The sequence below is a fragment of the Furipterus horrens genome, unplaced genomic scaffold (assembly GCF_987537825.1).
Source record: "Furipterus horrens unplaced genomic scaffold, mFurHor1.1.pri manual_scaffold_3, whole genome shotgun sequence".
Classification (NCBI taxonomy): Eukaryota; Metazoa; Chordata; class Mammalia; order Chiroptera; family Furipteridae; genus Furipterus; species Furipterus horrens.
The window spans coordinates 176,306,432-176,586,301 of record NW_028327173.1 but is presented as its reverse complement, the minus strand read 5'-3'; the positions used below and the strand labels follow the sequence as shown (position 1 = coordinate 176,586,301).

At 41.6% G+C, this 279,870-nt stretch overlaps 2 protein-coding genes and 1 pseudogene across 2 annotated transcripts; 1 reads left to right on the top strand and 2 right to left on the bottom strand.

Annotated features, from left to right (window-relative positions):
• Nucleotides 1-4,156: 4,156 nt before the first annotated feature.
• LOC150016809 (maestro heat-like repeat-containing protein family member 7) lies at nucleotides 4,157-35,444 on the bottom strand. Its single transcript, XM_090268361.1, has 19 exons — nucleotides 35,365-35,444; nucleotides 34,927-35,056; nucleotides 33,030-33,125; nucleotides 32,447-32,551; nucleotides 32,084-32,219; nucleotides 29,191-29,303; nucleotides 28,673-28,849; nucleotides 28,199-28,353; nucleotides 25,915-26,053; nucleotides 23,666-23,856; nucleotides 18,819-18,956; nucleotides 16,884-16,998; nucleotides 12,726-12,866; nucleotides 11,869-12,051; nucleotides 11,100-11,258; nucleotides 10,717-10,839; nucleotides 6,975-7,077; nucleotides 4,899-4,961; nucleotides 4,157-4,365 (listed from the first exon to the last, which is right to left on the bottom strand). Exons 1-19 carry the CDS (start codon nucleotides 35,385-35,387, stop codon nucleotides 4,157-4,159), a joined length of 2,499 nt encoding a protein of 832 aa, XP_090124487.1. The 5' UTR covers nucleotides 35,388-35,444.
• A 31,241-nt stretch (nucleotides 35,445-66,685) lies between these two features.
• Nucleotides 66,686-226,184, bottom strand: PELI2 (pellino E3 ubiquitin protein ligase family member 2). The gene is made up of 6 exons (XM_090272055.1): nucleotides 225,741-226,184; nucleotides 167,358-167,487; nucleotides 84,261-84,362; nucleotides 75,917-76,114; nucleotides 74,149-74,337; nucleotides 66,686-68,739 (listed from the first exon to the last, which is right to left on the bottom strand). The coding sequence occupies exons 1-6, from the start codon at nucleotides 225,815-225,817 to the stop codon at nucleotides 68,173-68,175; spliced, it is 1,263 nt and encodes a 420-aa protein (XP_090128181.1). The 5' UTR covers nucleotides 225,818-226,184; the 3' UTR covers nucleotides 66,686-68,172.
• A 14,096-nt stretch (nucleotides 226,185-240,280) lies between these two features.
• Nucleotides 240,281-241,579, top strand: LOC150016807 (gamma-tubulin complex component 3 pseudogene; annotated as a pseudogene).
• Nucleotides 241,580-279,870: the final 38,291 nt, after the last annotated feature.

Below are 279,870 nucleotides of genomic sequence, written 5' to 3'. Positions count from 1 at the left end.
GTAGCTTCAGCTTCGCTGGAGAGGACACTCCAGCGTCATCGCAAGATGTCGATTCAACACGGGAGGAGACAGATACCGTGTCACTCCCGAGTCGGACTGCACAGCCATTCTCGGCGGTGCAGATAGACTCTTAAGAAGCTACACCATCGTCTCTCGAGACGGACGGCTGCCGACGACTTAGTCACCATGGGTGTCCTCTAGCCTCTTCCCTCCCTCCCACCTGTCTCCTTCTCTCCTCCTGTGTCATTCATAAAATCTGGCTGACTCTGCCCCAGAAACACCTGCGTGCTCACCACTCCCCTCCACCACCAGAGAGTGCTTGGTGTTCCTCTCACCTCGGCTTTAGCAATGGCTTCTCTAAGTGGACATCAGCTGTTACCACGTGCACCCCACCATTTTCCCATAGTTCTCCAGATCCTTCTCTCTAAAACCAGGCACACACCCTGCCAAAACTTTGGTGATGTTATTACTAAAGAAAGAAAGAAACAGAGTGTAAGGACTAGGAAACAGAGCTGTCTTTGTCACATGCGGTATGTGAACGAAAAAGGGGTTCTAGGAAAGTAACCTCACAGAGTGATCTGATCATAAATTCCCCAGGCCTGTAAGTTCTTTAGTAAAAGGTTTATCTTTGCCTTAAGCAAGCCCATTTAACATACCCATTTAACATACCTTTGAAATGCTTCTCTTTAGACCCCTCCAGGGAAATCACCCTCAAGAGAGCACATAATCTTGTTAACTATTCTGGAATCTAATCCCCACCTTGCTTTCTCCCACCTTCATGTAATCTTCCTTACTTTCCCTCCTTAATTAAATAAATGCATGAAAGAAGCTGCAAACTGCTATTCTAAGAAATATTTTTCTCAGTCCTTCGAGATGTTGCTTCCAGTTGCACTCTCTGTTTGGCTCAAATAAATTTTAATAAAAATTATCTGTAAGTTTGGACATTCTTATGTCTACAAACAGCAGCCAGGCACTCTGCTAAACAATTTACATAAATCTCTCACATAATCATCAGGCTTTCATGACATAATGCACAAAGAACCCGACTTCAGTGCCATTGCCTTTCCTTTTCCTAGTAATCCTTTCCTCAGGTGCAACTTCCTCCTTGAGGCAGCAGACAAACATCTTTGGTCAGTGGCTGATGAAGTTCCCTTATGGAAAACATTGTCATTATTTCTTATTTAACAGATAAGAAAAGAAGGGCTCAGAGAGGTTAAATAACTTTCCAAATGTCACACAGTAAATGATGAAGCTTTAATGTTATTTTAGGTAATCTGGCTTCCCAGGCACATGGTTAACCAGTTATACCATACTAAGGATGAATAACAAGTTCCTTGCACTTAACACTTGGGCTAGCAGGAAGGAGAGAAATAAACACATAACTCCTATGAAACATGATACCTTACATTAATTAGGTATCACAACTTCTGGAACCTTGAGGAAGCAGTGGGCTAGTTGTTCCCTTAGCTTCTCTATACACTGCAGAGCCTGGATTTTGCATTGTATCAGGATAGTCTTCACAATCTAAACATTTCCTTACAAATATTAGAAGACACTGTACATCTGCAGACTGGACCCAGTGAAATAGTTGTTCCCTATCTAGCTATCTACCCTGGCTGGTTTGGCTCAGTGGATTGAGCGTCAGCCTGCGAGCTAAGTGTCGCTGGTTCGATCTTCCAGTCAGGGCACATCAGAGAAGGAAAACTCTGATTCCAAAAAACCTCCGCTGCCTTGCGGCATACCTCTTCAGGGGAAAGGCTAGGGGAGTAAACCCCGACAGAAAATCCGGAGTCGGAGTCCCTAAGGCGGTTTGACGTTGTAGTCAACACCGGCAACTCCTGCGGCGCACCTGAAGCCAAGCTGTATTGACTCCGTCTTTCCCTTGGATCCTTCAGCTGCGAAGAGAGGGGGTGTCTGCTGCATGGGCAACAGCAGACCCTCCATATCACCCTGCCCAGGCTCTGTAGCTTCAGCTTCACTGGAGAGGACACTCCAGCGACATCGCAAGATGTCGATTCAACACGGGAGGAGACAGATACCGTGTCACTCCCGAGTCGGACTGCACAGCCATTCTCGGCGGTGCAGATAGACTCTTAAGAAGCTACGCCATCGTCTCTCGATACGGACGGCTGCCGATGAGATCTAGCTATGCTCCTGTGCCCCCAGTCGCACCCCGGGCCAGTGGAGGGCCTTTGGAATCATGAGCAGATTCTGACAGGCTCTGTTCCTGGGTCACTGGTGAAGTTCCAAAGGTCCTCCCTTTGGAGTATAGCAGACAGTCTGACAGCTCACAAAAGCAAACCCCCATAGGTCCATCCCTCAGCTCTTCTTTCTCAGAAAAATGCAGCTGGCTACTGAATGGGCCTTGACCTTCATTTCCATGGTGAGCGCTCTGTGGGTATGTCTCTGAAACTTGTGTCCTCCCTCCCTCTCTCACTTTCCCTTTCCCTTCTCCTTCCTCCTTGAACATGCATTAGGCATCTGTTTCCACCAGGTACAATCTTGGGAGCTGGGATGCAGGGATGAATAAGATGTATTGATAGATCTTGTCCCTAAAGAGACAACATTACCCCTATAGCAAGAAAGAACATGGACTTTAGGATTTGAGTGTGTCAATCACAATTTCAGCTACACTACTTATTAGCTTAATGTGTTATTTACTCACTTACAAGGTGCATTAATTACTAGTTGTGTACAATGGCACAATGAAAAACCATAAGGACTTAGAAAAGACAGGGGTGTATAGGCAAGGCTGAATGCCAGGTGTGTGGCCCAGCTTCTGTGCCCTGAAGAGCAGACTGAAGGTCACCCTAAATATTCCTTGGGTAAGTTTCAGCAAAGAAAAACTAAAGATCATAAGTGATCATTTGCTGCTCTTGTTGTGTATATGCAAATGAACAGAATAAATTAAAAATGGACTTAATGCAGTCCCTTTAATGACAAGGAGGGTAATCTTAGGGGAAAAAACCATTATTCAAGGAAAATCACAATGATCAGCGGTAGACTATAAAGTAGGGCAGCTAACCGTCTCTAAAGTTTCTTTTCATTTAAAATATGTTTTCACTTGAAAGTTAAACCATGTCTGTGGTATCATCAAAGATATTTAAGTTACAGGCAAGAAGAATGTCAAGTGCCTTGCAACTGGATGTCTTTCCAATAAGACAGTCTTACAGATTTAGGGACTTGTTTGTAGGTTATAATATATAAATTAACATGTGTTTTCTGTTTTCAAAGGGCATAAGCCTATGACTGCATTACCCGACTGATTGTCTGTACGTATAGGCCTCACTTAATCCTGTCTGCAGCGCTGCCTCCTGAGACTCAACGGTTTGGCTGAACTAAGTGGCTGGGTTGGCGAAGAATGGGGTGGTCTGTGGGCTTCACTTTAAAACTGGTTTCTCTTTTCTATCCTAATGGCGTGGACTGAAAGGGCCCAGAGGTCGGAGAGGGGGGAAACCTAAAATATTTCCCTCAGCCAAAACTAAGTATAATGAGCAAAAGGGTTTTGGACAAGTGAGATGTGCCTAGCACACCTTCCTCCAAAGAAGCCTTTTTTTTTTTTTTTTTTTTTCCCCCTAATGTGGAACATTGAAAAATTAATCCCTGCCTTTTGTCATCTAGTGGTTATGGATTGAATGATGTCTTTTAACCCTTTTTGCCAAATATGTTGCCCCCAGAATACAACAAGGATGCCAGCCTGTTTAACCAAGCATGCCGTGGTCCGGGGACAGCCAACTGACCTGGAGTCTGCACGATCCTTCCCCATGTGGGAAGGCCACCCTCCCCTCCACACCCCCACTCTTATTAGGGTTTTCTGGACCCAAGGGTAGGTAGGATGATGACCATGTCCAGCTTGAAGCAGCTAGAGGAGCATGAGACCTTCGCCCATTGTCCTTTATAAGATTATAAAGGGTCTTAATATCTAAGAGGGAAGGGTTGTTATTTTTTATTCTTAAAATCATTAATTATTTATTAAAAGGGGAAGAATAAGAAAAAGAATAGAAGGGTGAAGCAGGAGAACTTGTACGTACAAGCCATGGGTATGGACTTGGGGGCGGATTGCTGGGGCGGGGGTGCTGGGTGGAGGGGAGTAAAGGGGAAAAAGTTGGAACCATTGTAACCATATCATATCAAAACACTACTTGAAGGACATCGATCAGAAGCCCAGTGCCCGCATGAACCAGGAGCGCCGCCGATGGCAAGTGGGCAGGTTCTCATCATTAGGACTCCCGCGATGTATGATGGCTGAGTCCCCATGTGGCAGTGGCGATGAGTTCAGCCAACAGCTGGCCAGGATGTTGTCCTGGGCCTGGGCCGCACAGATACATACTGAGGCTTCTGGGTCGTGTCTCAAGTTTTTCAGAGCTGGGTCATGGGAAGGAAAGGGGCCACGTGTGAAGACCAGGTCTCCACATGGGTCTCACACCTTACCTTCCTTCTCACTTCCATGACATGGCTTCGGCACCCTTTGTTCAACCTCCCCTCATCTTACCTTCCTCTCAGCTTCTTCAACGCCTGAAGCAAAACCTGCCTCCTCCAGGAAGTCTTCTTGGAGTGCCCCAGCCTACCTTCAGTTTTTCCATCAGCTTTCCCAGTTACAAAATTAATCTGCCCCTTTTAAGAGTCTGAAGTGCTTGCCCTGAACTAAGTGATTTTGAGTCTGGTTCTCTGAGTCTGGTTTCTTAGACTATAAGCTCCCTTAGGATGGGGCTATGTCCTCTGTCTTGGCGACTCCATGGTACATAACATGTACTCATCTGCATAAAGACTTAACACAACTGAATTGAGCTGAGGACCCTTCCCTTGGGACTTATCCCTTTCCTCTTCTATGACCCACTGTGGGCCTATGCATTCTCTCACTGGCCCCTGAAATCTCACCAACACAGAGCACAACTTACCGGCGTTAACTTCATGCAGATGCTCTTCCGTCATTACGCTCTTCATGAAGGGGACCAGCGACCCTTGAGCATAATCCGAGAGGTTAGCATACCTACCTCCTTACTCTGACCCCACCCCCATCCCACCCTCGGACCAGACCTCCTCAGAGAAGCTCTCCCTAACCCTTCTCCAGCCTTGCCAATGAGGACACAAAAGGAGAACTTCATTCTGACCCTGCAACAGAGGCCCTGGGAGAGGTGGCAGGCTCAAAGGGCAGGGATGGCACTAGGACAGGGGCACGATGTGGGCTGTAGCCAACTCTGACAGACAGCCCCAGGCAGTCACTTAGTCAGACTGGCCCTTAGTATCCTCACCTGAGACTGGAGGCGGTGCTGCCCCAGCTGCCCCTTCTCTGGGGAGTTTGAACCACAATAACATGAAAGACACCAAGTGCCTGGCATACCCTCCAGGCAGGCAGTTGGCAGGGCCCATGGAGGGGCTGAGACCCAGCTCCTCAGCGATGTTACTTAGCCCTCCCCTGCGCCCAGCCTGCATGCCTGGCTCCCAAAGTGCCACCAGATCCTTAAATGGCCTATACCTCTTGCAAGGCCCTTCCTACACTTTCTTACCTGGCTAATTCCTATTTATTTTTGAATATTCAGCTCAACATAGTTGCTCCTCCAGGAAATCGTTCCTGCCCCTGCCCCCAAGCTAGGTTAAATGCTTCTCTGGGTTCCCAGAGTCCCTGTGAGTCTCTCTCTATCTGTATATGGTCTGTTGTATTTTACATGTGACTTATGAATCTCCCATCAGACCAGGGGTTTCTTCAGCTTCAACTCCCTGGGGAGAGTTAGGGCAGTCTCCAAGGATCCTAGAGCATGGGCACAATTGTATGCAGATATGCATTTTCCTAGAATAGGTGTTCCTAACTTTCTTCAGAGTCTCACAAAAGATCAGTCACCCATGGAGGCTGGAGTCCTGCCCCACAGTGGGCGCTGTCTGTGGGCAAGGCTGGCACTGCTCAACTCTGTTCCCCCAGCACAGCGCCTGGCAGAGAGGAGACTCCTGCGGTGTTAAACACCAACACTTTTAGAAGTGATTAATTTGGAACAAGATTGAGGAAGTAATGTCACTCCCCGGGAGAAGCTGCCTCTGAACAGGCCCCCACATTCTGAGGGCTCCCCCAGTCCGGGCATGACTCCTCTGTCCCATCACTGATCATGTGAACGGCATCACCCCCTGAAGGGTTCTTTGTTTCCCTGGACTAAGCATAGTGACTGACACAGAGTAGAGGGTCAACCACCATTTGCTAAACAAACCACTGAAGGGATCCACGGATGGATGGATGCATAAAAAACTGCAACTGATTTGAGGAAAGTCAAGGAAACATCACTTTACAAAGTACAGGGCTGGGAGCATCATCCTCTCTAAGCCTCTTCGCAGCAGGGCTTCCTGGTCTTCGGTGAAGGGTATGTAATTATTTTGTGGGGAGCGGGAGTATAGCTGGGAGAAGACATACCCAGCATGTCATCAGAAGGGTCCTGCAGGGGATTCTGGGTGAGGGGACTCTGCTATTTGTTTTTTCCACACAGAGACAGAGGCTGGCACTGTGGCGAGAATGAAGGTAACTAACATTGAGTGAGTACCTTGACGTGCCAGGCTTCACATTAAAAAAAAAAAAAAAAAAATTCTTGTCTAGTCTGTGAAACAGGAGTTGCTCCCCATCTCACAGGTGAGAAAACTGAGCTCAGAGAGGGGGCATCATGGAGCTGAGATTCGACGTCACTTTTCCACGTCCACAGTGGCAGGTCCCCGCTGCGCCTGGGCCCAGGCTGCACTCCAGGGGGAACTGTTCTGCTGTGTATAGTTGTCAAGGTTCTGACCTGCACAAGGACTCCAGGCTGAATTCAGCCTGTGGTCCACGCAGTGATCTCAGAGGAGAGAAGACCTTTCTAATTTGCACCATGACTATCTGCTAACCAACCCTCAAACCCCAGGGGAGGCACCCATCCAGGTGCCCAAAGGGCTGGCAGCTTCCTTCCACGTTGGAGATTGTGCAGAGCCCCAGGAGCAGCACTAGTGCCCAGGTAGGTTACCTATGAACATGACGGAGGACTTCCGGAGAGAGGCTCGGGAATTCTTGGCGTACTCCAGGCTCTGGTTGAGAAATGTGAAGGCGCTGTCTCGGTGGGTGTTCACCTGGGACAAAGAGAACCCCCAAAGTGCTGAGCCCTCATGAGAACTAATTACTCATCCACTCCTCCCGAAGCTGGGAATGGTGACTGTCAGGCAGCCAAGCCCTGGCCTCTTGCCTCCTGAAAATCTCTGCCTGAGCCCCCAGAGGCCAGGCCTCATCTTCTCCTGGCGGATTACAAAAATCACTTTTGTGGTCTTTCTGCCTTGAGTGTCTCCTCTTCCAACCCACCCCCCTGCTGCAGCTGGAAGGAAAATTCTAAAATGCAAGTCCATTCAGAGGTGAGGATGCACATGACGTACAAGGGACATGATCGATAAGGAGAAAGGTCTGACCAGGGTGAAGGATTCAAGTGGCAGAGCAGGTGGGAATAAACTGGAAAGTGAGGAAGTTCTTAAAGGCCCTTAAAAGCCAAGCAGGCAGAGGGCTGACTTATGCTTTAGAAAATAGGAAGCCGGCATTCATTCATTTTTTTTTCTTATTTTTAGATTTTATTTATTACTTTTAGAGAGAGGGGGAGGAAGGGAGAAAGAGGGAGGAAAACATCAACATGTGGTTGCTGCTCACGCGCCCCCAACCGGGGACCTGGCCCTCAACTCATGCATGTGCCCTGACCAGGAATTGAACCAGAGGCCCTTTAGTTTGCAGGTGAGCGCTCAATCGGCTAAGCCACACCAGCCAGGGCCCAACATTCATTCTTGATAAGGTGATGGCAAAGCAATAATTTGGGCAAAATAATCTGACAGTGGTGCTTGGGATGAATTTGATCAAGTAGAAACTAGGGGGCAGACATCTTGCTAAGAGGCTGTTGTGGGAAATGAAGAGAAATCTGATCTGATCACTCCCCTGTTGACAATCTCCACATCAGGGAGTGAACTCCTGGGCATGATGCAAAGCCTTTATGATCATGTTCCTTCTCGGCCTCAACTTCCGCACTGCCTTCACCTGCCATGCACATTATGCTCCAGTCCCAGGATGTAGCCCAGTTCTCCTCAGATCTGTGCCTGATACAAGCAGTTGCTCCTAACTGCAGCGCCCTTCCCTCTCTTCATCTGAGGAATTCCCTCTCATCCCTTGAGGCTCAGCTCAGAAGCCAGCTCCTCCCTGAAGCTCCCGCAAACCTCAGGCAGAGCTGATCCCAGCACCTGTGATGTTTCTGCAGCATCTTGCACAATCTTTGTCACAGCACCTATGACATTGTGTTGCAATTATTTATACCCGTTTCCTCCACCGGAGCCTAAGCTCCCCAGAGAGAAGGAGCCGTCTCACTGCACTCAGGGCCTCAGTGCCCTGCACAGGACTTGGCATGCTGCAGGTGCCCAGAAACTGTTGGATGATGGATGGATGAGTGAGTGAGTGAATGAATGAATTGATGACTAGGTTCCCAACCCCTTCCTAAACCAAACGGTAGAACTTAACCTTCGCGTGAGCAAAACTAGGGACAGAGAATCCTGCAGAGTCACAAGCTGGCAGCCCACGGGCCATAAGTGACCAGCCAAGTGGTGACCCACACAGTGTTTTAAGCAAGCTAAACTGATTACTGATTAATGTCTTATAAAAATCTGGGTTTCACTCTGGCCAAGTAGCTCAGTTGGTTAAAATGTCTTCCCAATATGCCAAGGTTATGGGTCAGATCCCTGGTCAGGGCATATACAAGAATCAACCAATGAATGCATCAATTAGTGGAACAATAAATCAATGTTTCTCTCTCTAATAAAAAAAAAAAAAATCTGGGTTTCTAGCTTCTCTTGTGAAGGCGAGGACCTGGCAAGAGTGGCTGCACAGTGAGTTGGAGCACTCCACTCGGGCTTTCAGCAGGGACTGGGCCCTGCAGGCTGCCACAGGCACTGCCACTGCCACGTCACTCGTGAGCATGTCTGCCCAGTCCCTGGGCACTGCAAGTATTTGAATTAGCGCCCCGGCCAAGCACTTCCTCCAGGGCGTTTTCTCTCTGTGTAAAATGATGGTAACGATATTAGACACTGGGTGAGGAGATTCTGAGCATTCCTGAGAATGGTGGTCCTGAAACATCTTCCCAATCTGATATTTTGTATATATTTGTTAGGTTGGTATGGGGAATACTGACATGCTCGGTCCAAATCTCCCTTTGGGTTTGAAAAATGTATTCTCCCAGCTATGGAGATTGCTTTGGCTGAAGAAAACCGTTAACCCAAGGTCACGTCCCTTCACAGGGGGGCTGGCGGCCAGAGACAGGCAGGATGTAAAGATATGACCCCCGACTCCAATTTGGGGAATCTCACGAAGTGCTGGCTGAGGCCTCCCTGCAACCACGAGGAGGCTTGACTGCTCTGCCACTCTTGCTCCTCACTTTCCCTTCTGCAGGTGTTAACCCCAAGGGTGCACCCTCTTAAACCCCGTGCGTGCTAATCTGTCTTAGAGTCTGCATCCAGGGGAACCCTGCCCATGACAACAGGGAAGGTAAATGGGACCAGATGGCAAAGCTTCCTAAATGTTATGCGGAGGTACTGGGCCATATCCAGCACTTTACTACCTTAAGATGTTCTCAGGTGTTACCTAGAAAAGGGGTTCTGTGTGGTCAGATAAGTTTGGAAAACCGTAAATTAAACAGCCATGAAACGTGCCCTTAGCACGGAACGTCTCAGAGACTTCAAAGAGCTGATGGTGCTGCAAATACCCAAGAGGAAGATGACAATGCAGTGTTTCCCAAACCTAGTTTGGGACGTCTGAGAACGTCCTTTCTCCCCAGTAGGGCATATCCTATAGAACTGGTGTCATAGCCCTGGCTGCTGCGGCTCACTTGGTTGGAGCATCATCTCATAAACCAAGAGATCTTGGGTTCTATTCCCAGTCAGCGTACGTGCCTAGGTCTGGGGGCCGGGCCTGTCAGGGTGCATACAAGAGGCAACTGATCGATGTTTCTCTCTCACATCGATGTTCCTCTCCCTCTCTCTCTCTCCCCCTCCCTTCCCTTCTCTCTAAAAACCAATAAGCATGTCCTCAGGTAAGGATAAAAAAAAAAAAAAAGAATTGTTGTCATAGACAAGACACTCTGGGAATTACTGTTGTAGAAAAGGGAGCCGGTAAAGCCCTTTCAGCAAGATAAACAGATGTGTGTTTTCACCAGACCACTCTGGTGGCCTGAGTGGGGAACGGATTGGAAAGGTGAGATTAAAAGCTGGGAGACCCACTGGAGGGCTAGACCCAAGTCCTAGCTGAGAGACATCCATGACCTGAACTAAAGGCAGTGACAGTGGGGGTGGGGAGGGAAAATCAGATTCAGACGTATTTAAGATATTTAAGATTGATCCAGTGTGGAAGGTGAGGGAGATGAAGGCGTCTAGGCTGATTCTGGGTTTCAGCTTTGGGGCTCAAGAGGGACAGAGCAAAATGGCAACAGGAAGTCATAAGTTCGGAAGAGACATGCTGAGCTCGCAGTGCATGTGGTTCAGTTTGGGGTTGGGGGTTGTGTCTGGTAAACCCCTGGAAAGGGAACACTAGGAGTAAGGAGAGAAGTTAGAGACCGAGATGAACATTCAGGAGCCAACAACTCATGGGTGCTATTGGATTTCCAGTCAAGATGTAAAAAAAAAGAAGAGGAAAGGAAAGAACTGCCCATCTCCAACATACTCATAAGGAACCACTGGCGTCTTGGAAGCACTCACAAGGTAGTTGCAAATCTTGGCCACCGTCCGTTGCTGGCTGTCCCAGGGCTTCTGGCTATAAGCTCTTTTTGGCAAGTCCCACGCCATGAAGCAAGAACAGCGGGACAGGGTCTTCACACAGCACTGAGGACCAACAGAAAGAGAATACCAGAGCTGTGGAGTTCCGGGACCGCCAGAACATGTTCCAGAAGAAAGTCGTGTGAAACGGCACTTTGGAAAATCAATTCCCATTTGAAGTGGACAAGCGCAGCTGGTGTTTGGAAGAGGAATCCTGACACAGGTGCTTTCGGAAAACAGACTTCTCACCAGAGTGGTTAGTGACTCCGGATCAGTTTCCATAAAGGGAGAGGCGCCCGCAGGGCCAGGGGCCTGCGCACACTCACCGGGCCCACCTTGGCGTTGCCCTCTTGCATGGTCAGCAGCAGGGGAACCAAGGCGCTGATCAGCTGTTCCTCCATGGCAGGGGTGCGGGGCAACGACCGCAGCTTCTGGACCACCTTGCCGTACAGCTTGATGCAGGAGGAGCGCACATCTTCTCCTGACTGGGAGAGACGTGGAGGCTCAGGCACGCTCCCTCCTCCAGGAGGCAGCCTGGGCCTCTGCGCCTCACAGGGACACACCCCGGCCTTCCTTCCACTCATTCTGAGCCGCCCTCCAGGCACAGGAGGCACAGAGACAGAGAACAGCAGAGCCCCCTGGTGGGCCTGAGCTGGGGCCAGTGTCTCCCTGCTGGAGCCCAGGTCTGGAGCTCCTCCCGCTCTTCCCAGCCGGGCCTCCTGCTCACCCAAAACATGTCTTAGAGTCAAGTGGGAAAATGAGCCCTCTGCCTGGACCAATAAGAAATGCACCACCTGCAGGTGGACCAATAGCAATGAAGCAAGTCACTGGGAGACTTGATTATAAAAGAAGAGCTCCCTCCATGCGAGCCAATTAGAAAAGGACCTTTCTCTATGCAAACCTATTACAAAAAGATGCAGACAAGTTGGAATGATGAATGAGGTACCCCTTCCCCTGGGCTGACTTGGCCCTGCCCACTTGGCACTGCCCAGGTGCCAGTGGGCCATGGAGGTATTGCAACCTGCCGGGCAGTAAAGAACCATCCTCTATAGCCAACTCCCACCCCTCCCACCCACACCCAAGGGGGTCCCTTACATCACTGAAGTGTGGCAGCAGGATCTGCAGCAGCTCCACATAGGCTGAGCTGTCATTCAGTTTCCTGCGGTCCAGCCCCTTGAAGATGGTCTTGAGGTTTTCGCATGCCTCCATCAACAGCAGCCCATCCACATTCTTCAGAGCCTTCACCATGAAGGGCAGAAGAGCCTGCACCTTGGTGGTCTGTGGGGCAGGAGCATTTGGGATGGGGCCTCCTACTTGGGCTAACAGGTGGGAGACCCAGCCTCTGCTTCACCGAGAAGAACTCAGTGCAACAAGGCTCACTTCCAGGCCTTTGCTTCTGCCATCCCGCCGGCCTGGGACACCCTCACTCAAGCTCTTGCTGTCCCCAGAGCCTTCTTTGGCCCTGCTGACTCCTTCCTGGCCTGAATACCCGAAGCCCTTGGCTGTCTACTCCCTTCTTTGTATAATTATCAGTTAGCTTTAGAGTCTACATCTTGCCATTTCACCTGATATATATATATCATGAGCTGTAACAGTGCTTGGTAGAAAAAACAAAGCACTTTAAGAAATGCTAATGATGTCCCAACAATCCTAGCCTTGGTTTTCTAATCTGTAAAGCAGGAATAATTACTGCCATCCCCAGCCCCTCTCACACACGCTGCTTTTAGGGACATTGTGAAAACTCTGGATTACAAACTACTTCAAAACAAATGAAGTATTTAGGGAATTATTAAGGGATATCTATTTTACAGATGGAGCAGCTGAGGCACGGACAGAAACAGGCTCCGATTCTGATTCCAGCCATCGGCACCTGAAAGTCGATGACAGCCAGCTCCGTCCTTCCTCCAACCCAGAGTCCAGCTGGGCTGGGCTTTCCTCTGCCCTCGGCTTACCTTTCCAGTCTTGCGGGCCAGGGTGGCCAGGCCTCGGATGGACAGAATCTTCATGATGGGATCGCGGTGGTTCAGGCCTTCCGCCATCCGCCCCAAAGAGTATTCCTCAGGAATCTGCTGCACCTGCTCCATCTGGAGGAGCTAAGGGAGAAACAGTGATTACTCCCTGGACGGAGGGGATAGGCAGCCCTCTGGGTCCCATGCACTGGTAGCACAGGCCGGATGACCAGGGGCCGGGTGTGGGGCACGAACAATTACTGCCCAGTCAGCACCGTCCAATGCAAGCCACGTGTACAGGCCTAAATTTCCTAATAGCCACATTAAAAGAGTGAAAAGAAATAGGAAACATTAACTTTACTAATACATCTTATTTAACCCAGTATATCCAAACTAGTATCATTTCAGCATGTAATCAATATAAAACTTATTGATATATTTCACACTGAAACTTGGTGTGAATTTTATACTCCGGACACATTTCAATTCAGACTGCATTACAAGGGTCAACTAGGTCCCATGTGGCTGGTGGCAACCGTATTGGACAGTCCAGGTTTGGTTGGTGAGAGCCACTGGTCCTCTGTCTCCACCCAGCACTCAGTGGTGACGGCCCTGCGCCCTGTCCTTTCTGCCCACTCTTCCCAGTGAGCCCCCCATTCTCAGAATCTTAACTGCTGTCCCCGGGTAAATAACTCCTAAGTCTGTGCCTCCAGCTCAGCCTCCATCTGGAGCTTCCAATTTGGAAAACCAACAGTTCACCGCACACCTCCACCAGATGTCCAGCACCTCATGTCAGAGCTGAACATGTCACTACCCAGCTCAGAGCCCCCATTCTCCCCCATTGCCTTCCTCCATCAACCCTAATTGCTCTGGGGCCCCATTCATGCCTGCCTGCCCTCTAGCCCCACTTGCTATAAACCAGCTTCTAAACAAGCTGCGCACCATTCATGGAATGACCCAGACTGTTTTGTCCCTTTAGGGTGGACAGGATGCCCTTCTGCCACAGCAGCCACCTCCACTCTAGCCCCTGCTTACTTTGCATGACTCCATCTAGAACTCAGCCCCTGAGAAGCCACGTCTGACGGTGCCCCCAAGACTCACCTCGGCTGCTGGCTCCCTTCTCTGGGCCCCCTAGGGCCCTGAACATGGAGACCTTAGGGCTCCCCTCTGTTAATGTGTCTGCCTGCCCTCTCCCATTGTGGGTTTCCTTGAGGACACAAACAAGTGTTTCTCCTTTGGGTCCCTTTGAGACAGCTGTGGTGTGGCATATATGCTTAGGGGACACTTGTTGCCTGAAACATGAAATTTGGTTCCTTTCCTCATTAGAATTGCCCTTCCTCCTGTGTCCCCATTGCAGGGTTAGCAACCGCCACCCCCCCAATTCTTTTCCCAGCCCCAAACCACACATCACTCTCATCTCCTTCCTTTCCCTCCTCACCCTCCCCACCCACCACAATCACCGGTCTTCATTTTCTGCCTAGTTGTCCTCATAAACACTTCTCCTACCTGTTACCCTGCCCTATATCTACTGAGACTAGTGAGACCGTGTGTCTGTGTAATGAGAAGAGAGAGCTGGGGAGAGGGGCTCCTACCCATCCATACAGGATACTCAGGCCTGCTATGCACCAGGTTCTGTGCTGGGCACTAGAAATACAGAAAAGAGTCAAGATGACGATGACGGTAATAATAGCAACAGAGTTGACTCACAGAGAGCACTTCCTGTGTCCTGGCACTGTTCTGAGTGCTGGATGTAAACTCACTGAATCCTCATCGAAACCCTATGAGATGGGCAGTTCATTATCCCCACATTACAGGTGAGGAAACTGAGGCACAGGCAGGTTCAGTGACTTGCCCAAGGTCACACAGCGCCCTAGAGGAGTTCCCTGGCCATTGGTAGAAGCAAGTACACACACGACACACACAGCATAGGGGCCTGGGGAGCCAGGGAGGAACATCTGAGCCTCATCAAAGTTCCAGAGTGTATGCAGCAGGCCTGGCTCTGGCCAGGAGCAGACCACCACCTCTTCTGGGAAGTAGGAGAGCCTAGGGGAGGACCCTTGCTCCTGGAGGGAGGGCCGCTGCTCAGGGTTCCAGGCGAATGCTGGGGAAGATTAAGTCTAGAGTGGTGAACACAAGAGCATCCCCCGAGATCTGGCAAGGTCCGACTTCCCACCCCCTCCCCGAAGAAACTGTGCAGCAGCCACTTAAGACTAAGGCTGATTGCAATAGAAGAGCCAGTCATGCAGACGTGGTCTGAAGCTCTCTGGACTCCCTGAGGTGCATGACCTGGAAAAATGCCCCTGAACTTGAGCCTCACAAGTCTTCCTTTGCAGCACTGCTGTGCAGATTAGAAGGGTAACTAACAAATGAAAGCAGTCAGCACAGGGTTTGGGACATAGTAGGCTCTCAAGAAATGATATTTTCCCTTTCCACACCAGAACCATGCGGAAAATTAGAAGTAAGACCCATGCTTATCATCCTGGAGGTGATGTTCTGCTGGTGCCTGCAAAGCCAGGCAAAGTGTCCATTCTGACCCTCACTTCTCTATTCAATCTCCCCATCTGGGAGCCCTCCGAGGACTGGGTCTGGGGCTGCAATGCATGGCCCCTGTTCTGCAGACTCACAGTCCAGAAGAGGACTTCTGCAGAGGCAGAAAATATGCAAGGAGTACCTGGAATGCCATGCTGCCTCCTGTGCACCTGGCAGACTTGGCTCACCTGTCAAGGCCTGTCTCAAATGGCACCTCCTCCAGGAAGCCTTCCTTAACTGAGCCTCCTGCCTCTGAGCCCCACTGTACAGACCCCAGTGATAGCCCTGACCTGCCACATGACAATCAGCAGGTCAAAAGAGGCACACAGGGGTAGCTTAAGAGAGTGTCCGTCAACCGATGAAGGGATAAAGAAAACGTGGTATATACATACTACAAAATATGATTTAGCCTTAAAAAGGAATGAAATTCTACAACATAGGTGAATCTTAAAAGCCTTATGTTAAGTACAATAAGCCAGATAGTGTAGATTTCACTTATCCAAAACCTAGAAAAGGCAGATTCACAGAGACAGGAAGTAGAAGGTGGTTGCCAGGGGCCAGGAGAGGGGGGATGGGAAGTTTCAGTTTGGGAAGGAAGATGAAAAAGTTCGGGAGATGATGGTGGTGATGACTGCACAACACTACGAATGCACTTAATGCCACTGTGCTGTACAGTTAAAATGATTAAAGTAGCAAGTTTTGTGATATACATGGTGGGGCAAAAGTAGGCTTACAGCTGTTCATATGGAAAATAATACAATAATTAATAAATAATAATACAAAAATAATGTACTCACAAGTGTAAACCTACTTTTGCCCCATGTGTATTTTACCACATGCACGCACACATACATACACATACACACAGTGTTCTAAGAGCTCAGATGTCTGGGTTTGAATTCCAGATCTGCCACTTACAGGCTGCATGGCCTTAGGAAAGTTATTTAAATCTGTGCCTGTTTATTCCTCTGAAATGGGAGATAGAATGGTATCTGCACCACTGGATTGCGTGAGGATTACATGAATCAGTATGTGTAAGGGTCCTAGAATGTGCCTGGAAGCTAGTAAGTGCTCAGTACGTGTTCTATTATTATAAGTAGGTCTCCCCTTCTGGGTCTGACCCTATCCATGTCCTGACTCATCTTTCCCCAGCAACGCCCTCCTAGTACCCCCACACACACTCGCTCAGCTTAGATGTCACTTGCTCAAGGAAGCCCTCCCTGATGATCCCCATCATAGCACACATCACTCTACAGCACCCCATGTTATAATGGGGATGTCCTCTCGCTCCTTTGCTGCACCAAGGATTCATTGAGGGCAGGACAGAGTCAAACGTATGTTTATACCTCCAATCTGGTGCTTGGCACACAGAAATGCCCAGCGAAGGATAGCGGTTGCCTGGGGAACAGAAGGGGTCTGAGAAGAGTGGAATGGGGTGAAGGAGTGGAAAGAGGAGGAGAAAAGGGAGGGAAGAAGGAGCTCTTCCTATTCAAGAGAAATCATGCTCACCACAGACTGTCAATTGTTAAGTACTATTTGCGCAGGACAAAAGACCACTAATGTGAACTGAAGCCTATGCTCAGGGGAAGGCCTGGGAGCAGCCCCACCGTGCACGCAGTGCCCCATTGGTACCTCCACTAAGAAGGCGGTGGCGGTGATCTTGTGCTTCTCGTCGCCTTGCTCCAGGAGCCAGTTGAGCAGGCAGAGGATGTGGTACAGCTCCCGGCAGGAGCAGTGCACCATGGCCCTGCAGGTGGGGAAGGGGAGCAGTCCGTCAGGCTCTCTGGCCCCAGGGAGGCCTGCTGTGTGGGAGTCTGGCCAAGACACTGGAAACCATGAACAAGACAGGGTCACCTGGGCTTCTGCATTCCCAGGATTTCCCACCTGGACAGGACCTCAGAGGCCATCTAGTTTAACTATTTTGTTTTACAGATGGGGAAACTGAGGCTTAGAGTAGGAATGTGGCTTGCCCAACAGCACAGGGCAAATCAGTAAGACAGCCTGACTTCAGACTGCCCACTGAACAGGACCACCCCAGGAGGAGGAGGCCGGAAGGAGAGGGTGTGAGGACCCGCTCCTAAGCGCCCAGCAGCAGCCAGGTGCTTTCACATTGTTATTGCATTTGATCCTCCCCATTAAGCCCCAAGCACATTGCCGTTATTATTCCCATTTTCATAAATAAGGAGACAGGGACTTCAAGTGTAACCTGCTCAGGATCACAGAACCGGAAATATGGCAGAGCTGGCGCCCCAGCCCAGGGCCCCCCACTCCAGCTGCCTTGTTCGTTGTACCAAGTCAGTAGTTCTCAAAACGTGGCCCCTTGATCAGCAGTATCAGCATCCCTGGAAACGTGTCAAAAGTGCACATTCTCGGGCCCCCATCCCAGACCGACTGAATCAGAAACTCTGAGAGTGGGGCCCAGCAATCAGTGTTGAAACAAGCCCTGCTTGCTCAAGTCTGGGGACCACTGCACTATGCTCCATTATCAGCGAACCCAGGAAGTGTGGCAGCTGTGCACAGAGACTGGAGTAAGGCAGCTCGGGCTCAAATCCTGGCCCCACCACTAGCTGTGTGACTTTGGCAAGTCACTTAACTTCTCCGTGCCTTGGTTTCCTCTTTGGTAACACTGGGATAACAGTAGTACTATTTCATCGGTCACGGTGAGAATTAAATGGAATAATCCACATACATACAGCTCTTTGCACGGTGCCTCAAGCATAGTAAGTGCTCAATAAATGTGCTTGTATGCTGAGATCCCAAGGAGACCCCATCCTGGGCACTTGGTGCAGGGCTGAGGTAGACATTCCTGCAGGACTCACATCTTTAAAATCAAGGTGTCTGTCCTCTCCTGACCCCACGGGAGGCTGTGTGTAGTTGCAGGGAAGAGCCCCAGTTGGGGTCAGCAGGTCATTTCCCAGCTTTGCCACTTCCTGGCTCTGTGACCTTTGGTACACAACTGTCCCTCTCTGGCATCCTCCTCTGCATCAGTAATTCCTGCCCCACCAGGCAGCATGACGATAGTAAGAGCTAACCTGTGTGTCTGAGCTCTGACCATATGCTAGAGGCTGTTCCGAGTGCTTTACTTAACCCTCACCCCAAATCTTGGCCGTGGGTCCTATTGTTACTTCCTTACGACTGAAGGGAAAGCCGAGACATGGACAGGGATGTAACTTGCCCTGGGTCACACAGATGGGACGCAGCAAGCGGGCATTCAGACGCAGGCAGACCACCTCCAAGGCCACACTCTGACCCTCTCAGCCATCCCATCATTTCTGTAGCACTGGGGGTATTAAATTCATGATGCTGTGAGGAAAGGTGCTTTATAAACAACCTAAGTGCTCTGCGGTTGCCAGGTCCTGTGATACCCGGTTTGCTCTGAAGAGCGTGCACCGTCGTTCACATCTGTGTTGTCTACCCACCAAGGCAGACGGGATCTGCTGGTTTTAGAGGAGAGGTGATGGACTGAGGGAAGGGTTTTGCCCAGAGGCCTGCAAACCCAAGTCTGTCTGAAGACGCTGAGGTCCCTCCCCTCCCTCCAACCCCTGCCTTGGGGGCCCCTGGCCTCACCTAGCCAGCAGGGACACTCCTCGGTGGTGGTTCTCCGCTTGTCCCAAGAGCTCCCAGCCGCCCTGGTCATCCAGAAAGGCGGCCTCGGACGAGCAGCCCATCTTCAGCAGCAGGGTTTTCACCACTTTGACCACACAACTGCCAAGATAAGGGGGCTGAGACCTCATGTGACCCCGCCCCCAGCAGGCTGGGCCGCCCTCCACCCAGGACTCTCCCACCATCAGCTCCCATCTAGCCAGACAAGCTCCTCTCTGTCATGCTAATCATTAGCTAGTGGTGTCCAGTGGATCCACAAATAGTGGCTTTTTTACAAACAATTATTAGCTTTGAGAACAAGAGTGTAAACAGAAGCAAGATGTCCCTCTCTTTGGAGCTGCTGCTTTACCCTCCCTTTTCCCCTGAGTTTCTTTACTGAATGGAGAGGTCGGATTGGAGCCTCCCGCCTCCCAGGTCCTGCCTCAAGCTTGCCCTCCACCCCCATCAAGCCCATGGCGGGGGGAGCTCCATGGGACAGTCCTTTCTGCTCCTTCAGACACAGTCTCCTGTCCAACCCTGAGTCCTTCATTCGCTCAGGACACTTAAGGAGTGAGTCCCAAGTCTAGGTGCACAACAAAAGTCCCTGGGGAGCCTGCACCACCCGGGGACTATCAGGGTGGGACGCCGGTCTGTGCTTTGAAGGCCCTGGGTGAGCCTGAGGAGCCCTGGTACGAGGGAACAGGAGGAGGGCTCCGCCAGGGGCTGTCATCCCCCTGCATGCACGGCCCCGGCTGCTCATGGGTATATATTGTATATGTGTGTGTGTGCGGACATGCACGTGTGTAGATCTGTGAGTGTGTGTATGAGCCTTTAGTAAAATAAAAACTGACAATGTGTGGAATAAAGTTTACATTTAAACACAGTTTTCCAGAAAGCCAAACCCTTGCTTTAAGAGTTTAAGACACGGTTTTGTGGGCATAGTTCAGCTGATGCTCAGGGCTGGTGGTTCTCAGGATCCAGGACAAGGCATCAAAGCATTTTGGAACTCAGGTGATGTTCAGGAATTTGCTCTGAATTTTTCTCTTTGGGGTTTTGTAATGAATATGAGTCCAGTGTAAAAATTCAAGTCATGCAATCTTTGTGTGGATTCTTTGAAACACATGCTGTCGGGGACAGTCCTTCACTAGCCATGCTGTTAAGAGTTTAAAGTTACACACACATGTGCATACACGCACACACATGCACACACACACACACACACACACACACACGAGGGGATAGAGTGGGGCATGCCCCAGGTGTTGTTCACCCTAACAGCCGAGGGCTCACCCTCCCCAACTCTCCCATCCACTGTCCTCCCTCTGCCCCTGAAACTCCCAGCATGGGCTAAGCTGAGACTTATGCATTTTGTTTAGAGAAGGAAGGTTATATCTTCCAGTTCAAGTATTAGCAGCACCTTTAACTAAAACAGAACGAACCACCTGCGTGTGCTCTCTGTTATGTGTCTCCATCTCCAGTGGCAGTTGGTCACCTCTCGCTAACTGGTTCGGGGACGGCATTGAGCTCAGGGCTCAGAAGCTCCACAGGAAAGAATGTGACTTAGAGGTTTCAGACAGTCACAGCAGACCCCTGACCTCATCTGTGCAGCCCACAAAGAATGTAGATTTAGGCCAAAACTTCCAAACACAGAGCTACATCATTCATAGTTTGTCTTCTCCCACTTCACCACTTTCTCAATAAGGCTCCAAAGTTTAACAAAAATGACCTTCTCCATCACCCTTCCTCCCCACCTCACTCCCGAAGAGACACCTGGAAAAGCCCAAAGAAGGCCAGCCTGTTCTGCTTCGTAAAAAGGCAGAGGTACACTGTTGGGAGAAAGCTGCGGGTAGGGGGTGCATTTCCTTCAGCTCCCCAAACACCAACTCTGCGAGCTTCACCTTCCTGGAAGGTTCTTGGCTTTTCCCAGCAAATGGAGCCAGTGTTGCCCTGTTCCTGCACTGGGATGGGGGGTGGGAAGGCGGCAGGGAGCAAGGATCTAACACCAGCTGCTTCAGAGCCCGAGGCTGCTGCACAGCATGGAAGCTGAACTGCACGGGATGCACTGTCAAGCTCTATCTATGGTTCCAGCGTCCTGCTGGAACACCCCCACCCCCTTCAAACCCAAGTCCGTGTGACAGAGCTGGGGCCCACACTCATCGCCTCCACCCACCTCTCCTCACGGGAGGCTGTGACAGTCTCTGTGCACTTAGTCATCTCCTTAGAGCTTTTCCTTTCCTTCACCGGGGCCTGGAGCACCCACGACCCACTTGGCTTCCACGCCCCGGTGCCTAGTTTCCTCGGGCTGCCCAAACCAACGGCCAAATAATTGGTGGCTTAAAACAACAGAAATTTATTCTCTCTCCATTCTGGACACCACAAGTCCCAAATCCAGTTGCCAGCAGGGCCCTGCTCCCTCTGAGGGTCGAGGAGAGGACCCGTCCTGGCCTCCGCCTGCTTCCGGTGACTCATGGCGTTCCTTGGCTTGTGGCTGCGGCTCTCCGGTCTCTGTCTCTCTTCACGTGGCCTTCCCCTCCATGTGCGTCTTTTCCTCTTCGTATAACAACACTTATTGCTGCATTTAGGACCCACCTGGCTCATCCAGGATGATGTCATCTCAAGCTCCTCAATTATCTTCAAAGACCCTTTTTCCAAATAAGGTCACACTTGGAGGTTCCAGGTGGGACCCGCCATGCAGCCCTCTCCACCCAGGTACCACCTTGTGGCTTTTCTGGTCCCCTTCAGCGTGGCACTTGCCCACCTCTGGTTTTCTGTCTCAGATGCTGCCTCCTGCGAGGCAGAGGTGAGGGTGGACGCTCAGGCTCTCTTCCAGCTCCCTGGTGCAAGCATCAACAGATTGAAGCCCTCCATGTCAGGAGTTTGCACCTTCACTCGGCAGCCCAGGACTTTTCCACGATGTGTTCCTCTTCTTCCTCTTCCACTTCCCCCTCCACTTTCCTCTGGTTTTGTTTTCCCTCCAGCCACCAGCTTTCTGAGTCAGGGGTGACACCCTCATGGCAGCACCTGTGAGCGCCAGGGGAGTGAGTGCCAGTGTCCCGCTGTGATGCCATCCTATTTAGTCCTTACAACACACCTAGGGGGTAGAAATCTCTTACCCCAGTTTATAGGCAAAGGAACAAGCCACCAAGACGTTAAGGTAGTTTCCCTAAAGTACAAAGCACAAAGTGGTGGAAGCATGACTCAAATCCAAGCCCAGCTGCAAAACTGCTTGCCCTGTGCCCCTCAAAGTGCACCTCTGTGAGCATAACACGCAAGAGAAGCCAAAAAGGAAAAAGCTAACAAACTGGTCTACATACATTTAAAATTTCTGAGTGGCAAAGACAAACAGACAAAAAATAAATAAACAGTAAAATCGTTGCCCGTCACGTAACAAACTAGAATACGAATGACAAAGAGTAGTGTCCTTAATATATAAAGCACTTCTACAAATAATTAAGGAAAATTCCCAACAGTTTTGTATAAAATTGGACAAAGGACAAGAACAAGTGGCTCACAGAAAACACAAACAGCATCTCACCCTTAACCCCACTCACTATAAGAGAAACACAAACTAAAATTGCAGCAAAATACAGTATTCTCTCACTTATCGCAGGTATTACGTTCTAGACCCCCCTCCCGTGAAGTAGGAACCTTACATTTATTCTACACTCTTAAATCTACGTAACTTTAACACCATACGTATACAGTACCGCAAAATCCCATGATACAGCGAAAAATCCGCGATAAATAATTAAATATAATATTTTTTTTAATTCCGCGATGCAGTGAGGCTGCGATAAGTGAACTGCGATATAGAGAGGGACTACTGTACCTTTTGTTCCCCAGTTCTCAGACTGGCTGAGATGAAAATGTTTTATACAGTATTGTGCTGGCAAAATGCGAGGAGACAGACACTCATACACCACTGGTGGCGGTGCCCTTGTTGGAGGCTATTTGGCAAGTTCGGTGCTTTAGGATATATTGCAATTCCTCTTCCATCACATCACTGGTCAAGAACCCTTTTCCCCAGACATTCCTATTCCACCTGACTATTTAGATGCAGAGACCTTCTTTGCTGCAGCCATCCTGCTGTCAGGAATTCCTCCTATACATACGATCGCATGTGTGCACATACAGACATGTGGACAAGCAAACTCACTGCAGCATTGTTTGTAATCACAAAGGGCTTCAAAGTGCCTAAATGAAGAGGACTCTGGTGAAATAAATTACGGTACATTGAAATTAATATTGAAATTAATTTTTTTACATGGAAATATTATGCAGCTGTGAAAAATGATGGGTGGCACTATATGTAGTTATCTCTAAGACATAATATATGCTAAAAGCAAAAATGTGTAACTGCGTACGGGTCACAGTTCCATTGGTAGAAAAACAGAGAAATAAATGTGTGCTTATCTTTGTACACACCACCTCTGAAAGGTCATGAAAGAACTCTGTCCTTCTGGGGAGGGTGACTGGGTGAAGAAAATATCTTTTGAGATTTTTACCATGTGCATATATTACCTATTCCAATTAACCATTTAAAACTGGATGTCCAGGCCTTAGATAAAACCCCCCTGGGGAGGGCCGATTCTCTCCCGCAGCCCAGCACTAAGCAGAGTCTGACACACAGCAAGGGCTCACAAATAGTTGCTGAACAGATGATTGCCTCTCACAGAAGTGAGGTTCTGTTTTCTCTTCCAGTCTCACAGCTGATTTCTACTTATCGATTGCCCTAAAGACTTTCAGAAGGGCCCTTGGCGGGGGGGGGGGGGGGGGGGGCGGGGGAGTGGGTCGGGGTGGCCCTCCCTGAGCCAGGAACAGCAGGAGCATACCACACAGGTATGAAGGCAGAGAGCTGTGCATCCTTCTTGGCGTCCTCGTGGGAACCCACGAGCTCAGACAGGTTGAGGCCGATGTGGTGATGGACCTGAACGAGCAAGGCCAGAAGCAGATGGGGATAGATGTGCCTCACATGGTCCAGGCAGCTGTCGACAGACAGGAGCTCACACAGGCCGCTGGCTGCCTGGGGGCAGAGAAGAGGCGTGTGAGAAGTCCTGGCCCACTGTCTCAGCATTGCTGGCAGGGGGTGGACTGCTTCTCTAGGAGGTCAGACCTGGATCTTTGCTCTACTCTGACGTGGCCTGGGAAAGCCCAGATCTCCCTCAATCCCGACTCCCACTCCTGGCTTTGTGGGTGGGCCCTGCACTGGAGCAATAACAAAAGCCTGCCTCTTTGATGTTGACACACCCCTGGAAGATCATGGTGGTGGTCTTGATCCCACTGTGCCGGTGAGAAGATCAGAGGGGTGATGGGACTTGCCCAAGGTCACTTAGCCCCTGGGGTGCAGGGCTGAGTCTTGAACCTAGGGTTTCAGATATGGCTGGAGCGTGCCCTTCCTCTTCCTCTTCCTCTTTTGTACCACAGGCACACAGACCGCAAAGGGGCACCAGCTGACCCTTTACTTTGGGCCATTAAGGTGGACTGCCCTCACTGCCTCCCCATGTGGCCAGCAGCTAAAAGAAACAAGCCACAGCCTGGAGCAGGAGCCAGGAAGGACCTGTTCTGAACTCCATGACAACCTGCCTCACACACCTTCCTCGACACCAACCCTCCCAAGCCCTGGGAATTTGGCTTCGTTGGCATTTGTCCCACCAGGTTCCCAAGGACCAAATTTGCACTCACTGCTGCCCCCCTCCAACTTCCCCACCTACATTCACTCTGGTCCTGGCCTGGGCCCACCCCTCACACTTGGCCCACTGAGTCCTCCCTAACTTGAAGGACAAGGTGGGGGCAGGGAGCAGGCAGTGATGGGTTGGGGTCACAAGACCTGATGGCTCATTCTGGCTCTACCGCTCCCTGCCCCCTTTGAGCCTCAGATTCATCCTCCATAAGGTGAGGTTACTGGACCTCGTCCAGCCAGCCCCACAGCTGTGGTGAGAAGTGAATGAAGGAGAAGGGAGACTCCTTCCTAAAGAAATGATTGAAATCTGTGCCACCATGCAGCTGGCCCATTTAATTGTGAAGTGAAAGAGCCCATGACTTGTTCCCATGGAAATAAATGACATAATGTGGGCTGGAGGAGAACAATAAACAGCCCTTATTTGTAATTCACGGCTTAGGAAACCCTTTCACATCCACTATCTCACTCTTCTCAACAGGTAAGACAGAGAGGCAGGAGTTATTACTACTCTTTTTACAGATTTTACTATGAAAGCTAAGGAGGGGGAAGTGACCGGCCAAGGTTACACAGAGAGGCAGTGGCAGAGCTAAGATGAGTCTCTTGGACTCAAAGCCTTTCCACTTGTCAGCAGCCCAAAACTAATACTTTATTCAAAGAAAACAGTCTGCGGTGTAGAGAAAAGCCTCTGGTGATGTGCCATGAGGCTCTGCTCTTGGCTTAATCTTGCTCAAATGGTGTATTAATGCCACAAGGTAAAAATCTGCCCACGCCGTATCTATGCTCAAACTATGCTTGTTCAGCAAGACGCATGGATGAGTGACTGGAGAATACATGGGAGGAGTGAATTAAATGCCAAAATCATGGAGGGCACGGGGTGCCTGATCCATAGAGCTCGATGCTGGGAGAGAGAGGCAGAGAGACCCGATGGGGAAGCACGGGATCTGGGTTTGAGTCTTGCCATCGCCACTCAATGGCTGTGTGACCTTGGGCAAGACGCAGACTGTTCCTGAACAGGAGGATCTCCCTCTGTAAAGGAGAATAGCACCCACTCCTCCATTCCCCATATCTTTGCTTATTTGCTTCCCTCCCTCAGAATGTCTTGCTCTCTGCTGAGTCTCCAGAACTTACGTGCGCTCAATAAAGAATTGTTAAATATATGAGTTGAAATTTCTTGAATATCTGCTCTGTGCCAGGTAAATGTTAGACGTTTACTATTCCAGGCCCCTGACGTAACTGTAAGTAGCAGCACTGCTGCCATCGATGGATCACAATCAAGAGCAGACAGACAGACACTTATCTAAGGCCACACAACTAGCTGCTCGCAGAGCAGCACCCTAGAAGCTGGGTGGGTTGAGTCTAGCAGGAGGAGGGAGGAGAAAAGGGCAGGCAGACAGGTCTCACCGCTAGTGGCTTGCTGGAGGCCCCGCCCTTCTTGGTGACAGGCTCCTCCTCCAGGATGAGCAGGAGCAGGTTCAGGAGCTTTTGGACATCACGGCTTGGCTTGTGCAGTATCAGCTGCCTCCACATCTCTGCTCCATTGCTGGGAGGTCGGGCGTAAGATAGTTATGGGGACCAGGCCCAAGCTGGGGCAACCCAGCTTCCCACTGGTACCCATGGGCATGCTAGCAAATTCCTGGAATGGTCCAGAAAACACTCCCTATGAGGCAGGGGGCTAACAGCGATACAAAACCCTATTTCCCAGGTATTATGCCAGGTGCTTTACAGACAATTTATTACTTCAGCAAATATCGATCATCTGCTATCGTCCAGGCACTGAGCACATCTCTGGGGATACAGATACGAAAAGACATTTAAGACATTCAGGGTCACTGAATTCTCACAATGACCCTCAAGGTGGGTTGTTATTGCCATTTTAGACATGGAGAGTTGAGGCTCAGAGACGTGCAATCACCAGTATAAGACAACACAGCTCATGAGTTGCATCATCAAGAAGTGACCGGGTCTGGTGTCCCAAAGCCTGTGCTCCTTCCCCCAGGCCAAGGAGCCCTTTGGGGCCTGGACCCTGCATCTGTCACATGATATCAAGAAGCCCACGCCCCTGCCCCTTGGGAGGCAGTACCCCAGGCAGGGGAAGGCACCTGCGCCAGGCGGCACCGGCCTGCGGGCATTCCGATGGGCCGGTGAGCTATAGAGTTAACCCAGCCCTTTCTGCCTTCTGCAGGAACACCTGAGCCTCCCATTAACTTTCCAGCTCTGTTCCCCTGGAAACCTGATAAAGACAGTATGTCAACTATGTTGCTAGGTAACATTGTTTATGGTAAAAGTGACCCAACTGGTAAATTGCATCTGAGCTGGGAGGAACTATAGATTAACTATAAGAACCGATGGGGACATTGTAGCATTGAGCTTCCTGGGGCGACTGGGCTTGTCTCTGTGGGGACCCTGGAAGCCAAGTCTATAGAGTTGTTAGAAGAAATGCTAGTTCCCGGTGGCCTGAGCCACTTAAGCTAAGGCAGCTCCCGCACCTTCCGCCTGAGACCCACGAGACCAACTCTTGGAACCAGGGCCAAGGCTGGGGTAAGGGAAGTGAAGCATCCAGGGCACAAAACGTAAGGAGTCCCTCACTCTCAGGCTCACACAAGTGCAGGCAGGCATGTCACCTGAGAGCAAGGGCCTCCTTGAATTTTGTTCCTGCTCCGTTTGGCCAGCTTCATGGCCTGCTGCAAGGTCTCCTGCAAAGAGGAGCCCCTGATGCCATCCTGTCCTATATCCTGAGTGACTCTGATTTCAAGTGTGGCCTCCGCAGCCTTGTGAGTCTGCATGTCTAGTGGCTCCAAGAAGCAAACCCTCTGGTGGGCAGTGCAGTCACAAGGTTTAAATTCTTGCAGGTGGGAGGACAGATATGTGTCACCCTAGCCCTCACCACTGATGTCCTTGGCTTCTGTGAATGACACCAACTCTCCTTCTTAGAGACACACCCCATTTGCATAGCTCTGCACAATTCTGTTACCTTCACTCTCAACCAACCATCTTAAGATGTGGACCACATGCTTTCTGCCTTGATTTAGTCATTCAAAGGTGTGGGAGCATTTCCAGGGCCAGGAGGCTGCACCAGTCACACTGGTCTCTCCTGGCCATGAGCTCACCATTGGCCACAGTCCCCTCGGCCCATCAGGCCACCTGCTCCCTGAAGGCTGAGGACACGGTGCGCCCTCCTGCACAGGCCCGGCACAACTGGCTGCATTACTCGGCACAACCACCCATATGGAGTGGGAATGCAGGGATTATTTCTTCCTTTGGCCTGTGGGGGAAAACTGAAGCCCAGAGAGGACAAGCAGGCTGCCCAAGACCACACAGCAGCTGAAAGCTGAGTAAGGACTGTCACTCAGGCCTCCTTTCTATGGCATCATTATAGAGCTCTGGGCTTGGAGTTGGTCAGATCTGAGTTCAGGTCCTCATTTTGTTGCTGGCTCGGTGGATCCCTAGGGTAAGAAACTTCCCCTGAGCCTCAGTTTCCTCATCTGTAGAATGGGGTTATTGCACTATTAATGCTGAGCAAAGACAGCTAGCAGTGTTTGGGAAGTGCCTAATGGTTGTCGTAGTACCACAGATCACAGAAGAGGGGCCACCTAGAAAGGGCAAGGGATTCCTCTGGGTAGAAGGAGAGTCCCAGGCCAGCGTGGGGGCTGCTTCAACCCTCTGAGGCCAACCCCCACCTTGGTACCTGTCTAGTGGGAGAGGGCACAGGAGCAGGGCGTCCACGACCTTGGGCATAAAGGAGCAGGCCAGGAGAGAGACGGGCAGCAGGGCCACCTTGCGGGCCTGTGGCTCCTGGATGTGGCTCAGCTGCACGTAGACAGCCTCCGTGATTTCTGGGATCTGGAGGATGGCGGGAAGCCATGAGCACGCAGAGGGCCAATGGCGAGGCCAAGAGAGTTGTGGGGGCGGGGAGACGGAGGAGGAAAGGAGTGAGAGGATAGAAGGGGACACACAGGAGAGAAATGGGGAAGTGGGCAGAGTGCCTGCTCCTTCCCTGAAAGCGAGTTACTTTGTCTTCACTGCCCACCCCCACTGCCCCACACTGGATGGGTGAGTTCTTCCTCGCCTTGAACTCAGCCACCACCACCCCTGCCTTACGTGAGGGACCAGCAGGCCCTGTGGGGTCTCCCAGCCCAGCCCCCACTCCCAGGGGCCTTACCACTTCCCGTGTCCTGTCTTCGTACCACTGCAGCACTGAGCGGAGTGTCACCTCTGAGGCCAGCCGCATCGTCTCCCCTGAGTCTTTCCCCTGAGCCTCCGAGGCACCCTTCAGCCCTTCCAGGGCTGCTAGCAACATGTCCTTTACCTCCTCGGGCCCCAGGAAGCTTCTGAATCCCTGAAACAAAGGCACAGAGATGCTGGCACACATGGACAGACCCTGAATGAGCCATACACAGTTGCATAAACACCACCAAGCACACCCAGAGGTCAGCAGGGAGAGCCCGCAACCTCTGGGGAGGAGCTGCAAAACAAGAGGCGACGTGGCCTCAGAGCTGAGTGACTCAGCCCACTCACTGTGGCTCAGACCAGAGGGGTCGTGGGCACTCAGGATGGCCCGTGTGGTCAGGGAAGCCTTCCTGGAAGATGGGATAGGAGGGGAGGGCATTGGGCAGGCTGGTGCTGCCCTTCTCCCCCATTCCCGGGAAGGCCCAGGGCTGGCAGGCAGCAAGCAGTCACCGTGATCACACGCGGAATGTTCTGGCGTGGGCTGACGGGGTTGTAGGGCCCCAGGAAACGCTTGTTGCTCTCATACAGTTCCACCTTGTTGATCTCGTTCTCATCCCTGGCTCCTGTAAAAAGAGGACCTTCTCAGTGAGGCCTGATCACCCTTTCTCTAAAACTTCTTGTTAAACATAGATGTAGCAAGTGCATAAATCATAGGTACCCAGCTAAATGGATTTTCAAATGCTCAACCTATCCACGTAACTGGCGCCTAGGTCAAGAAACAGAATGTGATCAGCACCCCAGAAGCCCCTCGCATGCCCTCTTTCAGTCCACTCTGTCCCTCCCCTACCCTGGGGTAACCACTATTCCGACTTCTCAGCCCACAGATTAGATATCCTTACTGTTGGACTTCTACAAATGGACTCATATATTATGCGCTCCTTGATGTCTGGCCTTCACTCAACATCATGTGGGTGAGCTTCATGGCCCCTGTTGCAAGCAGCATTGCTCCATTCATCCTCAGTGCTGCGCAGTTTCCCATGGTATGAATATACTACAATTTATGTACCTGTTCTACCTCTGATGGACATTTGGGTTGGTTCCAGCTATTGTGCATAGTGCTGCTATAAACACTCTAGTATGTCTAGTCATGTCTTTTGCTGACTATATGTACACATTTGCTAGGCAGATAAGTAGGAGAGAAATTGCTGTGTCCTTGGGTAGACATAGATTCAGCCTCAGGGGATACTGACAAACAGCTCTCCACGGTGGAGGCCAGTGATGCTCCCACCGCAGATCCCGAGAGCTCCAGTGGCTCCGGTTTCACCAGCGTGCGGCACCGTCCCTTTCATTTTTGCCATTCCGGCAGGCGTATGGCAATGCCTCTTAATCGGCAATCCCCCTGCTCCTGGCATTCCCAATTCCCCTTTTCCACTTCCTTTTTTCTTTAGGACTCATCATCATCTGACTTACTATAGGTATTACTTTTTTATTTTGTTGTCTACTGACAACAAGAAGGTAAGTTCAACAGGGTGGATTATTTGATTAATTGAATTGATATTTATTTCTTCACTGCTGTGTCCCAGGTCATAGAATAGTATCTGGCACATGATGGTTTCTGTTTTCTACTGAAGGAAACACATTTCAGATGCATTTTATGAGCCCTTACTATGGCCTGGCCTGGGTCCTTCCTGGATCTGCCAGTGTAGGCAAGACATAGGCATGAGAAAGGTCCATCAGGTGGAGTGACCACATGAACCAAGTGTGTGGGTTTTTGTAAAGGGAAGGAGCTTGGGACCTGGAATCAGGCAAACGCACGTTTTGTATTCTAGCTTTGCTGCTTCCTACGGTCAGGGGGTCCAGACAAACCACTTTTCTCCTGCAGAATCTAACAGAGTGGATTTGGCCTAGGCTTGCCAGATAAAATACAGGATAACCACTTAAATATGAATTTCAGGTAAACAAATAATTTTTAGTGAAAATATCTCTCAAATATATAATACTTTCAATCAGATTATTCATTGTTTATCTGAAATTCACATTTAAATGAGTGTTCTGTGTTTTTATTTGCAAAATCTAGCAATACTAACTTGGTTTATGCTATTCCTGACGTTAAGGCTGATTATTGACATGACTTATATCACTTTTACCCATTACACAGGAGGTCTGAGTGGTTCCTGGGCAGCAGCAAAAATAGTCCGGGGGCCAAATCTTTGTCCCAAATGTTAGAGGTCAAGAAAAGCAGGGACACCAGACAGATCCCAAAGGCCTGAAACTAATAAGCCCATCATTGTAGGCATGGAGAAAAGAAAACTTGCCCTGGCTGGTGTGGCTCAGTGGATTGTGCACCGGCCTACAAGCCAAACGGTCACTGGTTCAATGCCCAGTCAGGGCGCATGCCTGGGTTGCAGGCCAGGTCCCCAGTTGGGGGTGCGCAAGAGGCACCCACATGTTGATGTTTCTCTCCCCCTCTTTCTCCTTCCCTTCCCCTGCCTCTAAAAACAAGGAAATAAAGTCTTTAAGAAAGAAAAAAAAAAAGCTCTATTTGACAAGTGCCATATATGATCTCATTTAATTTTTCAAAAAGCTTGCGAGTTATATGCTATTTTACCCTTTTCTACAGATGAATAAATCTAGACCTGGACAAGGAAAGTGCTTGTCTGAAGTCATACAGCTAGGGAGGGCCAGAGCCAGGTCTTGTACCTAGGTCACTCTGCCTCCAGAGCCAGGGCAGTTTAAACAACATGCCAAGGTCCCTTGGTTTGAGGCAGTGTTGGGACTGTGCAAAAAAGAAGGACACAAGTAATCGATGATACGGTGCACTTCTAGGTGCAGTGCCTTCTGGGCACCTGTGTCAGCCCATGCTGCAACACTAGCTCCCTGGAAGAACATCCCAGGAATGTTCCCCACTTACAGGTTTGAACCACTGTGGTTCTAAGATAGAATCTGTTCTTTGTTCATTCATTCCATAAATATTCACTGAGCACCCACCACGTGCCTGGCCCATGGCTAGCCCTTGGGGGTTCATCGGTGAACAAGACACAGCCTTGCCCTGTCCTCAAGTGAGATTATAGTCTAGTGGAGAAGACAGACCAGGAACTAAGAGATTAGGGCTATCATGCCTGAGTATACATGGTTCCATGGGAATGTGAAAAGGAGAGTCACAGATTAAATTTGGAAGGATGAGGAAAAGCTTAGATAGAAGGATTGCTTCAATCAAAATAGGTTTGTTTATAGCCTTTGTCCCTGGTCCTGTGGGGACTAATTCTTTGTACCTCCGCATACCCCATCAGACCCTGTGCTGGTCTCCACCATCTCCCACCAGTGCCTTACTACTACTGCCTTAGTCAAGTGCCTAGCTGAATGCCTGCTCAGAAGCTTTGCTTCAGAGGTGCTCTAGACTTACCTTTTCGGAGGTTCAGGATGGTATAAAGGATGGTGATGCCCTCCAGAGCCTCCCGGCCAATATCCTCATCGGGATCCCCGACGCGAAGGGCGAGTCTTCCCAGCACAAGCCCCAGGCCCGTGGATCCGAAACATACCTATTTGTGTTGTAATAATCTTAGGGACTGAGTCTTAAAGGTTCAATAGTGCTATACAGTAAATGGTAAAAAGAGGTGGAATGTCTGTCCCTGATAGCGGAGCCCTCTGAGGACGGTAAGGGCCACCTGGGAATCTCTGGACAGGTTGGACAGGTGCACAGGCTCCCTCAGAACTGGGAATATTCTCCCCAGGAGGCCCCCCGCCCCACCTCCCAGAGGCCACTCACAAAGTAAGGCACGGTGAGAAGCGCGCACTTCAACAGAGAGACATTGCTGCTCACAGCACGAGCTCGTTCATGGGCCTTTCCAGAGTTCATCCAGGGCCCCAGGGGCTGTGAGGACAAGGGTAAGGCTCAGAGCTACAGGCTGGCTGCCAGCCCCTACTGCCTGGGTGGGCAGGCCAATCTTCACTGATCAGCTTCTGGGGAGAGCATAAAGACCACTCCCCGCAGTTCTTCTCTTCTTCTTAGAGCATAGGGAGTCATGGGGTCCAGAAGCTGAGAATAGGACTGAAAGACCAGAGGGAGGATGGTCAATGAGGAGAGAGATGAAAGATGGAGAATCATGAGGCTCAAAGAAGAAGACAGGGGCATGAATGAACGGAGCAAAGATACGGGGGCCGCTACCATGGGAGTATGGAGGGGAGGGAGAGAGTGAAGAGGCACGGGTCTGGGACAGGGAGGCAGAACACTGGCACAAGATCACGTCCTGAAGTCAAATCACTCCTTCTGGGTCCAGCCCCCACCACCCCCTCCTCCTAAGCCAATCCTCCTTTCTTCTCCACCCTTCCCCTCCTCCCCGTCCCCTCACCTCCAAAATGCTCGTCAGCCCAGCAGCGATGGGACACTCAACAAAGAGAGCATTGAGCAGTGTCTGCAGGGCTTCCAAGGTATGACAGTAAAGGGTCTGTAGACAGGAGAAGGACCAAGCTACTAGCAGGCCTCTGGAGCAGACCCTCACCCCAGGCAACCCCTTGTGTGGACCCAGGAAGCTGCTCTTTGGTCCCACCCGAGACTAACTTAACGTATGATACTGGACACATTACTTCCCCTCCATGGGTTACAGTTTCCTTATCCACAAATTGGTCGTTATTATCCCTGCACTTTTTACCTTATAGTGAAGGAAGCAGACACCCAACATTCACTAAGAATCTACCATAGGCCAAGTAAGCAACAAATGAGAGGGTGAGTGGGAAAATGCTCCAGAACTCTAAGAGCTAGGTAAACTTTTATTATTGTCTCTAGGGAAGCGCTCTGCTTCTTTTTTAATTTGCTACTCCTAGACTTAAATAGGTTTTCCAAGTCGCCTCTTCAGGGCCGCCATTTCTTCCACGCCCGGGCTCCTCCCCTGTCAATCACACCACAGGCCTGGGTTTTAGGAAGGTGCGGGCATTACACATACACAAGGCTGAGCTATGGGTTTGAGCCACTCTGGAAAGGCCCTCTCTCCTCCGCCTTCCCTTGTCCTGCCAGTTCCCCATGTCTGCCTCTCACATTGTTGTTGCCCAGGCTTCCTGAGTCTGTTCATTCACACCAGGGTTGCACCACAACCACCAAGCAAACCTCACTCTCCAGCTACGCCCCCCCGGTCCTTCTCATCTGCAGCCCGGCACTGTGCAGCGCTGACCTCTGCTGGCTGGACCTGTTACTACAAGGGGGCCTCTGTCTTCCTGGGCCCAAACAAGGATTGCCCGCCCTTCCTCTGGGTCTTATCTCAGGGCACCACCTCTGGGACCCAGAGCCCTCTTACCACCACATGCTCTGCCCCCACAGCTCTCAGCCTCACTTCTCAGCACTCTCGCCCGACCCTGGGCTCCAGCCACACCGCCTCAGTGTCATCCTTGCTGTTGCCATGTTCTCTCCATCCTCAGGCCTCTGCACAGGCTGTTCCCTCTGCCCGGCATGCTTTTCCTTCTGCCAGTGCCACTCCCTTCAGCTAACAAGCTCTTCTTTAACCTCGCAGCTCCAGCACCAAGAATCCTGAACCTCCGCCCACCTAGGCCAGGTCCCCTCCATTCCAGGCTCTTCATAGCAGCAGTACTGCTTGCTCGCAGCATTTACCAGTGTTGTAATTTTGCATTAACTGCATAATTCTCTGATAAGGTCTATCTCACCCCTGCCCTTGCCCCTACTCTATCCCACCCCTGTGCTTCTAGTAGGCCCTCCATTAATATTCAATGAATGAAAGGATGAATGAATGAATGAATGAATGAGCTTTACTCTGAGCTGAAACAGCACTCCCTTGACTTCCCCCACTGACCCTACACCCTACACTAAAGGAAACCTCTGACCGCTCCTCCTAGGACAACTGCAGAGGTTGAAAGGTTTCCATGTGTTTGAGCTCCTTGAGGTCCTGCTTCTCTGGGCCACAGCCAGTCTTTCTTCCTTGTGACCTAGCCCTCAACCAGCCTCCTGTCAATCCTGGCTACCTCCTCTGGCCATGCCAATGCCTGTCCACCGGCCTCTCACTGGACAGGGCTCAGAAGTCAATAGAACCCTCCAGATGAGGGACTGATCCCTATTCCAAAAATCCGTTCACTCACCAAACATCCCTCTCACACCAAGAGAGGGATGTTTGGTGAGTGAACATCCCCCAGGCCCTGCAACTCGAGCAAGCACCCTTCCTTTCCCTGCTGGGAGTCCTACCATGTACCTCACTCTGAGGACCCTGGACCACCCTAGGACCCACCGGGGAGGGCCCTGCTTACCCGTACGGTCTCAGCCTTGGCCTCATCTTTCTCCTGCATGGCCTGCACAGAAGGCAGGGAGAACACACTCTTCACACACGTGTTCACCAGCTCTGACATTTCCCAAAGATCCAGCACAGGATGGCTGTGACTGGTGAGGAGACAGAAAGCAAAGGCATAGAGTGAGGGTGGCTGGAGCTATGAATGCAGGGCTGGGGCGAGGCTACCTCGACGGGGTGCCAGGCGTGGGCCTGAGATTCAGATCCACGAAGGGTGAGGTGAGGTGGGGGGAGGAGGGAAGTGGGTGTGGAGGGCAGACAGCCCTGGGAGGGACTGGGCACGGGGAGAGGAGAAGACCCAGGAGTGGGGTTAGGGCACAGCAGAGAGGCTCCAGAAGACAGAGGCAGAGCCCATGGCAAGAAGAAGAGGAGATGGGGGTCGGGGAGGGGCTGTGGACACCTCAGCTGCGTCAGGGTCTCCATGGCCTGCTGGCGGACGGGGCTGGAGAGGGAATCCAGTGGCTCCTCCTGGATCTGCCTCTGAGCAGGGCACACAGAAGGGCCGATGAGGGGAGCAGGCCGCTGCAGACCACCAGGGCTGCGGCTACCCCTCCAGGAGCAGCTACAGCAGCCCCTCAGCCTGGGCAGAACTCCCCACCTCCACGCTCTGGCAGCCTCCAGTCGGGGGGAGCCAGTTCACTGCTCAGACCTGTCTGGAGCCTCAGTTCAAAGTCACCAAAACACCCCACGTTCTAACCAGCTGCATCTCTGAAGCCTCATGGTGGGGAGGTTTATTTAAACCACAGACCAGCCCAAAGCAAAAACACCACAAAGGGCCCTCGAAAGAAATCCAGTTGAATTCCTTTTAAAATGTTCTTCTAATTACTTCTCATTTTTGATTTAGTACCTACAGACAATAGGTGCTCAATTAATATTAGTTAAATGAAGGTATCAAGGGCAAGGATATTTTCCCTCTTTAAGGGACTCAAAGCTAAGTATGATTTTGGAAACTTCTCTGCTTATCCCCACCCAGCACATGCTGGTGGATAACTGAGAAATGACTGTATTTAGCAAAATGATAAGAAAATTCCCCACCAGAACTAACTTTTGGTATTAAGTAATAAAACTGCTCCCAGGTACACAATGCTTTACAGTGGACCATTGGATTGTATCCTCCCCCCCGCCCACTCCCCCCCCCCAAGCAGTGACACAGTCATTGTCACGGATGAGCAGAGTGAGGCTCAGAGAAGGGACCTGACTTGCCTGGGTTCCCTCTAGACAGGCAGAGAGCAGTTAGAGGTGGAGCTGAGACTCAAGGCCAAGTGCCCTGCCTCCTCGTCTCTCCTCTCCCTGCCTAGCCCCCTGTCTCATCAGTGGGTAGACTCAGGACTTCCGCTCCTCCCACCCCAATGCCACAGACCAGATGTGGCTCTCGCACCATCATCTTCTTCACCATAGTCTTCTTCTCTCCTTCACCTTCCAGCACATCCTGGCTCTTCTGGAGGGTGACGACATTCTCAGCCTCGGGGGCAGCAGAGGGCAAAGACACAGGGTGAGAGGCGCACTGAACCCAGCTTTCAGGGGCTGTCCTCACCCCTGCATCAGCCACCCGCCACCTGCAGGCATGCCAGCTTGCTCCTCGCCAGCTGCCAGCCCCAGCGTTGCTCAAGAGAAATGAGAAACCACAAAGGGAACATCTGGGGAGTAGGTGAGACTTGAGAAGGTGACCGCAGGGGTGTGTGGATAATCCTCGAAGTCCAGCGTTTGGAAGAGGACAGATATCAGGGGCTGCAGAACTCTCCCCCTTTGCCAGTCAACTAAGGGAGAAGCAGCGGCTGCGGGGACAGAAAGGGTCCCCCACACCTCAAGCTGAAATATCACCATAAGTAATACCTCCTATGGGCCTTCTGCTATCTACCCTTCTTAAGGACTTGCCCTAATCAGATTAAGGCACTCTGCTACCTGAGAGAGGCAACACATTTACTAATGTCCAATTCATCTATTCATTCTCCTTATCTTAGGGCAGAAGAAGGAGAAAAAAACATGAAATAAATAAAATAATGAATAACATAACTTCATATAGTAAAGAAAGCAAAACCAGGTAATCAGATGAACAGTGTGGTGGGTTCAAGATCCCACAAGTTCTTTCTTACTCTGCCTATCAAGATGGCTCTGGGCTCATCCCACCACTCGTTTGGACCAACACAAGGCCATGCCAGTGCTGCTGTGCAGTTTCTGGCCTGACCCTTACAGGAACTGGCAACTCTTCCCCTCTGGAACCCAGCTGCCATGGAATGGCAACATCAGGTACACAGAGACTTGGGAAGATGGGGCCATCTTGGATGTTCCAGGCCCCCTTCCCCAGTGATCTCTGTCTACACCACACAGAGCAGAAGAACCACCCGCTGAGCCCAGTCACACTTTAGAATCATGAGAAATTGGGCCCTTTCCATCCTTACTTCCTCGGCTGTCAGAGTGAACTTTTAAACCACTAAGTGTTGAGGCAGTTTGTTAAACAGCGATTAATGACTTTGGCTACTAAAGTGACGGGAGAGGGATGGCTCACTTAGAACCAACTGTCCAGGAAAGCCTCTCAGGGCAGATAATATTTCGACTGAGTCCTGAATGACAAGAAAGAGGTAGCCATGTGAAAAACAAGAAGGAGCGTCTGTCTGTCTCTCCAAAGTAGAACATCATTTCGCTAGTATATCTCTAGTGCCTGAAACAGTGCCTGGCACATAGCAAGGGCTCACCTAAATTTGCTGAGTGATTGCAGTAACAAACTCTTTCTGTGCAGGGACCGTGCTCAGTGCTGTGCCTACATTATGTAACACAGACCTCACTTACTTAGGCCTATCTTATAGGAAGAACCTTCCTGACAGAATAACAAGTGCAAAGGCCCTGAGGTAAGAATGAGTTTGGTATGGAACAGAAGAAGGCTAGTGTGGCAAGGGCAAGATGGACAACTGGAAGAATGCCGTGGGGTAAAGACAGATGCTTCCCAAATGCAAGACCTCTTCATAGTTCTGTCACCTTCTCCCCACCCCCACCCACATGCTGCATTGAGCTGGCCTCTGAATCAGCCTGAGGGCAGGGCAGGGCCTCCCCGCTATAAGTCCTGACCTGGGTGGATCCCCTACCTCCAGACTCTGTCCGTCAGCCAGCCTTGCCCACATTCTGTGTGTCATACTCGTGTCCACCAGCCTGTCCCGTCTGCCCCAACTGGCCCTCAACAAGTCCTGCAGACGCTGGCTTTCTCTGGCCTCCCGAGGCCTGGTGCGTGGCCAAGACCTGGGTCAGGCCTATGTCCTGAAACAGGCCATTTCCAGCCTTTCTGTCTCCATTACAGACCCTCTCACAATTCATTTAGTTGTTTAGAAAACTTACTGAGCACCTCTGATATGCCAGGCACCACAGCAGATGCTGGGAATACAGCTGGGAATAAGACAGATGAAAATGCCCAGTGCACAGGAGATACATATAGCGAGAGAGACTGATAAAAGATGGAAAGCATCTTGTGCTTTGGATGGTGATGAACACCATGGAGAAAAGAGGAGCTGGGCAGAGAAACAGGGATGGCTGGGGCTGGGGCTGGGGCTGGGGCTGGGGAGTGGGGGCTGGGGGGCATCCCAGGAAGTCAGCTGTTTGTTGGGCAGGATGCATACCAGAGTCATTTTGTTGCCATCCTCTCCCTTCCCTGCCATGTTCACCAGGCACGAGGCCACTTCATCAAAGGCTTCTGCATGTCATTGTTTCGATGAGGGAAGAAAAGAGTAGAAAGATATAACATACCTAGGGGGCCACAGTCCCTTCTCCCCTCCCCAACTGGGCTTCTCTAATCCTCACTCTCCCGGCAGCCAGACTGGGCTCCCCCTACCCTAACCCTTCAATGGCGCCCCAGTTCACTTAGCATAAAATCAGCATCCTTGTCAGTGTCTTCAAGGCCCTGCCAGGTCAGCCTCCCTGACCCCACCCCCAGCCTTACTGCCGCTGCTCTCCCTCACTCACCATGCTCTGGCCACACTGGCCAGACAAGCTTCCAGGCTCAGGGCCTTTGCACAAGGCAGTTTCCTCTACCTGGACCAATTCACTGCCACGCCCCCTTGCTCAGGTCCTACACCTGTCCTTCAGGTCTAAGCTTGCCTGCCTCTCCTCAGAGAGGCCTCCCCTGACCTTTGGGTTAATGGGGGTCCCACTGTGATCCTCTTGTGCATCATCTTACTCTCTTTTTTCAACCATTATCACAATTTATAATTAAACTCTCATTTGTTATAGTAGATACCTGCTATTTTGTCAACCCCAGGTTTGCTCATCTTTCCTTTGGTAAAAAAGAATTCCTGCCTTCCCTGTGGGTTACCCATTCCATATAGTTAGATGAAGCTGAATCCTTCAAGCCCCACCTATCCCCCTCTTCAAACAGGCGCGGGCCTGCAACCCAAGCTTGGCCAATAAAAAGAGTCCTGTGCCCACAGCCACAGTGACTGGTCCAGGGATGGGCTCTTGGGTGAGAGGGCAATAGAGCTCTTTATTTAAGAAAGTGTGTGTCTTCTCCTTCTGAGGACCTAGGAGAGCCTAGAACTTCAGGGCCCTCTTGGCCACCAGAGGCTGCTGGAGGATTAAGCCAAGAGAAAGAAGCAGAGACATCCCAATAGTGGTAAATACAGCCAGCACCAAGATCTTGGCTTCTAAGTACCATTCTCCACTAAAAGGAACAAGGCTCCTTGGGCTGATTCTAGGACTTGGGCAGGAAAAATATAAGATGAGCTAGAAGACAAGAAAGAGACATCTTGAAACGGAGAACAAGAGAACTCAAGCAACAATGAGGCTATGTCAAAGGGCACAAAAGCTTGCTTGAAGAGGAGTCCACTGGTCAAACTGCGGAAAGTTTCGGTATCACAATAAATAATGGCAGCAACACATGATACAGTCCATTGAATAAACTAGGAAGCCACAACTCCATACTAATATAAACAAGTAAATGAATAAATAGAAAGTTTGATGAAGAATGGGGTATTTACATAGTTTCAGATAACCTCCTCACAGGATATTTATTACGAAGGGGTAAATAGTGACTTCACAGTGGTGACCTTGGCAGCAACCATCTCACTCACGTGACTGAAGTGAGCATCATCAGTAACGGAACAAGCCAAAATCACACACCAGCAGGTGGGACGCCATGAGAAAAGGCTAGCTTCCCTTCCATGCTCTTCCTGCCAAAGGCGCATGACACGAAGGTGATCATGGGAAGCATCAGACAAACCCAAACCTGGGTACAACTTACAAAACAGCTGGCCTGTAATCTTCAAGTGTATCAAGAACACGAGTGTCAGGAGATCCAATGTGGCTTCAGCTACCCTTGACTCCTCAGAGGCCCCCTGCAGCCATAGCCAGCAAGGGCTTGCAGGACCTGAAGCAGCAAGTGGAAGGGGTAGCCCAGGCTGCAGCCATGGACGGGGTGGCCAAATACACCCAGAAAAGCATCGACAAGACTGCTAGCCAAGCCTCTGACACTTTCTCAGGGTTGAAAGGAAAAAAATAGGCTTCCTGAGGTGACAAAAGGGAGCCATGGGTGACTCCCCTCTATGCCCTGAGCTCTGCTCAGCTGCTGCCCCCTTGGCCTGACAGCTCATTAAAGCACATGTTCAGAAAGAAAAAAAAAAAGAACATGGAAGTCAAGGAAAGGCTGAGGTGAGGACTGAGGAAACAAAACAAACTAGACAAAAAAGTGCAGTGAGTTATTCTGCATTGGATCTCTTTCTTCCAGAAAAAATTACCGGGACAATCAGTGACATTTGAATGGGGTCTGCGAATTAGATGGTAACAGTGTATTAATACCGATTTCTTGATTTTGATGGTTAACCTTTGTTCTTTTTTGTAAGAAATAAAAAACAAAATTCAGGGATGTGGGACATCACTTGACCACTTCATCAAATTATTCACAGACAAAAAATTTTATACTGTGCTTTCAATTTTTCTTCAAGTTTTCATTGTTTTAACATTTTTTAAAGGAATGAAAGAGAACTAGAGGCAATTTTTTTCAGACAAAAAACGATAAAAGTTTACCATCAGCAGAATTCACTAAAGGAAATTCTAAAGTATGCTCTTCAAGCAACAGGAAATCAATGTCACATGGAAGGTCTGAGATGCAATAAGCAATGAAATAAAAGAAAGATTAGTATTTGGGTAACTATAAGAACATTAACTACATAAAATAATAATAATGTTATAGGATTGAGAAAATAATGAATATGCATTACCAGGACAGCATATAAATTAGGGGGAAGGAATTAAGTGGGGTTACTGTGTTTCAATCACAAAGGACCACATATTTATATGAAAAGTCCAAAACAGGTAAATTTATACAGGGAGTAGATTAGTGGTTGCCTAGAACTGGGGGACAATGGGTTTGGGGTGATATCTAAGAGGTTTGGGTATGTTTTTTTGGGGCGGGGGCGTTGATGAAAATGTTCTACAATTGATTGTGGTGATAGTTGCACAATTCTGTGTGTATTTTAGTACCATTAAATTATACACTTAAAGTGGGGAAATTTTATGATATCTAAATTATAACTCAATAAAGTTGTATTTTAAAAAGTTCAACATACAGAAACAAAATTTCTCTACACCATCAAGCATCATCAGTACAAAAGAGGAATTGTATTAAAAAATAAGATATGATTCATGCAAGCAATAAAAACTATAAAGTACATAGGAATTAACCTATCGAAAAATACAATAGATCTTGATGGAGAATTTTTCAGTTCTAGTAAAAGCTATATCCTATATAAAGGAAAACTTCAATAGATGGATAAATCAATAGCATTCCAATAAAAATGCCAGCAAGATTTTTCTGAAGACCTAGACAAACATATTCTAAAATATACATGGACCCTGCCCGGTGTGGCTCAGTGGATTGAGCACCGGCCTGCAAACCAAAAGGTCGCCGGTTTGATTCCAGTCAGAGTACATGTCTGGGTTGCAGGCCAGGTTCCTGCTTGGGGGCACGAGAGAGGTAACCACACATTGATGTTTCTCTCCCTCTCTTTCTCCCTCCCTTCCTTTCTCTCTAAAAATAAATAAATAAAATCTTTTTAAAAAGAGAAATACTTTTAAGAAGAGAAATATCTACAGAATAGAGAAAATATCTGTAAATCATATCTCTCACAAGAGTTTAGAATCCACCACTTGGCGTGGTGAATACACAATACAATATACAGTTGATGCATATAGAATTATACACCTGAAACCTATATGATTTTATTGACCAATGTCTCCCCAAGAAATTCAATAAATAAATAAATAAAAATATAGAGAGAAAATTAAAAATTAAAAAACTCTAACAACTTAACAACAAAAAGATAAACAACCCAATTTTTAAATCAGCGAATGACTTAAACAGGACACTTCTCCAAAGGAAGTGGGGGGGGGGAGGTATATACACACACACACACATACACATATATACTTGAAAAATAGTCCGTCTGGAAAAAGTCCAGCCATGGTTAAAGAACAAGAAAGGTTTGTGCAACATCAATGTAAGCTGGTAGCCAAGGCAAGTGGACTGGAATACACATGTGTAAATAATGACGACTTCACTGTACTAGTCAGTGAAGGTGGTAGCCACCGCTGAGGGAGCATGTGTACTGCGTGGCTGTCACATCCAAAGGGACTGAGCGAGTAGAGCATGAATCTGCATCGGTTCTGCATTCAGCTTGAACACGCCTCCAAAGAGACTATTCAGATGACTCAGAAGGCTGCGGCTACGAGCGGCAGGTGATTGCAGCTTCATGAGGACGATGTGCTCGCTCATTCATCACATCCTGTGCAGAGTTTTTGGTGAAACATCAAATCACCCAGGTGACCCGGCCCCACTACAGCCCAGGTTTGGTACTTCTGGCTTTCCCCAAAACTAAAACCAATGAGTTTCAGGAAAATACCACAGGGCAGCTGATGGTGATTGGGAGAACTGTGTGAGGTCCCAAGGTGCCTACTTTGAAGGGAACTGGGGCATCATTGTCCTGTGTACAATGTCTCTTGTAACCTGTATCTTCTTCAATAAATGTCTCTGTTTTTCATATTACATGGCCAGATATCTTCTGAACAGGCCATATATATAAAATATTTTTTTAATATTTTATATATATATATATATATATATATATATATATATAAGCAACAAGCACATGAAAAGATGCTCAACATCATTAGTCATTAAGGAAATGCAAATCAAAACCAAAAACAGATACTACTTCACACCCATTAGGATGGTTATAATTTTTTAATGGAAAATAACAAGTGTTGGCAAGGATGTATAGTAATTGGAGCCCTCAAATTGGATGTGGGAAATTGGAATCCCACTGCTGGTGGGAATGTAAAATGATGTAACCTCTGTAAAAACCAACTGGGTAATTCTTCAAGAAGTTAAGCATAGAATTATCATACAATCCAGCAATTCTACTCTTATGTATATACTCAAAAGAATTGGAAATTGGTGTCCCAACAAAAACTTGTACACACATGTTCATAGCAGCACTATTAACAACAGCCAAAGGTAGAAATACCCCTAATGTTTGTCAGCTGGTGAATGGATAAACAAAAATGGTATATCCATACAACGGAATTTTATTCAGCCATAGAAAAGAATTAAATACATGCTAAACATAAACTTTGAAAATGTGCTAAGTGAAAGAAGCCAGACACAAAAGGGCACATATTGTATGCTTCCGTTTATATAAAATAACTAGAATAATCAAATCTAGAGATGCTGAAAGCACATTAAAGCAGACAAAAAAGTTGCCAGCGCAGAGAAAGGAGGGACTGGGAAGTGATGCTTCATGGGTACACGGTTTCCTTCTGGACTGACAAAAAACATCCTGGAACTAGGTAGTGGTGTTACCCAACATTGCGAAGGTACTAAATGTCACTAACAATACATTTTATGCTAAGTGTATTGTATCACAATTTTTAAATGCTTGTAACAGACAACAGGGGATAGACCCACTTTTCCCTACTCCTGCCTCCTAAATACAACTAAATACCCTGAAAATAGCTCAACAGACAAGTCAGTGAACTAGCTAGAAACCTCAGGACTTAAGGGATGACATGATAGTGAGTGCTCCCAGGTTTCCTTTTTATCTCCCATGAAACCCAGACAGTTCTGCCAAGAATGCATACAAACACACACACACACATGCACACAGAGAGAGAAAAAGGAGAAGAAAAGCTTGCTTTCTGGCCAAAAGATCAGGAAAGGAGAAGTCCAATAGAGGGGAAGTCCCAGTGAGGTGCCCCAATCCCCACTCTTCATCTACATGTAGGCAGCGACAGGCCAATCCAACTTCAGTGTCAGTGTTAGCAGAGCCCTGCATCTCTGGGCCCTCCACCCAGTGGCAGAGAACTTGCCAGGTCCCACAGTTCCTGGATCTCCAAGGACAACATATGTCCCAGGGAAGCACCGTCTGCCCCTACAGGCAGCCCCAGCAGTGCCAGAAGAACAAAGCAGACCAAGGTTGACTCCCTGCTGAAACAGAAGATTCAAGTAGGGTCGAGAGCCTTTTGATGTCCAAAGCACCAACGATACAATCAAAAATCACTCATCATACCAAAAAATAGGAAAATCTTATCTTAAGAAAAGGTAATCAACTAATGCCAACACTGAGATGAATCAGAAGTACAGAATTTGTGAATTTAGAAGTGTCAAAAATGCCTCAAAAAGCAATTTTGAGTATTCTTGAAACATATAAACATACAAAATCTCAATCAGTAAATAAAGTTATTAAAAATACAATAACTGGAATTAAAGTAGAAGTTATTGTAAAGGCACAATAACTAAAAAAGAATTTTTAACTCACTAGATGAGCTCAATAGCAGAGTAGAGATGACAGAGGATAAATCAATGAACTTGATGAACAGATCAATAAATTTACTTAATTTCATTGACAAAGAGAAAATAGGCTGAAAAAAATAGAGACTCAGAGATCTGTAGGAGGAAATATATATATATGTATATATATGTATATATATATACATATATATATATATATAAATCATTTTTATCATGAGAATTCCAGATGGAGAAGAGAAAGAATGCTGAAAAAAAATTTTTTCTAAGAAATAGTAGCTGAAAATAAACCAAATTTAGTGAAAGATACAAACATACAGATTCAGGAAGGTGAGAAAATCCAAAATGGGATAAACCCAAAGAAATCCATTTCAAAACATCATGATTAAACTTGTGACAACTAAAAGAAAAAGAAAAGAAATAAAAAACATCTTCAGAGAAACCAGAGAACATTACCTATAAGAGAACATCCCTTTGAATGGCAGTGGATTTCTTATGTGAAACCATGAGGCCAAAGAGAAGTGCTATACATTTTTCAGCTGCTGAAAGAAAAGAACCGCCAACTACAGATTTTCTGTCAAGACTCTTTCAGGAATTAGGTGGAAATATTGATATTCTCAAATAAAGAAAAAATGCTTGTAAATCCAACTACACCATTTCCCTCTCGGACCTCCTCTGTGACTTCTCATAGGCTTTCAGATTCTGGGGTGGGGGTATAGTTTATATATTTTTTTAAAAAGACAGATTGCTGGACCTTGCTCTCAGAAACTCTACTTTGTAGCTCTGAAGGGGCCCAGGAATCAGCCTTTTTATCAAGCTCTTCCCTACCTCCTCTCCCCAAAGTGATGATCACATAGCTGGTGGATGGACACCCTGATCTGCTGTCTGATATGTGTATCCTTTACCAGTAAGCTCTGCCCATATGCCTCACCCCTCCATCTCTTCAGCGACATCCATCCCCGTCCCTGGTGCAATCCTTGAGTCATTCTCAATTAAGTTGCACCCCGTGCTCAAGCCATTCACAACTTCTCCCAGTGCCTCAAGTGCATTGACTTGGGGACTTTGCAAATACTCTTCTTTCTTCCTATAAACTTACCCAAGGCTACCCAACTAAACTTCCGTCACTTCCCCGGCTAACATATAGTCACATATTAGATGCCAGCTTAAGAATCTCTTTCTTCAAGGAGTCTTCCTGAGACCCTCAAATGTGGGTGAGGAACCTTCCTCACATGAGCGACTCTCTTATCAGAGGATTGCTGTTTATTTACTTGTACATATACTTCTCCATCTAGAAAATGAGCTTAGTGAGTGTCTAGCTGTCCAGTTATCCCTGTTCTCCCAGAACATGACATAGTGCCTAGCACACAGGGGAAGTTCAGAAAATATTCATAAAATAAAAAATTGAATGAATGAATGAATGACAGCTCTTCAAGGTGTCATTAACCTTATTTACTGGCATGTTAATTCAGACTGTTCACAGATATAAAGTGATTTTTGCAAAGTCTCCAGCAAGTGGCAGAGGCAGGATTCAAGCCCAGGTCCTCTAAACTCAGGTTTCCCTACAATATTTCAGAGATTCTCCAAGCATGAATCACTGAGTGAATCTATGTCTTCCCATTTCTCATTCTCTAATCCATCTGCCACTATTAGGCCTCTATCCTAAAGGAAAAGACCAATGAAAGCAACAAAACTCTCCCAATGCTTATAATACACAAACCCCGGGCTTTGGAATTAGATAGACCTGAATTCAAAACCTGCTCTGTCTCCCACCAGCTGTGTTAGCCTGGGCACGTAGCCTTACCACAATGAGCATCAATCTTAATATGCAATCCACAAGATTACTGTAGGGAACAAAGTGAACAATGCAGAGAGTGATGCTCACAGGGCCTGGCCCCCAGCAGGCCCTCAATAAATATTCATCCTCACCATCTCTTCCTCCCCTTGGGTAAGGGTACAGTGGGGGCAGGGGGACTTGAGAAAAAGACCAAATCTTGCTTCCAGGTTGTCTGCCTTCTCTGTCCCCCAACCTATGGTACTGCCTCCTTGAGTCTTCTTCTCACTCTCTTCCCCCTCACCTGCCCCCAACTCCCACCCACCACACTCACAAAATTTTCTCTGTGAGCTTTAAGTTGCTGGTGTTAAGTTCAATGCGTTACCTCCATCTGGAGGATCCATGTGGTAACAGAAAATTCAGCTTTAAGACAAAGGTATGAAGTTCCAACTGTCGAATTAAAATCTCAGGAGAGAGACTTTTACCCAGGAAGGGTGGGGTTAAGTCCTTAACTGCCTTGTGAAGGCTGTGAAGGCTGCCCCCACTCCTGGAATGTTTCCAGAGTCACCTCTCAGGTTACCTAGGCTCCCCCAAGCCTTTGTGAGGTCGACATGATGACACGGGAGTTCCCAGCCAATGGGGCCCTTGCTCATGCCAACGCACCGGTGAAAAGCAGTTAAGGGTTCCTCTGAGACAGGCTTGTAGACCAGGACAAGTGGAACAGGCAAACTGAGATAGTTAAATGACCAAGCAGTTTACAGCCATCTGGTAAATCGTGAAATCCTTGGTTTCCTAAGCAGAGGATAAATAACTTAAATCACCCTACTCACGGAGACAGATAACAGAAATCCAATTAGTGCCAACCACACCCAAGGACAGATGAAGTCAGGGGAATAAATCTCATCTTGGCTCCTCAGCAGAAAGCTAATGAACATTCTATTGAGATCTCCCCTAGACCTCCCCCAAATCTCCCAGCCTTTAAAACCCTCAAGAGGAAGGACCCAGCACACACTCTCCCACTGCTGAGTGGCCCAGGCCTTTTCCTTTTCCCTCGTCTTCCCCCTGTAAGGGATAAGAAGCCAGTGACTCTCAAACCAGTAGGAGATAATTAACAGATGAATCGTGAAAACAGGGAGAGGAAATGACATTCCGAAGCTCCTCACACCTATCTCTGGGATCAAAAGGAGGAAGATTGTCATCACCAAACACAGAGAAATAGGAAGATGTAGCTACATAACTGCAAATAAGTTGGAGATAGACCTATAAGTAGATTACCCTTAATTAATCACACCCTGAGTTAAGTAGTTAATTGCATTAGATTGTGAACCCAGATTAACCAGTAATGGAGAAACAGGGGAGAAGGAGAAGGGTGGGGGAGCTAATCGCGTTAGGAAGGGGAGCTAATCGCATTCCTATAAAACCAGTTTTCTTTGTCTACTTCGCACGCACAGGCTCCTGGCTGGCTTTGCACCCGACTCTGCAGACTCGTGAATAACTGCCTCACTTAGCTGCTGAAGTCCTGTGTCCTGGTGTTTTACTGTGAGCCTTTCTCACACCCCTCAGGTACCGTACCTTTGCCTTTCCCTCTCCTAAGCTCCAAGGGCCTTTCTTTTGCTTCTGTAACTTGTTTCCTGAGCCTGTGCAACCCAGCTGGCTCACTTCTACTACCTCTGTAACTTTCTAAATAAACTTTCTCTTATCATTTGAGTTCTTGGCTCAGGATTCTTCACTGAAACCAAGAGCCGAGGTCCAATTTTGCTTCCAACACCACCAGTAACACTTCCAAAAGAAGGATCTGTCTTCAGGCCCTCCACCACTGCCTGGCAATGACCTCACTCAAATGAAGACAAAGTTCCTTGCCCTGTGCTCAAGCTTCCCCATAAAAGCCCCACTGGCTGTATGCCTCTGTTTATCTTGGGGTGGCAGCCTGGTTCTAAGGAACATTGCAGTTTGGGGTGCAGCAGACCTGATGTGGAGCCCCGTGCATAGTGTGTGGGCAAAGGGTTTTGCAATCAAGTAGTCTGTGATGAGGTAACAGACCCACAGAGGGAAAAGACTGGCCCAGAGTCAAGAGCGAGGACACTGCCCGGGCACCTTATCTTCCTCCTACTCCACCCTGCCTCCCCAGGAGACTCGGAAATCAAACCTACATTCTACGATAAGAAAAAGCTTTTTAAAGGATGAGCAATAACGAAGCTATTAAGATAACCAGTGACTAGACAGAAAAACGAGCCCTGGCTGGTTTGGCTCAGTGGATTGAGCGTCGGCCTGCGAGCTAAGTGTCGCTGGTTCGATCTTCCAGTCAGGGCACATCAGAGAAGGAAAACTCTGACTCCAAAAAACCTCCGCTGCCTTGCGGCATACCTCTTCAGGGGAAAGGCTAAGGGAGTAAACCCCGACAGAAAATCCGGAGCCGGAGTCCCTAAGGCGGTTTGACATTGTAGTCAACACCGGCAACTCCTGCGGCGCACCTGAAGCCAAGCTGTATTGACTCCGTCTTTCCCTTGGACCCTTCAGCTGCGAAGAGAGGGGGGGGGGTCTGCTGCATGGGCAACAGCAGACCCTCCATATCACCCTGCCCAGGCTCTGTAGCTTCAGCTTCGCTGGAGAGGACACTCCAGCGTCATCGCAAGATGTCGATTCAACACGGGAGGAGACAGATACCGTGTCACTCCCGAGTCGGACTGCACAGCCATTCTCGGCGGTGCAGATAGACTCTTAAGAAGCTACACCATCGTCTCTCGAGACGGACGGCTGCCGACGACTTCTATAGTATAAACTTGTAATGTCTTTTTAAAAATTGACTCTCCCAAGTGCAGCTTCATTAGAAGTCAGCTGGCCTTCTGAATCTGCATTTCAGACTCTGATTATTAAACCAAAATCCATTAAACACACATAAAATCTCTTACTGGAACCCCCAATTAAACCTCAAGTCTCATAAAAGAAAATGGAGTTACTATGGAAAAGTCTTGAGAATAATAATGCTGGGGTTTATGCAGTGCCTTTGCCCAAGGAACTAAAGGCATCTCCTAACCTTTGTCTGCTGGGGTAGGTTTTTATTCCTATTTTGTTAATGATTTCACTTTGTATATGTCCACATTTCTCCACCTGTAAAATGGGGATAAGAACAATTGTCTAACCTGAGACCCAGAGGTAATCGGTGTAAATGTTTTATACAATGTCAGGGAATAGTCATCGTTGCCATAGTAGAAACCTTCTTTATTTTTAGGCTTCTGGATTTTGTGGTGTACTCAGGGGAACCATTCAAGCCTAATAGTATAATAGTATATTGGTCAGCATCATGCCCTGTGAGAACACTGATTCTCGCAGTTAACAGTGTCTAAGAACCACCTAGGGATCCTGTCATTAAAATGTAGATTCTCGGGACCTGCCTTCAGAGATTTTAATCCAAAGATTGAGCTCAAGAAATTAATTCACTGCTAAAGATACTAGGTGAATGTAAGTAAAAATACAGACAAAAATACACTCCTGGTCTATCTGAATTTGTAACAGACCTCAAGATGATGCTGAGACCAACAGCCACACTCTCCCAAAGGCCACACCTGGAACACTAGAGCAGCAGCACAGGGCAACACCTGACAGGTCTAGTCTCCGCCACACCAATGGTCACAATGATGGCAACTTCAACACATTTCCCAACTTGGATTCTTCTTCCTCACTGGGGCCTATTCCTTGGCCATAATATTTTAGAATCTTTTTACTTGGGAATAATGGGTTCATTTTGGACCTCTCAGCAAGTTCACTCACTCCAAATTTATTGCTTTCCACATCATCTGTACTGATTTCTCAAGGGATCGCCTTAATACCAGTCTTTAAGGAGGATGAGGAAACACACACACCTGTTCCAGGGACTTAGGCAACAGAATGACCCATAATATGTATGAATTTGACCTCCAAGGATTGGAAGACAATTTGTCTACTTCTAACCTAAGGGTTTACCTTGAATGGGAATTAGTCTTGGACTGGACTTACTCCAAGTCATATTCATTTTCATTTTTATGCTATAACAATTTTGAAATGGGGGAAAATTAGCTTTTGTTAACAACCTAGACATCCTGTGGAATGAGGGCTCCATTCTGGAATGTGGTTGATGAATTTCTCTAAGTCCTTTGATGCATCCATACTAAGGAGGTATCGAAATTGGAGCTTACTCAGACCAACTGAGCACAAAAACTACATATGCACAATGGCATTGCACTTTTTCAAAAGAATACTTTTTATGTGCAGTACCTAAAAGGATGTCTTAATAAGCAGAGCTGAACTATAAAAAATTCATGTCACTCCGGCAAACCTTAAGTGCCCAAAGCTGATGATAAATGATTCAATGATTAAACCAAAGGTAGAGCAAAGCAACAAGGGCAAATAAAACTTAAAGTTAGCACAGAAAATGAAGAACTAAAAAATACCTAATAGATTTCATTGAAAAATGTGTCTAGGGAGATTGCTTAGGTAACATTTCATTTAGTCCATATTTTATTTGTTATTTATGTGCTGTTTCCTTCCTCAAAGGATTGGAGGCTTCCCATTTATTCTCTGTACCTCGTGTGAGATAACATTTTAAAGGAAAAGATCATCTCTCCATCTTCATCTTCTCCCTTCTCTCAAGTTCTCCAACCACTTAGGAATTTCAAACAGGATAAGAAAAGCACATTACTTATTCTATAATACATTTCCCAACACCCAGAAAATCTCTGTCATTTTAATAGGTATTTTTTTTTATCAATCTCAGAGGCCTTCCCAGCTCCAAAATCTGAGTCTATGTGTATGTATTATGTTTGTAATTGATGGCACAGGTAAACATCTTGCTTTATTTCCAGTTTTTAAAAGTAACTGAAAAACTTAAAGAAGTGTGTAATTTTGGAAACAAGCTTCCTTTCCCAAGTCTTTCAGACCCTTGGCCTTAACACATCCAGCTTTTACATGCATGCGCATCTCGTATGCAACTGTGTCACGGAACATTACATTGTAAATAATTTTTCACATTGTCACACACTTTAACTTTAAAAGTTACCAGTTTTTAATGGGTACATACTAGTCCACAGAGTTGATGTAACACAGGAAGAGAAAGGGAGACATTTGAGCAGGTGGCCATGACAAGTGAGGGGCAATACTGTTACTTACAATGTGCCTTAATATTCCAGAGAAAGAGGTCAGGCACCAAAGAGCTTATTCTCTATCAGATATGTGTAGATGAGAATGGTCTTGGTCTCAATTTTGTTTTGAAACTCCTCCTTAATCATTTCCTGTGTCCTTTAAGGGACAAGAAGTTCTGCAAAAAAAAAAAAAAAAAATCAGAGAGAATAACTGAAATGAAACAACTCACCCCTGCCTTCTGCTAGTGGGAGGTGGAGGTTGAGTGCCTGCTGACACCCCAACACCCCCCCCCCCCCCCCAGTTCTGTAGTGTCACAGTGTAGAGGGAATCTGGAACATGAGGCAGAAGAGTATAGTGGTGATGGGCAAGTACTCTGGAACCACAACATGCCCCTTGCATTTTTGCTCCCTAACTGTTCTCATTTGAAAAGATGGAGCTATTAAAATAGCACTCACTCCAATCTCCATGATGTGGGGATTACATAAAGTAACATATACAAATATAAGGAACAGGACTTGGCACACGGTAAGCACCATGTAAGTGTTTATTATTATCATTACTTTCTCACTCACAGATCAGAGCAGAGGTCAAAGACCAGGAAACTAGGCCCTGGCCCAGTAGCTTAGTTAGTCAGAGAATTGTCCCAATACTCCAAGTTTGTGGGTTCGATCCCTGGACAGAACACATATAAGAATCAACCAATGGATGTATAAATAGGTGGAATAGCAAACTGATGTTTCTCTCCCCTTACCCCCCGTCCCCCTCTCAAATCAATTAAAAAATTTTTTTAATGTCAGGAAACTGACTGGGTAGCCACACCATAAAAATAGTAAAAGGTAAAATTTCCAGTTCAATCCTGGCCCCTTTTACCTGTATTAACTTGTTTTTATAAGAACTTTAATACAAGGACAATACACCTGAGACTCTGTGTGTGCATTTTAAGCTCAGAACAACGCCTGAAGGTTTAAACCTTGGTTTCAACTTCATGCACCTAACCTGTCTGAATGAGGCTGGCATTTGGTTAGTACAAGTCTCTGTCATCACCATTACTACCTGCCATTTATTCATCACCTACCACTTGCCACGACTCATTCAAACACTTCATATAACTGCATATGGTGCACCCAACAATCTATGGAGCAGGTATTATTATTATTATTATTATTATTATTATTATTATTATTATTCCCATTTTAAAGTCATTGAAACTTGGGGCCAGAAAGATAGTGATTTGTCTAAAGTCAAGTGGACTCAGAACCTTGGAATTGAAATCCAATTCTGTATAACTCCCAAGTCTTCTTTTTCCACTGCACCCACTCCTGTACATTGTGACATTTGTACAAAGATGACTTGAGCCTTGGTGGCTTCCATTGCTGATTCAGTACACTGGCTAGTGCCCACAGATACTTTGCTGAACTGTTCAGTGCCCCCCTTGCACCCTGGGCTCAATGCCAGCCCTACAAACACCCCTTGCCTCCCCATTCCCACACCCGCATTTTATGCTCCACATCTATGCTCCTGACCCTGGACTGCAATGGATCCTCCACTTTGCTGATGCAGAGTTATGTGTAATTGACATAGAAACCATCAGATAAAGCCCTTTGGCTCTGATCCTACCTGCCTACACTTCCCCCTCTGTTCTTATGTCTGGTGACCTTCTGTCTCACCTTATCTCCTCCTCAGCCTACTCTTTAAAAAAAGATTTATTTATTTTTAGAGAGAGGAGAAGGGAGGGAGAAAGAGAAGGAGAGAAACATCGACATGAGTGAAAGAGAAACAGAAATCAGTTACCTCTCATACTTATCCTGACTGTGACAAACCCGCCACCCAGGAATTGAACCAGCAACCTTCCATTTTGTGGGAACGATGCCCAGCCAACTGAGCCACACCAGTCGGGGCCTCAGCCCACTCTTCACTTTATTCTTGCTGAAAAGCAGGCTTTGGGGTTGGCGAAGGCGCAAGATGACCCTTCTCTCTACCCCCCCACCCCCCCACCCCCCGTAGCCCCCAGCTAGCATTGGGCACAAGAACCCCTGATCACACTTGTGGGAGTGAGCATGCACACACCAACCTGGTGCAGGGAGTCAGGCAGAAGTAAAGTGACAGATGTGCAGGTGACTCACGCTGAGCTGCTTTCTAGAACTTCAGGCATAAGGGGCTCTCACTCAATACCAATACTTAGATCACATGTTTAGTGTGAACTGCTGTTTTGGAACTGACTTGTGCCCCACCTCCCCCAAATATTCACATGTTGGAATCTCAACTCCCATTACCTCAGAATGTGGCCTTATTTGGTAACAGGATCGTTGAAGATATGATATCATTAGTTAAGATGAGGTCTTATTGGAGGAGACCCTAATTTAATAACTGGTATCCATATAAAAAGGAGACATTTTGACACGGAGGCGCTCACAGAGAGCACAGCCTATGACGCTGCCGGCAGAGCTCAAGGAGATGCCACTGAAGATGGGCGTGAAGACTGGCGCAGCCTCCCACAGCTGGGAGGCTAGCGTGGAACCGATCGCTCCGCACCGCTCCGCAAGGAGCCAAAGCTGCCCCTACCTGATTCAGACTTCCTGCACTCCAAACTGTGGGGAAACAAATGTTGATTGTGTGAGCTTCCCATTTTGTGGTACTTCGTTATGGCAGCCCCAGGAGGCTGCTAAGTCAGAGAGATGCCCAGAGGACTGATCTGAAAGCTTGTCGAAGGGGCTAAGGTGGGGTGCAGATAGAACTGAAATTTTGGGAACGTTTTCTGGACGCGCTAAGGGCCCTGGTTCACAGACAGCCCCAATCCCTCCCTGAAGTTCTTTGGAGCCAGTTCTGGACCAGGAATGGCTCACCCTCACCAAACGTCTGAGGCCACGGGTGGTCTCTGGTACCTTCCGGGGGAGACAGAAGATGTTAGATTTTAAGCCTAGGGTTACCTCCGTCGTAGGGACTCATTGTGACTTTCATGGGCCTTGGGACTTTGTTTCTGTGGGCTCCTTCCCCCATTTAAAAATAACATTAAATTTATTTGACAACTTCATTAGTGTAAAAACAAGTATAACCTATTCTGGGTCCATCATTATATCCAGGGGTGGGCAAAGGTAGGTTTACAGCTGCCCATATGGAAAAATAATACAATAACTAACAAATAGTAATGCAAGAATAAGCTGTTTTTGCATACCTAAAACTATAAACGTACTTTTGCCCCACCCCTGTATTATATTCATTTTTTACTTCTTATTGTAGGAGAAATTAAAGTAAAAACACTTTTGTGGGCCCTTGAAAGTGTTGTGGGTTCCAGACACTGTACCTACTCTTCCTATTGGATAAGTCATCCCTGCCCGACAGATGAAATGAGAGAACCGCTGGGGAGTCAAAAACCCTTCCTCTGCTGTGTGATTTTGCCACCAACAAACCGGGTCTTGGAAAGATCTATGAACAAGTGTGTTGTATCTCAACCCCTCCACATCCTTTAAAGGCTAGGCAATCACTGCACAGGTTGCATTTCTTATGTCAAGAAGTCCACAGTTTGCTTTATACTTTCCCTTTACCTCAGGATGAACCAAAAAATAAATACTCCCAGGTACAGACAGACAGCTACAACATATTAGCTGCCACCACCTGCAAGAACGGGACCATAAATCCACACCCCTCTCAGCGAGGCAGCTGTAGTATGCTGTCAGGGCCATACATAAAACATGCCCCTATGCACTGTATTATCAGCCTTCCTGATTTACTGTATATATGGTCTCCAAGTTAAATACCAACAGAAGCCCCCGAAAATATATTCTCGCACAGCCCCTGTCTGAAAACCACATTGCCCAAGTAATGTCTGCTCATTCATCACTGACTTCCTGATACCGAACTGTCATTCTCAGAAATACATCCCTCCAGCAGTGCCCCATGCAACTCGTGAGCACAGAGAAGGGGAAGCAGGGTCTCTGGATTTAAGGCCAGGGCATTTAAAAAGTGAGTGTGTTTCAAAAATAAGACAAAGCGATTCAGACAGCTGGTATCTGGCTCCCCTAGAGTGGGGCTTCTAGCACCTTCCCTGATGTAATATTTGAACCTGTCTTCCTCTTATGCATGCCTCCTAGCAATAGGGGAAGTGATAACAAATTGAATTAGAAAACCCACACTAAGTGAATGGTTCTCCCCAGAAACCATTTGGAAGTGTCTGTGTTTATACAGGATTCCAATAATTTTCCGGGGCAGACCCAGGTGCACAGATTTCTGGTCAGCAACAACACAAGGGAACACAAGAATTGGGGGACAGAAAGCAGTCCCCAGTCATTGGTTATCAATTCAAGAATGGGAGTGGCATAGTGGAAATGTACTGGTTTTGCAGATTGAACCGGGTTTGAACATAAGCTTTGCAACAACTGTACAGATGAGACCTTGGGGAGCCTGATTCCTCATGGACACCAAGGTGGACAGTGTCAGGTGGGAGTTGCCTCCACCATCTCTCTTCTAACAGGCCCCTGGTCTTGTTTAGGTAACTACCCACCCAGCACCGGCTTCACGGGCATGTAACCTATAGTCTAGAACCTTTGAAAGATAATGTATAGAGGTTGCCATGGTAACTCATCAAGTTATAATTCTGTACTTTCCTGGGCAAGAGCCTAGAAAGGAGAAGACAAGCAATTTATGGGGAGAGCAGCACCAGAAATTAAGTTCATCTGTGACTTAAGTCCTCTGGGATTTTGTGTGCTAGCTACTTGCCATACAAAGGAAAATGAGAGTATGAAGGAATAAAAGATTTCATTTCAACGTTCCCTAAAACTGCCAGTTCCACTCCATAGCCAATTCTCAGCAGAGTAGGAAATGGAAGAGAATACAGGGAGATGATGCTGTCAGACAATAAGGAGCTCTGAGGAGAGAGTGGAATCATTGCTTCTGAAGGGCAGGAAGCAGGTGCTTCCCTGGGGCAAGGATTCTGTCTAGTCCTTAGATCAAAACTCACCCTCAGTTCAGTGGCACAAGACAGTTACCAATCCGGAACAATGCAGAGGCCAGAACCCGACTCTCAACCTGTAGACACTCCCCCTTCCCAGCATCTCTCTACACTCAGGACTGTGGTTCATCTGACACTGAGGACTCCCACCTCCTGGGGCTGCTGATCATGTCATGGACACCACACAGCTGACCAGCAGCGCTCACGGCCAAGCTTTGGTTAAGTTGGGCACAGCTGATGAAATCTTTCCCCCCTTTTGGTGTAATTCTTCGCTTACTCCCTCACATTGTTCAAACTTCATTGAATTGGGGTTCTCTAGGACAGTCTTCCCTCCTATATACCAGTCCCAGTTTCTCTCTTTAAAATACTTGCATGAAAATAAATGGATCATAAAATCCATTCACCTGGCAGATAACTTGCCTAATGTGGTCAAGAAATGTGAATAACTAATCTGAAGGGTGTTAATTAACTGCCAGGATCTAAACTACTTAGCTTTTAAAATCCAAAAGGTTCCCAACAATGGAATGAGTTGTGTGGCCATTATCAGTAGTGATGCTCCCGTGCTCTGTTATTTGCAGTGGAGGCAACTTCTCTCCGGCCTGGGACCACTGGAGGATGGGGATTCTAAAGTCAGTGACATTAGAATTGTGACAAGAGTGGGGCCAGAGAATGGTTTTCTTCTTAGAAGATGTTAAGTGTGATGAATGTGTCTGCAATGCAGTTGCAGACAACACATTGGCAAATAGAGTAAATAATTTCTTAATTACCAAGACAATTGCGGTATTTTATTGGAGTTAACACTGGAGATGATTTCATTTAGCAGGAGCTGATTCACAAGAGGAACTTATTCAACTTTCTAACTTTGCACTGGGGAGTTATTTATGAAACAGCTAGTAGGGGCTGGGAAGAGGCCTCAATACGAAGTTAACTGGCCACACTGACCGGAGCCAGAGGGTCTGGCACTGTCTACTTCATAACACAAACCAGCAGCTCCGTGCTACTCAGCCACAGTGGTAATGAAAGCTGTGCTGTTGTATAAATGGCATGCGTCAGAGGCTACAACGGGGCGTGAAAAAGTGCAGCAGGCATCTTTGCTGGTAATGGATCACTTTCCATCCTGCATTCCACAGAACTACCTCCTGCATTCCACAGAACTACCTCCAGTCCTGACCACATTCACCAGAGGGAAAGCACTTAGCTGAAATTAACGTGATGGTTACACAACATTGTGAATGTACTTAATGCCATTGAATTGTACACTGAGACATGGCTAAAATGGCAAACTTCATGTCATATATATTTTAACTCAATAAAAATGTGCTTATGAAGATTCTTAAAAAAGATACATATACAATATGATATACGGGAGGGATGCATAAAAATGATGCATATATATATATATATATATATATATATATATATATATATGGTTATATATATAGGCATTTGTATGTCTTCTTTGGAAAAAAATGTCTATTCATTTCCTTTGCCCCCTTTTCAACTGGCTTGTTTTTTGACTGTTGAGTTGTATGAGTTCTTTATATATTTTAAATAGTAACCTCTGATCGGATATATGATTTGCAAATATTTTCTCCCATTCCACAGGGTTTTTCATTTTGTTGACAGTTTCAAGTGACAATCCTAACTAAATTTCTAGCCATAAAATTTCCTCTGTTGTTGCAAAACCATTCAACCCTGCCAATTTTTAGTCTAGTGGGGGCTCAAATGATTAAGGAAGAATTTGCTTTTCTGTCACAAAACACGAATTCTCTGGGAGCTCAGAAGGAATGATTTCATGCACTCTGGTTTTTTGTCACGGCTGTTTCAAAGGTTGCAATACAAACTCCCAAAGAAAAGGCTATATTTCCCCCCCTATAAACCTTAATAACGAGGGTGTGAGCAGCAAGGACAATCCTTCAGCCGACCCTGGACTAGTTACTCTTCAAGTGAGACGCGGGAGCCTCGGAGGGCCGAGGCTTCAGACTCCAGAGGCCGAACCACAGAGCCTGCTGCTGAGAAATCGCCTCATTCCCACTCCAGAACATTTCAGGATGGCTTCTCTTACTTCACAGGAGTTTTAGTCCGCTTTTAAGTTTCTCCACCTCGACACGCAAGGGAGTGCTGCGGAAAGCGTGGAGGTACACATGCCACAGCTGTGCAGCAGAGGCTCCGGCGGCTGTTCCGCCGACCTTGTCCTTCGCCCCATCTTTGACTCTGGCGATTTGCCCACAGCAGCAAGAAAGAGACCCTACACCGAAGCTTATAAGGTTCTGACTCGAAGGCAAAGTATGCTTTAGAAAGCTACATAGGCCCTGGCTGCTGTGGCTCAGTGGATTGAGCATCGGCCTGTGAGCCAAGTGTCGCTGGTTCGATTCCCAGTCAGGGCACATTACTAGGTTGCAGGGCAGGTCCCCAGTTGGGGGCACAAGTGAGAGGCAACCACACAGTGGGAAAAAAAAAAAAAAAAAAAAGCTACATAGTCTGCAAAGAGGGTATTAAACGGCCTCCCAGAAGGCTGTATCAGAATCATTAGAGGTGGGTTTTTTCTCCTAACCTATGGGCATTCACTGCCCCCTCCTCCAAACATTCATAGCCCCCCCACCCACACCCCCACGGATCAGCATCCAATCCTTGGTGCGATGCTTGGGGCACGTGTGGCAGAACTTCTATGGGATGCCCAGTTCCTGGCTGAGATCTGCATCTAGCACGCCTCCCGCCGCGTCCACGTCATTCCCAGGGCTCCCAGCACAGGGTGGAAACCAGGAGGTGGGGTCTGTCAGCCACCTCACCACACCTCAGTCAGTGCCGGTATTTGGGGTGTTGGAGAAGGCCAGGGAGTCGGGGTGAGTGGGTTGAGAATGCAAAGAGCTAATTGTAATTTGTTAGTGGGAGGAGTAATAATAGTCTTATTCACTGTGAGCGCCAGTGTGGGCACAGTGCAGGGTCTGGAGATGGAAGGAGGCTGGATTTAAAGAGGGTCAAGTAAATGATGCCCTGCTTTATGAAAAAAAAAAAAAAAAGAAAACTATTTCTTGCTCTCTACTAAAGAGAAAACAAATGGAAATTAAAAACATGAGTGAATTGGAGGGAAGCTAATTACTCTCTGAGAAGTTTGAAAACATGTATGGAGGTGGCATCATCCTAATTTGTGTAAGAGAGGTGGCCATTTTCTTTCCAAAAGGGACTATGAGCACCCAGATTTCCTACTGGGCTGGCCAAAAAAGTCTGTTATCATTTTTCCATAAAATAGAAGACACATTTTTTCATTTTCACCAATAACTTTATAAATTTGAAAAATTTGAGTATGTTGTCTATCTCCCGCTATTGGCTTCTAGTGGGTAGAGGTCAAGGGTGCTGCTAAACACCTTCCACCACAGCAAAGAATTGTTTGGTCAGAATGTCAATAGTACCAAGAAACGTTGCAAACCACTTCTGACACATTCGATCAGTCACAGCGCCTTCTGCATACACTGCACAAATACTTTTTTTCATTTCAGTTGCGTTTTTACCTTTCTTGAAATAATCAAGCATAATATGCCAAAAATGTTATGTATTTCTTCCATCTTCAATATTAAAATGGCTTCACAAAAATTTGCTAATCGTGATGTTTTTTTAAAAACACATGCTGATATGACAGCTGTCACAATACAATCTAACGAAATTGTTTTGAATGAAATTAAAGACAAAATTAAAGATGGCACTACTAGAGCCATCATACAGAAAAAACTAAACAAACTTTTTGGCCAACCCAACATTTCCTTGCAGTGTTTCCCTCTGACTTATTATTCTACTGGAGAAATCATGTGGGTTATCAAAGAGAAAGAGGACAAAGACAAATCCACCATGGAACAGGCTGTGAGGATGGAGAACGGCAGCACATAGGCTTGTACAGAGGGATGTCTGACCAAGCCAGCTGGGTTCTGTTAAAGATGTGGTGCTGTCGTCTTTTGTCAATATGCCACACGCTGCTTTCAAAGATAATTTTATGAGTTTTCAGATATTAAAATAGCAAAACAAATAATGACATTAATGCCTATCCAGGCGTATTGGGGTTGGTTGATATTCTTGTAGTATTTTAAGTCCTTTGCATAACTAAATTAAGCGACATGAACACATAACTCCAGAGCTAAAGGCCACTGTCATACCAGGAAAGAGACCAGCATTAGCAAACAAATTAATTACTGGGTAAACCAGAGAGAAAGGAGTTAAGGCTTTGGTCAAAGGCTTCTTATTGTCGAACCATCTCCCAGTTAAATTAAAGACGGATCTCCTGGAACGAATCACTGGAAACATTGCGCCCCCTTCATCATTGCTAAGTATTCCACGGAAAGAAACCTGCTGCTGAAGCTGCTGACTTGCCAAGTGAGAAAAAGCACATTGTGGGAGCATGGGGAGAAGATCTGATGCTTCGTTTTGAAAGAGTTTGCCATTTTTCCCTTTTCATGACCTTGGGTAAATGACTTCAGCACCTTTGAGCAGGGTGCTGCCTTTCCTGTACTATAAAAACGGCTATTATGTCTATCGATCATGCAGAAGTGCCATGAGGCTTAATTTATTAGTTAATGTTTGTATTACATTCTGCAGCTCTCAGATGGAAGGCGTTATAGAAACGCAAAGCAGCGATATATTACCTAAACATCTGCCTCCTCACATAGCTCGCTAGAAAGTGTGCATTGCTTCAGCACAAATGATTCCTCCAGAAAGGGATGATTTTGTCTAGGACTTTTTTGGCCTATAAATCATTTCCCCCCTCCTTTCAGTTCATAGACTCTCTGTGCAGAATGTACTTGCATGGCTGTGTTTTCCATCTTGTCTCTGAAACGGTTGCTGTGGACACTGCTCCCTTGTGTGTGAGCACTGCAGTTCATTACGCGTCTACCCCTTTCCTCACCATGTCTGCCATCTTCATTCTCTGCTCCCAAAAGCTGTTATAATGTGGCTTTTCTTCTGATCCTTCATTTTCCACCTGGCCATGTTACATCTGACCGAAGGGCTGGGTGTCTTCAAATTTGGTAGTAAAAACAAGAGAAATCACTTTAAAAGATTCTTGAAAGTAAAAGAAGAAAATGCAAATATATATAGAGGCTGGTCCAAGTTTGAACATGTTCCGATGACATTAAATTAACCAATGAATTGTTAAAGGTTACATTGAAGTTTATTTCTGTTATTCTTAATGCTGTCCATAATTTTGTTAAAACTCTGGCAAGTACCCAAGAGTGCATGAATACTTATTCCCACAGAAATTCCACAGCTCCAATATGTATCTGCTTGGATTTAAGTAACTTCTTTTCCAAACACAAATAGAAGAAAAATGAATAATAAATTACAATAACATACTGTTTTTCAAAGGTTTTCCTCTTCCCAACTTTTTACTTCTACTCCAATTTTGAGAGTATATTTTCTTCATTGCTTATTATTTGTCAATGCTATTGCTTATGGTTATGGGAGTATCTTATAATGTAACCAGGATTTGTTTCATCAGGTAGTAAGATGAATATTTCTGACATACCGTATGTGACGTTTTGTCTGGCTTCATTTCAATTAGCATGTTTCCAGGTTCATTAAAGTGCTTCATTAATTTTCATAGGCAAATAATATTCCATTGTATAGATATATTACCTTTTGTTTATCCATTCATCAATTGGTGGACTTCTGGGTTGTTTCTACTTTTTGGTTACTATGAATAATGTTGTTACGAACATTCATGTATAAGGTTTTGTGTGTACACATTTTTAATACTTTGGGTATATAGTATTCACCCACTTCTCATGGGTATTACATTCTAGAACCCCCGCGATAGGTGAAAATCTATGAAGTAGGAACCTTACATTTATTTTAGTATTTATATATATTTTAAGGTTTTACAAACCCTTCCCACTTATAAACCATTCCCAGCTCCTTATTAACCTTTCCCACACTTTTATAAACATTTATGTTCTTAAACATATTCTACACTCTTAAACCTACATAACTTTAACATACATATACAGTACCACAGAATCCCACGATATAGTGAAAAATCTGCGATAAGTAATTATATTTTTAAAAATCAAGCGATACAGTGAGGACGCGATAAGTGAACTGCTGTATATATAGGAGTAAAAATGTTCTCAACAGGGTAACTGTACCTTTTGAGGAACTGCCAAATTGTTTGTTTCAAAGCAGTTGCACCACTTTGTAATCCCACCAACCGTGTATGAGGTTCCAAGTTTTCAGCCAATTGTCAACACATTACTTGTTTTTTTTAGCCGTCATAGTGGCCATAAAGTGCTAACTCGTGGTTTGTAGTCCCTGATGGCTAATGACGTTGAGAATCTTTTTATGTGCTTATAGGTCACTTGTACATTTCCTTTGCAAAAGTATCTATTCAAATATTTTGACCATTTTTTAAACAGGGATGTCTTTTTATTGATGAGTTATGAGTTCTTCACATATTCTGAATATATCTCCCTTATCAGATATATGATTTACAAACATCTTCTCCCATTTTGTAGGTTGTGTTTTTATTTCGACAGTGTCCTTTGATGCACAAAATATTTTAACTTTGATTAAGTCTAACTTATCTTTTTCTTTTATTGCATATACTTTTTGGTGTTGTATTTAAGAAATCATTGACTAACCCAAGGTCATAAAGATTTACTCTTTCCTTCTAAGAATTCTATAGTTTTAGCTCTTTGACACATTGTAAGTTAATTTTTGTATGCTATGTAAGGTAAGGGTTCAACTTCAATCTTTTGTATATGGATATCTAGTTGTCACAACTGCATTTGCTGAACACTATTATTTCCCCATGAATGCTGTACCCTTGCTGAAAGGGATGTTGCAATTGTAACTATGTTTATTCATAATAACACATCTCACAATTCATGGCATATTAGATTTGATAAGGATGGACACTTAACTCCTGAAAGAAAAGCCCATATAAATGAGCATTTTTTTTGAAGTGAAAAATGTATTTGCTTCAACAATACTAAGATTCCTTAAATATCAATGTGATGGAAAAAATATCATAAATACATATATTTTCTTATGAAAGATATTAGTTTAAAACATGTTGTTAAAAGTGAATGAAGATTGTCACAAAAGTGGCAATATGACTTTAATTATCAGATAGAAAATCCATTCATTCTACAAGACAGGTTAAGATCTCCAGGAAGTTAGATTTACTTGACAGTGATGTAATGTCACAAGAAATAGTAATATAAGCACCGATGAAGTTTTTTTCAATAAGAAATTAAGGGGATTTTCGGTATCTAGATTTTAGTATGTACGCCTTGTGTAGAATATAAAACAATAATAAGCTTAATTGTTTGGGATCAACTTGGAAGTTTGAGAAATGCAAAAATCAAGTCTACTTTTGTATTAACTTCCTATTGAATGTCCTGATGAACTCATGATAGCCACAGAGTCTGAAGACAAGCACTCATAAACATACTGAGATCCGTTTAATAGTTTTTGAAGATTTTTCCTGTAAAATGGCTTGTATTTCCACAGGTACAATAGTGAAGAAATAATTTTTTCAATTTGACATGAAATATAAAAGAACAGTTTTACAAATATAGCCATAAAATTTAACTGCTTGTAATACTATACATGGTAAATATGACCACCCCTTAACTTCTAGACTATTTAATACAGAGAAGTAATCTGTTATCTCAGCTTTAAAAGAAAAAACAACAACTTCCCTTTCATTGAGTTTATGTTTAGAAACAGTTAAACAGAACTGGAAAAATATTTGCTTTTCCCTATCTTCCTCTAGGGATTGTTCATGAGGGCTAAAATTTACTTGAGAGGATATAAGTTTTATAAAAAAGAAATACTGAAACTTCTTGTTTTCCTACTTCAATAATTCTTACACTCTTTAAAAAAAATCCACAAGTGTTCTCATTGGCCTTTGACCGGGGTCATAAAGATCCCGGGGCTGTGCTCTGTTTCCAGCACCAAAGGAGGAACTTCATACCTTCAGCCCGGGCAGGCTGAACGATGGGCATATAAGATTGACAGGCAGGGGATGGAGCTGGACCTGGTGTAAAACCAAGGTTCTGCAGTTTGTCTATCAGAAATTCCACTGTCACAAGGCAGGATTGCATGAAGATAACTAGGTTTTAGCCAGCTTTAACAATGGTATGATCATTCATGCAAATCCAGAAAACAGAATGGCTTTAAAAAAGCAAAGAAGTTAATTAAAATCATAGAAGGACAGATAACAATTCTGTAACTCACGTTAAACTTAAATTAAGAAGGGGGAAATGTTTTCCCTAAACTCTCAAAAGTGCCCAAACAACAATACTGAGCTCCCACATAAACGGGGTTTGAGTTTTTCTATGTAAGCAAAAACAAAGCATTGAAACTTTATGAAGAAGAGTTCTCAAACTTTCCTGATCAGCATGTGTAATAACTTAAAATAGTTTCCCTATTGATACTGGAAATAAATTCTACTACAATCATGTGTATGCCGGTTCCTGGCATATTTCTGCATCCAGACTCATTAGTCTCCTTAATGGAGCCCATCATTTTTCCAATGGCTTTCTCCTTTCCCTAAACCCTAACCCTGAAATTCTATAACCAGTTATATCACGTGGCTTCCCTGAGGCACAAAGGTACCAAACTCTATAATTAACTATCGAGGAATGATAAATATGCTATTTATATTAAAAGATTTTAATTCTTTTGGGCCACAGTGAGGGAAAAAAAAACAACAACCCAGAAAGCTTAATACTTAACTCTGCAGTATGAACTGTAGCCCTTTTTGCAAAAAGCATAACCAAATAAGGGAAATGTTAAGAGTTGCAGCACGCATGACCTGGCAGCACCAATTATTAATAAAAAAATTCCAGACTAGAAAAATATTGAGTTGTATCCCATTCACTCTCTCTCTCTCTTTTTTTTTTGTAGTAAACAACTGAAAAAAAAAAAAAAAATCTACGGGAATATGTCCCTGGGGCTGAACTTCTAGAAACCTATTCGCAAAAGGCATTTTGGTCAGGCCGAGTTCAGAATAATTCCTATGAATATACATGGGGGAGGGAGACTCACTCTTTAATGTGATGGAATACAAGACATAAAAAAACAAAAGTGACCTTTGAGAAGTTACCTTTTCTGAACTCTTATTACTCTGGTGAGTTAAGAGTTCTTTATTCTTACACACTAACTTGCTCTCAACTCTGAAAAATAAATCTTATTAGCTGAAATTATAAGGGGATCTGACTAGACGTGGCCAAGATGAGCATGGTTTCCTTTTTGCAGACTTGCCCCCTCTCTGCGGTTTCTTAGGCAGGGTGGGAGGGGACCTCACATGGAGGTCAAAGGACCAGATGTAGTGCTGACAGCAGGCAGTTCACTGTTTCCCCTCCCAAGAGTTAAGAAGGTATTACCCAAATTTCAACTTATATTTAGCTATCTGACTTTGCTAAAAGTCAGAAACTTTTCAGGTTGGAAGATAATTTTATTTTGGGGCATATGTTGTATGTAGAACTGCTAGACTTATATACAATTCTTGAAATGGAAAATTAGACCATAACTTCCTGGAAAAAAAATTCTTTTTGATAGGTAAAATCCAGCCGTTCTGGATGCACGACCATTTACCTTAAAAGATGTTTTTAGGGTATCCAGAGTCCTCAAATCACCTTCTGTAGCAAGATAAGGCACTCTGTGCCTCCTTTATCATTTTGTGGAGCCCAAAGAATCCAGATCGAAAGGACACACTCTGTCAATGAAAGCCAAACGCTGGAAACTCTGGCTAAATCAAAAGGCATCTGATGTATTATTTAGGTAATTCCGTTGTTTCCTTTTCTGCCTGCAGGTAGGGTATGCTACACAGAACAGAGTAAGCTATCAATAAGAGGACTGTCACTGGATTTTCACATCACTTAAAACCTACCAAAACAAAAATATCTCATCCTCCACAATAACCTCCATTAAAAAGTAAAGCTATTTTATAACTGAGAGGCTTAACTTTTTATATATTAAGTCAAATTAAACAGCAGCAATTAAGCATAATATATCTTACCACTTTAAGGAAAAGGACATTCAAAAATGGGTTAGAACAATTGAAAACAGGCAAAATGTTTGCCAGTAGGCAAAACATGGAAAAACCAGTTCAAGTATGGATATAGTATATTAGAACCATATAAATTAGGTATCTTTACGAAAGTTAAAAAATGTAGCACAGATGCACAATGGTCAATTTAAGAGGATGTTAGTTTAAATAAATACTTGTTCCACGTGGCAAGGATCTATGTTATCTCAGCCAGCTTTGTCCCAAAGGATCTTTCCATCCTGCAAGTAGTGCTACACAGAATGGGCACCCAAGAACTATTATTCCAAAAGAAATGAAAATAACAGAGAGGGATGGAGGAGCTCATCTGAAATTTTGATTTAATTAATCCTCCGTAAACATTTGCTCTCTTTAAATCAGGAATTTCAAATGTTCTCTGCAGATGTACCACTTGGTGTTGTGTATATCTAATGATCACATTTAAATGGATTTTGATTTGCAAACATTTTCAAAACTTCCAGCTTACAGGCTGTGAGGCAAGGGGACAGATGGTGGAAAGGGAGTGAATAAAAATGCCTGTGCCATTGTGATATGCTGCTTTTAGGCTCACAGAATTTTGGCTTTCTTAAGGAAGAAAAAAATTATGAAATCCCAACAAGTGGTTTTCAAAAGTAAAATCTCATTTTTAATTGCTCTTAAATCTTAAAACAGTTTGGTAAGCAAACGAACTTGCTATTGTAGTACCTAGGCCATGTTTGCTGTTGCAATAATCACCCTCAGTGGAAGAATTTTTTAAAAGTTGCTACATTTTAACCAACCAAACAGTTCTGGCCATGCAGGATGAATATCGGGGACAAAATATGTTAGACAAAAATAAAAGGCAGACTTTAAAAAATTATGGAAAATTTTTTGTTTGAAATGCCAAGGTATTTGGTGAATGTGTGTATAAAATAATCAAATTCCACCAAAGTTAACTAAAAAACAAACAAATAAAAAACAGGACAACATATGAATATCCTCTCCCTCCAAAAGTAAGAAAAACAAGTCAAAAAAAAAGCCTCAGATTTCAAAACCACCGCCTGTGCCTAGGGTCTCCTGCCCACCGATAGCATCTTATAGAGCTGTTCCTTCGGTATGCGGTCAAATTCTAGCTGGTATCGGGTATTTCTAGACATTGTCTTTCAGGCAACACCTACACGCTGCAGCACGGAGGATGGCATATTATGAGCCAACAACTTTTGAATACAGTTCTTCATTTGTAAAATATGATTTAAAGTGTTATCCAAAGCTACAAAAGAAATAAAAACTTGTTTAAGAACCCAAGGTTAAAATAAAAGCATGGCGTTTGAAATCCAATTATGAGTTAATGTGGTTTAATCAGGCAGACTTCAATGACGATGCTGCTGTTTGGAGCATGCAACACACCACTGATATCTGTTAAATTCCTAGCATGTTTTTTCATCACTATGTTCCCGCTTTCCTCCCAGCCTCGCCCCCCACCCCTTAATAAACAGCATTATAAAAAGGTAAAATCGAGAGTTAGTGGCAAAAATCTTCACAGTAACTTGTTAATAAAGTCGTAGATGGCTGTCAAGGGCATCAGTCAACGGGCCCCTGGAAAATCAGTTTGATGCAGTTCTGCTCCCCGACCAGCTGCGTGGCACAGAAGGGGCAGGCGGCGTGGAAGGCGTGCGTCCCATGCGGCAACGGGATCTGAGACCAGTACTTCGCAGACTTCTCCGAGCACACGTGTCCGCACGGGGTGAAAGCGTGCGTGGGCGGCCCTGCGTCTACGTAGAAGCCGGCCTCGCAGCCGAGCCACAGTGGCACGTAGGGGCCCACAGTCCGGCACATGGGGCACTCCCGCTCGTTGGCCTCCGTGTCGCTGCGGTGGCCCCAGTCGTGGTAGCCGTGCACGTGGCCGCAGCTGAGGTAGGCCCAGGGCTGCTTCTCCTCCACCACCTCCTTCCTGCTGATGCTGGGGAAGGCCAGCGTGTTGAGCCCCACGGGGCACTGCGGCCGCGCCGCGTTGATCTCCTGCCGCAGGGCCTCTATGTGCTTCTGCGTCGGCGTGTGGAAGAGGCCGTCCGCTGTCCTCCAGAGGAGGGTGGCCCCGCACAGGTCGATAAGGGAGCCGTCCTGCAACACGTTGGTCTCTGTCTCCACCTGGAACGAGTTTGACAGACATGCATTTAAAAAGCAGAACTCGGCAAATTGCTCTGATAGTCTTTCCTCTCAAAACAAAAGAGTCATCTTGGAAGTAAGCTCACGGAGGCAGTCACCCACTAAAGACAGGGCTGGGGAGTAACCTGGTCTGCCTGAGCCTCAGTTTCCTCAAGGGAACACTGGATACAGTACTTACATGCTAAAGGTGCACACACTACCCCCTGGATGTGTTCAGTGAAGGCAGTGACAATTTCAATGAGCACAAATTTCAGGTTTTTCCTCAAGTCAGTTAACACAATTACTCTCTGACGTCCTACCGGTCCATCTGGTGAAGATGGCACTCACTTCCCACAAACAATCCAGAAGGCCCCACGGGGCCCTGCAGTCACGACTGCAGTGCTCCCCCAGCTCCTGCCCACCCCTGGCTTCTGACAATGCCTTTTATCCTGCATTGGTAGGCCTTGGAGCCGGAGTGCTCCATGGGAGCATCCAATTTTGAGAAGGCGGCCTAGGCACTCACAGGCTGATGAACAGCTGGCAAGAAGCACAGTCAGCTCAGCAGGATTCGGACTGCTGCCTCCACGTGCAGCATGTGCTCTAAGCCTGGGGTGCAAGACCAACACCCCCCCCGCCCCCCCATCCTGCAGAGCTCATTCCTTAGAAGGGGAAGCCAGACAGGCTCCAGCTGAAGGTCAACAAGTGCTGCAAGTGCTACGCGAGGCCACACCACCACAGAGGCTACGAGCGTGGACTCTGGAGCCCACTGCCTGGGTCTGAACCCCAGCTCTGCCGCTTCCTAGCTCTGAGACCTTGGGCAGTTACTTAAAGTCCTGGCATGTCATTTTCCTCTTCTGTAAACTACAGATTAGGGGATTGTAAGGGTTAAAAACATTAATAGAAATAAAGTGCTTGGAACAATGTCTGGGATGCAGTAAGCACCGTTTAAATGTTTGCTACTATGACTTTGATGCTGGCAGTCAGGAATGGTATTTAAAAGGGTTTTCCTTGCACAGATGTTTGAAAAAGATAGTGTCAGGAGTCAGCGAGTAGGATAGGAAGCACACCATAAGGAGGTATGACAATGCCAAACACCATGTGCAACTGAGGGGACAAGGAGTTGAGCAAGGTTCCATACATAGCTGAACGTGTCTGGATGGGGTGCAGGGCGTGGGGGGCAGGACAAGAGGCCCAAGCTGCAGAGGTGGCCTCAGTGCCCACAGGAGTCAATGGGCAGTTTTAGGAAGCTATGAAAGAACAGATTTGCCTTTCCAAAGGAGGCGTGGAGGATGGACTGGAGGGTATAGACTAGAGGTGGGAAACAAGAGAACCCTCCCTCCAAGCAAAGAGGGCGGGTACAGCACAGCAAAGAGAATATCAGTGATGACAGACAAGAGGCACAGGTATCAAATACAGAGGAATTAGACTCACAGCCCTTAGCTCCTGATTTAGGAAGCCTTTTATGTATCTGGCTTCACTCACTGTCTACCTAAAATGGGCTTTCTGTGGATGGGGAATCTAGCAGGAATGGCAGATTTGGGAGAAGAGATAGGTCAGTTTGGGGTGTGTAGGATCTGTGGGCTGTGCACAGTGTCTGTACTGTAGTGCACAGAAGGCATGTGGGACTGCAGCCTGTGAGACAGATGTGGCTCAGAGAAGCACACCTGGGATTTATCAGCATCAAGCTGAAGCCCTGGAGTGGATGACACTGCCCAGCAGGGTCCCTGGTAGGGCAGGGAGGATGAGGACAGAGGCAGGGCACCCCCTCCCACTAACACTGGGGTGCAGAAAAAGAGCCACATAAGGGAAAGAGAGGAATGGGAAGATCAGAAATTGTCATTCTCTGGCTCAAAGGACCGTGCTGGCTCTCCAACTGCAGTCAGGACGAAGCCCAAACTTCTTACCATTCACAATACGGCCACTCAACTAGGGCAACTGTAGCTAACTATGGAACGGGGCTGCCCCATGCTGGGTGCATGGAGTTCAGGTCCGTGAATGCATGAAGCTGGACTGCCCACAGGCATGTGCACGAGTGCCCTCTGAATAGAATCCTCCACCACACCTGTCCCATGCCTACCCCTTGGCTTGGCGCACTCCCACTCATCCTTCAGGTCTCACTGGGATGTCACTGATTCAAGAATGCAGACCTATTACATGGAAGAACCAGGACTGGTAACTATGGTCTGACTTCGGAACCACTAATATTCAGTGACTGCCCAAACAGTAGCCTGTTTTCCCTCTTATTTGTTATTTCTTCTGTGCTTCCTCTACCTATGAACAAAATATATAGCTTTTCTCCAGAATATAGTAGGGGGTGGGGGGCAGAATAATGAAGATACCACTGTGAAGAGGCAAGAGTTTGGATTTTCTTTTTTAAATTCTACCAAAAAAAAAAAAAAAAAAAAAAAAAAAAAAAGGGCAAGAATAGACAGGGTTGTGGAAGTGAGATTGTTAAAACCTAATGGTCCCAACGTATCAGATGGCTAAGCTTGGAGAAGGGAATTCAAACCCCTATCTGCCATTTATGACAAGTGACTACCTTTCACAGCCCTGGTTTCCTCATCTATAAATGGCAACAGTAACAACACTGGCCTCACAGTGTTGCTCTGAGTAATGTCTAAGAGAGAATAACACAAAACACTTTACAGCCTACATGTAGTAACACTATGGTTATTTTTATAATTTCACCTAAAATTAGGTAAGTAATCAACCGAATTTCTCTAATTTTACACAAAGCCAATATAGTTTAATAAATACCTCAAATATAATTTGATAAAATCACTCAAGAGTCTACCAGAGCAATGTTGAGTTACCATGTTATCATTAGCCAGGTAAATGAGGAGGACACAACTCAGTTCATTCAACTATGTATTTACTCAGGGGCTTAAGCTTCTGAAAAAAATATTTCCCTTACATTTAATTATGTTGATCAAGTACAAAGTACCAAGGGTTCATCATTTGCTGTAATAATGAGAAACTGTGGTGATTTAAAAACACAAGAGTATATTGATTCACACTAAACACTGAGTATGACATTAATACAAAACACTCTACCAAGAGGCATTGATTATTGTCATGACATATATTCTGGATTTCTAGCTGATCACTTTAGTCTCCATAGTTTCATATTAAATTACAAATGATATCTCCAGATAAACATAATTTATATCAACTGCTACCAGCAACATGTACAGGACCACAAAGTCACACATTGGAACAGAAGTGCAAAGAAATCAGTAGGTTTTCATCATGGACAGAGACAACTCCTCCAAGTTAACAAGAGGGGATCGCAGGGAGGATGGGTCCCTTCATCCCCACGGTGTAACCCACAAGCCCAAATTCAGACTGATGGAAACCTGGAAATCTCCCCCCCCCCTTAAATTATTTGTTAATTTTTATTTATTTATTTTTAGAGAGAGGGGAAAGGAGAAAGACAGGGAGAGAAACATCACTGTGTGGTTGCCTCTCATTTGCGCCCCCAACTGGGGACCTGATGTGCAACCTAGTGATGTGCCCTGACTGGGAATCGAACCAGTGACACTTGGTTCGCAGGCCGATGCTCAATCCACTGAGCCACAGCAGCCAGGGCAGAAACCTGGAAATATTTACTGTTGGCTGGGTCAAATAGCACAGAACAGTCTTATGTAGGTTTAAGGGCCACTTACAGGAAAAACTTTAAAGTTAGTCTCTATTTAATACAATCCATTCATGTAAGCTCTTTTTGGAGCTGTTTCCGTGGCACTGTAAACTTCTCTGGCTCACTACAGAAATGTGAGCCAGGTCACTCCTCAGTCACCAGAGTGGGCAAGACATACACCCTGGGACGTGCCCTCTTGGACAAAGAAACCCTTCATGATTGCTGCCCATGCTTTACATACGCCCAGGAGACAAATGCTCTGGTGTGAACCATCTCAGGTGAGAGCCAGGTGTGACTCCCCACAAGATGGTACGGAGTGGCGGCCAGGAGTCTAGACTTTCAATCAGGAGGGCCTGAGTTTCAATCAAGTCTGGTGTCACCTTCTAACTTTGTGACATTGAGCAATATTTAACCTCTCTTTACCATACTTTCCTCATCCATATAATGGGAGCAATTCCACTTCCCCAATAAGACTGTTGTGCGGCTTCAATTCAGAGCTGATATCTCTGAAATGTCAATGCAGTGCCTGCACCCGGCAACCTTTCACTGGCTTCCCACTGTTGCTATTCGAATGATTAACGGCCACTCTGGCCAACCTAGGCCAGGGCTGTGTAACACTGTCTGGTGATCAGAGACAAAGTTATTTAGAAAAACTGCTTTTATATTCTATTCCATATTTAAAATCTCTTTAAAAATGTTTAGACAAAGTTGATTGAATTTGCTTGGCCTTTCTTAGAAAATGTTTCTTACATTTATTCAGCCATGATCCTCCAAGGCTGGGCTTTATTGTCAGACAAAGAAGCTGTACCTGTAGCTGAATAATGGTGTAAAACAGAAATATAAACAATTTCCTAAAAATCAATAGCCAGTGGAGAACAGCAAACCAGGTTAGTAAAATAGTGCCCTATCTTCTTTTCCACCTCAAAAATCTATGGTTATCATCTTTTTCTCTGAAAAATGCTCACAATCCTCTATTTCCCTATATTTTTTTCTATGGGAGTTCTGAAGAAAACATTTGTTCCCTCTTGTCCTAGTTTCTACCTAACAATTAAAAGTACTGGAGTGAAAAATTTATTAAGAACTTTTGTGCAATGTGCCTCAGAACTATGGTAAGATCAGAAACCCAAAGCTTCTCATTTAATGTATTATAATTATTCTCCATAAAAGAAAGCATTAAAAAATCAACTGCTTTAGGGCATTTGAGGTAAGTAGTAATAGTTCTAGGAACATATTAGCATGCCAAGTCAATGTACTATACGAATTATTTCATGTGAAAGGCTGTAACTACAATTTTGGCAAATTATATATGGAATTATGTATTAATTTCTTACTATAAATTCAAAAAGCTATAATTAATTATCCTTTAGTTCTGGAAAATCTAGTAAATAATTCTGTAAATCACAGTTTCACTACTTAGTCTTAAACTGTTTAGGATTTTTCCAAATTAGTAAAGTTTTACACTAAAAATAAGTTCATTCTTCTTAAAATGAATGTAAGTGGCATTTTGTGGTGAATGATATAATAAAAGATTATGCTTTTAAAAGCTGTAAGGAACAAAAGATAATTTTCTTCTGTTATGAGAAAAGCTTAATCGTTAAAGGAAGTGAGGCCATTTCCCTCCTTTGCAGGGGCGTGCAGAATTCTCCTTCTCCTGGGTCAGTGGTGCCCACACGTGGCCTGTACAAAGATTCTGAATTTATTTCAGGGCAGGAGAGGGCAGTCCTCGAGTCAGGTTCCTGTCGTTTGTTGCATTTTTCAAAGTGAAGTCTACTCACCAGCTTTCCTCTCTGCTGGGCCGACCTGGTTTCTCGCAAGGTGTACACGTCTCCGCAGACAGAGATCTCGCGCCAGACCCCGGGCTGGGACTCCTCGGTGAAACCCCCTCTGGGATGCATCACCAGGACCCCGTTTGTGGTGAGCCCATCCATGTGGCCATCGGGGTTTTTCCATTTTGCTGCCTTTTCCTGGAGAACAGAAAATAAGCACATTAAGATCATGTTAAAAAATGAAGGGATTTTAGAATCTCTAAAAATATTGGGTAGGAGCAGAGGGGAGGAAATTGGTGAATTTTAATTTTCTACTTAAAATGTAATCAGAACGATAAAATATGCAATTAGCCCAACAATATAAAAGAAGTGGTAAAATAAATGAATAATTTATCTCCAGAGACACATTACATTTATCTTGGGAGCTTAAAAAAATAACCCAATGCCTGGGTCTCTCCCTCACAGATTTCTTTTTCCATCCCCCACCCCAGGTAGTTCCAGAATCTGGTGTATTCTTCAGTTTATTTTTGTAGTGCTTTCATCTCATTATCTAAAGATGCTTTATATGAACTCATTATCGGGGAAATGTGCAGAGGAAGGGAAGACATTTCCATTAAACGTACAAAAGTTCAACAAATGTGAAGACAACAATTTGTGGCCTCTATGCTTTCCTGAGTCAGCACCTACACCCTCACAGGTGGAAGGCCCAAAAGCTTGATATAATGGCAGGACAGGCACTTGGATGACTCTGCCACAGTGATTTTGCTCTTCTCTCTTAGGGACAGAGCCAGATATTGTTCCCATGACTCAGGTAAATCCTGGTTACGACAAGCCAGTTATGATGGTCCCAGCCCCTTGCCAGTAACTGGTTCAGGGCTGGGCATGTGACTGACTTCAGGTCAAGGGCACCTGAGTGAGTCTTCTGGGAGGCTTCCTGAAAAGGTTTCTTCATGCAACAAAGAGACACAGGATCCACAGTGTCTCTGCCGCCTCTTCCTCAGTGGGCAGCTGCCATGCCGCGGGGGGCGTCATGTGGCAGTGCAGGTGCCACCTCTCACCCAGAGAAGACCTTACCCACTGAAGCCAATGGGCCTGGGGAGACAGGGGGCCAGACAGAACCTGGTTCCTTGGAGGTCACAGAACCACTGAATAACCACCCCTAACCTGGCCTTCCTTGGTGCTTCTTGTAATCCGGGGATAATACCTTTTTATTATGGTTCAGGCCATTTTGAGTGCATTTTTTTTCCCTACAAAAACATCCTGATTCAAAAAGGAACTATATGAAAACTGGATATTCGTTAGAACTTCTGGGTTTAATTTACATGGAAATTAAACAGCAGCATAGATTTTAAATGTTTTGTTCTCTATGATATCACATTTATAACCCAATATGTAACACAGCAAACACTCAATTTTTGAATGAATGAATAATGAATAATTTTTCCCTTTGAAGCCTAATTATCTAGATTTGATCATTTATTTTCCCTATGAAATAAACCCCCTTAAATCTACCATAATTGCATTATGAGTGATGTTTAGATATATTTTTAAAAGCAATTACTGTACAGATTATAATTACTATAACAAATAAAAAGAAATAATGACCATTATTTTCAGATTTTTAATAACAGCTTTTCAAATTGGCCATTGGAAAACTAAAATCTCAAAATGTCACTAGAGGCATCATGTAAAGCAAATTTTGGGATCACAATTAAATGTTATATATGATAACAATGGGTATTTTTCTTGAGACGATGCACATATTAATAGTACTTACTCCAAGAAATATGTTTTTGGAAGAGTCAAATCCGGCTGCGAATATCCGTGCTGTGTAAGGTTCATTCCTGTCACAGACAATCCTGCAGGCAAACCTGGATATGGTGCTTTGTGTAATCTGGGCTTCGTCACTGTTCTGACCGCCAGAAACTGTGTCTGTGACGACAAAGTCGATGGGGCTTTCTGTCGATCTGCCCACCTAAGTAAATCAAAATACTCATAACTCCCTCGAAAAATATGTCACTACACTTTGCTTAAAGGAATGAGTGTTCAGGATTTCTTTAACATTCATTATCTCTGCCCTGAAGGTCAGAACTTAATGAAAAAATTCAGTTCTTCTTTTCTTATTTAATAACTCAGGGAGATGTTATGGTTTAACCAACCATCAGATTTTAAATGTTAAAAGAAAAGCTCAATTTTGTATTCTGGAGGAAAAAGATGTTAACCAAAACAGACTGTACCTCTTGGATCAGACAGAAGCATTACTTTGATGATACATCTGTGTGTGTGTGTGTGTGTGTGTGTGTGTGTGTGTGTGTGTGTGTGTGTGTGTGTATTTTTCCAGGTGGAAAAAGCAAGGTTTTAAAGGAAGCCAATAAACAAAGGAACTCTTGCCCCCATCCCTGTCCAGCTCCAGGAACTGGTTTTGCCCACTGTGCCACTCCACCAGTGACTCAGAGCTCAGAGCACAAACAGCCCTAACCCGGACATACAGATCAAATACCTGTTGCCATTCCTCAGCATAACAAGGATGGAAAAGGCTATACAATTCAGCCCAACGTTTGGATGTAGTCAAATGAAATATTTAAAAAGCTGGTCTTAACAATTCAAATTTGGGTTTTTAAAAAACTCTCTTGGGAAAGTCTAAAAAGTTGTCAATAATATTATGTTGGCATACTTTCCTTGATAAGTAAAAATGCTGCCAGAAAGAATATATTTCCTTGCCCAGATCTTACAGGTTCAGGAAGTCCAAATAAGATAGGTACTGCTCTGTCTTGTGAACTGGGAGAAGTTAAGAATTTGTTTACAAGTAAGGAAATTTCAAGACAAAATAATAAAATGTTTATGTAATCATGTTCTATGAATCTCTAACTGGAAAATGGTGATAAATGTTACATATGCCAAAGAGACTTCTTAACTTACGTATATGTAAACGAATCATTTCTCCCTAAACAGATTAATGTTCTAACAACAGTGACTTTGATTCTGAAGCTTCAGAATGACAGGAACACAGATGTGTACATGTAAGGTCCCCGAAAGTCAATTTGCCAGGTATCTTTATCCTGATCTCAAAATTCTATCTAAAACATACACAATGTTAATAAACTTTTAATTCAAATGCATAAAGGGGAAACTATTAGTATATCTTGCATAATTTAGATCTGCTTGCTTCCTGAAACAACATTAAATTTCTTTTGTAAATCTCCCACATACATTTGCATGCACAGACTATCTCAAACCAACCAACAGCAGACATCTATTTTCTCTTGTTTTTTTACAAACCTTAGTTTCTTGTCCTAATGAAATGTGCTTGGAATAAACTAAACCACTGGGTTCACCGAAATGTATCAACTTAAGTAGACGCATATTACCTGAATGTATGCATTTCAGGTTTAGAAACCTAAAACTTGTTTTAAAAATGCAACATAAAATGTAAATTAGAGATATTATGAAATCAGATAATCATACAATTCATCCTTCTACAGTTGTAGAATCTTCTCTCTGCTAGACTCATTTAAAAGCTGGGTGTGTAACTCAGTAGCTCTGATTCAGACCACTCTTAATTTTTTTTGTCTTTTTTTTAAAAGCTCTTCTCTTAGATACTTTCAAGTATATAATCACCATGCCATAGAGGAAATACCCAGAACTTACTGATCTTACATCTGGAAGTTTGTAATATTTGACCAACATTTCCCTATTTTTCACGTACCTCCCACCCCCATTCCAGCTCCTGGTAACCACCATTTTAGTCTGTTTCCATGATTTTGATTTTTAAAAGATTCCACACATAAGTGATATTATACAGTATTTGTTTTTCTCTGTCTGACTTATTTCACTTAAAAAGCTTTTATGCAATTAAAGAAGTAAAAAATACTTATGCAAAATATTTCACAAATATAGGTAAGTAAAAAGGAGAAAATAAAGACGACTCCAAATTCAGACACAAACCTACCCGAACCTCTATTCCAATGAAGCTTAGGAGTAAAATATTAATTTCCAAACTGCCTGGTCACCAGCCAAAACCCAGAGTTCTCACAACACAGTCTCTGACTGAAGTTCATCACCTCCATGGAAGAGGGTAATGCCTTTTTAAGCTGTTATGAGCTCAAAGCTAAAACCATGTTCTAGGAGAATGTCACACAACTGCTCCTGTCTACAGAGATTATTCTCTTCAAGAAAGGCCATCCTGATTTCATCCCAATGTATCAAGTTAATGTCTTGATACATTAACTGAAATTGATGTAAAACATGACATTTTATTCCAATTGGAACACACTGCAAAGATCAATTATTTCAAGGCATGATATTTATCTGACTGGTCATACAGGATTTGTTTATCAATTCACTTCCACTTTAACCTGCAGAGTGCTAGTATAATTTTAAACTGTAGGTCACAAATGTCATGGTGCTTTTGCCAGGAAAAAATTGAGCCACTTTCCTACTGAAAACTCACTATCCACTTTGAAAAGTTGGATCCTGTCCTTTCTTTTCTTTACTGGATCAACTCTACACTATTTTAAGAGCACTCATGTAGATAAGCCAAGATGTTTCTGAATTTCATCTGATATTCATATAGTGCTAACATTCTTACGGTAGCTATAGGGAGAATTTTAATCCCTGCTACTGAGAGTCACAAGCACAGCATCATTCAGCACTTTATATTTTATTATATGTGAGAAAAGTCTGGGTTTGCCTGGTTGTCAGTTGAAGTCAGCACAGGTAAGATAGTACAGGGGCACCTGAAAGAGCCTCCCTCACATTGCCCAGACCCATCCTTCCCATGTCCCTGCACCTGTAACATCATCTGGCTTTCCTTATGACCAGGATGAAATATAGCTGCTGCTATTCAGGCCCAATCTCTCCACTGATGCCCGAGACCCCGATGTTCTCCATTTCCTAAGGATTTCCCTCCTGACATCTGCTCCTGCCTCTGCTGCCTATCCTGAACCATCAGTTTCTCTCTTGAGACTGGATCATGCCATCAGCTATCAAACAACCTGGAGCTTCTCAAACTGTGCCTCTGTGGAATAAAGAACTAGTTTTGTTGTTTTTTAAATTTCAACCTGCCACTGATACCTTTAAAAAATGCAATAAAAATGAGTATTAGAAAAATAATCACTTGTTTCAATGTGTCAGAAATTCCAAAGTGCTGTAACAGTTTACACTTTCTCCCTCACCCCGCTCTGCACTAACGGACGTTGTGCCGCTCTGCCGAGTACAGCTTCACAGCACTATTTTAGACTAGTCTCTCATCTTTAAAACACTTGCTTTCACCTGCAAGCAACCCTCAAGCTACTGCTGCACTGCTCTGACCCACTTAACAGTAATATTTCTTGAAAAACCTGTCACTAGTTACTGCCTCCATTCCCTTACCTCCTTAGCATCTCTCCGCCATCCCCTCCAACTAAGCTGCTCTCCCCACGACTCTACTGAAACCACCGTTGCTGAGGTCACTAGGGCTTGTAATCAGCCAGCATATCCTGGCACATTTGTACCTGGTATTCAAAGAACAAAACCCTTCCAGACTAGTTGGTAAATAGGGCTCTTCCCTTCTCTTCCTAGGAAATCTCATTAAACTCATTTATTAGCCACAAAACCCTGATCTCTCTCCTGACCTTCAGACTAGCACACCCAAGCTCCACTTGGGTGTCTAATAAGCATCTCAACTTGTTCCAAATAGAACCTGGATCCCCTTAAACCCCTAGGTTCCCAATGTCAGTGACTGATGTCCCATTTGCTCAGGCTAAAAATCAATACCCAAGGATTATTCCTGATTCTTTCATCCACACCCACATTTAACTGTGTAAATCCTGTCAAGTTTACCTCCAAAACACACCTTTCCCCACCTTAGTTCCCGTTACCCTCAGCTCTTACTTGGATCGCATTACCTTAGCCTCCAAACTGTCTCCCAGGCTCCCACTGGCCTCTGACCTTCTCTATAGACAGTAGCTGGAGACAACTTTTAGAAACATAAATCAGATTACAGTACTCCCTCACTTATCACGGGTATTATGTTCTAGACACCCTGCGATAGGTGAAAATGTGCAAAGTAGGAACGTTACATTTATTTTAGTATTTATATATATTTTAAGGCTTTATAAACCCTTCCCACACACTTATAAAACCGTTCCCAGTCCCTTATTAACCTTTTCCACACTTTCATAAACACTACTTATGTTCTTAAACATATTCTACACACTTAAACCTATGTAACTTTAACAACATACGAACACAGTACCACAAAATCCTGTGATATAGCAAAAAATCCGCGATAAATAATTAAATATATTTTTAAAAATCCTGTGACACAGTGAGGCCGCGATAAGTGAACCGTGATATAGAGAGGAACTACTGTATACCTCTCTCTTGCTTAAAATTCTCCAACAGCGTCTTCTAAACTCCTAGAATAAAATCTAAGTTCTTTACCTAGAGTAAAAAAAGGCCTACCTCTCTGGCCTCTGTTCCCCCTTCCAAGATCATCTCATTTCATCTCCCTCTGCCCTCACTCTGGGCCCGCCTGGGGGCCTTGGCACTGTGCCTGGAATGCTTGCTTGTTTGTGGTCTGCTTGTCTCCTCTGGGAGGCAGGCTCCCTCCCTGAGAGGGCAGCCTTAGCTGTCTATGGACAGGAACTAGATGAGTATCTGACACATAGTAGGTACTCGAGAAATGAAACTGATTAGTTATGACAGTGAGCTTGAACGCTGTGAAACACACACACACACACATCTTTTAAGAAATTACTATTGAAAAAAATGTTGATAGTAGTTTTTTTTTTTTTTAGAATTTAGTGTGGTTTAGTGGTTCATTTGTTAAAATCTGTTCAGCAGTTTCTTATGTATGCACACTGTAAACACTGTGCTCTACAACAAGTTCAAGCAAGTAATGTCAAGTTTGTTAAGAAATAGTAGAATAGATTATGAATTAAGGATTTACACTTTTAAACATTTTTCTCAACTATATTGATGCTAATGTTACCATCTAAAACTACTATAAGCCAACTAAATGAAAAACCAAACAAACAAAAACTAAAAATCTGAGTCACTGCAGCACCCAGGCCAAAACCTATGAAACTAAGAAATCAGAGAGGAAAGACGTCTCACACTGGCCTTGAGACCCGCCACCTTGCTCGCCCTCGCGATTGGAATGTGTTGCGCATTATACCACAGGGCTCTGAAAGACATTTCACCATTTCCTTTGATTGCCTTCATCAACTATTTTCTTCTTCACATTTTACTTAGTACTCTTTTCTTTTTCCTCTCTTTATTTTATCCCTGTTCAATAAGTATAAAGTTTCAGTCACACCAGATAAATAAGTTCTAGAGATCTGCTGAACAACATTGTGTCTGCACTTAAAAATACTGTATTGTGCACTTAAAAATTTGTGAAAAGCGTAGACCTCATAGTTAAGTGTTCTTACCACAATAAAAATAAGTCAGTAACAGAAGCTGAAAAAAATCCAGCTAAGTCTTTCATTCTTTCTGCATTTGCAGAGATGGGAAGGAAAAAAGTAAAGAATTTAAGAAAAATGTGATTGCACAGTAGTGAAGAATACACAATTTATGTCACAACATGTCACTTAAGGAATAGTAATGAAATTACATGTACTATCATAGTCGTCATCGGCAGCCGTCCGTCTCGAGAGACGATGGTGTAGCTTCTTAAGAGTCTATCTGCACCGCCGAGAATGGTTGTGCAGTCCGACTCGGGAATGACACGGTATCTGTCTCCTCCCGTGTTGAATCGACATCTTGCGATGACGCTGGAGTGTCCTCTCCAGTGAAGCTGAAGCTACAGAGCCTGGGCAGGGTGATATGGAGGGTCTGCTGTTGCCCATGCAGCAGACCCACCCCTCTCTTCGCAGCTGAAGGGTCCAAGGGAAAGACGGAATCAATACAGCTTGGTTTCAGGTGACTTGTTGATTTTAAGTGGTAAAAAATGTGCCACCAACAAATGTAAACCTTTAAAGAAATTATTTTAAAGTATACAGGGGTGGGCAAAAGTAGGTTTACAGTTGTGAGTAAATGAAAGTTTATTCTTCTATAATTATTTATTAATTGTTGTATTACAAGTATAAATCTACTTTTGCCCACCCCTGTATATTTAATGTACACATTTAATAAAAAAATACATTTACTATTTTAAAGCTTTTCTTAATTCACTCTTTTAGTATTGAGGATCTTCTCTCTGTAAAACAGTATAAAAAATCTTACAAAGGAAAGTTGCATAATTTTGTAAAGCATTTAAAAAAGGAATTATTATGAAGTCCAGTAAAAATATCAACAGGGAAGTATATATATATACTTATTTAGGAAGAGAGTTTATTCTGTAGAATGAGAAGAAAAAACATTTGGAATATTATAAAATGAAACATCATGAAGAGTAAAACCACTTAATAATTTGTCTAAATACGATATATCTTACTTTTGAGTTCAAACTGGCACTTACATAACTATATCTATACCTATCACTATGATGATGGTTCTATCTATAATTTATTTTAAATAGCTAACACATTCACAAAGTTCAAAAAATCAAAAAGTATGAAACATCTCCCTGTACCACCTGCCTAGTCCTCTTCCCCATGAAGACAATTGCTTTACTTAATGCATATAAGCATTATTTAAACATTCAATTATACTAATTTAATATTTAGTAATTAACACATTATTTAAAATTTAATATATTTAATAACATTAATTATTAACATTCAACAGTTAGTAATCTTAATTAAATATGATACTATCAATGGCTCAATATATTTAATAGTATTAATATTTGATTTATTAAATATGTTTGGAACTCTTTCTGTGTCTGCACATAGAGCTTTTTCTTATTGTTTTATAGCCCTGGAGGCCCCAACTGTATGGCTGTCCCCAAATTCATGAAACTGGTCCCCTACTGAAGAATGTTTAGGTTCTTTGTAAACTTTTATTATTCAACTATGTTTCAAGCAATAACTTGATAAAAATACCATTTTGCAGGTATGTAAGGGTAGCTTTAGGAGGAAAAGAGTTGAGTCTAAGAGCTTAACTATCTTTTATTTTTCATAGGTTATTTCCAAATCACTGCCCCATAGAGGCTGTACCAATCTATAGCATGTAGGAAAGTGTCTCCCCACATCTCTGACAAAACTTTTTGGATTTCTGCCAGTCTGGTAAGTTAAAAAACAAAACAAAACAAGGTATCTGTGTGATCTGAATTCACATTTCTATTTTCATAAGCTAAGCATATTTTCTTATTTGTAAGAGCTATTTATATTCCTTTCTAATGTTAGCTTCTATGATAGTTTTTTGACATTTGTCTCAACATCATTTAGTAATCTAACTCTCCTTACAGAAATGCAAAGCCTCGTGGTTTCCAACTTTTGTCTGATTTTTAAATTTTATTAGCCTTAATTTTAATTTGCTGTTGTTTTAAAGTACCAAATCTTGGATATAGTTAATTCTCTTTTTAAATTAATGATGATGTTTTTCCTTTATTACTCCCTTCCTCCTGTTTTCTTTTGATTTATTTCTGGACTTTCTATTATTTACCACTAAAACGATTCCTCAATCTGTCCTTTGCTTTCTGTCATCTTTTAAACATAACTTTCTGAGATAAATGTTTAGTTCCTTGACTGACTCTTCCTTCTTTCCTTCCTTCCCTCTATCCTTCCCCTCCCTCCTTCCCTTCCTTCCAAATAAAAGCACTTAATTTTTACATTTCTTTTGAGTATGCTGTCAGTCATATCTCATGACTTGCTATATAATGTTCCCAGTTATTTTTTAAAAGGTCTATAATTGTATTTTGATGTCATCTTTGATTCAAGTGTTATTTAGGAAGCATTTTAAACATGTTGGCTTTTAAAAGTAGCTGGCTATAAAAATTTTTATTCTTGTTATTCAAGTCTATTTTCATTGCATTGTGATCTGAGAATGTAATCTCTATTTTTTTTTTTTTTTTGCAGTCTTAGAATTAAGTTTTCTTAGTCTTTCAAAAACCAAACAGAAATAATTTTTATATTATCTTCACCTCTTTCCCCTTGGGCAGCACCAAAAAGCTAATGCGCTAGAAGTTCTAATTACATATCAAATATAGACATGAAGGGATAATGTTCTAAAATTTCCATTAAAAATAGTATTACCTGAAACATATCCATATCTTTATCGTGCGTGTACTCGACCACCACAGTCTGATTTCTTGACAGAGTATATGATATACTGTGTTGACCTTTGCAGCTGATCGCCTAATAATGAAATAAAAATATATAAAAAGTTATTAAACTTTTGCTTCAACAACTGAACCACAGTTCTGTTTGTAGTTAAGAGATATTATTCTTCCAGCGAAACCCAACCCAAGCCAGCACTGCCTAACACTCAGAGCCACCCCTGCGCTGTGCCCTGAACTACAGGGCAGCCAATGGTCACAATTCTGGTCTTACCAAATAGTCTGTCTTAATCGGAATAATATTCCACTTATTTAAATTCAAAGCTAATTTACTAGTCTGCAAGACTTGCTTTAATCATATTCCCAGAAAAAATATACTTCTACGTTACCTCAACTGAGTGATAGAATTTTTAAACTAACATGACTCATTTAAAATTTTAAAACTTATTTCACACAAGTAAGCCAGTAACATTGTTAGAGTATTTTACCTATGTAATAGAGATTATAATCCTAGTAAAAGAATCACTGAAAAAATTGCAAATATTCTGTAAGAATTTCTATATAATTATGAACTTTTCCAGCTATAATCATCCTTACAATGTAGACCCCCCCACCCCGCCATGGGATTTATTTATAAACATTTTTGCATTTATTCTCACATGTTTAAACTTCAATCATCTTTAAAGTACTCTTGATCCGATGCACTACCCCTATTGAGACATTTTTTCCACTGCTCAAAACAGTTTTTGAACTCATTGATTTTGACGCCTTTTAGTAAGAGACTTCAGCCATTTTTTGTTTCACCTCCTCTATATAAGTGAAATGTTTCCCTTTGAGGAATTTTTTCTTCCAGGGAAACAAGAAAAGTTGCTCAGAGTGAGATCAGATGACTAGGGAGGGTGGGGCACAGAGGTCATGTTGTTTTTTGATCAAAAACCGCTGAACACTCAGCATAGTGTGGGCAGGTGCGCTCGTAAATCAGCCATCATGAAATGGGCAAACATGTTGAAAGAATCTTCAAAAAAAATGTACTGATGCCAAATGCAGCCTCTCTCAACAGCGCCAGCTGGTACACTGACACAGATGGGTTCCTAGAATACTCACCTACCAGGCGAAGCCTGTACTACAAGGGGCCTGTCCTCATATAGTCTATCCTACACCTTATTTAAATATTCTATAAGCAGTTGTTTAATCCAGATATTTATTGAATTGATAAATAAGGTAGCTAAGTTAGATTTAACCCTTTTGCCTTTAGACTAAAGTTAATAGTCTTTTTAAAAAAACATCTAGAAACCAACAGTACAATATTGTTCTTATTTTCTCCATGATATCTTTGAACACATCGTAAGTTGTAGTCACATACTTTTAAAAGTTTTAAATTAACAACAAAGTTTACTTAAACTGTACTCCAAATTATTTCATTTACATTGTATCTGTTCTACTTTAACATCTTCATTTCTACTCTTTTTACATTAAGTATAATTAAACTTTAATAAGCCTACCTATTAAACACTTATTGAAGATCAGACTATATGAAAAGCAAGAAAGCATTTGGAAGAAGATGGACATACATAGAATGTTAATGAAAATGTCTGAACATTTATATTTGGCTGATATAATTGCATAGAGTAATAAATAGTGCAACATTCCAAATAAAGTTTAAAGTTAGCATCTCATGGGTATTTAATCATCTGCCCTGAGAAAATGCACAATTGAACTGATGTTTTGTTTGCATGCCTCATTAAGATTTTTAAAACAAGTACTAAATAATATTTTATATATTTAAGTGGCCAGGAATCTAAAAAATACTTCTTATACTACTCAACTTCAGCAATGAATATAACCTTTAATTTTTGTTGGTATGGGTGAGACAAATTCATTGGCACTGATAAAATGACATTTTTTGAAGCCAAATTAATACATAAGTATTTCCAATTTAAGATGAGTGGATGTTTGTCTTTATAGTTAAGTGAAAAAATAAACCATGTTCTGGAAAATGATATTATTAAACTCAAACTTACAAAACTAAACCAGAGAGTAATTATTTATCCAATAATTTATTTTAGGGTTTCTTTGAAAGTATTTATTGCATTTACAAGTATTCAGTTTGCAAACCCATCAACTCAAAAACAACTTTCTTGGCATGCGTATTACATAAAATAAGAATGTCTGTAGTTTGCCAATTATCTGCAAAATAAGGAGTAACGAATGTCAAAACACAACTCCTATTAAACAGTCATATATTTTTGTATGATGGCACTTTCTTAAGCTCAGTGCTTGTCAAACTTCTACCAAAGTTGCCTTAGCTAGACCCCTGGTGACATCTGGGACAGCAGCCCTGAAGGGAAGTTTCTCACATGCAAAACATCTTACCTTAAAATTATTATAAACTTTGTATTCTGCTCCATAGCATGCTTGTAGTTTTAACACTTAAACAGGTTTTCCAAATGTGCTGGGACATCGGTGACCCAGGAAGACCTGCTGTGCTCACGCCATGACTTTGAACAGCCCTGGACATGCTCCTGCCACTCTGTGTCACTCTGGCAGGCACCAGGAATAGCCCTTTTATGGGCGCTAAGTTGTCACTGGACCCAATTCTTCTGAGGTGTTTTATTCTAAAATTATTCTTCTGACTCTACCTATTATAAGCCTATGAAACATATTTTAAAAAGTCTGTTTATAGGGAAAGTGGCGCCATACCTCGGAACTGCCCACAGCAAAGAGAAACAAAGACGCAGGCGGACCCCTGCCTAGCCAACCCCAAGCAGGCAAGAAGTGCAGGGACTCGAGGCTTTGAACCTGACCCAGCACAATACAATTATTAAGCCCATTAAAGAAAATTTACAATTTCAAACTTCTGCCAGTTTTTGCTGTTATTGTTGTTTTTAATGTGGCTAAACCTGAATCACCAGGGTTAGAAGAGGTAGATGCTTACAGATTAGAAAAACACTTTTTCTAAGAATTTTGATTAAGGAAATCCCAGCAAGGGCTACAGTCCAAAAGCCTCTAGGTTTGGGGAAGACTGGGAAGTGGGAGAAGAGTCTGCAGGTGAGGCCCCAGCCAGCAGGCCACGCAGGGAGCTCCTGCTGAGCCGGGGGAGGAAGGCTGCCCGGCCCACACAGGCTGCCCCCACAGGCAGGAGAGCTTGGTGATGAGCAGGCGCTGGAAGCTTGCGATCTAAGCTGAGGTTGAGATGTGGAGCAAAACTGGCAGTCAAAACCAGGACACCCCAGGGCGTCACTGGAAAAGGTGCCAAATAATCATGTTTGCATACTAAAGTCTAAAGTGGGACCAGATTTACGTGGTTAGGGAAAGCTAAGAGGAGAGTTCGAGCGTGACATCAGTTTTTGCTTTCTGGTGAAAGTATGTAAGGCATTAAGCTTTTTTGTTTTGGTGACAAGCATCAATTTTTCAACATTACTTTTTAACATTTACTATAGGACTTTCAGAAATACAGCTTTTAGGAAATTAGAGATTCACTGACTGGGGTCAAACATTTCAGGTATACGGAAATAAAAATTTCCTCAAGGCCCAAGTTGCTTTGGAATCTATTTCTGAACTGTCAGAGAATGGGTGAGGCCTTCTCTTAGTACTCACTATCATTTAGTTCAAACACAATTACTACAACATAATGGGATTTTGCTATACTAACTCAAATTTGGAAATGAAACACTTGAAAATTATAAGGAGAATCAGCCCAAACAGCTTGCTTGGTAGACAACAGCGATTTTCCACATTCCCTTTTCTATTGTGGTGAGAAGGCAGGGCTGCTGACTCCCTGTATCCACACTGTTAGTGCCTCTAAGGCAGACCTGGTCTTGTCTGTTCTTCCATCCCCAGCACTAGGGCATGTGGGCATTCAATGTACGCCAAATGAATGCATAAGCTGCTCCAGACACAAGTTAGATTTCGTGTGTCTCTCCTCAGGTCTTCCCCTCCTCCTCCCATTTTTCACCAGCAAAGGTACCATTCATTAGTGACTCTCTCAGCCCCAATTTATTACATGTGAATTTTATCTGGTTAAAAATATCACAATTGGACAATTACATATAAGACCATTACAATTACAGAGCCACAGAATAAAGGATTCCAACTTTACGCAGCTTAGAAATTGAAGCACTACTACACAATCCCAAGTGCACAAGCCAGGCCCTTGTTGAGCCAAGACACTATCTTGCTGAAGATCTTACTTTTCTGAGTCTTGCCCTGCTTGTGCCACCGGTTTAGCTCAGCGCTGCCACCCTCTGCTGCTCAGGGGAATAGCTAGAAGTGGTTGTCCTGGCTCAACTTTAAGGGTCCGAGAGCTCCCCGAGCCTCCAGGTTCTAAAACAAACATGGTCGTAATGTTTACAGAATTGTCTTCCTCTTGTGAACTTGTATGTACACACACACACGCACTTATAAAAATGTATAATGTGGAATAATACCAGAAAGGCAATCCTGCAAGATGCTTACTGGGATGGATACATGTCTTCATGGCAGCCAAAGAGCTTTCATTCATATTTTTAAAGTGTAAAGGAAATAATCAAATCTTTAATTTGTTAAGAAGCAGAGGTGTTAGCTCTCAATCACAAAGTAAAAGGGAAAAAAACCACTGAGAAACAGGTTTTTAGACAATACTAATTTATCACAGTTATGATTTAGCCCATTTAATTCAAGCTCTATAAGGCTGCCAAGTGAGCCTTCAGCCACTGTGAAGGGAGAGAAAATGGAATTCATCACTGTGGCAGCCGCTGTTGGTTACCTACCTAATGCCTTTCTTCCTGTTAGCAGAGCGGGAGTCCCGTGAAAGGCCTAGGACATGCCAGGAATGGCTCTCCCAGTCTCTGAAGCTAGCACAGGGAAATGGGACCCAGTCCCAACCAGTGTGGAGCTCTTGGGGATGGGAGACATCAAGAGAGATTCTTTCCTTCCTCTGTTAATAAAAAATGAATGTGGTGCTTGGAGCTGAGATGGTCATCTTGCAACATGAGAGGAAGGTCAAAGACTCTCAGAGAAGCGGACTTGGCCCTGACATCTTTGAGTTGAACCAAATCTGAAACTACCTGCCCCAGACTTCTAAGAGAAAAGTGAGAGGTTTAAGTTGTCTTTGGTTGGGCATTTTGTTACTTGCAGTTGAAAGTATCAGACATTTTTCCCTCCTCCTGGGTCTCCTATTGCTGTCAACAGAACAACTGTATTCCCGATCACTCCATTTTAAAAGCTTCTTATCACCTTGGAGCCCTCTCTCACCACGGCTGTCCAGATGCAATTAGCATTATTACCATTGTACTTAATCTAATGGAGAGTCAAAGCCAGGCTCACTAATTTTACCTCATTAAGTCAAAAATCAAATACTAAGTAGAAGAAATCACATGCAACATTTCACTTTTTCTCCTCAAATACAAAGTAGTTGTTAGGCAACCAATAATTACAAAACTGATGTACTCCCCAGAGGAATTTTACAGTCAGCTACTTAGTAGCCCCCAACTTGCTGCTTTGGAAATTAGGTGGTACATAACTCATCTTCCCTTCAGTCTGGGCTGCCCTAGATAACTCGTTGCCCAACAGAATGCAGCATAAGTGACATGTGAGACTTTGAGGCTAGGTCAGAAGGAGCCTTACAACTTCCCCTCAGCACCCTTCAACACTTGGACTTGCTCTTGGAGTCTTGAGCCATCATATAAGAAACCCAACCCAGGAGGAGAGTCCCTGGAGGCAGAAGTGACATGTGAGTGAAGGAGCCACTTGGGAATGAATCCTTCAGTTTCAGCTGCCCCAGCATCTACCATGTGTACCCTTCCCAAATCCCTGACCTTCACAAAACTGTGAACAAAAATCAAATGGTTTTTGCTAAACCAGTAAGTTTTGCAGTAGTTAGCTATACAACAAAACAATTGAACCAATCAGTTTTCAAGGTCTTTTGGGTCCGGGGCATTTTTTCTGATTTGTCAATATTTATGATAAGTTATATAAGACATGATAGTGATTTGTGTGTTCACCTTGTCCATGTCCAAGGCACGGGACAGGTACAGGTGCTTTTACACAGAGCAGGAAGTTTCATGTGCTCCTGAATGAATGTTAAGAGGTTAGAGCATATAAATATTTTTACTGAGATTATTTTCAGTTGTTGGGTGACTGAGATGTGAAAAAAATTTTATGTTAGAATTTATAGTATAAAATTAATATTTATAGATTAATATTTAAAGGGAACCTGGACAGCATTCAAAACATTTTCAGAGGAGGCAAAAGCAACCAAACATGTCATGTGGACAATTTTTAGTCTTTGCACATTTGGAGCAGGAATAGAAGGCATACTAAGAAGACAAGAGAAGAAAATAACTAGTTAAATTAGGAGGTATGAAGCCAAACTTTGACAAACCTCGTGTATTATGTATAATAATGGGGCATTTCTTACTAAACTAGACTCAGCCTCATTTAAGGGAATGCAACATGTGTGTGTGAATCTGAGTTCCAAATGAAATGAAATTCTTTTTCTTCAAATCCCCATCTAATTTTTCTATTACCATGTCTTAGAAGCAAATGACTCAAGGGTTTAACAATCCCTCTTGTCTATATGTCCAAGATGCTGACTACTCAAGAACTGTGGTCACTGCTCCTGGGTTACACAGTGTCTGACTAAATCAAATGAACGTATTTTTGGAAATAGCAGCAGCCTGCATACCTTCTCGCCTCCATGAGCAGATATAATAAGCGTTGTTTCTGCCTCTCAAAAGAGAGGGCCGGACACCTGGTGTGGTTTATGTGTCGAAGGAAACTTTCCCAGATGCATCTCAAGTTTTCACAGAGCTGCTCTGAAGAGCTCTGTGTCGTGTGTCTCTGATGCTATTCACCGCACCCCTTCCTTTGGTTTCCAACAAACACCTCAGAAGGAAGCCAGAGATGTTCTGATAGCCCACCTGCAGACCTAGGAAATGTCCTGTACACTCTAGTCAGGGAGCCAGTGACCTCTTTGTCTTTGGGGTTCTACCAAGAAACATGATATGAGCCTTTGAAAGGATGTCTACCACTCACAATCTTAAATAAGGCAGGGTAGAGTAAATACAGGGTTCCCAGCCAATTATTCTGCATGTGTTAGGCAGGTTGATTTTCAGCCATTTAAACTGTTATTTCTAATTTATAAGTTAATATTTTAGCCCATTATATAATTGAAATAAATAACCAAAGAACTATTGCTGCAGAAAGGACCTGATAAAATGGAAAAACAACTGCACTGGCCTCTCACAGATGTTCTGGTTACTAAACACAAGCATTCTAAGACAGGGTGCATTGCTACAGAAAACATGTTAATTGGTACGGGAAAACATCATAATGGGATCTGTTTGGGGGCAGGACTGAATGAGGCCAGTGAATCAAACCTTTCCCGTTCAAAAACAACTTCTGATGTTGCTGTTTATGGCAGAAATGTGCACAGTTACGAGCAAATGAATGAGTTTGCTGTGAACTGTGCAGCAGCCTGGAAATCACTGCCGAATGATTTTACTAAGCAGCTCTGTGTACTCTGTGTTCTGGGCAGTGAGGATGGGGGAAGACACTGGAGGTATCAGCACATATGGTGATGGGACAGCCGTCCCTGAGGTCACTGGCAGTGCAGCGCTTTCCCACCATCTCCACTGATAACCCAGCACACGGCTAAACATTGGGCAAAGGAATACATTCATGCCAAACGGTCGTCAACTTGTCCTGCTGAGCTCCAAGTCTACATGTACTTTAGGAAGAAAGAATGAGACCATGTGTGGACATTACAGAGATCAACCTGGTTAGTGGATTTGGATGCTGAGAAAACAAAACATTAGACCCCAGGTTTGAATCCTGGTCCAGTCACTCACCAACTGTGACCAAATCACATAACCCCTCTGAGTTTTTAGCTATTACCTTGACCTTCCATCAACAGAGAGAGTCTATATCTGCAGCACTGATTTCTCTGTATTCGAAGTAGAGAGAACAAGGCATAACATGGGTTCATCCCTCCTCAAGTACAAACCTGTACAGAGAGCACTGCTTCACCACCCAAAGGGTGTAGCATCAGTTCCTCAGTCTGCAACATACGCTTTGGAGATTATTACTATTTTGTTCAGCTTTAAATATATGTTAGATATTGACTATATTAATTAGAGATGCTCCTGGTAGACAAACATGTTTTACCAGAACTAATGACTTTTACGTCAGGCTGACAAGTATAATTAGGCAATAAATCCTCAATCAGTCTGGTTCAAACTGCTACAGGAAAGATGAGGTCTATGCCATCCTTGTCAATTTATGTATAAAATATGTATGAGTGCTATTTCTAAACCAAGGAAGTGGCCAAAGGAATTCATAATTTATTTTTGTATGAATATATTCTTTAAAATATTGTACCTTTTTAATAGCCCATATTTCAAATGAGTGCCCAAATCATAACTAGGATTAGAAAGTCACAAAATGCTAACTTGGATTGCATCAAGTTTATATAGACTATTTTGCTGTAACTTCAACACCTTTTGGGCCAACCTAATGTGCATTCTCCTCTTTCAGCTACCTTGTCTCAACTCTTTGGAAGTAGGGGTGAAGCGCAGTTTTCCCACACAGGGACACACGTCTATATACATAAACATGTTACATTACCAATCACATTGTGTGCACTAGTCTCCAAAAATGGCAGCCTATTTGTAATGGTGACTTTTAAAATGCACACCTTAGTGCAAACCCTGGAAACATCTCCTCACAAAGACATTGTGACTTGGAGTAGCAGCTGCCACAGAGCAGGAAAGGATAAGGAAGGGGCACAGTCCGAAAGTTCAAGGCACAGCTCTGGAAGTTCACCCATCTTTGTGCACAGAGCAGACATTAGAACTGCTGGCCACCCAAGCGTCTACCCTTGTAACAAGGACCACCCATCTGAAAAAGGGTGGGACCACACTTGTCTGGTAAGATGTAGAGAAATTGACCTCCAACAAATTCATTCTTTAAACAGCCATGCATTTTCTTTTCAACATTTTGTGGTTCTAGACGTGAGCAAGAAGACATGTGGGAAGAAATGAAAAGGCGATCTAATTACAAAATGATCATTATTTCAGTAAAAATTAAAACAATGGTGAGATTTCTCTTTGTTGTACACCTTAAGAAAGAGAGGGAGAGAAACCTAACTGCTGTCTCACATTAAACACAGGAGTTGGTAAACCTGATGGGGAGATATCTAATTGGTCAATGGACAGTGCTTTAAAGGGTGTATGTGGATCTGTCTGCTGCAACATGTAACATCTAATCTGAACAAATATTTGCATATGTATGAGCTACTTGCTGGAGGAAATAAAGCTAACTGAAACAACAAACCCTAATAAATAAGAATTATAAATAAAAATAGAGCATTTTTCAAAATGACTAAGTTGAAAAAGTAAAATTTATTGTTCAATAATTCATTTACATACTTCTTTTTTAATACTGTATTTGCTGGATAAACAAGGTATACCTGTTTCTAAAAAATACTGGGTAAAAAATACATAGGCATCCACCATAAACTGTGTGTCACAGTGAATCAGTAGTAATGAAAGCCCTAATTTGTGGCCATGAGCAGGAAAACTTCCAGATGCTATAAACTGACTCTGACATAAATTGATTTTATACTAAGATACACAAAGACGTGCCATATAATTATTTTAATACATAGGCCAGTTTATCAGCTGTCAAAATGATCCCTTGAGTACTGAAGAATAAAAAAGACTGAAATTTACCCTTGCTCAAAATAAAACAAAATGCAAAACCCTATTGATTATAGTGATAGAAGCAAAAGCCCTCATTTTACTTGAACTTTTATTTTTAAAGGTTGGCCCACATTCAAAATATGTCCATCTGCTGAAGAATCTCATTTTCTTTATGGAATAAAAGCAGTTCATTAAGGCCACATCAGAGTAATATAGAAACATGAAAATATTTACTTTCTAAAGACAACATTTACCTTAGCAGTTGGTATTTTCAAGATGTTGAGCCTGTTGGAATCATGCAAGTTCCAATCCTAATACAAAAAAGTTTAAGTAAGACAGTAGCTGTCTTTCCTTGGAAGTACAGGGAACATATATGTAACTAACTTGTATGGTCTGCCCCCACACACGTCATTCGTACATGTTTTTTGCAGAAACTTGGATAATATTTGGATGTTACTCATCAAGCCTCATTCAACTGAACTTCTTAAAAGGGCCCTTTTATCTGTGTGTCCACGGGTGATACTGTTCATCTATCTCTTAATCTGTAACCTTGAAGGGTTATTGGGAAAACTGAGAGGCTGTTTGTAAAGGACCCAGAGTACATGCCCAACACACAATAATTACTATTACATTCGGCTTTTTATTACTAAACATTCATAATCTCTATTGGAAAAGTTAATACTTAATTTTCTAAGGTCCCCCAAGTTCTTGATTGATTTCTAAGGCAAAGAGTATTTTAAATTAGGTAATATGTGCACAAAGTACCAAATGTTACAAGCGAATAGTGTGTTCCTTCCAATTCCAGACCTAAACCAGACAGCACTGCCATTACTAGTTTCATGTGGATCCTTTCAGGGGAAATCTATGTCTACACCAGCACAGACTACATGTAAGAAATGACAGCACACTGTATGCGACATGCTGTTCCTGCTTCTTTCACTGAACAGTGCAGCTTGTAGAATGGTCTACCTCCCTAGGTATTAGTGCTGTCTCATTCTTTTTGATGATGCATAGACAGAGCCTTATTTATCCAATAGACCTCTCTTTATTTAATGAAAAGGTTATTTTTTTTTTTATTTTACAAGCAATGCTACGAATAGCATCCATGTATTCATTTTGCATATGGAGGCTATATCTATGGGATAAAATTGCTGGATCGAATGGTACACTTAATATTGAAAGTTATTGTCCAACTACTTTTCATAGAAGTTATACCAACTTAAATTCTCATCAGATGCATACAAGAGTGAGGTTCCCCCACACTCATAGGGGGTTCTTAAGTGTTATGGTCTATGTTGCCTGGTATGTGAAAATGACATCACTGTGTTTTTTTCCAAAGAGAGCTCTTTTATTTTTCCTCACCCAAGGATATGTTTCTTGATTTGAGCGAGAGGTCGATGTGTGAGAGAAACATTGGTTGCCTCCCATATGGGTCCTGACCAGGGATCAAACCCACAACCTAGGTGTGTGCCCTGACAGGGAATCGAACCCACAACCCTTTGGTGTACGGGACAACGCTCCAGCCAACTTAGCCACCCAGTCAGGTCCATCATTGTGCTTTTAATTAGCAATTCCACTATCATGACTGAAGCTGAACATGTTTTAAAATGCTTAAAAATCATGTTTCTTTAATATCAACTGTTTCTATACTTTGTCATGACTCTTTTGAGTTATTGATATTTTTCCTTACTGATTTGTGGGTACTCCTACACATTAAAGAAATTGCCCCCATTATCTGTTGTAAATTCCCCCACTCATTAAGATTTTCATTTTAATTAAGGTGGGTTTTTTTGCCATGTAGATTTTTTATAAGTTTATATAATGAAATGTCAGTATTTTTAATGGTTTCCAGATTTTACCTCATAATTAGTCAGCCTCTCCTTACTCCTAGATAAAGCTAAGAATTTTCCATTCCTGTTTAAAGTACATTTATGATTTTACTTTTTATGTTTAAAATATTATTTGAACATTTGTATGAAGAGCTGTGAGTAAAGAACAGCTTCTATTTTCAGTGTATAAAGGTCATATTACACGCACACAATGCAAAATTTGTTTCTCTTTTTTCTTGTATTTCCTGTACATTTTTTCAAGGAAAGTGATGCTGTTATATGATACATAACAATCACAACTCTTAGAATTTCATTGGGTTGCATCCATTTTTATTATATAAAACTCTTTCTTGACTTGCTTAATAGCTTTTTACCCTGAATTAAATTTTATTTAATATTAAGATCGCAACTTCTGCTTTTTTTGTTTGCTTGCATTTCATTGGTATGCTCTATAATTTTACCCTCAATTTAAATGACTTTTTAGATGTGTCATATATGTCCTGTAATTTCATTTTTATGTGATCCAACTTTTTCAATATGTAAGTTTAGAACATTTACATTTATTTATAGGTATAAGATATATGCTATACCTCTAGCTTATATTGCTATTATTTTTATTAAAAACAGCTTTACCAATTGAGATAAGCTGCACCTATTTAAAATGTACAATATGATAAGTTTTGACATGTTCATATATCTATGAAATCCATCATGATAAAAATTATGTGCATATCTATAACCCACAGAAGTTTCCTAACTGTGCCCCTCTGAATTCATCCCTCCCTTCCAACCACTTCCTTATGGCCAGGAAGCCAATGATTTGTTTTCTCTCACCATAGACTAGATTGCATTTTCTAGCATTTTATAGAAATAAAATCTTACACTATGTGCTTTTTTTTTGGTTTGGCTTCTTTCACTTAACATCATTATTTTGAGATTTATCCATGTTGTTGCATATATCAATAGTTATTACTTTTACTGCTAAGTAGTATTTCCTTGTAAGGGTAAACCACAATCTATTCATTCATTTGCTGGTGGATGATCATCAGATTAATTCTTGTTTTTGGCAACTTCAAATAAGGTTGTTATAAACATTTATATACAACTGTTTGTATGACATATGCTTTCCTTTCTCTTAAGTAAATACTTAGGAGTGAAATAGCTGAACATATGGTAGGTACTTTTTAAGAAACTGCCAAATTATTTTCCACATTGGTTGTGCCATTTGTCATTCCCACCACCAATGAATGTGAGTTTCACTTGCTCCACATCCTGTCAACCCTTGGTATTGTCATCTTTTAATTTTAGCCATCCTATGAGTATGGAATGATATCTTACTTTGGTTTTAACTTGTATTTCCCTAATGACTAATGACACTAAGAAAATTTTCATGTGCTAATTTGGCATCTATATATCTTCTTTGGTAGAGTGCTCAAATCTTTTGCCTGTATTTAAACATTAGGCTATTTTCTTATTATTGAGTTTTGGGAATTCTTTATATACTCTGAAAACAAATCTTTTTATCAGAGATATGATTTGAAAATATTTTTCTCCCAGTCTATATCTTATCTTTCCATTCTCTGAGCAATCTTTTTCAAAGAGTAAATGCTCTTAATTTTTATGTCTAATTTATCAACTTGTCCTTTATGAATCATGCTTTTGGTTTTATATTTAAGAAATTTTTGTTTGATCCAAATCACAAAAATATTTCTATGTTTCCTTTTAGAAATTTTAAGTGATCCATTTTGAGCTAATATTTTATACATGGTGAAAGGTATGAATCAAAGTTGATATTTCTGCACACAGATATCCAAATAGTCCAGCACCATCTGTTTAAAAGGCTATTCATTTTCAACTGAATCACCTTTGCACTTCTGATAAAAATCAGTGGTCTATACATGTGTGGGTCTATTTCTGGATTCTATTCTATCAACCTATTTATATATCTTTTCATCAATACCACACTGTCTTGATTATTGTAGCTTTAAAAAATTCTTGAAGTCAGTTAGTGTAAACATTCCAATTGTTTTTTTTCCAAAACTATTTTGGCATTTTTAGGTTTTTGCATTTTCAAGAAAATATCAATTTTTAAAAGGCCTGCTAGGATTTTCATTTGGAGTGTGTTGACTTTACAAATCAATTTGGTAAGAACTGACACCAATATTGAGTTTTCTAATCCACACAAATATCATGTCTCTTCATATATTTAGAGATAATGTTCTATCTTTCAGCAATGTTTTATAGTTTTTAGTGTACAAGTCTTGCACATCTTTTGTTAGAGTCAACCCTAAGTACAGTCAATTATTATTTGCTATAATTACATTTTATAAAGTTATTGCAAACACTGACTTAGTGAATACCGAAGATTTTCAAACAGGGAGCTGCAAGAATTTTTAAAACATGCAATACCTGACTTTTTAGTCAGGGGCACTGACCTGTTTCCCCTTAGATTGTCAAATAAAAAATGACAACAATCAACACAACAATAAATGTCGAGTGTGAATGAATCAAAATTATATGCTGTTTTCTTTGTCAGACCTGCAAAAATATACTTTCTGGCATGCTGTAGAATTTTAGTAATTAGCTTATGTGTGCCATGAGATGAAAAAGGTGAAACTCGCTGATAAAGGGGAAATACGGGGTTAGGTTCCTGTGAGCCTCTGGTCACAACATTTTCCTCAACTGATTAATATGTAACCTTGTTTCATGAGTGTTTCTGTTTTAAAGACACCTTGTTTATATACATTTCTTACAAATAGATGTTTATGGTATGAGAGTTGAAACAAAAAGGCCAAGTGCTGCCTTATTCAACCTCAGCTGGCAACTCAAATTCTTCACTGTGCTGCTCATGCCCACAACTGACTGGGAAAGTGTCAGAGTATTGATTTGAGGGTTACAAATATATTTTAGTGAGTAGGCAAATTTACAAATATGGGCTATGCAAATACTAAGGATCATTACATGTTTGATGCTACTTACTGTAAATGGTTTTTTAAAAAATGCAGTTTCTGAGCTTCTGTAGTGCCTTTTAAAAAATCTTTCACGTTATTGTCCATGCGGTCTTTGCCTTATGTTCTGTATTTTATATCATTACTCAGAAGAGTTTTATTCCTATTTTTGTGGTTACTCTTATATATACAACTACATAAACACTGTTGCACTCACTAAGAAGAGCAATGATAAATGAGAATGTTTTCATTTCCTCTCTACCATCCTCCCCCACACACTTTTAATTGATTTTATAATGTTTCTTGCTGTTTGCTTTTTTTAACTATTGAATATTCTTATATTTTTGTTTTAAATGATAATTTTTGGCTTCCAGCTATAAAGTCTGAGGCTACTGGATGCATACACTACCTCTCACCTTTCCTCTGTTCCTATCTCACCTTTAATTTTATTATTTGTTTTATTATTTATTATTTCCACATTGTCAGACTTCATAACACTTACACTCTTTTCTGTGGGACTCCCTCTCTCCTGTTTTAGTTCCACAGAGCACACTGATTTTAATGATGAGATGCTAGTCTCTGTGCCAGTGATTCTCCAGTCACATCCTATTTGGCTGAAATTTGTCTTCTGGTAATTTTTTCAGTAAGGACTCATAAAAATTCTATATCCTGAGTTCTTACATGTTCACCAATATTTATCTGTTGGCTCTATGTTTAAGAGAAATTTGGGGTAACTAAAGAAAGTTTGGGTCACTATATTATTAAATCCTTGGGCAAAAGAATCAAAGCATCTAGTATTGTGCAATAACCTTCTGAACAATCCTCAGATGAAATAAGTCCCTAATGAAAATGAATAAAAGTTATTATGCACAAAAATGCTTTTTCCTGCGCATATTCTACTTAAAATGTTTATATTCTGACCATATCTGATGAGAATCCAAATGCATTCAAAGAAATAGGGATATCATATAACACAAGAATCCAGTGGTAACAACAGCAGCACTAGGACATAATGTGACAGTGGAAAGAATGTCAGATCCAGAGCAGAACACTTAGTTTGAGGATCAGTCCAACACCATCTAACCAAGTCCTGAGGCATATTACTAAAACCTTACACATCTGGTAAAAGAGGAAAGCAGTGGAAAAGATTTTAAATGTCATCTTCCATTGTAAGAATATATTTTGCCCTGACCGGCACCACTCGGTTGAGCATTGTCCTGCAAGGCGAAAGGTTGCTGGTTCAACTCTTAGTCTGAGCACATGCCTGGGTTGCAGGCCAGGTCCCCAGCTGGGGGCATGCAAGACACCACCAATGAAGTTTCTGTCACACATGGATGTTCCTCTCCCTTTCTTTCTCAGTCCTTCCCCGTCTAAAAATAAATAAATAAAATGTAAAGAATGCATTTTATGTATGATGAAGAATTATCACTGTCATCCCCTACTCAACCTCAGCTATTAATAAAATTAATTTACATTCCCTGGGACATTAAGAGCTGAAAGACAAGAATAAGGCGTAAGGGACATCTCAGAGAAAAGAGTTTGATGTGCAAAATCCATAGATAATCCATTTACACATAATCACAGGGGAAGTAAAATGGCTTGATATTGAGTACAGTGGGATTCAGATCTGATTTGGTTATGAAGCCAATAAGATTATTACTATTGATTGGAAGGTCTATCCATGCAGTGAATAAGACAATGTTTATTCCCAGGGTGATGCTGTGGAACAAAACTCCTAGAACTGCAGCTAAAAATGACCAGGATCAAAGTTGTGTTATTATACTTGTTATGTAGCTAAAGAAGACAAATGAAAAGACAGATTTGCCTTAGGACGCTGCTTCTACATGGCTGTTTAAAATCAACCAGCCCTGCCTCTAACTTTCAGGGAAGAGACAGAATATAAATAAATTTAACCGCCCCCCCCAAATGTGTTGCTATCTAGTGGATGAGGCCTGTGCTGAATGGTAAACCCTAAAGATACCATGTATCAAAGCAACTTTTCAAGAATAAAATTTTGCAACCAGAGTGAACAAGTCTCATTTACAGTACTTGAAAAGCCAACACTTTTCAGTGATATATTTATGTAGTAAATTTAACTAGATTAGCAATCTACATGGATAAAATCCTCTGCTTGGAAACAGCTCTAGAAATAAGAAACCCAAAGCAGATTTATAAAATAAGCATCTGCATCTTAATAACCAAATTAGTAATCATCCCCGTATAAAGGGTGCATTTCAAGGTAGAGCATTTTCACGTATATTATTTTAGTTAACTACTTGGTGCACCCAACAACCATGATGTAGGTATGATCACCCTCATTCTGTAAAATAAGGAGACTGACTTGGAAAGGACAAGTGACGTCCTTAGTGAATGGGTAAGCGTGCACTGCGCTGCATACCCTACCGTTATACTTCATTGCTGTTTTTAGAAAAGAATTTCCCCGTTTTGGGGAGGCGGTTTATATAAACTTTCATAACCTCACTGATGAGATCATGGCTCTGGGAGTCACTTTGAAAGCAACATAGTTCAGTCACCTATCAAACTCTCTTTCCATCATCATAAGTGAAGAACCAACACAGAAGTGAGAGAAGGACCAGGAAAACAGGGCATCACATGCAAGTACAATTTGTAAGAATGGGTTACAAAAACAAGCAGTAACCAAACCTGCCTGCTGGGGCAGAGAGATTAGCAGAAGAAATCGGGGAGGCCAATGAATTTAAGTCATTGGTGCAATCAGAGTGAACAGTTTAAAAGCAGTAACACAAGTTGAAATTGAGGCATATTATGCAGAAGTTTTTAGAATCTCCTTGACAGTTGCAAGGCACTTGACATTCTACTTGCCTGCAACTTGAATCTCTTTGGTGATATCACAGATATGGTTTAATTTTCAAGTGAAACCATTTTTTAAGTGAGAAGAAACTTTTAAGACGGTTAGCTGCCCTACTTTACAGTCTGCCACTGATCATTGTGATTTTCCTTGAATAATGATTTTTCTCCCTAAGATTACTCTCCTTGTCTTTAAAGGGACTACATTAAGTCCATTTTTAATTTATCCTGTTCGTTTGCATAAACATAACAAGAGCAGCAAATGATCACTTATGATCTTTAGTTCTGTTTTGCTGGAACTTACCCAAGGAACATTTAGGGTGGCCCTCAGTCTGCTCTTCAGGGCACAGAAGACAGAATACCATCCTTGCCAAATACCATCCAGTACAAAAAGTTGCCAAACTTGAACAACTAAATAACTCGGTAGTGGATAGAAACCTATTTTCTGGCAGCCAGAACATTCAGGGGGTAAAAAGAAATCCAAGCCCCATACAAGTATCTAGAGACAGCCAGTTTGCACCTCACCTACAGTATCTCCTTCTCTTAGTGAAACATCTCTCATTCCTGATTTTCTTCAAAACACATGTCTTCCAATCTCTTCACTCTACTGGCTACCCTACTCTGAACACAGATTGCCTGTCTGCACTCATCTGGAAGTTCCAGAGCAGAGCATCCTGGTCTACCGGCTGATGAGGACAAGCAGACGGCTCTACTATATCACCTCGGCATGAGATTATGTGAGCTGTGGGCGCCCGCGAGGATGATCATCAAACCCTCAAAGGTTTATAAAAACCTGTTTTGCACACTTTATAAGTCAGCTTTACTTAAGTATAAATTATATTTACTGAAGTTCACCAATTTTAAGAGCACAGTTTGATGAGTTTTGACAAATGAATATTGTCATGTAATCATCTCTTCATTCAAGACAGAAAGGCTCCATCGTTCCAGTCCCCTCCGGACTCCTGGCCGCCAATCCACTGCCCCCCTCCCCACCTTCCTTTCCTCTTTCCCAACAGCCACTGATTTGCTTTCTGTCACTACAGTTACGTGTTTTCTAAAGTATCATATAAATAAAAATTTAATGTATAGTCTTTTGTATTTGGCTGCTTTACATTACCAGACTCTGAGATTTATCTATGTTGCGTGTATAGGTACATTCCTTTTTCTATTTATTAGTGGTATTTCATTGTATGGATATACTCTTATTTGTTTATCCATTCATTAGCTAATGGATATTTATATTATTTCCAGTTTCTGCCTATCATGAACAAGACTGTGAATACTGTTTTCATTCCTCCTGGGTAAATAACTAAAAGACGATTGCTGGGTCATAAAGTCAGCAGGGGAGAACTATTTTCTGGTATTTCTTTATTCACACTTCTTATGCATCTATTGAGATGATCATATGGTTTTCGTTTTAGTCAGTAGATATGGTGAATTACCTTGACTGGTTTTTTAATGATAAACCAATCTTGCATTCCCAGAATAAACAATGCAAGAATCTCACAATTTCCTCCCTCCTGCCCTTTTATGTTATTGTCACACATTTTATTTCTATATGTTATAAACCCCATACATTATTCATTTACTTTACCAGTTAATTATCCTTTTAAAGAGATTTTATTTATTTTTAGAGAGAGGTGAAGGGAGGGAGAAAGAGAGTGAAACATTGGTCGGCTGCCTCTCACATACACCCCAACCAGGGACCGAGCCCGCAACCTAGGCATATGCCCTGACAGGGAATTGAACTGGTGATCTTTTGCTTTGTGGGATAACATTCAACGAACTGAGCTACACTGGTCAGGGCATTAATTATGTTTTAAAGAGATCAAAAATATGAAAAGTCTTCTATATTTAACCTCATCTTTACCATGTCTAAAGTACTTTGTGTAAATCCAAATTTCCATCTGGTATCTTTTTTGCCTGAAAAGCTTGAACAATTCTTGTGCTGGTTTGCTGGCACTATTTATGACTTTGTCTGTTTAAAATAGGTTTTTATTTTCCTTTCATTTCTGACATTTATGCTAGAAATTCTAGGTTGACAGTATCCCTTTTTGACTCCATCCTTCTGTCCTTTCCTTCCAGTGCTTTAAAGATGCTGATCCATTGTCTTTCAGTTTGCAGCATTTCTGATAAGCTTTTTGGGTTTTTCATTCTTTGTTCCTCTGCACATATTGCCTCATTTTTCTCTGGGTACTTTCAAGATTTTCTTTTCATTTTTGTTTTCAGTGATTCAATTGTGATGTGTCTTACTTTGGTCTTCCTTACATTTCTTCTCTTTGGAGTTCATTGACCATGTCAGATCTTGGACTTACCATTTTCACCAAATTTGAAAAAAATTATGGCCATTCTTTTCTCTCCTCTTCTACCCACCCCCCTTTTGTCTAACAGACCAATCACACATATTTGAGACCACGTGCTATTCTTCCACAGTTTACACTGGCTCTCTTCAATTCTCTCATTTTCCTCTCTCTGCCTTATTCTGGACACTTTCTATTGCTGTCTTTTAAGTTCACTGATGATTTCTTCTTCAGTTGCCAATGTCCTGCTCCCTCAACCAGTGCATTTGCCACTGCAGACATTTCATTTTTCACCTTTGCTTTAGTTGGGTCTCTTTTTATACTTCCATTTCTCTCAACATGTTTATATTTTCCTCTACACCCCTAATCATAATAGAATTATAGCAGTTGTTTTAACCTGCTTGTCTATTAATTTCATCTGTAATATCTGGGTTTGTTTCTATTACTTGATCCTCCCCCCCATACACATAATAGGTCATAATTTTATTGCTTTTTTGCATCGCTAGTAACTTAGTTTTATGTTTTTGCATGCTGGGTTTTGTTACAGGTGGACTTGTTCTGGCAGGCAGTTAAGTTACTTCAGATCAGTTTTCTCTCTCAAGGCTTGCTTTTAAGAATTGTTAGGGCAAGTCTAGAGCAGATTTTGCTCTAGGGATAATTCAGTCCCATTACCTAGATGATACTCTCCTACAGACTCTATCCCATTTTTCTTGTATTATGACGTCTCTCCAGACTGCGGGTGGGAGCATGAACTAAGCCCCAGCCCTTGTGAACTACAGAAATCAATGGACCTACTGCCTTCCAGTGTTTCTTTTCCCACCCAGTGGAGTTTTGTCCTACAGGTGAGCAGAGCAGTGCTTAGCCAACAGCTCAAGGGCCTCCTCTGTCGCTGTCTAGAACTCTTCTCCTGAGAAACCCCCTCACCTCCAGGCTCTCCCTCACGAATCCTAGCTGCCTCAACTGTCATCTCTGGCTCCTGAGCCCAGTGAGATCACAGGGCTGTTTGGTGCCGCATCCCTGAGATAGTCCCTGGAATCTGCCTTCAGGCCATACGATGTGGGAGGATGCTTGCCTCCTCTACTTCCCTTCTCTTAGGGTTCAACCCTGAGCTGCCTGTTGTCCAATGCCACAAACAGTTAGTTAATATATTTTGTCCACTGTTCCAGCTGTTTACACAGTGGGTGGGGGGAGGGCAATTTCTGTAGCAGTTATTTCTTCATGGGTAGAAACCAAACTCTGTTTCGCATGTACTTAGGAAATCTTGAGAAGAGCTTGGGATAGAAACTAGTGCGCCGGAAGTGATGACAACTTTCATTTTAAGTAATTTAACTTCTTGAATTGCAACACTCTTAGAAACATTAAATATTAGTATTACTCTGGTAGAACAGAGTTTTCTCTAATATTATTTTATTTTGTTCTTGGCACTTAATAGTTTATATTTATTTTACTTGTTTACTGTCTTTCTCCCAACTTATATTAGAAACTGAGTTCTGAGAGGGTAAGAACTTTTTCTATGAAGTCCACTGCTTTTACCTCCAGTACCTAGAACAGTTCTTGGCACACGCATATAGTACACACTAATTTATATGACAATTGTGTACAATTATAGTAGAAAATATACTTATTTGCTATAAAGCTAATTTTGGTAAAATTATATCCTATTTGCCTTGATTGTCCACTATACAATATTAAAATAGGGCCCTACATATGCAGGCAAATATTAAGAAAAACATAAATGCTTAAACTCGTATTTTGAAAAGAAAAATAACACCATATATTTTAATGCTTTTCAAAGTAAATAACATGTAGTAGTGCAGGACATCCTATTCAGGTATCTGGTACCTTTTAACAGTATATACTAGTATAAAACTGAAGACAAGAGCTATGGACAGAAGACAGAATATATGTTTTCAAAACCTGTCACTTTAAAATGTATGACGTATATTAATCAGAGCATATGGGATGAAGGAGGGGAGGCCTGTCTGATATTTATCTATCTGAAATAAAATGTTTCATTACTTAAGTTATAGGTGAGGCTAACTAGTGATTTCATTTACTTTATATATTAGTTAATTCCCAAGAAGTTGTGAAGTTTTTTCATTTCTAACTGTACAATTTATGTTAAATAAGAAAAGCCAAACTTTAAGACCCAGCCTCAACATAAAATCTTTGCTGAAACATTCAGGGGACAACTGAAGTTCATTTTTATTCTCAATAAGATTTCAATAAATGTTTTCTAGATATCCCCTTTCTCCAGAATCACACCTGGTTTCTGACACTTTTAATTATTTTGAACTGCATCATAATTTTTCTTTTAGCTAACCCAAACTGACTCCGCCATGACCACCAATACACATCTTGTAATATGTTACAGGTTAGGTGTGTTTTGACATAAAAATGTTATGAACGCATTTCCTAAGACTCCTTTCAAAGCTTGCCGACTTAGCAAATGACAGGACTAGGTTGTAGTGCCTCGCACACAGGTGTTCCAATAACGACTGCCATATTAATGAACACAGTGTGAGAACATCTTTGCTTCAGTCAATCTTACTTTAAAACAGGGCTATGCTACCATTAACTAAAAACAAAATTTTAAAGACCTAAGTACCTTTCTCAGAGTCTGGCTGCTGCTATAGCGCCCTGTTTCCTTGTCTGTAGGTTGTCAGCGCCTTACCGCTGAGCCGGCACTCACCAAGTGTTTGCCAAACAAATAAATTATTGAGCCAGAGTACCCTATCCGCTCAGGCGTTCTAGATGCCTCAGATAGTATTACCCTGTGTTATTCTCAACTTAAATTAATTAAAAATTCTCAAAGCTTTACCTCATAATCTATTTATGCCTCACTATGAAAAAATCAAGAGAACTGTGGTACACAGTGTCTGGAGTCTCAAGCTGTCATGTCAATCTGGACAGGAATACAAGACGAATGTAAATTGAACAACTAAAATGTCACAAATGTTGCTACTCCTGATGGAGCAACCCCTGAGTTTTAACAATTCAGCTGGATATGCTGTGCTAACTTTAAACAGTTGAGAGATTTAAAATTTCATACAAATGTCCCCTTCATTTGTGCTTAGAGGCCTCTTTCGAAGTTGTAGGTGTCAAAGACTTGGGTGTCAGACTTGGTTTTGCCTACCACACCCAGCAGCTGCAGGGTACGCTGGGTCTAATGCAGATGTGGAGTCAAACAGGCTCCACTGCAGACCAGCTCTAAGGACACAGATGTGTCACTTACCCTCCCTGCATCCCAACTTCCGGGCATAACACCACCACTTCATGGGTCTGTTGCAAGGGTAACCAGAGTACCCAGTGGTAGCTATTGCTACTTGATCTGAAGTCACTTAACCTTCACAGATTATTATGCTCTCAACTGTAAAACACTAATAACTATCCTACTTACCCAACACAGTTGTTTCAGGGATACAGCAAAATAAGAAAATAAACTTGATTTTTAAGTTCAAAGTGCTACCTAAATAGTATACCATGATCTCCCTAGGTAGATAACTTCATTTGTGAATGGAAAGAGATACACTAATGTTAACAAGTATAAGTGTCAACTTCGGTTTATAAAGACGGCCTGTGTCAGTGAAACTTCACAGGGCAGTGAGTGTTGGCTGCTGAGGGTTCACAATGGAGCCCTTTTCTGGGAAAGGTCCCTGGGACCCCTGAGTTCAGAACTGACTGAAAGATAATGCCCATAAGTAAGGACAAATGGCTGAGCCCCTGCCACGAAGCGGGCAACTCTGTGGTTCCATGGGGATCAGGCAGAGGCCAGACTTCAGCTAGAAGCACATTTTCTCAGCTCTGTCTCTGGCTCTCTTCTGGTTCCCTCACTTCCTTACTGCTTCCTTTTGATGGAAATTCCTCAATAAATCACTTACACAGGCTTTGCCTCTAACAAACCTAATCTAAGAAATCACCAATATCTTCTGCTATTGACTTATCTGGCTATAGTCTGACAACCATCAGCAGATGCAAAGGCTTCCAGGATGGTCCAGGCTTTTGCCAGGTCCCACAGTGCATCAGGACAGTGTGCCACCGTGCTGGTGGCTACTGGAAATAAGTCAGAAGACAAAGTCTGGGTAGAGTACATGATATTACAAGTGGGACAGGATACACCTGCTTAGAGCATCCTCTGAAAGAAAGACAGGATTTTCCAAAACATATAGGTGAAGTGGGCTTCTGTCCCTTAGTGAATAGTAGGAAATACCCACCACACGCCCTGTGTGAAACACACAAGTCAAAAAAATCTCCCAGAAATGCTTTCCCTGCTTCAAAAGCATTTAAACGACCTCACGGGTCACATATCCATAGGGCCCAGACAGCTGTTGACCATGGTAGGCACTCAATGCCCTTTAATTGAATGAGTCAATGCACACATTCTGTTTCCAGTCTCTACCCTAACTTCCATAAAACCGAACACACAGGCCACACATGCTGCCCCAAATGCTGTTTAAATCTTTTTCTCCTCAAGAGAATGTAAGTCCCTTACTTCCTTACACGACATATTTGGAGCCCCTGCTATGCTCAGTCCTGAGGTTTTAAAGATGAAGTCAGCATAGTTCCCATCCCTAGGTTCCTCACACAGGACCTCATACCTAACAGAATACTCGGCAAGGTATTGAATTGAACTGACAATGGCTTTGAAGAGCTGGGTAAGGATCCTTGGAAGAAGTGGTCTTTGTGGGGGGATGCTAAGGTAGCAGAATGTAGACAGAATGAGGGAAAAGGGTATCTTGGGGGAGAGGAAAGCATTCACAGTGACAGAGACAAGACTTGAAAATAAGAATAGCCAGGCACTGTGATAAAGGCTGACAAATAAATAACGTATGTATATGATGCTAAACATAAGTATGTGATACTAAGTAAAACCTGCCTGGGGACCAAACCTTACTCTGCTTTCCTCCCACCCTGACAGGTGCCTGGAACACAGTAAATGCTCATTCAATATTGTTTGACTTTTAGAAGACACTAATTCCTTCAGATTAGAATTCTCATATATGAATTTCTGAAAACTAAAAGATACCCATATCAATCTTTTTAGGCCAGTAAACATGTCTGAGCATCAAAGAATCCATCTCCCGTGGCCAAGTCACAGCACGACCACTGCAGGGGGACCTGGTAGAAGCACCGCGCTTTCGTGTGCCAGGCCCCACGGAAGCGTGCACACAGATGCGAGGCAGCCCAGGGAGAGGACACGGTGCACTTATTTCTGAATTGGCAATCAGCCATGCTCCTGAGGCATGCCCTCAGGGGAAAACACCCTGTTACGATATGGCACGGTGAACACAAACAACTAGCACATGGCTGTCCTTCCTACAGGCACTGAAACATTGATGGCTTTTAAACTAAGCCGCGGAATAGTAAGTAGCAGCAGGTCTCTACTCCATGCCTGGCCCCGTGAGTCATTCTCCTTCCTCAGATCCTCTCAACGGACTTCCCACTGTTACAGATGCACACCTGAATTCCTGAACCTGGCACTCAGGACTCACTCGGTGCTGGCCCCACGTTATCCTTTCGGCCCAGTCTCCCAATACGCGTCAGCCACTCTGCTTCCCACCTCCTCCTGGATTCTTCCCTGCCGCTCCGCCTGGGCTCACTGCTCAGCCTCGTGCCCCTTCTCACGGTCAGCCCCGAGCAAAACGGAAAGCCCAGGGTAAAGGCTACCTCTTGTGTGAAGGTTTCCATGATGCTCCTGCTGATCAGAACAAATCGCTCCTCTTTCTGGGCAGTTATTTTATTTCTCTGTGTTTCACTTTCTTCAACTAAAAAATGAGAACAATAATCTGTATTCTATCACTTCAGAAGTCTTGAAAGGTTCAGAGGTATATATGTAAGTTTCTATCTCTAAAGTCTTTAAAAGGTGAAGAACGAATAAAAATGTGCACAAAACTTAACATTCTCATTGTTTACTATGTTCAGTAAAGCGCCATATGTTTAGTTGGGTCATGTAACACGTTCATTGCATACTAATAGCACATGAGTAGTCACTAAATGACTACTTTCTTAACAAGATTCGATGAAGGCATCTAATGATACTAATAAATACTGAAGATAATTTTTGTATTTTATTTCACATTCATGCAACCACTTTCAATGGTTTAAATAAACCCAATATTCTGAAAATATATTTTAACTGATTATATTAAATTCGATCTTCAGAAAAAACTCCCAAACAGAAATTTGGAAATGCCTATGTCAGTTATGTGGAAGCTAGCCTAACAGACTCAAAGTAACACTCGTGCTGTGTGTGTGCATGTGTGTGCGCAAAAAAACTGTGGGCATTTTTAGACATTTTTCAGACATTTCCAAAACTACAGACATCTGCTGTTTATATTTAAATTTTCCCCAAATGTAGAGTATTTTATCATTCTTCCAGACTGCGTAGCAAAGTCTACTCACTAAATGACTACTTTCTTAACAAGATTTGATGAAAGCATCTAGTGAGGTCTGTTAAATCCACAATATTCAAGATATCAAGGAGAGCAGGTTGATCATAATAATAAAAAAATGACATAAAACCAAAGACAGTGAAATCACTGGATCACAAGGGCAATATCTATCCAATGACAATACATTATAAAAACAGGCCAGATCAACCAAGATAAAATATTTTTAAGAGACAACTGTAAATTTCTATATGTAGGTTCAGGTACCCAAGTGTCACAAATATAAATATGTGTACAGCCTGTTTCCTACACCGTTATTTGTAATAGCATGAAGACAACCTCAATATCCATTATTTAGGGAATAGCTAAATAAATTAACTGAATATAGTATACTTTGCAGCTACAGAAAGAAAAAACTAAAGTATAGTGACATATGATATGAAAGAATATCTATGATAAATTTTGGGTGATCAAAGCAGGTTGAGGAAATTAAATACAAACTGCCCCATTCTGGCTTTGTTTTTAAAGAATTCCATATGGTACTTGTCTTTCTCTGACTGGCTTATTTCACTTAGCATAATGCTCTCAAGGTCCAGCTATACTGCTGCAAAGGGTAAAACTTTCTTCTTTTTCTTTGGCTGAGTAGTATTTCATTTTATAAATGTCCCATAGTTGTTGTATCCACTCATCTACTGATGGACACTTGGGCTGCTTCCATATCTTGGCGATTATAAATAATGCTGTTCATATCTAATAAACAAACTGAATTAAAAAGGAAAACAGAGAGATTCATAAATAGAGAGCAGAATGACAGCTAAAGAGAGGGGAGGTTAGGGGATGGAGGGATTGAGGAAAAAGGAAAAAGGACTCATGGATGTGGACAACAGTGTGGAGACTGTGACTGCCCAGGAGAGGGCAGGTTTAAGGGGACTAATGGTAATGGAAAAAATACAATAAAAATTTAAAATTTTCCACATATATGTATCTTCTCTTTTATAAAAAAAATTCTGGAACATCTAGACCATTGCATTTAACTAATTATAGTTACTTAGATATAACTATGTTGTATTTACCTTCTTACTCCTTGCTTTCTATTTGTCCTGCCTGTGGTGTATTCCTGTATTAATAACTTTTTAAGCTTTATTTTGGATTAAGCAGTTTTTAAATTATATGAACTTCTTAATTCTGGATATTTTCTTATATCGATTCTCAACTGTCTCTCTAAACTATTGTTAAGCTCATTCATTAAGGTTTTTTTAAAGGAAAAGTTTTATTAGCCTGATATAGGAAAGACTTTTCTATTTTTTCCCCTGTTTTTAATAAGATATAATTGACACATAACATTGTGTATGTTTAAGGAATATGTGTTGATTGATACATGTATATAGTGCAAAATGACTACCACAATGACTATCATCTCACATAACTACTATTTTAAAAATAATTTATTTGTTTCTTTATTTTATTTTATTTTATTAGAGAGAGGGGAAAGGAGAAAGAGAGGGAGAGAAACATTACTGTGTGGTTGCCTCCCACTTGCGCCCCCAGCTGGGGACCTGACGTGCAACCTAGTCATGTGCCCTGACTGGGAATCGAACCAGCGACACTTGGCTCGCAGGCTGACACTCAATCCACTGAGCCACACTACTATTTTTTAATAGTGAGAATGTTTATGATCTACTTTCTTAGCTTACTTTCTTATACTTACTCTGAAGTATATAATATAGTATAGTTAACTATACTCACATGCTGTATAGTAGACCAACATTTCCCTATTTCTCACACCCCAGAAACCACCATTCTGCTGTTCTGTGACCTCAGCCTTTTTTAGTTTGCACATATAAGTGATATCATACAGTATTTGTCTTTCTGTCTGACTTACTTTACTTTGCATAACACCCTCAAAGTCCATTCATGTTGTTTCTTATTACAGAATTTCCTTTTTTTTTATGGCTGAATAATACCTCACATATTCTTTATCTAATCATCCACTGATGGACACTTAGGCTGTTTTTATGTCTTGGCTGTTGTAAATAATGCTGCAGTAAACATAGGTGGTGCAGATACCTCTTCACGATGGTGATTTCACTTCCTTTGGATAAATACCCAGAAGCTGGATTGCTGGATCATATGGTAATTCTATTTTTAATCTTTTGCAAAACCTCCATATTATTTCCTATAGTGAAAATTTACATTTCCACCAACAGTGTATAAGGATTCTTTTCTCCACATCCTTACCAACATTTATTTCTTGTCTTTTCAATGATAACAAGTGTGATGATAGTCATATAGCTCATTGTAGTTTTGATTTGCATTTCCCTGATGATTAGTGGTATTGAGCATTTTTTCATGTACCTGTTGGCCATTCATATATCTTCTTTGAAAATAATCCTATTCGGGTTCTCTGCCTCTTTGTAAAATGGATTATTAGTCTTTTTGCATTTGAGCTGTATAAGTTCTTATGTTGGGTTGGCCCAAAAGTTCATGTTTTGTATTGTTTTGTTTTCCATATGATGGCTCTAGTAGCATTGAGTTGTTTCTAACATCACTCAAAACAATTTTGTTAGGCTGTATTGTGACAGCTATGATATCAGCATGCATTTAAAAAATCATCAACATTGGTGAATTTTTGTGTAGCCACTTTCATACTGAAGATGGAAGAAAATACACAACATTTTCGGAATATTATGTTTTATTTCAAGAAAGGTAAAAACACAACTGAAATGCAAAAAATGATTTGTGCAGTGTACAGAGAAGGTGCTATGACTGATCGAATGTGAAGTTTCATGCTGGAGATTTCTCGCTGGACAATGCTCCAAGGTTAGGTAGACCAGGTGAACTTGATAGTGATCAAATCGAGACATTAACTGAGAACAATCAATGTTCTACCACGTGAGATTTAGCTGACATACCCAAAATATCGAAATCCATAAACTTATTGATAAAAATGAAAAATGTGTCCTTTATTTTACAGAAAAAACTAATCAGACTTTTGGCCAACCCAGTGTATTTTGGAGATTAACCCCTTACCTGATATACAGTTTGCAAATATTTCTTCTATTCTGTATGCTGCCTCTTCATTTTGTTGTTTCTTTTGCTATACAGAAGTTTTTCAGTTTGATGCAGTCCCACCTGTTTGTTTTTGGTGTCATATCCAGAAAATAGTTGCCAAGACCACTGTCAAAGAACATTTTTTCTACGTTTTCTTGTAGAAGTTTTACAGTTTCAGGTCTTAAAGTCTTTGAGTTAATTTTTATGACTGGTATATGTCAGGAACCAATTCCATTCTTTTGCATGTAGCTGTCCAGTTTTCCCAACACCATTTATTTAAAAGATTATCCTGTCCCTGTTAAGTATACTTGGCTCACTTTTCAAATATTAGTTGACTGTATTGTATTTATTTTCATATACATGAATATCCATGTGTTTGTATAAATAAAAGCAACTAACGTTCGAGTTCTTACTATGTTCCTGAGACTATTTTTTTATGTATATTAACTTGTTCAGTCCTGACAATGAAACAAATACATATTCATAGCTCCATTTTACTTAGGTACAGAAATTAAGTGGTGGAATGGGAATGTAAAAAGCAATCATATTTCATACTACCAGCAGAGTTACTGGGGTGGAGCAGTTTTCTTCATACATTTCTGTATAAGTTAAAGGTTTTCAGAATCCATGCAATACTTTTTTTAATTCAAAAAAGGATGTGACCGAGGCAATAAGTGTAAGAAAGGTGTGCAACAGGTGGTGCAATGAAATAATAGAAAGGAATAGGAGACATGGCTTTGCTACGTCCTGGGTAAGTTGCCGGGAGCAATTTACTTAATATCTGAGTCTTAGTTACCTTATTAGTGCACTGTCAATAATCAAGCCTACTTACAAAGTTGAACAGGTTAAATAATACAGGACTGTGCAAGCCCACACTTCCTGGCACACAGTTGATTTGCCTCAGTAAACACTACTTCTTATGTAACACACACACACACACACACAAATCATATAAATCAATACAGGTAGACCACAACTGTCCTCAAGAGCACTCAAATGCACAGACACAGGAGGAAGAGACCAGAGAGAGATATGAAACAGACAGTAAGCAGGGTTGACATAACTGGAGCTATTTGCCCTGGAAGTGATGTCTTAGAAGAGGATTCGTAGCTGACTTGAAGTAATTAAAGGTCTATTAATTAAAATTTTAAAATACTTTTACTGTTTGGCTTAGATGGCCAAAAGAAAACCAATATATAAAGGTTATAGGAAAGAGAAATCATCAGGTTCAACTACAAATATGTAAACCTTCTAAGAGTTTCAACTGTTGGAAATGGAACCAAGTTGCCCAGCAATGGACCTGCCCTTCCCGAGTCACAGAAGCTTCACTGGCCACACTCACCCACTAGGGAACGTTCACAGAGAATGTGCCAGGTGTGCTGCAGGGAGACTTGTGCCTATTGAGGAAGAACGGACGAGATACTCCTAAAATCTTTAAGATTTGTAGGATCTATGACATTCAAAGGACCTATTCAGTTTAAAAAGGCTATCAGTTTAGTAAGTAATAATATTTTAATGAGTGAAACTGTCTGGCTATTCTCACTTTTACAGATGAATAAATAGTTCCCAAAGGAAGAAAATCTGCCTGAACTGACTGAATAATACAGACTGAACACCAGACTAAAAAAGTAACTCTGTAATGTCTACAGCAGTATATCTCAAATTTTGCCAGCTATGAGTTCTCTCAGGAGGCATATGGTACAAGCAGATGACTGATGGTCATGAACAAATGTTATATGTTCATCATAATATTTGAATATCAATAAAACACAATATTAAAAAATTAATAATAGGTATTCCATATCAGCACATTCTTACATCCAGGTTCAAGGATGTATTTAGCTTGAGCAGTAGTCTGGATCTAAATCTAAGCTAATTAACATATTTTAATTTAATAAATTAGAAAATCATAACTCATTGTGGTATAGACAGCTGCCAATGGATGCAACGGTTTGTTCCAGTAGGAAGTACAGATACTGGCATTAAAAATAAACCCACATATCATGGAGAAACTTCTTAAAAGTTTTCTTTTAGCATCTCTTAGTCATCTTTTAAAGTTGGGAAATGGAAGGTTTCAACCTGGGGGGAAGTGGTGAATGGCCTCCTCGTTCATCACTTTGTGTGCACTTGCCTCAGATTTTTACAAATGCTCAACATATCATTGCTTTTTTGGGGTAAAAATCAGCATATGCTAGAAAAGAGTCAAATTCTTGGTAATCAAGTTGTGAGCATCATCATCTAGTTTTTAAAAATTCTCAGTATCTGATTTCTGAAACTGACTAAGAGAAAAATTAAATTACAAAAGATAAAAATGCTTATGTGATTAATACCTGGCTAAACCAAGTGATATCATAGAAATGGTTTTTACTCACAACAGGACAATGAACAAATACTTCATTTCATATCTTATTTCAAAAATATCTTGACAGCTAGCAAAATTCAACATAGAAAAGCTGAGATATTTACTTGCTGAACATATCTTCATACAGCCCACTAGAAAATATACATTGAATGATGGAGCCTTCATCACCCTCTTGGTGGCAACGGTGGAGTGTGGACAATTACTTGCAGAGTGCTATCTTCCTGGTTGTTTGCTTACTGGTGCTCTGTCATTAGGAAGGTCAAGGAACCTAATATCGACATCAGAGTCCACAAAATAAGCAACAAAAATCTCTCTCCTTCTGAAGCAAAGTTTTTCTATAAAGAACCACCGAACATTTCTTCCTAATATGTGGTATCAGACATATGCTAAGGGCTGACTCATATCAGTGATTTCAATAAACTATAACGTAAAATATTCCTTCACACACACGTGACTGTGCTCCCATACTATACAATACCACTGATATTATGTGACATGCAAGGGTAGCATGTGATAAAGGTATTTTTCTGTAAGTTTGTTCCTCTTTCCCTTTGAGTATGTTTGCCACCAGCTATGAGGTTGATGCTGCAAACTTCTCAGCAAATCTGCTTTTGCTATGATGAATGCAACTTTGATGTCTCTGGGATTTTGTTCTACTCTGGGTCCCCAGTGAAAAAAATCCATCAATCTCACCCTGGAAAACATTATTGTGTACTTGATCTGGAAAGACTCATCTGGTTCACTAGAAAGGCCACTGTACTTTGCCTGAAAATGACTCGAAAGCATTGAGGGTTTCATGCCACGATTTGACAAAGTTTCATAATGGAGAAAGCACTGGAGACTGTGGACAAATAAATCACCTGCCAAGTAAAATTCAATTTTCAGAGTCACTGGGACTTTCTATTCACAATTTTTATTTTTCTATTACTTGAGTGACATCATCAACCTGTAAATCCACTAGTCCCTGGATATTAAGATTCACATTCTATAATTATACTGAATTTCTGTTCACTATGTTTATGATGTTATTTTGAGCTGTAGTGTTTTATTCCTATTTTTGTTATTCATTTTTTACTTCAATGAACCACCTCTGAATTACTGACCCATTTTTGTAGACTGAATAAAGAAAACACAGTAACAGTAAAAGCAAAAATCAAAAGGTTAACAAAAATTAAAATAATGTACAATTGTATGCTTACTATGTGCTATACACTAGTTGAAAGATTCAACATATAATGACTGGTTTACTCTTCAAAACCACCTTAGAAGGAGTGGTACTATTATTCCATATTATAAATGGGAAACGGAAGTGTGACTTCACTTGCCTCAGATCACAAAAAACTAGGCTTTGGGATCAGGCAGTCCAGCTCAAGAGCCTGTATTCTTCCCACACAGTGCTCCCTGTCAAATAGGAGAGAACACGCTTCAGAGCTCAGAGCCTGACAGGTAAAATGGATGCACTGAGGCAGTCCTTGTGACCCAGAGGTGTTTCCCAGGTGTATGTTCAAACACGCTCGTCCTAGGAATGCGCCTCCAGGGACCACGGCATCAAAGCTGTCCCACCACCATCAGAGCACGTTTAACCAAAGGCGCGTTACAGTGTTGCTGTTTACTCTTTAACAAAGTCAGTTCTCACCCGTCATACAGTCAGTTCTCATCCGTCATACAGGGCTACCGATGTGAACTCAAATCAAGTTAGGCAAAGTCAGCATCCTCCTGTAAAATCCATCAAGAGTTTTTAAAAGCAGATATTCTAAAATAGTCTCTTGAGGATTACTTCCCTGATCTCAATCTCAAAGAAAGAACACACAGATACTCTTCATATTTCTAGATTATCTAAAACTAATAAAGGCACGTATTTTGCAGTTTTGAAACTTTACAGACCAAGACAGGTAATAAATATCATTTGAGATTTAATAACTAATGTTTCCCATTTTAGCCCTTTTATTAAGATGAATTTACACTTTAAAGTAATATCTCAAGGTCACTAACTGATATTAGCATGAAAGTCCTCTCCAAAAATGTGATACAATTTAGAGTTCATTCATGCTTCCAAACAAAATCAATGAAAAAATACTTTCACCATTAATAGGGTATGTTTAATTTACTGCTTGAGTTACTTTAATCATTTCAAGGAAGTTTTCCACTGCCTTCCTCACTTGTTACTCTTCTGCCCTCTTTTATCTCTAGGCAAGGATTTTTTTTGCTCAATCACTGAACAAATCCTTTCATGTGAACCTTAAAGTAACTTTCGTTTGTTTGTTTCTGAGAGTACGTTTATTGAAGCCAGGGACAGTGAAACAAGGAAGGGCCTAGGACAGAAGGAGCAACAGGAGAGAGCCTAGGCTCTCCAGAAATGTTATAGGACAGAAATGAGCCAAGGCGGGGCTCTGTCAGCTCACTGGAGAGTCACAGAAAAGGGGGCCTTGGAGAGAGGTTCAGGGGTTTAGTCCCACGCAAGCTGCCACCAGCCCTGGCTCCTCCAATTACAAGTCTCGTGGGGACCCTTGCAGTTTAGGAGATGTGCGCCTGTTGGGGCACAGTAAGCCCCTGATAGTATTCTATTTATCTTTGCTTAAGAATAATTCACTTGAATAGAAAATAATCTAGAATCTCAAAGTACGGGTGCAAACCTTAAAATAACTTTAACTCTCAGATCCTGCTGGTTAACATCTTTGGCAAAGGTGCTCACAGACACTGAAACCGCCACTCAGTGGGCTTTTGGACACATGCTTTATGTCCTTGTACAATTAGAGAAGGAAAACTCTGACTCCAAAAAACCTCCGCTGCCTTGCGGCATACCTCTTCAGGGGAAAGGCTAAGGGAGTAAACCCCGACAGAAAATCCGGAGCCGGAGTCCCTAAGGCGGTTTGACGTTGTAGTCAACACCGGCAACTCCTGCGGCGCACCTGAAACCAAGCTGTATTGACTCCGTCTTTCCCTTGGACCCTTCGGCTGCGAAGAGGGGGGGGGGTCTGCTGCATGGGCAACAGCAGACCCTCCATATCACCCTGCCCGGGCTCTGTAGCTTCAGCTTCACTGGAGAGGACACTCCAGCGTCATCGCAAGATGTCGATTCAACACGGGAGGAGACAGATACCGTGTCACTCCCGAGTCGGACTGCACAGCCATTCTCAGCGGTGCAGATAGACTCTTAAGAAGCTACACCATCGTCTCTCGAGACGGAGGGCTGCCGACGACGACAATTAGTTTCATGAATGAGCTTAGAAACTTATTAAAAAACACCAAACTCATTGCCTGAAATTTAGAACAGACCTTGTTATAAATGTAATTATAGTAAGAAGTCTACACAAAACTAGTGAGCCCACAATCAAGACACAAAATCACACAGGAAAATGAGAAACAGATTTTATTTTGAGAAGAGCAAAATAACTGGAGATGGATTAAGAAAATTAAACACCTTTAACAGTTATTACCACTGCTAGAAAGCCTTCTAAAATATTTATGACAAGAATCTAAATTATAACTAATAGATTTTTTTGATACATTATGTACTGGAAGACTGCAATCAGCAGGAAATCTAATTAATGCAGTCAATATAAAATAGCAATTGACATCAAATGTAGGATAAAATGAGATTTTTAAGGACTTCAATTTCTTCCCTTAAAGATAGTAAATGAAACTCCTCTGTAAAATATCTTAAGAGCCACTATACCTGAAAGAGGCATATTAATTCAACAGATTTAGTTATTTTTAATTGTAACTGAATAACTATCAACTTCTGCAGACAGAACTGACTGATAAAGTGTTAGGTTTTTAAACCAACATTTAGGAGTTTTTGAGATTCTGGATTATTTTCTATTCAAGTAAATTATTCTTAAGCAAAGATAAATAGAATACTGTCAGGGGCTTACTATGCCCATTCCAAAAGGAATCAGATAATAGCACATCATTTACCTTTTTTAAAAGCTTATTATTCATAAGTCCAGGATGAATAAGAGCTGGCTTAAGACAGTTCACATGAAAAAGAACAGGGCTGGAGGGTAGGAAGAACAGGGAGTGGGGAGGGAAGAAGAGATTATTTGCTCAGTGAATTGTAATGAACCATAAGAGCTACTTACCAAAAGCCACAAAGAGCATTGAAAGCATCATCTGGGCAGTCCACATACTCAGACATGGCCCGGCCATATTTGGAATAGTCGATGCGGTTCTGAATGTGTAATGCCTGAGGAGGTGACAACTAGCTATCAAAGAGAGGGAAATCATCAGTGATCCTGATGTTTGGGAATGGAGATCTTAAGTCACACTGAGTGACAGACACTGAGGACCCTTAATCAAAAAGCTTAGGGGGTAGGAGAAGAATGAGGAAGGAAATACCTTAAGAGCTGCCAGATGGAAGAGGCAGATGTAACTGTGCTGCTTCAAGGAGCACAATATTCAACAACAACTGGGAGAAATTAAAAGGAACTGGAATTTTTGGTAGTTCCATGTGGAAAAAAGAACCTAGAAATCATAGTTGTCTGACTAGAATGGGATTCTGAACAAGTAGTGAGCACTGAATATTATAGTGGGGTCTGGGTGCATGTTAGATGTGAATTCTGTAGAAGAGACTGCTACCAGTCCTGCAGTGGGCTCAACAGAGGAAGGTTCAAAGCTATCTTAAGAATTAACTGAGGCCATGACTGGTGTGGCTCAGCTGGCTGGGTGTTATCCTTCAAAGTGAAAGGCCGCTGATTTGATTCCTGGTCAGGGTACATGCCTGAGTTGTGGGTTCTATTCCCAATTGGGGCATATATGCGAGGCAACTGGCCAGTGTTTCTCTCTCACATCAATGTTTCTTTCCCTCTTTTTCTCCCTTCCCCTCTCTCTAAAAATAAATAAATAAACCCTTTAAAAAAGAATTAACTGAGGACTTCCACTTCGAGATGGGGAGAGGGACTATCCAAGTAGGTACTCTGACTGATCTAGATGCTGAAAATTAAAAAGCTTAGATAAAATGTTAAAAATAGATAGCTAGATATGTCCTGCCTGGGTAGTAAGAAATATTAGAAGCCAAAGATTAAGAGGAAGCGGGAATCCTAAGAAGTATGCAGGGGACTAAAAGTGGTTTTGCCACAGGGGCATCTGCTGGGCCAGGCAAACTGAAGCTTGTGTTTTCCGTCTCATAGTGGTGGCTAGAGACAGGGACAAAAAACAAAAAGCCCAGGGCCTCCCAAAGCCAAGTGTCTAATAAGACCCACCAAAGGACCACATCCTGAGTGTTTGGGAGAATTAGAACTAAGCTTAGGGCTATAAACACAATAGCCTGTCTCAAGCTTCGCACTAAGTGGAGTGGGGAGACCCCTGCACCTACAAGAATTCATAATCACAAGCCAGGCCTTAATCAAGTTTGTAGCCCAAAATAGCCTACGGTCCAAAACACCTCAAATGGACAGCTGAGTTCCCAGTTGTCCAGGGGGCGGGGATGCCTAGGGTCAGGAGTGCCTCCAGTCACCTGGCAGAAGCACAGGTGATTCCTTTCCAGGGAACCCACCCTTAACTCTGGCCTGAGACAATTGCCACAGGTAAAATTCTGAGAAATACGAACTCACAGTAAAAACTAAAAAAACACACACAAAAGCAAGGCACCATGAGTAAACAAAAGCAACGAGAGTAGAATCAGAACTATAAAAGCTTTAACTACTGCCTTTATCAAAAACAGAATTGAGATGAAAGGCAAGCACAAGCATGCATCTCTCTCTCTTCCTCTTTCTCTCTCACACACACACTTCTCAAAGCTGGCTAGGACTCCGGATATGCTGAAATTGCACTCACTCCTCAAAAGCCACTTACTATGAGAGCTGCTGTAGAAGTTAATACACAAAGTGTAATTAAAACCTAAGAATAAGTCTCCACCTGGTATTCATCACACACAGCTTATCTCTGTACAAAGAGCTGTGTAGCTAAAACAATGCTGTCAGTACTTGTATATAAGTGCCCATGCATGTGTGTTGTAAGACACCAAATAGGCTTATTCTGAAACACACTAGCATAGCTAAAAGTGGTCAGATTTATAAACTGTAAAAATTTTATTCTATCAACCTTCCAAAATAGTTGACTAAAAACAATTGCAACGAACACAAATTAGTTAAAATGAAACATGAACCTTAGCAGATACAGCGCTTGGAAACTATAATGTTCTACTTTCAACCCATGGTCACTTTCACTGCAAAAAGCAACTGAGGAAAAGGTGGCAAATAGTCCTATTGGTATGGGCTCCAAGTCAGATGGTCTTCAGATAATTGAATGTGGGAATTAACATTGGGAAATTTCACTACAAAATGGATGGGTTAACCAAAGTGTAAAATAATAAACAAGTATCTGTATTCTTTTTTCTTTGACGCTCCATTATCCAATGCTCTTTCCTTTGCTTCACACTTGAGTGCTAATGTGCATTTATTTCTTTTTCATTCTTTTTTTAAGTTAAAGTACAGCTGACAGGCAAGATCATACGAGTTTCAGGTATACAACATTTATACAGGGTGGGGCAAAAGTAGGTTCTCAGATGTGAGTACGCGAAATACACAGTTAATAAAGCTATTGTAATAATCATAACCTGTATGTCTTTTTCCGTACTAACAACTGAAAACCTATTTTTGCCCCGGTATAACCTGCCAAGTGATCACTGCAATTAACTACTAATCATCTGTTACTGTGCAAAGTTATGATGATATTATTGACTATATTCCATATGCTGTACATTACATCCCTGTGACTTATTTGTTTATAACTGGAAGTTTGCATCTCTGATTCTAATGTGCATTAGAATCATCACTCTCATTCTACTGGGTTTCTATGACCTTATAAAGAGATACCTGATGTTGCTAGAAATTCAGGACCCTAGGTTGCCTCATCTGTTTCCTTCCTAGACTGGTTTGTCATGGTCCAGACACTAACACTACTATTAGTCTCAAGGTTGCTGGTAATGAATCAGAGGAATGAAAAAAAGTGGGTTTGTTAGACTATCTGTTTGAGGTCATACACATAGGGACAAATGTTAAATCAGGGTTTCAAACCCATCAAAATGTTCAGTCAAGTTTAAAACATTATCCAGCCACAGCTCCTACTACAACCTCTTCCAATATCTCACTAAATATATAGAAAGATGCAGAAAAAGAGATGTGAGGAGGTGGAATCCCACTAGTGCCAAAATAAAAGCAAAAAGGAAATTCCAAGGACTAAGAGTTAAACTACTTCCTGAATATGATTCCTTGTAATCTTAAAGCTAATGAAACCGAATAAAAAAACACACAGTGGAGACCTAACCCCACCATCCAGGAACAGGATGCTCCTTTGCACCTGAAAGTATGCAGAAATGCCCCTCCCTTCACTGTCTTCCCCCTCCTTTAAAAGTGGGCACGGCATGAATCAACAAGAAAACTGGGCAAACAGCTTTCTTCTGCCAGGGAGATGCTTATGTATTAAAAATGCCATAAGGAAATGAAATGGTCATCGTCCATCCTTTCATAAAATTTCAAGACTTAGATCTGCCGTGAAGAGGATGCTCCGTGAACAAGTACTGCTTGCACCACTGCTATTTGCGTGGCCAGGCTTGGACTCGGGCAGAGCCAGGCTCTGCACACAGATGACCACAGCAGGGCTGGCAGCCTGTGTCTAGGGCAGTTAGTCCACAAGCTGGCCAGTGGCTCAAGGTTTGGTCCTAAAAAGTCACCTAAGTGCATGCAGACATGCCACCCCTTAGTATAGAGAGAAGATGAAAACTGGCAAGGTGAACTGGGGTTTCAGAAGCCCAGATGGGCCACATCTAGGCTGACGGCCCAAAGGTGGAGAACTACATAAGCAGAGAGACAGAGGGAGAAAGGAGACCTGAACAGACTCCCAGAGAATCAGCAAGAACTAGAGAGAGGCCCAGCTGCATTTGAATTCTCCCAAGACCTCAGGGATCACGTTACAACCCCTTGTCCTCTGCCAACCCCAGGTGGTGTAGCCCTAGTGAGTTTCTTCTGGCATCAAAAGATCCTAGCCACAACACAGCAACCATCCCTGGAATCTCGACCTGCTCTGTAGCCATCACAAAGGCCAAGATCATCATCAACTGATACACTGATGATATACAAAGGATTTTATTCAAAGAGGAGAGAGAAGGATCAGAATAAACCTTTCTAAGGACTCATTAATATTTCATTCAGTGAATGCAGGAAATTATCAACTGCTGGGGTAGGGGAAGCAAATAGTCATATTGTCTTTCAGCAAAGATAGGGTAGTTCATTTGGGGAGACTGGAATTGGGAGTTAATTCAGCTTGCTAATCTGACTTTTGCAGCCAGAGGCAGCTTTTTAAACCTGTATGCTGATCCTTCCCTTGGCAACCCCGTTCAGGGCAGTTCATTCCTATGCTGCCCAAGGGAGTGTGGACCCTGAAACCAGACCGAGTTCAAATTCAGGCTTCACAGTGTGTTAGCTGAATGATCTTGGGCAAGGTTCATTAGCTCTCTGGGCCTCAGTTCTAAATGACATCTGGATCCTAAACACCTGAATGGGGACTTGTGAATCAAGGATCCCCTTCCCCACCCTGAGGAAGTGGGGGGGACCATGGACAGGTAGCTACGGCCAAGTGGTTTTTGGGCTGCCACAAGTCAGAAGGCTTCTCTGGACGGGTTTCCTCTAATGGTCCACTTGGGTAGCTTCCACCTCCTCTAGGATAAATAAACGAAAAGGCGGGAGAATAAGCGAAGCAGGTCAAACCTGTCCTGAGAAGGTAATAGTGCTGGAGTTGTGACCACAGCACCTTTCCTTTGCCTTCAGGTAGCTTTCCTGCCTGGCTGCTGGGGGACAGCGGGCTCCGCATTTCACACAACTAGCACAGGACCTCACTCGAAAGTAGGTTCAGTGTAGTTCAGGTCGGTGATGGAACCTCATCTCATGTCATTCAGGGAGTTCCCGGAGAGGCCAGTGCATGGCAAGCCTCATCCCGGGCCCCTAGCTTCATTGGTTTCTCCTCTAGCCCCTATGGCCTTGATGTCACCATCACTTCTGGTAGTTTTACCTCCTTCTACACTCTGTGCTCAGCTTGAGCTTCTCAGATACCCACATTTCTGGAGAAGCCAGCCTCTCTGCCTTACTTCAAAATTGTTCTCCTAACAGCAGCCTGATGCCCAACCTGGATTTCTGGAGTCCCCAGGTTCCTACGGCTGCTACTCCAGATTCTTGGATGGGCCTTATCCTTTCCCCATTTGCCAGGGGCAGACCTCCATTTCTTGGTCCTCTTCAGCAAACATGATTACGCATGCACGTGTTCATGTATTTATTTACTCTCCACATACTAAGCACCCTGCGTACACCAAAGATACAAAGGTATCTGCACAAACCAAGACCTTCAAATTAGGCAGAGCACTGAGGGAGAACCAATGGGCAAATCAGCAGTGGCTGCTGCTGTGGCGGGATTATGTACATGTGCGCAGGGACCCAGAGAAGGCAGCTAAAGCAGACAGAAGGAGGGGGTGTGTGGCCAGGTCTTTACCTTTCCGTTCAACTATACTTTACACAATGACATTTTCATGAGTCTGCCAAGTCTTGTAATGGAAAATCACCTTCTTAAATATAATAATACAACAAGCCCTACACAAATGTAGTAAAACCTTCTCAGTCCATTTACACATATAAAAATTAAACTATTACACATAAAATATATTACTTAAATTCTGAATTGCTTTTGTTTTAATACTGAAAACAAATTTCTGACAAACAATAGAGTATGGATCTTGTCTATGATCTCAGTTTCTAAAAGGAAATATGTAAAGCATATTATATTATGTTGTAGGAATTTTATCCCCATTGACCTTTGAACAGATGACCCTTTTCTCAAGAGCAACAATTTTACCAGCTAAGTTTCAGAGTGAACTATTACTGAGTCTTCAAAAAGCCAACAGAGGGCAAAATATGGTGGACTTTCCAAGTTAGGAGATGCCAACTTAACAAAAACTGTGCAAAAGTACATTAAGTCACAGTTATACCTGTGGGATTTAGGACAGAATAAAGTATTATACATGAATGCCAGCACAGAGAATCTGCTGATCTCTGAGTCTAAATCACAAAACTCTACATTTGAAAGCAATTTTAAATCACTTCACTGTAGCAAGTATTCTGAATATGGAGTATTTTGCACAAAACCAGTCCATTCAAATGAATACTGACATCTTCTAGGGTATTACTCTGGATACTCATGAATCTGTCATGAGTTCTAAACCAGTACTTTTAAAGTGCATGTACACATTCCTCAATCCCCTTTCTTTTCTCCTTTTAAAAGTCATGTTCATCCATATACCCACGTATGGCCCATTTATATCGCCCCAGTACTTTGCAGGTTATGAAGTCTTTTTTTTCTCAGAAATACACTAAAATAAATTGATCTCACATCCTACTATATTTACATTTGCTGAAATGAGGTCGAGTGTAGAAAAACGGGTATTATATGATACAAACTGGCAAATTAATCTCCTGGAATTTTAGCAAACGGCATCCAGGTCTTATGAAATTAGAGTAAATGATTTCCAAGCATGAAAAAGACTAAAAACCCTGCTGTGATTTCTTTCGCCCCTCTGCAGCTTTAGAAAGTTACTACACATGGTTTTAAAATCTGTGCCTGACCCTCAATGAAATTAATAAGATATTTCCTAGTATGAAAAGAAGGAAAATAATCACGATGTGTATCCAACTATAAATAGGCTCCTTTACAACTAGATTTTGCTTTCTTCACATCTGCTTCCGTATTTTGTGTTCCGTTATCAGGGCTGCATCCAATCCACAATACTGGCCTTTCTCTGCCATCTGCAATCCACGCAGAAACAGGAGAATATGAGAGTAGAGATCAGGCTGTTCTTCAAAGACCAAGGGCTGAAGAAAACCCAGCAGCAGGGAATCAGCAAGGGGGAGAAAGCCAAAGCTCCACTGACATTCACACCATCCCTCCAGTGTCTCTAATTCCTCTGCCCTGAAAGCCGTGGGAACCTAAGAATAAGCTGCAGAATAAGCTGCCGTCCCTAAGAATAAACTCTGTCTTTAAATGCTGCAGTTAGAGAAGCTGAGACAGTGCAGGGAGTTACGGAAAGGTTCTCCTGGTGGCAGGGTGGTGGTAAGAGCAGAGTGACTGCTGGATTTTGCACAGCTCTCTCCTTTGGGTTTTGAGCACAGGCCCTAGAGCCTCAAGGGTCACCCTTAGGACAAACTGCCTCACCGGCCTTAAGCAGAGGCACAGGCTGCAGCCATTCTTCCCACACCCTCCACCTCTTATTCTGAAATAATGTCTTTGATTGTCTACCAGTTCCCAAACTATCATTCTGCTCTGTACCTGTTCTCCTCTCCCACATTCATTCTCTGCCCTTCCTCTATCAACATCTTTGCCCCCGCCTCCAGTCCCCCACCTCCCACACACACCTGGGCTGCTGCTGTGAAGTCAGGCCAAGCTATGCAATGCACGAGGGAGCACAAGGGTCTGAAAGCCAGCCTGCACTCAGCTCCCTGAGCCCCACACCCTGGTGATGGGTGCTATCCACCGGAGAAAGGAGGGCTTTTCTCTATTTTGCACAATAGCGCCATCCATTCACCAAGCCTTGTGCCTCAGGGGCAGGAGCTGCCCAGAGAGGGCACCAACTTCTCATTTGTATGGTCTAGGATTAGCTCTCCCCCACCCCCTTAGCCATCCATCATTGTGAACTAAAAAGACAGTTCTTCTATCCAAACAAATGCTTTCAGAATTATCTTTGATAAGAATATTTTTCATTTTCAGGCATGATATTACATTAGTATGTCTTCCCCCACAGACAAAGAGTTCCTAGTTAAGTCCAATAGAGCTGTTTTAACTGAAATGAATAAAGGAAGGAAGGAAGGAAGGAAGGAAGGAAGGAAGGAAGGAAGGAAGGAAGGAAGGAAGGGAGGGTGGGTAAGGAGGGAGGGAGGGAGGAAGGAAGGGCTTTGAGGAGTGCCTAGTACACAGTCACATGGCCCCCTCCTCCTCTAACTATAAGATGTTACTTTTGCCTTTTGCTTTCATTCAATGCTGGCTTTACCTAGTAACTTAAATGTTTTTAATAGTGATGTGAGAGAAATCTACCTTGGACTAATTAGGTGAACGAATTCTGGTCCATATCCAGCACTGGAATTAAAAAAAAGAAAAAACTATCACAGCTGCAAAATATATTTAATTAAGCCACACAAGTGAAAGGAACATGTTGTTATGAAAATAAAATGAAATGACATAGATAAAAGCTTTTAACATAATATAGCAGAAGCTCAGTTAACTTTTTTAAAAATTTAAGGAAAGGAGGCAGAACAATTCAAAAGCAGTTCAAAGCTAAAAAGGAATAGCAACCTAGGGCCATTATGCATAAAGGAAATCTACCCCACTACAAAATAATTGTTATTCCCAGTGACTTCTTGCTCTGTATTCTCTTTTGTGGGAGGGAAGAGGTGAGAGCTAACCTGTATTGAGTTCCTTCCAAGGTAGCCATATCTTATCAGATATGTATGCTGAGCTCTTCACAATTCTATTAGCTGAGCACTACTACCTCTCCTTCTTAAAAAAGAGAAATGAGAACAATTGTCTCAAGGGAGGACATACTAAATGAAAATTAAAATAAAATTTGAATGCTTACACCATCAACTAATTTAGTAAGGTTTTTCTTTGCTCATCCACACAAATGCAAAAGAGGGAGAGCTCCACAGCAAAGGAAAACATCAACAAAATAAAAAGACAACCCACAGAATGGGAGAACATATTCACTGATACATTTGATAAGGGGTTAAGAACCAAAATTTATAAAGAACTTACAAAACTCAACACCAAAAAAAAAAAAAAAAAAAAAAAAATTAAAAAATGGGCTAAGGACCTGAATAGACACTTCTCAAAGAGGACATAAAGATGGCCATAGACATAACAATAAATGCTCAACGTCACTAATCATCAGAAAAACTCAAATTAAAACTACAATGAGATATCAGGTCACACCTGTCAGAATGGCTATCATCAATAAATCAAGAATTAACAAGTCCCGGCAAGGATGTGCACTGTTGGTGGGAATGCAGGCTGGTGCAGCCACTGTGGAAAGCAGTATGGAGTTACCACAAAAAATTAAAAATGGAACTGTTTTATGACCCAGAGATTCCACTTTTGGAAATTTATCCAAAGAAACCCAAAACACTAACTCAGAAAAATATAAGCACCCCTATGTTCATTGCGGTGTTATTTACAATTACCGAGATATGGAAGCAGCCCAAGTCTCCATCATTAGATGAGTGGATAAAACAACTATGGGACATTTACACAATGGAATACTACTCGTTCATAAAAAAGAAATTTTTACCCTTTGTTGTCAACAGCATGGATGGACCTGGAGAACATTATGCTGAGTGAAATAAGCCAGTCAGAGAAAGACAAATACCATATGATTTCACTCATGTGGAATCTAATGAACAAACTGAACTAACAAGCAAAAGAGAGACAGGCTCATAGATGGAGAGCCGGCTGAGAGCTCGCGGTTGGCGGGCAGTTGGAGGGGTGTTTCTGGAGGTGGAAGAAGGTATAAGAGGGATAAATGGTAATGGAAAAAAACACATTCAAAGAAAAAAATTTTAAATAATATGAAAAAAGGAGAACTCTTGAAAATAGTATCTCTGGCATCTATGGGTTTGTGTTTCAGTCTCACCCTCTACTACAGATCTTGTTATTTTGGCAGTTAGGGACATTTTAGAGAAGATAATCCCAATTTTGGATGTGGCAAACAGAAGTCTTCTGTAATCTGTTTTATCAAATGAAATGGTTACGCCTGAGCACTGTGGGTAGAAAGAGATTGGGGCATTGAACAATGTGTGTCTATTTCCAGATTTTCACTTCAAAAGCTAGCAGGCAAACCTTTAGGATCTGTTGCCAACACCACAGGTCCTGGGCAAGCTGAGACCCGGGACCTACTTCTCTGCATTCTCCACGTGGCTTCCTGGGGTCATCTCACCCGGCCTTGCTCCATATGCACCCTGCTGGCCTGAGTTGCGCCTCTGGATGTCACAGGGACTAAGTGGCGCGCCCCAGGCCCAGATTCTCCTGAAGTAGGCCTTCCCTCTCCTCAGCTGCCTAAATTTAGTGTTTCACATGGTGTTTGTTGTCTTTAGGCTCAGATATTAGAAGTCTCGGATGTAGTCTAGGAAATGCAACTCCAGCTTCCTAGAAAGCGTGGCTTTGTTTCGGGTCTGCTTCTGTGGGCCATGTCAGAGGATCGCACAGGGCCTGATTTATAAACTAGGTGATGTGGGCCTCCTCTCCTCCACAACATTGGTGTAGAGTCGTGTGTTTCTAAAAACTCTGAATAAATGTAATATCCACACGACTTGAACTTTGCAGCTGTATCTATCTTCCAGAAATCCTTACAGGATCTGGGGTTTTAGGCACCAAGGTGGGCTCCACTGGGTGACCTTTCCCCCCTCCTATTCCCCATTTTATGCACACCTCCTTTAGCTCCTCTCACCTTGGCAGTGGCTGTCTACCAATTATTATGTAGAGACCTGATTCTAAAGCTGTGCTCCCATCCTGTCCTCTTCAATCACAGGGCAGAGTGCTCCCTCCCTCCTTCTCCCTCTGTTCTGTCACACTCTTAAAAATTCCTGTCCAGAAGAGCCAAAAGTCTGATCGTTTCATTTTATGGCTTTGGCAAAATCGGCAAGAAGTGCTGGAATCACTTTATAGAGTATGGTCCTTTTATATAAACTGTTATGTAAGTACTAAAACACAGGAAGGTTACTGCTTGGTTTCTGGGTGTTTTTCTGGGGTGAAAATGTTGACTTTTTCAGAAGAAAACTATAGGTCCACACTGTCTATATTATAGCTTGTTGCTTCAAAACTATCATTTTGTTTTCCCTCAAACACAAGCTTCCAGCCAGACTGCCATCTATGTGTCAAACAGTGAAACGCTCCCCTGCCCGTGTGCCTTGGCACGAATGAAATTAATCTGATTTTGAAGCTGCAGAGTTAGACCATTATTCCCTCAGCACAGCCCCCTGCAGTCGCCCCAGCAGGTGACTATGCTCTGTCACGGGGAGTCAGCAGCTGGCACACGTCTCTGATGTGCCTCTTGTCCAGTGCCTTATAAAGACAACAGAGGCAAGGAACCAGCTACAACTAAATGTCTGCAGCCTGCAGATAAGAAACGTATTTAGTAAAAAAGGAAAGTTCTCAGTGTCTGTTGTTAGCTTACTGTTTACCTGGACTGCTTGTGATAAGATTCCCATGGCAAGCACTATTGAGCAATAAAAAGTGTTAGCAGAACACTGAAGTGATCCGTTCTGTGGCCTGATTTTTCTCAATCTGGAGCTTCTCGAAGGGGCCCGTCTCCATTTAAGACACAACAAGGGACTCTTTCTATAAGGATGTCAATGGCCTCAAATGTGCTGTGGAATGGGACAAGGTAGAACACTTAGAAATAAACAAATAAAGCTAACTGAATAAAATGAATGAATGTCACGTAACTTTTTAGTTTGCCAACCTAAGTATGACTTTCCCCATCTAATTTTCTGCTTTTAAGTTGGCTACAGAAATGGAATAATCAGTCAGTTGCCTATAAACAACCAATGAGTTCTGAGAGGAGGACAAAGGAAACTCTCATGAGCATCTGGCAGCTCAGAGACCCTTGATGGACATCTTTGCTGAACCTGACTGTTCCAGCCTGTTTTAGATTGATGGAGGGTAGACCGCAGAAGGTGAGATGTGACTGTAATAGCTGAGTGCTAAGGGGAAGACAAATCATCCTGCAGTTACTGGGAGGGGGAACAATGCTAAAAGAGCAGGAACCTGAACATTAAAAACAAGTAGAATGTTAATAACTGAAAACAGTTTTTAAGTTTAGGTAAGTCAATGTTAAATTTTTAAAAAATCTATTAGGAATTAAGAGACACAATACCCCAAATGGCTTGTATATAAAGTTACCTTCACTTCTTAAGAATCTGTTTACTGTTAGAAAAGTTGAAGGGAAAGAGTAAGAAATTCAACTTAGTCATGCCCAAGAAAGTGTCAGGATGAAATTCTTGGCTTAGATTTTAAACACTAGACTAATTCTGCTTGATTGAACATCAGAATAGAAAAAAAATAGAGCTCTAAGTGCAAAAGCAGCTAGCTATTAAACAAAAATCAAAAACAGCAGATTACATTCTCTGAAAGGAGCTGTCCCAGAAAATAATGAGAGAGCATCGCAACTGAAACTGCCAAAGGCTGGTGCAGAATTCTTCTGCTCATTTATGAGACCACTGGCTATGGGGTCGCACAAAACTGAGTTCAACTCTCAGCTCTGTCACTCCTCAGCCATGTAATACTGGGCAGGTTTCTTCACTACACTTACCTTTTTCATCTATAAAACTGGGATGACTAGAACCAACTGATAGGGTGTCTGGGAGAAATTATATGAGATACTATGTGAAAAGTGCTCAGCAAAGTACTTGCCTGGCAAATGAGCCTTAATAAATAGTAGCTCATTATCAGCTAGCTGAGCATGAGCCTGAGTACACAAATAAGTGCTGGCTAAAAGCTATGTGTGATGGGGGTGATTACCATCTGTAAAGGGCAGGCAGAAGGGAGAGGCAAAGCTACCAAGGAGAAAAAACCCCACTTTGGACCAAAACAGCTGCAACAAAAGAGAAGAGAGCGATGCCTGCCACAATGTTAAAATCTCAAAGGTTAGACAGTTATCAAATAAAAGAACTGCCTTTTTCTAGTACATGTGTTTTTGGTTTTTGTTCTTCCTGTAAATATGTCTAGCTTTCAGTGTGGAACAGAATAAAAGGGTATCAAATGTTTTGTTTAATCCAAACATCAAAAATGGCACCAGTGAAAGGCTCCCTGGTGCAGTGTGGGAAGGGAAAGAATGATCCTGGACTCGGCTGTCATTCACAGAGTGGCAGCCTGTGGAGCCCTGGCCCCGTCAGAGCCAGGTGTCCTCCTCTAGCCATAGCAACACAGCACTGACCTCATCTGTAAAGTTCACAGGAGCAGAGGGGCTAGCTGGGTGCAGAAGTGCCTGCAACACTTAAAAACGGTGTGGAGCTGGGCAAACCCAGTGCCCCATCAGGACCTCAGTTTCCTCATCTGGGAAAAGGGGAGACACTTGCTTATGATTCTGCTTCACAGGACTATTACTGTCACATGAGGTGTGTGTGACACAGTCAAGCAGCACAAGAATATAAGGAATTCTATTATTAGAAACAACAACCTATTTAGAAACACTTTGCTTAATGTATTTAACATACTATTACGCACACAGCGAATGCTTTAAAAAACTTCTAGAACTGAATTAAGATGCTGACAAAGAACTGGATAACTTAGGACGTGTTTGGAAATGATTAAATCTTAAATTATTATATAGATAAGCAAAATTATTCTTAGGGACATTGTAACAGTGCATGCTAATAAGCATCAGGAGCAGCAAGAACTGTCAACAAACAGCTCGTGGCCAAGAGCCAACTGTCTGCTGGGTAGTAAATGCCTGGAGAAACGGAATTCGCTTTTTCAGTGCAGCCAGGAAACTGAGCCATGATGACATGAATCCTCATGGTAGGGGAGCTCTGAACACAACACGGCCCTGCCTGCGGAATTCTGATCCTTTCTTCCTTCTGAATTAGAGCAAAATGCATGTAATTACAATTGGTTTATAGCTGATTAGCAGTGTTCACTGTAAAACTATCATCAAATGTGTGAAAACTCAGACACCACACATACAAGAAAGAGTATACATGTGACAAAAATGGTACAAATGATGTGACGTATCTGCCTTTAGGAGTTAATGTGTTTACAGCAGGAAGGCCTATGCCTTGTGGATATGAATATGTATATTTTACAAAATAATAGTCCTACCTGAATATCCAACAATACTACCTCATACTCTGCTGAACAAGTAGTTTAATATAGTGTTATAACAAACTTGGAAGTGGATCTAGAGAACAAGATTGAATATAGTGTAACTTCACAGCTGGCTTAAATTGCAGAAAACAAAACAGAAAGGAACCCTAACAAATAACACTGCAACTGAACAAGCCCAACTTAGTGTGACTCCAAGACCATCGCCAGCCTGCACCCTACCCTCCAGGAAAGAATCCACACACATACATGAAATCCAAACCAAATAAAAGGTAAATAATTTCATAAGTACATCAAAAGCAAATGCATCAGCAACTGCACAGTTTTTTAAAAAAATTTTTCATAATGTGGATTAAACAATGAAGCAAAATGAAATGACATCTTGAAGCAAAAGAGTTGACATTGCAAAATATAAACCAGATTAAGCAAGGTCTTGAGTAGTGTTGACATGTATTTCCCATATAAAAATAAAAGTATAACATTAGTGCAAATGGGACATATATTCCACAGCATCATAGCAACGTGACCTGTGACTACAAAATAAAACTAACTGCATGATTTCTATAAGCCTCTGCAGTGTCACTACTTTGCAGTCACATTCTGTAAGTTTTAAGCCACTGATGGATACTCACAAACCTTAGGTACCTAAATTTCCACAGCAGTGATGAAAGTGACAAGAGATGACCACGTGTAATTAAATAACCACAAGTTCAATTAAAGTTTTTATTTGCAAAACTGGGCTACGTTTCAAGACTCTGATTATTAAGACCCAGTTAATTTTGAAAATGAAATGCTCCCCAACTCATGTGTTCTGCTACCAAAATGCAGACTTCAGTTAAAATATTATTCCAGTTGAACACCAAACATGAACTTTTCAACAACTGACTTAAGTTATTTGATTTCTAATCAATTATTTTAGTCTTGGTTCATGAACTAATGATTTTTTAAAAAGCTATACATTAGTCATATCTAAAAAACAAGTATTGTTTCGGTCTATGCCCCTACTAGAGGAAACCCAAAAGCATGTGAAAAGAATACCAAAATATATTCATTAACAATGCAATAGCAACATTTCTCTTCCATTGCTTTTTCTGTGGGCTGTTTTGCTACAGCAACGGGAGGGCATCTATCCTCAAATGCCCTTTCCCAAACCTCGTGTGCTCCACAAAAAGGGTAGCCTGCAAGACACATTAGAGTCTATCACTACAGAATTATTTCCTATCGAGTGCATATACTTCTGAGGATGAGGACACGTGTTGAGTCTTAAAACAAATAAAAGTGATAAAGATATATTTTATTTCCTTGTTCTTCTTTGGTGACATCTACAACTGTTTCTTTGCTTATTTTTTGTGTTTTTTTGTGGGGTTTTTTTTGCCCCGGAACAGCGACCCCAGAGCTATTCCTAGCACCCAAGGCTCTGCCTAATACATTGTTGCTGAGTAGATTAAGACCCTAGTCAGCCATATGACTTAAGGGTTTTGACTTTAATGCTCCACAGAATTACATTTCTCCTGGGGAAAAGCCAGCATGTATGCATTTGTATGAATTCTAAATTTTGGGAGCATTATTTTTCTCTTACAAAAAAGAAAAGGAGTGACTTAGCTAGATCTACAATTTAAACAAATTAAAGAGCCTTTTAAATAGTATCCCCATCCCACCTGACTTGTAATTCAGCTGTCTGGCAACATTACCAGCTGGAAATCACAAATACAAAAATAACATGTTTGTTTAATACTTTTATAATGAAATTTCTCTAATATTTTGTTATGTCAAGTGCCTATCTTTTTTATATTCACCCATCCCCAAAATATGTATTTCTCACTAGATGCCAAGTACTACAATTGGAGCTGAAGATATAGACATCAATAAAATATGTTCTCTACCCCGACGAAGTTGGAAAACATACTGTACAAAATGCAAGATGTTCTATAGGAGATGTACGCTAAGTACTGTGTGAGCATTTGTCCCAGCCCATGGTTGTCAGGGGAAAAGATGCAGCAACTTGAAGGCAGGCCTCACAAGAGGTGACCGACAGGCCACAACAATGCAGTGACATCTCTACTCAGGACCACCTACCAACCAAAAAACCCAATCACAGCATGGCCAGAGCCAGCCAGTCAGCAACTAACTATGCAACTAACGTACTATGGTATGTGACAGACATTCTTTATAGGCATTTCCCACTTCATCATGTATAATAAAAAGGTGTATGTACTCAGGGTTGAGGTTTAATATTAAAAAAATGTTTACTACTTCAGCTAGTGAAACTACATATTTTTTCTTTAAACTGCAGGTGCTCTGTGGCAATGAAGAACAGAGAGTAACTACAGTTTGGAGCCACTGCCTTGATTCATGTTAAGGTGCCAGCAGTTTTACCCTCCTTTGCTTTTGCATCAAAAGTGCTAATGTCAGCACAGAGGGAAAGGCAAATGCAACAGTTTCCTAAGAGACCCTTCTCTTCTATACCTTCCTGTCAAATGGAAATATTTCTAATTCTAGGAAGTTTTGCTGTGATTATCTCAACAGTCACCCCCGCCCCACCACCAATTTATTTTCCACAGCTTAGATGTCATCTCCTCTGGAAAGCCCCCTTCAATTCCCTGAAACCAGCCAGGTTGCCCTGCTTGGCACTTTCACACACCTGTATCCTATGGAAGGTAAGGAGAGCTTGAGAATCCCTTTCCACCAGCACCCACGCCCCCTGCCCCCCATGCTGGGAGGCACTCAAGAATGACTTTTCTCAGCAGACTGACTCCTGAACTATTAAAGCTCTCTTCATAGAGCTGGTTGATACAACTTGACAACACAGCACTTTGAATGTAGGCACCAAGGCCATGCCTGACATGCACAAGGTGTCTGGCTTTTATTGTCCTATATGTTTGAAAAAGATGAGAATTTTACATTTGCATTGTGAGTCTGAGTCCTGAATTTCTGACAGTCCCCAATGTGTCTGGCATCTAGTTAATGGTCCAGACTCCATCCAGAGAGAATAAGGCATGATGGCCATCTCCCCAAGACAACCTAAGGCAGCAGGGTCCACTCCTGGTTGGGGCCACCACTCGCTGCCAATGCAGGCGCTCTCTATCCTGTGGCCAGACAAGGGGCTCTGCTGTCTTGACAGCTACCCCCCTTTCAGCCGTTGCTGGTGCGGAAGCCTTACGCAGTGGCCAGCAGAGGGACGGCACGGGGGCTCTGACAGCCCTCTTCTGCTTGCAGTCACCCCACCCATTCCCCAGTGGGTCTAGGTGACATTAGAGCTTAATTGTGCTTCACCCAACTGTGTGATACTGTGTTTCTATGGAAAAACAATCTGCTGGAGGAAAATGAACCTGCTAGAAAATCACTGTCTATTCTGAATGCGCCCCAGCACTATTAGGGTCTAATGGGACTTCGATTTTCTTGCTAGGATCTCCTACTAAACTAGAAATTCCTGAACGGTAGTGAACATAATGTCCCCAGTACTTAGCACAGTACCTGGAATATAGTAGGTGCTCAAAAATATCTGCTGAAACACTTAAATGATATAATGTATAGAAAGTTCTTAGCACAGTGACTGAGACAGTCAGGAGCCAACAGTGGAAGCTGTCCTGACTTTGATACAATGACAATGTCAACAATATTAGGGTTCACACAGAGTTTATTTAGTAATTTTTTGCTCTACTGCCCTCATTGGCAATGTGCAAAGAATATCATTTATTAGGATCTAATAATCTTAGCATGTGTCTAAGGGCAATAAGAAATGATGTAGTTCATGAATTCTAAAACCCTGTGTTCGCTTTGCTCTTGGATGGTAATTTTTTTTGTTATTAATTTCCGCTGTCTTCCCAGGATTTCACTGCAGACTCACAATTCAATAGCCATGTAATCACTGAAAACTAAGGGCCCCTATTTGATCACTTGTTGAGCACATTTTGATTAGCTTTCCGGCCCTGGAAGTCATTCTCACATAACATGCAGCAAATCCCTCTGAGGATAGTACTGACGAGCTTAATAAAAGGAGCAGCAGTGATCGTGGAATTTCAGAGAACACTTGACAGAGTTCCATATCAAAGGTTAACAGCTAGTGTGGGAGAGCCATAAACTGAGACGGAAATTGGTATTAGATTGATATAACACTGAACAGCGGGAAACAAAGAAAACGTTCAAGGAAGAAAGAGAAGTCAGAGAATGCTGCACAGGCTCGTGACAAATTCCAAGATTTTTATGTTATTTTAAAACATCTGAAGGGAAACTACTCTGTGTAATCTAGAAACATAGAACCACTAGAAAAACACAGTAGCCTTTAGTGGAATACTGGAAATAGAAATACAGTATTCCCTCACTTATCACGGGTATTACATTCTAGACCACCCCCCTCCCCGCGATAGGTGGAAATCCGCAAAGTAGGAACCTTACATTTATTTTAGCATTTATATATATATATATATAAATGTATATACATGTATTAAGGCTTTATAAACCCTTCCCACACACTTATAAACCGTTCCCAGTCCCTTATTAACCTTTTCCATACTTTATAAACACTACTTATGTTCTTAAACATATTCTACACTCTTAAACCTATGTAACTTTAACAACATACATATACAGTACTGCAAAAATCCCGTGATATAGCAAAAAATCCACAATAAATAATTAAATACAATATTTTAAAAAATCCCGCGATACAGTGAGGCCGTGATAAGTGAACCGCGGTATAGAGAGGGACTACTGTAGCACATCCAGCCTAGCATTTGGAAAGAGTGATTTACCAAACTCGGAAATGACAATGTACCGGATGGAACCCCTGGTATGACCAGGACAGTGGCCTTCAACTGGAAGAGTGTGACAAAGTATAATTCACTTGGGGGTGGGGGTGGGGAATGTTGAAGATGAGGACAGAGAGACTTTTTTTTTTTAAAGAATTAACTTAAAAATTTCCTTGAAACGAAAATGGAACAGTGATATGCAAATCCACATTCTAATATTATTTTTTTCTCTGATTAACTCTGATAACATGTCACAACTAATCCATTTCAATCAAGTAAAGAGAAACAATTTGAACCACTGACAACTGTAAATCAGAAGACGAGAAAGTTCCGGTAGTTACCATTCATTCTAATTAGGCCACTACTACGTTCTAATTAGCTATTAGGTAGGTTGGTTATCTGTGGTCTTGTCATGCATCAAAATAATGGTTACTGATTAAGTCCACAAGAAAAAAATATCCAATTTTCCAGTTATCCCCTTAAACACCCACGATACTTAGACTAGTCTTTTATTTCAACTGCATTTAATTCATGACTTCCCGCCCTCTCCCAACTACTTCCTAACCCCAAGGTCCAGCACCCAGCACTGGGATGTCCCTGAGCACAGGTGCCTGCCCACAGCCATCAGTGGTCCTGGGTGCATCCCTGCCGTGGTGCCACGTCTTCAGCTCCACTGAGTAGTATTCGAAGGTACAAAATTTTATTTACTTTTGAAACCACTGAGTGGTTTTGCTTTTTAAGTATTCTTTTTAAACTTCCACTGAGTCCTTACCTTTATCTATACTGCCAAGCTTCCCTCATTTCTTCCTGTTACAACGGAAGAGAATTTCATGCTAACTCAGGCCAGTCCTCCTGCCTTCTTTAGGATCCTGACCGATCAATTACGCCTGCCACCCGCCGCCCCGTATTTTCAATCTCTTCTTCACAGGCTCCTTACTCTTAGCATTTAAGCACGTTCAAGACTTTTATATTTACTAATATATGAATACAACCTTCCTTGACTCCATTCCCCCACCAATACCACACTCTCGTCTTTGGTTCAAACTGCATGAGTTTCCTACGCCTGCTCTGTGTTGTCAGCTCCCCGCCACCTCACAGTCCGTTTGACCAAGCCTGTCCCAATACCATCCATCACTCATGTTCCCATGAAATGGATCGGTTAAGGCCCCCATGACCCTTACACAGAGAAATCTCACGGGGTGTCTTCAGTCCCCTCTTTGCTTGACCTCTTCTCTTCACAGCCTCAAAGCCTGCTGCCCATTCCCCTGGTCCTGAAGTCCCCCCCACCCCACCACCAATTACTTTCCCACCCTCTACAGCCTCCCTCTCTACCAGGCCTTTTAAATATACCCAGTCTTCTTATCAGTCTAAAAGCTCTCCTCAGGGGCGAGCTGTACTCTCTCTTTCTCTGAACACCACCTTTATGCCAGCAACTTCCCAATCTTGCCCAAACCTCCCTTCTGAGCCCCAGACCCACATATCTTACAGCCTTCTGAAGACCCACACTTGTAGGTCTCACAAGTGCCTTAAATTCCGCATATCCAAAACTTAAGCCTTTCCCCATCCTCCTCCCCCAAGAAAAACAAAAAGACTCTGGTTTTTGGCCAGGGCCACACCATCCATCCATGTCCTCCAATCAGAAGCTCAGGAGTAATCAATCCTGGCCTTTTCGTTCACTCTCACTCACCACATCCAACCAGCCTAAGGGTTGGTCCAAATTTCTGGTTCATCTACTAAGTGCTTCTGCCCACTTCCCTCTGCTTCTGCTGCCACCATTCAGTCTAAACATCACATCCTCTTGCCCAGATTGCTGCAACAGCTCCTAAGTGACCTGGTAACCACCAACCTTTGAAATCTTCGATCATTTCTACCATGCCAAAGTATCACCAATGTGACTATTCTAAATGGCAATTTGATCCCATCAGCCCCCTGCTGAAGGGGACCTAATGCCTGCCTGATATTCAGGGCTGACCTCTCCTTTCCGGAGCTTAGCCCTGCTTATGGCTCAAGTCTCCAAATTTAACTCCTCCAGCGGTAGGAATCGCCATCATCATCTCTGTTTTTGTTTTTATTTATTAATGAGAAAGAGCGAGAGCACGAAGCAAGCAGGCTGAGAGCACAACGGCTAGCACAGAGTGAATACTCAATACATTTTTGTAGTCAGAGTGAATATTATTAGTAATGTTGGAAGCCTTTGGTTAAGAAGCCTGTTTTAAGTTTAAAATGGATCATCAACAAGAACTCAAGTCTTTATAGAAAAAGAATATGTACTGATTGACCACAGATTCATGGTATTATTGTAAATAATTACCTAGTGGCATTCTTCATCAAACATTCCTAATTGCATCTTGATCAACCACAGTGCAACCGAGCCAACCACTAATATAGCAGAGATATTGAGCAGCTCAAAAGTATCACTTTACTTCACCATATGGTTTCTGGTGGAGCTGGACAATACAATTCAACCAAATTACACAGGGAGAAGGGTTTTTCTTTTTTTTCTTAAAAAATAATATCTAGGAAAGGGAGGAGGAAATGGTGGAAAGAAGGGGAAGGGATTAGTCAAAGAACATGTATGAATGACCCATGGACATAGACAATGGAGTGGGGATGGACTGTGGGAATGGGGATGGGCTGGATGGAAGAGGACGAAGTGGGAAAAGCTGGGACAACTGTAATAGAATAAACAAGAATGACTTGGGGGAAAAAACCCATCTAGATGGTAGGCCCTTAATATATGTTGGTTGAATGCATGCAAAATTTGCTGTACATAGAACATGAAATTAAAAGGAGCGTGCCACTGCTACACTTTTTAAAATCCCTAGAACTTTCCTGGATAAATCTCACCACCAGATGCATTAGGGTACAAGACTCTAGGATGAACGACTATCTTACATTAAGCAGAAGGTGCCTTGTGAGACTACTTTAAAAAAAAAAATGAAAAAATCTGTCACAGGTTCCAGCTTATCTCTCTTTGGATCTCCTTCAGTTCTCCTAAGTAGCACTCTTAATGGAAAACCACCAGCAAATCCAGAATCACTTTGATGGAATATGAAATGTGAAGAACTTCTTGGAAACAAAACTTACCCAGTTTCATTTTATAGCTTCCTCACTGAGCCTCAGAGAAAGTCATCATTTATCTGGAGTCCCAAGCAGGGAGCCAGTTAAGAGAGTCACAGGCCAGTGCTCTGCCTTAAGTTTACATTTAAAGACTGAGACTTAATGTTATTTTATGTGGCGTTTTATGCCTAGATATTAAAATAACTGAGTGCCTTTTTGATGTTAAAAAAAAGGCTTGTTAAATTCAAACATAACTGTGAAATCCTTAGACAATTTCATTTAATAATGACCACTAATGGCCTCTAGAGACAAAATCTGTGAGCCAAAAAATCAAATGTCTGAAATACAAATATAAGATAATTAAAGAACATGCCAATAGTTCTTCTACTGAAGCCTGCTAAGATAGTAAAAACTAGTCTAACAGAAACTTCAACAAGGAGAGACCTGAGCTGTAGGCTGTTCACTTATAAATCTAAAATTCAGTATTTCAATACATAGAAATGTATTTTTGGTTGAATGGTGGTTTTATTGATTATTTCAACATCTTTTAATAAGATTTCTTAGTCATCACTTCCAGTTCTGGATTATACCGTCTAGGGTAAGAATACAGAGTGTGGTTGTTATGAAAACAGGCTTGGGCATCAGACAGATCAGGTATCAGTCCCCAGGCCACTTCTCACTAGCTGTGTGATCTTCAGGAGGTTACTTAACCACTCTGTGCCTCAGAGTCCTTATCTGAAAAATGGGGATGATGAAAGTCCTACCTCATGAGACTTTTGAAAAGAAAAGTAAGGAAATATATTAAAATATCTTAGTACAATATCTGGCAGACAGTAAGCACTCTATATTTGAGTTCTCGTTATTATGGCAGCATGGTGTGATAGTAGCAAAAAAAGTACTTAGAAATCCATTCTGTTTTCCTCAAGTAACAACTACAAATATTCTGAAAATGAATAATGGACTAGATTACAAAGGATATAAACATTTATATTGAGGCCTTGAATTCTGACTTCAAATCATTGTTCCCTGTTTTGTATTTACTCACTGTTAATCACCAGAAAACCTAAGCTTGATACAGCCCTGTTTGTCTACCAGGTGACTACACCACCCATCTGTTGCCACACATCAGGTAGATCTCTACAATGAAGGTAAATTTCTGGGACACTTAATCAACATCAAGTCAGGAAAGGTTTCTCGACCACTACCTCGAGAAATACATGACATGACCATAAGCGGAACCTGCAATACAGCAGAATTAAATTCCTGGATCCTAGTGAACTGAGTTAAAATTATACATAAATATTGGAGAAATACCTGAGAGATTGGTTTATCATGTATGCTCAAATATTTTAATTTACCAAAACAACTTTTACTTGTCTACGTAACCAGTAGGCTTTGGGCGTAGTCAGAATATTCAAACTGGCCATTAAACTTCATTGTTTATACAGGGTTTTCACTGAGACTTCTCAGTTATAAACCTTGGTACTTTGCTAACCACATCCTGAGAAGTCAACAGGAAGAACCATAAAGCATTAGGTAATTTAATTATAAAGAATAGTTTTTAATTAAGTTTGGAAATCTACCATCTGTGATTAGCTGGCCCCTTTCATTCCCATAGTCCCTTAACTGGATTCCATCTTAGCAGCAATGTACGAAGATGAAAAATGACCCAGACTAAACCATCTCTTGTATAAACACAAAAATGGAGTAGAAGTAAATGGCTTCTATTAGAGCCCAAGCAGAACTGAGACATTCAATTTCCAAACATGGGTATGTGGAGACTTTCAGGACAGTTCCTAGGATGGTTCAGAACATCCTGTGATTGCTCTCCGGAGAAAAGCCTGAAGCAAGATAAAACTTTGGATTGCACTCGATAATAATAAAATTGTTTTTATTTAAAGAATTACTATATAAAGAAGAGAAATTTAGGAGTTAAAATTAATGAAATTTAAGAAGATAAGTGACAGTAGAAAAAAATAAGCATAGTCAAAGGCCAGTTCTCTGAAAACACAAGTAAAGTAAAAGATAATATCTAAGCAGGGACAAAGAGAGAAACAAAAGTATACAATATTAGGAATAGAAAAATGGGATATAATTATAGATATGAATGATTAAAAGAAATGTGTATGTTACATATAACTTTGTAAATCCAAAGCAAAGGGAAGACATTCCAAAAAAATATTAAATTATTAAACTTGATCAAAGACTAGGTAGAAAACACAAACCAATTGCTATATGCATGTGTATATAGAAATCAATAGCACTCCATTTTACAAACAATGAAAAAAATAGAAGTTTAAAAATAGATGTATTTTATGATAGCAATGATAACCATAAGCTACCTAGAGCTAAATCTTTAAAGAGATAGAAGATAGGAGATAAAATTTAAAAATCATAAAAAGTGACCTAAATAAATAGAAATCATGTTAATGGATAGGAAAGAAGATTCAATAATGTACAACTTTGACCCCAAATTAATCTAGAAATTACATGCAATTCCCATCAAAACTCTAACACGCCTTTTGATAAAACCTGGCAACGTGACGCTAGAATTCATAAGAGAGAAAAAGACCAAGAATAGTTAAGACACTCCTAAAAAAAAAAGGTTGGTGAACTTATCTGACCAAACATTAGGACTTATCATAATGTTGTAGTAATAAAAAGTGTAGCGTTGGTACAGGGATAACTAGACCAGTGGGAGAGAATGGAGAGCTATACATGTGGGTGCACACGTTTATGCAGGAATTTAGTATGTAACGAGAAAGCGAATGGGGGAAAACACTGAGAAATTGGCTGTAGCCATGGAAAAGCAAAATCAGATCTTTACTTAGCTTACAACCTACATAAAATAAATTCAACATGGCTTAAAGACCTAACTATGAAATGCAAAACTTTAAAACTTATTAAAAGACAATATCAGAAACAATGTCTATGACATCAACGTAGGAGAAGATAATTCAAATAAGAGACACAATAGAAAATGCCATAAAGAGGGGGCTGTGGGGACAGGAAGCCATATTTATCTGACTGCATTAAAATTAAAACCCTGAGATTTCTGACTTCCTGCACAATGGCGTGAGGAGGTCAACCAAATCCCCTCCCAAAATTCAACGATCAAATTTGAAAACTTCAAGTATTTGTACAAATGTGGAGAAACAGAAACTCCTATGTTGCTGGTAAGAATTTAGAATGCTACAAGTAGTTGGAGAACAATTTGGCAATAGCTAAATGACAGTGACGATGAACACATTGCACGTTCTCAAGCAATTCCATTCTAGGCAGCAGGTCTGGAGAAACGATGGCACGTGTGCCTGAAGGACACAGCTCTGTGTCCACAAAGCAAAAAACAAAGGGATCTGGGGGACAGAACACAGAGCCACGGGCTCCAAGGATTATATGGACACTTAATATATGGGAAAGGTGGCAAGTCAAATCAGGGAAGAAAAGATGGACTGTTCGATAAAGGGCTGAAGCACAGCTGCTTCTCCCGAAAAACAACACCGCTGGACCCCTTACCTCACACCACATATATATAGCCTCTCCTCCATACAGACTACCTGCTCAGATCCTTTCAGCAGTTCTTGAATTCCTCTAATTATCCACAAGTACCCTTTTCATCAAATGGAAATTCTATCTATCACTTTAACCACTCCTGTTAAAAATTCTTCCCTCTTTGTCCTGCTTGTCAGACTTTCACCCGATTTCCTTCTCTCTCTACAGCTGCAGCCAAGCAGGAAAATATTTACACTGGGAAAACAGAGGCTAGTGTCACTTTCAATCAGTCTCAACCCTCAGCTGAGCTCTCAACACTACCCTACCAATTCTAGTTCTTGAGTTAACTTTCTTTCCCACTCTACCTCCTATCTCTTCCCTCAGACTTCCTTCCTAGCACTCCATTCCCTCTTATGATGGTTAGAATGAAAACCATCAGATGGGAGTGCCTTCATCCTCAGCAGCAAATCTCACACCTGCCTGCAGCTGTGTCATTTCTCTCCCCTGCCTCCTATTTTGTGACCTCCCATCTACAAAAATAGTGGTATGATTTCTGAGACACATCTGTTTCATTTTCCCAGGGACCTGTTCCTTCCATTACAGCTGCTCTCTCCTCATCACCGATCTTCCACCTCACTGGATCATCTCCACCAGCATATGAACATGCCCTCCTAGCATCTATCTTAAAAGTAAAAAAGAAATACATCTCTTGACCCTAAAACCCTCAGCTACTCGACCCCTAGTTTTGCTGTTCCCGTCACTGCACATCTTCGCCAGAGAGTTGCCACAGTGGGCTCTTCACTTCCTCATCTCCTCTTTACTCTTTAGCCCACTCCGTTCTCGACTTTGCTCTGCTCTGCTCCTCTATCACCTTTGCTTTAGCAAATGTAACTACTCACTTGCAAGGTGTCAAATCTAACAGTTGCTTCTTTGTAACCATCATCTTGCTGGACCATTTAGCAGCACCTGATGTTGTCAGCTACCCCCTCCTGCCCTAGAGACACACTTCTCTCTTGAGTCTTTCAGGGTGCCATGCTCTCTTGATTCCACTCCTCGTTTTCTGCTCACACCTTGTTAGCCTTTCTAAAGGCTGAGTTCTCCAGTCCTCAGCCTTCAATCTGCTGCTCCTCTCTTCCCTCCTGAGTTCCAGTTTGCGTCCTCAGCCCTTCCCCTCAGCTCTCACGGGCACCTCAAACTAAACAGGTCCTAAACCAAACGCTTGAATTTCTCCTGAAATTGGCTCTTTCCTGCTGCCTTCCGTTCAGTAAATGGTATCACCATCCACTCAATTACAATGTATTCCTCTTAGTGAGTCTTCTTGTTTCTTCCTCAAAAATACATTCACTTCTCTAATCCCCACCGCCACCACCTCTGTTGTTCTCATCAGGGTTCTCCAAAGAAACCGAACAAACATGTGCATATATATAAAGACTTTTCCCCTTCTTTTCAGAAATAGGTTCATGTGATTATGGAGGCTGGCACATCCAAAATTTGCAGGGTGGCCCAGCAGGCTGGAGGCCAGGGAAGAGCTGAAGCTGCAATGCAAATCTTAATGTCACCCACTGGATTCCCACCTTCTCAGGGGAGGACAGACTTCCATTCTGCTCACACCTTCTGCTGATTGCGTGAGGCCCACCAGCAGTATGAAGGGCAACATGCTTTACTCAAGAGTCCACTGATTGAAATGTTAATCTCATTAGAAAATACCCTCAAAGAAATATCCAGAGTAATGTCTGACCACATATCTGGGCCCCACAGCCCAGCCAAACTGACATACTTATCTAAGCCACCTCATCTCTGGTCAAACCTACTGTAGTAACCTCCAAACCAGTCTCTCTGCTCCCATCCGTACCCTCCACAGCAACAACAGAAAACTCTCTTTAGTCATAAATCTCTTGTTAAACCCCCAATAGCTTCCTACTGCACCTATATTAAAAGCAAGACCTCTTACCAAGACTTGAAGGGTCGGTTACTTTCCATATACTCATCTGACCCCAGATCCATCTCTCTGCTAATCAGCCCTGAGGTGTGCATATCTCTCCCTCTCTCTTTGCAAGGCTTAACTCTATACATCCCTTCACAGCTCAGCCTAACTTAAGCTTGTGTCCCTGGCCTACACGGTACTCCTCATCACTATCTGTTTCATGAGCACACATGACAATTAAATATTTATTTGTCTGGTTACTTATTTACTGCTTGACTTGGCCACTCTAATCTCCATTAGATCACAAACCACGTCTTTGTTACTCATCCCAGTGCACAGCCCAGGGCCTGGCAATTAGGAGGTACACAATCAATATTAATCTGAAAACAACAACAACAAAAAATTAGATGGAAGAAATATATAAATGTAAAAATAAAAGTATTTTAAAAACAGGAGAAGATATAAATCTTGGGATAATAAGTATTTCTTAAGCAAAACACGAAACTTACAAATCGTAAGTGAAAAACATCCAGATACAATTACACCAAGGTTAAAAAAAAAAAAAAACCCTCAATTATGGGATTAGACATCATGAACAAAGTTAAAACATGAAGAAAATATATGCAATATGTGTAATAAAGATGTCTTAAAAAATGTAAAAAGTTACAAACAATACAATTCAAAAATTGGCACTGGTTTTAAACACTCGATATTTAATAAATGCCAAGAAATCAACAGAAGTTCCAATTTTAACCAATCACATTAACAAAACAAAAAATATTTTTAAAACATAGAAAATAATGATTTAAAAATGGTTCACGTGGGCAGTAATGTAATCACAGTGCAGTGGGCCAGAGAGCTCAGCAGGAGAAAGGAATGTGGGAAGGCAAGGGGTTGCAGGTTTTTTCCTTACAGCCACATCTGCAATGAATCTAGTTTGTTTGAAGTGCAAGATTACACATTTTTCCAAAGCAAAGATTACCAACCCAGAGACAGTGACATAATTACAGTCTCTTCACCAGATAATAAGTTATCAAGGACTAAAATTTTTCTGAGGCTCAAATTTCTCAGTAAACACAGACTCAAAAGTAGCTTCTTCAGAAATAAATGCCAAACACATTAGTTTCAGGATTCACGATTTGCAACCCCCTCCCCTGCCCTCAGCTTCTTCAAAATGCTTTGGAAGAAACAGATACAGTTATTTTATGGAAGGAAATTACTCCTAAGGACTCTCTTGCTTCTCTCTAGCTTTTAAATTCACTTGGTATTAATTCGTTTTGTAGAATAGAATCTCTAGAATCCTAGAAATTGTACTAAAAAAAAATCACAGTTAATGTTTTAAGCATTTATGTATTCTATTTTAGTTGTCTATTAACATGAGTAAATACCTAATTCTACCACAGCCCATTCCCTGCTCCCCCCACTCAGTCATCCTAAATTGACATTTTGAAGTCAAATAAAAGGCACATCCCACCACCTGAGAATATATTCATAGAAATGGCCCTCCCCTGTCAGAAGTACCATTCACATTCTACCTGACAAGGAACAGCTCCTGGAGGTCCTCAGCCTCCAATAATGGTGTCCAAAACTGCCAACTGGACAGATCAGGCTTTTAAACATGTGATTCACATTCCCCCCCCAGCTTTATTGAGATATGATTGACATATAAACTGTATAAGTTTAAGGTATACAACATGTTGGCTTGATACACTTACATATTGCAAAATGATTACTACCATGTCATTACCTAACACTTTCATCATGTCACATAACTGCCATTTCTTTCTTGTGGTGAGAACATTTAAGATCTACTATCTTAGCAACTTCCTAGAATCACCATGTTGTACATGAGATCCCTAGAACTTATATCTTAGAAGTTTGTACTTTTGACCAGCTTCTCTCATTCCACCCACCCTCTATGCCCAGGAAACCACCATTCTAGTCGGTTTCTATGAGTGGCTTTTTTGGATTCCCCATATAAATAATATCTAGGTTATGTCTTTCTCTATCTGACTTATTTCAGTTAGCATAATGCCCGCAAGGTCCATCCTTGTCGCAAATGGCAGGATGTCCTTCTCTCTCATGACTGAATAATATTCCATCATATAAACATACAGACCCCATCTTTATTCATTCAGCTATTGACAGATACTTAAGTTGTTTCCATATCTTGACTACTGTAAATAATGCTGCAATGAACACGGAAGTGCAGATATATCTTAGAGATCCTATGAATATACACCTAAAAACAGAACTTCTGCATCATGTGGTAGTTTGATTTGAAATTTTTAAAGAAAACTCCACACTGTTTTCCATAGTGGCTGCACCAATTTACAATCCCACCAACAGCGCACAAGGGTCCTGTTCTCCACATCCTCGCCTCGTATCTTTTTGATGATAGTAATTTTAACAAGTGTGAGGTGATATCTCATTGTGGTTTACATTTGTATTTCTCTGATGATTAGGGATGTTGTTTAGCTTTTCATGTACCTGTTGGCCATTTGGATGTTTTCTTCGGAAAAATGTTTATTAATTCCTCTGCTCATTTTTAAATCAGATTTTGTTGTTGTTCTTGTTGTTGGGGCGTTATATGAATTCCTTATGCATTCTGAATAAAAACCCTTTATATGATTTGCAAATATCTTCTCCCATTCCACAGGCCGACTCTCCACTTGTTGATAGTTTCCCTTGCTGTGCAAAAGATTTTTAATTTGATGTAATCCCACTTATTTTCTTTCCTTTTGGTGTCAAATCTAAGAAATCAACGCTAAGACCCACATCACGGATCTTACTTATGACCTATATTTCCTTCAAAAAATGTTATGGTTTCAAGTCTTACATTCAAGTATTTAATTCACCTTGAGTTGATTTTTGTGTATGACGTGAGACAGGAAACTGGTTTCATTCTGCTGCACGTGCTGTTCAATTTTCCCAACACCATTATTGAAGAGACTATCCTTTCCCAAGTATTCTTGGCTTCTTTGTTGTAAATTAATCAGTCAAATATGCACAGGTTTATTTTTGATCTGGACTTTCTATCCTGTTCAATTGATCTATGTGTCTGTTTTTATGTCAATGCTATCTGTTTTGATCACTGTAGCTTTGTGATATAGTTTGAAGTCAGGATGTGTAATGCCTCCATCTTTGTTCTTCTTTCTCATAATTGCTTCAGCTATTCAAAGTCTTTTGTAGTCCCATATAAATTTTAGGATTGCTTTTCTATTTCTGCAAAAATGCCCTCGGAATACTGATAGTGATTGCAACTAAATCTGTAGATCACTTTTAGGTCTGATTCACATTTAAACAATCAAAAAGCTCCCTGTGGAACCACTCCAAAATCTAAGAAATGGTTGAAAATAAACTAAAACAACAAAGGTGGGGATGTTTCCTCTGACAAGCGATCTATAGAACTTTAATACAGAAGGTGGTGGCAGTTAGAGAAAAGGTATACCCTCATGTTTCATTAGTGCCAATTTTCATAAGTGAAAATATCTCCACTGCCACTAAAGCCTTTAAGTTGCTGAAAGGTCTTTCACACTGTAATTCTGTTTTATGGCCATTAAAATGCCCAAGCAGCTCCATAACTGCCTTAGAAAACAGATGCTATTGAAAACTGCTCAGCTTCAAACTAGCTATGAGGTGACGATGGATGATGCCGCGGGAATGCCAAGGACAGAAACGGAGAATGCTCTGCAGGGGAAGGTGAAGCACAGCCCCGTTTCTCCACACCCATATCCCTAACTAGACAATGAGGGGATGATGAACTGGTAAGAAGCAAACATAAAGACTCAACATTACAAGTAAACAGTGAGAAGACTGAGCCCCAAGAGAGTTTTACAAACATGCCCATTCTCTAAGCACCTGGTCCCTTTTACAGGAATTACTACAAAGAATACCAAATAGGAATTAGGTTCATTCTCTAGACTTATTTACCTCTATGCCTGCATGCATCCTTCCACCTGCATGGACACCTAAAAACACTTTTACTGAAAGCTATAGAAATGGGTGAAAAACATTAAGTTAATGAGCATCCAGTTTACAGCTTGAGATTTAATTTTCATCTGGGAAGTAAAATTTCCTGCCTTATTAGGACCATCATTCCACACAGTGAGTGCAGAGATATCTGAATTTCACATAGCTGGTTCCTGAATTCTAGTAACAGAACCAACAGCAAGTCCTTATTTTCACACATGTGAAGGACAAGATCTTAAACATATTAATTCCCTACAATTCCCCACTGGCTGAATTTTGAATGCCAAAAAGGGGTCACCAGCGGAGAAAGAGAGGCTGGGAAGGTATGGGGACCACTGTGTGGAACATGTCATATGCCAGTCTCTAGACCTGGGACCATACATTGTAGATGATGAAGAATGATTCAAGCTTTCAACTGGGCAAAGTGAAGTCACTAAGCAGACATGGCAGTATGAAGGACACACAGTTTCACATTACCTTAAAAGCATAGTTAACACTCGCGTTACATCTAACAGGCATGAAGAGACTGTGGCGCAATTTGTTATGGGAAAAGCATGGACGGATCCATCCATCCGTCCATTCAAGAACCACTGCAAATGTCTGCACTAGAGATGGACAATGGAGTTGGAATGTGCGGTCACTGCAGATGTAGATGCCACAGGATCTGTGGGGGATGCATTAAGGTTCTCACTTAGACTACAAGGCGGGTGGTGATGGCACTATAACAAAAGACGGGAGTACAGAAGACAGTCGGACAGAGAGAAGCCAGTGCTGAGAAAAGGAACAGAGATCCTGCTCCGTAGGGAGAGAGGCAGCCACACACCAGAAAATGCTGCCCCTGCAGTGGGAACGGTCAGTGCTCTGCATTTCAGGCAAGAAAAATATCTTACACTCAGCCGTGTTTTTGTTAAGTTCTTTTTACCACATAAGAGTCCACAAAGTTCAGAAATAGTGACTACCTGAAAAAACACACAAGGTGGTAAAGGCTTTCATCAACTTCTCAAACCAAATAAGAATCAACAACAAGAATACTAACAGAATTAAGAGCCTTTGGCTCAAGCTAGCCAAGCAATCCTAGAAAGATTCCGTAACTCCAGGCCTCAGTTTTTGGTTTGCTTTTTAAATAGGTTTTTATTTTTCAATTACCAAAAAGATCAAAATATGAATAATAAAATGGTAATAAATCTGTACCTATCAACCATTGAGTCTAAAAAGCAAAACAGACGAACAAGCAGACTAGAAACAGACTCATAGATACAGAGAACATTTTGACGGTTCCCAGGTGGCAGGAGGGTTGGAGAGATGGGTGGAAAAGGTGAAAGAAGTACAAATTGGTAGTCACAGAATAGTCACAGGGATGTGAAGTAGGCTCAGTTTTTATACTGGGAAAAGTAACCAGGTGGATCTAGAACCTTCCTAATGTAACAGAAAAAGGGTGTCATACACTGGGGGAAATTATATACTCCTTCATTTTGACAAAAAGGGAAGCTGACTCACCTTTTAAAATCTTATACTCACTTAAAATATAATTGTAAACTGAAAATGCCTATTCTTTATCAAAAGTGTGTTTTAAAAGTCAGAAACTTAAATACAGTAATCAAAGAATACCTGTCATTAACCTATTCGGAATTAATTCATATGCATTTTTAACCTATAAACTTGAGTATGATTCAACTGCATGTATCATCACAGGAAATATTTTGCTGATTTAAATTATTTCCAGTCTGTTTTGGTATGTATGACTACAGATTTGTTTGTAACTCCTCCTTCTCTCTTCCTTTTCCATTCTTAGATTTTAGAGAAATTTTTTTTCTTCCACAAAGTTTTTGTTGCTTGTTCTCCTCCCCCACAATCCAAGCTCCTGCCCCTACTCCCAACACTGCTTTATTATTATTATTATTATTATTATTATTATTATTATTATTATTATTATTATTATTATTATTCTATGAAGTGAGTAACCACTGGCAAAATCAAGACTTTTGCAAAATGAATTCATCCTTGTTAGATTAGATAATGGGTTAAATTCAAGGAGGAGGGAGCATCAACTGACTGGGGTAAAAGAGAAAATCAGCATTCTTTCCACCCCACACCCCCATCTGGAAGCCTCTTAACCTCTGTCTTGGGTTGGGGACAGAAGGGCTTAAGCTGTGCCTCCAACCCTGAGAATAGAGAGGCTCCAAGAACTGAGACCAGAGCTGAGACCAGCTCTTCTTAATCCACGCCACAGACAAATCAATCCTATATTGAAAGCCAATGTGTAAGGCATCCATCCCTCTCTGTCTCTACAAAGCCGGGTTTCAGGCAATGGTTTCTACTCAGCAGCACACAGCCACTGAAAGAGAGGAACAGACAGTCTTCCATCAGTTTGCTTTGCTGCACTGCCTGCCCAAGCACGAGGCAATGCAGCTTTTAAAAATAAAGATTAATTTACTAAAAAACTTCCTCAGTTATGATTTCCCCTCAGATCTCCATTATGTGACATAGTAAAAAATAAGAAGCAATGGAAGGAAGGAGGGAAGTAAAGATGTAATAGGATACTTAACAGTCTTATAAGCAGTAATAGTAATCACGGTTAACAAGGAGCATTGATAATGTGCTGGGAGCCATTCTCAACGCTAAGAACTTTACATGTATCAACTCCTTTGTTCCAATTTATGAGTTGAGTTACTGTTTTCTGACACTTGAAAGATGAGAAAACTGAGCGACAGAGTGGTTGTCACTGGCCAACAAAGTGTTGGGATTTCAACCATGGGAATCTTATCCCAGAGCCTGCACTCTGAATCAGATTCCCTATGACCGGAACTCAGAGTCTGAATCGGTGATCCTCGACTGGGGTGATTCTGCCCCCCAGGGTGTGACACTAAGCAATGTCTGCAGGCATTTCTGATTACCACAACCAGGAGCAGAGGTGCTACTGGAACCAGTGGGTAGAGACCAGGGATACAAAGAATGATCCAGCTACACAGTAGAGCCGATACTGAGAAACCCTGACCTGAAATCATATTCTTAAACTTCTTGATAATCTCTGTCTCCCTTATTGCTGTTCAATATGACTCAGTTTAGGTAGTAATGGAAAACAAGAAACATACAACACCAGAAATACATCAGTGCAATAAGAAATTAAGTGGAATAAATTTTAGTAAATCAGTGCTAAATTTTTTATTCAGTCTTTCAAAAACAAAAATAACTTGCCTTTGAATAGAAATAAAAGGGTTGTATATTCTAAAACAAAACAAAGATTTTTAAAAAGGTGTCAAAACTTCTGTTTTTAAAACTGATTTTGTATCACAACTCAAGTAGAAAAGTTTTCAAAATCACAGTCTGGGCTGCCGGAGCTCGAAGACTCTAGTGAGGCAGCGACCCCACGGGAGGAACGCTGCTGTCTCTGTCTCACCCTCCCCTCCAGAGGGCAGCGGGGGCACAGCGGGCTCCTTGTGGTACCGGCAACACCTTAGGTAAGGGCCCTTCTACCAGCTGGTTGCAGACGGTCTCATCTTAGCATTTAACGACTCCTTCTGCCTCCTCCTTTACTGCATACCCACCAAGTCAGTGTTTCCACAGCAGAGTTATAGCCTTTGCTGCTGGAGGCCCACTGCCCAACCCCAACCTCCCACCCAATCCGCTCACCCACTGTGACTCATTGCTACCAACCAACCAGCCACACTTCATTTTCCCACCTGATGATTCCACTCAGGTGTCAGGTAAAGATTAATTTTCACAAATAAGAAGAAAACATTTCAACCAGTTCAACTATCTGGAATGCTAAAAATACGTATTTTCTGAGAAAAGGTTTCATATGTCTCTGACCAAAAATTATTCATTTCCTTTGTACTTTCAGGAAATTATGTAAATTAATTGGGCAGTAAGGGATTCTAAAATCATGGATGGCTGTTGTTCATTCCATTGGTCACCGAACACTCTCCCCTGGGCACCTGAGCTTGAGTCCACTGGGAACATAGACTCCTGGGGACAAGACTAATGCAAGTCGGGGGAGGGGCATGACAACACAGATTTCACAAGTGAGAGAAAGGCCATTTGCCTTTCAGAAGGAAGTTCACTCGCCTTTCAGAAGAAAGTTTTAAGGATGCTGTGTGTGTGTGTGTGTGTGCAATTAAGTAAAGGTTTAAATATTAAGGATGTGCTCTCATTTTTAAATATTGACATCCAATTACACAGCCCGTGAGAATAAGCACCTTTAGCACTTTAAAAGGGGAATCATTCTAAAGTCTTTTCAACTCACTGATTATGTTTCCCCTGAGCAATAATAGCTTACTATAGGGATACAGAGCGGCTCTCGAAATACCACATGATTCCACTGCATCCTTACAACTCCCTTGTGAGGTAACTAGAAGAACAGTTCCCAAGAGCCCACCCACGCCAGGAGGCAGGTGGTGTGTGTACTGTTCATTCTACCTAATCCCCACAGCTGAAGGGGGCTGTTACACCCAGAGGGGCCCTGTGGCTTGTCCTGGTCACATCATTAGCAAAGGGAGGAGCTAAGACTCACTCCACTTAGGTCCATCTAACATCAGAGTCTGTGTTCTCCCTGCCTCCAATATCAGGTTGGCTCCCTATTTCACAAATGTAAAAAGTGAAAAAAATGTGCCATTCAGGCCCTTGGCTGTAACACAGGTATATGTTTTTCAGGAGAGGAATACAAGACACCATAAAATTCAAAGTTCAGTATACAATTAAGAGTTCTTCACTGAAATACTCAATTCTTTAATTATTGTTTTAACAGGCAAATCAGTTTTCTAAGTGAAGTTACCAGATTTTACACTGCTGTAAGCTATAAATGTGAATGCTGGTAGCTATTACTGACTTCTGTGTATTCTGACTTCATGTCCTAAAGTAAAATAGCTAACTTAAAAAACAATACCTTAAATAATTTACAAAAACTTAACTGAGGTTTTAGTGCAATTAAAACTGTAAAGCACCCTGGCTGGTGTGGCTCTGTGGACTGAGCGCTGGCCTGCGAACCGAGAGGTTGCTGGCTTGATTCCCAGTCAGGGCACGTGCCTGTGTTGCGGGCCAGGTCCCCAGTTGGGGGCGTGTGAGAGGAATCGATGGATGTATCTCACGCGTCAATGTTTTTCTCCCTCTCTTTCTCCCTCCCTTCCCCTCTAAAAATAAATAAATTTTTTTAAAAATTGTAAATCATACTTGATAACAAGGTAAATTCACACAACAGAATACTATATAGCAATGAACAATCTATTTTATAGATCCAATTTATAGAAAATACAAAAACTAAACTACAGCATTAGGTCCTGATGACAGTTAACTGGTTACTGTGGGGGGGCAGTGAAAGTCGGGGAGCAACGGGGTCCTTGGGGTACTAGTAGCACTGTTTCTTGATCTGGCTACTGCTTAAAAAGGTATGTAAGTTATGAAAATCTATCAAACTCCACATTTATGATTTGCATAAAGAAAGTCTTCTTAAAATGAAAAATGCTAGATAAGCTGTTTACCAGAATTCTCTTTCTCTTGCACTTTAGGGGAACCAATTTTAACAATATTAGTTCTACCTAGTTTATAAAACTTAAATATTGATGGTATTTAGAAGTTAAAACAGATGGTATTCTTGGATTTACGATATTAAATTACAGAATAAAATAATTTCTTTTAATGCTGATATTCATATTAACAATTTGAAGCAGGCACTATAGAAGGACCAAAAAAGATTTTTATCTAACTGCTCATGTGAAACCAAGATTTAAATCCACATTAGAAAACACAGAACTACTCTTTTGTTTAAAAAGCAAAGAATGAAGCTATAATGTTGGCAGTCTGAAGAATGCATGACAAACCAAAACTGATTTAGGCCAGATGCATTTTCACATAAGAATGCCTTATCAAAATGTTCTAATTCATAAGTACATTATCCAGGGAGGAAATGCACTGATTCTCAAAGTTAGTGAGTTCAATAATTCAGCAACTATTTTTTATTCAACATCCAATGCTGTGATCCTTTAAAAAATGATAAATTTAAATTCTCAAGTTTACAAAGAAAACCTATATTCATATCATGAAGCTGCAGGCTTTAATTTTTAATCCATCAGTGCATTTTAAGTAAAGTTTTCATAAAATCAAATTGTTAATAATTAATATGGATGCAAGGTTTCATCATATCCTGGGCCTATTTATAATTTCTTGTAAGAGATAATTAATGCTTTTCAGAGAAACCAATCACTAATAATATTAGCAAACATTAATTAATCACTACCATGTATAGGGTTGGCCAAAAAGTTCATTTTTCCCCATAAATGGCTCTAGTAGCACTTAGCTGTCTTTAACATCATTTGAAACAATTTTGTTAGATTGTATTGTGACAGCTGTCATATTAGCGTGCATTAAAAAAAAAAAGTTACCAAAATTGGTGAATTTTTGTGTAGTCATTTTAATACTGAAGAGGGAAGAAAATACGGAACATTTTCAGCATATTATGTTTTATTATTTAAAGACAGATAAACATGCAATTGAAATGCAAAAAAAGATTTGTGCAGTGTACAGAGAAGGTGCTGTGACTGATCAAATGTGCCAAAAGTGGTTTGCGAAGTTTCATGCTGGGTATATCTTGCTGGATGATGTTCCAAGGTCAGGTAATCCAGTTGAAGTTGATAGTGATCTAATTGAGACATTAATTGAGATCAATGTCATACCATGTGGGAGAGAGCCAACATACTAAAAATATCCAAATCAATAAAGTTATTGGTGAAAATGAAAAATGTGTCCTTTAATTCATAGAAAAGACTAAACAGATTTTCTGGCCAACCCAATACTATACTAGCCATATGGTATGTTCAAAGTGTTTCCTTCATGAGTCACTACCTCCAGACAGAGACTGCTATTTGCAAGTATTTGATGCCTCTCCCTGCAAAAGGATTGTGCATCACCAAACTCTGAATTCAGTTCACCACGAAACTTGCTTTAGCCAATGAAATGCAAGCATGTCACTTCCAGATAAAGGCTTTAAGAGCTCAGTCTTTCTCTTACCTCATCTACGATCTTTGAAGTGTTAAGTCAAGATGTTCCCTCCATCAGCCTGGGTCCCTGAATTACCACAATGAACACAGCCTCCACGCTAATCCACAATGTACATGAAATGTGAGTAATAAATATTCTGTGTGGTAAACCCACTGAGGTTGGGAGGTTGTTTGTTACTGCAGGATAATGTGACCTATACAGACTGACACAAATCTGTTTTCTAAAAATGGAAAGTGAGTCACAGAAAGGTATTTTGCCCCAGAGTCCCCAGCTTGTAAACAAGGGAAACTAAGCATTCAGAGAGTCTGAACTCCAAAGCCCACACTTTCATTCAATTCTTGTTTTCATAATTTACAAAACTTACCTATTTATTCTTAAAACTGTCAATAACAAATATGTGATTCCTGAGATCAAAGGAAAAAAGGTCAGAGATATACACAAGTTTTTGTATAAAGCTGGTTATCATGATTGGTGTCTATAATACAAAAAAATCGAAAACAGCATGAAAAGAGTAATTTTAATTACCAAATGTACCTGAATTATAAACTGATCAGTGCATGTGCCTGTGGGTTTGCAGAACACCACACAGAAGTTACAGACCCATCTGGAAAACCAGCTGTTCTCATACATGCCCAAGGCAGGCCACACTATTTGGTTATACACTCGAGAAACTGTGCTAGGCCATGGGAATGCAGACAGGAAAGACGGTCTCTGCCCTCAAGAAGCTGCTGCCCAGCATGACAAGACAGTAGGGCAACTGACACAGCAGGATGTACACGTTTTTGGAACTTCAGTTCACAAAAGGACTTCTCACTGAGGCTGGGAAAGAAAAGAGTGTCAGGGGGGGGGTCTCTAGGAGGAAATGACAACTGGGTCATGTTCTAAAGAACAGTGGGAGTATCAGTTAGTACAGAAGGCTGGAGCACTTTCCAAGAAATGGGAACATGGAAGGCGTGATGGTGAGGGAAAACACGGCAGGGGGGAGTTTCACCTGAATGGGCAGGCTGGACTGCAGAGAAGAGAGGACCGGCCCTGCAGGGCTCGCTGACAGCGGACTAAGGATAAGCAGCAAGACAAGGATGAGTTACCTATCTGGAGCTCCTGTGCCCGGGCTCCAATACGCTCCCATCAACTCTCACTTTGTAAGACAAAACTAAAGGTTGCTGGAGCCACTCATTCACGCCTCCCTGGTGACCTGGGTGTGATGAAGGGAGAGCTTGTAAGGGGGTATCCCTGTGAATCAGTCAGCAGCAGGACTTCAAAGAGGCTGAAGTACCTCCTTCTCACAGACAGAAGGTCAACCCTGTACTTTATTGTAAAGGCGAAGGTGTAACAAAAGAAGCCACAGCCAAGTCAAGTCGGTCAATGACACGTCTGTGACCCTCCCTTACAGGCTTTCACTTCTTTTGAGCTGCACAGAATTTATTTTGATGTAGCTTTTACCGCTCACTTTTGTAACCACCACTGCAAACAAACCAGCTACTTGAACTCAAGCCTCCATCATTGTTCATTTTGTTATACAAAGGTTCTCCCTGAACAGAATCTGATTTAAGACTGGACAGCTTTATCCTAACAGGGCTACTAATCCTAAGTCTCCAGAGCAACTTCCACTTTTACTAACAATTATATTAATTTGTTTTATAGTTACAGCAGTCCTAGTCTGGAAATAAATGGATTTTCCAAGTCACTCCTGGGAGGTGGGAGGATCAAGGGCGGGACCCAGCCTGGTTCCCATCTTTCATAGCACTTTCCACCTGCCACCTGCCACCTGCAACAACAGACCAATATGCCTGGGTCCTGGGCAACACACCTGGCTTAGTGACCTGAGACTCCGTACTGGGTTTCTCTGAACTTCTTCAAGTCCCTCATTTATAAAACGAGGAGTCAGTCTAAATAAGTTCCTTCCAACTTTCATGTTCAATGTTTTTACAAACGAAAGTTACAAGAAAAGATTCTTTTCCTCCACACACACACAAAAACCCACCAAGATGGGTGTTAGTGCCTGAATCAGGGTCATAATTCAAGTAAGTTTTAGTAAAGGCATAATTATAAGTATAAATACAAGTATTCTCCCACATTGACATACTAAAAGCAACTCTAATAAAATTGTGCTTTAATGACACCAATTAAATATGGTTTTTCCAACTAATACCTGCATCAAGTCAATAGTATCATTATTATATATCTGTAATACAGAGTAATACAGAAAATTACACTACAAAATACGTTATTGAGTGCTAGAGTCAAACTTTTCAGGGCCAGCATTCTGGATCCGAAAGAATTTTAAAAAGAGCAATCACACAAACCTCTTTCCCAGTCCCCCAATTCCTTCATGGCTTCCCCATCCTTTCCTTTCCCCCAATACAAGGTTAAGAGCTGCTCAGTAATCCAAGGTACTTTGTATTTAATTTCCCTTAAAATAGTATATATCTGTTTTCATTTGCTGCCACAACAAATTACCACAAAACCTGGCAGCTACAAACAACACAAATTTATTATCTGACAGATCTGGTGGTGTCTCCCCCCAAGTCTCACAAGGCCAAAATCAAGGGCCGTGCCCCTTATAGAGGCTCTGGGGAAGAAGAATCCGTTTCCAGGGACACTCAGGTTGTTGGAAGAACTGAGTCCGTGTAATACAGGACTAAGGTCTCTGTTTCCTTCACAGCTGCCTGCCAATTATTTGCAGCTTCTAGAGGGCGCTACATTTCTTGGCGCATGACCGCCTTCCTCCGTCTTCAAAGCCAGGGACAGCACATTGAGTCTTGCTCATACTCCAGACTCTCCTGCCCCTTCTTCCCTCACATCTCTGTGAGTCTTCTACGTCCCTCTTCCACTGTTAAGTATCCCTGTGATTACACTGGGCTCACTCTGATAACCCAATGCCATCTGCAAAGTCCCTTCGGCTGTGAGAGGACATAAACACAGGTCCGAGAATTTAAAGGGTGGGATCGTTGGCAGCCGTTATTCTGCCAACCACATCATAAATACAGAAAAGACATAGATTTCTCTGTGCCAGAAAACAATGAAAAATTATTCTGTTCAAACCACACAGCAAAGCAGAGATTTATGCTAAATATCAATGAATAGAAATGAAGAAGACAATGACCTTGTAATCGCAAGGTCACACAAAAAAGTCCCATTAGTTATTAGTGCCTGGAACAATGAAACTATATATACTAGAACAAGGGTCAGAAAAACAAAAATATAACTGTCAAACTATATGAACTGCAGAAACTAAGAAAAATGTGATATTCTGAATCAACTCTTCAACTTTCTAGAATTATTCACAGTAGATATTGTAAATCATACTTTGAATTTTAATTTTAAAAATACACTAAAACATCTTACAACCTACCTTAGAGACTCACATAAATCTCAAGGGAAAATGGTGATAAATAATTATGCTGCTTTACTGCAAGTCAAGCTGCCAAACTTAAACATAGCATTATTTCCATTCTAAGTTCTCAGATATGTTATTTAACTTGATGGCATAGATTTGATATAAGATAAATATAAAAATATCAAGAAAAATGTTAAATAGCCTACTTTATTTTTATCTTTCTATGGCATCATGCAGAGTTAGCTAAATATAGTAAGACAGCATCAAATGAAAATATCCCAAAGTTTTTCTAGAATTTCAGGAGACAACTTTTTTCTAACACTAAACTTTCACCATCTGTATAAAATTCATAGTTTTCAGCTAAACATTACTCCCTGAGACAATTTTTCTTGATTATGACAATAAAGCTTAATATATCTCAGATATTGTTCCTTCTAGCTCCAAAACAATCAACAAAAACTATTATCTATCTTCAAAGTCTTAAATATTGTATGTAAATTATTAAACCATATAGTTGTGAAGTGGCTAGAGCTTTGTCAATAATGACAGAAATTTCACAGGCTTGGTTTAGGTTTTCTGAAAGCTGTTTTCAGATCTCAGCAGATACGTTTTGCAACCATTGGGACCAGAACTCTAAGCTGCCATGATACGTTCACATAAAAACTGTTTTTAAAGTCTTAACAAACCCTTTAAGACAGAAAATTATTTTTAATTTAAATTTAAATTATCTCCTTACTGGTCTGTTCAGTTTTTCTATTTCTTCATGATTCAGTCTTGGTAGCTTGTATGTTTCTAGGAATTTATCCATTTCTTCCAGATTGACTTTTTGTTGACATATAATTGTTCACAGAATTCTCTTATGATTCTTTGCATTTTTGTGCTATCAGTTATAACATCTCCTTTTTCATTTCTAATTTGATTTATGTCCTCTCATTTTTTGATGCGTCTCACTAAAGATGTGTCAAAAAGCCAGCTCTTAATTTCATTGCTTTTCTATTGTTTTTTTTGTATCTTATTTGTTTCTGCTCTTATCTTTGCTATTTCCTTCCTTCTACTAACTTTGGGTTTCCTTTCTTCTTCTTTTTCTCCTTCCTTAAGGTATAAAGTTAGGTTATTCATTTTTATATTTTTTTGTTGAAATAAATTGTGCTCCATTATGGAAACACAAGTTATTTGTTTTAGGTTTGCATTATTGTATATTATCAAAAGATATTCTGGACTGCAACTTATTACTACTATTTCTTTTTTATTTCTTCTTGGACAGGTTCAGAATATTCATGCTTATGATATCTAAAAGTATAAAACTTTCCAAATGGGAGCTAGGTCATCCTTTGCCACCAAGATCCAAGGCTAGAGAGATAGTAAGTGCCTCAAAAGTAAACCTGATTGTAGCCTATAAAATTAGCTTGAACTAATGAGTTTACATTGAAATTTATGTATTAATTCTACCAGTTTACTCAGTTAACTGAGTTCGATCTTCCAGTCAGGGCACATCAGAGAAGGAAAACTCTGACTCCAAAAAACCTCCGCTGCCTTGCGGCATACCTCTTCAGGGGAAAGGCTAAGAGAGTAAACCCCGACAGAAAATCCGGAGCCGGAGTCCCTGAGGCGGTTTGACGTTGTAGTCAACACCGGCAACTCCTGCGGCGCACCTGAAGCCAAGCTGTATTGACTCCGTCTTTCCCTTGGACCCTTCAGCTGCGAAGAGAGGGGGGGTCTGCTGCATGGGCAACAGCAGACCCTCCATATCACCCTGCCCAGGCTCTGTAGCTTCAGCTTCACTGGAGAGGACACTCCAGCGTCATCGCAAGATGTCGATTCAACACGGGAGGAGACAGCCATTCTCGGCGGTGCAGATAGACTCTTAAGAAGCTACACCATCGTCTCTCGAGACGGACGGCTGCCGACGACGACGACTCAGTTACAATACATTATTTGCTGACTGATAAGGAAGAGTCTCATTATCTTATCAAACCGGAGAGCCACTCCAGTGAAAACAGTTGAAGAGCAGTCCTGGCTGTAGCAATCACATTAAATAGCCCTAATTTTTCACTAAACTGTCATTTTAAGACCACTGATATTTTCCATACTGAAATATGCAAACTGGAACGAAGTGATATTCAGTCACTATTTAAAAGGAAAAATAACCGAAAAAGGAGATTTCCACATAGAACAATCTCAGGAGGGAAGATCACAATGAAGAGCTTTCCACAGTGATGTTGCTAAATTTAAACCATGTTGCTACCAACACATTCACCTCTCCGGCAACACCACCACCACCATCATCATACTACTTACTGATTATGTAAGAGCAAACCAGTTGCCCTCTCTCATTAAAAAGTAAATGAACAAACATAAATCAGCGTAAACTCTCAGTCATGTCATGCTGGTCCCTTCCACGTTTCCCCTCAGAAAAATATCCGAATTCTCCAGGAGACTCACGAGAGCTCCAAATGTGACTGTTCTCCTGGCTAACTCCTCCTACAGCTTACAGCTATCAGCTCACAGCCACTCCCTCAGTCTTTCCTGCCTACCCAATTTCAATTCTGTACCGTCTTCCCTCGCACCTTATTCTTCTCCGTCACTGTGCTTTTCCACAATGTGCAGTTAAATACGTACTCACATGATTACTTACTGTTTGCCTACTTGCTAGACAATTAGCTCCATGCAGGCATTTTTTGTTGACTTTAGTGTATCTAATAGCTAACATGATACCTGGACACAGAAAGAGCTAGCTAGATAAATATTTGGTGAGGAAATGAATGGATGAATAAATTGCTAAATACCCTACGTCTGTGTAACATACACACCAAAAGTAAAACAGGACTGAAGGGTTTTTTTTTTTTTTTAAGTGAAATCTCTCTGAGTATTAGCATTGCAAGAGCAAATATGTACACAACCGAGGATTACACAGCTAGAGATTACCCAATAGCCGCACGCTCTGCCATCCTCACCTGACTTAGCTCGGACACTGGCATGCACAGAAGACTGAGAGCTCCCGTCTCCCAGCGGCCGCTGCCATCAGCAAAGGCGCACTCCCTTGTTTGCCCAAGACTGTGGGGCAGAGGATGTGACTAGGGCAGAGGGAAGAAATAACAGTCAGAAGGCCAAGTGCTCAAATGGAACCACGGTAAGCACACCTACCGTTCTAGCTCTCACTGTTAGAACTCCACTCAAAAACAACCCTTTCCTGATCAATTCTGCAGAATCAGAACTTCCAGGGCAGACAAACCACTGCTGACTGAGGACAAGCAGCTTTTGCCAAGTACCACCACATACCATGGCACTCCAGTGGGAAATGAGGTGAGCAAGAGAAAGAAAAACAACCCAGTGGGGTTTGGAAGGGCCTGGTCCCACAAATCCACAAAGAGCAGTGCCAAAAGGTACTGGGGAAAGGGAATGTGGGATGAAGTCAGCAACACAGATGGAAAAGTCCAGTGGGCTAACAATGGGGGCAAATAAGGACAGGCGAAAGAGCCAGATGTCTTGATGGGATAAGAAGCTAAAGGTAAACACAGTAGAGATTATGGTCCCTTTCAAATGACAGTGGGAAAAGTGGAAAGGAAGTGACAGTCTCTGAAACTGAGTTAAAGCACTGTATGAATTATGGATGCTAATTTATGTTTAAACAGGTGTTGGGGAGAAACAGAGATGGGCCTGCCTAGGTGCTGAATCACTGGAAGATGCAGAAGAGTGAACTCTAGGTCAGTGAGGTCAGGAATAGGGTTAGGGCAGCTTAAGTTAATAATGTAGGGTTAAAAGGGAGACTGAAATGGAAATAGAATGAAATCACTTCTAGTTCCAGGAATAGGAAAAGGTGGAAAAAAAAGAGTAAAAAGAGCACATCAATAAAAACCAGGACTCAGTTAAATTGTAGCAGTAAGAGGACCATCTAAGTCAAATATGTAAGGGGTTTTGACAAGGGTGCCAACAGAGATGGTAGCAGCTGGGGTGGAAGGGCAGAACTGATCAGGGATGGGAGTCTGGGTGGGTACAGGAGTGAGGAGTTTGTGACTAAGGTGCTAGGTTAGAGAAGGATGGAATACTAGGTGCGAGGCTCTCAACCTGCAAGTATGAAAATGAATAAGATGCATGAGGGACAGGTCGTACAGGGCAGTTCATCAGCTCGCAATAAATACGTCTGATCTACTCATCTCCTTTCACCATGGTTGACTGACCTAGACCAGGCCTATCAGATTCTCTTTCCTAAGAATTTAAAACCTTTAAAAGAGATAGGAGGTAGCTGGAGCCAAGTCACTTTACAACACCCTTGAAAGAAAATCCACGTTAATGCATTTTGATACCCAGGTTCTCACAAAACCTAGTTACTCAACTTTCCCCCATTTCTGAGAGCTATTCTCTCACTACCCTTTAATAATTTCTCCATTTTTGCTTTTTTAATTTTTATGCCAGAATCATTCATGTTCCTTATCACCAAAGTATCTTATCTGATTCAATGTGGCTCCTGCCTATAGCCAACCCTTTCATTTTGTAAACGAGGATATATTTTTCCTAGGTTACAAGAGGAGAGGGTCAAGACCAAAACCCAAGTTGCCTTGCTATTATTACTATGGCTGATATTTTTAAACACAATTTAGAAAGACAACTAGCAAGAGATTTATAATCTAAAACGACATCAGGTAAAATGCAGTCATAAGTATAAAACATAAAAAGCTAAAACTGGAGCAGACAGAGATGGGTAATGAATAAGAGCCACTGACCTTCTAATACTATCTAATTTTCATATTGTATCATAACATGAAGCCTGAGTAATCAAAGATTTCTATAAAATTTTTTAAAATATCTAAAGCCATTGTATTAAAATAAAATCTGAGATTAAAAGAAGAAAAGTTAATGTAATAAAAAAAGGTACAAAGCCAGAGGAAAGAAAAATAAATGTCAACATATAGACAAAATTATAAGGACCATGTCGATAATGTCAAGATATTCTGGCACTCATCCCATGCTTAGAAAACACTTGTCTTGGTGTTCTTCCACACCAAAGATTTTTGGACTATAAAATGTTTCTCATATTTCCTTGACTTTCGCAGATTCTGCTGCTATTTCACTTCCTCCATTTCTCAGAATCTTTGTAAGCCCAATTTTCTTTGTTTTCCTGACAAAATGTCCTTCTCTTCCTAAAACTTTTACTTTATTCCCTCTTCTCTAGACAAAAACTTTGCCACTAAATATTAATCTCTCTTTTCCTATTTCTTTGGAGCCTGATACTTCCTTGCCTAACCATTCCCTCATTAATGTGAGACAATTTTAATTGGTACATTCTAGCAAACTTTTCCCAGGCACAGCTTCAGAAACAACCACAGGAGCTTTTAAAATAAAAACATTAACAAAAGTGATCTGTTTCTAAGACTGAGTATAAATACCACATGTGCTTCTATGAAGTCATTCATTTCTCTTTGAACATGGGTTTTCAGTAAAAATGAGAATCAAGTCTCTTATTTATTCCAGATGGTCTAACCCACGATGATAAACATGTACAGCCAGTGCTCCATATGAAATACTTCAGGTAAATCTAATTGTTTTATAGAAAAGGAAACTATATTATACATAAAAGAATTTATTTAATTAAAAGGAAAACTGTCATCAAACAGGAAGAACAGATCAACCAAAATGGAAACTGAGATTCATGTCCCCACTTTTATATCAGAGCATATAAAATAATTCTAAAAATTAACATTTTATTCGCTTTAAATTTATGATAGGAAATATGTGTAGACTTCTTATAGCATTTAGCTCTGTTTACTTTCAAGCCTTTTAATAATTACACAAATTCAATTCCACATTAGTGAAAATTATGTGAAAACACCCACTACTCAATTAGCAGAAGGAAAATAAATCTTAATGAAGTTTATACCAAGAGTTAATAAAAAACACTCCTTAGACTAAAGAACATCATTTATCTTCCTACCACAACTATTCTAAATTGATACATAACCTAAATATATATAATCACTATAACCTAAAGCAGTGGTTTATGAGGTCGGCAGGAGGGATTTGCTCACTCGACCCTCCAGGGGACATTCTGCAAAGTCTGGGGACATTTTTGGTTGTCACAATGTTGGTGGCAATTGGTGGGGGGGGGGGGACTGATATGCTACAGGCATCTACTAGATGAAGGGATGTTGCTACATATCATACAATGCACAGGACAGCACTTCACAACCAAGATTTATCCAGCTTCAAATGGTTGAGAAACTGTCCCAGAGAGAAATAACACTGAAAGGACAAGGAGTAACAAGAAAATCACCATGAGTCACTGTCTGCCGAGCCCTCCCAGCGGTGCAGGACCACCTACCTTGGATGCTTGTGGCGTGGATATCACGTGGACCGTGCTGGGTTTGACTCCATTAGCCTTAGGTCGTTTATAGAGAGCAAATCTGCTTTTCCTCCGGCCCCTGTCTCCATTAGGTAATGCACCATTGTACCTATAAACAAAGATGAAAGAGTTCACTCATTCAAGGATGTTTTAAAAGTTTTAAGAAGAAAAGTTAGATAGAACAGGGAAAAGAGAGGAATGGTCATAAAGAATTGCCCACTAAACACCCCACAAAAGGAAAGGGCTGCAAAACAGACGTCAGCTATAGCGAAAGTCAGATCGCTTCCAGAAAGTTAATTTAGGACTGGTGCACAAGGTAATTACAGGTTTCCTATCCTGTAAAACCGGACTCTTCACATCTTTTTGGAAAGAGACAGCATATAAATAAGCAAGTGAGAATTCTACACAGGCTGTATTAGCGCTGGCTCCATTCAACAAGCGCTGTTCTAATGCACCCCAGAGAAACGCTTAAGAAATATTTTGAAATGAACTAGTTAGAAAATAGCATATTAATTAAACCTCATCTCTCACTCTCAAATCATGTTAATGTCTGGAGGATCTTTATTCGTAAGAAGACCAAACTTAGTTACTTGCATTCTTATAAGTTCTGAATTCTCTACGCTCATTCCCATTTCTATTTGAGCCCCACATAGTCAGGTGAGCCAAAAAATAGCTTATAAAAATTAAACATAAAATATGACTACCGGAAGGTTGCCCACAAAATGGCCTGAAGGTAAAAAAGATGAGTTTTAGTCCACGAACTGTCAAATAATAATATAAGAAGTCACCTGGAAAACACCTCATGTCCTGAAGCAGATTCCCTGTATTAATACCTTAAGCTAATACCAGTGTTTGAAACAAATGCAGGATTGCAGGTTGCTTTTCTGTCTTCAGCTGAATTTTCAAACTCTGGATTAATAGGTTCTTGTATGTTCTGACTGCTGTCACAAGCTGCCACACTGACATGACTATTCTTCCCCTCTCCCTTGGCAATTCTTTCCAAGAGAACTGAAAGAAGGTCATATTTACATGGATAAGTATGACAGCTCCAGGGCTCCTTCAGAACACCAAAGTCAGGGGCAGCACATCTGGTAACAGTCCCTGTCCTAACACCCTTGCCTTTGTCAAGAAAGGGCACAGTGGCCAGTATGGCAGAGAAAGGACATCAGGCCCACTGAGAACAGTAAAAGTTGAAACCAAGTGTTTTTGTGTGTTTGTTTTACAATTGCGTAGCTACAGTATGACAATGATTTAAATTATCACCAGAAGTTATTCCTGCTGTGCTTTTCATCTGTTACCATTGCCATCACAAAGGAATGTCAGCTATACAAAAATGTCTCTATAATATAGATAATTTATTTCAAGTATTCATCTCCTTTTTCTGCAGCAAGATCAGAATAATGTGCATTATTTAAAACATGTTTGTGATTATTAGTATAATGTACATACCTGTGAATAAACTACCACTATAAACCCACTATGTTTTAATATATTTTCATATCCCTTAAACCAAGGTGAACATTCTGTAATAAGAGGAATGTGAATCAATTAAAGCCAGGACTCTACACAATTCAGAAGACCATTTTCACCACTGTGGACCACAGGCAACTGGTACAAAATCTGGCAAGGTTTCCTGCGCCCCTCATGCTTCCCTGGCTCTCTGATGCATCTTCCTCTCAACCATCTGCTGCTGGTCAACAGGATCTTACCTAGTAAGAATATGGCAGACACTCTTTAGGGACCTGCTGTCAACAACACTTCGTTCTTGGAAATCTATCCCTTAACTACTTAAGAGAGCCCCAGCACCACGGGTGAATGAAATGGCCAGGGCAACACCATCTGCACTGCCCTGGCTGGAGGTGGGCATCTGGTCCAAGCTGGCCAAAGACATTCTCATCCCAGAAAACACAAAAACAGGACAGAGAGACACCCAGCCAGTCTCTGTGGATGCTAGAGCTGTACAACACAAGCACCGGAGCTGTGGGGATGTCGCAGTCTGGACCGAAGCAGATGCACAGAGACAAGTAGCAGAGAGATGAAAAGGGTGGACCCATGAGGGCTTCCCAGGGCCCAGACACAGTTTGACTCTTGTTCATGAAATTCTTTTTAGTTTCAGCTAACTCAATTTGGTTTCTGCTACTTACACATCATATCTAATATAAAGGGAAAAATACAAAAACCAGAAATGTCAACCTTAACATATGCAGAAACACTTAATTTAAATTGCCTGACCATAGATGAAAATATTGCAGGTCAAGCAAATAAAATGTCATTCTACTTACATTGACTTCTTACTTAATACATTTAGATGATTATCAGTAAAAAATCCTACTCGAAATAACTAAGGTAGCAGAGGAAAACCAATGTTAAGATGAGACAAGTTTCTAAATTAGGTTAAGCTACACTGTCCTTCACTCAATATTTATAATACCAAGTACCAGGGCCACAATAATGAATATCAGTCTTCCCTGTCTTGACAGAGCTCTCTGATAAAAGGAAAGAAAGGCACAAAACCAAGTGTGATAAAACACAGGTGAGCGCACTAGTCATTTTGTCCATTAGTAGCACTAAGGAAAGCTTCACGGAGGAGATGCCGCCTGAACTGTCTTAAACTCTGAACAAGACTAGGTGTGGAACACAGGGCAATAGTATATACAAAGGCAAGGAGGACTACAGATAATTTAGTACTTCCAGAGCATACAGTTCAAAAGGAGAGGAAATACTGGGAAAGAAGGGTAAAAGGTAGGCAAGGGCTAGGTTGTAACAGCCTGATACTCCATGATAAGGGGCATGGCTTTTTACTCTCAGGGGAATGGGGAATCTGGTAAGATTTAAGCAAAGGACTAATATTGTAACAGAACCCCTGGGCTGCTCCGATTGAAACAGAACCCACGGGCTGTTTAATTAGGGGCCCGATTGCCCGCCGCCAGAATCATAACTCTCAATACCAGAGTTTGGTGAAAAGGAAAAGAATTGCTTATTTACACAAAGTCTTGCCTCCCCCTCCCAGACCTGGCCAGTCTTAGGAAAGTCAGAAACACCGTTTCCCTACTTCCTAGGCACAGTTCAGCTTTACCAGTAGCTGCCAATCACTCAGTTCTGATTGGGGAGGTCCTTTCTGTGCTGTGCTGCCCTCCAGCTCTCAATGCAGGACCGCCTTTATTCTCAGCCTCCTTGCAAACTGCCTTCTTCCTGCAAACCGCATGAATCTCCTCTCCTTCTCAAAGCAGCCTGGCAAGAGCCTCTTCTTAAAGCCGCCTGGAGACCCCTGCTCCAAGCCAGATGGAGGGAGCCCACAAGAGCCAGAGAGTGAGGGCGTGAGGGCCAGAGAGAGCCTGAGAGAGAGCCTCCTAGAGCCAGAGCCAGCCCAAAATGTCCGCAGTTCCTTCTCTCTTCCTCCCTGCCTCCTCTCTCCCCCTGCGTCCTCTCATGCAGTGGGTGTTGCAAACCGTCCTGACCATTCACAGAACCCTACGTAGGCTCTGTCTGCTTCCTCCGTACCAGCCCACAGTTCAAGATCCCTCCCATCTTCCTGAGTCTTGGAAGTAAGGCGGATCTTTGCAACAATGTATCCAGCCACTAGCTCCAGGCATGCAAGGGCATCCTGAAAGCTGCTTCCTGCTCCCTATCTCCCAGCCACAAACTCTGCGGTTTGTTTTTGGACTCCCCTGTTTCTGTAACAATATGATTGGATATACAGTAAGTTCTCCCGTAATGTTGTTAAGTAGGTTCTGTGACTTTAAGAAAAACGATGCATTATGAAACCAATTTTACTATAGGCTAATTAATATAAATGAGAGTTAAGTTCCTATGGTATCTCATCAACGTTATAACAAAATGATGACATTGAACAAAATGACAATATTCAAAGATCTGCTGTATAAAGTAACTGCAGCACAGCGCAGGATGGGCAGCCAGATTAGAGTCAAGATGATCAGGTGGGGAAGAACTATCCTAACCATAGAAGTAGTACAGTAAATTGAATAGCAGCCTCTGAAAAGATATGTGCATGTCCCAGACCTGTGAATGCGACCCTTTTTGGAGAAAAATATATTTTTGCAGATGTAGTTAAAATAAAGATCTTGAGATGAGATCTTCCTTGGTTACTGGTGGGCCCTAAATCCAAAGACAAGTGTCTTTGTAAGAGACCCAGGGAATGGGAGGAGATAACTGTGTGAAGACAGAGGCAGAGATTGGAGTCTGCAACCACAAGCCAAGGAGTGCCTGGAACCATCAAAAGAAGGAGGAGGCCAGGAAGGCTCCTCCCCTAAGGCCATCAGAGGCAGCAGGGTCCTGCCCATGCCTTGATTCCAGACTTGGGGCCTCCAGAACAGTGAAAGAATAAATTGTTATTTTAAGCCACCATGCTGGTAGTAATTTGTGTGGTAGCTACAGGAAACTAAAACCCTAAACCAAAGCACTGCTGATGGAAGTAAAGTTGGAGGATTAGAGAAAAATTTTAGAGAGTTGTTTTCAATAATAGATGAACATCTGAATCACCAGGGGGGCTTTCAAAAAACAGGCATGCCTAAGTCTGAAGAGACCCTGATTCAGTAGCTCTGGGGCTGTGCTCCAGGTATGCACATTTTAAAAGGTCCGCAGGTGATGCTTACTTGCAGCCACAGTGGTGAACCTTGGTTTTAATGGCAAAAATCAATAGTACTTGGTAATCTGTTTAGCTACACAGAGCAAGGGACAGAGAAAGTGAATGTCATATAGGCTTCTGGCCTAGGCCAGAGTGATAGCATTATTAAAAAGAGAAAAGGAAATTAAACCACATCCAGGGAAGACCTGTAGGAGGCAACAAAGTTATAGACTTGGGTGCTTTCTCCATACATGTGGCAGTTAAAGTCATGAGAGTAGGTGAGATTACTGAAGAAAAATACAGAATAAAGAAGGGCAAGGCCAGATCCTGGGACATACAACCATTCATAGAAAGAACCCCTTCTTAGCCACAGGCTTAGAAGGATGAGGACCGAAGAAAGTTGTATCACCAAAGACAAGAGAGAATTTCAACACTGTTAATCAGTTAGTAGAACAAAAATCCACAAATATGATCTGGAAAAGATTGGGTCATTTTGGTCACCTCACCCATCCTCAAGTCAAACAAGCAAACTGGTGTCCGTGAATTCATCCGTTCGAATTCAAAAGAGTCAAAATTCTTCAGGAACTCAGCTAGAAAAATGCAAGAAAAATAATTTGTCCACACAAGGTAAGAAGTTGCAAGATCTTTTTAGAAGACATTCCAGGAATTTAAAGAGGAGAGAATTTATACCCTACTTAAAAAATAAAACACTGTCAATATAATTGATGCCCCTGTGTATCCCACTCTCCCTTAATTTCCACCCAGATAGCATTCCTATGCTGGTTTCTCATTCTTTTACTCTGTGTCCATAAATCAATATAGTACTGTTTTCATACCCCTGGCTGGTTTGGCTCAGTGGATTGAGCATCGGCCTGCGAGCTAAGTGTCGCTGGTTCGATCTTCCAGTCAGGGCACATCAGAGAAGGAAAACTCTGATTCCAAAAAACCTTCGCTGCCTTGCGGCATACCTCTTCAGGGGAAAGGATAAGGGAGTAAACCCCGACAGAAAATCCGGAGCCGGAGTCCCTAAGGCGGTTTGACGTTGTAGTCAACACCGGCAACTCCTGCGGCGCACCTGAACCCAAGCTGTATTGACTCCGTCTTTCCCTTGGACCCTTCAGCTGCGAAGAGAGGGGGGGTCTGCTGCATGGGCAACAGCAGACCCTCCATATCACCCTGCCCAGGCTCTGTAGCTTCAGCTTCACTGGAGAGGATACTCCAGCGTCATCGCAAGATGTCGGTTCAACACGGGAGGAGACAGATACCGTGTTACTCCCGAGTTGGACTGCACAGCCATTCTCGGCGGTGCAGATAGACTCTTAAGAAGCTACACCATCGTCTCTCGAGATGGACGGCTGCCGCCGCCGCCGCCGCCGACTCTGATCTCCACTCCCATTTCTATCTTCTCACAGCCGAGAGCCTGGGAAGAGTACTGCACATCCACTCGGTCACTTCCAACACCTGTTGAATCTTCAATCCACTGTCATTTTACCTTTGCCTCCAAATCTGGTCACGCATCACGCGCCTACCACTCCATTCAACTGGCTCTCCTATCAAAGAATACAGTGTGGTAAATCAAAGACGGCCAACATTTCCATTGGTTATCCCACTGAGAGGTGAGTCTAAGTCCCTCTCCCTAAACCTGGGTGGGCCACAGTGACTTATTTACCACCAGGATGGGGAGGGAGTGGCAGTCTGACACTTCCAAAGCCAGGTCTGAAAAAGCTTTGCAGTTCCTCCCTGTGTCTCTTGGGAGCTTTGAGCTACCATGAAAGAAGCCTGGGACCACCATGCTGAAGAAGACACAGACAGGCACTCCAGCTGCAAGCCCCAGCTGAGGCCAGCCTTCCAACCACCCTGATAAGGTACTAGCCATAGAGAGTGAAGCAATGCTGGACTCTCCAGACTAGCCAAGTGACCTCAGCCGATACCATGTGGGGCAGAAGAATTGCCCAACAGACCACTGTCCAAATTCCAGACCCACAGAATCATGCAATAAATAAAATGGTGGTTGTTTCAAACTACTGAGTTTGGCATAGCTGGTTACACAGGAACAGGTGCCTGGAACAAGCCCCAACCCTTCAGCAGTCTCCCTCTCCCTGCTTCCCGGTCTCTCCTTCATCCCCTGATCTAATTCAAGTTAAGTAGTGTCACCTCCTCCTGAACACTATCACCAAATCTTCCTCTCCCTCTTCCTGCCTCCCCACCTGGCCTCTCTTCCCCCTAGGGAACAGGGGGTCCATCTTCAACACCTGGCCCACTGCACAGGGCACATGGTAGGCACTGAAACCCTCCAAATCAACTACATGATGGGAGAGAAGGACCATCTTCTGTATAGTGGAGCAGAACCCAGACATACAGATGAAATTGTTTACAAAGGCAAAAAGTTACTGTTCCACAGAAAAGGCTGGAATGTTTCCTGGCCTGGTTAGCTGTTCTGCCAGTTCATTTGTAGAAATAAGATTTCCAAGTGCTACTGACATACCTGTTTCAGCTACTGCACAGGAATAGGGGTACTGCGAGTCAAACCTACAAGCTGTCCTTCAGGCTTCACATTAAAAAAAAAAATCTGGATACTTAAAGACATCCACTTATTTAGTAAATGTGTGATGAAAATTTAACTGTTCATATAGGCAGAGCAAATGGAAAACCTGTATAAGAAACCTCATGGAGTAATAAAGGGTTTTTCTTGATTGCAAATTCAGAGGTCACATATTAATGTTTTTTTAATAGCATTTTCTGTGCACTTAGTACCAAGAAACCCTGGTGGGAAGGTGTTATTACTCCTAGTGGACAGAGGAAACGCTTGAAGGCTGCACACACAGATTTGTGTGACTAGGACAGGGCAGACGGGACCCGAATCCACACCTGGCTCGAAATGACTCCAAATGTCATACTCTTTCCAGCAGGCAACTCTGATGATTTTTAAATTCAAGGCATTTCTTGGAATACAACACAGAGTCTTGAGAAGATGCCTGCCATCTAAAAATGCATTTGTCAAAAGGAATTTTCTTTCTTTTCTTTTTCAGTTTTTACAATTTCTTTAAAATTTCATTGAATTTTTTTCCATTACCATTTAGCCCCCTTCATCCCCCCTCCTCCCATAATCACCACACTCTTGTCCATGTTCGTGAGTCCGTTTTCCTTTTTGCTCGATCCCTAAGAATTTTCTATAGGAGACAACAGCAAGAGAGGGTGCTGGGGGCTCCCAGTCACAATTTGGAGGCATTGCATTTGGTGTTAAAACAGCCTGAACACACAGAGCAGCATCCACGTGGAACTGGGAAAGAGAAAGTGGGCTGCAGAGTGGAGGCATCATCAGCATCAAATGATCACATTCCACAGGCCACCTGCTTCTCGTTACAGACTGAAGGCTCTGCCCTCCCTCGAAAGCAACGTCTCTGTCACAGATAAATCACAAGCAACTACTGCAACCAGAGTAGACTGTGCACGGCAGATGAATGGATCGGTGACACTAGAGACCAGAGGCACAAAGGCAGGGCACGGTCCGATAAACCCCTGCCACGTAGCACCTGTCTTGAAGGAGCACAACTAACTCACCACAACAGCGAATGCACAATTGCAACTGCGCGTAAGGAAATGCTCAGAAACCAGGAAGTGCCTGACACCAGCTTTACATCATTATGGTCCCCACTCTGTATTAGTTAACCTGCCATCCACATCTGGACTTGCCCGGCCTGAATGAACTTTACATATAAAGCCCAGAGACACAACATTATTTCACTGTGCCTCACAAATACTGCATATTGTAGGGTCTCATAAAATAAACAGTAGGCTTTCACTGACAGCAGAGAACGAGCAGCACCGTAACAAGTCTACCCCCTCTGGTGACTCACTGCTACGGCTTTCTAAACATAAACCCATTCAGAAAATCTTCCTAAGGCTTGGCCTTAAAACGAAAATTCTCAATGTCCCATTTCTGGCTGGAAATGATCTTTGCTCCAAGTAGCTACATAAGAACAACTGAATATGAAAATCTATATATTCATTCAGAATGCATCAAATGAAGCGCCTCAGGTAAGTCAGGCCCCAGGGCTGGGTGGTAAGGGGCGAGTGATACAAAAAGACACCTTGTCTCTCAATGACTCAGTCAGGTGGAGAAGGTAGGCAAGGTAATAAGACTATAAAACAACACTGATAAATGCTAATGAAAGTGAGTTACAAAATACAATGGCAAAAACATAAATCAGAGCAGAAAGCTTTGAATTAGGACACTACCCTGGTGTCTTGTGTTTCCTACACGTGATCTGAGTCACAGAACCTTAATGACAGTCTTCTGTACCAGACCTGTGTGACAACACAGGTTAATCTTCCACTTACACCATTTGGACTGGATGCTCTTTGAGAAGTTTCCCGTTTCTCTACACACACCTCTGCACTCTGCATAGTACCTTAAAGCTAAGGAGGGGCTCAACAAAACAGGCACAACGTTGGTATGGAAATAATGATAGTGGTGTAGAGATCAAGACAGGAATTCTAGCTCCCACTCTTTTCCTGGCTGGTGCTGCAAGCTTACCCAAGACGGGCCTCAGTTTCCTCAGCTACAAAGAAAACAACACAAAGTTCCAAATTCAGTTTTAAAAAGAGATGTCCAAACCTCTTTCAGATATTTCAATTCAACATGGACACAGAAGGCATTTCATCCATCTGCCACCTGCCCAATGAAGGTGAAGGCGGCGGTCGTTATTCTAACCACTGGCTACCATTCCACGAGGACTCCCACATCCTTGCAGAGGTTGATATATGGCAGGTATACTTCCAGGTTACAGAGAAGGAAAACTCTGACTCCAAAAAACCTCCGCTGCCTTGCGGCACACCTCTTCAGGGGAAAGGCTAAGGGAGTAAACCCCAACAGAAAATCCGGAGCCGGAGTCCCTAAGGCGGTTTGACGTTGTAGTCAACACCGGCAACTCCTGCGGCGCACCTGAAGCCAAGCTGTATTGACTCCGTCTTTCCCTTGGACCCTTCAGCTGAGAAGAGAGGGGGGGTCTGCTGCATGGGCAACAGCAGACCCTCCATATCACCCTGCCCAGGCTCTGTAGCTTCAGCTTCACTGGAGAGGACACTCCAGCGTCATTGCAAGATGTCGATTCAACACGGGAGGAGACAGATACCGTGTCACTCCCGAGTCGGACTGCACAACCATTCTCGGCGGTGCAGATAGACTCTTAAGAAGCTACACCATCGTCTCTCGAGACGGACGGCTGCCGACGACGACTTCCAGGTTACCTTTCTCTTATCTCGAGGTTTTCTAGCTTCAGGGTGAAACATTAAAAAGTGTTTTTTTTAATATCAGGACCACAGTACTCCCCCCACGCTCAGAAGGTTTTAAGCTGTTCGTTCAGGGTCTACACCACTCACGCTGCACACATGCGCTTATCCAGCCCCCTGCAGCAGAAGGTAGGGTGTGACGGCAAGAGGGGGACCACATCCTGGCTCTGCATCCAATCCTGTATGTGGCTTTGCCCAAGTCCCTGAACTCAGAACTTTACTTTCCTTCCCCATAAAGTAGGAAAGCATAGCATTCTATGGTTTGGGTTAGGGCAAAGCTAGGGAGCTCAGGAGAGGCCCGGAAGGGTGACCCCAGCCTCAAGAGTGCCACACCTGCCCTGGCCCCTGGGCAATCAGTGCTCTTTCCTGCATTTTCTCAGGCTCTATGGACTCGGAAGAATCACACTTCCCTACTGGCTCTCCCTTCAACAAGGCCAACAAAAGACAAGAACATGCAAAGCAAATCTAGTCTATGTAAAAAAATAAACTTTAAGAAAAGAATATTTATTATCTAATAGCTATCCATTTGTGTCTTTGAAGTCTTTTCCATTCAAACTCATACTGTCACTGAATCACACAAGATAAAGTTTTTTTACTGTACCGAACCTGATTTTTCAGCATAGCTAGAGGGCCAACAGCAGAGCTTATTTTCACTGAATACCTGAAGGTAAGCAACAAGCCAGTTATAGGGAAGGCTCTTTCTGTCACTTTTAAAACAGGTAAGACTTCTGTATAAGTATGTATTAATAACATTAGTGCTTTTATGTGAAAGAACCTATTTTTTACCCTGTGGGTGAAAACTATTTTTTAAGTATTACCCTGCAGTAATGTTTAATTCCTAAAAGAAGAAATATCACATGAAGAGAAAAACCCAAGAAATGGATTTGATATAGTACAAGATTTATACAACTCAAGAACAGCCAGGTAAAGATTTATCAGATTTTATTCTTGAATTAGCACTATCTTACTCCACACCTCTTTATTCATTTTACCAATTACAATTTTGAAAAACATTAAATCCTACATATTCTTTTCCCATCACTTTATTTGAGCCTCTCATCACCTAAATTACAATGGTCAGGTGTATAAATTCTCTCTGGTAGACTGAACTATTGGTGCCAACTCTTCACTCCTCCCTGAAGACATGCCCTTCACCATGACTTTATCATTACAGTTAATTTCATTGCCCTGGACTTTGGGTGGGCCCCCATGACTTGTTTTGGCCAACGGGATGTTAACAAATGTGACCCAAGCAGGGGCTTGAAGTGTGTTTGGCAGTCGGGATTATCGTCTGGCACCTGTGCCACAGTTACAGGAAAGCATGTCCCAACCAGCCCGCCACGGAGGATAAGAGACACACGGAGGAGACCCAAACCACTTAAATGCAGCGTGAAGTGAAGCCACTCGTAAAGCAGATACCTCAACAACCCACAGATTCGTGAGAATAAACGGCTGTTGTTTTAGGTCACTGAGTTGGCGATGACTGTTATACAGCATCACCCAACAAACATTAAATAATACCCTGCATTTCAAAAGCAAATTAACTTAAGCAACTTCCTCAGTACCTAAAAACTTGGGCCTAAAGACACATACATAACATATCAAATATGTACCCGTCAAAATATTTTAAATAGAAGAATGCTCTTTTATTCTGAAGAAGTCTAAAATTAGAGATAATTTCAACTGTGTCCCTTTTTAAATTGGCTGAAAGAAAAAAGAAATATTTTAATGTATACTTTTTCAAAGAGGAAGATGAAATATAATTGTACATTTTTTCTTTTCAAAAATTATTTTATCAATTGAAATTTATCATCCCTCAAATAACCTAAATAATGTGTATACAAAGGTCTTAATCTCTAAAACCCAAATTTAGACATAAAAGAATCAGTATAAAATTTAGTAATTATTTGGCAAAGCATTGATTCTTTTAAATCTGTTTATATACAACTTCTACTATAGAGGCCTCTAAAAAGTAAGCATCTCATAGGCTGCCTAAAAGGGAAGCATCTTAAACTAACATTAAGGCCACCATTGAATGTGTATTAAGCTATGGGCATGTCAAATAAAGAACCTGATAGTACAAAGAAATTTGATTATTGGCCCAAAGTCTGAGTAAGTATTAAAGCCAGAAATTAAATCTAGTACTGGAATCTCTTCTGTAGCATAACTTCATCAGAACTACTCCTAACTACAAAAATAATTACTTCCAATCTCTTTCCTTTTTCTCATTTTTAGTTTTGTTTGTTTTGAGAGAGGGAGAGGGCGGGGCGGGGGGAGAGAGAGAAAGGGAAAGGGAACGAGAAAAACATATACATGAAAGAGAAAGATCGATCGGTTGCCTTTTGTATGTAACCCAACCAGGCACCCAACACAGAACCGTGGCTTGTGTCCTGACAGGGAATTGAACCGACAACCTTTCACTTTGCAGGACGATGCCCAACCAACTAAGCCCCAGAGTTAGGGCTCCTTTCCTTTTTAAAAATTTCATGGCAAGCCTCCCTTACTATTCCTAAAAATAATCACACTAATACATGTGCTACTTTACTAATGTTTATTTAGTTTAAATTTCTAGAGTATACAGAGAATTTTTAGAAATTCCTAGAAATATAAGCATGTCAGAGCAAGCATATCCAAATTTGGAACATGACTGGTCAATGCCCTGACAAATTACTTACTAAAAAGATATATAATTGATATTGTATACAACAATTAAGTACTCAAGACAATTTGTTATAAAATATATTAGCTTTATTCAATTACCCATGACAGAATTTGGGGGACAGAGGAGTAATTTTAAACCAAATATAAATTTTTTACTGAGCTACCAAGCTTGAAGACATTCGCAGCTCTATGTCATGTCTAATGATGCTACACAGATTCACTCCCTTTCACATAACTTTTCTAAAGAAGATTTTTCTATTTCTAGGACACCTACATATAACTAATAAGTAAAACACAAGATTTAAAAAACTTAGATATAAAAATGTACTCAAAAATCCGTTTATTTAAAAAAATGAAAGCACTCTCTAAAACCTCATTTTATAACAGCAAAGTAGTAGGTGAATCAAATCAATTATACAAAAGGGCGTTCTGAGCCTCTCTGTAGTAAATAATTTTTCTTAACCAACCCTTCAGTGCTACAATGCATGCTATCAAGAAGTTAATTTTGGTTTGAAGCATTAAGCCATAAGCTGCAAAAAGGAAAAAAAAACACACTACCACCTTCATCTTCACTATAAAAGTACATTAACTTAATTAACACAAATAACACATTATGTTTACATGGATATAGAAGTCGGTCAACAGCCATGTACACAATGTGAATACAGGGAGTATATTATCAATAACCTAAGAATCAGAACACATCAGAACCCCACACCCCATCTCCCAAGTTACAAAGTCTTAAAATATAAGAAGATTCTTAGGAAATTTATAGTCCTATTCAGAGAAACACAGTTTGAGAGCTATACTGTCCAATATGATAGCCACTAGCCACACAGGGTTATTTAAATTTTAGTAAAATTAAAACTTCAATTCTTCCCATGCGCTACATTTCAAGGGCTCCACAGCCACATGTAGACAGTGGCTACAGGCTACATGGCAGAGCTACTACAGAACATTCCCACCATCACAAACTTTCTTTCGGACAACGCTGGGGCAGATGCTCATGCAAGTCAAATGAGGAGGCACCTTCCTGGTTGCATGTAGGATTCTGAATTCTAGTGCAATTCGGCCCTCAAGATTTCTAGAATTTGTTAATTTTTGGACACTGTGTTTCTAAGTGAGTTCCTATGAATAATGTCGAGGGCTAGGAGCCATTCTCAAACTCCATTTCTTGCTTGAAGATGTTTTTCTATCTCATAATTAAGAAAATGTTCTACTGCCTTTTGAGGGAAAGAAAACATGTTAGCATCAAAAAATATATTTTGCTCAAAGCCAAAGTATTTTTCTCTAGGGACACATTTTGGGATTCAGTGTAAGTTCTGGTAAAGTGTGATTCACTTATAAAAACAACTACTAAATTCAGTCCTAATACAGATACTTAAAAGGGATTTGATAAAAATTTTTTATCCATTCCTGATTGATGTTTTAAAGAGCCAAGAATAAAAAATGACTTTCTCCCCATAAATTATTTAAAGAAAAAACATTAAAGCATTTATATTAAAAATCAGGAACAAACCAAGGATGTTACCTTTTGTATTAAACTCTGGTCTAAAAATCCTAGACTAACCAAAACCACTGAATTGGAAATAAGGGGTATAAACTATAGGAAAAGAACATATAAAACTGGTGTTATTGCTATAATAATATAGTACTTGAGAACAAGAACCACAAATCAATGGAACAGAAGATGTTTTTCTCCATAAATACACCCTTAACTCTGTAAGAAAGTAATAGAGGATAAAGGACCACCAGTCAATGGGAAAGAAATTGGGTTATTCAATTAATTGTGTACAGAAACTGACTAGCTACTTTGAAAGAAAAAAAATAAAAAAAAAAAAAGGTTAGAGTTGCATCTTACAGTCTAACACAAAACAAAATCTAAAATACTCAAAGGTAAATGTGAACAATCATAAAACTAAAAAAAAAAAAAAGAAAAGTTGAATGTTTATACTAGCCCAGAATCAGAAATAATGTTAAGAACATAAAAGCAGTGGGAAAAAAGTAAAAGATCTTAAATATATAAAAATCTGAAACTTCTTCGTATCAAAAATTATAAAATTACACATCCAACAAAACTAGAAAAAATATTGGCAACAATATGACAAAAGCTCGGTATCTTTAATACATAAATGTCTTTACATATGAAAGAGAAAAACAGACATTCCCATAAATACACAATAGAAAAACAGAAAAGAACAGAAGTAGAAAATCCAAGAAAAATTAACTATAACTAATAAATATTTTTAAATGTTTTAATCTCATCATGAATCAAAAACATGCAAATGAAAACAAGAGTTCATTATTTGCCAATAAAACTACCAAACTGTTGAAGTGAAATAGTAATACACCATTGGTGAGAATCTTAATTGGTATAATCTCCCTGCAAAATAATTTAGCAACATATATCAACATGTGTATGTTGATATATATATATAAGTACTCATGTTCTTTGACCTAGTAATTCTAATTTGAGAGATCTACTGTCAGCACATAGTCCTGAAATGCAAGTCAAGTTTTACGCACAAAGATGTTAAATTATATCGTTGCCTATAATGGGGAAAAACTGCAAATATCCTAAATGTTTAATAAATGGGTTAAGTAAATAACGCAATTTTACATGATGAAATTCTATTCACAACAAATTCTTAATAGCAATGAAAAAGGATTACAAAAATAAGAGAATACAACAAAATGTACATAGAGTATCACTAATGAGTTCAAAATAAGTGTTCATAGGAAAAACTGAAATACACCAAAATACTGACAATGGTTATTGACAGCATAATTATGTGATTTCATTCTTATTCATATTCTTCTATGTCTTCTAAATATCTACATTGAGTATCTTTAAAAAGATTTTATTTATTTATTTTTAGAGAGAGGAGAAGGGAGGGGAAAAAGAGAGGAAGAGAAACATTGATCAGCTGCCTCTTATACATGCCCCATTCAGGGACCAAACCCACAACCCAGACCTGTGCCCTGACCCAGAATTGAACCAGCGACCTTTCGCTTTGCCAGACAACACCCAACCAGCTGAGCCACATCAGTCAGGACTAAAAATTGAGTATTTTTAAAAATTAGAATGAAACATTTAGAAAAGCATGTATTTCATTAAATAAGGTGGTCTCATTGTCTTAATTTCCAATGGTATAGTGTTCATTTTGTTTCTGATACAATACCCAGAAATAAAATCAACTCTTAGGATGGGAAGAAAATATAAATTTATACTCAATAGAAGGCCACAATGTGTCTAAATTGTTAAATGGCTACATTCACAAACAGCATTTATGCGTGGATTACCTCTGGCAGAGAAGCAAAAGTAAGTTCTTCACAGTTGGGAAAACTGTCACTCTACAAAAAAAAACTCTTTGCATCTATCGTTTTTGTACTTTTAAATTAAAAAACATCCCCAGCTTTCTATTTCTACCACAGATATTCTTGACATGAATATACTTAATTCTTTTATATAGAACTTTAGTCAAATTTTTAACTCACGCAATTTATCATTAAGAGTACTAACAGACCTCTGAAAAGTTTAAATCTAAAAAATTTATTTCTAGATTAATTCCTAGGAGAGAATTCTTGACACTACATATTAAGCAATGTCAAACTTCCATTTCCCTCACACAAGATCATCTCTCTGACGCCTTCTCTAAGGATGAATTGGGTATTAGACTTCATATTTACACCTCAACTCTGATGACAAACAAGGGCAGGAATTTCAGCCAACTCATAGAATTAGCAGCCTGATATATAGTAAACGTTGAGGTGGATCAGGACTCTGTGTACCGTCCAAACCAGAATGTACAGAACCCAGTTTCCCAGAATACTTAAGAGAGCAGTGGTACTCAAAAATAAACCAATAAATGAAAAAAGTTCATTTTCAAAAGAGTTTGTTAGGTAAGCTAAAAAAAATTAAACAGCTTTTTCTGCTATCACACTTCTCACAATTTTAATATGCTAATATGCCCTATGAATCTCCAAGTGGCACATACAGCATGCAGTGTGTCCCAAATTTATTTAACCTAATGCTCTACTATCATGGCACATGCAAAATCATCTCCTAGAACAGTGCTCTAAGCAGCAAAGTTTGAGAACTGCCAGGGTTGATGTGTGTATATACCATGCAGCCCACTGTGTCACTAAAAGATATGGGATAATAATGTCTTGAAGAAAAAACAGGAAAAGTTAGAAATAACTGGGCTACATACTGCCTTTCCCATGAATACACATTTTCTAATGACATCAACTGGAAACGGATTTCAGTGAATGAAATTTCACTTTATATCCATCTTCTGACTGTTATATACACCATAAGGAGGAATGAGTGTTGAAATGAGAAATATTGTTATAAGTAAAATGTTTCCTTTAAGTTACGCCCTTCGTATATACATGACAAGCTACAGTGAAGAGCGAGCTAAAAATGAAAACACAGCTCATAAGCCTTTCTCCTAATGACCCAAGCACAACTAAACAAGTCCTGTGCAAGCCAGGAGCCCCGAAGTTCCTGGGACCCACAGTAACCAGAGTAAAGCTGCGGCCACTCAGAAACCCCAGGTCATGAGGCAGGCCAGGGAGCCCCAGTGTCTGGTTTTCCTCCCTTTTCCCGCCAATACTCATTCTCCCTTCTTCCTTTTTTTTAGTAATGCAACAGTCACAATCACTGACATCCACATAGTGCCTCCTTTATGCCAAGCACTGTCCTGAATGCTTTACATGTACTCACTTAATGTAATCCTCACCAAAACCCTGTGAGATACGTACACTTATCACCCCATTTTAAATATAATAGGCACAGACAGGTTAAGCAATTTTCCCAACATCTCACAGTTATTCAGTGGCAGAGCCGGGACACTAACCAATCGTAAGAGGAAAGTTCCCTAAGTTTCCCTCTTCCCAAATTCAAATACAAAGCTAATAAAGTCTTCACAACCTGCCAAAATTAAAATAAAGACAGTTTAGGATGTGGTCATGTGACTGGATGGGATAATGGAATGGGACCGTAAGTGATGCATAAAACTTCTGGCTCCTCTCCTTAAAACTGAAACCACTTTCCCTGACCTTACTCTTCCCTGAAGGACACAGACGGGAGCTAAGACAGCTCATACTATGCGAGACCAACTTCCTGAGAGTAACAACATGAGAGAAGCCTGGGTTCCTGAATGACCCTCTGGACCACAGCAATAGTGAACTGCTCAATGTTAGGCTATTTCATGAGCAAGGAAATGTTTATTAAATTTCAGGTGTAGTATTTAGGTGACTTGGGGGTTATCTTTGTTAAGAGGAACTTAACTTCATTATACTGAAGCCCCAAACTTGCTTTGTCTTCTTAAACAAACCCTACTAATAATTTGTTTCTTATTAACTCAGTTCTTAGCTTTGGTCCGAATAATAACTGTAACTTATTAAATGCTTACTTGACACTGTTCTAAGCACTTCACATGTACTAACTCATTTGATCTTCTTAACAATCCTATGGGGGAGGCCCTGTTATTACCCTTATTCAAAATGAGAAACTGGGGCAACCTGTCTACCATTACAGAGCTGAGATGAAAACCATTAGCCATGCAGTATGTCCCAATGGTTAAGGAATTATCACATTCATGTAACATGTTTAGCAAGTTCAATCCCTTGAGAAATGAATAACACATATACAGGGTGCTGTTCTAAAATAGGTCTTTGTAAGTAACAAAGCATAAAGGATGGAACCCCTGGAGCCAGTTAAGTTTGGGGTAGGCAAGGGTCAAAAGAAGAGTTCACAGAGAAAAATGCAGAGCAGCCCACTGGATAGGAAGTAAAAATTCACCAGGCAGACGTGAGGAGGGGCAGGGAGGAACAGAGAAACTGTGTATGCAAAAGACCATGTGACATGAAACCCCCGCAATTGCTCTCAAGGTGGGCAAAGATGCTCCAAAAAGGTTCCACAGGGTCCTGTGCGTACGTGTGGGCAGACGACACCGTCAGAAAACTGATCAGCAGCACCCAGTTTAAACTACCTTCAATCTCATTTTCACCTTTTCTTTCTAAGCTCCAGCTGTAACACGACAATGGTGCTTGAACGTCTCACTTCCTTAAGTTCTTAACATCAAAGAGGTAAAATCATTTAATCTTTTTCAGACCTCAGTCTTCTTACCAGATTTCTCGGGATCTAGGACTGAAGGAACCTGGGCATCACCTGGCCCAGCCTCTCCACTGCCACCAAGAGGCCCGCCCCTCTGCTATCTCTGAGACAGAGGCCCAACCAGCCACCACTACTGAAACATGGCCGCAGGGAAGGCCCGCTCAAGGACGCCCTTGTCTCTGTTAAATCTTCCTTATACCAGGTTAAAGCCGCCTTTTTCTATCTGACAACCCTTCAAACACCTAGAATCACAGAAACTGACAACCCTTCAAACACCTAGCATCACAGAAATAAAAGGTTGTAAGATATTTTCCAAATTCTATAAATACCTCAAAATATAGTTAAACATGTATTTAAACATAATTATTTATGTAAAGTATCTACTCCCAAAATTCATTAATATGCCACTGCACAGCATTATCTCAGTATAGACTCATCTGAAAATACTACTTGAAAACTATTTTAAAATGGTAAAAGAAAGAAAACACTAAACAAAAGGGTAAGAGATAATGAATGGGGTAAATTATAAGTTTTTATCAGATCAATCAGTACTCATTAAAATCCATCTTCATTCTTAAACTCGGTTTAAATGAATTTCTTTACTTTGGCTATCCATGAGGAAATGGTTTCCTTTAAGTTGGCATTTTGGCACTTAACACTGAATCTTAATGTTAACTACCAGGCACACCTGACAGTTACATAATGCTTTTTGCCAGGAACATAATCCCCATAATATTTCCTCCTTAAACTCCTCTGCTTTTGAGGAGATCAAAGCACTTTAGTATTTATCCTTACACCTGCCTTGAGAAGGAAGATAGCAAGTATAATTACAGAGGTCTAAGTTTTAACGTTTCCTCTTAATAACAATATTGGTAATGACTATCCCACAGATATCTCGAAAAGCCATCAACCCTCCCCACAACGTAGTTAGGACAAGCATAGAAAGTTATTGGGAAGCAAGACCTTTTTTCTTTTTTTTTTAATTTTATTTATTTTTAGAGAGAGGGGAAGGGAGGGAGAAAGAGGGGAGAGAAACATCAATGTGTGGTTGCCTCTCACGCGCCCCCAACTGGGGACCTGGCCTGCAACCCAGGCATGTGCCCTGACTGGGAATCGAACCAGCGACACTTTGGTTCACAGGCTGGTGCTCAATCCACTGAGCCACATCAACCAGGGCAGGAAGCAAGACCTGTTAAAGTCTCCCACCACCACCACCAAAAAAGGAAGAGGACAGAAAAAATGTGTTTCTGTACATGCAAGGAAAGATATTAAATGTCATTTAAATATAAAAGAGAAAGACAAAAAATATTTGCATTATCCTCTGACAGACACTTGCACTCTAAGGACAAGTACAAAAATATAAGGTATGCAATATTTTAAATAGAGATCTTAACACCTTATTCACAGGTGCTTCAAGGTATGAGAAGTGATATGATCTGGAAATGAACTGAGGCAATACAACTCCTGAAGTTCAGGTAAAAATTAATCTGGCAGAATGACAAAAAGATTCTTCACAACTGTGATGTCGATTTTACGAAAAAGTAGATGGTGGGCACCAATCTCCAAGGAAAATGGAACTATTGAAACCAAACAGAGAAGTACTGGTGATGAGATACAGTTGTACATTTCTTCTTCATAGCATTGCCTTCATGGACTCCCTGCACCTCAGGCAGGCTTTCTTTTATAATGCACAATTCCACCTGTGATCACACCTGGCAAGTTGTTGAAATAAAAAAGGACAAAGAATGAGCTGCTGCATCCAGAATACCTAACCAGAGCAAAGCAGAGCTATGCATAAAGCAGAAGTTAAACAGGAAAAAAGACCCTATGCAAAGCCCCCACTTTTCCGTAATCGTGGATATGTAGTTTAAGGCTGATCTAATAATGGGTTTGCACACTCTGGCATCTAACTTCACAATTTTTGTTACAATTTCATTACAACCCTAGCATAAAGGGTTTGTGTAAAATATAAGTCCACATTTTCTGAGCACGAGGGCTTCTGATTACTGAAATAGTCGCACAGGAGGTGGTATCTGATGACACTCTATCCATCAGCAGTGGGTCGGGTCTAATCCTGAAAGATGCACAGTGACCCAACATGCCTCCTCCTGATGCTCACGGGCAGCTTCCCTTCTCCCACAAGCACCTGTCTGTCGCTCAGTCCCACCTTGAGCTCAGACTCCTCAGCTCTCTCACCTGCAAATCCTCACTGATGCACGCTCAGTGCCACACACCGTACTAAATGTCAGGGTCACAAACATGTAAGGAAAGGAGCACACAGGCCAGCAAGGGGACAGAGGCGCAAGCACACGGCCACAGTGCTCTGGGACAGTCAAACAGAGAGGTGTGTGAAAGTGCTGTGAGGCAACAGGAGGGGAGGGTGGGGAGGGGAGGGTGTCTGCAAAGGTGGCAGGTGGCCTGGGCACCACCTCTATATCTTGGAAGGAAGAACTGACGTATTCAGAGCAGACAGGGTGGTGAAGGACAGGGTTTCCCAGACACGCAGAGCAGGATCTGCCGAGACTGCAGGCTCCAGGGCACTAGGGACACCTGAGCAGCGACGCACAGATCCGCAAGGCTGTAGGCAACGTGCAGGGAACCAAGGGAGACAGAAAGTTTACACTTCAGCCTACAATTGACACATGTACGCATACTTTTTTATATAAATCCTAAGAGGGTCACGTAAATTGCCTTTCATTGTTGACATAGCTCTCTACTTGCACAAAGAAGGATGCACTGGAATGGAGAAAAGATGAAAAGGAACTAGGTGACAGACATGGAGGGGACAGGAAAGAGAAGGCAAATTGGAAGGCAAAAAGTTTTTAAAAACTTAGTGAGCCATACAGTATGGGAGGTGGGGGGAGGATCGAGGTTGACTCAATCCTGGTTCTGGTTTGCAGGGCTTATGATGCCAATACCCAGAGTCGGGATCAGACTGAAGAGGGAAGAGAGATACTGATCTTGGTGCTAAACTTCATACTGTGACCAAAATATATGAAACAACCTGTACTTCCCATCTACTGCTGTTAAAATATTAAACCTCAACCTGTCTGTCCGTGGGCTACTTACAGAGGCTGATTCCAAGACAACTTGTCATACTAATAAGCTGTGGTCAAAATACCGCCCGGGTAATGATGACATAACCATACTCTAGTTTTCCTTTTCAACATACACCCAAACCACATACTTAAAAAAATCCACTCATCCTCCACATTTCTCGCTTCTCCCTCACTTTCTAAAAGCTGGGCCAAAGGATTCCATCAAAGGACAGACAGTTCTGGAGGGGATACTTTAGCACAGCTGGGGGTCACTACTGGGGCACTCTTGCACTATTCCAGTGTCTGATAAAAGGTTCACAAAAAAACAAGAGTTCCTAAAGAGAAAAAAAAATTATACTGACATTACAAAGAAAGAAAGCAATATCCTCAGAATGTCATCCTACGCATTTTGGTGCTGGTATAGGAATTCAGAATATCAAGTGGGAGAGAAAGAAAACAACCCATTCCACCACAGTGCCTACCACATCTTTTCTTTCCCTCTGCCCGTGTGCATGTGCTGCTGTCCCCATAACTGCAAACGACAACATTCTTGTCAAGAAGACCATATACTCAGTAAGATAGTACAGCATCTTTGGAAACAGTCTGGCAGTTCCTTAAAAAAATGTAATGAACACGTATTATCAGACCCAGTAATTCTACTACTAAGTATCTACCAAAGAACATATGTCTACACAAAGACATGCAAGCCTAAGTCCATAACAACATTATTCATAAAATCCAAAAAACAGAAACAATCCAAGTGTCCATCAGCTGGTGAGTGGATAAACAACCACCCATAAGACAAGAATATCATTTAGCCATAAAAAGGAATGAAGTACTGATACATGCTACAACATGGATGCCGCTTGAAAACATTATGTTAAATGAAATAAGCTAGATACAAAAGACTACATACTCTATGGTCCTATTTACAGGAGATTTCTAGAAAAGGCAAAATTCCAGGGTCAGAAAGCAGGTCAGTGACTGCCTAGAGCTGGAGGGTGGGAGCAAGAATTCACTACAAACTGGCACAAGGAAACATTCTGGGGTGATGAAAGTGTTCTAAACTTCATTGTCAGGATGAATTTATAAATGAACATACAAACCTGCAAAACCATTCAACTGTACACTGAAATAGGTAACTTACATGGCACATAAATTATACCTCAATAAAGCTGTAAAAAAGAAAAACAGATACTCATTAACAGCAAAATGAAGGCTTTTAATTACAGTGCTATAATACAAGCAAAATTTATCTCTCAACTTGTAAACACCGGAATTCCATAATAAGGACTGTGTAAGAATGCTACTGTCGACTTCAAAAGGTCTCCTTTGCAGTATAGTCCAACAGGACCCAGCTACCCATGCCACCAGGTCCCCACAACCATCTACAGGCTATTAGTTCTCTAAAGTCCTTCTCACCCTTCAAGTTTCACCTTAAATGCTGACCCCTCCCCACCATCCCAGGGCACCTGTACATACCTCTGGTACTGCCCTCAGCCTGCATACGGTAACTGTATGTGTGCATACCCCCCTCTTTACTGAATCAATGTTTCTCCAATGGGGATTCACGGACATATTCTTGGGGCTCCATAAAATATCAAGAAGCATATTTTCTACCTTCCCCTTCAGTGTCCCAGTCTGTAATGCATTTAGAATCAGGATGAGGCTGACTATTACCACTTCCATTGTCTGCTATTAACAAGAAACCAACAGAGGCCAACCTACTATGCAGATGATGCAAGTGGATCAACACAAGGCCAAATAAATCACACAAGGACTCCAGCCATTCCAAAAGGGAGCTGCTGGTGGGAAGACTGAGTCACCCCAAGGCAGAAAAGGAAGGCACTCTGAACTCAAGCACCTTGGCCCTTATGAGTCAATGCAATATTCTGTATCACAAACGGTGCTTTGTTTTAGCAAAACAATATCATCCATCACATTAAATTACATAGTTAATCTAGATTCCAGTGACTCTGTAGTTTTATATTTCATTACAAATTGGCTCAGGCTTATAGTTGTAAAATAGATATAAGCATAAGGTGTTTATTCCTAGTTATGTATTTGTGCATCCCTAAATAACATGATTACCAAAGTAATGTAAATCAACACTAGGGATGCCAGATTTTTTTTTCCCTTTGAAACAGAACCATGTATTACCAAGTTAGAAAAACAGTGCACTGGAGTACATATGCTTTAATAGCAGAGTCTGTATCCTGTTCTCTGTTAGTCCAAATGCATGCATGGCATAGGAAAACTCATAAAATATGGCTGAATAAAGGAGACAATTTGCATTATGCTGCTACTACTACTCCAAAACAGCAAAAATGTGCCTTGCTTCTGTCTGGTAATGCCCACAAATGAATCTATTCAGGAGCTTTAAGTTATGTGAAGTTATCCCTTTCTCAAGGATAGAAAAACCAAGCAGAACTTATTGAAGATGTAGGAAGAGAAGGGAGGGCCAGCAGGCATTCTGTGAAAGGAATAGGTTTCTGTCTATTAATTATTTCAGTACTAACCCAAAGTAAAGAGAACAAAATATTTCCTTGGAATCCAGGCTTTAAACTAACACCCATCTTTGGGTCTCTCTCCATCCTTTCCAAACTGGGTCTTCCCCTTCACCCCCTCCCTCTTAATGCAAACACTGACAGAGAGGAAAGCTCACAAAAAAGAAATAACAGGATGAATGACCTTGTTCATTTTTAATTCAACAGCTGTTCACTGTACCAGACACCACACCAACTCTTGGGGACACGGGGAAAGACTGAATAGGGGTCCAAGTGAAGGAGACAGACAATAAATAAGCTTATAAAAAGCAGAGCTAACTGGAGGTTGTGACAAATGCTATTCTATGTTCACTGTCGCATCTATACATTTTACATGGAAAACAGTGCTTAAAAACCAAACTGTTTCTCACAGAAGTATGTGTTAGCAATTCTGTAACTACTTCATGCAGTATGAAGAGTGATAGTCAGTTTCATGGGTCCATTTGGCTAGATTACATCCCCCAGTTACTCAATAATATTAACACAAATCTTGGTGTTTCTGTGAAGGTATTTTGTAGATGTAATTAAAGTCTATAGTCAGGTCATCTTAAGTAAGGGAAATGACCCCAGATTAACTATGTGGGCTTGATTCAATCCATTGAAACGCCTCATGAGCAAAGCTGAGGCTTCCCTGAAGAAGAAATTCCACCTGGCAGCTTTACCCCACGCCTGTAAGTTGCAGCACTTGCCTCGCCAGCCCCCACAATCACAGGAAACATTTCCTTGCAATTAGTCTTTTAATGTATCTTCTTCTAGTTCCATTTCTCTGACTGAACACTCAATGATACAACAGGACTGAACACATAACTAAATATGCTGTGGATAATGAGAACCACATTTCTCATCGTCTAAGAAAGAAGGGGGAATAAGGAAAGAGGGGAGGGCTAGAATAAATAAATAGATATAGTAATAAGCATAGATGTGCATGCAAGCATAGGTTAGTACGTATCTGTTTTTCCTAGCTCTGTCCACTGAAAGGGCCCCAGAAGCAATGAGCTCCCTTAACACCAGGATCTGGGTTTCTGAATATCATTCTCCAATAAAAGAAATCAAGGCTTCTTGGAAAAATGGGTGACTCCAGAGCTGGGGAAGCAAAAATACAGGATGAGCTTGAACATCTCATGGTGGCAGAAAACTAGGAAGTGCTCCAAAACATCAAAAAGGAACCAATCTGCAGGGGCTCTTAACTGACCAAATCTGGAACAACATGAGCAAAAAAATAGTTAACACTTCTGGATTGTAATCCTTAAAATACCCAAAACTGCATTTTGATATAAATAACAAATACACATGAAAGAGAAGAGACAGCTTTCTTTACAGAATAATTTCCATTAATAAAGGTCAAAGAAATGAAGCAAATATTGGGTTGGTCAAAAGTCCATTATGTTTTTACCATAGGATGGCTCTAGTAGTGCTCAGTTGTCTTTAACTTCATTCGAAACAATTTTGTTAGATTGTTTTGTGACAGATGTAATATCAGTGTGCATTTTAAAAAATTAGCAAAATTGGTGAATTTTTGTGCAGCCATTTTAATATTGAAAATGGAAAAGATATGCAACATTTTCAGTGTATTATGCTTCATTATTACAAGAAAGGTAAAAACACAACTGAAACACACAAAAAGATCTATGCAGTATATGGAGAAGGTGCTATGACTAATCAAATGTGTCGAAAGTGGTTTGCGAAGTTTCTTGGTACTATCGACCTTCTGGCCAAATAATTCTTTGCTGTGGGGGTGTCTTATGAATTGGAAGGTGTTTAGCAGCACCCCCGGCCTCTACCCACTAGAAGCCAATAGCAGGAGATAGCCAACATACTCAAGATATCTAAATCAATAAAGTTATCGGTGAAAATGAAAAATGTGTCTTTTATGAAAAAATATAACAGACTTTTTGGGCAATCCAATACAAAATCACTATTAGGCAAACATTATATTAAAAACTAATGCAGCTTGATCCAAGATGGCGGAGGAGTAAGTGGAAGCTACACTAACCTCCTCCCAGGACCAGTCTGGATTTACAACTTAATTTTGGAGAAATCATCTGGAATAACCAACGGAACACTAGCTGGAAAGAAGTCTTATAACCACGGAGAGACAGAAAAGGCCGCTACATCACAACGTGACCGGTAGGGAGTGCGGAGACGCGGAAGGGCTGGCTGGGCTCACACGGGTGGCTGCTGAAGGGACTGAGAAACAGCTCAGCAGCCGGGGATTCCCCCTGAGAAGGGCAGGGTCTAAACCCCCAGCTGGGCTTCCCAGCCTACAGCGACAGAGTGGAAAGTAAAATAGTATCAGCTGTGAAAAGCGAAAAGCCACAGGCTTTCTTGCTAGCCGGAGAGAAACAGCAGGAGAAAAAGAGCTCTTAAGTGGATCACATACGAAAATATTTTGGCCACCACTTACCCTGGGCTCAAGCAGAGGGAAGGCAGAGAGGACTGGAGACACTTGGGGAGAATTTGGCACGGTGGCTTTGAGGGGAGAACTGGAGGAGCAGCTGACTGGGTCCCAGTGCTGACTCATCCCCAGTACTGCGGGTAGACCATTCCCCTCCAAGTGGCGTCAGCCTGAGGGGAAGCAAAAGCCCTGCCTACAGGAATTAAGCTGCCACACCCACAGTTCTTAAGCCTGACAGCTAATCACAGATTGAATAGATTAACAATCATAGAAGACAGACAACAGCAGTAGATCCCTGGAAGTCTCCAACAGGCTGCCTAGGGCCAGACTGGTACATGATCTGACGCCACCAGAGGCAGATCCAGGAAGTGCAGATCATTCCAAGAAGCACCAACAAACAATAGGAGTCAAAAAAATGGGGAGACAGAGAAACAACCTCCCATCAAAAGGAAAGGTAGAATCCCCAGAAAGAGTGCTAAATGAAATAGAGGGGAGCGAACTATCAGATATGGAATTCAAAACATGGATTATGGAGAAGCTGAATGAGCTCAGCGGAAACTTCAAAGAACTCCAGAAAAACTACAAGGAACTCACAGAAAATTACGTGAGCATGAAAAAGGACATAGAAGCTATCAATAAGAGCCAGGAGGAAATGAAAAATACGATCTCTGAATTGAAGAACACAGTAGAAGGAATTAAAAGCAGGCTAGAGGAAGCAGAAGATCGGATCAGCGAGCTGGAGGACAACCTACACAAAAACTCCCAGACAATGCAACAAAATGAAAAAAGACTGAACAAGACTGAAGAGGTTCTAAGACAGCTGCAGGACAACATGAAACGTAATAATATCCGTATCATAGGAATTCCAGAAGGAGAAGAAGAAGAGCAAGGGATAGAAAACCTCTTTGAAAAACTAATGACAGAAAACTTTCCTAACATGACGAGAGAAAGAGTCACGCAAGTCCAGGAAGCACAGAGGGTCCCAATGAAGATGAACCCCAACAGGCCCACCTCAAGACACATCATAATTAAAATGGCAACATTCAAAGACAAAGAGAGGATCCTAAAAGCAGCAAGAGAAAAACAACTAATAACATACAAGGGTACTCCAATAAGGCTATCATCAGATTTCTCAGCAGAAACACTACAAGCCAGAAGGGAATGGCAAAAAGTATTCCAAGCAATGAAAAACAAAGGCCTACAACCTAGAATACTATACCCAGCAAAGCTCTCATTCAAAATGGAGGGTGAAATAAGGAGCTTCCAAGACAAAAGAAGGCTAAAAGAATACATCTCCACCAAACCAGCAATGCAAGAGATGCTAAAAGGTCTGCTCTAAGAAGATAAAGAAACAGAGAGAGACAGAGAAGAACACGAGTACAAAGGGGAAAAATGACAATGAATAAGTACTTATCGGTAATAACCTTAAATGTAAATGGATTAAATGCTCCAATTAAAAGACATAGGGTAGCTGAATGGATTAGAAAGAATGACCCACATATATGCTGTCTACAAGAGACCCACCTTAGAACAAAAGATCTACACAGACTGAAAGTAAAGGGATGGAAAAATGTATTCCAAGCAAATGGACATGAAAAAAAAGCCGGGGTAGCAATACTTATATCAGACAAAACAGATTTCACAGCAAAGTCCATAAAAAGAGACAAAGAAGGGCATTTCATAATACTTAAGGGAAAAATCCATCAAGAAGATATAACCCTTATAAATATATATGCACCAAACTTAGGAGCACCCAAATATGTAAGGAAACTTTTGAAAGACTCCAAGAAAGATATAGACAACAACACACTCATAGTAGGGGACTTTAACACCCCATTGTCAACAATGGACAGATCTTCGAAGCAAAGAAACACCAAAGATATGGAGGCACTGAACAACACTCTAGATCAAATGGACTTAGTCGATATATATAGAAGTTTTCACCCCAAAGAAGCAAAATATACATACTTCTCAAGTGCACATGGAACATTTTCAAAGATAGACCACATGGTAGGACACAAAACAAGCCTTAACAAATTCAAGAAAATTGAAATTATATCAAGCATCTTCTCAGATCACAATGCCTTAAAATTGGAAATCAACCTCAAGGAAAAAACTCAAAAACATTCAAACTCATGGAGAATGAATAACATGCTATTAAATAATGAATGGGTTAACAATGACATCAAGGAAGAAATCAAAAAGTTTCTGGAAACTAATGATAATGAACACACAACAACCCAAAACCTATGGGATACAGCGAAAGCAGTCCTAAGAGGAAAGTTCATAGCAATACAGGCCTACCTAAAAAAGCTAGAGGAATATCTAATAAAAAATTTAACCCTACAGCTACAAGATCTAGAGGAAGAACAACAAGCAAAGCCCAGATCAAGTAGAAGGAAGGAAATCATCAAGATCAGAGCAGAATTAAATGACATAGAGTCTAAACTAACAATTCAAAAGATCAACAAAAGTAGGAGCTGGTTCTTTGAAAAAATAAACAAAATTGACAAGCCTTTAAGCAGGCTCATCAAGAAAAAAAGAGAGAGGACCCAAATAAATAAAATCAGAAATGAAAGAGGAGAAATCACAACTGATACCACAGAAATACAAAGGATTATAAGAAATTATTATGAACAACTGTATGGCAAGAAATTTGACAACCTAGAGGAAATGGACAGATTCCTGGAAACCTATAGTCTTCCCAAACTGAATCAAGAAGAAGCAGAAAGTCTGAATAGACCAATAACAGCTAGTGAAATTGAAGCAGTAATCAAAAAACTCCCAGCACACAAAAGCCCTGGACCGGATGGCTTCACAAGTGAATTCTACAAAACATTTAGGAAAGAACTAACTCCTATCCTTCTCAGACTATTCCAAAAGATACAAGAAGAGGGAAGACTGCCAAACTCATTCTATGAAGCCAGTATAACCCTAATTCCAAAACCAGGTCAAGACACAACAAAGAAAGAAAACTACAGGCCAATATCGCTGATGAACATAGATGCTAAAATCCTCAACAAAATATTGGCAAACCGGATCCAGCAACACATTAGAAAGATCATACACCACGATCAAGTAGGATTCATCCCAGGGATGCAAGGATGGTTTAACATTCGTAAATCAATAAACGTAATACACCACATAAACAAAATGAAAGACAAAAACCACATGATAATATCAATAGATGCAGAAAAAGCATTTGATAAAGTACAACACCCATTTATGATAAAAACTCTCAGCAAAATGGGAATAGAGGGAGCATACCTCAACATAATAAAGGCCATATATGAGAAACCTGAAGCCAACATCATACTCAATGGGCAAAAACTGAGAGCATTCCCCCTGAGATCAGGAACAAGACAAGGATGTCCGCTCTCCCCACTCCTATTCAACATAGTCTTGGAAGTTCTAGCCACCGCAATCAGACAAGAAAGAGAAATAAAAGGCATCCAAATTGGAAAAGAGGAAGTAAAACTGTCATTATTTGCAGATGACATGATAGTGTACATAGAAAACCCTATAGACTCCACAAAAAAACTACTCGACCTAATAAGTGAATTCGGCAAAATAGCAGGATACAAAGTCAATATTAAGAAATCAAAGGCATTTTTATACACCAACAATAAAAACTCAGAGATAGAAACTGAAAGAAAAATTCAATTTACCATAGCAACAAGAAAAATAAAATACCTAGGAATAAACTTAACCAAGGAGGTAAAAGACCTGTACTCAGAAAACTACATAACATTGAAGAAAGAAATTAAAGAAGATACAAATAAATGGAAGCATATACCATGCTCATGGATGGGAAGAATCAACATCATTAAAATGTCCATACTACCCAAAGCAATTTATAGATTCAATGCAATCCCTATTAAAATACCAGCAACATATTTCACAGACCTAGAACAAATACTTCAAAAATTTATATGGAACCAAAAAAGAGCCCGAATAGCCACAGCAATTTTGAAGAAGAACACAGTAGGAGGAATCACAATACCCGATATCAAACTATACTACAAGGCCACGGTAATCAAAACAGTCTGGTACTGGCATAAAAACAGACATATAGATCAATGGAACAGAATAGAGAGCCCAGAAATAAACCCAGGTTCATATGGTCAACTAATATTTGACAAAGGGGGAAAGAACATCAAATGGAGTGAAAAGAGCCTCTTCAACAAATGGTGTTGGGAGAACTGGACAGGGACATGCAAAAAAATGAAACTAGACCACCAACTTACACCATACACCAGAATAAACTCAAAATGGATCAAAGACTTAAATGTAAGCCGTGATACCATAAAAGTCCTAGAGGAAAAAATAGGCAGGAAAATTTCAGATATCCCACGTAGCAACATTTTCACTGATATATCTCCTAAGGCAAGGGAAATAAAGGAAAGAATAAACAAATGGGACTACATCAAACTAAAAAGTTTCTGCTCAGCTAAAGAAAACATCAGCAAGATGAAAAGGAAACCAACCATATGGGAAAATATATTCGCCAATGACATCTCAGACAAGGGATTGATCTCCAAAATATATAAAGAACTCATACGACTCAACACCAAGAAGACAGACAACCCAATTAAAAAATGGGCAAAGGACCTGAACAAACACTTCTCCAAAGAAGACATACAGAGGGCCCATAGACATATGAAAATATGCTCAACATCACAAGCCATCAGAGAGATGCAAATAAAAACCACAATGAGATACCACCTCACACCAGTCAGAATGGCCATAATCAACAAATCAACAAACAACTTGTGCTGGAGAGGATGCGGAGAAACGGGAACCCTGGTGCATTGCTGGTGGGAATGCAGACTGGTGCAGCCACTATGGAAAACAGTTTGGAATTTCCTCAAAAAACTAAAAATGGAACTGCCTTTTGAACCAGCAATTCCATTACTGGGATTATATCCGAAAAATCCTGAAACACCAATTCAAAAGAACCTATGCACTCCAATGTTCATAGCAGCACTATTTACAATAGCCAAGTGCTGGAAACAACCTAAATGCCCATCTGTAGATGAGTGGATCAAAAAACTGTGGTACATTTACACAATGGAGTTCTATGTAGCAGAAAGAAAGAAGGAACTTCTACCATTTGCAACAACATGGATGGAACTAGAGAGAATTATGCTTAGCGAAATAAGCCAGGCAACGAAAGAAAAATACGTTATGCTGTCACCTATTACAGGAAACTAATGAACAACACAAACAAATGAGCAAAATTGAACCAGAGGTATGTAAACAAGGAGTAGACTAACAGTAACAAGGGGGGAGGGGGGAGGGAGAAAAGGGGGTAAGAAGGGGAAGTGTAAAATCAAAGAACATGTATAAATGACCCACAGACATGGGCAACTGAGTGGGGACTGAATGTGGGGGAAGGGAGGGGCAGGATACAGGGAAGCAAGAGGGGAAAAAAAAAAAAAAAAGAGAGACAACTGTAATGGAAAAACAAACAAAAAAATTTTTTTTAGTGGGGGAAAATGAAAATATGAAGAATGGAAATGCCAGTTCAGTGAATATTAGGACAAAGATTTTCCTTCACGTTGTATATTTTTCTCCCTATTTGATCTCTCCAGAGTTTGGCATTCTAAACAAGTAATGACTTAAGTTTCTTTGCATAGACCTAATAAGACCAGTTGTTAATAGAGGTTCCTTTTTCTGAACAAGCCTTTGACTGGAATGTCAAGCCTAAAGGAGACATGCTTGGGCTCATGTTGTTACCAAAAAGCCCTAAGGAACTGGGAATGACTTTCAAAGGTAATAAAAGCCCGCGAAATAAAAGGCCTGCTGCCATGGTTGGTTGTGCGGTCCACAGCAATCTCTCCAGGGAAGGAACGAAGGTTGTTTTCCTGAAAGATGGCTAGAAGGGACCTTAAGGCACAATGGAAAACCAGAAAGACTTGGAAAGGACAGGTGTGTACAGGCAAGGATGAATGCCAGGTATGTGGCCCAGCTTCTGTGCACTGAAGAGCAGACTGAGGGCCACCCTAAATGTTCCTTGGGTAAGTTCCAGCAAAACAGAACTAAAGATCATAAGTGATCATTTGCTGCTCTTGTTATGCTTATGCAAATGAACAGGATAAATTAAAAATGGACTTAATGTAGTCCCTTTAAAGACAAGGAGAGTAATCTTAGGGAGAAAAATCAGTATTCAAGGAAAATCACAATGATCAGTGGCAGACTGTAAAGTAGGGCAGCTAACCGTCTTAAAAGTTTCTTCTCATTTAAAAAATGGTTTCACTTGAAAATTAAACCATATCTGTGATATCACCAAAGAGATTCAAGTTGCAGGCAAGTAGAATGTCAAGTGCCTTGCAACTGTATGTCTTCCCAATAAGACAGTCTTACAGATTTAGAGACTTTTTTGTTGGTTATGTTACATAAATTAACATGTGTTTTCTGTTTTCAAAGGGCATAAGCCTATGACCGCATTACCTGAGTGATTGTCTGTACGCATAAGCCTCACTTAATCCTCTCTGCAGCGCTGCCTCCGGAGACTCAACAGTTTGGCTGAACTAAATGGCTGAGTTGGTGAAGAATGGGGTGGTCTGTGGGCTTCACTTTAAAACTGAATTCTCTTTTCTATCCTAATGGCTTGGACAGAAAGGGCCCAGAGGTCTGAGAGGGGGGAAACATAAACTATTTCCCTCAGCCCAAACTAAATAAAATGGGCAAAAGGGTTTTGGACAGGAGAGATGTGCCTAGCACACCTTCCTCCAAAGAAGCCCTTTTTTTTTTTTTTTTTCTCCTAATGTGGAACATTGAAAAATTAATCCCTGCCTTTTGCCACCTAGTAGTTATGGATTGAATGATGCTTTTTAACCCTTTTTGCCAAATCTGTTGCCCCCAGAACACAACAAGGATGCCAGCCTGCTAAACCAAGCACGCCGTTGTCCGGAGACAGCCAACTGACCTGGAGTCTGCATGATCCTTCCCCATGTGGGAAGGCCACCCTCCCCTCCACACCCCCACTCTTATTAGGGATTTCTGGACCCAAGGGTAGGTAGGACGACGACCATGTCCAGCTTGAAGCAGCTAGAGGAGCTTGAGACCTTCGCCCATTGTCCTTTACAAGATTACAAAGGGTCTTAATATCTGAGAGGGAGGGATAGTTATTTTTTACGAACCATGGGTATGGACTTGGGGGGGGATGCTGGGGGAGGGAGATACTGGGTGGAGGGGAGTAAAGGGGAAAAAATTGGAACTACTGTAACAGCATAATCAATAAAATATATTTAAAAAAAAAAAAAAAAAAAAAAAACTAATGCAGTGAAGATCCACTAATGAATACTAAACTATGGCAAATTAAGAAAAGTTTAAGAAGAAACACAAAAATTAGTCTCAAAGTGTCTCCCCCCAAATCTTTAGCAAATTACAAAGAAAAAAATACCACCTTTACAGAGAAGAAATTAAGCGGACATCACCTTAGCCAAGTGATCAAAGTAAGACAGTCATCTTCATGGACACCTAATGATGCACCAAGAAGAGCACATTACTTCTATGACTTAAAACTGCACAGAGAACACATGACGCCCAACCCCAAAAGAGTGACAATCTACGAAATAACTGATCAGTACTTATGAAAAGTGTCATGGTCGTCAAAAATTGAGGAATTGTCAGAGATAGGAGAAGACTAAGGAGACATGATAGACAATGCAATGTGAGATCTTGCACTGGATCCTAGAACAGAAAAAAAGACATCAGGGCATAATCTGGTTAAATTCATATCAGATCTGTGTTTTAGGTACTGGTGTTCTATCAGTGTTAATTTCCTGGCTTGGATCATGGTTCTGTGGTTATGCAAGTTGAAAACACTAGAGAAAGCAGGGTAAAAGGTGTGCAGGAACTCTGTACTATTTTTAGAATTTTTATGTAAGATTGAAATTATACATTATAAAAAGAAAAAAAAGAGAGCTAAGGTTAAAAAAAAAAAAAGATCCAAATTTGGCCCTGCATTTTTTAAAAGTTTTAAATATAGTACAGTAGTCTGGATCTTTCTAATTTAAAATTGGAAAACTGTGTATTTCTCTTTTTACTAAAAATAAATATTATAAATATCAATTTTCAGTGCTTTTTAAAGAAAATGTGTCATTATAATCGTATCCTCTGTGTCTAAAATGAAAAGTAACTGTACTATCTAGAAAAAAGAAATCAAACTGAGAATTTTGTAAAGAATTTTGTTAAGGACAAATGTATATGTACTTACACATATGTGAGTATGCAAAGAGAAAGGCCCGAATGATTCATTCATTTTTTTGTTCATTCATTGCTTAATATTTTTCTACTAAGTCCCTCTGATATTGCAGGCACTTGCCAGGCTTTAGAGATATAACTGTCTTCAGGCTAGAGGAGCACACATTCTAGTGTAAGAGACACAAAAGCCAAATAAACGAATATAGAATACAGCACACGCTAGGATGCAGTCTATCGGACACAGGACGCTGTGATAGAGCCTAGGGTGGGGAGAGAGAAACACATAAGCACCCGCCCCAGCAGCCACGAAGCAGTTTAAGGCCTGTCACAGGAGCTGATCCATGCTGGCCCTCCAGCCACTGTGGGTCTGCCCTGCGGAGGAGCAGGAAGGGGCTTAGGGATTGTCAGGGAAACACTACACAGGTGGCCACTGTCTCCTCCATGTGGTGGGACCTGTGAGGTGTCTTATTTCCCTCCAAACACATTGAAGCTTACTTAAGGAAAGGCATTTATTTATAAAAAGAAATTGGGAGGTATTATTTCAATTTTCCACTGCTGTTACCTGTAGATTTCTGGTAACCCTGAGATTTTCTATGGCAATCCTTTCTTCTAATAATAGTGTTCAGGGAAATGATAGAATAGAAAATGATTTCATTTTCAGATTTGGGAAGACATGGCTCTCTCTGTATGAAACATATTTAAAAGTTTCTAAAATCTAGTATCTCTTGGCTAAGAAGCTCAGAGTTAGTGGAGAATCTACCAACTCTAAGCACTAAATTCCCAACTCTGCAAAGTTGCCCACTGTGAGAGATCTGAGCACAATTACTGGTACATGGAGCCAATTTCTGGTGTGAGCCTCCTGCATTAGGACAGTGCCATAGGAAGAACAAAAAAAAAAAACCCCATTAGAGAGCACACTGAAGACACATCGTGTCCCCATTTTGCACCACAGATTTACAAATGTGTAATACACGTATCGGTTATTTACTTGAAGAAAACAAGGTTTTTTTAAACTTTAAAGGGTGAGTAAATATTTTAAAGGTAGAACAGAAACCACTGTCAGTATCTGCAAGCCCACAGCTACCTCTATGTCAAAGGCCACTCAAGAGGGATGAGCAAGTTCAGGTCATAGTAAATTAGTGATCATTGCTCATGGAAGAACTTTAGAACAGGAAAAAGTGAGAACTAAATTGATACTATATTGAACGACCACAATGCATCTGCATTTTTTAAGCTTTCCCAATGCCTTTGTACAATGCTACAAAAGCATTTTCCTTGCAGTATAATACTTCAAATCCATGAACATGCCCATGAAACAAATTACCTCCTAAAAACTGTGAGGCTAATTCCACTCAGAAAAATCATAGACAAAAAACAGGTGCTTATTTGCCTAACTGGCCATTCACAGGCCGGCCAGTTCCCTGAAGCAGGAGCACTGGAGGCACAGGCGAGATTCTGGTCTACCATTCATGCCTGCATTTAACTTCCCAGACCTGTATGTGTAGTAGACTGAATAACGCCCAAAAAGTGTTGAACATTTTCATTGTCAATCAAATTATCACTCTATCTTCAAATGATTAAAACAAGTTATATTTTTATATGAGGTGGCAGATGTTCACTAAACTTGAGATAACCATTTTGCAACAAATGTTAAGTCCTTATGCTGCACACTCCTTAAACTTAAGAGTGCTGAATGTCAGTTATATTTCAAAACTGAAAGAAATGCAAACAAACCAAGTTATACTTTTATCTCATCCAAGGAAATCCCAGATTTATAAAAAAAAAAACAGTTCAGTACCATGCAACTTCCATCCCAGCCTGATGGTCCAAGACTGCCACCAGCCTTCTGGGTTCTAACTGAACCAGACAAGACTGATATTCTTTCTTTTAAAGATTTTAATTTTAATTATTTATTTTGTAGAGAAGGGTCGGGGAGGGAGAGAGAGAAGAAGAGAAAAAGTGATGTGCAAGAGATAAATTGACTGGTTGCCTCTCGCACACCCCCCAATCGGGGACCTGACCTGCAATTCAGGCATGTGCCCTGACCAGAAATCGAACCGGCGACCTTTTGGTTCACAGGCCAGCACTCAATCCACTGATCCACACCAGCCACAGCAGGATTGCTATTCTTATATTACTGAACCAATGCTCTCTTCAGCTGATAGGACAATGAAACAATAATCCAAGAGGGAAAGAGGATAGAAATAAGCACTCAGCTGCTATGTCAGCTTCTACATGCTCTGGCCAGCAAACCTGCCAAGTTCCATGTAACTGCCCATTCTCTTGACCCTCCCTCCAGTGCATATAGAAGGACGGTCATCTCCTGATATCAAGTCAACTGCGCACTTATCCACTAGACCCCAAGGCTCTAGTTCTTGGATCATTAATTTTTCACTGACTTGTGGTTGAACCAAAATTTCAAACTAAAAACACAACTAAGTCCTTCTTACGCTTAGAACATTCTCTTTTCTGGCTGTCATTTCATAAGGAGATGTTGACAAAGACCTTCTTAAAGAGGGTTAGTGACCTTGCTGAAGGCTGTGCTCTGTCTGCATAAGATTTACTTAAATTTATGTCCTTTTCTTTTTAGACCTCACTGTAAAACAAAAATTAAGAATTCAATGCTGTTGTATTTACTGCTGATGTTACTACTTTTGAAAAATCAGACTAATTTGCACCTAACTAGAATATATTCAAATGGTTCATTTAAAGCAACCATTGGTACTGTTTTAAATAATTTTAAATGAGTATCTGGAATTAGAGGAATGAGTCTGTTTATTTGTTTGTGTCTTGGGAGGGAGTTATTAACTATTCTTTACAACTCCTAAAGACATCAATGGGAAATATGTATCAGTTCTATAAAATTACAAACTTCTCATATATAAGTACACTCAACTGAGATACTCGTGTCTGAATTACACATGTCAAGTGTAATTCCAGTGTAAATGATGCATGACTTAGCCATAACCCCACAGGACTGAATTTTCATTTCATTCATAACTGCACTAAAATGTTAACAAGGGAGAAAACAGAAGGGTGGGGGCAAGAAAGGCCCATTTTCAATTAGTCATTAACTTCTGATGAAAGCCAATTTAAACAATAATGAAATGCCCTACTAATGACAAGCTTGAAATACTAAAATCCCACTTCTCCCTTTTAATAATGAAGTTGGTTTTCACCATCCTTTCTAACGGAGCTTGCTAATGGGGCAGGTATGTGATAGGATTATTGTCAGGACTTCTCATGGCCCTAGTTTTTCTGTTCTTCATCTGTGCTGGTGGAGTCCTATTGGTTACCAGAATTATACTTTGAGAAAATTAACTTAAAAAAATTTTTTTGCAACATGGAAGAACAGCAGTAACAAAAAAAGGAAAGCTGAAATACAAAAGGCAGTAAGTGTTTTTAAAAAGAACCTAAGGCACTTGATCAACAGTAAATCTAAGATTTAAAAAATAAACCTAAATATAAACATACCGGAAGAAAAGGTAAACAATGTTAAAAGGAGGAACAGATAGGGGAAAAAGGAGTCAGTTCAGTAAGAAATGAACTTCAAAAGCACTAAACAAAAACCTACATGGTACTCTGCTTAGAACACAAGCAACTGAATACAAAATACAGACACACCAATTTTCGGTCTAGTTTCACACTCAGTCTAAGAGAATAAGCTTGAAACTACCAAACACAAAGAAAACCCAAAAGGTTTCATTCCCACTCTGTTGGCAGCCCCACAGTCTCTCTCACCTTGCCCTCTCTCCTATTGGTCCACCTTCCTTGGCCCGTCTGTCTCCTTTTCCTCCCCGTGACCCTCCTCCTCCTCCCCCTGTGGGCAGGAAAACGACAGGGTATGTAATGCTCTATCATTTAGGGTGTCCAAGAGTCAAGGCACACAGTTAGATGATTAAGGATTCTGTGGTTTATCCAACAAGTCCACCTCCAGCTGTCCCAGCAACTATGTCGCCGACACTATGAAAACCCCTCCAGCTCTCTGTGGCTGAGCCAGCTTAAATCACTTGTAACCCCACTTTTTCCCACCGCCTCCCCACATGTTCATCAACTTTGTCAGCAGGAAGCAAGCAAAAGCCAGGCTGGGAAAAGGCACCTGAGAAAACAAACACACCAACAACACAGTAGAAATAATTGTTTCAACATGAACTAAGTGTTTCCATAATCACACTATTGAGACTTCAAACTAGGTGAATGAATGAACAATAGCATTACTAGACTGACAATATATTGAAAACAATTTGCTCACTCTATCTTTGAATTATGTCACAAATCAGCTACAGTCAGAAATAAATGCTATTATTAACTTGGTAGATTAAATCTTTGAAATTTTAATATTCCATCATTATTCATACATCTCTAACAATAAGACCTGACTTTTTCTTAAATGTGCCAAATAGATCATTTTACAATGTCTCTTGAATCACAGCTATAGAAATTTCAATTTGGCAAATACCTTATTAGATAATATTCCTCTTAGGAAGCTGCATTTCACAATATTTTCTTATACAGCTATTACAAAAAATAGCAACTGATGAATAGTTTCTCAGTCTTCAAAAAATAAAAAAAATAAAATAATAAAATAAAAAAAACACAGAGCCACCTGCATTTTGACTTGATTAGAAAGTTGTAGGGGATTCCAAAGAGAGGAAATGCTCAAATCCTGGAAAAATGCCTTTTCCAATTCCATGATAGGATTAAAACTCCCAATGTAAGGTGCTTTGTGTCAAAACCTATGTAAAAACACACCACCTGCTTTGGGACTCAGCACTTTTTACTAAGTACATGTACAATTTTCAAAGACTACTCATGAAGTTACTTTTACCTCCTCATGAAAAATGACTGTTCTAAACAAAAACAGCCAGCCCCTGGAGAAAGCAATTTTCTGAGCACTGCAATGCTCCGGTGAGCGAATAACAGACGCAGGCTGCCCTGGCAAGCCAGTGCAGAGAGCAGGCGGGCGAGTGGCAGGGCACGTGGCAGGGTTGGCCCCACACATAGGAACACCTGACAGTGCCCAGGGCAACCGTCTCCAGGGATGTCTGCAGCCAAAGAGCAGGGAAAAAAGGCATCCTGGAGCCTCCCAGAACCGTAGAGGAAAGAAGTGATGGTCGGCAAGGACCTGCCACCCAGAGCAGATCGATGGGCTCACTGTCCCCACTTCCGTAGAAATGTTTGGAGTCAGATAACATTCCTATGAGAGTGATCCAAGCGTCACTCTTACAGTTTTCTGAACTCTTCTACCAAGATGAAAAAACATGTTTGACTAGCTAAATAAAGCACATAAGCAACTTAAATTAACTCAGAATGGCTTAAGATCTTAAAACCAAACAAACAGCCTCACTTTGATCACACAATCTTATTTTTTTAATGATTGATGAAAATGTTAGAGACCACATATTAATGTGAGTAGTCATTTTTCATACACTAACTATGCTCCCTGGTATACTAAAAAGGGGAAGCTTGTACAAAACCATCCTGCCTACACATGTGCCGGATCATCTGCAGAAGAATCAAATCTAGATACTCAAATAAGCAATGTTCTGGAGGTGACAAAGAACCACACTTCTTGGAAAAAGTGTGCTGTCCTGGCCACAGAGCAGGATCTAATGGCCCAATAAACTCTGAATAGCTTAGGTTTTCATTCTTTTCCTCTACTTTGAACAAGATACCAAGCAATTACTTGTTAATGTGGCCCCCAAAACCCTTTTTTCTTATGACCCACTCTGATGGCCAAAAAGAAATTCTAAAATTCCAGTTGAGAAAATCATCTTACTAGGCACCTCCCAAGGGAAGTTATTTTGGGATTCTTATGTTAATGAGAAGCCATAAACCACTTTCTGAAAGAGGTTACAGACCCTATCTTGGGCTCCTCCCTGTAGACTTGATGCCCTCACCTTTAATGCAATAAGCAAATGAAACCAAAGTTTCTACTGGGTGGGTGAAATTTACATTGTTATGCTAACACCCAACCAAACCTTCCCAGCTCTGCAGGACCAGACACCAACCCTAATAACAGTCACCTCTATCCAGAAGGCAAGAAAGAGTGAAGCAGCTTTACAGGAGAGCTGTGAAACAGATTAATTCTATGCTGGCAGGTTCTTCTCCACGTGAAAATCCTACTGGAAGTTGCCAAAGGCAAACTGCCAAAGTCTCCTGAAAAGAAATGATCTCAGAGTGCTCACCTACAACAAGAAAAGGAGGAGGAAGAGAAAACAGAGGAATGAAGGAGAAAAAGGAGAAGAAAGACACCCATTCAACTTTTAAGTGAGACCACTGGCAGGAGTCCCATATAAACTCCATGCTTTATACATCAATTAAATACACTTGGCATTCAATAAATTACATCAGAGGTTGCCACAATTACCAAGGTCAGTGGGCTGAAGGAGTCCATTGTTATTTTTATTCTTATTTAAACAAAGGCATCCCTCCAAATGAACAGCCCTGGAGAATGATATCTCACAAATGTATGGCATACTCTAGCTTTGCTTTCTGGTACCAATTCCCCTCAGCTGAAACCCTAATTTAATCTCATTTTCAACACCCCAATGCATTAAGAGAAACCACCAGTTAAAAGGTTAAAAATATAATCTGGCAGTTAACACTGATGCTTCTAAATTATATGCTCCACGGAAGCAAACGTGTTTATTTTGCTGCCACACTACCTAAATCCTGCGCCTCTGGGCACAATCAAAGAAGCTGGGGATGGCGCACTACACTACACCCCCAGGGAGATGCTGCAAAACCCAAACCCGCAGAATGGAAGTGAACCAATGGAACTGCACCAACGGACATGCCTTCCCTACAATCTGCTCTGACAGAGAGCTAAGTGGCCTGTAATAGATAACTTTTATTTACAAAATTTTATTTATAGGAATAAAATCTTTTAAAAAGATTTTCATAGGATTCCTTTTTTCTAGCTTTCAAATTCACAGTGTTATTCAACGATCACTAATGTTCACAGGGATCAACAAGGCGAGCCTAAGCCATCAAAGCAAGACTCAGCAGACTCCATATACTTACTGCATTTTATCAGCATCCTCCTCAGATTGTATAAGTTTTCATCACAAGGAAAAAAAATTGTGATTATGTATGATGATGAATGTTAACTAGACTTACTGTAGTGGTCTTTTCATAATACATACAAATATCATATCATTATGTTGTACACCTGAAACTAATATAAGGTTATATGTCAATTATATTACCGGAAAAAAATCCTCTATAGAGATTTCTACTTAATCATCAGTTAATCTAAAACTTCCATTGTCCGTAAGTATGCCACGCCTGAAACATCCTGGGTAACCGAAATTCTTACTGTATAAAGCTTGGCTCAATTTTCTTAATAAGCAGAAAATTCAGCAAATTGTTAGTCTCTTTTTACCCAATTACTTCTGGTCCAGAAGAGACAAGAGTTCTAGCTTTTGGAATGTTTTCTATCAGAAAACTAAAGGCCGTTTTTGATTTAAAAATAGTCACCAGGTGTAGCTAATACATTTACAACGAAAAGTCAAAAATGTCAGCTCTTGGAGAAGTCTCACTTCAGACAGATCTTCAATAATAAATTGACTCATCAGCCACCAACATTCTACCAAAATCTCTGGGCTACCATCCCTGAACATTATTTCTCATTTTGAGAAAATATCTGCAATTTCTGTATCTTTTTTTATTCTTATTATTGAGAGCAGGTGTCCATAATATACCAGAAAGAAAAATCTACAAGGCAAAAGGAATCAGCCCAGTACTCATCATAAGACAGTCTCTTTTTATGAGTCAATCAAAACTGAATGAACAAGTTCATCAAACCAGTTTACAAAACCACAGTTCACAAATCAAATGGACTGCAGCCCCCTGCCAGCGATTTGCGCTCACACACACTGAGGACAGACCATTTCCCTCCTACTCGTTGTCAAGTCATGAGGCAGGCAGCACACGTGCTCACAGAGCCCGACTTGTGTGGGGTTGGTACTTAGAACACAGCTTTGGGGCTGCAGAGACGCCGAGAAGGACAAGGGCCTGAATTCAGAGTAGTGTATACCACCACGCCGCACTCTGCGACGTGTGCACCGTGTTTTACTACCATATTTTCCTTTCATTTGTTGTAAATCCCGTGGATAACCTGAATTTTAGACAAATCGTTCTCTCTTATGGTCCCTATAAGAACTAGAGTGGGAACAAAGAAAGAAGACAAATATTCACTGGTGAGTTCTACAGACTGCAGTCTGCGCGTGACACTGGCCTGGGGGTAGAGGGGGGAGTCAGAATAAAAGAAAAGCAGGGGAGAAAAATGGTTTGTATCCCTCTGCCGTACACAGCTCTCTCCAGCAAAAGAAACATTTTATGGCAAGATCTCTGGTTCCTTGTGATAATGATTTTTAAAAAGAAAAGAAATGAAAATAAATAAATAAATAAACAAACAAAAAAATAAAGCTGAAGTTGACTTCCAGAGTATCCCACCTGTCTTGCTTCAAATATATAACAAGCTGTACTCAATACGGTCTGATGGAAGGGAAAAGTCAACACACAAGTATATCTGTAAGGACATAAAAAAAGAACACATTGAATTCGGCTAAACAGCAAATATCACATATACATTATAAGCACAAAGCTGTCTAAAAACCTAAGGAAAGGACTTGGAAAATAGAAGATGCAGAGTGAAAAAGTGCAGACCCAGCCAGCACACGAGCACAAAAGCCCACTGTGATAAGCATCAGGAAAATATAATGGAAAGAATATTTATCTGTGGCTTCAGAGAGGAAAGATAAGACACCAGAGCAACTAATTTTGAGTAAAAATAAAGATTTATCACTGTCAAAACATGTTTGGATTTGTTGCTTTTTCTTGAAAGATTTTTAATACTACACACTAAGATCATTTAAAACTGAAATTACTGTCAGCTTCAGACCACATCCCTGTAGTCATCCACTTTAATCCCTTCTCTTTCTTAAAGTTTAAAAGGAAAATTGAAAATTTACCACCATCTCATTTCAGGGCCAAACAGACAACTGTCAATGAGCGCCCATCAATGTATGTCCTGAAAAACCATGCAACTTAAAAGATGCAAAGACGACAATGCTTTCAGGAAGCTAATTAAAGTAATATAAATAAACCAAATACCCATTTAAAAGTCAATAATCCATTCTTTAAAATCAGAGCAGGGAGCAAAGAAAGGAGTAGGAAGCCATCATATTAGAATGCTTCTATTTCCAGGGCAGCATTTCTTCATCCACTTGATAAAATACCCTTGACCACACCCATCCATCCACTCACCTACCTGCCTGCTGAGTGCTTGGTCATACACAAGGTGCTGGGACAGAGAGCAAGTGAAAGAGACCTGCCACTGGCCTGAAGGGGCTCTTGAAGAAGGGGACATTTACAAGGCACAGAGAGCCCATTAAAAATAACTGCTGCAGGCTAGAGCAAAAGGGAGGAGGAGTCAGGAAGGGCATCATGCTGGAAGTGACACCTGAACTACATCCTAGGTGAGCAGGATGTAGCAGAGGGAATGAGGTGTAAAAACCACAGTAGATGAAGAAAAGAAGAAGAAAGTTCTATGAATGCTTAATGGGGGTCGGGAGGTAGGCCCAAAGGGCAAAAAAGTAGGTTCTCTTGGGCTTGACATGGGGAGATGTGTCTTTCAAAGTGTCTTTTCCTCTAAATACCTAAGAAACTTATTTTCAGAAACCATGTCCTTAGCCACAGGCTAGTCTTTCCGAGATCTTTTGAATATCTCAGTGGATATAATAAACCTGCATTTCTTCTCTCATATACCCTGACTGAACAGATAAGAACCTTAGACATCACATGGCAATTCCTAATACTTCACCCCACCCCACCCCAAAAAACAGAATTTGTTTCGGATAAGCTATTAAAACATATCTGCTCTGATCAAGAAAAATATCTTAGGCTTATCTAGCATTAATCAAATTCTTAAAATGAAGGTCGGTTAGCTAACACTTTAAAAAGAAGCAGGACATACACTATGTATAAAATGAAGAATACAAAATATTTTTGTAGATGGACAATAACTAAGTGTATGCAGAAAAATAAAAATATTTTTAACATTTTTTTCTTTCTTCCAAAATTTCATTAATGTTCTTTATATATCAGCTTTATAGCAAAGAGCTTTCTTAATTAATTCCATATTAGCTGAATATAAATGGTTTGCTTAAAAAATTTCCATTTACAAATTTGTCAGTGGAAGAAAGCTAAGTGATTAGTGCTGACATCTAAAACTCATAAGAACCTATGACATATAACTTAAAAGTGGTTTAACCCTAGGAGAAATTGGGGTGAAATTACTACACAAGCAAAATGGAAGAGTACATGATTTATGGTAACTAACATGATGAGCCTTCAACTCAATTAAAAAAAAAAAAAAACAATTAGGTCACAGAAAAATTCACTTCGACTGAGTTTAAGGAGCCCCGCGGAGCCCATCTCCTGAGGGAGTAGAGTGCTATTGTCCACATTTGATCTGAATGGAGGTAACAGGAAAAACAGGGGCAAGCATCCTCTGACCCTTTCCGCTGGCCCGAGAGGAGCATAAAGGGAACTGTTAGCAGGCAAAGCCACCAAGCAGTGCGGAGGGGCCGGCTCCCTGCAGGGCTGTCCCCTACACCATGTCCACCATCCCAGATGGTCCACTGAGGACATCACCAGCATTTCTATTGCTATAAACACAACTTTAGAACCTAATGCCAAACACTAAGATCGTTATTAAAAGTTATTACTGACAGAGATGTAGGATTTATGCTTTGAAAAGTAGAATATGTGTAAGTTTTAGAATCTGAGACCTGGATTCAAATTCCTAAACTTCAAAATAGTTTACTAACAACCAGGCTGGATCATCGGAGTCCCTCCAATCTCCTGGCATCTCTGTTTCCCCATTTCTCTACAGGAGTGATATCACATCCTCTGAGGTCTGCTGAAATGGAGCAACTAGCACCTGGCAGGGGCTCGGTCCCCTTGCAAGCCTCTCACACTGTGCAAGGGATCCCAAGTTCTTACTGCCTCCTACTGTCGGTGAACTGCCAGGAGAATGAACATAAGGGGAAAGGAGAACCACCTTCTCTTCCGGGGCAGGATGCAGGATGTGGGCGGGCTCCCCTAGAAGCTAGAGAAGACTGCAGGCTTGCCACCATGGGTGAACTGTATTCAGCAAAATCAAGGAGCAGTTTGATTTCTTCTACAACACAGAGTCTATATGCTTAATTACCCAGAACAGTATTTCTACTAATAAACCCAAAACGTGAGCTTTGACAGTCATGGGAGGGGGTTGGGATGGGAAAATGGGCACACAGATTATTATACTGATTAAGATTTGTGTCTTTTCTCTCCCATCTGAGGAAAATGTGAGTTGTAGTTTTTTAATATTTAGAACAGTAGTACAGGGGCAGAGAACCATTATGAGACACTAATTCAATTGAAGGGCATCCTAGGGTGTGTAAACCACTCAAGTTTCACCCTTGTGTAGTTTATTACATTATCAGAACCACCTGATTGAATTAGTTCCCTGTAGTGCTTCCAAGTCTCTGCTTTTTCTCAATATAACATCTAATATTGCTTATCAAGATGCTATATTTGTCCTTTGATATTTTGCCATGCAATACCTTAGGATGTCTATTTATTAAGAACTTTTTTTTTCCCCCAGAAATCCTGGGTCTAATGCGCCTCAACACATCTGTAACCGAAAAGGTTTAACTGCCTTCACAGGAAGGCTGAAACTGTACAGCATGAAGCTATGCCAGCTTCCAGAAGGGTCTAAGTCAACAGCTCCATCAAAGCCTTCAAGTTGGCATCTGGTCTAAGTTAACACTTAAAATAAACAAATAAAAGACACTTTTCCTGGCCTGTGCTTTTTGGATTAGCTGAACCAGTGTCACTGCCAGAACAAGCTGTGTTAAGTACTGTGAGTGAGGAGACGAAGAGGAACTATGAAGGTTTTTTCCCTTAATCAATACTAACAGGAAGAGCAAGAGACAGGAAAGGAAGAATCAACATACAGTGACATTAGTATCCAGGCAAAGACAGACCTGTACTTGAGAAGACAGAACTTGAAGCCCCTTTCCCAAGCTACAAACAAAATACACATGCTAGCCTAAATTATCACCAGTAATAGCAAATGAGAAAAGAAAGATTTTAGGGGTACATGCCACAGCGCATGAGATTAGAGAGCTGTTCTGCAGGAAGAATAACTCAATGCACAGCTTCAAAATCAGAGAAATAAACTTTGAATTATTTTGCATTATAAAAGCAGGTACTTCCTTGAAGCATTAATTTAATTGTAATATAGTCCAGTAAATATGAATGCAGATGTGAGGAGAATTCATATTTTTACTCGTAGGAGATCATATATTTGATTTTTTTTTAATACACTAGGAACATTAGTGGGCCAAATAAATATGTAGGCAATTTCCCCAAAAGAGTTCAGATATGTTGTGAACATTTAAAAATTTTTTAATCTTACTAGTAACATCATTAAATGAGTAAAGGTTTGCTACTATGTTTAGTAAGAATACCCAGTATGGAAAGAATTTGGTTAAAAAATTAATAAGTGCAAAACCACACACACAGCAGAGGGATGATTTATGAACAAGGGTGTTGAAATCAGAAAGGCCTGGGTTCAAATCAGAGCTCCATCGATCCTGGACCAGTTTCTCAATAGCCATGCATGAGTGATGGTACCCATCTGCCTTGGTCAGAACATAAGGAGGCCAAGCATGAGCAGCACTCTGCACAGGACCTGACTAGGAGAAAGCACTCTTAGTCAGCCTCAGAAAGCACTAAGACATTATCTCTGTGCACCTACCCAAAGAAAGAAAGAGCCAGGCCACCAAGTAGCAACAGCCTAGCCAGAATTTCCTCATTCTTGGGGTGGGGCGGGGGGCGGGGGGGGCTCAGATCCTGATGCTCCCTCTTTAATGATGATTTTTTTAACTGTGCGCTTCTAATCTAACCAGGGATCTGCACTTCAATTCAAAAGGAGCAGAGAGCCCTGAAGATGAGGCAGAGGTTACATGGGAGTAATGGGCAGACAGGGAAAGCAAACAGGACAGTGAGCAGAGACCCTGAGCCAGAGACAGCTGAGACCCTGGGCTACCATAACAGCCTGTAGGAGGAACACCCAGTTATTTCTCCACAAGGGTGGCTCACGAATGGTCTTCACACAGCCTCCATGGAGGCTGGGGAAGGAGGGCCAGGGGGCTGCAGATCCTCTCTGTTGGTGGGCAATGCACATGGGACACCATCACTTGGTCATTCAGGGGAACCAAGGTTCCAGAGGGCAGCTGGCTGAGAGCATAAAGGTTCTTTGATTCTTGGTTGCTCTGCCGGGTGGGGTTTGACCCCAAAACAGTCACAGGTTCCAGCACAAGCTTCCAAACCACACTCCTGAGTGAAAGAATGATAGCTTTATCCCTCCATGACCATCTCTCAGGGGAAGGCTAGGGCCAGCATGAGCTACTGTCCCATGCAGAGGATGGGGGGCAGAGGAGGAAATGAATGACAGAAAACACAGACCCTTTTGGAGATTTCAAATAAGTTCTGTCCTGAGAATGAGTTAACTCACCTTCTCAGAAAGCTGAAACTGGGCCGGCTACCTCCACTAGAAGAACCGATATAAGTGAGCTTTTCATCCTATTATTTCTGCTCCCAACTGCAGTGCTGAAACATTCTTCTGGCCCATTCACTGTCCTAAACCTGCAAGATGCTGGTCTAGATGGCCTGCTGTACTCAAATCTGTTAGATGTATTATTTCATGTCAGGTGGCCTTTAAAGGACTGAAAACCTGTGTCACATATTAGCCATCCTTGATGAAAGCTCCTTATGTACGAGTCTACCAGACGCATGGTTCTCAGCTAAGCTAGGCCATTCTTCAACTGCAGTGCCTCAAAGAATCTCAGGAGATAATATTGATTATGGAGATTAACAAGTGCAAAGAAACTCACAGATGACTTACACCTGATAAAGTTATTCCACAAATGCTTCTGTTAGCTAAAATTTTCAGATCATATAGTACTTAATATTTGGAATAACTCACCTAAAAGGCTAAAATTATGCTTATTAATATAATTGATAACCTGAACAAAACAAAACCACTCAACAAAAACCCGGTGAATTCTTTTGTATTAGTCTGTCCGCTCTGACAACTGAACCACAGGCAGATACAGTGCTGGGTGTCTGACTTGTCTATTGCTGTGTAACCAACCATCCCAACATAGCAGCTTAAAACAAGTGGCACTCACAGTTCTTCAATTTGTCAGAAACAGCTCACCTCTGCTCAATTGGCTCAAGGATCCAAGATGACTTCTCTCACATGTCTGCGGCCTCCACCGGACTGCCTAGGGCTTGGCTGGGTCTCCTCTACTTTTGTAACCTCTCACCCACCACAACCATTCTCTCCAGCAGGAGAGTCAGGCTTCTTTTCATGGCAACTGTCTTCTCAGAGGGTGTTATGACATAAATTTATATATTGAAGTTCTAATGCTCAGTATACCACAAAATGTATTTGGAGACAGGATCTCAAAAAAGGTAATTAAAGTTAACTTAGGTCCTATGGGTGGGCCCTAATCCAATGTGACTAGTGTCCTAACAAGAAAATGAAGGGCCACCAGGGCTGGACACAGACAGAGGAAAAACAGAACAAAACAAAACATGTGAAAACACAGCAAGAACAGCCATCTGCAAGCCAAGCAGAGAGGCCTCAGGAGAAACCAAACCTGCTGACACCTTGATCTTGGACGTTTACCCTCAAAAACTGTAAGAAAAGTAATTTCTGTTCTTTAAGCCACCTGGTCTGTAGTGTTTTGTTATGGCAGTTGTAGTAAACTAATACAGAGAACAAAAACAGAAGCTACAACACCCTGTAAGACAACATCAGAAGTCACAAAACTTCGCTTCCTTTATACAGACTGGTCAAAGCAAATCACAAAACTAGCCCAGATTCAAGAGGAGGGGAATTTCCTTCTTATGGGAAGTCCAGCCCACATATTTAAGGAACTACTGCTGACTGTATTTGAAGATAGCAGGGGAAGAATGTGGGATCAAGTCAAAACCCAGAGTTCTCTTATTTGGTCTCCAATCTGGCTGCAAGACCAACTAGGAAAGCTGAGTAATGTCCACCTCAATAACATGGCCATTGGGTACAATCCTTTCATTAGACAGTTTATAGGGTTAAACAACTGAAAGCTTATTAAGTGAAAATAGTTCAAATATGTGAAAAACTATGTTGAGAAGCATAAACTACTAACAAACACATCAAGGAAAAATACAGATTCTATCCTGAACCCAAACTATGATACGATGCAATCTCCTGTATGACAGCAAGAATCCAGTCTGCCTAATTTTTTGGTGTGAAGCATACTACTTTGTGTCTAGAATCCTTGTGCAGATAAGGTAATCAATCAAGTGCTCGAGAAAACTCTAATTGCATCACAAGTTCCATGTTCCATGACTGTGTCACAGGAAGCACAAGAAGGCCAGGCATGGGTGGGAAAGGAAGAGGGACTTCTGAGGCTCCTTGGAGGCACTGGGTAACAGGAAAGAACAATCTTATACCAAAAGCCTAGAGGCCAAACACGCAACTGCCTGCTTTGGTTGGATTCTATTAAACCAGCATAAATTAGAATGTAAGTACAAAGCTTGAAATAATGCTTCTTATCCTGAAGACAGATTCTGCACAAGCAGAAAAGCAGGAACAGAGTTAAGTGTTTGAGAGTGAGAAGCATTATGTGGATGGCTAGAAATAAAACCTCAATAGAGAATGACTTGCAATAGTCTTAAAACCTGCTACTGAAAATACCCCCGATGCATATTTATTAGGTTTGTCATCCAAGAGGCTTGTATTCCATAGCATTTCCAGCCATCATTAACAGGCACTAATGACCACAGCCTTTCAACGCCACGGTGGTGCACTGCAATGCAGCTCAGAGCAGCTGGCGGAATCAGAACAGATGGCCTGCTTCCCTTCAAGGCAGAACTTTCTGCAGGTGACAAAATGACTGTTAGGTGACTGACAAAAAGAAAAATAAACAAAGGCTGAAACTGGAGTATCTGATGTCAGTAAAGTAGGCGGTTAGTACTGCAGGGAGCCTTTAACTCAGGCCCTTACGGTTTGGGAGGATTGTTTAGAAAGCCACAGCAGTGCTACAGAATCTGCGTTCCTTTCAATTCGAGAACCGTTCACTGAGCCCCAGAGACACCTCAGAGCTGAGTGGGGCACACTGGAGTGTGTCACAGAAACCCATTCCTTCAAGACACTCGGAGAGTACCCACCATAAAGGTGTGGTCCGCACTTTAAGGGGGGCGGAAGTCAGAGTTCCTACCCTCAAAGGGAAGCCCAGACAGTTTCAATGAGCTCTATTGCAATGCAAGTACCACTCTGGGCAAGCAGCACAGTAGACTGAACCCAGTTTGTGTCTAGGAACATTAAATAATTGTCCTTATATTTGTTCACACTTCTCTTTTCCCTTTGGTAAACTGTGTACATACTTTACCACCTTAACTAATGGAAAGCTAGGAATCCTCTGGCTGTAGGAGCAAAACCCACGCAGGGTAGCTTAAACATAAGAAAGTAAATAAAAACTGGAAAAGGTGGGCACTTTCAGAGGACACAGGACTATTTTCTCAGAAAAGCTTTTCCTGATTATTCTGTCTACAATGATCCCGCCACTACCTTATCTGTAGCACTTTACCCCAACAGTTCCCACTCCTGTCCACCCTATCACCTATTTCCCCCCTTGTCCTGCTTTACTTTCCTCATAGCACTCTCTGAGATTAAACATTTTATCTACCCTTTTGCTGGCTGAATTGCCACCAACCATGCAGGTCGGGTCATAGTCTATCTCATTTGCTGCTGTGTATGGCCCAGTGCCTAGGGCAGTGCTGGTCCTCAGTCAGTACCTTTGAGTCATTGAATGAATGAATGACCGACTACACAGAACTCCAGGCAGGGGATGCGACAAGGTCTTCCGAGGGACTAGAACCAGAAACCGGAACCAGGACAGCTGCCTGCTAGCTCACACTGCATTCTCTCTGCCTGTCTCTGGGGCCCCAGCCTCATCAGCTTCTCTCTCCACTTGCCGCTGCATCCCTCTTTACTTTCCCCACTCCCATTTCAGAGCTGAAAACCAGCTACAGTCTCTCACACCCTTAGGATAAAATCCATAATCCTTCCAATAACTTACAAGCCTTTCATAACCTGCTCTCCCATTCTCACTCTCTCAGTATTTCATTCAACCACTCTTTTCCCTGGTTCTCGTGAGGAGCAATTGGAGCACTCACCCCTGGGTCTCAGAATACAGTGTTTCCCCTTCCTCATCTCTCTTTGCCTCTCACCTCCACTGGCCATCCTCTTCCTGGCACAGGGTGAGATGCCTGTTAATGCTCTAAGTTGCTATCTCCCTAACTGGACTATAGGCTCCGCAGAAAAGGACCAGCCCTGCCCTGCTCATCACTGCATCTGGGCAGAGCATGGAGACACTCAAATATTTCTGGAATAAATAAACGAACTGTATATGGGTAATGACTGTTCACTAAGGGTCTGTGACAAGAACAGGATAGCAATTCACAAGGGACAGGAATGTGTCTGCCTTGTCTAGCTGTATTCTCTGTGTGGAAGAGCAGACACCCTAAAAATATTTGTTGAATGAATAAATTACTGGCTTGCCTAATGTAACTCCACCCCTTTTTCTCCCACTTGAGAAAACATACCAGAATGCAAGTGAATAAAAAAAAAAAATGACAGTATTAAAGGGACATCTTTGAATCATTTGAAAGATCCACACTTTATTACTTGTCATAAAGTACTGGCCACATACCTCAAGCTTGATCATATGAGGCAGTTGAGATACTGGTTGAAAATAGTTGATTTAGACAAAACTAAGAAATATGAAACATTTTCTGCTCTCATTATTTTATTTTCCAAAAGATGAAGGTGACAATAAGTCCAGCAAGAACTAATAACAAATCATTCTTACCCTCACTTTTCCTTTTATGAAACAATTCTGCACACCCCAGGAAAAACCTTTAATTAAATGGAAAGAAGTTAAAAATACCTTTTTCTCCCACACCAGTGAAGTCAACAGATTGCTGTGGTCTCCATTCAAAAGCCAGTCTACAGCCCCACACGTTTGCTTCAGAGAGGCCACCATTGATCCCTGCACAGCAGATACAAAACCACTGCCCAGATGTGGCAATATTAGTCTGCCCCAAATATAGCAACTAGCATGTTTTAAGGTTGGTGGGGGGGCAGGGTTCTGGGTACGTGCTTTATCTTTTGCATAAAACATGTCTGGTAAAATTGCTGGGACCTGAATCAACCTGGTTTTATTTTTGTTTACATAAAACATCCTCAAATATTGATCACATGATGAAATGCAACCAAAAATGAATAGTCCTAATGAAGGCTTCAGTCTTGGTGTGTTTAGAGAGAGAAATAAATAAATCTGAGCAAGCCAGACGAGAAGCCATACAGACAGCCACATACCCCAAACAAGGCTAAAGTTAGTAAAGGAATATATAGCAACCCAAAGCCAATAACATCATGACCCTTAATAGCCTACAGAATTAGACACTCCGTCCACACCAACAGATCTGAGCTCTTCAAATCAACCCACATACCAAGTGACAATGAATGACAGTAAAGATTTTGCTTTATAAAAGACGAAAGAAAGAAAGAAAGAAAGAAAGAAAGAAAGAAAGAAAGAAAGAAAGAAAGAAAGAAAGAAAGAAAGAAAGAGAAAGAAAGAAAGAAAGGAAGGAAGGAAGGAAGGAAGGAAGGGAGGAAGGAAGGAAGGAAGGAAGGAAGGAAGAAAGAAAGAAAGAAAGAAAGAAAGTTAGTTCAAGGGCCTTTAGTCTATGAAGTATACTAGTGTCTGATGTCTTTGGGCCCAAATTAGAGAGGAGGGTGAGAAAAGGGAAAGTGTTAGGGTATATTTTAAGGTTTCTTATTACTGCCAAGGGGAGGGGGAGTCAAGGCAAAGTGCCAAAGTGAAAACAAAAACAGCATCTAGAAATAAGGAGCTGCTTGTTTAAAAAATAAAGACCATAAACTTTTTAAGCAATGGTCCTCTGTCTTATTTGATAGAACACTATACCATCCAAAGGGAAAAAAGTAGGTACTTCCTGAGCTTCATCTAGACCTTGGTCAGTTTCCACTAAAATATTTCATTTTCAGACATATGTATAAGCCTTCATTTTCGAGGTTTTAACCTGTTTTTGTCCCAAGGATCCCATTAGCATTCTGGGAAAGCCTGCTGAGAAACATGTTTTTAAGGGCATAAAGTAAAATACAAAGGATTACAAGTAAAGTCAACTACATTTAGTTATGAAGATAGTTTTAAATCGTGACACATTAGTAAGTGCAGTCTGTATATATGCAGTAACTAACAAATCTAGCAGTAAGTCTGTTTGTTGTCTATTCTCACAATTGAGTGAAATGCTAAATCTCAGTCTGAGTTATAGTGAAAACAAGAGATGCAATTTTTCTCCTAAGTTCAAGGACTCCCTGGATTGCATCTGTGGACCCTAGATGAAAAACCCTTGGTTGAAAGAGCCAATAAAAATCCATTTGTGAAACATCAAATGAAAAGTAAAGCCTTGCAAGATATACTATCCATTCAACTGTGAGGTTAGAGAAACTAAGAGTATAAGCAATATTTTCCCAAAAACCATGATGGGCCATTAGTCAGCAAGAGAGCTGTATGCTTCAAATTGAATCCAGAAAGGGATTCAGCTCCCATAACGCAAGTTACAAAAAAAAAAAAAAAAAAAAAAAAAAAAAAAAAAAAACACCTGAAGCTTTGAGGAACTGACAGCAGTGAAGTGAAAAAGCAGTGACCTGGCAGTGTAGTGCTCAGCTCAGCTATGAACTTAAAAAAGTCTCCTTCCTTCCTGGAGCCTCAGTTTCTTCATCAGTAAAATAAAAGGGCTGAACATGTACTGGGACTTCTTTGGCTCCTTCAAGCTCTAAAATTCTATCTGATTATCTCTTCCTTATGCTAGCTATTTCAACCTACTTAGCTTAATTTCAAAACATCATTGCCTTTCTTAAACTTGGAACAGAAAAGTTTTACCAAAGTTAAATGCCCTCATGTACAGCCTAACACCAATGGGACAAATATATGTATGCCACTGTCATTGTTTTAAATAACCTGTTTTGCACATACCTACTTCATAAAAAGCAGTCACAGTATTGGTCTTTTCTGCTATTTAAACAGAGTTCTCATTCAAATTCTAGCAACATCAGCTCAAGAATATACAATATCAACACAAGCCAGGGTACCTAGAATACATTAATTATACATTTTCCACGTTTCAGCCAATTAACAGTATTTCAGGGTACAGACCAGGAAGGCCCTTGATGACTACCTAATTAGCGCTAAAAACACAGAGACAGTGAGGGACTAAGCCAAAATCACAAAGCCAGTCTACAAGAAAGCAGGAATAAAATCCAGGTCTGTACCTTCATGTTCTCTCCACCACACCAACTGCCTCTCAAATCCTGCCACACTTCCCCAACTTTAAACCTGTACTCAGGTTTAAAATAAACTGTGAAAAAGACCTCACAGACCAACATTTTTTTCTACCTTCAATGTCATGAGCACAACAAAAAGTTGCAGATATGATAAATTCACCGGTTGGAGTCATGAAATAATTCAATTCCATTTACCTGCCAAGAAAGTGATGACCCTACTAAAATCTTAAATACCTGGAAATACCCTTAATACTGTGTAACACATGAAAAAACGCCTAAGTATTTCTACATGGACACAGATATATACATATATAGCTTCTCATATATACATATATACACACGCACAGAGACATATACAGTACACACACAATTCCTGTCTGTGCTCCAGGATTTCTCAGTGACATTTTACTATAAAATTTAAAGGAGAACTGGAAAGGACAATCACACAACAGTTTCAAAAAAAAAAAGGAGAAAGCTTTGTATTTTACAAAAGCTTCTATCAATATTGGGCACTTTTTAAAATTTTTATTGTATTTTTTCCATTACCATTTAGTCCCCTTAGACCCCCTTCCTTTTTCCTCAATATTGAGCATTTTTAGATCTCAAGATTAATTTTATTGGTAAGAAAATCTACAAATTATCTGTTTATCAATATTTTATGTCCTAGATGATCAGGCATGCAAAGCTGATATTACTTATTGTTATTGCTGTTTTAAGAGGGAAGATACTATCTCAAGTCCTAAGGATGGAATATGAATTAAGGGTCTTTTTAAAGCCTACCTGCTTTCTCCTATTCCCCCACCATTATTTGATGCATTCGATATTGCCAGAGACTCAAAAACCTACTCTCAAAAAAGAACAGAAAAATACCACAATTCTTCTTAAGTACTCAAAAACCAAACTAGCATCTTCTTAGCAGTCTGGTCTCAACTCATGTTTCACTTCCTCAGAGACTTGCCCTGACCTCCTAAAGAAAACACCTGCCTAGAGCAGACATTCCCTGAGTTAACCCACTTCTGCTGAACACTTGGCAACACCTGAAATTGTCATTTATTATTCATTTGTTTACATGTTTCTCTCTGTTTATGCCTCCCACATCACACTATAATGAAAGCTCCTTGTTCCCTGCTGGTCCTCAACGCCTACACAGTGCTGGCACATAGTAGGTGCACATGTGACTGCTGAGTGTTCGTTGAGTGCCAACTCTGTCATACTCAGTGTCTCCTGGAAAAGCATTAGAGAACATGCAATTGGCCGTGTGTTTACCTAGCCTACTTTACAGTAAGCCTATGATACCAGGACAATCTAGGGTATAAAACCTTTCTAGGGCATTTTAAAGCTAGCTCTGAACCCAACACCTCTCCAGGCCCATTCACACATGGCTTTTCTGAAACATTTTAACAATGATTTCCTCAAAAGGAAATAATGAGATCAAGTTCTGGCATATGTTAATCTTTCCTGCCAGGATCACAATGTTAAACATACTTTGCAGCCAGCCACACAAACAGAACCAAACTCCACAAAATTAGCTTGGGCTGAGGTTACATAAGAGAAGCTAAACCCTAGTTTGGGGGGCGGGGGGGTTTCCTGTCATCCCTACCTCCTTCCAGTGAACCCTAACATCTGTCTTTTAAGCGCAACTAGATGCAGATGAGAAAAACGTTTATTGTCACATAGCTTCAAAATAGGCAATGAGATTTCCAATAACACGGCACTTACCACTGTAGCAACAAAGTGAGGAGGACTAGACAACTGGGAGCTGTACTGTGTCTGGAAGCTTCTCTTAAAAACACTTGTATAAAATTATTTTTAAGTCGGCACTTACTTCAAGGTACTCAGTTATCAAAACACTTTCTTCAGAGTTCTGAGGTTTCCCACACTCATGATTTCTCACATGGACGCTAAACCTACCTATCAGCACTCATGATGTTCTCAATACACGTCTTGCAACAGAGAAGGACAAAAGCGCGGGTTCCCGGGAGTGACACAGCCAAGGGAAAATAATCTTTTCTCCTCCAGTACTAAACCCAAGTTGCTCTTTCTCCCGAGTTTCCTGCACTTCCCCCTCCCCACGCCGTTCTCCTTTCACTGCCCAATTTTACCAGCTTTAATCCGGCGAAGCCTCCCTCCCGGCTTATTAAGGGTAAACAATAGAAATGTCACAAGGAAACTCGGTAAGTAGATGAAGTCTCTAATTGCTGCCGTTTAACGATTGCGGATAATTACTATCTTCAAAATGTGGTTTCCACAAGCGAAGAGGGAGCCAGGAAGGGCGCCGAGGCTGGCGAGCTCCTCGCCGCCGGGAGGACATCTGCGAGGCCGCGGCCCGGGGTGGAGGGACAGAGTGGGTGCGGCCGGAGCCGCTGCGTCCCTGCCGCTCCAGGACGCGCACGGCGCAGAGAACCGAGGGCCTGCTGGCCCGCCCGGGTCAGGGACAGTTCACTGCCCGAGGGCTGCGGCTGCCTGCCGCGGCCACCATAACAATATGCTACGCGCTACCCGCGGACGCCCACCCCCGGGCTCACAGGGAGCTGGGATAGAGGGCCCCTCGGGGCCGGGCCTCGCGAGCCTCCCAGCTCCGCCAGTCGAGGGGTCTCCTGCCACACAGCGAAGTGCCTGCGACGGTGGCGCCTCAGCCCCGGCCCCTACCGACCCTCCGGGGCCCAGCACGCTCCGGGAAGTCGAATCCCTGCCCCTGCGATAACACCAAGGACTTCGTCCCCGAGTACTGAGCCCCGCGGAGCGTGGGGTAGCCCCAGTGCCCGTTGCCGCCTCCCGGGACCGGCCCCACTCCTCCACTTCCTCCCCCGCCGTCCTCCGTGCGGATAGCGCATCCCAGCTCCCGCCTCAGCGCCCGCTGTCCCAGCCTTCCGAGCTGCTCCAGCCGTTCCCAACGCCCTGGTGGTCCCCAAAGAGTGCCCGAGCCACCCCGCTGGCACCGCTTCGGGATGCGGGCGCGGGCCAGCTACCCAGCCCGGAGCGCTCGCCGCCCGCCCCCAAGCTTCCCGAGGTCGGGGATGCCCGGACTCACCCCAATACCACCAGCTCCCCATATTTCACCGGCTCCTTATTGGGGGCGCAGTGCTCCTCCTGGTCGGGGGAAAACATGGAGCCCCGCTCGGCGGCCGCCGCCGCCGCCTCCGCCGCGATCCCCGCTGAGTCCGCGCCGCCGCTACAATCCCATCCCGAGAAGGGGGTGAGCGCGCCGGGGAAGGGCACGGCGGCGAAGGGGGCGCGGGGCGGCCAGTCCCGAGGCTGCTCCGTCGTGGCTGTGCGGCTGCCCCGCCGGGTTCCCTGGAGCTCCGCGAGCCGCGGCCGCCCCGAGCCAGACTAGACAACAAATGGGACTAAGCAGCAGGGGACCTGCTCGCGCCCAGCGTCGCCGCCGCCGCCGCCGCCGAAGCCCCGCGGGAGGGAGGAAGGGAACAGAATAGGGAGGGAAGGGCGGGAGCAGCGCGCGGGGGAGGGGCGGGGGCAGGACCGTGGAGCCGCCCCGCCGCGCGCAGGCAGGTGGGAGCCGCTCCGCCCCCGCCGAGGGTCCGCAACCCTGGACCCGCACGGCGCTCCCTCCCACTGTGCGTGGGGCCTCCCGCGCCCACTCCCCGCCTTCCCCCGGCGGCTCTGAGGTGGATCGGCCCCCATGTTATGTAAACATAGAGTAAAGGGAAAGGAAGTTCTTAAAGGAGCAGCTCTATTTTTTCCCCCCTCGCTCCCTTTCTTAAACTCACAGCACTGGATCTTCAGCCCTCGCCGAGTTTTCCGCCGCTAAAGGCTGCGCGGGATCTCAAAATCGCAGCGGTCCAGGTTCATAGGTAGCCTAGTTTCCCAGGTTTAAATGTAAATAAGGAACTTTCTCTCGCGGGTATAAGAGCATTTGTTTTCCTGGTGTCACTATGTTGCGGCATACATCTAGAGGTGTCGCACACACGCACCTGCGTGCCTCCTCTTCCAAAATCAAGTCCTTCAAAGCTTGAAGACGTCTAGAAATTGAAAAGGCTTTGCCAACTGGTGCTGGACTAGAGGGAGTTTTGAAGGGACTTGAAGCACCCTGCCACTGTACAGGATGTAGGTAACCCGGTTCGTCGTCAGCAGATTTCCACATGGTTTACAAAAAAAAAAAAAAAAAGTTTTTTTTTTCTTAAATCCATGTTCTATCCACTTTCCCCCAATTCCTTAAGGAATTCACCTAAAGGAAATTACCTGGGTGAACTTTTTAGTGAATGTAAATGTTCCTTTATTGAGCATGAGACCTTCACCCATTATCCTTTATAAGATTATAAAGGGTCTTAAGTCTGAGAGGGGGGAATTGTTATTTTTTATCGTTATAAAAAATTAATTAATTTCAAAAAAAGAATAATATAGGAAAGGGTGAAGCCAAGGAACTTACATGCACGACCCATGCACGACCCATGGACATGAACTAAGGGGGATGGATTTGCTGGGGGAAGTGGGGTACTGGGCAGAGGGGAACAAAGGGGAAAAAATTGGAATTATTGTAACAACATAATCAATAAAATATACTTTAAAAAATAAATAAATGTTCCTTTATTACCATAATTTAGTCAATGTACTATGCTTGCTTTTTATACTCTTCTAATAGTTACAGCTACAGCTTTAAAATATTTTAGAGTATAATAGGTTTACTGACTGCTGTCTTCATCATGCAGGATTTTATTATTAACCATTTATTAAGCATTCACAACATCCTAGAAACTCTATGTATTATTGCCAGTCACTGCCTCTCAAGACTATTAAATATTTAAAGAAATAAATACTGCAAAAGCTACCATATGTAAAACAGTGACTGGTTGGCTATGATCCTAAGAAAGGGCTGGGAAGGAAATAATTGCATCTGTAACCTTCCATCCCACGTTCTAACGTTCTCTGACAGGTGATTAATGTAGTGACATGATGCTTCAGGAAGTTGAGGCTTTAGAAATAAATTATTCCAAAGTTACTAAAACTACAGTGGTAAGCCCAAACAAAACCAAACAATTTTAAAGAATTAACTTATTTCAGCTAAGTAAAGAAATTCTATCCTTCAACTGAATACAGCTGTTCTGCAAATTTTACCTATTCTCTATATCTTTATACTTATTCTGTTATAGTTTTAATCAACAATCCTTCCTTAAAGGGTTGAATTCTTTCCCATGACCAGTGCCCTGGTGTGAATTTCTGCCTGAATTTCTGCTTGATTAATGCTGTCTTCCTCTATCTACTCTATGTTCTGCATACTATATAGATGTATGAATAGAAAATATCTGTCAGAATCATGTCACAATTATGCAACCCCCATTATTATAGTACCTGGCTCTGTCATTCTAACTTCCCTAGGCTTGGTCTGTTGTTGCTACTGCTCTCTAGGCTACAATTACTTTCTCCCTCCTTCTCTCTTGGCATGCTGTGCTTTTGTGCATTGCATTACACTGTTCTGGCTCCATTTCTTCCTCACTGTGCTCTGCATCTGCTCTTAGGAGGATGGAAACAAATATTTATTAGCCTCCTACTAAGTTCCAAACACTAGGCTATGAGATTCCCTTAAGATGTCCTTTTTAAGGCCCTCTGTTCTATCTGTCCACGGCGGCCCTGACTTCCAGGGGGTGCATCTCTTTCTACTTTCCTAGCATGCCTTTGAGCATGTTTGTAGTGCTTAATCAAGACTGCCTTTATCAGAGTTACTTACAGGAAGTGACTGAGTTTTGTATCAATGGATTCTTTTTATCCTAGACAGCTCAGGGCTGATCCACCAGTTTTTGTAAATCACTCTGAGCTATGAAAACCTCAAGAATGTGTACAGGGGCCAGGAATGGAAATGCAGATGGGCAAATGGGCTGAGTGAGGACTGTGGCAAATTGGTGACCCTTTGCCACCTAAAAGGGCATCTGTCACCCATCTCCAGCTGATTATTGTCATTTGAAATATCAGCTCACTGCTGCTAAATTTAATATTTTTAGAGCCCTAAGTCCTGAATTTTATGCCAAATCTCTCAATGTTTAATTGTCATCAATCCATTCAAGTTTTTTGGTATTCTAAAAACAAAAACAAAAACATGGCAAAACAAAAATCATATCTGTTTTCTAGATTAAGCCCAAGATCTACAAATTTGCTTTCTCTGGTTTCAAAGAAGGATATATAAGAGAAGGTAATAGAACACAAATAACTGACTGAAAGTGACCAGAGGAGAGGGGTGGGGGGATAATTGTGGAAAGCAGAAAGAAGGGGAAAGGACTAGACAAAGAACATGTATGAATGGCCCACAGACATGGACAACAGTGTGGGGAATGCCTGTGGGAATGGGGGTGGGATGGGTGGTGGAGGGCAAAGGGGAGAAAATTGGGACAACTGTATTAGAATAACAATGAAAAATTATTTTAAAAATAGAACACATCACATGTGAGATTAAATGGCAAAGCAGGGAGGGAAGCTGAGCAGTGGGACAAAAACATGATTTTCTCAAAGAGTCAGTGTTTGTGTCCCTGTGGAAGCCAGCTTGTACCTTTCTCTGCCCATCCCTTATCAGAATTTTCTGCTCACAACTTAAGCCAATTAGAATATTACCCCATCATCCCCAGCTAATATTTGGAATCTGATTGTAGCATGAATTTATCTCTTCTTGAATGTAATTGTTTTAGTTAGTAGCTCCAGGCTGGTGGGACAATCTGGCTGTGCCATCTGCCAACTCAGTGAAAGTCAGAGTGGGTTTGGTGGACCTGGCCGCCAGGGCAGTCCCTCCCTTCCCCTCCCTGCTTGCCATTCCATTTCTGTCTCCCCTAAACCACTCTCCTGAAGGGGATGACCCACCCACAGCACCCCAGAGGGAGTAGATGCTGTTACTTGGATGACGAGAGGCCATATGTTTACCACACAAGTAAATAATGTAAGGTTTTCTCTTGATTTCTCTCCCTGTTATGTCTGCCTCTCTTAACCTAGCATTAAAAGATTTTGTGGAAAAGTTTATGTTTATCTTAAACATACCTTAAATAAAATCAATCAAATACCTTCCAGTATTTCTAGAATAAAGAGCCTAATTTTTGGTCACTCTTCATTCTACGTTACATGTTTATGTTTGCAAAGACTAAAGAGTAACTTAACTCTTCCAATAAATATAAAAATATATGTTTAAAAACAAACTGATCATCTTTTTTCATGAAACCTAGATCATATTTTATTTCTAAATTATACCTATTTTTCCTGATTAGGAACATAACAGGAGCTCTTTGCCAGAAGTTTGGAAAACATTTTTTAAAAAGGGTTTTTTAAAATCTTATTTTAAATATCCATAGTCTCACTACCAGGAAGTAACCTCATATACCACTTTTGTGAATTTTCTTTATCTTTTTTATTTTTTTGACATAGTAGGAATGATACTGTCTGTAATCATACTTTACAATTTATTACCTTGCCTTTTATCACTTAATATTATATTGCAAGCAGTTTTCTCTTGTCACTAACACTTTCTAAACATTTTTGTTGTTTTATCATATGCATCAACATTTATTAACCATTCCCTTCTTATGGAATGTTTGGAAGATTTCTAGTTTCTGGTCTTATAAATAACTGACATATTTACACTTGTTATTACTATAGAACAGATTCCTACAAGTAACATCATTACCTCAAAGGGTACAAACATTTTTAAGACCCTTTGATGCATATATCCAAAGCATTTTTTAAAACAGTCATGCCTGCCAATTTATACTATAACTAGCAGTAAATGGGAAAGCTTGCCTCAGGGAACTCTCACTAGCATTTTTAAATCTTTACTAATTTGACAGGTGGTAATCTTTTATTTGCACTTTTTTTATTGTTATTCTGAGGTTCACTCACTTTTTTTATTGTAGCAAAAAATACATAACATGAGATCAACCCTCAACATATTTTTAAGAGCACAGCACAGTATTGTTAACTCTAAGCATAATATTGTACAGCAGATCTCTAGCACTTTTTCATTTTGCATGACTGAAACTTTTTACCCATTAAACAATACTCCCCATTTCTCCCTGTCCCCAGCCCCTAGCAACCACCATTGTAAATTCTACTGCTGTGAGTATGACTACTTTCTATACCTCATATAAGTGGAATCATGCAGTATTTATCCTTCTGTCTTCTTTAGCAAATTGTCCTTAAGGTTCTTCCAGATTGTAGCATACGATAGGATTTCGTTCTTTTTATGGATGAGTAATATTTCATTGCATGCATATGCCATATCTTTCATACAACCCTGTTTTATTGAATTTTTTCTAGTCTTTTTCTGTTTTCTATTTTGTTTATTTCTGCTCTAATCTTCATTTCCTTCCTTCTGCTAGCTTTGGGTGTAGTTTGTTGTTCTTTTTCTAGTTCCTTGAGGTGTAGAGTTAGATCATTTATTTGAGATCCTACTTCTTTTGAATGCAGACATTTATCACTAAAAAGGTCTCTCTTAGTCCTGCATTTGCTGCAACCCATAAGTTTTGGTACATTATATTCTCATTGGTCTCAAGATAGTTTCTTATCTCTGTTTTGATTTCTTCTTTGACCCATTGATTGTTCAAGAGTGGGTTTAGAACAGGTATTAATAATCCATGGACATGGACAACAGGGTGGAGATTGACTGTGGGGTGTGATTGGCAGGGCAGGGGACAGCAACAGGGGGGAAATTTGGGACAACTGTAATAGAACAATTAAAAAATAAATAAGTAAAAAGGAAAACAGGTTAAAAAAAGAGTGTGGGTTTAATTTCTGCATACAGCGTTTTTCAAGTTTCTAATTTTCCTTGCTATTGATTTCTAGTTTCATTTAATTATGATCAGAAAAGGTACTTGGTATGATTTTAATCTCCTTACACATGTTAAGACTTGCTTTGTGACTAAACATGTGATCTATCCTCAAGAATGTTACCTGTGCGCTTGATGATAAGGGTGTGTATTCTGCTGCTGTTCAGAGGATGCATTTACTTTTTTTAACAGCCACGTGGTTGGGTCATATCTAGTTTGTGGTCAATAAAATCTTACATTTCTCTTAGATGAACTGCTTTTAAATAGGGTCTATTTCACCAGGATCTGTATAATTGAATTATTGAATCTAATGAAATATTAAATGTTTATTCTTGTTACACTTTCGCTTTGTAAAGTTTGAACAGTTCAATTAGTTCTTGTTTCTCATTATTTTTCTTGTTCTTTGTTAGAGGCTTTAATTATTTTAATAGTTATTAATACAAGTGGTAAGCAATTCAAATAATACAAAAGATTAAAAATTCTCTTAATCCAACTTGCATCCTGCAGTTCTCCCTAGTGGAAACCACGGTCATCAATTTCTTGTGTATTTTTTCAGTACTTTTCTGTATGTATATGTTTGTTTGTCTAAAGAATCTTTAAGAGAAATGGCAGCACACTACCCGATACTTAGCTTTTTTTCTCTTAACAAGGAGTCCAGGAAAAGCCCCTTCAAGAAGGCCCTGGAGTAGGTGACTGAATGACAAGACAGAGTCACCTGTTTAAGATTTGGGGGATTGATGATATTCCTTCTAGCAGGTATAACAAGTGCAAATGCCCTAATGTAGCAAAAAACTTGGCATATTTTAGGAACCAAAAGAACTCCATGCTGCTGGAGCTTACTGAATGAGCAGGAAAGAGGTAGAAGATAAGGTTGGAGATGTAGGTAGGAGCCAGATCCTGCAGGGCATCAGGGTAGTGATGTAAACACTTAAATTTCTTCTCTTTTATATTGAAAGTCACTGGAGAGCTGGGTATGGTTGTTGAAACAATAAAAAGGTAAAACCATCCAGCAATTTTGCCTGCATAGATATTATGAGATCATAGAATGCTTTGCTAAAATCAAGATATATATTTTAGAAGCTACATGATAAATGACTTTTGAATAAAAGAATTTATTTTTACATTCTTAGCCCAAGGCCAGAGTTACTGCAAACACTGAAGGGAACTTATAACAATGAGGTAGTCCTAGAGGAGGGCCTCCCTACTCTCATTCACCATGGAGACAGGGACGGATGGAAAGAGATTAAACAGGCAGGAGAATGGCATCTTAAAAAAGTGGAGAAAAGGCTAGTTCAGGAGACAAGAGACCTCAGTTCTATATCACCATCTCTTCATTCCTGCCTCAGCTATCCCATCTGTAAAATAGGAATAATGATTTCCTACACATATATTCCACAAAGTTTTTGAGAAAATTAAATCAGATAATGCATGCGACAGTAACTTGTATACTATGAAGTATTAAAACACACAGCACTCTCATTTTGGAATAAAACTACAGGGATAATATTGTGGGAGGGAAGGCATGCAAATATTAAATACTAATGAATTAATAAATATGTGCTGAAAGTTTCCTGTACTTGTTTTGTGCAGCCCTGTGATGATACATCAATTTCATTAATATTTACTTAGGACCTATTGTGTTAAGGCACGGTGATAGATACAGCAAGTGGCACAGCTGCAAGTAAGGCAGCAGGAGACCAGGAGTCCCAGAGGCTCCCACTGGGGAGGTAAAATCCTGATCCGAGAATGAGGGACAGTGAGGGAGGGTATGGGACTCTGCTGCAGAGTCTGCACAGTCTGTAGCTTCCCTGCTGGTTGTGAAATGTTCTAGTTGTAGCCACCAGGACCTTGGAATCCAAGTAAGAAGCAAACCCACATGAAAGTGCTTTCTAAACTGTCAGGTGCTATAAAATAGCATGGTTCTGTGGGGGAAGTACTAAAAGATGAGGTGCTATCAGGACGCTGGGTCTCAAATTTTGGCCTAATGTTCCACCCATCTCCAACTTGCTTATGAATGTCCCTTTGACTTAAATGATACTGACTGTACTTGTTTTATTCATACCTTTTCATAATCTTTTACATTCAGCCATTGCAACTGCACATGTGAAGTGATCAGGTGTGTTTAGCGGCAAAATCAACACATATTGCTGAATGACCTAATCTTCAATGTTGTGCGCCAGTTGACACAAGAAATTCACAGGCGCACTCATACTCACAGCTCAGCAGATGGAACTGAACCCCCCCAACCGCACCCTGTCCCCAGTCAACAATTAAAGTAGGAATGAACACCAAGTTAAAACTACTCCCCTAAGGGAAATAAGACAAATGACATTTTTCATTCCTTTGGAAAGACCTTAAACCAAGGTTGCAGCTTCATCACAGTAATGGGAGAATTAAACATGTGAAGGCCAACAAAAACCAAAACTGTTACTATACAAAATGTTCACCTGCCTGGTAAATTATATTCCTACTAACCTTTCTCTTTGCTGGTGACTGGTCAGTTATATTAGAATCTTACCCCTCTTGTGTTCAGTCCTTGTGCTGTGATTGGCTTAAAGTCAACATGCCAGAAAGAACTTGAAGTTGACCAAAAACAAGCCACAAATACACCAGGGAAATAAAGATTCTTAACTGAACAAGCCAAATTTACTTCTTCTGCAAAATTATGAACATTTTATTCAATGTTAAGCATTGTATTGTGTTTTCTTCTCTGTCCAGACCAGTGGATGCTAAAACATAGTAAAAAAAAATCTTTAAAAAATTAAATTTCTTGTCCTCTCCCTTCTCCTCTAGGAATTTTAAAATTTGTAATCTCCTGGAATTTATCATAGATTTACCATATGTTAAGTACTATAGATCATATTTAATAGAGAAGTTTCTTGAATTCCATAATCTTTTGTAATAGACTCATATGTATATTCAGCTGAAATGCCTACAGCTCTAAGTATATTTTTTTCACGCACAATTAGAGATTTTATTAAGCATTTTTTAGGGTAGTGCTAAATCACCTATTTCTGCAAAAGAAAACATCCCAAAACTAGTGGCTTAAAACAAAAAAACACTCTTGGTCCCATCAGCTTGGGTTGAGGGTCAGAGTCATGAAGTTCAAACACAGATTCGATGGAGCAAGTTCTGGGCAAGATGGGCTATGGGCTATGAAACACTCCTAAATTGTCTACTACAACTATAATTTAAATGGAGAGAAGGCAGAAAAATTTGAGTGTAAACAAAATGTTAAAGTACAGAAGGAGTTATATTTAGTATACTATGCGAGGGATAGAAATGAGTAAGAAGAGCACAGCCAAAGAAGTTACATTAACTGAAGTAAGTGAAGAACGGTGAAAAGAACCAACTAGATACAAGGAGATAAGAAAGTTCACCCCAGGTGAGATCACTGAAAGGTTTGAAATATAGGATAAATAATTTAAACTTGAAAAAGAGAAGTTGTGTTGAAGATTTTGAGACAGAAGGCAATGAGGTCAAAATGGCAGGAAAGAAACTGGTATTCAATCACTTAGAATAAGTGAAGGTACAGTGAGTGTTCACTCTGTGCCAGACCCTGTGCTGAGCCCTGGGATTGTTAATGGTGTGGTCCTAGAGCTCCTGAAGGGCATACGCTGCCTGGAGGGCAGCCAAGAGATGCTACTCCTGCATGTTAATGCAGAGAGAATGACAGCAAAGTCATAACAGCTCAGTGACCAAAAAAAAAAAAGGCAAACTGGAGAGTGACATCACCTTTAGGGTAAAATTTCACTTTTCATGCTTTAGTTTTCTCCATTTATAATTAAGGATAAAATATGGGTAACATTTTTTCTTCCTTCGCAGAGGCATGGGAAATGCAAAGTTTAGTTTTATTTTAGAATATTAAGGGAGAACCAGTGTCAAACAGAAACTTTGTGTTTTATCATCGCATGGCCTCCAATAAGTCCCTACCTCTCTATGACTTATACATGAAGTGCAGTAGATAATAATAATCAATAACTCTGACTGAATGTTTATAATGTGCCAGGCACTGTTGTAACAGGCTTTACACATATTCACACATTTAATCCTCACAGTAACAAAATAAGGTAGATACTGTGATCATCATCCGCATTATATAGATGAAAAAAAAAATTGAGATATAGAGAATTTAAGTGCCTTGACCAAGGTCATACAGGTAGTAATCAGTGGAACTGAGCTTTAGACCCAGAGTATTTGATCCCAGAATCCATGCAATATGTTATAGTGCCTCTTACTTGCTTTCTAAATTTTTAATTTATACCTGTTGGCGATATTGGCTGACTGTCTTTGTATATGTCTATCATTGTCAGCACTCCCAGCATGTAGGACCACTTAAATAACTGGATATACCTCCATCTCCAAAGGGATTAAAACTGCAGGGCCAAAGATGCCTGTTCTCAGTACATTTTGTGGGTGAATCATAACCTGTCCTGGTTGATCCTTCAATAAGTGCTTAAGGCTCTTGAGGCCGTTTAAGGGAGCCCACATTCTCCCTGAGATGCAAGACAGCCATTTCACTCTTAGTGGAGGCCAGGTTCATCACTGGCTCGGCAACACCCCCCCACCCCCACCCCCACCCCGCCACACACACACACACACATTTTGCTCAGGGTGAGCCAGCCTAGTCAGCCTCTCCTCGTTGTTGCAGGAGGCCTGGCACATGCAGCTTTCCCCTGCATCACTTCCACCTCAGCTACCAGAGTGGCTACTGTACTTAGGGTGACTGAAAGCTTCCTTCAACTCCTCACACTGAGGACAGGCATTCATGGCTTTGCCAAGGCAACACCCTGCTTCTTCAGGAACTGGAAAGGCATCTCAACCCTGGACTGGAGTGGCCCACTCACCTCTGAGCAACACAAGTCCTCTGATGCTTTTTCTGGTGCTGTGGCTGCTGTAGCTGAGTCCTTAGCCCGATGCTGAGTTTGCTTACATCAGCATGGGTGAGGGGTAGGTCCAAGCTTATTGCTCTAGGAAAGCAGGCCAACATGCAAACACTTTGCACTGATGCAAACACCAAATTTCTTCAAATTTCAGTTTCCAAAGGATCAATGTCAGTACTGTGAATATCAAAGTATCACGTTTCATCATCTAATCGAAATTGGCAGCCCTTGGCCTTTTTACATGAACCCTGGAACCCTTGACAAGTGAAGTTAGGCCTTTTGAGTTACAGCAAAGAGAGAGACACTCATGATACTTTAAGAAAAGTCTTAAAGTCTTCACATAGATTAGAAATAGAATTGGGGCAGTACTAGGGACCAGTGGGTCATCAATTCCTCAGAAGATGCCTGATTTGAATGTGTTGCTGCTTTTCTCTTTCTGTCTCTGGGAGGGCTTCTTTTGCTATTATTTTCTTTCCTCTTTGACTTTTACAGAGTGCATTGGAAATCAAGTTCCTCTGAATCATCATGGGTCAGCTTCTGCTCCCAATAATATTTCCTGAGTTCCTTCTCCAGGTATTTCTTACTTCTCATTTCTGAGAGAGGGAATATATATCTTTTGTACATCAGGGGTTACAAGTTCATCTTGGACTGGGTCATATCTCCTGTTTCTGGTTCTCTCTCTCTCTCTCTCTCTCTCTCTCTCTCTCTCTCTCTCTCTCTCTCTTTCTCTGTCTGCCTGTCTCTGTCTCTCTGTCTCTCTCTCTCTCTCTCTCTCTTTCTCTGTCTGCCTCTCTCTCTCTCTCTCTCTCTCTCTCTCCCTCTATCGTAGAGATGGCCTCACTAGAAGCTACTATGGGTTGGCAGGTACTCTAAACATGTCTAATGTAGATGGAATACTTGAGGCTGAATTGAAGCCAGCTCTTCGTAACAGGGTATTAACATCATAAATTTTCTACAATTAAATTAAAATGACACCATTTTTTAAAAGTTTAATGTTCAAATTTATAGTCATTTCTAGTCAGACTTTATTTTAATCTTTAATATGTAAGATTATCCATATTTTCCAAAATCAATTATTCAATAAAATCATGTACTATTTTTGAAGAAAGCAGATTTTTAAATGAGTAAATTATCAAAGAAAAATTCAAGACTACTTACAATCTCTTTCATCTCCTAAAGCTTCAAAAGTATCCCCAGCTTTTTCAATCTTTTCCCTAGAGTTTGAGTTCCACTATCTTAAACTTCACTTTAATTTAGTCCAAATGATCATTACAAATAAAACTGCCAGAAGCAACAAAAAAAAATGTTTGAAGGATTTATCCTTGTTATTTGGCTTCTAACTTAGGACCTACAAGGCCAGGGTTCCAAAAAAAAATTATCCTCTAAGAATACTTTGTGGGAGGGAAATAGAAGACACAGAGATGAAGATGTATTTAGCAACAAAAAGTGAAGTGGCAGTAACTACAAAGAATGAGAATGCATTTTTATCATTTTTTATTTTAAATGTTCTTATGACAATCTAATCAAAAGTATTTCCTTCTTCCAAAAACACACTTCCATGATAATTTTTTGAAGCTTCTTGTTCTAGATACATCCATCATTTCCTCCTGCCCACATCCTCTTTTCGGAGGACTTTTCCTGCTAACATCTCTGAAGGGGTATGACTCATCCCCTTGATAATTGGACCAAGAATAGGCACGTGAGTCAAGCTAGGCCTTTCAAATTCTAGAGATTTGGGGAATTGAAACATAGAGACTGAATCAATTGACATTTTAGACTCCAGAGCCATAAGGTCATGTATAATTGATTAGTAATAGAATTGGCTTTATGGACAAATTTTAAAATGTAGCTAAATGCAAAGTTAAATACAGCTGAAAGTGTGGGAAAGCAGACCCTAAAAAACCCGTGGAAGAAGCCGACTTCCTCAGAAAAGATGGAGCCAACATGCAAGAAGAAGTAAAGAGAATATTCTGAAAAAGAGCAAGAGAAATGATCCGCCTGAAGATGAATTTCCCATAGGTTCCAGCTGTATCATTAGTCATAGGATTTCTTCAGACCCTTACAATAAATTCCTCTTTATTTCAACTCGATGAGTGTTTTTTTTCTTTCCTATAATGAGATTAAGATAATTTTGTTTGTTTTTTATGTTCATGCTTTTAATCTGGATGAAGATTGAATTTTGTATGTCTCAGAAGACAGAAGAGGATGGTCTCCAACTCCTTCTGGTGCTCCCTGAAGAAAATTGAAGGCAAAAACCAAAGCATGCATATCTTAAATATTTGCAAAGAACAGCAGTTTTATTCAGAATGGGATTTGATGAGTAACTTCTGTGACTGAGATGGAACTTAATAGAAAAGCTTTTCCTAATAAGATGGATGATTCAGTCATTGCAATCACTCAGCAAATTATATTGAGTATTCACTCCCTGTGCTAAGTCCTGTGAACAGTACTGGAGCCCTTAAGGAAATTAGGCAAGTTATAAATAAAGTTTCCAGTGGGACTACAAGTAAATCACAAAGTATATAATGTACCTTAGACCACTAAGTGCTATGCATGATTTCAAATGGAGAGCCCTGGTCTGGAGAGCTGGGAGGTTTGAGACACAGATAAAAAATTCAGCCCTTTCTTGCTTGAGATTCTTTGACAAGGGAGTCTATGTTTACACGAAGCCCTGTGAACAAATTTCTGAGATAATTCTGAACAAGTCAATGAACATCTATTAAAAATATACTCTGTGCTGGGCACTAAACATACTTTAAGATGAAAACAGTCTGGCTCCTTGTCAAAGAGCTTTATGAACCAGAAAATGAACTTAAAGAGACACATCCAAATGGCTGTTATATCCTAATACAAAATATCACTTACTCACTAGATAGATTTCTGCTTGTATTGATGTCTGAATGCTGTGGTGGTAGATTCTGTAACTGCCTAAACCTTTGTGACTTCTTCTTGATCTCCTGTCATTAGTTTAAATTATATTCAATTAAGAACAGATGTGATTCCAAATAATGTTATTATAACTTGATAAGAGCTCTGATAATTGAAAACCTTCAACTTGCTTTGTGGATAAAGTCCACTAAGTCCTAGTCCTGGAAAGCGTAGTGTTGGTGTTTAAGTAATAATGTTTGGTGCCACTTTTTGCTCTTGAAGAAAAGGGCAAACAGTATAACCCTCTGAATCCACAGATCGTGAGTGGGTTAACACATCAGTTGTCAGCACAGAAAGCAAGTCAAAAGAGAGCAATCTGGCACAAGAGCTGTCTATCACATTAATGGAGTAAAAAAGGAATATAAAAATATCTTTGGATTCCAAACTCAAATTGCCTCTTTCTTCCATGACAGCTCAAGAAACCCTTAGACTCAGTTAAGGGCCACAGCACAGCTGGGATTGGAGACTTAGAGGGAAAAGCACAAAATAAGAAAATATTTAGGAAGCATCTTGCAGATACTGTCTTCCCTAAGTGCTTCATAATCATAATGTTATGGTTGAGTGCCTATCAAATTATAGCTGAAGATCAAGCAAAACACAGACATTTTCAGAGCAGTTACTGCTCCTTAATAGTCTGATAGGGCAAAGGATAAATTCTTGAAAATGTCAGGTATTCAATAGAAATAAAGAAAAAAAATCCTTCCAGAATTAAGGTTCATTATCTAAGATAAAAGTGATGGGTCATGTCCAGCAGGAATTCGCAAAGACAAACACAAATGTTGCAACATTAGTCCCCAAAGCTCCATGATCAAACCAAGCTGCTCTGATTTATTCAGCTATGTATCCCAAATGCCATACTATCAAGAAGCAAAAGACTCCAGCGGGGCCTTAGCCTTTTGGCAAAGCCAGGAGCTAGAGCTGGCGGGGTGTAGAACGGCCAGCGCAGGCAGTGCTCGGCGGGGTCTCCTGGGGCCAGCGGCTCCGGGGGTTCCCTGTCTCTGGCAAGGATGACAACCACCAACCAGGAGTCGCCTAACATCCTGATGCAGAACCTGTTCTGCTGGATTCTGGGCAAGAGCCAAGTGAACGTAGCCCAACAGTTCCAGTATGCTGTGAGTTACTGGCAACTGCTGAAAGAGACAAATTTCTAGAAGCTGAAAAACTCAAAAAAGAACTTAGTCAACAAAGAAGAGAAGCATTTGCTGCATTGTTTTCAGAACTCCGCAGAAAACATTATTTACAGGGAGTTTTGAAAAATAAATGGAAAATTCTTTACCTCTAGCTAAACTTTAGTGAAGATCCACGCAAGCAGCTAAACAAGGTTTCTCGCTATACCACGTTATCTACCCAAGCATTACCAAGAGATGCCCACTCAGCTCCCTACTATGACACCAGGCCTCAGACTCTCCCATTGAGCTGCCAGGGTCACAACTCCCAGTCAGGGCTGAGCTGGGGCCGTGTGGGAGGCTGTGCTTCAGCAGAATAAGCGCACAGTCTCCTTGAGCTCCAGGAGTAGCGAACTTTCCTACAGCAGTTGGGGTCATGTCTCACATGGACTTTACCTGCAAACCAGACTTCTTTACAACGCGCGACCTCAAAAGATATCCCCAACACTGTTCCTCACAATGTGACAAGGCCAAGGAGAGATGCGTAAGTTACTGAGGCAGCCTTTGTCAGAGACATCTTGTACGTATTCCAGGGTTTAGATGGCAAAATCATCAAGATGAGCAACACTGAGAATTGTTACAAAGCAGAGGGAAAGGCAAACCTGAATAAATCTTGCTTATAGAATAAAGTCAGAAAATATACAGACCAGAGGAATCTAGACCATTCATTTGGACTTGTAGGTCAGAGCTTTTGTGCTGCTTTGTACCAAGAACTCAAAGAAAACTACCGATTACTCTCTATTTTACATTCCCAGCTACAGTTAGAGGATAATCAGGGTGAGAATTTGGACCTTGAGATTAATTTAACTGTGGTGCCTCCTGGTTTGGACGCATGATCCCAAGATAAGACCAAAGACTCTTGCAGCCATGGTGGATCACTGCCAAGGAAGGAAAGGAGGTGAGCTGGCCTCAGCCAACCAGGCTTGCAGGAAAACTGGAGACCTGTACATGAGGTCGCTGGGGCAGCACATTCTCAGCTTAATGTGGCATCCTGTCCTGAGCTTCCTTTATCATTGAATATATGACAGGGAGCTCAAGGACACTTACCATGAAGTAGGGAATGCTATTCAATTGTCAGACTTGTTTTTAAGAAGCATAGGCACTCGATTACTTGCGCCCCCGCCCCCGCCCCCATCATGATTACTGCTTTCTCTCAACATAATGCCCACACACTTTATTTGAATGGCACGTATATTTTGTACAGTGCTTTGAAAGCCAATTTTCTCATTTATCGGCAGAGCTGTGTTTGGTTAGTGGAAAATTGTTATCCCATTTTTAATAGTGGGAAACTCAGCAAGGTCAAATCACCTGTCCAAATTTACTAGCAATAGCGAGTTTACAGCAAATCTAGGACTAGGTCTCTGAAGTCTCAGTCCAATTATCCTTGCAGAACAGTATTATATGTTCTGTTGCTTTGCATGATGACATGAAACTAAACTACGGTGCTAACAATTTTAATGAAACAAGTTACTTATATATGTATCTATTGAAATACAGCTAGTTCTGCTATGATGCAACATATGTATTCCCCCACCAAAATCACTGTGCTAAAATCAGAGCAGAAAGCACAGGACTTTTGACAAAAAGTAGAATGAAGGGGGCATCATGCTCAACAGCCTTGTCAGTGGTGTTCAGTAAAAAACTATAGCAACTTAATAGAAGCTGTGGCAAAGTTTAAACATATTAAATTGTTAAGAAATAGGTACACTCTAGAATAAATATGGTATTTACCTTAAAAAGGTCCTGATATTGGCTTGCAGACATAGGCCAAAGGAGGCTGGTCTGAAGTGGAACAGAGAGTCATGGCTGCTAGCACACACGATGGATTAAAGTAGCTGCTGGGTTTGAGACATGCCCATGTTTGTGATGTGTGGATTTCCATGTGGCTGGGTGGCTGTTTTCACCTAGTTTCTCATGGATGAAATTGTACTAAAGTAATCATGAAATTTGTTTCATGGCCAAATAGTTTCCTAAGTATCAGTTATTTTAAAAACAAGCATGCTAACAGAACCAACCATATATAGCATGGTTTTGTGGGTGTTTTGAAACATATAAATGGAATTCTATACGTGCATATGTATTGTGCAAGTCACTCAATATGTCTTGTAGCTCCTTTCCTGACAGTATTATAGTTGTACTTTATTACTGCATATTATTTCACTGTATGGACATATATTTTATTTAGCAACTCTATCGATGGAGATCATGTTCTTTGTAGATTTAAACCTTATGAACATTATTAAAATGAAAACCCTTTAAAAAATTAAAAAGGAAGCAAAAGACTCCAGAGTGAATGATTTCTAATGGACTCTGACAAAAACCCTGGAGAGGAGTAGTTTGACTGCAGCTACGGAAAGATGAGCAGATAAGTTGAAGAAAGATGTAGGTAAATCTGCTTTTGAATCCCAGGGCCATCATTTGCGAGCTCTGTAACTTTGGGGAAGTTACTTAACAACTCTGAACCTCAATCCTCTCTTCGTTAAGATGGCAGTAATAGTACCTGCCGCATAGTGTTATTGTAACATGTGGAGTATAATACCTGGCATGTGCTAGGCAATCCAGAAAGATCTGCCCCCATTCCCTAGCATGACCTAGAGATAATAAATGTCAATTTATAGTTTGCTTTTCATTATACTTTACCTATTTCTCTCACTGGATTGGAGAAACAATATAGCAGAATGGTTAATGCACACAAGAAATGGAATTAAATTGCCAGGGGTCAAAGCCTGGTTTTATTGGTTTCTGGTTGTGTAATTTTGGGCTTGTTATTTAATCTCTCTGCAACTCAGGATGAACTAATATACACATTTGGAATAGTGTCTGGCACATAGTGAACACTACGAGTTTAGTTACTATCATTATTACTATTATTGTTAACTGTACCCTGGATAAAATATGTATATATCCCTTCAAAGAACTTATTCCAATTAAAGTTTTTCCCTCCGGTTGTCAACTCATGTCTTGGCTAATGTGCATCTTGAACCACTTTGGCACTTTTAATTTTTATGGCAGATTGTACTTTTCCAAAGATGACTGCAACAATATGTCCCATCTCACGTGCTCTTCGGCAAAGTGACCTGTCGCTTCTCTACAGATAGGTGGTATGTCTCCCTTCCTCTTGAATCTTGGTGGGTCTTTGACTGCTTTGGCCAATAGTGTGGTGGGGGTGATGCTGTGGGCCATAACAGGGGATTCAGCTCCTGCTTTGTTTGCTGGAACACTTGCCTTTTGAATCTGTGACTGCCATGCTGCGAGGAAGCCAAACCACATGGAGTGGCCGCATGGAGATGCTCTGGCCACCAATTTTACTTCTTAGCCCAGGTGGTAGATAAGGGAGTGAAGCGGCCTGCACAGGATTCAGCCCTGGTCATTGAATCACCCTGAGCTTTTAAGCAAGCCCTGCTAACCAAGATCTCAGATGCCATGGAGCGGAATCAATGCATGCCTTGTGTGCTTTATGCAAACTGCTGGGCCATAGAATCCGTGAGCCTATTAAAAATGGTTGTTGTTTTAAGCTGCCATATTTTTAAGGTAGTTTGTTTTGCACCAAGAGTAACTGGAACACTTTCTTTCAAGGAGAAAGTTCCATTATTTTAAACTTTCCTGGAGTTAACATGTGAAAAAAATTATTTTTTGATGAACAGAAAATATGGCCCTCTTCATAATAATTCATGGGAGTAACTTGAAAAATAGACATTTTAAATCATATTTTTCTTTTATGAGTTGATGGGCAGGCCCTGGAACTGGTGTTTATATATATTACATGTCAAAAAGGTCTGCATGGTTTTCCTCCTCCAACACATGCACAATTATTTTTCTAAAACTTGAGTTCCCAAGAATTATTATTATTTTTTTTTGTAACTAGAGCAACAAAAGTCTCTCTGGTGTTTCCTAACTCTGAAATAGAAATCATTTAAAAATTTTCAAACAGCTGTATTCAATTATCACTGAGCATTTTAAATAGCTAGTGGTCTAAGATTTAGAAGTATTCAAGCAACTTGTTAAAATGGTGAAAGGGTCTCTACCAACGAGCGTTTATATGTGTATTTGAATTCCTGTTAGCCAGCTGTGCCGCTCTCTGCACAGCATCTCTGTGGAGAACCCAGTCTTACATTTTAAAAATTGGAACACTTTTAGCTAGGTAGAGACGCAAGACACCCAAAGATAGGGTTTGCTCTGTGTTAAATAAGGACACGGAATCCCATTTCTTAAAAGAAGGTTTCCTGAGAACAACCATCTGTCCCGTTTTAGGTTTTTTTCTCTTTTTATTCCAGGCTGTACCTGTCACAAGGTCTGAAAATACTCTCGGCTCATTTGTTAGGTCTTTGAGTCCTTGTTCCTTTCAAGAAGCTTCTTTTTGACTGGATCCCTCCCCAGTTCCTTCTGCTGTGCAAACTACTTGCCCCAGTAACCCTCTCCACCCCCACTGGGAGCAGCTGTGGTTTATAGTACGGGCTTTGCAGTTAGAGACACCCGGATTTGATTTCTGGATCATCTCCTCTACCCACTAGCTGTGTGACTTTGGGCAAGTTGCTTAAATTCTCTGATCATTAGTTTCTTAATCTTAAGAGCAGAGATAATAATATACCTAACTTGCAAGGTTCTTATAAGCATGAAAGAAATAATGCATTATAACCATCTAGAACAGTGCTTACCCTGTAACTGAATGTTCACTGCATATTAACTATTATTAAGAATAAATCAATGTATATAACAGATACTAGCAAGGAAGAGCTTTAGAGACCAGATCCTTCTTCCTAAGATGCCTTTTAAATTTCAAAGCTATTCCAGGAGTCCTAGGAATAGGCAGAGCTATTGAAGTCAATAAAAATGCCCCCAGAGATCCCCCCACAGCCCTGCTGATGGACTTTGCCAAGATCAGGCCCATAACAAGGTCATGTATTACTGGGTTAAAACGTGCTGTGTGTTAGCTACAGATTCCAACAGGATTAGACATGAGAGAGGGTCTAACAGAGAGCATCGTCCTCCTGCTGAGACTCCAGATTCAGCCTTGCTTTCTGCTCAACACAGTGGGGAACTCCAACAGCTTATTATGTGCATGCACATACATTCCTGCCTGCCACAGAGGCTGGCTACCCAATTCAAATGTACAATTGTCCTTTAGCGAGACCAGTGTATCCCATTTCATGCCTATGTAACAGGTTAGACCTAAGGTCCAGGAGGCACGTGTGCCAAAGCAGCACTGACTGAAGTGATTTCTGCACCACACATAGCAGCCATCACCAGGGCCCCAGGGATGAACGTAAGGAAGGTAACATTGGTCTTTAACCTCCTGTTCTTCTTTTCTCCGCTGGCACCCTTCCCTCAATGCTGGGACAGGGAGTCTCATTCTCCACCAGGATCCCCGACATACCACCAGGGGTACTTCCTCTCCTCTTCTCTCCCGCAAAATATCCCAAGCTCCCAGAAGACTCCCCCTCAGTTCTCAGTGGAACAGCTCTCTCATTATTCTTCTTATACATTTGTTATCTGGTTAGACTAATTCACAGTAAGCTATGAATGACCAACAAGTCTTGGGACTTGGAAATCCAGTGCAGTAGATCGAATAGTGACCCCTCAAAAGATATGTGCAAGTCCTAACTCCCAGTACTGGTACATGTAACCTTATTTGAGCAAACGGTCTTTGCAGATGTACAGTATTCCCTCGTTTATCGCGGGTATTATGTTCTAGATGTCCCACCCACCCACGATAGGTGAAAATATGCAAAGTAAGAACCTTACATTTATTTTAGTATTTATATATTTTTAAGGCTTTATAAACCCTTCCCACACACTTATAAACCATTCCCAGTTACCTTACTAACCTTTCCCACTCCCTTATTAACCTTTTCCACACTTTAATAAACATTACTTATGTTCTTAAACATATTCTACACTCTTAAACCTATGTAACTTTAACAACATACATATACGGTACAGCAAAATCCCGCAATATAGCAAAAAATCCACGATAAATAATTAAATATAATATTTTTTAAAATCCCGCGATACAGTGAGGCCACAATAAATGAACCGTGATATAGAGAGGGACTACTGTAATTAAGGGATCTTAAGATGGGATCATCCTGTTTTAACAAAGTGGGAAGTAAACTGAATCATAAATGCCCTTATAAGAAGAGGAGAAGCCAGGGACACAGAAGAAAAAGACCTGTGAAGACAGTCAGAGATTGGAGCAAAGAAGCCACAAGCCAAAAAATGTCTGGAGCTACCAGAAACTGGGAGAGGCAGGATAGATTCTCCCCTTAGAGACTTTGGATGGACTGTGGCTTGCTACCATCTAGATTTGGGACTTCTGGCCTCCAAAACTGAGACAGAATAAATTTCTGTTGCCTGAAGCCACCTAGTTTGTGACAATTTCTTACAGTAGCCCCAGGAGACGAGTGTATTCAGTAACCTAGGCACTACGATCCTCCAGGCCTGCAAAACACCCGAAGTTCAGAAAGCTTCCATAACTTGCTGCTGTCACAAAGTTAGTGTTCAGTTTTCCTAAGGAATGATTGCTGTTGGTTTGAGTTTTAAAGAGAAGTCCATGGTTCCAAATGCATATTTGATTGGTAAAAACAGTTCCCTAGTTCCTCTACGTCCCCCATTCTGCACTTTGTTTCCAGTGCTTGAGCCCCCAGTCCCGGTTTTCACACCATGATTGACTTAAAGAGAAAAGGGAAGGAGGCAAGACTGCCTAACGTACCATTAAATATAAAAACATAATGTTTTGCAGTTTTTAAATTTCTCTTTCCATGCTCCTTTGTCCAGGCTCAACCAATACCACAATCTGGCCCTTCTCTAATTTGTGAATGAACACTTTAGCGGTGCTATTAATCCCATCATTGTCATTTGTCCTTAAGCATACTTTTTAGTTGAATGATATTACAAAATTTAGGTAACAGTTCCCCATTCTCTAATGTTCAATAGCAATTATGTTTCCAGTTATACATTTCAATATGCTTCAGAAATATTTTCTTTCTGGTGGATTCACTGGGATCCCCCTTAAACTTTCCATAGCAATCAGTACCTGACATCAGCCCACACCCTGCTAACTTAGAGAATGCAGGCAGCTTGGATATCAGCAACAACCAACCCATCACTTTTGCCTTCTTGTGCTCATCATTTTCATCTACCTCTCTTTGGAGATGCTCAAACATTCCGGCATCTTTATGAAGCAGAAGGGTGCTGAAGCTGGCACATATTTATCAAGTGGTTCCCTGTATATAGTACTGTACTCCAGTTGCTATAGAAATAAGCCAGAAAGTCTAACTCTGGATTCTTATGTTTCACATATTCAAATTTAGATGAACTGTGATGTGGTTACAAGTATATATATATATATATATATATATATATATATATATATGCTATCTTCCATGAAATAGAAATGCAAATTTGCAGTTTAATTTGGCTCTTTAAACTAATAAAGCCATCATGTAAAGACAGAGGAAATCCTTTGTTCTATTTTATTTTCATTGATAGTGAAAGCTTAGTCTTGGGTATTCTAACTGCCCTGGAACTTAATGGAGTAGGGGGAAATATAGAAGAGAGAGGATTACAGTAGAATGATATGGCATACTTTACTAGTGCTGAGATAACAAACTACTTTTGTTTTTCTAGTATGATATCACAGAAATAGAAATCACTTGGAAACCAAGATGGACCGCTAAACTTAAGGGGTATTACAGGTGAGGCTGTAGTCCAAAATGTGTACTAAGATTCAAAAATAAATAAATAAATAAATAAGGACCAAAACCAAGCACTGAGTGTTGGGAAATAGGCAGACTGCTCCATGTCTGATTGCCCTTCTTTTGACCCAAGCTTTCTTAGTTTTTCTTGAAAAGAAATTGAAAATCAATCCAGTAAACACACCACTCTTTACCCTTTGTTACTGTAAAGTATGTGTTCAATTTAAAAGTTGTATTGCAGAGAATAAAGCCATTGAGAAATGCTAAATGGGATGGAGAAAAGGGAGAAAAGGGAATAGAAACAGGAGAACACAAAAAGATTTAGATGTCATGAAAATAAGTCTTTAAAATACCATTTTCCCTTTAACCCACGATGGCTAGGAAAATCCATACTTGAAAAAAACCTGTCCTCCATTGAATTACAAATCCCATGTTACAATATTTGAAAGGGAAATTGATTTACATGAGAACAGTAAGAGAGGGCTTACACACATTAGTTCCAGGCTCTTGAGTACCACAGGTCACATGCCTCAGCTTATAAAGGTGTCCGAATATGAAAATCTCATTGAGAGCTGGATGCAAACTTGAAGATATTAACTAAGGAGTGTAGAGACCATAACCATTACCTTTGCTTTTATTTCTTTGAAGGAGGAAAAGGATCACATTGATTGAGCTTCTAATTGCACAGGGGGGATGTATATGACAGCTAGGAGTACGAGGAATTTCAGTTTATTGTTAAGCAAGACAATGTTTCTCACAAGAAGCTAGAGATGTTATTTAAAAGACCTTCAAATGACTGACTAAAGCCTTGGCCATAGTATGGATCTTAGTTATCCCTTTCCAGTCATGAGATTCAATAAAATAGAGCAAGAGTGTTCTATACAGAGGCAATGAAAGACAGAGTAAATGTTTTTATTTTGAAATCAAGGAGATAGAGGTTCAACTCATATCTACCACTTGACAGCTGGTTAAGCTGAGCAAGTTATTTAACCTTGCTAAGTTTTAGTTTCTTCAATTGTAAAAGGGGGGCAATAATAATACTTCATACCATTGAGTGCTCTGATGAGAACTAAGCAAAATGATGTGCCATAAATGCTAAGCCTTGCATCTGAAACAAAGGCAATACTCAAAAAATATTAGCTATTATTGTTGCTACCATTATTATTATTTCAACAGAAGCGAGACAATAGGCTAAACTACTTCTTTCTCCTTTTCATTTATATCTCATGTCAGGAGGATATAATAACTAGAGCCAGTATAATCATACGGTCACTGGCCTGTTACTACTTCAAGTTCTTCAGGAACTGCAAATGAATGTCTCCTAAACCTGCCTACACATTTCATGTCCAGCTTGCTTTGTGTAACCTAGTGCTACAGTATTAACCCAACCTGCTGCTTTCTGCAATACTTCACTGGACCAATATCAGCTTGGGCTTCACTACCTTTTCACTGCTAATTTGCAGTTTTTCTCTGGTCTCAGGGCTTTCAAAATTGGATATGGTCAATTTCATTACTAGTGGTCTGTAGAGTCAATTTCAAAATCATTAATCTTTGTAAACTCAACAGTGCACCCATCAGCAAACGTTCTTACAGAGTTTTCATTATTTGGGGCTACAGAGAAGATGGACATACAGGCAAAATTCTTCTCCTAGAAATAAGATCAAAATGACCTAATTAACAGAGAAATGGTTATCTGCTTCAAGTTGTACAGAACTCTTGCATTCTTACTGGGCTTTTCAAATAAATGTTGCTGAAAATGAGTTGCTGGGAGTTATTAGAAGCATCCAGCTAATGAGGGTTAGGCATGAAAGCTCCAAGAAAAGCTAGGAATAGATTAGGTGACAAAACAATGACAATAACAACAACAAAAAAAGAGTGGCAGCTTCCTTGCTCGGTCCTTGGGAAAGGGGACAAAAAATGAAAACAGCCTGACAGGTCCATACCTTTGCTTACTCACTTAGTTTTGAAATCTATACATGAGATCTGAGAAAAGCCATGCACTGTTTTTGTTTTCTTGTATGTGTTTTTCTGTTTATTTCCTTTCTTCTGGCTTTTAATCTCAGGTGCATATGATTAGTCCTGAGCAACGTTGCCTGCATAAAAAAATAAACAAACACACAGAGAAACAAGAAGAAATGAGTTCCCAGTTCAGAAACCACGATGAATGCAGGGCAGGTCTCCTGACAGATTCTCGGAGAAAAGACAGTCCCCAGTAAATCAGCTTTGGGGGGCCTAGCTCCAGTACACAAAAGTAGAGGGAATAAAGAGAAGACATTTCACCCCGCAGAGCTAAGTTTATATCTCCTTTTCGAAAATACTTCCTGCTGGGTTCAGGGTTTGAGGAGAATCAGCTTCACAAAGGAAACAGACAACTCCTCAAATCTGGGAGCTCTATAACCAGCCCCATGACAAAAACATCACGAAGAACAACCCTTATACAATCAACAATAACAACAAGCTTGTGAGGATGAGAATAAAAATCTCTGTAGTCATTTTCCTGTGAAAGACCAAGTAGGAGTTCCCTGTGAAAGAAAAGGCTTCGGGTAGAAAATGTTGGTTGTCATTATTTTCACAGCAGATGGGACCAGAGTCAGCTCAAGCTTCCTCACACAGAGGCACCAGCCAAATTTGCCACTAATTAGCAATGCGCCACACTGGTAAATGACCGTCTCCCTCCATTTACAGGCCAAAGCCTCGGTGACCTGCAAGGCACCACCTGAGACCAGGGCTCAACGATCACCATCTATAAATCGTCCTGCGGTGGCCACTCCACGGCTGTGACTGTGTGGGTAACAAAGAAAGCCAGAGGAGGCTCTAGTTTTTACTTACTCTTTTTTCTATTTTGACGCCTCCAAAGAAAATTCCAATTCCTCAAAGGGCATTGGCCAAGGAAATCAAAATATTTTTTGTCTCTCCACCTATTTTCCCTATTTAATATTCCTTATGCCTCTTGTTCACAGAAAGGCAACATGAAGAATTTTTTCTCTTAAAATAAGGGCAAGAAAAATCTTTCATTTATTTTTCTTCTGCACCCACATGATAATTTTCAAGAGTGCGTGTATGTATTCGTAATTTGTTTCACATTATTAAAGCAAGAGGCTAACTGGTTAACCCTTCTGCCAGGCCGACCGAGCCAGCGGCAGCTGCCTGGCACTCGCTCCTTCTCGCCTTACCGTCTGCACTGGCTGCTGGCACTGACCGATGGATCAATAGGCGCACAGGCTTCCAGGCTTTCATTCCCCCGACCCCTCCCTTTGTCCCCAGGATGTGACTGGTGTCAAGTACAGAAAGACAAAACTTTTATGTTTTTAAATTCCCATTTCAGATGCACCACTGTTAAGAGATACATTTCAGCAAATCCAGAAGTAGCACAAAGAGGTAGCTGTTCTGGTTGGAGAGAAAAATCTATTGTCCTTCAAGAGTGTGTGTGTGTGTGTGTGTGTGTGTGTGTGTGTGTGTGTGTGTACAATGGGAAAAATTTACACTTACCTTTACAGCAGGGTCAGGCACTTTTTATAAGTTTTTTCTGAAACAGTGTATTCAAAGTAAAAGTAAATAACTATGCGCTTCATTAGGGTAATCCTAGAACAATCCTAGACACTCAGCTGCCTGCACTTGATGAATGGCAAATGATGATCTCCCTAGAATTTTTTGAGGAAAAGCTTGTTCTGATGTGTTTGCCAATCCCATTATAAATAAGGGCTTCACTGGCATGCTTCAGCCCATCCTTCCCACATGTTCTGCATCCAGGAGTATAGACAAGGCCAGAGATGAGTCTCTTATGGAGAGCATCTGGTTCTGGCTGTTGGAAACATTGAAATTAGCTGGAGCAGTCACTTCTGAGACTTATTGTTAGCCAGACTTTCCTGTAGTAGTTCTGGTGACGAATATCCAGGGACAAAATTTAGCAATCATACAAACCAAAAAAATAATGGTAATGATAACGTGAACCTCAAATCTTAGGTTTTCTAAATTCTTTCCTGCTTTTTAATCTTGCCTTCACAGGGGGGACAATAATGCCATATTAAATCAAATGCATCATAATGAAGTAGGAAAAGGACAAGATTGCTTTGAACTACAGACGTTGATGTCTGTTCCAGTACAAATTATGGTGAGAAAGACCTCGCCTTAGCTCCTAAGTATTCGTGTATTTTAATGTATACAGGGTTTCCCCTGGAATTTTTAGAAGCAACCTTTTAACCATTTTCTCCTCATTGATCAGAAAAATAAAGTCCCTGAAATGAGATAAAGGTCAGCCACCAACATAGGTACCATCATCTGTTTTCCATCTCCCTTCAGGCAGTTAAAATTTTCCTTCTTTATTGCGATGTTGTGCTCAGTAGAAGTATAAGCAAATTGTGAGAGAACATTTATTTAACAGTCTGACAGCTTCACCAAATCTCCTTTGTAGCAAGGTTCCCATGATAAGATCCCGTTCTCACATGCCACGGAGGGAAATTCATATTCATAGGAGAGTGTAATTTCTTGTGAAAACCTGTCATGTTGGTGGTACGTCCTCCATAGTCAAACTGTTTACAGGGTTAGTAGTGGCCCAGCTACATTACCATGCTCAGTAGCCACCATCTCCTTCATCGTGAGAAATCTTGGCATTAAATAAAAATAACAGAGCTCATCCTTCATGCAAATGCTACCAGGGAATATGGGCCAGTTACCATAGATGCCTTTTCTTGCCATAAGGAGCATTAGTATTGGAAATACTGCTTTCTGCCAAGAACTCCAAAGTCATCCTGTCATGACCTATTAATTCAGAGATCAGTCTTCTGGTTGGCAGCAAACCACCAAACCCACAAAGTTGTGTTTAATTTGCTCTTGGAGGATAGACTGAGTTCTCCCCGCTGACCTGTGCGAAGCTGATGCCTCACTGCGGCGCCTGGAAAACGTTAGCCCCGCCGCTGTGAAGGACACGGCACTTCCCAGGGATGTCAGGGGCACAGCTGATCTGCTCCAGGCAGTGGTACCTGAAAGCAAGGACAAGAAAAACACAGCTGACTGCATGGGCTCAGAGGGAGCATTGGCTCAACTCTGCAGACTCAGAGCTTTCTATTAACAAAAGTTAATAAGCTCTCCCGACAGCATGCTCATTTGCCAAGTAAGAGGATATGCTGCTTTCTTGGCCACTGGAGAGCGTGTACAGCAGCGATGGCAGGAGTAGATGCCTATATTTTTCTTATGAAATGTACACACGTGGCCTGCTTCCTCAGCAATGACTCTGTCTTCTTGGGTCAATAGACTAGTTTTGGTTGGGAGATCTTCTTTCCCACTGCTAATCCAGGAGAGCTCCACTCCTGGCCTAAGGATATTATTTACATTCAGGCCTAAACCAAACAGCCTATTGTATTTCTCCTGGTCACAGAAATTGGTTCAGGGGGTTTGCATGTGAATTGCCGGATGTTTGCTAATACTAAATGTACAGAGGCTTTTCTATTTCCTGTTGTATTCAAACTTGGAAGGATGTAGCCCCAGGAACTGCTAGAAGACACTTTATGAGTACATAAGGCCTGAGATTAGACCTGCTCTGAAGGAAGCTGGTGTGAAAAAAGGAGAGCAACCAGTTTGTGTTGATATCACTTAAGCTCAATCAAGCCACACCTGAAGGTGACTTTCCTTGCACGCCTCAGTTTTATTCCAGTTTTTACAATAAATGTCTTATCTGTCACATACCACCAAGACAATCATAACTGATGCAGCTTTAAAAATTACTTCACTTTAAAAATATCCAAAGGATAATCTTTCAAGTATTTTATGTATTAGTATCGTCAAATTTGCCCTTCACTAGAGTTGTATCTACTTCTAAAAATATTTTAAGGACAATAACATTATAAACACATCTCATCAAACTAATAGAGAATAGTAATAACAAATGTTTTGCATGGGCAAAGTGTTTTAGTTTACCAAGAGCTTGCAAAAACATGATCTCATTTGATCCCTGTCAGCAAAACATGAGCTATACGGGACTAATTTTGTTTCTGTTTTACAGGAAAAAGGGTTAGATGATGTCATGTCAAAAGAATGAGTAGAAAATTGACCATGGTGATTGTATAGCCTAACCTACCATATTACAGATGCAGACAATAGTTTCAAAAAGCTAAGAGACTTATCTACCATCACACAGCTAATCATTTCATCAACATTTTGGGGGGACAAACTTTATTGGGTTTCTTTGTGAGTCCAGCTGCTACGTGGTATTTATTATCCATAAATCTCTTATACCTGGGTGCTTAAAGCAGAGCTTTCTTCCTCAGAAGAAAAGACCACGTTTCACTCATACACAAGAAACATTAAATCTAATTCAGTTCATGCTTCTGAGCCCTGGAAATGTGACTGGGTCACAGACCTGACAGAACAAATTCTCCCATCCATATCCATAACCATAACCAAGACCATAACACTGTGCCTTTTCTCACAGCCCTGACATGTCAGCCTATCGCTTTTCTATTATAAATCATTAAGGAGTGATTCCACTCTGCCCAGGATTCCTTGCTTGGGATATGTGACCATCACAGTTTTATTCTTAATGTTAGAGCCACAACATTGGGTCTTCATTGGCAAGCAGGAAACTTTCTGGCTGGAGGCCTGCCATCAGCATGCAACTAAGAACATGCTATCCCTGATAATCTCATCCTTGATTACCATGGGTAAGGTTACTGCTGGGTGATATCTTTGGCATGAATTTAAATACTCCAGATAACCAGGTTTTTGCCACCTCCTCCCCCACAAATACCTTCCTAAAAATTTGATGACAATCTCTTTGACTATTCAAATAGATTCATTAATAAAATCCATTCATTCAATCTTTCAATAGACATTGTGTGCCAGGCACACAATAAAGTTATGAATAAAATAGAGAAAAAAATCTCTAATCCTGTGGGACATACATTCTAGAGAGAAAGACAATAAACAAGGTAAGTAAAATATATAGTTAGGTAGAGATAACTGTTAAGGAGAGAAAAAAATGAAGCAGAAAATAGGATAGTCTTTCCTGAGATTATCTTATTTGAGTAAATAAACAAGTGAGGGGTGTAGCCATATGTGTATCTGGAGGAGGAGCAGTCCAGGTGGAAGGACAGTAAATGCAATGGCCCTGGGGTAGACGCATGCCTCACGTGTATTTAAGGAACAGCAAGGAGGCCAGTGTAGCTTCATTAAGGTACTTGAGAGGGAGATCAGTAGGAAATGGGGTGAAGAGATAACAGGGCATCATTGTGTGTATTTGGCTTTTATTCTGAATAAGATGTAAATAAGCCCTCAAAAAAGTTTTGAATAAGGAGTGTCATTATCAGGTTTTGTATTAACAAGATACCTCTGGCTGCTGGTTTAAGAAGAAACTGAAGGGCCTAAGAGCGGAAGCAAGGAGATTACCATAGTAGCATAGAGATGATTGAGAGTTGGGCCAGGACAATAATGGGAAGGTGATGTGAAGACCGTGAACGCTGCTGCATTTGCTGCAAGATCTGTTGCGTATGAGAAAGAAGAAAGAGTCAAGAATGCCCTTAAGATCTTTGGGTTGAAATGACTGGTAGAATGGAATAGCCATTCTACTCTAGTAACTGGAGACTGCAGGAGAAGCTGTTTTCAGGGAGAATGCTAGGAGCTCAGTTTTGGACACGTTAGGTTTGAGACGCTAAGTAGACATCTAATTGGAGATGTCAAGAGGACAGGTGGCTTTATGAGTCTGAAGAAAGGTCTAGAGTAAAGATACAATTATAGGAGTCGTTAGCATGGAGATGGTACTTAAAGTCCTAAGACTGCAACACTTATCAAGAGAGTAAATGTAATTAAAAAAGTAAAACACCCAAGGGCTGAGCTCTGGGGAAGCCCAACATTTACAGTTGGAAGAGATTAAGAAGACCACGTAAAGTGAGGCAGGAGGAATACCAGGAGAACCTGAAAGCCAAGAGATGAAAGTGCTGCAAAGAGAAAAGAAGCATTGACCTGGTTAACACTCGATTGGCCGCGTGGATAACAAAAGTCATCCATGCAAAATAATCATCAGTTTTAGTCCAATGTCAACATGGCAATGCTGTGTGTGCTCAGATTAATAATCTTCGAAAGGTGTTGCATCACCTCAGTTCTGGCCAAGCGCCTAAGCTGTGCAGTTTACCTGAAATTCTGCGACAGAGAGAGTTGGATGATACACGTCATCCACGCGACCTCTCACGCTCCATTTGGAAGTGCAACCACTGCAGGTTAAATGCTGCTTGTAGGTCAATTAAGATGAGGTTTGAGAACTACAGTTGATTTAGCAATACTGTAACTCATTGGTGACCTTGAACAATGTCAGTGGTGGGGTGGGGGCCCAAACCTGCCTTGAGTAGGTTCAGGAAAGAGGAAGAGAGAAGCAACTGGAGTTGCACACCTCTTTCGAGCGGCTTTTCTCTAAAGGGAAGGAGAAACATGGGGTATAACTAGAGGAGGAAATGGGTCAGAGAAGGTTATTTCTAAGATGACAGAAATAACAGCATACTTGTATATTGATGAGAATGATCCTGTAGAGGGGGAGAACCTGAAGATGCAGGAGAGGGAAGACAATTGCTGGAGCAAATGTTTTGGGGTAGGACCAAGGGATGGGATAGTGCCCAGGGGGAGACATTGGTCATGGGCAGGAACAAGATCAAGTCATCATAATGACAGAAGAGAAGGCAGAGACTAGGCCAGAGAGGCAGGTGGGTTGGTAGAGATAAGGCAGAACCTTGTGACAGTTCTCTGGTCACTCCCATTTTCTTGCTGAAGTAGTATGCACTTCTCTCAGAGGTTACTTCCCAAGAATTTTGGAAAGCTAAGGAATATCAATGTCAAGAATTTTGTGACTGGGAAACCTCAGAGTTGTGCTGCTATTCTTAGCTTTACACCTAACTTATCATAATCTGAAGAGTACAGGGTTCTACTCTCCTAGCATGAGGCCTGTCTTTCTAGAAACAAATTCCTGACACCACCTAGATTAGATGGTTCTGAGGAAGTCTCACCTACCCAATTCTGTCACTCATGGGGAGGAGACACCAAACCTTCCATTATCTCAATTTCACAAGTGCCTGTCTTTCCTCTCTTCCACAGGGTTTCCCCTCTCCATTATATCTTTTTTCAGATATTCAGAAGAGCATATTATGGAGAGAGTAGTAGTGACTAATGGACCAAAGAGACATCACAGGGGAATTCTACACAGATGCCTCTGTCTTAGTGGTTTTCCCAGACTTATTCTGGGCTTGTGCTTGGTCATTTCTTCCTCTGTTTAACAAATATAAAATAATTCTTGTCATTAAAAAAAAAAAAAAAGACCTACTTAAATGTCTGAGAGGGGACTGTAGAGAATGATGAAGGATGTAATAAATACATGCTTCCGCAACTTAGAATTGAGATTTTTCAGTGTCCAGGCAGGTAGGGAAAGAATAGGAGTCGGAATGTGTTACCTCACTGAATTCTGACATCTCTAGGTGGTAGATATTATCATCTCCATTTTATAGGTGAGGTTCGGAGAAAGTTAAGTAACTTGCCCAAAGCCCCACACTAGTACGTAGCGGATCCAGACTTGAACCCTGGACCCTCAGAGCTCAGGATCGTGTTCTTTGCTCTACAATCAATTCAGAAAGGCAAATGCTATGTTAATAAGTGATAAAGGATTTTCCTGCCCTGTACCTGCTCTCCTGGTACTTCAGAAACTCGTCCTTCAAGCCCTTGTTCTGTGGGGTTTGTTTATTCTACAAAGAATCAGAGAAGGAAAACTCTGACTCCAAAAAACCTCCGCTGCCTTGCGGCATACCTCTTCAGGGGAAAGGCTAAGGGAGTAAACCCCGACAGAAAATCCGGAGCCGGAGTCCCTAAGGCGGTTTGACGTTGTAGTCAACACCGGCAACTCCTGCGGCGCACCTGAAGCCAAGCTGTATTGACTCCGTCTTTCCCTTGGACCCGTCAGCTGCGAAGAGAGGGGGGGTCTGCTGCATGGGCAACAGCAGACCCTCCATATCACCCTGCCCAGGCTCTGTAGCTTCAGCTTCACTGGAGAGGACACTCCAGCATCATTGCAAGATGTCGATTCAACACGGGAGGAGACAGATACCGTGTCACTCCCGAGTCGGACTGCACAACCATTCTCGGCGGTGCAGATAGACTCTTAAGAGGCTACACCATCGTCTCTCGAGACGGACGGCTGCTGACGGATTCTACAAAGAACCTTTTGTTACACTATGGGCATTCGGAACACTGCTTTCTGCCAAGGTGGCTTTTAATTTATCAGAGGTCTCTCTGGTAGATAGATGCCCAAACTATTTGGTTACTGTTTTCTTAGCCAAAAACTCAGAAGGGAAGAGGCACTCAACTGGAATGTGGGTCTGCTTTTTTTTATGTCCTTGGGATTCCTTACTTTCAAAAACATCTTTCATCTCACCCTATGGTGGTGTTGTGTTCATGCCCTGAATTCTGCATCCCAAATAGACTTCTTAAGCATTCCGAGTGCATTTACCACTTTGTACAGATCAGCTTTTCCAAGCACATGATCTACAGTGGCCACTCCATTTTCTATTTTCAGCGTTACCAGCCCCTTTCACTAGCAATCTTTGGTGAGGAGATGAAGGCCATCCTAGTTGAACTTCCTCAACTCTTCTTTGTAGCAGATTTGCTTCGGGCTCATCCTGTCCTCCTTTCTCTTATCTCAGAGGCAGGAAACAGTGTTCCTCACTCACAAGGTTATCTTTTTATGTGTGTCATTGATCCTACTTCCTCCCCTCACCTCAGGAATCTCCTCTCACATTTTTAAGCTCATGTTCAACCTAAAGTCTAAGTAGCTCCCCTTTTTAAAAAAAGTCTTCCCATTTCCTTAAGCTACTGCCCCATTTCTTAAGCTTCACTGCTAAACTTTTTGGAAGAGATTCCAAACTTGCGATAGCTTGACTTCCTTTTATTTCGACCTGTCTCAACTATTCTACTGAAATCTGTCACTTGGGATGTCAGCACTGGTCAATGGCATGGTTGGACCCTTGTTCTGTTTCGGATCTGCAGAGTTAAGAGTATTGGCAGCAGTCAGGCCTGGGTATAAGTCCTAACTCCATACCTTCTTAACTTTGTGAGGAGCCTGGCACAGACTAAGTAGTCCACAAATGTTAGTTGTTATTCTCCTCACAACTATTATTAGCCGCCTCTTCTTTTGGAAATTCTTTCCTCTCTTTGCATCCCTGCCACTTAGCTCTTGGTTCTCCTCCAACCTCCAAGACTTTCTCTAAGCCTCCTCACTGGTCTCTCTTCCTTAAGTTTAAGCAGTCTCTAAGCTTCTGCATTTTGCTTTTTCCTTTTTCCTCTGTGTTCTTTTCCTTAGAGCTTCCACTCACTCCCACAGCCCTCCCTCTTCCCAGTATGAGCAGGGACATCTGTAGCCCCACCCCCTGCCATGTCTGCTCTGATTGGCTGGAGATTCCCCTGCTCCCCTCCTCTGGTGGAGACCCATCCTCAATGTCACCTCCTTCAGAAAGACTTCTACTCTCATCCACCCTTAGTTAGAATTCAGCTCTATCTTGCGAGGCCTTGCTTTATAAAGAGTCCCGTTTCTGCACTTATTATTGTTTATTATTATTTTGAACTATGACTGGGTATGTGTATTTCTAACTCCATCATTAGATTGTAAGCGCCATAGAGTAGGAGCCATGTTTTAATCACCCTTTTACTCCCACATGCTGTATTTTTCATGGTAGGCTGAACCCATGTGAATTGATAGGAAAGGCAAGGCAGCTGAGTATTCAGAGACCTAAGCGCCTCCCAAACTAGATTTCAAGAGATGGGATGGCTCAAGAAAGGCAGGAAACGTGAGTGTTAAAAAGAACTCAAAGGAGGAAAGCATAAAAATGGACTATGTTGGCGGGACATAGGGATTATCAAACCATAAGACAGGTCTGAGACAGGAAACCGAAAGGAAGGCCGCCGTGCTTAGGGAAACAGGGAGTGAGGAGAGTCAGCAAGAAGGCAGGGGTGCAGGTAACAGAAAAGGGGGGGTCCTCTTTCCTGCCTCATGGGTTTGGGCCTTTATTTTCTCATGTAATGTCTCTGGCCCAGGGGGAATAAAACCAAATTTCACAAGAGTACTTGGGAACTTATTATTTATAAAGACTTGAAAGATCTTCAAACATAAAGTATAGGAAAGAGGGATTTTATTGTTTCATATATAGTCTTTAAATATTAAAGTGAGACAAACATCCTTAAATACAACTAGAAAGTATCTCATAAGACTTGTCTTCAGTTTTCCTGATGAAACATTGTAAATAAGATATACTGATCACATTGACTATAAACATCTACTGAATAAATTTTTAAATGATCAAATGAGAAATGGTGGTAAATTATATATGGAATTCATGCTTACAGCTCTTTGTTTTACTTATCCTTGTACCCAAAGGGAGGGATAAAGCAATACATTAAATTCATTTTTAATATCAGTTTCTCTGCCCCCCACCCCCTTCTTCTTTGCATTAACAGTATATATTGCAATTAAGCTGAAATCCCACAGGCTGCTCTCCTTATGTGATTATTTAAATACAGGCCAGATGCAAAACACACCCTGCTTGGACAAGACCTTCTCCACCCTTGAGAGCCCTCCTAGAATGTTCCATGGACAGTTTTAGAATTTTTATTTTTGAAAACTGACATACAAAACATTTTCTACAACAGAAAAATATCAACAACATCCTATTTCCAGCAGAAGAAAACACCAATGGGATGACGCCTTAAAAACACATTTGTGATGGCAGATCACAAGACACTTGGCTCTAAAGTCAAGATATCAGGTTTCAAACAAAAATATATAGACTGGATATGAATAAACGCTCCCAAAAGCTCACACTTCTCTACTGGCTGAAGATTCAGATGGGGGATCAGTAACACTTGCAGATGACTCCAGATAAATAAGGATTCCATCTGCAGACAGATGAAAAGAAGGAGGAAATTTTCTTTGGGTGCTTTGCTTGAGTTGTGTTAGAAACAAGATAGTCTATCACATCTTTTTAACAACATCGGCTGGTGTTCTCCTGCCAACAATTCAATTGGTTTAGAACTATGTTAAACTTGGAGCATTGCATCACCCATCTCACAGGATACAGGTTCACTCCTGCCTAACGAGTGGGAAATGAAGACATAAAAGTTCAATGATATCCTAGCATCAGCAGCCCAGCCTGTCTTGTCTTGTCTTTGCACACACAGGCAGAAGATGGTATGATAAGGTAGCTCTAAATGGCAACATGTCTTCAATCTCAAAAGATACATAAATAGATATATTCTCTTGTCCATCCAGATCTATTCTGTAATCTGCTCCATTGCACTCCATGAAACAGGGGGCCAACTGATACAGATTGTACAAACTGGGCCTGATCAATGGAACACACTGGCAGGAAACTGAAGGGTGAGAGAAGAGTGAGGCTTGGGTATTCATTTCCCCATCTCCCTCCCTGCCAGGATGCAATGAGTTGGCTGTTCTACCATCAAAAGCCAAGCTCCTATCCATGTTCTCTTTATACAGCCATTCCTTCTGAATTCTCCAGATCATTTGTCCCTTCAGGCCTAGGAGTGGAACAGGTTAGAAAGAGTCCTTGCAGTAAACACCCCTAAAGTTACCGCTTTGATTGTACCGTCTACTTCCTGTTACATCCCCGACTGAAATGTGGGCCAACCATGGTGGATTACTAGTGGCTCCCCCAACAGTGTTGTACTGAAGATTTGAAGACTGGCAAACATATCACAATAACCAATGCTGTAATTCTTTGTTGGTGTTGACTTTGGGTATGGGAGAAAGGGGAAAGAACAGCAAGAATCCCATATATTTCTTACTCCTGTCTTAGATCTTTATTATAGTGGGTAAAGACTAAGTCATAAGTAACTTCATCCTAGAGTCAAGTCTTTGATCTTATAATTTAATTGAGGCTTGCGGATGGTTTTCATTTTCATACTGCAGTTATTCCGTTGTTAATGCCAATATCAAGAAAGGAAATTATTTATAACTTGGATGACATTTTAAACCCTAAAATTATATTGTTCTATACAATTTACAACTGACAGATAAGATTTTGGGAAAACACTCCAGTTTGATTTAATTTTTGTTCCATAGTCTATCCTTGGTTCTGTGTTTTATTTTCTCTTGTTAAGTCTTCCCATTTATATAACAAGATCCTTAAATCTCTAGTATTCAGTTCTCTTAATTTCTCACTTGAAGTTATTTAGCCTCCTTAAGAAAGCAAGTGGATTCTAGAAACTGGAGCAAAGAACAGAGGCACACTGTAGAAATTATTTTCCCTTAAGTCAAACTTGACTCTTTTTGTGTGCCCAAATTTTTCTTTTGGCAAAATGAGAAATAATGAGAGTTAATGCCACTGCACTTAAATAGACTGAGTCACAGTAAAGCTGACAGTGCCTCAAGATTCATGGTGATGCCAGCGTTACTACAAAAAGATTTCATTGTTATATCATACAGCACTGTGCCTTCTCACAGACAGAAGGGCGTCTCAAAAATAATTATTTAATATTAAAATATATCTGACTATAAATGAAATAAGAGGAAATGTATTCATCTAAACATGAGATGTAAATACATTTTTTTTTTAAAGGAAATGTGTTCTTGAACTGTCAGCATCTTTCAGCCAATTGTTTGATGAGCTTATGGCCCTAACTGTCAAGACTCAGCCCAAATGATTTATTATTCTTATTATTATTTTTAACACTGAAACAGAACTTCCACTGTCTCTAAGGCAGAATAAGGGTTTGAATCATGGAAATAACAGACTAGGACTGTAGAGCTTGGTGGATATGGTCCATATGCCTTTCCCATTCATTAAACATCTAGAATTTATTCATTCAAAAACATTTATTAATATACACCTAACTATAATACAGTTTAAGGATTATTATTAAGGTTTGGACCACAAGCTGTGGGAGCTCAGATAATGCAGCAGTTAGTTCTAGAGCTGGGGGTGGGTAATGAGGGAGACTCACATTCTGTTAGCTCACCAGTCAGACATGTGGGTGAAGAAGGATTTCTAGGCAGAAAGAACAGCACGTGTGAAGGCCCAGGAGTGTGAGATACCTGATGTAAGCAAAGAATGGGGATTGGGTAGTCAAAGGTCCTGTACACACGCTAAGGAGTCTGGATTGTCACAGGGAATGACCCAGGGAATGGCCATAATTACAGTTGTTGTTTTTGTGGGGTTTTTTTTGTTTGTTTGTTTTGTTTTTTTGGTATCCTCACCTGAGAGAGAGAGAAACATCGATGTGAGAGAGAAACATCAACTGGTTGCCTTCTGTGGGCACCCCAACCAGGTATCAAACCCGCAACCTTTCAACACATAACACGATGCTCCAATCTACTGAGCCACACTGGCCAGGGCCACCTTTGTATTTTTGAAAGGTTGTGTTGTTTGAAACTTGAATAAATTGGAGGAGGCTTGGAAATCAGGTAGGAGATCACTGTAAGAGTCAAGGCAAAAGATAATGTGGGTCTGAATTAGGGCAGTGGGACTGGAAGGGAGAGAAAAGGGATCATCCCACAGATATTTTAAACAACCTGGGCTTGCTGACCAGATCGCAGGGGCAAGGGAGTGGGGAGGGAGGGAGAGTGAAATGAGTCAGAGATGATTGTGAAGTCTGTAACTAGTGAACCAGAGGAATATGCTTGTGGGAGAGAGAATGAATTCAATTATGGATATGCACAGTTTGTGGTGGCTGGGGCCATCCAGATGGAGAGAGGCAATTGAAAGATGACATATGAGGCTGGGACTCAGAAGCCAAGTCTGGGTGGAAGATGTAGATTTTGGAAATCATTGTTTCATCAACATCAATGCGATAGGGATGGATGAGATCACACAGAGCATGCACAGAATGAGAAGAGGAAAAGGAGAAGAGAAAGGATATAAAAAGCAGAGCCCAATGGGCACGTTTTGTTTTCAACTGTGCAGACTTCATTCCTCTATTCTGGTGCTTTCTTCACCTATCTTTTGGCCAGCCGCCTTTCCCACTTTGTTCATTTCTGGTGAAGAAAGTCTTCATGGTGTCCTATTTGAACTATGCTTGCCCTCTGCCTCAGGAAGGAAAGAGTATGCATCTCATCCCCCTGGCCACACTGATTTCATCCGCAATGTGTTAGTGATGTGCTAGAGCTGGCTCCCTCCAGCTCACAAGTGGCATCACGTGGTAGGTTAAGATCAGCAATGGTGGACGTATTTACACCACAGAAGTTAGCAGACACTACAAATCAGCCCCTACCCCACCCTCTACCAAAAGTCAGCTTACCAGTACACTACCGGATGTGGGCTTGGACCCAACGCAGAGCAATGAACATCGCCCCAGAGATTTGATATGCAGGTCTCAGGGGAAAGGTGTTCTTTTTCATTCTGGATGGCAAACTGTGAGGTGATGTCCAACTTTCTTGCTGTGTGTGGAAACTGCCTGAGAAGAAAATCAACCCACATAAGGAGCGAAGGACAAGAGATGAAAAAGGGACAGACCTTAAGCACAGAATTTGTTACTGTTTTATTTTTTCAATTTAAAAAATTTCTTAAAACTTTAAGGTGTAATATACTTGTAGAAAATTTCATATATTAATTGTGTTCAGTTAACAAATAATAGGGAAATAAACATAACGGTAAACACATGGACTATTATCAATTCCCCAGAAGGTTACTGTATGGTGTCTCCTTGCCCTCTACCTCGACCTTTATAATAATCATTTCCTATCTTTTAAAAAGTTTTACAATGTATGTACACATTCATAAATGCAAAGCTATCCTCCTTCCTTCCTTTTTTTATTCTTTCTTTCATTCTTTCTTACTGTATCACTTAGGGCTAAGCCAGAATTTAGGAAAGACTTGTTTTCCTGATGTGGGAAAAATTGGAATAAGTTTATAAGTTGATAGGAAAGAGCCACTGGCAAAGGACTGAGGAACTAGAGATAGAATAGTTTGCATGGTTGTGGGTAAGATAGAGGGACATGGAACCCAGCAAACCCACGGAGGCCTTGGCTTTGGAATAGAGGATGGAGAGATGCCTCTTTCTGATACAGAAAAGAGGATTGCTGTCTACTCATGAAAGCCCTTGTTACTGTAATACACACAAGGTGCAGCTCAAAAATCGTAAGCTACCCAATATTTGTCTTAGCCCCTATGGTATGCTCTGAATCTCTCTTGGCTTTGCATCCCTGGACTTTGGGTCAGTGACTGGGATCTCCTCTCTCTTCCTCCTGCAGTCTGGCATCTCTAGATGCAGCTCTGTGTGCTTGGCTCTGGTCCCTGAAACCTGGTGCTCCTTGACTTTCTCCCTGGCAAAGGGTCCTGGCAGTGACTTTGCTCCATGGAGCTTCAGCCAATGGCCCAACACCTTTTTCTGCTTCCTTTGGAGCATACAACACCCTGGTCCAATGGGCACTTTTCCTTTCTCTTGCTTCAGTTTTGTCTCTAAGGCAGCCAGTCCTTGTGGTAGGGTTGAGTGTGGGGAGATTGGCAAATGGGGAGCAAAGTAGATAAATGCGTGAAGGTAGCAGTCTGGGCAGTAGAGTTGACAGGGCACACTCCCTTGCTGAAGCTGCATCCTGAGCCCACTGGACCATGCCCATACCAGGAGTTCTAGGCCCTCTAACTGCTGCTGCTCAAGAATTCCTAAGACCACAGATCCATTACACAGCCTCCTTCCTGCTTCTGGTAAAGTATGTGTTTAAACTGCCTCAGCTATAACAAAAACAAAACATTTCTACAAATTAAAAACATTTTGGGTTCCTTGCCTTGTCTCCGAGCTTGCTTTTTGAAGTACTATGTACTATCTAGCCAAAGAAATGGGTGCTTTGTATTTCCAAAAGAAAGAAAAAGAAAGAGGAGAACTTGCTAAAGATAGTTAGCTCTAGGGGGAGTTTTTTTGTTTTTGTTTTTGTTTTTTTAATTTAAGAAGTTGCAACTAAATGTCTGTGGATTCCAACAACATTTAGTAAAAACTGTCTCCTGTCTTTAAAAGTATGGAAGGCACTGAATGAAGAGTGTCTCACAGGGCAGGTGACAATGAAAGGCTTTAGACTTTTGGAACTAGCGACTGGATTATATAAACCATTCCTTTGTGCAGGAGTAGAAAGCTCAGTCAAATGACTCGGAGCAATGCTCTGACTCACAATCTGAAGCGGTAGATATGGGCACATACCCCATTTTCACTGCGCTAACACCGGAGCTTTTGATCTCATTCTAATGGGTGGCAAAGGTTGCTCTTTCCCTTCCTTTGATGAATGACTGTGGCACTACCACATTTGTCTTGTCACTGGCAGCAATTCTCAAGTAAGTGATAATAAGCGTCTTCCTAAGAAGAAAGTCAAATGCCCTGTAGTGAATTTGTTGAAGGCTGTTGCTTCTGCCCACCTAATTCACATACAGTTTATGACCAAAGGAGAATTCTACTGGCCAGACACATAGTAATAGGATATGAATGCAATAATGTTTCCAAAGATGGTGATCTCTAAATATTGATCATAAATACTGGCAAACATCTTATTTTTCTTTATCATCCCGTAGAATACTACTATGCTTACCACAGAGCTGAATAGTGCAAGAAGGTCAAATTCACGCTCTCATTTGAAAGAATTCTAGAAAACTGAAATTGTCCCCACCCCAACCCTACCACACACATTTGGGGAGAAGTTGTACAGAACAAGAAGATAATTGCATGGATACATTAGTACTGTCCAGTGGCTATTTACAAATTAATGGAGTGGGTGAAAATAAACATGATTTTAAGAAAAAATATAGAGGGAGGGACCAGCTCATTCAGAAAGAATGTCAGGCATTTGGTATTAAAAAATTAGAAAACATAGACCTAGTAAAGTAGAAAGCCCAAATTCTGGCTTTGTTCTGTGAGACATTATGAAACTTTTACTCAGTGACCTCCAAACCTGGAATTTATTTCAAATAGAAATTGGAATTTCCATTCACTGGCAGGAAAACATGAGTTTCTGGGCCAGTGATGCCTATACTTCTCAGTACATATTTCATAACAAGTAAGCAGCTATACCAAAGATGGAGTCCTCGAGTCTGTTTCTCAGACTTCAGACACAAAGCAGAATCCTCCATCCCTTCATTCCTTCACCTCTGAGGTGCACGCTCAATCGAATGGCTGAAAAATAAATGAGATTATGTAAGCGAAATAAATGAGATTACAGAGGTTCTGTTTTTAGCTTCCCAAGAGTCTTTATTATGAGTCAGTGCTACAAGGGATACTTTGTTTAAATGCAAGAAATTATACGTGCCTTTTTTCTTCTCACTATTAATTCACTTATTCTTCAGTTACTTATTTTTTTTAAAAAAACCCATAAATTTATTGAGCTATTCTACGTGCTAGATACTGTGCTAGGTGTTAACAAATCAAAGACAAAATAAAAACCAAAACATACTACCTGTCCTTGGAGCATTCCTAGTGGCAAGAAAATGATAGATAAGAAAAAGATATATATATAGATAGAGATATAGACATATATAGATAGATAGATAGATAGATAGATAGATATAATAAGCCAAATAAAATCTACAGTTGCTGTTAATGGATGTGGTGAAGAAACTAAGGAGAAAATGGTCAATCAACTGTGTGTGTGTATCCATGCACAAACAGGCAGAGGCTGGAGTATAAGCTGATAAAATGAGTCAACGTGAGTTAGCACCAACCAGGAGACCTGGTTGGAGGAGGGCATTTCAGGGAGGAGTCCATAGACTCACAAAACATACTGGAATGTGATAGAGGAGTGTAAGCCTTTCCTTACAATAGGGATCTCAAGTGTTGAGGGAATTAAATGACGGGGCAGAAAAGGTGGCAGGGTCAGATTTCAGAAGGCCTTCTGTGCTACGCTAGGAAGATGGGATTCTACCCCCTAGTCATGAAAGGGTTTAAGCATAGAAAGACTGTGGACACAGTGCTGCTCTTGAAACAGTCACTCCTGCAGCAGGGTGCAGAATAGGTTGGCGGGCAGGAGGCCGAGTCAGACAAAACAGCAGGCCGGTTATTTCAAGGGTCTGTCCAGGTGACACCCAACTGAGGGAAAAGGAATGGAGGACTCAGTGGAGGAATGCCTCGGAGGAGAGTGACTGAGAGGGCAGAGAGAATTCTGGGCTGGAGGTATGGGTGGTGTGTCCATGGACTTAGGGAGGGAGTGGGGAAGAACTTGGAGTTGCTTGTGGGACATCAGGGTGAGAGGTCCAGCAGGAAAGAAGATATGTGGGTCCAGAGCAATGGTTTTTAAATGAAAGAGTTTAGAGTCTGTGAATGTGGGTGGGAAAAAAAAATGCATCTTTGTTTTCACTAACCTCTAACTAAAGTTTGGTATTTCCTTTATGTGTGCAGGAAGCAAACACAATGGTATTAGCAGTACCTCTGACTTTGTCACTAGTAGAATCACAGATATATTCATTTCATTTTTCAATTATTGAAGACATCTTTAAATATTGTTTATACCCATCAGTGATACTAGTTATTAGACCTGCTGCTAACTATTATTATTTAACAGTAACCAAAAAGCATACACATGATATAACACGTTTAGTTTTAATATTTTAGCAGCTATATTTCAACATGACTTATTTTATTTGTAATCCCCTTCACTTTATAAGGATTTAAAAACTTTAAGGAAGGAGTTCATAGGCTTCAACAGGCTGCCAACTATATCCATGGACCAAAGAAAGGTCAGGAATACCTGGCCCAGTGTTTGAAAGCTTCAGGACTAGTCTGCAGAGCAACAATAGGGTGAGAAGGATGTGGCCTATTCCAGGGATCTCCATAAATAGACTGGGACCAAAAGGAAACAGTTGACTGCAAAAGAAAACGAAGTTTGTACTTGTTTGGTTAGGAAGCTTCTGGCCTCCTTCCCAAAATAGTTGGCCTTCATAGATCCAGTCTCTCACTCAAAATGTGCTCTGGGCTGGTTTCTTTCATCACTCTTGGGGAAACTGTGCAGATGAGAACTATGAGCCAAGGTGACAGGGTCGACAGATCCCTGGGCTCTCTAAAAATGAACATCACTCAGCAGCGAGTTTGAACTGTTTGTAAAAATTGGTTATGATGAGAGGAATGTAAAGCAAATGACAGAATTGCATAATTGTCCCCAGGAAGGTCTTTTCCTTTCCTGAGTCCAGATCCATAAAGAATAATGTGTGCAGTTGGATGCAGAAAATACTTGGAGATGATCAGCTCAGCTGGCCCCAAGGCCAGATGTGACCACAGGCTTTGTCCTTTCACGGGAGTCACAGGCCCTCTCTGTTTCTGGAGCTTTTTCTTTTTCAGTCTGCTAAGGCTGCAAAGGACAAGTGGTTGAAATGGACCCTTGCCTTCACACTAACCCTCTCTTATTCTCTTAGTTCTGCATATTATAACTGCTCCTGGGAGGCAAAACAATGCAAATTGCTATGTGACTTTGAATCCATATAAAATGTAAAAGTCCATGTTAGAAGGTCAAAACCCTAAAAGTTTACTTCTGCAAAGCTGTCCTATCAAAATATCACTCGGTGTTGACTGAATAATGTTTATGATGCTAAAGATTGCAAACAGTGTAAAAGTCTACCAAGGGGCAATTGGTTAATTAATTATGGTTCATCAAAGTGGTTGAGCAGAATACATAAGTATGGGCAGTTATTTATACTACATTGTCAAGTGAAAAAAAATTGCAGAATAATATTTTTTTTAAAAAGAAGTATATGTGAAATCCTAAAAGATTAGCAGTCCTATTTTGGAGGCTGAGAGTGAAATTTAGAGGAGGAGGAAGATGAAAATTTCAAAGAAAAATTTTTACTCTTTAATAAAATATCTCCATACAGTTTGAACTACAAAATTGCTTTTGAGATTTAAAATATAATCAAAAGAAAGATCACACCAGCTCTCATCATGTGCAATGGTAACATCTTGGTCATCAGTTTTCAAATTTTAATTTGTTAAGAAAACCATGCTGTATCTGAAAACTGCCTGTCTCGGGGAGGATGAGGTCTGTCTAACTGTGAGTAACAGATACCCGAAATAACTGCCTTAAACAGGTGAGAACTGAATTTCTTTGGAGGCAGACAATCCAGGGCTAATGGGGCAGTGCTGTTTCCCTGCAACCCCTCCCTCTCGAGTGAGTGGCTTCATCCTTGTGGGCTAAATCAAGGCGAGAGCGATGGTCACCTCGCCTCTGCTCTGAGAAGCAGAGTGGAGGAAGAGACCAACAAGGGAGTCTCCGTCTGCATTTTTTCCCTGAACCCTTAGCCCCTGTATTCTGTGAGTGTGCTATACAGTACACAGACATACAGATGCCTCTTCTGCTGACTCGAGATGGAGCAGGAACACCCAAAGCCCTTCTCAGGGACTTCTCTTCTTTTTCTTCCTCCACTCCGCCTCCCTCTTCTCCTTCTCCTTGCCCTTTCCTCATTCTCCCCACTAGTGCGCCAGGTTTGGGTTCGCCACGCAGGCACTGCTCAGAACTGAAGCGCTGGCTGCGGCTCAGGCTGCTTTGGGATTGCTAGAGTCCACTCTAGGATGGTGGGGGTCACAAATGAAGCTTTCTGTTTCTGAGTAGCATTTGGAGAATTAGCTCTCAGAGGGTGGGAAAAATATGAAGGAGAAAAGATGCAGCCATTCAGCCAAGTTGTGTTCTGCTCCTGGCCAGAGAGTCAGCTAATCTGGTGAGTGAGTGAGTGAGTGAGTGTGTGTGTGTGTGTCTGCTGTTAATGCGAGATTTCAGCTACTTGACCTCTCAACAGCTCTCTCGTCCACCCCTGAAACCTTTACCAATACCTCTCTTATGACATTTCCTACTTTTTAGAGAGAATTGCCACATAACAGCCATTTGCAACTGGTGTTCCACGGCACACTGGTGCCACAAGAATCTTTAAAACATACAATATCTGGCTATTTAGTCAGGTGCACTGACCTCTTTCCCCTTAGATTGTCAAATAAAAAATGACAACAGCCAACAAACAATGGCTGTCCAGTGTGAATGAATCAAAATTATACCTGTTTTTTGTCAGACCAGCAAAAAGTATATTTTTGGTGTGCTGCAGAATTTTAGTAATTACTTTATGTGTGCCCTGAGATGAAAGAGTTTGAAAATGGCTGACATATAACATTGTATTTGCTTAAGGAGTACAACATAATAGCCCTGGCTGGTTTAGCTCAGTGGATTGAGCGTCGGCCTGCGAGCTAAGTGTCGCTGGTTCGATCTTCCAGTCAGGGTACATCAGAGAAGGAAAACTCTGACTCCAAAAAACCTCCACTGCCTTGCGGCATACCTCTTCAGGGGAAAGGCTAAGGGAGTAAACCCCGACAGAAAATCCGGAGCCGGAGTCCCTAAGGCGGTTTGACGTTGTAGTCAACACCGGCAACTCCTGCGGCGCACCTGAAGCCAAGCTGTATCGACTCCGTCTTTCCCTTGGACCCTTCAGCTGCGAAGAGAGGGGGGGTCTGCTGCATGGGCAACAGCAGACCCTCCATATTACCCTGCCCAGGCTCTGTAGCTTCAGCTTCACTGGAGAGGACACTCCAGCGTCATCGCAAGATGTCGATTCAACACGGGAGGAGACAGATACCATGTCACTCCCGAGTCGGACTGCACAGCCATTCTCGGCGGTGCAGATAGACTCTTAAGAAGCTACACCATCGTCTCTCGAGACGGACGGCTGCCGACGACGACAACATAATAACTTGGTATATGCATATTTTGTGAAATCATCACAAATTTAGTTAGCATTGATCGCCTCACATAGTTGCAAATGTATTTTCTTGTGAGGAGAACTTCTAAGATCTACTCTCTTCACAATCTTGTAGTACACAACATAGTACTGCTACCTATAGTCACATGCTGTACATTACACCCCAAGAATTTATCTTTCTTACAACTGCAGTGTGTACCTTTTGATCATCTTCACCTGTTTCCCTTCCATCTCCCCCTACCCCCACTCCCTGACTCTGGCAACCATCAATCTGTTCTCTGTTTGTATGAGTTCGAATTTTTTAGATTCCACATATGAGTAAGATGGTACAGTAGTTGTCATTCTGTCTGATTTATATCATTTAGCATAAGACCTTCAAGGTCCATTCATGTTTCGTAAATGGCAGATTTTCCCTTTTTACGGCTAATATTCCATTGTGTATGTATACAACATTTTACTTTATTTTACATTGTATACATTTAAAAATGTTGATTGGTACTTAGGTTGTTTCCATGTCTTGGCTATTGTAAATAATGCTGATTTGAACTTGGGGGTGCAGATATCTCTTTAAGACAGTGATTCATTTCCTTCGTCTAAATATCCAAAAGTGAAATTGCTGGATTTTACTTTCTCTTTTGTTGAAGTTGTGTGTGCATCCATTTTCTCTTCCCTACTAGTAAGAAGGAACACTGTAGGTGTATAAGACCCCACCCTGAGGACCATCAAGACCCAAAGGTCTCAACAGCCTTTGCTGTGTTTTACCAAAAATAGAAGATAGCTTCATTTTATTCAAGTTGTGTTGGGAAAAGAAACTGGGCAAAGGGAAGAGAAGAAGAGCCCAGTCACAGGGATCTCAATTCTTCTCGCTTTCTTGGAACCTGCCTGCTTTTCATCATCTGTATTCCAATCCCATTTGGCACAAAGTGAGGTGTAGGCTAGACTGATTTCTACTATTACAATAAGCAGTTTGTTTTATTTCCAAGGAATGCTGAGACACTAAGCTCTGGGCCCCCAGCAAAGGTCCCCTCACTGCATGTGTACGGTGCTTATGGCCACTGTCACTGACCCCAGGATCAGAGAACTCTCACAGGACAGCCTCAGTCCAAAAGCAGCTCCTCTGAGTCGGAAAAATGACGCTTCCCTTTCCCTGGCTGCCTCCTCTATTACCCATATGGCTCTTAGATCAGGAATACAGTCTTCCTCTTTCCCAGTCACACCCTCATTCCCATATTTCTCTCCTGTCTCTTCACAAAGAAGAATGTGGAGCATTAAAGCATTGGTTTAAGAGCACAGACGTTGGAAGCTTCCATCCCCTAATTAGCTGGGTTATCTTGAGACAGGTACTTACTTCACTTCTTGGCCTGTTTTCTCGTACTCCTAACCAAGAGCTATAAGCAAAACATGGATAGAAATAAACATGATTAAATAGGACACAAACCCAGATTTCATGCCTGTACTCACTCAGCAAATATCTCAGGTAATTGAGTCCTGCAGGTAATTGGGGACATGGTGATGAACAAAACACATGAAATCCCACCCTGTGGAGCTTATGTTCTTTTTCTAACCTTTTGAAAATTGTGATATAGCATATACACAGCTTCATGAGTCGTGGCATATGTATACACCAGTGCAACCAGTTAAACAGAACATTTCCCAAATCTCAGGAGGTTTTTATAATTCTACCCAATCAACCCCACACCAACTCACCCACCCAGAGATTACCACTGTTTTGATTATGTGCTTCAGTTTAAAAGAATTAGAGCATTTTAAAAGTTACTGTGTGAATTTAAAAGGTAATGTATATAGAGCATTTAACAACATTGCCTGGTTTAGAACCATTCAACAAATACTAGTTATTATTGTTATTTGTATCAGCCTCTCTGTCTCTTAGCTTGAATCCTGCTAGGAGAGTGACAGCAGCCAGGAAGTGGCAGCCTTCAAACATCTTGAACTGGAATCTCTGCTTGGCTTTGAGGGTCACTGGTAGCTAAGAGGAAGTCACACTGCACACCCAAGGGCAGCATGCAAGAGGAAGCCTGGAGCAATGGACTCTGGGCTGGCCTCTTCTCTTTCCCTCAGTGAATGGCATCAATTCTTTACTTTTTTTATTTTTTTAGGGAAATTATTTTATTAGCGCTAAATTACTTTTTTTTTAAAGTACATAATTCCAGCAAAGTTGATCATTTAAAAAATTGTCAGCCTGTAAAAATGTGATCTATAGAAAATCTTTGCAGAACAGTAGTATTTTCTGTATTACTTTTCTTTCGAGATAATTGACATATAACATCATACTAGTTTCGGGTATGAAACTTAATGATGTGATTTTGCATATATTGCAAAATAATTCATCATCACATCTATCACCACACAGTTATGTTTTTTCTTGAGATGAAAACTTTTAAGATATACTTTCTGACAAACTGTTAAATATACAATACAGTATTATTAATTACAGTCACCATGCTGTACATTAGGCATTGATTCTTGAGGGCAGCAACCCCAATAATCCTCCTGTTCTCTCTTGGCCCTCTAATTGGGCCCTGGTCCAAAGGACGTTGCAGCCAAACCTGAGAAATGATGGTTCAACACCAGCTCAGCAACCAATCACCACCTCCTGCCCCGCCCAGGGGTGCCTCTCACTCAAGTTTGCTTTTCACCCAGCATCGTAGCTTACCACACGATTCCTCCCACACCAATAGGAAATGCTATCAGAAACCTGTCCTCATTCACAACATGACTTCTGCTCTGCAGATTCAGTTTTTAATGAAAACTCCCATGAGATTACAGCACAGCTGAAGAAGGAACAGAAAGGATGATAAATGTCCTAAAGCAAAACAAGATACAGTTCAGAGATGGTTGGGTACAGTTGGTCTTCTAAACAAATATTTTATGAAAAACACTAGCGAAAGTGTCAAAAACCTCCATCTGAGTTTCAAATGTTAGCTCGGATATTTCCTTCTGGTCATTAGCGGCGGCAGGCATGCATTCCCACCTAGGTCCCCATGTGGAGCTCAGTCTTCCCCTCCACTAGAGCATCTTTCTGAAACTGGCTTTCTGAAATGAGGAAGTTGGTGCAAAGAAGCATGAAGAGAGATCAAAAAGTGGTTGGACAAGGCTCTCAGAATCTCATTAGTTGAAAGCATGAATTTACAAAATAATTCAGCATACAACCATTCACTTTTCAAAAGGATTCACTGTCATGTATATATATATATATATTTTTTTTTTTTTCTTTTACAGAGCCAGTTGGCTCTGTAACAGCCTTTTCAATACTCCTTAATTAGATGCTCCCCATGCCTCCCCTGTTCTCAGTTATTTATCCAAGTTTGAATATCCCAAAACCTGATAACCCAAGGAAGTCAGGAAATGTGCTACATCTCAAAATAAGCACCCTCTCCTACTCTGAATAATCAATTACCTATTCTGATAATAGACGCTTGAACTGATTAGATGGTATCTTACCTTGACCTATCATTAATAATTTACTATAAAATTTTTCTCGGAGGCAAACTTTAATGTTATTTAATTTAACAAACAAACAAACAAACATATTTGCACATAATATTTTAGGACCATGAAAGCTGGAGCAGAAGGTTGGAGCCAGCCCCAAGTCTTCGCTTTAGAGATGAAGAAATCAAGATCGACAATATGAAGACAATCACTTGACAAGTCACAAGAAAATTCTTCCAAGGTTAGAATCAGGGTTAAAATGAGAAGCCAGGACCTCTGACTTGTAATTGATTATAAATTCATACATACATACATGCATACATACAATAGTTATTATTAAACAATGACTATATGCCAAACTCTGTGCAAGATACTAGAACAAATAAACGAATCAAAAAGACACACTCCTGCTATCATGTGTAGTGAGAAACCAGATCCACAAGTACAAACTCAAGTATTATGAGAAGAAACAGACTTGATCTGATCTAAGGGGTCAGGGAATGACTTCTCTGATGACCTAGCATTTGGGCTGAAAACTGGATGGATGGGTAATTAACCAGATGAAAGGGATGTAGCCTGGGGGAATAGGAGAAGATTCCAGATAGAAGGGGGCCACATGTGCAAAGATCCTACATGTTTTCCAGTATATATCATTACTCTTGACCATTGAATCACACAAAATGTAGGTTTTTTTCAGCCACCTTGTTTTTATCCTTCCTTTGATTTAGGTAGGTGCAACTGAAGAATATAATGTCCAATCGCCAATCCCTTTTGGTGACATGAATCAGCAAACACTGGCTGTACTTAAGAGGAAGGTAAAACCGAAGTGACATGTTTGGTATGATTTTTTAAATTATGAAAATAAAGAATTGATTGGAACTCATTCTAGATTCATCAAAGCATTGGTTTTTGGTCTTCTTTCATATTCCAGAACTGGAAAAGATTTGCCTCACCTCAAGTGTCTTGATTTTCACCTAATTCCCATTCAACTCAATCTCATTTACATTTTCCCACTTTCTTTTCCTGAAATACAAATAGAAGTGCATAAGTTTGGAAGCATAGAGATCATGATGCCAGATGGAAAATAAGAGCTTTAGAATTACTAGGGAGACTTCAATGTCTTGCTTTCATCTTAAAAGCAAGGAAATTTGAAACGCGTAAGTGAGCTCAGCATATAGAAGGAGGTGGGAGAAGAGTAATTAGGAAAGGAGACACCACCCCATAAGTAATGCTATAGGGCTTTTAGTGGTTTTCAGTCCACTCTTCTAGATGCAAACTGCTATGAATTGATTTGAGCACCTCTCTTGTGTGGTCTTTTTATCTTTTCTTAATAACCTAACCCTCTACACTTTCTAAATTGCAAGCAGTTAAAAGTTGTAGAGAGACAACAGATGCAAACGAGGAAATTTGCACAGATATGGAGTTCTTGCCCCAATCCCAAATGGAGAGAATAAGGGCATTGACTCTGAAAGATAGAGAATACCTCTCTTGGTGGGGAACTAGGGACGGGGACCATGAGCAGCCAGTAGCCCTGTAGATTTATTATCTAGTGTTTGTGCTTCTGTGCTTGCATTATGAATATATGCTCGTGAGTCTTTCACATGCTGAATCTCATGGAAAACTATAATTCATGTGGGTGTTAACTGTTACAATTTTAAGAGAAATGAAGCATTCTTTAAGTTTCTAGTTTGAGTCTTCCAAATGCATGTAACAATAAATATTGAAAGGGTATGTCTACATGAGAACATTGGCTTAGGAAGTCCTGAACCCACAAAAATATCAGACTACCAGTGACAATATATAGAAGAACAACACAAGATAATTATATAATTATGTAATTAGTCTTTACAAATAATTCAAATAATGGGTATAGCTGAAGGAGTTTTCTTCATTATGACCACTAACTTCAAGAATTGTTAAGCCGTATGACCCTTAATATGGCTTCACAATCATTCTTCAGTTTCTTCTTTTCTCAGTTCTTATCTGTCAACAGTACCAACTTCTCATCTACTCTAGGACAGAAGCCTGGAGTTAGCTTTTTCCATTCCCCATTGTTAATCATCTGTACACAATTTGTCACCACCATGGTTGATTCTTCCTTCACTAATCTCTTGGGTTTGTTGCCTGAGGTTCTTTTTCTTTGTCACCATCCAATTCCATGCCCTTATCATGTTGACTGAAATTCTGCAGTCATCTAGCTAGTCCATGATTAACCAACTCCTGTCTTTAGAAAACTCTTCATGGTGTGAATCTGGATGGGAGGCTGTGATATGTGATCAGAGCAACAAGGGTGACTTTTTTATGTTAATGAAGTGACTTTTTGAAAGCTCCTTAGTAACCAGTAACCGAAAGATGGGGGCTGGTTGCCAGAAAGCCCAACCATGTGTGATTTAGAGAATTAGACCATTCAATCTCCCCCACATCCCCCACCCTCTGCCATACCATCAACCTCCAAGGAGGGAGAAGGGCTCAAAGTTGAATGAATTGCCAATGGCCAATGATTTAATCAATCATGCCTATGTAATGAAGCCTCCATTAAAAAAAAAAAAAAAAAAAAAACGCAAAAGGATGGGTGTTCAAAGAGCTTCTGATTTGGTGAACAAATGGAGATTTTGTGAGAGAGGCAAGATCAGAAAGGGCATGGACACTCCACACACTTTCCCTCTCTCTCTTCCCTATATATCCCACACTCTTTCCCTATATGTCCCTTCTGTCTGGCTATTCCTGAGTTGTATCCTTTGATAATAAACTAGTAATTTAGTAAGCAAAAAAATTTTTTTAGTTCTATGAGTTGCTGTGGCAAATTAATCTGATTCAAGGAAGAAGGGGGTCATGGGAAACCTCTGATTTATAGCCAGTTGGTCAGAAGTACAGGGACAACCTGGACTTTCTATTGGTATCTGAAGTGGAGGGCGGTCTTGTGGGACTGGGTCCTTAACCTATGGAATCTAATGCTAACTTTTGGTAGATAGTTTCAGAATTGAGTTGAACTGTAGTATACCCACATGGTATTGGAGAATTGCCTGGTGGTGTGCGGGAACTCATACCACACCACCACCTGTTGGAATTGGGTTCAGAGTCATTAGAGGCAAAGACTGCTTTCTTCTGTAGAAGCCAAAATGTCAGATGACTTGTCTCCCAGCCTCTCTTGCAGCTAGAGCTCAGGTACCTGCACCAGAGCCTGTCCAATCAGAAGCACCCATCCAAGAGATTGTACCTGGTGCTATGATGCACAGGGTGGAAACAGTTGAGAATTCTTTCGCTGCAGTGGCAGTGGCAGCATTTTCAGTGGCTGTCTTCAGTGGCACATGGGGACCTTAGCATGCAGGGTCAGCCACAGCTACGGTGCTCAGGACTCAGCCACCATGCTGGCAGTGTGATTTCAACTGTGGCTCTGGCTGTGCAACCCCCTTCTGTTCTGCTCATTTGCTCAGTTGTGTTCTCTAAACCTCCCAGCATTTCTGTGAGTTGTACAATAATCCACTTGAAAAATTCCATTCATGCTTAAGATAGCAAGAATTGGCTTCAGTCCTGAGAATTTTCAGTGGTAGTCTAATCTCTGTATCTGCTCCTGCCCCTAAGCTATCACCCATACCACCACCAAACTCTAATGAAAACTTCATGTTTATCATATCATTTTTAAATATGTGCTTAAGAAGGTATGGTGGATTCTACATGAAGTCAAGGTCCTAAGCTTGACTTTTAGCATTCTGAGTAATCCAGCCTCTCCCAGTATAAGAGAAACTGCCATTATCTCTGCTGTCTATCTAGCCAACAGTTTTTAATTTTTTTTAAGTAAAAATAAGAACAAATATACACACACACAACTGAAGCAAACACTACATTAAAAAATACTGTATGTGGGGGACTTCTGGCCAAGATGGAGGCCTAGACAGACACACTGGGTCTCCCTCCACAACTAAGAAGGAATACAGCTACCTCAAAACTAAAGACAACCAGAAGTTCCAGAAAATCAAGCTGCATGGAGGTCCAACAAACAAAGATAAAAAGAAGAAATACTCATCCAGACAGGTAAGAGAGGTGGAACTGGGGTGGAGAGGATGTGGTGTGGTGGCAGCAGCAGTGGTGGGTCAGTGGAAAGCGCAGTCACACATTTTAAAAAGTGGGGAGGGACACCTGCGGAGTGTTCACAGCTCCTGACCAGACCACGCAGCTCATGGTCCCAGAGCCAGAAAAAATCAAGCCTCATTGCTTCTGACTGTGCAAACCAGTGGAGGTTGGGGCGGAGGCAGAAACTGCCAGTCTCAGCAGAGTCCACTTGTCTAAAGGGCCCCCATGATCCTAGAACATCTGCAGATCCACCCACTCTGGGAACAACGGCCAGGGGAGCAGCTAGAGAGGCACCAGTCCCATACAGAAGTGGGAAGAGTGCCTGGAAAAGGGGTGAGTGCTGAGCAGACGGCATAGTTCCCTCTTGGACACCTCCCCCACATACAGTGCCATAACGTGGTGAAACGGGTCATCCTATACTGACAAATATCTAAGGCTCCACCCCTTACAACGTAACAGGAGCAACAGCTCTACTTAGGACACAGAGGCAAACAAACACAGGAGCCTGTCAAGATGAGGAGACAGAGAAGTATGGCCCAAAAGG

What these genes read in the sequence shown, in the direction of transcription:
- PELI2 (XM_090272055.1), bottom strand. Translation starts at nt 225,817, where the DNA reads ATGTTTTCCCCCGACCAGGAGGAGCACTGCGCCCCCAATAAGGAGCCG. An exon ending in CCAAAAACATATTTCTTGGA is followed by an intron (nt 74,338 to 75,916) that starts GTAAGTACTATT and finishes TCTGTTCTCCAG; the next exon opens with GAAAAGGCAGCAAAATGGAA. An exon ending in CCCAGCAGAGAGGAAAGCTG is followed by an intron (nt 68,740 to 74,148) that starts GTGAGTAGACTT and finishes AACTCGTTCCAG; the next exon opens with GTGGAGACAGAGACCAACGT.
- LOC150016809 (XM_090268361.1), bottom strand. Translation starts at nt 35,387, where the DNA reads ATGGAGACCCTGACGCAGCTGAG. An exon ending in GTCCTCCGTCATGTTCATAG is followed by an intron (nt 4,962 to 6,974) that starts GTAACCTACCTG and finishes ATTATGCTCAAG; the next exon opens with GGTCGCTGGTCCCCTTCATG. An exon ending in TCTGCATGAAGTTAACGCCG is followed by an intron (nt 4,366 to 4,898) that starts GTAAGTTGTGCT and finishes CCCATGACCCAG; the next exon opens with CTCTGAAAAACTTGAGACAC.